The 267,748-nt window shown below is 49.6% G+C and overlaps 16 protein-coding genes, 1 long non-coding RNA gene, 5 other non-coding genes and 1 pseudogene across 51 annotated transcripts; 7 read left to right on the top strand and 16 right to left on the bottom strand.

The window, feature by feature from the left end:
* Positions 1-8,218: 8,218 nt before the first annotated feature.
* RCN3 (reticulocalbin 3) lies at positions 8,219-21,607 on the bottom strand. 2 transcript variants are annotated; one of them, XM_047711709.1, is made up of 7 exons: positions 21,501-21,607; positions 20,835-21,085; positions 18,823-19,025; positions 17,347-17,519; positions 11,908-11,968; positions 9,026-9,225; positions 8,219-8,798 (listed from the first exon to the last, which is right to left on the bottom strand). In XM_047711709.1, the coding sequence occupies exons 2-7, from the start codon at positions 21,077-21,079 to the stop codon at positions 8,691-8,693; spliced, it is 990 nt and encodes a 329-aa protein (XP_047567665.1). In that variant the 5' UTR covers positions 21,080-21,085; positions 21,501-21,607; the 3' UTR covers positions 8,219-8,690. The 2 variants fall into 2 exon arrangements, with proteins under 2 accessions (XP_047567665.1, XP_047567666.1); XM_047711710.1 differs by having other exon boundaries at positions 21,491-21,569.
* Positions 21,608-22,374: 767 nt separating this feature from the next.
* FCGRT (Fc gamma receptor and transporter) lies at positions 22,375-30,231 on the bottom strand. 2 transcript variants are annotated; one of them, XM_047711707.1, is made up of 7 exons: positions 30,098-30,231; positions 28,797-28,880; positions 27,999-28,250; positions 27,637-27,912; positions 23,555-23,824; positions 22,972-23,088; positions 22,375-22,698 (listed from the first exon to the last, which is right to left on the bottom strand). In XM_047711707.1, exons 2-7 carry the CDS (start codon positions 28,864-28,866, stop codon positions 22,616-22,618), a joined length of 1,068 nt encoding a protein of 355 aa, XP_047567663.1. In that variant the 5' UTR covers positions 28,867-28,880; positions 30,098-30,231; the 3' UTR covers positions 22,375-22,615. The 2 variants fall into 2 exon arrangements, with proteins under 2 accessions (XP_047567663.1, XP_047567664.1); XM_047711708.1 differs by lacking the exon at positions 30,098-30,231 and adding an exon at positions 28,969-29,033.
* A 6,875-nt stretch (positions 30,232-37,106) lies between these two features.
* Positions 37,107-39,415, bottom strand: RPS11 (ribosomal protein S11). Its single transcript, XM_047712365.1, has 5 exons — positions 39,259-39,415; positions 38,417-38,548; positions 38,151-38,226; positions 37,710-37,839; positions 37,107-37,292 (listed from the first exon to the last, which is right to left on the bottom strand). Exons 1-5 carry the CDS (start codon positions 39,271-39,273, stop codon positions 37,169-37,171), a joined length of 477 nt encoding a protein of 158 aa, XP_047568321.1. The 5' UTR covers positions 39,274-39,415; the 3' UTR covers positions 37,107-37,168.
* On the bottom strand, positions 37,948-38,029 carry LOC125090064 (small nucleolar RNA SNORD35). The gene has a single exon (XR_007124170.1). It is a non-coding gene; the product is annotated as a small nucleolar RNA SNORD35 (small nucleolar RNA).
* Positions 39,416-48,511: 9,096 nt separating the features above from the next.
* RPL13A (ribosomal protein L13a) lies at positions 48,512-52,301 on the bottom strand. Of its 2 annotated transcripts, XM_047710847.1 has the most exons (8): positions 52,178-52,301; positions 50,488-50,560; positions 50,039-50,104; positions 49,737-49,838; positions 49,447-49,532; positions 49,210-49,269; positions 48,809-48,931; positions 48,512-48,627 (listed from the first exon to the last, which is right to left on the bottom strand). In XM_047710847.1, the coding sequence occupies exons 1-8, from the start codon at positions 52,190-52,192 to the stop codon at positions 48,541-48,543; spliced, it is 612 nt and encodes a 203-aa protein (XP_047566803.1). In that variant the 5' UTR covers positions 52,193-52,301; the 3' UTR covers positions 48,512-48,540. The 2 variants fall into 2 exon arrangements, with proteins under 2 accessions (XP_047566803.1, XP_047566804.1); XM_047710848.1 differs by lacking the exon at positions 52,178-52,301 and having other exon boundaries at positions 49,737-49,919; positions 50,488-50,566.
* LOC125090062 (small nucleolar RNA SNORD35) lies at positions 49,065-49,151 on the bottom strand. The gene has a single exon (XR_007124169.1). It is a non-coding gene; the product is annotated as a small nucleolar RNA SNORD35 (small nucleolar RNA).
* Positions 49,339-49,409, bottom strand: LOC125090061 (small nucleolar RNA SNORD34). The gene has a single exon (XR_007124168.1). It is a non-coding gene; the product is annotated as a small nucleolar RNA SNORD34 (small nucleolar RNA).
* LOC125090059 (small nucleolar RNA Z195/SNORD33/SNORD32 family) lies at positions 49,612-49,697 on the bottom strand. The gene has a single exon (XR_007124166.1). It is a non-coding gene; the product is annotated as a small nucleolar RNA Z195/SNORD33/SNORD32 family (small nucleolar RNA).
* LOC125090060 (small nucleolar RNA Z195/SNORD33/SNORD32 family) lies at positions 50,358-50,441 on the bottom strand. Its single transcript, XR_007124167.1, has one exon. It is a non-coding gene; the product is annotated as a small nucleolar RNA Z195/SNORD33/SNORD32 family (small nucleolar RNA).
* Positions 52,302-53,334: 1,033 nt separating the features above from the next.
* On the bottom strand, positions 53,335-69,484 carry FLT3LG (fms related receptor tyrosine kinase 3 ligand). 4 transcript variants are annotated; one of them, XM_047710838.1, is made up of 9 exons: positions 69,287-69,484; positions 63,781-63,861; positions 63,124-63,190; positions 62,202-62,312; positions 61,655-61,708; positions 61,284-61,427; positions 60,724-60,862; positions 56,804-56,985; positions 53,434-53,657 (listed from the first exon to the last, which is right to left on the bottom strand). In XM_047710838.1, the coding sequence occupies exons 1-9, from the start codon at positions 69,361-69,363 to the stop codon at positions 53,451-53,453; spliced, it is 1,062 nt and encodes a 353-aa protein (XP_047566794.1). In that variant the 5' UTR covers positions 69,364-69,484; the 3' UTR covers positions 53,434-53,450. The 4 variants fall into 4 exon arrangements, with proteins under 4 accessions (XP_047566795.1, XP_047566794.1, XP_047566796.1 ...); XM_047710840.1 differs by lacking the exons at positions 63,781-63,861; positions 69,287-69,484 and adding an exon at positions 63,504-63,703; XM_047710839.1 differs by lacking the exons at positions 56,804-56,985; positions 69,287-69,484 and having other exon boundaries at positions 53,335-53,657; positions 60,724-60,808; positions 63,781-65,117.
* A 105-nt stretch (positions 69,485-69,589) lies between these two features.
* On the bottom strand, positions 69,590-83,077 carry ALDH16A1 (aldehyde dehydrogenase 16 family member A1). The gene is made up of 17 exons (XM_047710835.1): positions 82,945-83,077; positions 77,801-77,903; positions 77,281-77,407; positions 76,395-76,573; positions 76,231-76,308; positions 75,679-75,860; positions 75,440-75,592; positions 74,774-74,959; positions 74,374-74,469; positions 74,027-74,163; positions 73,739-73,844; positions 73,519-73,649; positions 73,078-73,245; positions 72,592-72,793; positions 70,853-71,038; positions 70,405-70,527; positions 69,590-69,872 (listed from the first exon to the last, which is right to left on the bottom strand). The coding sequence occupies exons 1-17, from the start codon at positions 83,032-83,034 to the stop codon at positions 69,711-69,713; spliced, it is 2,409 nt and encodes an 802-aa protein (XP_047566791.1). The 5' UTR covers positions 83,035-83,077; the 3' UTR covers positions 69,590-69,710.
* PIH1D1 (PIH1 domain containing 1) lies at positions 82,857-88,258 on the top strand. 6 transcript variants are annotated; one of them, XM_047710844.1, is made up of 10 exons: positions 82,857-82,973; positions 83,984-84,077; positions 84,441-84,507; positions 85,308-85,487; positions 86,513-86,574; positions 86,662-86,743; positions 87,182-87,311; positions 87,524-87,599; positions 87,886-88,029; positions 88,133-88,258. In XM_047710844.1, exons 2-10 carry the CDS (start codon positions 83,988-83,990, stop codon positions 88,172-88,174), a joined length of 873 nt encoding a protein of 290 aa, XP_047566800.1. In that variant the 5' UTR covers positions 82,857-82,973; positions 83,984-83,987; the 3' UTR covers positions 88,175-88,258. The 6 variants fall into 6 exon arrangements, with proteins under 6 accessions (XP_047566800.1, XP_047566799.1, XP_047566797.1 ...); XM_047710843.1 differs by having other exon boundaries at positions 82,961-83,095; XM_047710841.1 differs by lacking the exon at positions 82,857-82,973 and adding an exon at positions 83,127-83,145.
* A 2,965-nt stretch (positions 88,259-91,223) lies between these two features.
* SLC17A7 (solute carrier family 17 member 7) lies at positions 91,224-101,767 on the top strand. Its single transcript, XM_047712440.1, has 12 exons — positions 91,224-91,378; positions 95,529-95,781; positions 96,813-96,931; positions 97,206-97,320; positions 97,399-97,486; positions 97,642-97,728; positions 97,821-97,963; positions 98,605-98,754; positions 98,925-99,057; positions 99,677-99,787; positions 99,997-100,124; positions 100,334-101,767. Exons 1-12 carry the CDS (start codon positions 91,317-91,319, stop codon positions 100,625-100,627), a joined length of 1,683 nt encoding a protein of 560 aa, XP_047568396.1. The 5' UTR covers positions 91,224-91,316; the 3' UTR covers positions 100,628-101,767.
* A 134-nt stretch (positions 101,768-101,901) lies between these two features.
* GFY (golgi associated olfactory signaling regulator) lies at positions 101,902-105,795 on the bottom strand. The gene is made up of 5 exons (XM_047711768.1): positions 105,773-105,795; positions 105,266-105,432; positions 103,180-104,384; positions 102,753-102,926; positions 101,902-102,272 (listed from the first exon to the last, which is right to left on the bottom strand). The coding sequence occupies exons 3-5, from the start codon at positions 104,357-104,359 to the stop codon at positions 102,073-102,075; spliced, it is 1,554 nt and encodes a 517-aa protein (XP_047567724.1). The 5' UTR covers positions 104,360-104,384; positions 105,266-105,432; positions 105,773-105,795; the 3' UTR covers positions 101,902-102,072.
* A 1,090-nt stretch (positions 105,796-106,885) lies between these two features.
* On the top strand, positions 106,886-107,701 carry PTH2 (parathyroid hormone 2). Its single transcript, XM_047710310.1, has 2 exons — positions 106,886-107,010; positions 107,527-107,701. Exons 1-2 carry the CDS (start codon positions 106,886-106,888, stop codon positions 107,699-107,701), a joined length of 300 nt encoding a protein of 99 aa, XP_047566266.1.
* A 3,795-nt stretch (positions 107,702-111,496) lies between these two features.
* Positions 111,497-134,840, bottom strand: KASH5 (KASH domain containing 5). 8 transcript variants are annotated; one of them, XM_047712198.1, is made up of 20 exons: positions 134,587-134,840; positions 132,164-132,301; positions 128,594-128,698; positions 127,917-128,103; positions 127,393-127,457; positions 126,125-126,191; positions 125,704-125,865; positions 125,146-125,263; positions 124,758-124,808; positions 119,501-119,578; positions 119,187-119,243; positions 118,847-118,906; positions 118,150-118,214; positions 117,904-117,991; positions 117,463-117,606; positions 114,882-114,940; positions 113,011-113,056; positions 112,088-112,152; positions 111,885-112,004; positions 111,497-111,758 (listed from the first exon to the last, which is right to left on the bottom strand). In XM_047712198.1, the coding sequence occupies exons 1-20, from the start codon at positions 134,765-134,767 to the stop codon at positions 111,617-111,619; spliced, it is 1,998 nt and encodes a 665-aa protein (XP_047568154.1). In that variant the 5' UTR covers positions 134,768-134,840; the 3' UTR covers positions 111,497-111,616. The 8 variants fall into 8 exon arrangements, with proteins under 8 accessions (XP_047568154.1, XP_047568155.1, XP_047568156.1 ...); XM_047712199.1 differs by having other exon boundaries at positions 111,885-112,001; XM_047712200.1 differs by having other exon boundaries at positions 111,885-112,001; positions 117,463-117,585.
* Positions 112,868-115,462, top strand: LOC125089761 (uncharacterized). Of its 2 annotated transcripts, XR_007124053.1 has the most exons (5): positions 112,868-113,290; positions 113,379-113,770; positions 114,285-114,478; positions 114,914-114,958; positions 115,433-115,462. It is a non-coding gene; the product is annotated as an uncharacterized LOC125089761 (long non-coding RNA). The 2 variants fall into 2 exon arrangements; XR_007124052.1 differs by having other exon boundaries at positions 112,869-113,770.
* A 4,199-nt stretch (positions 134,841-139,039) lies between the features above and the next one.
* On the bottom strand, positions 139,040-143,327 carry DKKL1 (dickkopf like acrosomal protein 1). The gene is made up of 5 exons (XM_047711421.1): positions 143,147-143,327; positions 142,709-142,883; positions 142,042-142,182; positions 141,827-141,919; positions 139,040-139,435 (listed from the first exon to the last, which is right to left on the bottom strand). The coding sequence occupies exons 2-5, from the start codon at positions 142,862-142,864 to the stop codon at positions 139,124-139,126; spliced, it is 702 nt and encodes a 233-aa protein (XP_047567377.1). The 5' UTR covers positions 142,865-142,883; positions 143,147-143,327; the 3' UTR covers positions 139,040-139,123.
* Positions 143,328-144,491: 1,164 nt separating this feature from the next.
* Positions 144,492-159,555, top strand: TEAD2 (TEA domain transcription factor 2). 4 transcript variants are annotated; one of them, XM_047711413.1, is made up of 13 exons: positions 144,492-144,559; positions 146,259-146,496; positions 146,822-146,886; positions 147,379-147,441; positions 148,574-148,585; positions 148,809-148,916; positions 149,018-149,076; positions 152,453-152,517; positions 153,578-153,726; positions 156,545-156,718; positions 157,272-157,433; positions 158,099-158,251; positions 158,945-159,555. In XM_047711413.1, exons 2-13 carry the CDS (start codon positions 146,265-146,267, stop codon positions 159,056-159,058), a joined length of 1,356 nt encoding a protein of 451 aa, XP_047567369.1. In that variant the 5' UTR covers positions 144,492-144,559; positions 146,259-146,264; the 3' UTR covers positions 159,059-159,555. The 4 variants fall into 4 exon arrangements, with proteins under 4 accessions (XP_047567369.1, XP_047567370.1, XP_047567368.1 ...); XM_047711414.1 differs by having other exon boundaries at positions 144,530-144,599; XM_047711412.1 differs by lacking the exon at positions 144,492-144,559 and having other exon boundaries at positions 157,272-157,394.
* Positions 159,556-159,706: 151 nt separating this feature from the next.
* Positions 159,707-165,241, bottom strand: CD37 (CD37 molecule). 6 transcript variants are annotated; one of them, XM_047711419.1, is made up of 9 exons: positions 164,746-164,973; positions 164,398-164,472; positions 164,203-164,275; positions 163,197-163,321; positions 163,019-163,093; positions 162,389-162,493; positions 161,541-161,777; positions 161,084-161,167; positions 159,707-160,094 (listed from the first exon to the last, which is right to left on the bottom strand). In XM_047711419.1, exons 1-9 carry the CDS (start codon positions 164,812-164,814, stop codon positions 160,017-160,019), a joined length of 921 nt encoding a protein of 306 aa, XP_047567375.1. In that variant the 5' UTR covers positions 164,815-164,973; the 3' UTR covers positions 159,707-160,016. The 6 variants fall into 6 exon arrangements, with proteins under 6 accessions (XP_047567375.1, XP_047567372.1, XP_047567374.1 ...); XM_047711416.1 differs by lacking the exons at positions 159,707-160,094; positions 164,746-164,973 and adding an exon at positions 165,149-165,241 and having other exon boundaries at positions 160,485-161,167; positions 164,398-164,553; XM_047711418.1 differs by lacking the exons at positions 159,707-160,094; positions 164,746-164,973 and adding an exon at positions 165,149-165,239 and having other exon boundaries at positions 160,485-161,167; positions 164,398-164,474.
* A 14,999-nt stretch (positions 165,242-180,240) lies between these two features.
* On the bottom strand, positions 180,241-180,572 carry LOC125088765 (replication protein A 14 kDa subunit-like; annotated as a pseudogene).
* A 7,822-nt stretch (positions 180,573-188,394) lies between these two features.
* On the top strand, positions 188,395-210,586 carry SLC6A16 (solute carrier family 6 member 16). The gene is given in 18 exon segments (XM_047709765.1): positions 188,395-188,441; positions 189,938-190,059; positions 190,062-190,216; positions 190,218-190,438; positions 190,846-190,974; positions 190,976-190,994; positions 191,188-191,314; positions 191,522-191,697; positions 192,138-192,248; positions 192,414-192,655; positions 206,964-206,998; positions 207,001-207,033; positions 207,036-207,148; positions 207,470-207,671; positions 207,812-207,971; positions 210,006-210,100; positions 210,103-210,143; positions 210,365-210,586. Coding segments are annotated over 18 exon segments (2,208 nt in total). The 5' UTR covers positions 188,395-188,436.
* Positions 210,587-211,895: 1,309 nt separating this feature from the next.
* Positions 211,896-260,837, top strand: LOC125088358 (orphan sodium- and chloride-dependent neurotransmitter transporter NTT5-like). Of its 3 annotated transcripts, XM_047709360.1 has the most exons (13): positions 211,896-212,128; positions 249,200-249,616; positions 250,083-250,240; positions 250,437-250,563; positions 250,753-250,928; positions 251,127-251,237; positions 251,420-251,661; positions 253,247-253,433; positions 253,835-254,036; positions 254,156-254,315; positions 255,418-255,580; positions 255,792-255,997; positions 260,764-260,837. In XM_047709360.1, the coding sequence occupies exons 2-12, from the start codon at positions 249,256-249,258 to the stop codon at positions 255,975-255,977; spliced, it is 2,073 nt and encodes a 690-aa protein (XP_047565316.1). In that variant the 5' UTR covers positions 211,896-212,128; positions 249,200-249,255; the 3' UTR covers positions 255,978-255,997; positions 260,764-260,837. The 3 variants fall into 3 exon arrangements, with proteins under 3 accessions (XP_047565316.1, XP_047565315.1, XP_047565317.1); XM_047709359.1 differs by lacking the exon at positions 260,764-260,837 and having other exon boundaries at positions 255,792-256,051; XM_047709361.1 differs by lacking the exons at positions 255,418-255,580; positions 260,764-260,837 and having other exon boundaries at positions 255,792-256,051.
* The last annotated feature ends 6,911 nt before the right edge of the window (positions 260,838-267,748 follow it).

The following is a 267,748-nucleotide window of genomic DNA, read 5'->3' as shown; positions in this document are numbered from 1 at the left end:
AAAAGATCTCATCTAATGCCCAGACCCAATTCAGGGGGCCAGGAAGTATCCTTCACTGCCCTTTGCTGAAGCCCCTTTGGCTGTGGAGGAAGGCTGTAGCAGGAGGGTGGGCGGTGTCATCCTTGCACCCTGGGGAGCCCCCCACACCCAGAATTTGCTCTCTTAAATACTTCCAGAACCTTCCTTTTGTCCCTAAGGGGCCTCACACCCTACTCTTGGGACCCCAATCCCTGGAAACGTTGCAGCTGCCATTCAAGGAGCCCATTCAAGGGCCTGTCAATCTACAGTTCTCTTGAGTCCTGGCCATGGTACTGGAAGAGGGACATTTGTACCCATTTCACAGAAGAGCCCACAGAGTCAGCAGTCTGCCCAAAGTTGTAGCAGAAGCCAAGTTCACTTCGAAGTCAGCCACCTGCAGAGACCTCCCCACCCCAGCCCTTCCTCCCCTAGGTAATCCCACCCTGGTACCCCAGAAACCTCTGCCCCTTAACAAACTCCCACCTAACGGTTTCTACCCAGAGTATTTAAAGTCACCCCCTTGGTCCCTAAATGCCCCCAATCCTCAACCTCTTTCTCAAGAGCCACAACCACCCCTGGGTCCTTCCAATTCTCTCTCAGCCCCTTCAGGGACTCCAGTCTTGCTTATGTGTGTTCAGACCATACCCCAAATAAAAGCTTCAAGGAGTGATTGGGGCACCTGGGTGGCTCAGTGGGTTAAGCCTCTGCTTTCGGCTCAGGTCGTGATCCCAGGGTCCTGGGATCGAGCCCCGCATTGGGCTCTCTGCTCAGCAGGGAGCCTGCTTCCCCCTCTCTCTCTGCCTGCCTCTCTGCCTACTTGTGATCTCTCTCTCTCTTTCTCTGTCAAATAAATAAAATCTTAAAAAAAAAAATAAAAGCTTCAAGGATTCCCAGTCTTGCACCTTTGTTTCCACAAGGAACCCAAATCCCACTGATTCACAGGCCCTTTGAGACACCCTCTGTGGGGAGGCGGCAATGGGGTATGTACCCAAGTCCTCGCTCCAAGAAGGTAGTTTCCTTTGAGGTTTTGAAGGTGACAAGGAGAGGAAGCAAGAGTCTGACCACAGCTTCAATTACATCAGCAGGAGGGAGAGAAGTGGAAAAAAAGGATGCCTCTTAGCAGAGGTTCCAGAGACACTGGTCTAAAGCTGAGAGCAAGAAAGGGGAGGCAGGGCTTACCCCTAGCAGTGCCTTCCTACAGGGGCTCCAGCCTCAACTGGCTCATGGAGGGCACAGAAAACTGAAACTCTTCTTTTTTTTTTTTTTTTTTTTGAGAGAGAGAGAGAATCTTTTTTTTTTTTTTAAAGATTTTATTTATTTATTTGACAGAGAGATCACAAGCAGTCAGAGAGGCAGGCAGAGAGAGAGGAGGAAGCAGGCTCCCTGCTGAGCAGAGAGCCCGATGCGGGACTCGATCCCAGGACCCTGAGATCATGACCCGAGCCGAAGGCAGCGGCCTAACCCACTGAGCCACCCAGGCGCCCGAGAGAGAGAATCTTAAGTTCCAACTCAGGGCACCATTTGGGGCTCGATCTCACAATCCTGAGATCATGACCTGAGCCGAAATCAAGAATCAGACGCTTAAACTGAGGGAACCACCAAGGTGCCGCTACGATTTTTTTTTTTTTTTTTTAAATATCATTAGATCTGGGGCGCCTGGGAAGCTCTGTTGGTTAAGCATCAGCCTTCGCGTCAGGTCATGATCCTGGGTCTTGGGATTGAACCCCTGTCTCACTGCCTTACTCAGTGGGGAGCCTGCTTCTCCCTCTCCCTCTGCCGCATGCCGCTCTGCCGACTTGTGGTCTCTCTCTGTCAAATAAATACATAAAATCTTAAAAAAGGTGGGGGGCACCTGGGTGGCTCAGTGGGTTAAGCCTCTGCCTTGGGCTCAAGTCACGATCTCAGGGTCCTGGGATCAAGCCCTGCATCAGGCTCTCTGCTCAGCGAGGAGCCTGCTTCCCCTCCTCTCTGCCTGCTGCTCTGCCTACTTGTGATCTCTTTCTCTCTGTCAAATAAATAAAATCTTAAAAAAAAAAAGGAAGATCTGACATCATTAGAGGCTTCTCCCCGGCTGCTTTCAAAATCACGTGGATTCACACCACCCTCATCTAGACATGTGGGGGGCCACAGCAGAAAGAACTGAAAACAGAAACAGTTCAGAAGTTCCTTCTGGAGAAAACAGGTTTCTTTTTTTTTTTACCCCACTGGCCCGCATGGAAACTGGAGCAATAATTTGACCAAACCCAGTCAAAGCTTAACATACGTGGATCCCGTGGCCCCACAATCTCACTCCGCTGACATACACACTCAAGAGACGCACACACATGCCCAAGAAAACACGAACTAGAATGTTCACAGTAAGGGGCGCCCAGCTGGCTCAAGTCAGAAGAGTGTGTGACTCTTGATCTCTTGAGTTTGAGCCCCATGTTGGGTTTTAGAGATTACTTAAAGGTAAAATCTTTTTTTTTTTTTTTAAGATTTTATTTATTTGACACAGAGTGTGTGTACAAGCAGCAGGAGCAGCAGGCAGAGGAAGAGGGAGAAGCAGGCTGGGAGCCTGGTGCAGGGGCTTGATCCCAAGATCCTGGGATCATGACCTGAGCTGAAGGCAGAGGCTTTAACCCACTGAGCCACCCAGGCGCCCAATAAATAAAATCTTTAAAAAATAAAAAAATAATTTAAAAAATACCTGGGTTTGGTAGCTTCACTTTCTTAAGAAAAGAAAGAAAGAAAAGAAGGAAGGAAGGAAGAAGGAAAGAAAGAAAAGGAAAAGAAAGAAAGGTAGGTGGAAAGAAGGAAGGAAGGAAAAAAGAAAGTTCACAGCAGCTCTGTTTGCAATCCCTGTGTCTGGGAATAACTGGAAAGCTTATGAACAGACTAGATGAATTGTGGGCCACACATAGTGGAGTGAAAAGGAAGGAATCATCTTCCTAGTACGAGTCCAGGCAGCGTGATTCCACTTCTCTAAAGTAAGTAAGCAAAACTGTGCTGTTTGAAATCAAGATAGTGGTTATCTTTGTGGAAGCCATGTCTGGGCACTGCTAGGGACTGAGAGATGATATTCTGCTTCTTGACCTGAACACTAGCTACAAGCGTGTGTGCACGGTTTGTAAAAATTCATTTCACCAAACACTTGAGTTGCGGACATCATGTATGTTAAAAAACTTACTGAAATTCACAGCAATAACAAAGAAATGTGCTTGGCAATTTGGCAACGTCTACCAAATTCATAAATTCCACTTCTAGGAACTTATCTGCAATTAAACTCATGGAAAATTCCAGATATGCTAGAGCTTTCTGTGCAACATCGTTTAGAAAAGACTGGAAACAGGGCCCCTGGGTGGGTCAGTTAGATGTCTGCCTTTGGCTCAGGTCATGATCCTGGGGTTCTGGGATGGAGTCCTGCATCGGGCTCCCTGCTCAGGGGGGAGCCTGCCTCTCCCTCTCCCACTCCCCCTGCTTGTGTTCCCTCTCTCGCTCTGTCCCTCTCTGTCAAATAAATAAGTAAAATCTTTAAACAAAATTAAAAAGACTGGAAACAGCCTCAGTGGTGGTCATTGGAGAACTAGTTAGATTTTTATGGGTTGAATTGAAATAGTCTTCAAAATATATTCCCAAGGCACCCTCCCCCCCCACTGGTTCAGTTAGGGAAGCATGTGACTCTTGACCTCGTGGCAATGAGTTTGAGTCCCACGTTGGGTGTAGAGATTACTTAAATAAATACATTTAAATATATAGTCTTTATTATCTCAATAAAAAAATTATGAAAGTTAAAAATCAGAGGATTCTGATTTTTAAAAAATTATGTGAAACAAGAAAGGTTAAAAAAATATTGTTAGTCATCTGCTATCTTTTCTATTAAAAAGAAAAACAGTGGGGCGCGTGGGTGGCTCAGTGGGTTAAAGCCTCTGCCTTTGGCTCAGGTCATGATCCCAGGGTCCTAGGATCGAGCCTCGCATAGGGCTCTCTGCTCAGCAGGGAGCCTGCTTCCTCCTCTCTCTCTCTGCCTGCCTCTCTGCCTACTTGTGGTCTCTGTCAAATAAATAAACAAAATCTTAAAAAAAAAAAAAACAGTTTGTACATATTTGCCTAAATCTATGTAAATTTCTCCCTGGAAAGAAATACAGGCTGCCTGTGAGGAGGCGAACTTGGTGGAAGAAAGATTCATGTTTAGTATATAACATCTTGTACATTTAGAATTTTGTATCCTATAGGTATATTGCCAAAACTTAAAAATAAGCAAAATGTGTAAAAGACCAAAAAAAAAAAAAACAAAACAAAAAACTGGGGAGAGGCACTAAGGGTGACAGGGTGCTGTTCAGCTTTCTGTCATAAGCTGTTCCGCACAAGTCATTTGTTGATTATTTTGAATTTAGAAAAATGTTTTTAACTAGAATTTAAATGAAAGTTTGAAAAGAGAAAAAAAAATTAAAATCTGAAATGTTTTCAAACATGCGGCCCCCAAAGATCTACAAATTTATCCTAGGCTTTCATAAACCAGTTCTTCACCTCCAGCCACTAGGGGGCAGTACATTACCATAGTTAAAAGCTTGGATTCAGACACTGGGATTCACATTCCAACCCTATTGGAGATAGCAATTATAAACTCTGGATAAAACAGAAAACAATTACCTAAAGGCACTGGAAAGTTGAGGGGGGCGGGGGAAGCAACCAGAAACTGGAGAGAAACTGACACTCGATAAAAAAAATGCGTCGCTTGTGCGGCTCAGTCCGTTGAGCAGCTGACTCTTGATTTCAGCTCAGGCCAAGATCTCAGGGTCTTGAGATCTAGGGGGGCATCGGGCTCCCGACTGGGAGTGGAGCCTGCTTAAGAAGAAAGAGGGGCCAGGTTCTAGCCCCTGCTGAGAGGGGCAGCTAAAACTAAAACACCAGAGGAAGATCCAGTCTTCCTGGCATGAAATAGCAGAGCAACAGGAAAGATATAAATCTAGAAAAGAGATCCAACATGGAGGCACTCCAAGTATTTTTATATAAACTCTGCTCAAATATCCAGCTGACCTCCAGAGCCACACCCTCCAAACAGCCCAGCTAAACTTAAAAAATATCAGCTAAAATTTGAGGCACAAATTTTAAAGGAGGGAGTTTTATAGAGATTACAGTTGGAATTTACCAACTTAATGGGTTACTCAAGAAAAAAAATAATTGATGCTCTTCAGAGGAACATAACAGACTCCAGTTTGTTTGTTTGTTTTTAAAGATTATTTATTTATTTATTTGACAGACAGAGATCACAAGTAGGCAGAGAGGCAGGCAGAGAGAGGAGGAAGCAGGCTCCCTGCTGTGCAGAGAGCCAGATGCGGGGCTCGATCCCAGGAGCCTTGGATCATGACCTGAGCCGAAGGCAGAGGCTTTAACCCACTGAACCACCCAGGCGCCCCAGACTCCAGTTTTTTTACAGTGTATCCAGGATACACTCTAACATTACTCAAAAAAAAAAAAAAAAAAAAAAAAAAAAGGTAGAAAAATATGACCCATTCTCAAGATAAAAGGCAATCAGTTAACTGAGATCAACACCAAAATGACCCATATATTGGAACAAGAAAAAAAAAATAGATGTAAAAAATAGTTGTTATAACTATGCTCAAGAAACTAAAAGAAAGTATGTTTCTACTGAATAAGAAGAAATCTTGGTATAGAAATAAAACAATGAAAAAGAACAGAATAAGGGCACCTGGGTGGCTCAGTTGGTTAAGCATCTGCCTTCAGCTCAGGTCATGATCCCAGGGTCCTAGAATCGAGCCCCAAGCAGGGAACTTGCTTCTCCCTCTCCCTCTGCTGTTCCCCCTGCTTGTGCTCTCCCTCTCTGTCAAATAAATAAATAAATAAATAAAATCTTTTAAAAAATAGAATAGAAATTCTAGAATGAATAATGGCAAGTTATGAATTTTTGAATGAATGAATGATTTTGGCAAGTTCACAGGTTACAAAGTTTTTTTTTTTTAGATTTTATTTATTTATTAGACAGAGATCACAAGTAGGCAGAGAGGCAGGCAGAGAGAGAGAGTAGAGGAAGCAGGCTCCCTGCTGAGCAGAGAGCCCGATTCGGGGCTCGATCCCATGACCCTGACATCATGATCCGAGCTGAAGGCAGAGGCTCAACCCACTGAGCCACCCAGGCACCCCAGGTTACAAAGTTTTTATACAAAAATAATGGTATTGTATATTGTAGAGGCAAGAAATCATAACATGAAATTTAAAAGTAACTTCATTTGCCATACCCTAAAACCCAGAAAATACTTAGGAATAAATTTAATAAAAGATTTAACACCTTTACTCTGACAACTACAAAACACTGCTTAGAGAATGCCAACATTTGTATCTCCAGAAAAATATACTATGTTCATGGATTGGAAAATATAATACTGTTAAGATGCCAATTCTCCCCACATTGGTCTATACAGTTTACAGTCTCATCCTGGCTTGTTCCCATCTCTTTCCCCAAGAAGGAAAACAAAAAACATCAAATAAGGGAGATTTATTATTTGACTTATATTTTCTTTTATATTTTAGTTACTTATGATTTTTTTTTAACCAATAGGCTTTATTTTTTAAAATTTTAATTTATTTGTCAGAGAGAGAGAGAGCACAAGCAGAGGGAGTGGCAGGCAGGGGGAGAAGCAGACTCCTCACTGAGCAGGGAGCCGATATGGGAGTCAATCCCAGGACTCTGGGATCATGACCTGAGCCGAAGGCAGATCCTTATCCGACTGAGCCACTCAGGCATCCCAAATAGGCTTTTTAAAAAAAATATTTTATTTATTTATTTGACAGGGAGAGAGCACAAGCAGGGGGAGTAGCAGGAAGAGGGAGAAGCAGGCTTCCCACAGAGCAGGGAGCCCGATATGGGGACCATGACCTGAGCCGAAGGCAGACGCTTAACCAACTGAGCCACTCAGGGTTAGGGACCCAAATAGGCTTTATTTTTAAGAGCAGTTCGGGGTTTACAGAAAATGAGAGAAAAGAACAGAGAGTTCCCGGGTGTACGCCCTACACCCCATCCCAGTTTCTCCTCTTATTAGCATAGTGCTTTAGTGTGGTACTTTGTTATAACTAATAAGCCAACATTGATACTTTTTCCCCCCCAGAGAGAGGGAGAGAGGTGGGGCAGGGGAGAGAGGAAGAGAATCTCAAGTAGGCTCCATGCCCAGCACACAGCCGGACCTGGGGTTCCAGCTCATGACCCCCAAATCATGACCTGAGCCAAAATCAAGAATCATACTCTTAACCCACTGAGCCATCCAGATGCCCCTTATTTATTTGAGAAAAAGAGAGAGCAAGAGAGAACACGCAAGCACATGCAAGTGGGGGAGGGGGAGGGAGAGAATCTCAAGCTGACTCCCCACTGAGCATGGAGGCTGACTCCGGGCTCGATCTCACAACCCTGAGATCATGACCTGAGCAAAATCAAGAGTCAGACATGAAACCAACTGAGCCATCGGACACCCCTCTAGAGGAGAATTTGACAAGTGGGTCTCATGGGGCTGCAGGAGGAATAAAATCCATCCTTCTGTCCCCACCCCAACTCAGCAGCAAGGAGACTATGTTATAACCCAAGACGCCTCATGGCTCACATCTACTCCTCTCCCCAACACCCTCCAGGAACTCCCATGTCCCTGAGAGTAAACTCTGTCCATGTCTCTCTGGGTCTCTGCCTCTAGCGATCTTGTCCCACCACAAAGTGACCTGAGGACCTGTCCCCAAGACCTTGTATGACCCACTCCCAGTCACCTCCCCACTGGTCCCACTTGCTGACTCCATTCCAGCCACACTGGCCTGCTGGCTGATACACACACACACACACACACACACACACACACACACACACACACGACATACTCTGGCTTCAGGGCCCCTTCTGTTCCCTCTGCCCTGCCGGCTCTCCCTCCAGATGTCCCCAGGGCTTCCACCTCTGTTCACCAGCACAGCCCCTCCGGGGCACTCAACAGAGCATTGCCTTCCTGCGCCATCTAGAACCTTCTGTCTGGCTTGCTCATGGCTGGGTCCAGCCTGCTAGTTTTACTTTCCGTCTCCAGGAGTGCCCTCAAAGCCTGCTAACACCCTGAGTCCCCTTTCCAAATGCCCGATCTCTCCTTCAGCACCACAGTCCCCACAATGCCCAGCCACAGCCCCCGATTCCTCCCTGAGGCCCCTGTCCCCCTCTAAGAGACACACAGACAAGACCCCAGCACTGGAGTTTATTGCCTCCGTGGCAGAGAGGAGGCATTCTGGGGCCAGTGCCCTCGGGCGAGTCAAGGGCAGGGGTGCGGGGGTGGGGGGGATTTCTCTGCTGTGTGGTGTGAGGCTGGGATGGGGCACTGGGGTGGTGGGTGGAGGTTCCTGGAGGCTGAGCTTGGTTTGGGAGCCCCTCCCTGGTCTGGGCTGGGTGATTCTGCCAGTGAGAAATGGATTGTTCACTCGCCCTTAGGGTCTACGAGACCCCTGGGGGCAGGGTGGGAAGGGCTGGGAGGGGCTGCAGTGTCTTGGAGAAGTTGACCTGGTGGGTCCCTGAGAGCTCAGTAGCAGAGGGACGTGGGTGCGGGCGTCCACACCCCACAGGTCCAGATGGGGAGGGGTGGCCTGGTCAAGGGGGCCCCTCCTCAGGTCATCCCGTGGGGCTACAAGGCTGTAGAGCGCACACATGGGGGGCGGGCTCACAGCTCATCGTGGTGGCGTGTTAGGTCCTCGCCGTAGTTGGTGGCCTGGCTGCCCACGAACATGTTCCAGTTACTGAGGATCTCGGCCTTGCTCAAACGCCCATCCTGGAGGGAGGGTCAGAGGGCAGCAGGGGTGATGAGGGGCCCTGCCTGGGAGACTCCTCTCTGAGCTTAGTCTGCCCCCCATCCGCGGGGGTGGGGGTCTCTGTCCCTCCTTTTCCACCACCCCTTCCCCCCCACACCCCTTTCTTCATTCATCCCTGGCCCAGCAGGACCCCGGGGCAGCTCCCGGCCAGTCTGACTACGTCTGCACAACAGCCCCCTACGCGCACCTTGTCCGTGTCGCTCTCATGCAGCAGGTGGTTGGCCTCCACCAGCGGCTGGTCCTGGGCGGGGGGCAGCACCCAGTGGCCCACCTCGCTGCTGTCCAGCCGCCCGTCCTTGTTCAGATCGCGGAAGTCCCGGAACTGCTCCCGCTCCGTCTGCACCCAGGCCGGCTCCTCCTCCCCGGGCTCGGCCGAGTACAGATCCGCTGCGCCGGGCGACAGGGGCGATGTCAGGCCGGGTTCGGGGCCAGCGGGCACCCCGGGGCTCGGTCCCTGCCCTGCAGCCTCCCGACCGCGGGCACCCCCGGCAGCCCAGTGCCCCTGCTCTCCGGCCTCTGGCTCCTCTGCTGGAATGGGGCTAACAGCGACGCGGGACCAGCAGGGGTAGGGGGAAAGGGACTGGACGCGTTGATCATTTCCTTGACCGGCTGTCAATCTGTTTGCCTGGGACAGGGGCGTAGGCCTGGTGAAGAGATACTAAAAAGCCACCTTTCCAACGGCTCACCCCGCTTTAAGAAGCTCCCTTGGGACACCTGGGTGGCTCAGTCAGTTAAGCGGCTGCCTTCGGCTGGGGTCATGATCTCAGGGTCCTGGGATCGAGTTCTGCATTGGGCTCCCTGCTCTGCGGAGAACCTGCTTCTCCCTCTCCCTCTGCCTGCCGCTCTGCCTACCTGTGCTCTCTCTCCCTGTCAAATAAATAAATAAAATCTAAAAAAAAAAAAAAAAAAAAAAAAAAAAAAAGGCGGCTGCCTTCTGCTCAGGTCATGATCCCAGAGTCCTGGGATCAAGCCCCACATCCGGCTCCCTGTTCTACAGGAGCCTGCTTCTCTCTTTCTCCCTGTCCCTCTCCCTCTGCTCTTCCCCCTGCTTGTGCTCTCTCTCAAATAAATCTTTATTAAAAAAAAAAAAAGACTTATTTATTTGACAGAGAGAGAGCACATCCATCCAGAACATTTTCATCCTCCCAAAAGGAGACCCCTTTCCCATTAAGAAGTGACCCCCCTACACTGCCACCCCCACCCCAGCCCCAGGCCATGAATAATCTAATTCCTGTCTCCATACAATAACAGTGTGACCCTCTGTGTCTGGCTTCTTTCACTGGGCACAGTGTTTTTATTTTGTATTCAAGTGTAGCTGACACACAATGTTACATTAGTTTGGGGTGTCATAGGTTTGGGGTGTGAAACCTAGGTGACTAGACTCACCCACACTGTAGCGGATGAGTACTTCCTCCCCTTTTATGGCTGAATAACATCCCATTGTACCGCTCTCCCGCCTTCCACTTAGCATTCATCCCCCAGGGGCATCTGAGTTGACCAGATGTCATTGTAGGAGCTGGGTACTCTACTCCCACCGTTTTTAAAATTTTTATTTATTTATTTGTCAGAGAGAGAGAAAGAGCACAAGCAGGGGGAGCAGCAGACTCCCCACCAAGCAGGGAGCCTGATGTGGGGCTTGATCCCAGGACAGTGGGATCATGACCTGAGTCAAAGGCACACACTTAACCTACTGAGCCACCCGGGTGCCCCCTCTACTGCGGCCTCTACAGGTATGTACAGGTAAGTACAGGTTGAGGAACTCGTTTCCGGTCCCATGGCTGGGAGGTGGCAGGTGGGAGACACTGCATACTTGTTCTAGAACCTACACCCTTGAACACGGTGCACCCCCACCTCTCCCACCTTCCCAAACACGCCGCCCACCTGCCCTCCCAGCTGGGGTCAGAGCCCAGGACGCCCCCTCCATCCTCCTGGCTCATATCCTTCCCTCTATCACCCAACGGTTGCGAAATTACATTACTCTGGGGAGTCCTGGGGTGCGGCCCACATCTGTCTCTCCAGAACCCCACAGGGAAAGGAGAGGCCCAGGGGGCAGGGGTGGGACCTCGGGCTCGGCCTGCCGGGACTGCCATCCTGCTCCACCTCAGCCAAGTATCTACCCCTCGGGCCTCAGCTTCCTCATCTGTGAAAAGGGGCGATAACACCCCTCTTGTCGGTTGCCAAGGGGATGGAGCCAATTTTCAAGTGCTAGCCACTTAGGAAAGAGCCTTGCCTGTGGCAACAAGGTGTGTGACTCAGTGATGATCCCTGAATTTTTTCTGACCAAAAAAAAAAAAAGACTTCTATCTTTCTCACAGATGTAAGGAAGATAAATTATGCTTAAATAAAAATGTTCTGCCTGAGGGTTTGTTCCATAAAAACAGACCATAGAAAAGTGTTTTCCAGCTCGTACAAATATCCATGTTTAACAGCTTTCCCCTCAACCAAATTCTTTGCCCCCCAGAGGGCAGGGGTAGAGGCAGGACCCAGGGGAAGTCTGGGGGTGTCACGAGGGGCCCCCCAGTCCTGAGTAACAGGAGACACAGTCTTTGCTGTGCAAATGCAGACTCAAGACAATCTCCCCAACCCCAACCAATGTAGCCTCTGAGGCCTAATTCTGCAGATAATCCAGACTCTCCCAGGAAGGAAGCCGGTCTGTGACATTCTCTGCTGTGTCCTCAATCACAAACATGCAGTAGGAGCTCAATACATGTTTCCTGATTCTGGCACACAGTTGGCGCTTAATGGATGCTTTTTTAGTCTGGCCCACAGAAGGTCCTGGATAAATGTTTCCTGGGCCTGGCACAGAGTGGGTGCTTGGTAAAGATTTGCTGGGCCCGACAAATATAAGTATTCAATCAATGTTAGCTGGGCTCCACACACAGTGGGTGATTGATAAATACTTTTAGGGCCCAGCACACAGTAGGTGCTCAATTAATGTTTGGTGGCTACTGGAACTCAAGCAGCGTCCCTGCCCCGACTTCAGAGGGCCGCTGCTCTCCTATGGGTGGTATACTCTGGGCTGCCTGGGGGAGGACAGGCGTCCTTAGGGAGGGATTGGCTTCCACTCACCGATATACTCATCCACTTGGACGTAGCCATCCTTGTTCTTGTCCAGATCCTCCAGGGTTTCCTGGGGGAAAGAGAGGCATTGGGGCTGGCTCCTAGAAGGGCTGGGCCCCTGGGGCTGGGATGTGAAGTTTTCTTAGGGAATCTGGCTCGGACTCGGCTGTATGGGCAGGCGTCAGAGCAGTCTCATTGGGGTCTACCTGTCCTGGGTAGGGGTAGAGGTTGGGTGGCTTTCTGGGGTGTATAATGATGCGGGTTCTATCTGCCTTTAGTGGATGGGGGTCAGAGAACCCAGATATCCTTGCTTCCACTGAAGAAGACCTGTCCTGCCTCACGCTTTTCCCACACCCAACAGCAAACGCTCTCCAAGGGCAGGAGTCCCTTCTTGTTTAGCAGAGCCCAGACCCCAGCTCCACTTTACGTCAGAGCGAGGCACACTTGGTGGCCCACTGTGACCCAGGCTCAGTACCTCTGCTCTCGGTTTTCTCTCCACTTCTTGAGCAAACAGCTTCTGTTCCCCACTTTTTAAGATGTGTTTGTTTATTATTTGGGAGAGGGAGTAAAGGACAAAGGGAGAGGGGAGACAGACTCCCCACTGAGCAGGGAGCCTGAGGGAGGGCTTGATCTCACAACCCTGAGACCTTGACCTGAGCCACAATCAAGAGTCAGACGCTTAACTGACTGAGCCACCCAGGCACCCCTGTTTCCCACTTTTATATTCAAACTCACTGTAGGATGGGGTAGGGTCTGACACGCCACTATGCCTTCCTCACAAAGAAAGCTCAGCATTTTAGGGTTGCCAGAAAAAAATGCAGGATGCTCACTTATGTCCAACTTTCAGATGAACAACTAATAATTATTATTATTTTTTTTTAAGATTTTTATTTATTTGACAGATCACAGGTAGGCAGAGAGGCAGGCAGAGAGAGAGGAGGAGGAGGCAAGCTCCCTGCTGAGCAGAGAGCCCGATGTGAGGCTCAATCCCAGAACCCTGGGATCATGACCTGAGCCGAAGACAGAGGCTTTAGCCACTGAGCCACCCAGGCGCCCCTAATAATTATTTTTTAAAAAGATTTTATTTCGGGGCGCCTGGGTGGCTCAGTGGATTAAAGCCTCTGCCTTCGGCTCAGGTCATGATCCCAGGGTCCTGGGATCGAGCCCCGCGTCGGGCTCTCTCCTCAGCGGGAAGCCTGCTTCTCCCTCTCTCTCTCTCTGCCTGCCTCTCTGCCTACTTGTGATTTCTGTCTGTCAAATAAATAAATAAAATCTTTAAAAAAAAAAAAAAGATTTTATTTATTTATTTGACAGAGATCACAAGTAGGCAGAGAGGCAGGCAGGGAGCGGGGAAGCAGGATCCCCCCTGGAGCAAAGAGCCCGATGTGGGGCTTGATCCCAGGACCCCAGGATTATGACCTGAGCTGAAGGCAGAGGCTCAACCCACTGAGCCACCCAGGCACCCCAATAATTCTTTAGAATAAGGATGCCCCACACAATATCCAGAACATACTTATACTACTGGACACAGTTACATTTGAATTTCAGGTATTTTTTTAAAACATAAGTATATCCCAAATGTTGTGTGGGACATACTTATACTAAAAAATTGGTTTATATTACTTGTTACAAATTCAAGTATAATTGAATGCCCTTTGTTATTTGGTAAAGGTGGTAACTCTGTAGCACTTACATATTGAAATTCTTATTATTTCTTTTAAGTGACTTATTTATTTATTTATTTATTTTTAAAGTAGGCTCCACGCCCAGTGTGCCTCTCGAACTCATGCCTCTGAGATCAGGAGTCACATGGTCTGAATGAGCCAGCCAGAGGGCCAAGTGACACTCGATATAAACGAATGTAAAAGAGGACAGCAGAGTTTAGACAAGGGCTCAGCAAACTTTTCCCAAAAAGGGCCCAAAAATAGTTCTGGGTTTGTGTGCTATATGGTCTCCATCGAAATGACACAGCTCTCTGGTTGTGGCACATGGAAGCCTAGGATCGTGGCTATGTTCCAATAAAACTTTATTTGCAAAAACAAGTTGTGGGCTGGATTCTGCTGCGGGTTAGACAGTTTGTTGACCGTTGGTGTGGATCATGGATTCAACTGCCACGGTTCAAATCTGAGCTGGGGCACTTCTGGTCTGGGTGATCTCAGGCAAGTCTCCCCATCTCTCTGTGCCTAGGCGTCCTCATCTATAAAATGAAGATGGTAGGGCGCCTGGGCGGCTCAGTGGGTTAAGCGTCTGCCTTTGGCTCAGGTCATGACCCTGGGGTCCTGGGATCGAGCCCCACATCGGGCTCCCTGCTCAGCGGGGATTCTGCTTCTTCCTCTCCCTCTGCCCCTCCCCCACTCATGCACCCATGTTCGTGCTCTCTCTCTCTCTCTCTAATAAATGAGATCTTAAAAAAATAATAAATAAAATGAAGATGTTAGCCCACCCCTATATGGTTGCCATGAGGATTCACTCAGGCTAATACTTAGGTCAAGGTGTTACCACGGTGCTCCTGGTACACAGCACACACTGTCAGGGTCTGTTAAATAATCTCAACTCAGGGGGCCTCTGGCTGACTCAGTCAGTAGAGCACGTGGCTCTTGGTCTTGGGGTTGTAAGTTCAAGTTCCACGTTGGAGGTAGAGATTACTTAAAAAACAAAATCTTAAAAGAAAAAAACCTCGACTCAGGGTGTAAAAGGTATTTCAACATTATCTGCTATAAAAAAAGGACTTTGGGTCTTGGAGGGTGGGGAGTCTAGTGGGTTTGAGAAGGCTGGGTTAATGACCTCTCTCCTCTCCGGGTTGTAGTCACCTCTGGAATGGGCCGGAAGGCCCACCTCAACGGTGCACACATTGGGTCAGTAAAATGCCTGAGAAATATCGGAAGCAACTGCAAACACACATCCCAGTGGGAGCAGGGATTCTACTGCTAGAAGTTTTCTCCCGTAGCTATACTGACACATGTATGCAATGTGACGTAAGGAGCATTTATCACCAATTTTGTAGGTTTACATGTTTTAACTCATCTAGTCCCTACAACCAGCCCTGACGTAGGAATAGTTATCAGTACCACAATTTTATAGATGAAGAACAAGTCCAGAGAGGTTAAGTAACTTGCCCAAGGTCACACAGCCAGGAAGCTGCAGGGCTGGGACTTGAACCCAGGCCTCCTGGCCCCAGAGCCCTTGATCCTAACAGGCTTGCCACAGACCCTTACACCAGCTGTGGAAATGGAGCCACAAGAGAGGGGTTGGGGGATAGGGTCGAGGAGATGGGAAAGGTAGAGGGTTACCCAGTTTTCTGGGGTCCTTTGGGCATTTAAACACATTAGTATGTTAGCTATTTTAGACATTCAACTACATTATTTTTTGTTTTTTTAAAGATTTTATTTATTTATTTGAGAGAGAGAGAGAACAGAGGGAGAGGGAGAAGCAGACTCTCTGCTGAGCAGGGAGCCTGACAGGGGGCTCGATCCCAGGACCCCGGGGTCATGATCAGAGCCAAAGGCAGATGCTTAACCAGTTGAGCCACCCAGGTGCCCCAAAACTACATTTTAAAAATAATTTTTAAAATCGTAATTTGTGGGGACGCCTGGGTGGCTCAGTTGGTTATGTCTGTCTTCAGCTCAGGTCATGGATCGAGTCGTGCTTTGGGCTCCCTGCTCAGTGGGAAGCCTAGTTCTCCCTCTCCCTCTGCCCGCCGTTCCCCCTGCTTAAGCGCTCTCTTGCTCTCTGTCAAGTAAATAAATAAAATTTAAAATAATAATAACAGTCAGTGAAAATTTAGGCATGGTAGAAATGGGTGTAAATCCTTCCACGAAGAGTGAACCCTCATGTGAACTATGGACTTTGGGTGGTGACGTGTGGGTTTTGGTCTGTCCACTCTATCGAGTGTCCCACTTTGGTGCACGATGTTGATCGGGGGAGTGTGTGCATGTGGGGGCAGGGACAGTGTGGGAAATCTGTGGACCTCAATATGGCCCTGAACCTAAACCCGCTCTAAAAATTAAGGTCTGGGGCATGTGGCTGGCTCAGTTGGTGGAAAATGTGACTCTTGATCTTGGGGTTGTGGATTTGAGCTCCAGATCAGATCTGGAGATTATTTAAAAATAAAATCTGGGGTGCCTGGGTGGCTCAGTGGTTTAAAGCCTCTGCCTTCGGCTCAGGTCATGATCCCAGAGTCCTGGGATCAAGCCCCACATCGGGCTCTCTGCTCAGCAGGGAGCCTGCTTCCTCCTCTCTCTCTGCCTGCCTCTCTGCCTGCTTGTGATCTCTGTCAAATAAATAAATAAAATCTTAAAAAAAAAAAAAAAGAGAAAGAGAGAGAGGAGGAAGCAGGCTCCCTGCTGAACAGAGAGCCCGATGTGGGGCTTGATCCCAAGACCCTGAGATCATGACCTAAGCCGAAGGCAGAGGCTTAACCTTCTGAGCCACCCAGGCGCTCCTCCTCCTCTCTCTCTGCCTGCTTCTCTGCCTACTTGTAATCTCTGTCTGTCAAATAAAAAAAAAAAAAAAAAAAAAAAAAAAAAAGTACACCTGGCCAGCTCAGTTGGTGGAGCATGGGACCCCCTTTAAAAAAAAAAAAAAAAAAAAAAAGAGTCTGCCTTCAGCTCAGGTCATGATCCCAGCGTCCTGGGATCAAGTTCCGAGTCAGGCTCCCCGGGCTCAGCAGGGTGCCTGCTTCTGTCTCTCTCTGTGTACTCTCTCACTCTCTCTCTCTCAAGTAAGTAAATAAAATCTTTAAATAAATATAAAATAAAATAAAACCTTTTAAAATAAAAATAAAACTTAAGGTCTGTTGGGGGAAAAAATGAAGGAGAAAAAAATCCTTCCACTACTGGGGAAGCTGGGTGGCTCAGTTAGCTAAGTGTCCAGCTCTTGATTTTGGCTCAGGTTATGATCTCCGAGTCATGAGATAGAGCCCCAAGTCAGGGTCCACATTGGGCATGGAGCCTGCTTAAGATTCTCTCTCCCTCTCTCTCTGCCCCTCCCCGCTTTCTGTCTAAAAAAAACAAAAACAAAACCTGCCACCATAAAATGGAGAAGGAATTGGGGTTGGGACAAAAATTATAAAGGAATAAGAAGACAAAAGGGGTCAGCAGAAATGGCCTCAGAGTAGACACACCATGTGCGGGGTTGGGGTTTCTCAGGGGTTCGGCCAGGACTGGGGCTCCCTGAGACACTTCTGGGGAATGTGTTTTCAGGCCGGGGGCCTGGACTCCAAACGTGAGGACAGGAAGGGGAAGGCAGACCCAGGAGAGACCAGACACGAGGAGGTCAGGCGACGGGCAGAGGAGAGGTTGCCCTCCACGGATCTGTTTGCAGGCTAGGTTCCCTGGGGAAGGTGCTGGAAAACCAGGTAAACACTGGTGGGCTGGGCCTGACCTCAGAAGCTCGGGTCCCAGGAGGTGGGTGGGAAGTGGCGAGCAGCCTCCTCGGGCCCCAACTCACAGCAATCACGATGTCTCGCATGTGAGGGAACTCCTCGGGGTGCAAGAAGGCTGTCAGCTCCTCCCGAGTGGCCATCGAGTCCCCGTCCTGGTCCGCCACCCGGAAACGCCGCTCGTCCCGAGCCAGCATTTTCTTGTAGGTCTCGGCGTCCTCCACGTCATGAAATTCCTCACCTGGGGAAGGGGACAATCTCTTTCAGCTGTGTTTTACTGGAAGGAACGCCAGGCAGGTTGAGGGAAAAGACAAAGGACTCAGCTCAGTAGAATCAGAGCAGGAAGGCCCCCACAGAACTTGTAATAATTAATGTATATTCATTGTTTACTTATATTAGCAAGTTGTCATGAAAGCTTATTATATGCAAAGCTCTTTCCCTACAAAATTGCATTTAATTCTCACAAAAAGCAAGTCAAGAGAGTCTTTTCATCTATTCTCACTTTATGAAGGAGAAAATGGATTCCCACAGAGAGGAAATAACCAGCCCGAAGTCATGCAGCCAGGAAAGGAGCTTTGAGTTGACACTGGCCCTTGGGGCCCCAAGGTCACCCTCTGGTGCTTTAAGGTATACAGACTCGGGTTATAGGACAGAGAATAGGAGAAGGGCGTTTTCAAGGAAAGGGTATGAGCAGAATGTGGAGGTTTGAAGAGCTCCTGAGTTCAGGGAAACTACAGAAGGTCCACTTGGCTGGCCAGAAAATGCAGAAAAACACAGCCAGAGGGGTGGGCCAGACTGGGCTGAGGAGCTGAGTGTCTCTTCTGGAGACCCAGGGGGAGCCATGAAGGGCTGCGAGCAGGGGAGAATTAGGATCAACTCCATGGGAGGGAAGACCCCTCTGTGATATAGGGACAGACTGGAGGAGGAGTGTGGAGGGAGGGTCCATAAGGAAGAAAACAAGAGCAGTGGGGGTCGCCAGGCTGGGGCATGGGGACAGACAAGAGGGGACACAGGGCATGGGGTAAATGGATTTGAGGTTTTTGTTTTTTTTTTAAGATATTATTCATTTGATAGAGAGCAAGAAAGCATAAGCAGGAGGAGCAGCAGATGAAAAAGGAGAAACAGCCTCCCTGTTAAGCAATGAGCGTGATGCAGGACTCGATCCCAGGACCCCAGGATCATGACCTGAGCCGAAGGCAGATGCTTAACCTACTGAGCCACCCAGGAGCCCCAGGATTTGGGGTTCTGTCAGAGATCAACGGTCAGGATGACAGGGCATGGGAGGTAGATGTCCCTGGGCAAGGATCCCCCAGTCACGATAACAGAGGTCGTGGATGCCATCTCGAGTGAGAAGCTAGAGATCAGGGATTGGGAGTTTCTGGTGATGAAGTACTGGAAGTTGGTAGAACTTGATCAAGGGTTAGAAGCAAAGGTTAGGGATTCTGTTTCGTAGGCTAAAGGTTCTCAGAATGAGGCTGTCAAAAAGGTCAAGGTCACAGTATGTGTGTTTTCGGGGGAGCAAGAGTCGGGATCTCGCCGCGTACCCGGCGCATAGTGGCCGTAGGTGGCGTTGCGCAGCTCCTCCCAACCCACGCGCCCGTCGCGGTCCGTGTCGTACGTGTTCCAGGCCGCGGTCACCGAGTCCCGTATGTGCCGCTGCTGCGTGTGCGCGATCCAAGCACGGAGCTCGGCCAGCGACACCCAGCCGTCCCCGTCCCCTGCACGGTCCATGCGGTCCACGATGCGCCTGCGAGTCGGGGCGGGGCACAAGTCAGTCGCAGACTCCGCCCACCAGGAGACCCGCCTTCGCCCAGGCTCCGCCCCTCACACGGAGCCACGCCCCACCTGAAACACAACCCCCCCATATAGGGTTGATAAAACGGTACCAGAGCCGCCCGTGCACCGAGGGGAGACACCGGTCAATCCCGGGCCATGCCCAGGACAGAGCTCCGCCCCCTCAGTCCAGGCGCTGCGGGTCTACCGCTGGCGCGGCGGTCCTCCACACGCCCTGGTTGGGGGAAGGACCTAAAGCAATCCAGGGCCACACCCGTCACCCCGACTCCGCCCCTGGGCCCTCACTTGCTCCCCTTTCTCATATGTCCGAGTTGGAGTGGGGGCAAGGAGGAGGTGTCCCATCGCACCCCTCGCCCGCCGGTCCCCTAGGCCAAGACTCTCTCTGAACTCTAGATGGCCACGGCCACGCACACACCCGACCCCTCGCCCTTTCAGGCGCGGCGGGTCTTCAGGGCATCCCTTCCAACCCCCCCGCTGCCCCGCCCGCCTGGCTGCGCTGGCCTATTTCAGGCCCCTCTCCCTCCGGTCCGACCTGGTGCTGCGTCCCGCCCCTTCCCCCTACTTCTTCCAGACCGTCTCAGGCTTCGCCCGAGGACCATCACCCGCCACCATCAGTTCCTTCCTCCTGCTTCGGCCGGATCATGGGCACCGTGCGGTCTCTGAAGCCCCTGAAGGCCGTTCCTCGCGCACCTTCTCTCTGGCCGTTCGGATCTGCTCCCAGGCCTCCTCCCCCGTCCCCCGGCCACTCCCGCCACCGGTTTGGGTCTTTACCCAACCGCTCACAGAGCCCACAAGGAGCGCTCCTCTTGGTCACCGTTCTTAAACCCCGCAACCCAGTTCCCAGGGTCGAATCCGACACGGCTGTGCCCAGATGGCTGGCCCCTGCAACCCCCGCGCGACAGGCTGTGTCTGCTCTGATCAGTCTGGAGCTGGAGTCCAGGGATTCCCACGCTACCCTGAGGTTCAAGCTGTTGTTAAGACCGTGGGCTCCACGGCAAGATATTTTAGGTTCAAATCCTATCGCCTCCTCTTGCTGGCTGTGTGACCGTGGGCAAGCCACTGAAACCTCTCTGTGCCTCAGTTTACCCCCTCTGTAAAATGGCGGATAAATGATAGAACCTACCCTTAAGTCTGGTTGTGGGAATTAAAGAAGTTAACCCTTGTAAAGCACTTAGAACAGCGCCAGGCATTGCAGTAATGCTTCGCCAAATGTGAAGCCTATTACGCTGCCTTTCTTCTTCCCTCCTTCACCCAGTCCCATCCACGCAGTCTCCCAGCCAGCAGTCAGCACCACTCTCTCCATCCTGATCTAGTCATCATCCCCTCCTGTCTTCCAACTGCACCGCTGCAGACGCTTCCTCACCTAGTCTGTTCCCCAAAAGGCAACCAGAAGGATTCTGTTGAAACCTAAGACAGCTCACACCCTCCCTCTGCTTAGAGTCCTCCCATGGCTCTCATCTCGCTCAGAGAAACGCTGAAATCTTCACTGTGAACTGAAGGCCCTGACCTCTTTTTCCCTCCTCTGCCATCACCTTTCACATTCTCCTCTTGGATCACTGGGTTCCAGCCACATGGGCCTCACTGTTCTGCAAATATCAGGCCCGTTCCTGCCTCAGGGCCTTTGCACTTACAGTTACCTCTGCTTGGAGTGCTATTCCCCCATATATCCACACGGCTCAAATATTACCTTCTCACTGAAGCCTCCCTTCACTTCCCTGTTAAAAATTACAACCCTGAATCCTCTCCTCCGTCTCTCTCCTACCCCAGACGCGCTCGGCTTTCCTCTGGGCTGAGCTGGTCGAATTCCTTGGCCACTTCTCGTCCCAGGAAAGCCTCATGGTCGTACTGGAAATTCCCGTGGGAGTCATCATGAGGGGCCTCGCTCAGGGGGGCCGCCTGGTGTACCCTCCCCTGGCCATGAGGGCCTGCATCAGGGGATGGCTTGCCCTGGGCCCCGTGCCTCAGCAGCAGCAGCAGCAACAGCAGAAGTGATGGTCGCCACATCATCAGTCCCTAGGGAGCAGTGGAGGCTGAAAGTCAGGGGTCACAGGAAAAACAATAGAGACAGGACAGGAGAATGGGGGTGGGGACGGAGAGAAGACAAGACAGAGAGATGGTAGCTGGCCACAAAGTTTAGGGCTCAAGAAGGGCCGGGGGTGGGAAAAAGGGGGGCGGGGTTCTCAGAGGTAAAAGCAGAGGTAGTGACTGAATCTTCTGAGGGAGTCCCAGACGGGTCCCAGAGCCGCTGGTGGGGGGTTTCAAGCGCGAGACGTGGCGCACTTCCCACGCACACTGCGGGGCGGGGTCGTGTCCAGAGAGCAATCATGCAGGCCCCCAGGCGTTATTTGCAACCCAGACCCACTTTCCCGGCTCGAAAGAACCCGGACCGTCCTCCCTGGGCAAGCCACCCGCCCTCACCTCCCTTTACCAGTTTAGCCTGCTTCACTTCGCTCTACACAGTGGGCTCTGCTTTCTCTGAAAAGATGCCCAATTTAGCGGCTCTCCAGCCAGGCCCCGCCTCCAGCAGCGCAGAGACCCCGCCCTCCGACCAATGAGCGCTCAGAAGGACCCCAAAGGGGCAGGGCCGGTGAGCTCCGCGAAGACCGCGGGCTCCGACGCCACGTCCACAAAGAGCGCGGCCCCAGAGGTTCCGCCCCACTTCCCAGGGCAGGCGGGTGGGCGGCCCGGGAGGGACGCGGATGCCCAGAACTACAACTCCCGGCAGGCATCGCAGCGCCCTGCCAGACCACCGACCACGTCCCCCAAGCCTCATTGGGAGGTGGTTTGGGGTTTTTTGGAGTTTGGGGTTGTTTTGTTTTGTTTATTTATTTAAGTACTCTCTACACTGAGGGCGAAGCTGGAGCTCACCACCCCAAGATCAAGAGTCGCATCCTCTTCCGACCGAGGCCAGGTGCCCCGGGAGGTGTATTTTTATCTTTCCCTTTGTCAGCACGGTTTAAGAAAGAAGGGAACCAAGGGGCCAGAGGAGGCATCCCCTTCCCTCAAAGAGGGAACAATGCTTCTCTTCCGCTCCACCCAAGGTGACAGGTCCGACTCCAGCCAAGAATTCCTCAAAATGTGTGGCACAGTGTCGGCATTTGGTAAATATTGGTGAAACTTACGAGTGAAAAAGACGTGACTTGGCATATAAAATTGGCATATTCCACAACTGGCAACTGCCTCCGGAGAGATCTGAAGCCCAGGGCTTATGTTCTTTATCCCTACCCCTCCTACGACACACACACATGTTCTCCTAACGCCCCCCCCCCCCCCGGAAAGTCGAAATGATAAGAACACAATGATTCGGGCCCAAACTCATGTTTATATGTGGAGGTGGAAAAGAGCCATGATCATCAGGAGGGGAAACTGAGGCAGATCACACAAGAGGAGAAATCCAGAAGATCACTGGGCCCAGGACTCTTTCTGGAGGCTCAGAAATACCAGGATTCCAGGAGGTCTCACAGCATGAAGGGGGCCTGACTACATTAGCTGGTGGTAGCCAGGATGGAAGGTGATATCAGCAACTGAGAATGAATTTACGTGCTACGAGTCAGCATCCTTGGGCACGCCGGGAGCGGGCAGGAGGGCCCCGACATCCTCGTCCCCACGGAGAGACATCCAAGGGGCTGAGAGAAGAGGAAGTGGGTGGGGGAGGTCATGAAATCTTTGAAATCCCCTGGGGTTCCTGACTGCCCCTCCCCCACATGTGTGTCTGTCTGTCTTTCCCAGTCTCTGTCCTACTCCACAGGTTTCTGTCCCCCCCTCAGAGCCTCTGTTTCCTCCCTCCCATCCCACCACCTCCCGTGTCTATGTTTCTTTCTGTCTAGATCCATGCCCCCCACTCGCCCCCACTCCAGGTTTGTCCCTCTCTGAGTTCTTTCCCTCTTCCGGCTCCACACCTGGAAGCCCCTTTCTCATCCTCCTCCACAGCAGAGCTCCTCCTGCGGCCACTGCCGTGAGCAGTAAGAAGCCAACGACGATTCCGATCACGGGCACTGAGGATCTGGCTGGTGATTCTGCAGCCAGAGAATGATGTGAGATGCAGAGGGAACCCTCCGGCCCATCGGAGCCAGGGCCAGCACCTGGGGATTCTCAGTCCCTCCCAACCACACAGATCGCAGCATCAGGTTTTTGGGGAGTGGGTGTGGACAGAGGGAACGCCGGTCAGCTGATGTTCTAGGTCTGTGCAGAATGCCCCCGCTTCGCATAGAAGAGTCAAGATGGGTCCCAGTCCCACTGGCCAAGGGACCCATAGCAGCAGGGTGCATGGTAGTCTGACTCGGAGAGAGGAAGGGCAGTCACAGAGCAGTAGCCCGTCAGATTCACAGAGGACTGGCCGTGGCTGAGGGACAACAGGCAGCAGCAGACAATGAATGGTCAGACTAGCAGCCGCAGCAGGGAAGGCAGACCGGCAGCAGTGGGGCGGAAGGCGGCTGCAAGGCAGCCAGAGACAGAGAGTATCAGGCCTCCGCAGGACCTTACCCAGCTCCACTGTGAGGGGCTGCGGCAGCCCAGCGTGCTGCACCACACAGCGGTAGTGGTGCTCGTCGCCACTTTTGACCGTCAATGAAGACCAGGCATGGAAGGAGCCGTCGCCATTGGGGCCAAAGTCACCTTCTCCGGAGCCCGCAGCCAGCCCATTCCGGAGGAACCGCAGTTGTAGCTCCGGGGGATAGAAGGAGAAGGCACTGCAGGTGAGCACCGAAAAGCCAGGGCTCCCAGGTCGGGCCTTCAGGCGCATGGAGGGCGGCTCTGCGGACAAACGGGCAGATAGACCTAAGCCCCAAGCCCATGAACCCCTAGGGCCAGACCTGGTGAGGGCCGGGGAAGGACGTACAGAAGCCTCCATTCCTTCCACCGTAGCCAGCAGGCCCTGCCCTGTCTCCTACACTGTGCTGAGCCTGGAGGATAGAGTGGCAAAGGTAAAGGGACATTCCTGAGGGGATGGGGACCCCCACCTATCCACAGTGAGGATATCCACTGCTCATCCATTCCTTCCTACAACAGACACACACTGAACATCAACCATGTGCCAGACACTCTTCTAGGCACCCAGGACACAGCAGTAAAGACAGACAAAGGTCCCTGTCTTGGGGCGCCTGGGTGGCTCAGTCAGTTAAGCATCTGCCTTCAGCTCAGGTCATGATCCCAGGGTCCTGGGATTGAGTCCTGTGTCCAGCTCCCTGTTTGGCAGGCAATCTGCTTCTCCCTCTCTCTCTCCCCCATTAGTGCTCTCTCTCTTTCTCTCTCTGTGTCTGTCTCAAAAAAATAAATAAAATCTTTTTAAGCAAAAGTCCCTGTCTTCGTGGAGCTCATGTTCTAATGAGGGAAGAGAGATAAATATTTGCGTCCAAATAAATGAAAAGAAAACAGACCGTGAAAGTGTTGTGATGAGAGAAAATAAGACAGATCCTACGGTCGTTAAAGGGTAGTAAGCAGACATTATGAAAACCATCATACCAGTGCATTTGAAATTGAAATGAACTGGACAAATGCCTAGGAAATGCAACCTTCCAAAACTGACACGAGAAGAAATAAAAAAACTTGAGTAGTCCTATAATGATTGAATAATTTTAACCCATAACTTAAAAACTTTCCAACAATAAAAGTCTAGGCCCAGGTGACGTCATTGGTGAATTCTTAAAACAAACAAACAAATAAACAAACAAAAACAAGTAGCACATCTACACTTAATTTAGGAAAAAGGCTTCCCTGTAATTCCGTGGAGGAGACAGGAAGGTGGTCTTGCAACGAATGATGCTGGGTCAACTGGAGATCCTCGAGGGACAAATGAACCTTGAACCCTTACCTCACACCCTCACATGCAATTACCTCAAGACGGATCACAGTTACATGTAAAAGTTACTTATCAACCAAGCTTCTAGAAGACCTAGAACCTTCATAGCTTTGGGAGAGGAAAGATTTCCTAAAGAGAACACACACAAAAGCTACAGAGAAAAGATGAATGGGTTGCTCTTCATTAAAATTAAGAACTTTTGTTCATTAAAATGTTTCATCAAGGGCACCTGGCTGGCTCAGTGGGTTAAAGCCTCTGCCTTCAGCTCAGGTCATGATCCCAGGGCCCTGGGATCGAGCCCCACATTGGGCTCTTTGCTCGGCAAAGAGTCTGCTCCCTCCCAACTCTCTCTCTCTCTGCCTGCCTCTCTGCCTACTTGTGATCTCTGTCTGTCAAATCAATAAATAAAATCTTTTTAAAAAAATGTTTCATCAAGGGGCGCCTGGGTGGCTCAGTGGGTTAAGCCGCTGCCTTCGGCTCAGGTCATGATCTCAGGGTCCTGGGATCGAGCCCCGCATCGGGCTCTCTGCTCAGCAGGGAGCCTGCTTCCTCCTCTCTCTCTGCCTGCTTGTGATCTCTCTGTCAAATAAATAAATAAAATCTTTAAAAAAAAAATGTTTCATCAAGAAGGTGAAAAGATAAGCTGCACACCAGGAGAAGTTATTTCCAATAGAACCATCTGACCTAGCCAAAAGATTCATATCCAGAATATATCAGGAACTCTAGTAAGAAAAAGAGATAAAAATTCCAATTTAACAATGGGCAAAAACTCGCACACAGACACTCCAAAATAGTGGACACTCCACTGTCAATAACATGAAGAAGTTCCCCGTCACTAGTCATCAACTTGTTGACTTGAAATTTTTTAAAAGATTTATTTATTTGAAGAGGGAAGGGGGAGAGGGAGGGAGAGAATCCCAAGCAGACTCCCTGCTGAGCACAGAGCCCAGTGCAGGGCTCGATCCCACGACCCCGAGATCACAACCCGAGCTGAAACCGAGAGCCAGAGGCTTCACCAACTGAGCCACCCAGGCGCCCCCTCACTGTTCTGATTTTGTCCGATTTTTCCAAATCATGTACATGATGCTCATTTATCATCAGAGAAATGTAAAATGCTTCACAGTAAGACACCACCACATACAAACCGGAATGCTTCAAACTCAAGACAGACGATATCAAAGTCTGGCAAACCTGTGGAGCAACTGGAGTTCTCAAACACAGCTGGTGGGACTCTGAAATGGGCTCAACCCCTTTGAGCAAAGTGTTTAGCTCTACCTGCTATAGCTAATCTGGGGCCTACGCCACCATACGCAAACGGACTCACGCTTAAGGTCATCTGAAGTTCAAAATCAGTCAACACCATGGTGATAAAAATTGGGTCAGCTGTTGCCCTTGGGAGGTATGGAATGGGGGGGGGACACAAGGAAGTCTTGTAAGGTGCCGAAAATGTTCTAGATCTTGGTACACAGGCATCCATTAAACACAATCAATGTACTTTAGGTAGGTGAGTTATACCTCAATGAAAAAGAAAAAACAGAGACACTGTAGTGAATGAATGGACAAAACAGTGGCATGGGAGGGGGCGCCTGGTTGGCTCAGTGGGTTAAAGCCTCTGCCTTCGGCTCAGGTCATGATCCCAGGGTTCTGGTATCGAGCCCCACATCAGGCTCTCTGCTCAGCAGGGAACCTGCTTCCCCCTCTCTCTGTCTGCCTGACTCTCTGCCTACTTGTGATCTCTGTCTGTCAAATAAATAAATAAATCTTAAAAAAAAAACAAAAAAACAAAAAAACAGTGGCATGGGAGACAGTAATGGGGGTGGTATGGGGAAACACCTTAACCAGGGTGATCAGAGAGGACCCAGTCATGGGAGGACCCCAAGGAAGAGAACTGTAAGCAGACAGGACAGCAGGTGCAAAGGGCCTGAGGAGGGCAAGAACCTGACAGTTGGAGAAAGGGAAAAGAGAAAGCCAGCATGGCTGGGGTGTTGTGGAATTATAGTGATGGAAAGCAGCCAGGCCCAGCCCCTGGCGGGGACGGGTGGGCCACAGTGTAGAGGCAGCATTGTAGCGTGAGACTAGAGAAAAGCTAATAGACAGTTTTAAGTAGTGGTGGGCTAGGAGCTCATTTATGTTTCAAAACATTCCTCTGGCTGCTAGGCAGAGCATGGTCTGTCCTGAGGGCCAGGATGGAAGTTGGGATTGCAAGATGGGGACACTGAAGACAAAAGAGCCCCTGAGAATCCCCCAGCCATGTGCGGAAGTACAGCTGGGCTGTTTCTGTGTTTAAGGGGGGGTCAGGCAAGGCATCATGGGGGTCCAAAAGAGGCAAGCGGAAAGCCTCACGGGCCACAGGAAAACCTCCCCGGCTGTGACACCAGAGGAGCGGATAGAGAAGGGCAGAGGTGGAGAAAGGGGAGGGCTGATGTAGGCTCGAGAAACTCCGGGTGAGCGTGTCCGCCTGAGCCAAGCAGGTGCAGGCTGAGGGGAGGGACAGAGGCCACTGGCCCTTGGGGCCTCCAGGCCAGGCTGAGGAACTCGGCTCTGTCCAGAAGTCTCTGAGCTCCAGGGGAGGGCTGTGTGTGGGAGAGCAGCGGGGACAGCTCTGGGTGTGGAAAGACCCTCTGGGACATGTCGGGGAGGGCTGCAGTGGGGAGAGTGGAGGCCAGGAGGCCAGGGAAGAGGCTGGGGGAAGAGGAGGAGGCCGAGGATGGGGGTGCGGGGGCGGAGAGCTCCATGGGGACCAGGGATCCCTCTGGAGGTTGCTCACCCTTCCACTCCAGGTTCCCACGGCCCCTCTCCAGATGGCCCAGCAGCCGTTGGGGGCAGGAGTTGAGCAGGAAGGTCTTCTCCTTGCTGACCGCCCCTGCGTGCTGCATCCACGTCTTCTGGATGGTCTCTGTCTCGGGCCAGTCCCCATCCCAGGTGCCCAGCTTAGGGTCGAAAGTCATGAAATCCTCACCGTTCAGAGCAAACTTGGCCACGGGCACCGAGGCGTTGTCGGGGCCCAACTCACAGCCCAGCAGGCCCTGCAGGGTGTAGGGTCCTGGGGTGCCCACATACAGGTAAGCAGGACCCAAGAGCAGGGGGCCCGGCCCCTCCACGCTCAGACCCCGGGGGTCCGGTTCTTACCTCCTTTCCCCAAGGCTTTGAGACCTTCAAGAAACAGCTCCTGCTTGCTCCGCAGGTCGGTCGTCTCTTTCTCCCAATACCAGGAGACCTGGTTTTCCCAGACCCAAGCCCCACATGGCTCGGCCTCGGCCCGCAGGTTATTGTAGCTCAGGTACTGCTGGGGACCCAGCCAGCCGGACACCCAGAAGGCAGGGGCCCCAGGGGCAGGAGAGGACACGGCAGTGAGGTGGTACAGGAGCGAGAGATGGCTCTCTGCGGGAGGGAGACAGAGGCCAAGAAAGCAGATGTGGGGAGGACCTAGACTGGGAACTGGACGGATACCCTGAAAGAGAAAAGACTCAACCCCAAAGAGGAAGGACAGACCAGACAGTGGGAGACAACCTGGGGGCGATGGGGACATGGGACAGACACAGAGAGGAAAGGGACAGACTGGGAAGGGACAGACCCAGAGAGAGGGGCTGGGGCCACATTCAGAGAGAGGGGACAGGCTTGGTGGGGGACAGACTCCCAGAGAAGAAGGACAGATCCACGAAGTGGAGGACAGACTTGGGGCGGAGGGGACAGAGTGGAAGCGGACGACGCAAAAAGGACGGGAACAGACCCAGAGAGAGGGGGTGACAGACTCAGAGAGAAGCGACCAGGTGGCCCGCAGACGCAGCCACGGAGGAAGAACAGCGATAAAGTGACTCTCGGTGAAGGTCGGGCCAGTGCGAGTGAAACCTCGGATTTCGCTTCGCTTCCCTAGTCCCTTCCCGGCCGCCGGCGCCTCCCTCCTACCCCGCAGCCGCCGCCCCTCACCTGCGCGCACCGTCGGCAGCAGGAACAGCAGGAAACCGAGCCCCCAGGGCCGAGGCCGGGGGACCCCCATCCTGAGCGGGAGACCTGGGGCGGGAGGGGGCGCGTGACTGCTCCGACCCCCGCCCCGCCCCCTCCTCCCCCAGCTCCCGAGGGGCTCGGCCAGCACGCGCACCCGCGCCTGGGGGCCCCGGGGCTCCGCGACCGCGGCTGGCCACCCTGCCCTCCACCCCGGCGAACTTTCACCCCTTCATTTGATCTTTTTGGGTTAATTAATTACAGAGCTTGGATAGGCTGAGAGTTCTGTCTCGGCGCTCGGCCCCGCCTCTTCCTCCTCCCTCAGACCCTGGAATCCGAGCCCCAGCTCCTCCTCCTCAGACGGAGAGCGCGGGCCCGCGGCCCCTCCTCCCTCCGACCTGAGAGTTCAGGCCCCCCAGCTCCTTCCTGAGACCCAGGGGTCCGGGCCCCCGGCCCCTCCTCCCTCAGACCCAGGGGTCCAGGGCCTCCAGCCGCCTCCTCCCTCAGAGCCAGGAGTCCTCACCCCCAGATCCCTCCTTTCTGAGACCCACGGGTCCGGGCCTCCAGCCTCTCCTTCCCCAGACCCAGGAGTCCGAGTCCCCAGCCCCCTCCTCCCTCAGACCCAGGGGTCCAGGGTGCCTCCACTCCTGCGCCACTCTTCCCTCAGACCCGAGAGCCCCTGTCCCAGGGCCCCTCCTACCCCAGACCCAGGAATCCAAACCCCCAGCCCTCTCCTCCATCAGGCCAAGGAGTCCAGGGCCTCCAGCCCCTCTTCCCTCAGACCCAGGAGTTCAGACTCCCAGCCACCTCCTTCCCCAAACGCAGGAGTCCCCACCCCCTGCACCCTCTTTTCTGAGACCCAGGGGCCTGGGCCCCCCAACCACTCGTTCCCCAGACCCAGGAGTCCATAGCCCTCAGCCCCCTCCTCCTTCAGGCCAAGGAGTCCAGGCCCCCCAGCCTCTCTTCCCTCGGATCCCGGGGTCCAGACCCCCAGCCGCCTCCTTCCCCAGACCCAGGAGTCCTCACCCCCAGCCTCTCCTTCCCCAGATCCAGGAGTCCAGGGCCCCCCAGCCACTGCTTCCCCAGACCCGGAAGCCCAAGTCCCCAGTCCTCTCCTCTCTCAGACTGAGGTGTCCAGGCCCCCTCCCACCGCCCACTCCAGCCCCTGGCCCCCTCCTCCCTCAGACCCGGAGTGCAGGACCCCAAACCACTCCTCCCTCAGATCCATGAGTCCCCACCGCCAACGCCGCCCGTCCTCCCTCAGCCTGGGCCCCAGCTCGGCTCACAGCAGCGAAGTTTCCTTCCAGCCTGCAGCCCGAGCAGGCTCCCGTGACTGGAGACCCCAGTTCCTCTCTCACATCCTGTCCGGAGACTGCTCCCTGACTTCAGGAATATCCAACCCCGCCCCCCAGCTGCAGGGCACACCCCAAGCCCTGTGCCCTGCCTCTGAGTATTGTCTCTGCCTCGCTCTTGAAAACTTTTTTTCTTTGTTTCTTTTCCTTTTGGTCTTTCTCTGTTGCTCCCTGTTTGTTATTTTGTGGTGGGAACCACCCAGCGAATTCATGACAAAGTGGAGAGCCCCACGCTGTCAGAGTCCAGACTTGGGAGTTTCAGGGGGTCCTCTTCTTACCTCCTTGTCCAGCCACCCCCACCTCCCACCCCTTCACCAGCTCTTGCTACTGTGAATGTTCCCCAGACCCCTTCTAAATTTCCTCCTTGGAACTCGTCCCCTAAGTGTCCCCTTAAAATGCTTTTACACGGTGTGCCTGGGTGGCTCAGTGGGTTAAGCCACTGCCTTCGGCTCAGGTCATGATCTCAGGGTCCTGGGATCGAGCCCCGCATCGGGCTCTCTGCTCAGCCGGGAGCCTGCTTTCCCCTCTCTCTCTGCCTGCCTCTCTGCCTACTTGTGATCTCTCTCTCTGTCACATAAAAAAATAAAATTAAAAAATTAAAAAAAATGCTTTTACACTTCTTTAGTATCTTCTGGATTCGGCGTCAGTAACATAGTCCCAAGATATACTGCTGTCTGTCGAGGCCCCCCCGCCCACACCGCGGCCGCCCTGCCTCCATTACACTGGAATGTTGTGCATACATAGAAAGAGACTTATTTTAAGGGATTGGCTCATGTGACAGTGCTGGCTTAGCAAGTCTAAAATATGATAGGGGGTGGCTGGCAGCCTGGGGACTCGGGAAGGAGTTGCGGGTCAGGTCCCACAGCAGCAGGCTGAAGAGGCAGGGAGAGTGGATCTTGCTTGGGAAAGTCTGAAGGCAGTCTGCCCGCCTGGGGGAGGTCCCTTTTGTCCTTCTGTTCAGGCCTCCAGCCGATGGGCTGCAGCCCACCCACGTTCTGGAAGGGCAGTCTGCTTTCCTCCAAGTGCCGGGGCTTTAGTGGAAGTCTCATACCAAAACATCCTCATAGAAACCTCCAGAGTTATGTTTGACCCAACAGCTGGGGCCCGGACCCCGCCAAGTTGACACATGAAATTAACTATGACACGTGGTCCATCTGTATTCAACTTAGCACTGGATTTCTTTTCGTTCCTCTCCTTGGTCCTGTTAGAATGTCCACTAAGATCCACCCTCGGGGCCTCTAATGGTGCTGAAGGATCCTGCGTTCATCCCCCCACAAATCCTATTACAGCACCCTCTGTTTTCTCAAAGCCTCCGAGGAAACTGCCAGGCCCAGCTGTCCCACTGTGTCCCTAGGGATCTGGCTATGTCTCTAGGGGACCATTCCAGCAGCCCTGGGGCTCTCATTTTAGAGACCTCAAGACCAAAAACAAGCAAAGTGAACAATAAAATAAAGGCTTCAGGTTCTTCTTGTGATGTTCCTTGGACCCTGGTATAAAAGGGCCAATGTCTTGTGACAGTGCGCCCCGGGACCCTGCTTTACTTTCCCTTGAAGCCTGAAAACCATCGCCCACGTGTCCTGGCCAGAGGCCTCTCCTTGGCCCCGGGTCTCTGATATCTCGGGTCCCCACCCCCATAACCTTTGGGTCCCCTGATAGAACCCTGAGGCCCAGACATAATGTCTGCAACAGCTTCTGCTAATCTCATTCTTGGAATCGGCCACCCCACCCCTGGGATCCTGCTAAGCCAGTCCTGAACGTTCTCCCTGGTGTGACCCCAGAGGGGCCTCAGCCCCAGGCCCTTGTCTCCTGCTACAACGTTCCTACCAGCAGCCACCCTCCCACATTTCTCAGGGACTTGCCATCAGGCCTTTCCCATACCTCCTCGTCAGTTAGACTGTTGCTCTCTCACCCAAGAGGGAACCACCCTCAAGGGCCTGGGGACCCCACTGAAAAGGGACCCTGAGGTCTTGCTATGTGTGTTCTCTTTAGGTCCCTGAGTCCTACTCTACTGGTTAAGAACCCCCCCCCCACCCCCCACAAGGGATCTTCTCTATAGTCTATATCCCTAAATAATGCCATAAGGGACATGCCCTGGGCTCCTGCCACAGTGCTCCCGGGATGCTAGGACATTGTCCCTGGGGCTTCCATGACACTCACGTTTTGCCTGCCTGTCCTTCAGCGGTATCTGTCTCCTCTGGGTGTCTTCGGTCCTGGTACAATGTCCCATCAACTGTCACTGCCACACCTGTCAGAACACTGATCTAATATTCACTGGGTCCTGCCGAAAAGTCCTTGATGGTGGCGGGGGGGGGGGGGGGTGGTGGGCGGGGGGTTGCTGGGTGGCTCATTTGGTTAAGCGTCTGCCTTTAGCTCAGGTCATGATCTCAGGGTCTTGAGATCAAGACCCACACTGGGCTCCCAGCTCAGCGGGGAATCTGCTTCTCCCTCTCCCTCTCCCCCTGCCTGTGCTCTTTCTGTCTCTCTCTCTCTCTCTCTAATGAATAAATAAAATCTTAAAAAAGAAAAAATAAGAGTGTCTCCTAGCTCTACCATGAAGTCCTGCTTCAACACTCCAAGGGCCAGCTAGTCTGTGTCCTCCGGCTCTGGGAAAATTCCCGCAGGGTTTTCCCCACGTGTCCCAGGGTCCTGTTTCGGCGGCCGCTCCCCACAGCCCCGGATCACTCATTTATTTCCCACTGCTGCTGTAATTCAACCACGAACTCAGCAGCTCGAAACTACACAGATTTTTGATCTTACACTTCTGGAAGTCAGACATCTAAAATGGTCCACAGCTCTGGTTCTTTCTTAAGACTCGAGGGGAGAATCCATTCCCCTGCCTTTTCTGGCTTCTGGAAGCTGCCTGCATTGTCATGGACCCTTCCTCCAGCTTCAAAGCCAGCAACACAGCTGCTTCTCTCCCTTCTGACCTCTGTGTGCGTGCGGCCATCCAGCCTCAAATCTCTCTCTGACTCTGATCTTCCCACCTCCCTCTTATTTTTTTAAGTTAATTTTTATTAAACGTGTAAGAACGAATGTTTTTCTCAGCCTGTGGGGGGGAGCAAGCCCACAACGGCGGTGTTGTTAGTGTCATATTCTACCCAGCTGAACTAACCAGCCAGCCACTCGGCCCCCACCTTCCTCTTACAGGTACTCTAGGGATTACATTGGTCCCCTGGATAATCCCAGATCATCTCCCCATCTCAAAACCCTGAATTTAATTGCATCTGCAAAGTCCGGCTTATCATATGAAGTAACAGATTCCCAGGTTTCAGGGGATTACGGCATTCATATTTGGGGGAATGTCAGCCTACCACAGTCAGGAAGGATGCCCTTCTTTGTCCCTGTTAGAATACCCGCCTCTGACCTCCTCTGCCAGGGCTGGGCAGTGAGGGCTCTCAGTCAGCCAGAACATTCCCCATAACATCCCTCCTTTCTGCTACAACAGAGAAAGCCTTCAGGGTCGCTTAGGACCCACTGGGAGTCCCTTCTAGGTGTTCTGGGGTCCCGTTTATTTATAGCAACTCGTGGGTGTCCCTTCTCATATTCCCAGAGTCCGTCTCTAACGATCCTAACTGTGCCCTCCAGAGCCCCTGGGCTCCTGCTGTTCCCCAGGGGCCCACTATAAAGAAGAGGAAGCCCATGGCAGGACCAGTTACGTAATTTGCAGGGCTTGGGGCAAACGAAAATGTGGGGCCCCTCGTTCCAACTTCAAGACGGTTCGAGCAGAGCACTGAACCATTGAACCCAGGGTGGGTCCCTTCTGACGATGTCTGAAGCTGCCTTGGCCCTGGGGACTGTGCACTATGATCGCGCCCTCTGCACCTGCACCAGTAGTGCCCCCTACTGACCCCGGGAGGTAATCTCGCCTGAGTTCAAAACCAAATCCTCCTTCTTCCACGTTGGCTTTTCCGAGCCCTGTTTTTTATCTATAAAGTGGGGATAACGATTCTGCCAACCTCAGGAGAGAGGCTTCAGGGAGTCAAGGACTGGGCATGGGGCAAATGTAGGGCATAACAGTAACATTTGTTTCCTTTAATGTGCACCCCTGCCTACCCCCGACTCCCAGCTGCTGTTAGGGTCCCAGGGATCTGAGACGCCATGCCCCGGATGTCTTGCTCCCTCTTGGCATCGGCAGGGGCCAGCACAGTAAATATTGGTAGAATGAATGATGGCAACCACGAAGGACCTTGGGCTGGTTTGATAAGCCCCTAAAACTCTTCTAGAACGGCTTTGATGTCCTGCTAGAACATTCTAGCAGAATCTCTGCTGTAGCCCTCTGTGATAACATAGAACAGAGCTGGGACCTACCAGAACGTTAGACTCCCAGGGATTTGCCATGATAGGCTCCGGGATGTTGGGCAAAATGCCCCAAAATGGGGCAGCAGGGATGGCTCAGACACATACAGAAGCTACTTCAAGTTCCCCAGACTCCACTCACAGACCTCGGGACCAGACCAGACCAGTCAAATGATTTCAGGTGCCTGATCCCAGAAGTCCTGCTGAGGTAGAGAACCACGGAGGCTGCAACAATGATTGCCGGGGAGGGGCCGTCGTCGCCTGCTAATGAGCAGCAGAGCTGGAAATCAGAACAGAGCCTGTGGTCACCATGCTGTCACTTGGAGGTATCTCTTCATGGTCCCTGCTTCCGCTGAGCTCCAAGGACAGGCCTGCCTTGTGGGATGCGGGATTTAACTGTTTACTCCCCTGAACACGTATGGGTGCTTCCAACTTGGACAAGTGCTGGGGATGCGGAGCTCACCTTCCAGCGCTTAACAGGTAAACAAACACGCTCCATCACAGGGGTTTGTGCAATAAACATACAAATACACAAGAAATGGGCTTCATCGGTCTCTGCAGGGCAATCAAGCCGGGAAGGGTGGTTGGGCAGCTTGGCGGTTTGGCCGGATGGCAAGAGGCTGGGGAGCACTACAGCCGAGTCAACGTAGGAGGGAGCCAGGTGGACACCTGAGCGGAGAGCTGCCAGGGAGTGGGCACAGCCAGTGCGAAAGCTCAGAGGAGTGAGCGAGTCTGCTGGGCGCTGCCCAGCTAAGCAGTGCGGAGGGCAGAGGGCAAGCTCTGAGGCTGTGACAGTCCGGCCCCAGAGTGGTCTCTGGCTGTCACCTGACTCTAAAAAAGGGTAGACACGGTGGTCACCTCCCTCCAGGCACAAGTGGCATGGCCCCAGGGCGTCTCTCCTTGGTCTTTGCCACATGACCCACCAGACCCAGCATAGGTGTCCCCCAGCACACACCAGGCAGGCACCCCACCCGCGACTATGTACCCTAACACAGTGGGGTGCCAAGGAGACACCCCAAGACCACTGGGAGGGAACAAGGTAGCTGGGCTGCTGTCAACAGCGCAGCCCCACCCCAAACGGAAACACCTGTGGTGGGGGGGGCTCCTGGGGCCACCTCAGAGCCCTTCTGGGTCCCAGGCCCCTCCCGCGGGGTCTCTGCCCTCCGGCACGGGTGGGGTGGGGCAGGCTTACAGGCTGAAACTCCAGGGCGGTGCCCCCTTCTGACCTGTCCCTGCCCCTTCCTGCCCCCTTTGATGCGGCCCCACTTCCTCTGGCAGGAACCCCCGCCCTCGCTGGGTCTGGGTAAAAAGGAGCCGCGGAGCCGGTCCAGAGGCGGTGTCCCTGGAGGTAGCAGCTCCTCTCTCCTCTCGGCCCTGTCTCCCAACCCTTGTACCAGTGCTGTGCCTCAGTCCCTGGTACAGGCATGGGGGGCAGGGACCTGGGGATCCCAGCAGCACCAAGCCCCGAGGGCCGAAGCCATCAGGTGCCTCCTTCTCCCCTGGCTGCCAGCTTCAACTCCGGTGAGGGGCTCTCTACAGCTTCTAATAGCCACCCCCCCCTCCTCAATCCCGCCACCTTGCTGCCCCCCAGGTCTATCATCTTGAACTTGATTTCCTGCTCAAGGTCCGTCTGGTCTTATTCTGAAATCTGAGTCTGTCACTACCTGTGGTCTCCGACCTTGCTCAGAACCCAGCTGAGTCCCTTTCGGGTCTCTAACTGGTCCTCAAGGTCCCTCTTTCCCTAATAGACTGCCTTCCGCTGTTAGGGTCAACCTCTCTCCCTTCCCCACATTTTCCGGACACTCCGCATCACCATCTGGCCATGTCAGAAGGCTCTTTCCCTGACCCTGTCCCCATTTCTCTCCTCCCCCAAGGCCACCCCGACCTGGTCAGTCTCCCTTCCAGGGCCTTTCCTAACCCACGTCTAGCAGCCTGCAAGCAGGTGCTGCTGAGGTGGGTCCCAGGCTGGCTCCAGCTTGCCTCACTAGGAGAGGGGCCTTCAAAGCCAGTTTCCTTGGACTTTCAGGCAAAGGAAGTTTCTAGAACCTGAGTGAGACCTGGAGCTGAGCTGCTCACCCAGGGGAGAACCTGTTGCGACAGATGAGTTTGCTCATCTGCAAAGGGGCATGGTGCTCACTCAGGAAGGGGCAGCGTGGCCTGGGGCTGGAGGGGGGAGCTGCCTGGTCTCCATGCTTCACTCCTCCATTGTCGGGGGGAGACAGAAAAGCCCAGGCTAAAGTCAAGACCCCTGCGGCTCAGAACCAGGCAGCACAGGACTCCGCAAGCCCATCCACCAGCCCCCTGCCCCCCCCCACTTCCCCAACCTTAGCCAGGTCCAGAGGGCCCTCCGCCCTCACTCACTTCCTCCCCAGAGACTGGGGGGTGGGGGGCACACCCCAACGACAGGTAGAAGGGCTTACTTATTCCGACAACAAGAGGTGGCATGGACCAAAAGGAGACCCAAAAAGGGAGCAGTGTCTTAATACAGGTTCCTATCTTCACCCAGAGATGTGAGGACAGGAAGGATGTGGCTCCCGGTCCCTCCTTTATACCGGGGTCCAGAGAATGAGAGAGAACCCCATTTTTTGCCATCAACCCCATTCCACTCCCAGGAACAACCCCTCTGGCAAAGGAGCAGATACCCTGGGCCAGGTCCCCGACTGGGAAAATAACTTTATTTTCTTCAGGGGTGTGGACAGGTGTCTAGTCTCAGAACTTCTGGAACTGCTTCTTGGTGCCAGCGGCCTTTGTGACTTTGAGCACGTTGAAACGCACTGTCTTGCTCAGGGGCCGGCACTCGCCCACTGTGACGATGTCGCCGATCTGGACATCTCTGTGGAGAGGGGCAGGGGCTGTGTCACGGGCTGGCCTGTCCCATGCAGGCCACTGGAGGCTGAGGCCTCTCTGCTTTGGCCCCCGCCCCGGAACCCTACCCAAGCTCCAGTTTCCAGTTCCACCTGTCCCCGGTCATTATTTATTGAACACAAACTGTGTCCAAGGTACCAAACCCAAAGCTGGACAGAGGACACTCCAAACCTTTCAGAGGCCTCTCGGGACAGAAGACCTCCATCGATCCCCTCCACTATACCCAGACTGGAGGCTCCTGAGGACATGTGCTTGGCTGCACAGTCTCCTCACACCATCTCCAACAGTTTAGTACCCACACAGCAGCCAGGTCGCGTGTCACTCAGCCTCGGGGGCACACCACGCCCGCCACTCTGCCTGGGAACTGCGGGCCCACTGTGTTCACCTGAAGCAGGGCGACAGGTGGACGGACATGTTCTTGTGGCGCTTCTCAAAGCGGTTGTACTTCCGGATGTAGTGGAGGTAGTCTCGGCGGATGACAATGGTCCTCTGCATCTTCATCTTGGTCACCACACCTGGGGGGAAGGGACGGACTGTAGGTCAGCCCCACGGGAAAGGGGGGCTTTGGGCAGCCCAGAGCATGCTGGGAACTGGGAGCTACCTAGGTAGGATCCCAAGCCCTGTTGCTGACATCGGCTGTGCCAAATGGCCTTCTCAACATGCCCATGGTGGGCGTCTAAAGACCATCTTGAAAAGACATCTGCCAGTGCCCCCTGGAACCAGGAGTCTGCCCACCGCCCCCTCACCCAGGAATCTGAGCATCCCCGGGCCCATCATCCCTCAGATCCAGAAATCTGAACCCAAGCACCCAGGTGCCTTCACTCACCAGACAGAATCCGCCCTCGGATGGAGACATTACCAGTAAAGGGGCACTTCTTGTCAATGTAGGTGCCCTCAATGGCCTGAATAAGGGAAAGAAGCCAGCGTTGAAGAAGCACTTCCTGAAATAACCCGGGGGTGTGGCCCCGGGTCCGGAACTACATTTCCCACCAGCCCCGGGACCAGCCACCCAGCTGTGGCCAAGGTTACTGGTTTGCGCACACACGTGCAGGAACCCAGGGGTCTCCTTCCTTCTGAGGGTAGCCCCCATACCTCCTTGGGCGTCTTGAAGCCCAGACCGATATTTTTGTAGTATCGCGGGAGCTTCTCCTTGCCAGTTTCTCCAAGCAGGACCCTCTTCTTATTTTGAAAGATGGTTGGCTGCTTTTGGTAGGCACGCTCGGTCTAGATGAACGAGGAGGAAGCTGGTGAGACTGCAACTCGGCCTGGAAGCCTTCCCAGAAACCCCAGAACCTTATCCTTCCTAGCATTTACTCCCCAAACGACAGCCTCCCAAGCCTCGATCACTACCACTGAAAACACTCACCCCGAGTCTCTTGAGTTGAGACTCAACTCTGAACCAGCGTTTACTTCAGCATTTATGCTCTAAAACACCTCCCGTCACCTGCAGCACTCATTCCTTAAAACCCAGGCGCACAAAATCATTCCTCTAACAACGTGAACATCTTTCAGCAACGACTACTCTTCAAGCCACAAGGACACCCACCCAGGATTCTCTCCTTATATAATACATGCGATTTCAGAAATAAATACCAAAACCACGGGCTTCCTGGATTAGCCCTTAGGGCTCAGTTCTCACAGGATTAACCCGACGGCCCAAGGCCTCCGGAAAAAACACCCCGTAAACCCTGAGTTTTAAGAAGATAACTCCAAAAAGGCTTGAGCCGCCACTAAACCCCACGCGGGGAGCCCCCGGGACTTAGGAGGCGCTAATCTAGATTAATTCGAAGACACGCGTCCCCGAGGTAAAGCCTGGGAAATCGAAGTCGCCTGGCATCAGCCCTCAAACTGGGGCGCGTAGTCCTTCTCTCCGGGACGCGCCCCTGAGGCCGAGGGTGGGCCCCGCAGCATCCGCGCCAGCCCCGAGACCGCACCTGAATGTCCGCCATCTTCCCGGCCGCCTCAAAAAAGGAAAGGCGGAAAGGCGTCCGGGTTTCCTTATCGACTGCACAGGGGCAAAGGAGGAAGTGACGAAAGGGGGCGGAACACGGTTTGGGGCGGGGCCTCGGGCGCGACCGTGATTGACGGGCGGCCCAAAGCCCCACGGACGCCCCACAGGATGAAGGGCTGGGGGTCGGGAAGCGGCGGAAGCGGTCTCGCCAAATTCACGCCAGGAATGCGCTGGTCCTGCTAGTTCACGTTGGGAAGGCGAGGCCAGCTTCTAGCCCCCTAACGTTATCGCGAGAGTTATAGGGAGGCGGGCATGTTTCGGCAGGGATAAGATCACGTGGAGTATGGAGACCGCTTGGCTGTGCGCCTGCAGAATTCAAACGGGATGCGGTGGCGGCCATCTTTTTGCGGGGCGGTGGGCGGTCTTAAGAGCATGAGCCGACGGCGCTGCCATCTTTGTGAGGGGCGGGCGTGGACCATGAGTTTTTTCCCCCTGAGTAATGAAGTTGTGCTTTATACCCTGTTTCATCCCCCAGACAGTGGTGGTTTAGTGAAAAACAAAACAAACACCCCTGTGCTGATTTTCTGTCTGTAACAGCACTATCCATTAGAACATTCCGCAGTGATGGAAATGTGCTATTATCCGGACTATCCAACACGGTGTGGCTGCTTTCACATCAAATGTGTATGAGACTGAGGACCTGAATTTTTAACTTAGTTTCATAGTATTTAATTTAAATTTACACAGCTACATGGAGCTAACTAACATCTATAGCATTGGGCGGTGCAGGTCTATAACTGGATACAAATTTGTTATTTTGTCACTTGTTAGAAAGCAAAGTCTTAACGAAGGACAGGTTTTAATATTTTTAATTTTTTTTTCGATTCGGCTGACAAAAAATTGCTCTCCCAGGGTCCGAAGTCTCGTCTCAATTTGTGTACTTATCCTGTAGCATTTAGTGATGAGGTGCTTCCATTTTTTTTCTTAACTGCAGAATGCTCCTCTCCTCCTTCCTTGCTGCTTCTAAAACTTGTAGATCCTTCTGGGCCTTGGGACTTTTCAACTTGCTGTTCCTTCAACTGAATTCTCTTTTTTTTTTTTTTTTTAAGATTTTATTTATTTATTTGACAGACAGAGATCACAAGTAGGCAGAGAGGCGGGCAGAGAGAGGAAGAGAAGCAGGCCTCCTGCTGAGCAGAGAGCCCGATGGGGGGCTGGATCCCAGGACCCTGGGACCATGACCCGAGCCTAAAGCAGAGGCTTTAACCCACTGAGCCACCCAAGCTCCCCTTCAACTGAATTCTTTGTTCAGCGCCTCACCTCTCAGGCAGGCTTCCCGAGGAAACTAACCCCCCCGCCACCACCAAGATTCCACACTGGGTACCCACTATGAAGAGGGTGAGATTTCTGGGGCGATTGGTGGCTCAGTCGGTTGAGCGTCTGCCTTCCACTCGGTTCACCGCCCCCCCGCCCCCCGCCCCCCGCCGCGTGCTCTCTCTCAAATAAATACATGAAATCTTTTATTTATTTTTTATTTTTTTATTTTTAAAGATTTTTTATTTATTTATTTGACAGAGAGAAATCACAAGTAGGCAGAGAGGCAGGCAGAGAGAGAGGAGGAAGCAGGCTCCCTGCTGAGCAGAAAGCCCGATGTGGGGCTCGAACCCAGGACCTGGGATCATGACCTGAGCCGAAGGCAGCGGCCTAACCCACTGAGCCACCCAGGCGCCCCAATACATGAAATCTTTTAAAAAGAGCGCGAGGTGTCCATAGCTCTGCTAGCAGGCTGGATTTTACATTTATCCCATTTCCATTTCTCCACTAAAAGGAAGGCAGGAATTTTTACGTGCTTTGCTCTCCAGGGCTTTCTGGCCGCTGTCACGTGGTTCAGTGCTCGATTCATTCTTGTTGACTAAATCATCAAATGAATGATGTTTGGATTGGGATATGCCAAAACGCCCACCCTTACAGGCAGCTCTATAAATCAAGGCATGTCTCCACCATGGGATACTCTGCAGGCAGTTAATAAAGGGGAGGGAGCTCGATCGATCGGGAAATGAAAAGATTGCCAAGCCGTATTTCATTGTTTTAAATGTGCAGTTGGTTCTGAATAGGTATTTCATGCCCACGGTGCAAAATTCAAAAAATACAAAAATGAATGAATCTTTCTCCCACTCTTCTCCCCAGACACCGATGCCTAGTTTCCCTCTCCAGACCCAACCACTGTCATCCTGTTAGCTTCCAATGGGTCTTCAGGCTGTTTTACCTTGGGTTGAATTTGTACATGGACAAACTAAATTGCAGAACAGAAGGCATACTATGACCCATCTATTTATTAGTTATTGATAGTCTATGGGATGGCTGCTTTTCTTTTAAATCTCCTTATGTGATATAACTGCGGACTTTGTAGGTTTCAAACACTGCGTTGTTCAGTAACTTAGCCAATAGTTATATGTGATTTTTTAAAAATATTTTATTTATTTGACAGAGACAGAGATCACAAGTAGGCAGAGAGAGAGAGCGGGAAGCAGGCTCCCTGCGGAGGAGAGAGCCCAATGCGGGGCTGGATCCCAGGACCCTGAGATCATGACCTGAGCTTAAGGCAGAGGCTTCACTCACTGAGCCACCCATGCGAACCTATATGTGGTTATTTAAATTTAAATTGAGTGACAGGGTGTAGCTCAGTGAGAGAGCCCATGCTTTGTGCTATGAAACCCTGGCTTTGAGCCCCGGCACCTCCAACCACTGGCTGTTCATTCTTTAAGAGATACAGATTAAAGTTAAATTGAATACAATTTAAAACTCAGTTCTTCAGTCACCTTATTCAAAGATCAAGTGCCCAGAAGCCAGGTGTGGCTTCCATATTAGAAAACATTCAGAGCGGGGTGCCTGGGTGGCTCAGTGGGTTAAGCTGCTGCCTTCGGCTCAGGTCATGATCCCAGGTCCTGGGTTCGAGCCCCACATCGGGCTTTCGGCTCAGCGGGGAGCCTGCTCCCTCCTCTCTCTCTGCCTGCCTCTCTGCCTACTTGTGATTTCTCTCTGTCAAATAAATAAATAAAATCTTAAAAAAAAAAAACATTCAGAGCATTTTTTTTTTTTTAAAGATTTTATTTATTTGAGAGAGAGAGAGAGAGAGAGAGAGAGAGAAAACACGAGCAGGGGGAGGAGCACAGGGAGAGGGAGAAGCTGGCTCACTGTTGAGTAGGGAGCCCAACACAGGGCTCCATCCCAGAACCCCAGGATCATGACCTGAGCTGAAGGCAGACATTTAACTGATTGAGCCACCCAGGCGCCCTGATTCAGAACATTTTTATCAACACAGAAAGTTCTGTTGGACAATGTAGCTATAGAGTAGACTGTTCATATGTATATTGTGGCTTTTTTTTTTTAAGATTTTATTTATTTATTTGACAGAGAGAGATCACAAGTAGATGGAGAGGCAGGCAGAGAGAGAGAGAGAGGGAAGCAGGCTCCCTGCTGAGCAGAGAGCCCGACGCGGGCCTCGATCCCAAGACCCTGAGATCATGACCTGAGCCGAAGGCAGCGGCTTAACCCACTGAGCCACCCAGGCGCCCTATATTGTGGCTTTTAAGTTGTACTAATTTCGAAGATGTAAATGCTACTAACTTACAAAAATAATTTGAAAGTTGAATTGCTTAAATTTCTTTCACACTTAATAGTTTTGTGAAAAAAAATTTTTTTTTTTTTAGCTTGTGAATTCTGAAACATTGTATTGCTGTGTCAGTATTCTCTACACCTACTGTGGGGCTCGAACCCACAACCCCAAGATCAAGAGTCTCTCTTGCTCTGGTGACTGAGCCTGCCAGCCTCCCCTGAATGAAACATTTTTTTTTTAAAGATTTTATTTATTTATTTGTTAGAGAGAGAGAGAGAGAGAGCATGAGCACAGGCAGACAGAGTGGCAGGCAGAGGCAGAGGGAGAAGCAGGCTCCCCGCTGAGCAAGGAGCCCGATGTGGGACTCGATCCCAGGACGCTGGGATCATGACCTGAGCTGAAGGCAGCCGCTCAACCAACTGAGCCACCCAGGCGTCCCATTTTTTTAAAATATTTTATTTATTGGGGCGCCTGGGTGGCTCAGTGGGTTAAAGCCTCTGCTTTTGGCTCAGGTCATGATCCTGGGGTCCTGGGATCGAGCCCCGAATCGGGCTTTCTGCTCAGCGGGGGGCCTGCTTCCTCCTCTCTCTCTGCCTGCCTCTCCGCCTACTTGTGATTTCTGTCTGTCAAATAAATAAATAAAATCTTTAAAAAAAAAGATTTTATTTATTTGTATTTATTTGACAGAGAGATCACAAGTAGGCAGAGAGGCAGGCAGAAAGAGGGGGAGAAGCAGGCTCCCTGCTAAGCAGAGAGCCTGACTCGAGGCTCGATCCCAGGACCCTGAGATCATGACTTAAGCCAAAGGCAGAAGCTTAACCCTCTGAGCCACCCAGGTGCCCTTGAATGAAACATTTTTAACTGTAACTGCTTCAGTCCCTTTGGGGTTCCATTCAGAGGGAAGGACTTTTATTTTTTATTTTTTTTATTTTTTTGACAGAGATCACAAGCAGGCAGAGAGGCAGGCAGAGAGAGGAGGAAGCACGCTCCCTGTGGAGCAGAGAGCCCGATGTGGGGCTCCATCCCAGGACCCTGGGATCATGACCTGAGCCGAAGGCAGAGGCTTTACCCACTGAGCCACCCAGGTGCTTTTCATTTTTCTGTTTTAAAACCTTCTATGTCTTCATTTTTTCTGTTTTAAAACTTTTCATTTTTCTGTTTTAAAACCTTCTATGTCTTCCCCACCCCCGACCTTGTAGTAGCTTTATTTTTTGAAGACATAAGTAATTTCTGGAGTTTTTGAATGACTTGATAAGGATTTATTATATTTAGTTTAAAAAAAAAAAAAAAAGGCAGGCCCGATAGTTGTTATTTGCAGCGTGTGCTAAGCTAACAAAAGTGACTTAGAAAAAAGCCTGGAAGGAAATGCATGACTTTGCCCCGGTGGTTTGCATCTCCAGGTGGTGAGATTAGGTGTGATTTCCTCTCTGGTTTTTAAAATGCTCGGTATTTTGCAAATGGCTCAGAATAGGTGGTGAGATTTTGATGATAAGGGAAAAGCAAAAACATATATGTTGCTTCACAGTGAAGGGGGAGATGGGGGCAGTTTGGAGATATTTTGGCCCACAGCTTTTAATGACCACAACCCACAGTAGGAAATACGGTCGCATCGTGACCAAAACCTGTTTCTCTCTCTTCTTTTTATTTTTATTTATTTTTTTTTAAAAGATTTTATTTATTTGACAGAGAGATCACAAGCAGGCAGAGAGGCAGGCAGAGAGAGAGGAGGAAGCAGGCTCCCTGCTGAGCAGAGAGCCCGATGTGGGGCTCGATCCCAGGACTCCGAGATCATGACCTGAGCCGAAGGCAGCGGCTTAACCCACTGAGCCACCCAGGCGCCTCCTCTCTTCTTTTTATTAAGTTTACTTATTTAAGTAATCTCTACACCCAACATGGGGCTTGAACTCATGACCCTGAGATCAGGAGCCGTATGCTCTCCCAGCTGAACCAGCCAGTTGCCTCCTTCCTCTTGCTTTCTAACTCAACTTTCTCCTTTCCTTCCTGCAATATACTGATTTTTCTCCTTTCTGTTTCTATTCAGTTTTGTTATCATTTTGAGGCTGGTTACAACCTACCACATCGACTTTCTGCCCCGCAGGGTCAGACGGCCTTGACGCCCAATAATGAACTCCAGCCAGCTCCAGGGATGACCACTTGACAGAGTGTTTCTGGCCTCTGCGGGATTTCAGACGTACTTAACCAGGGTTTCACGACCGAAGTGCAAATCCTGGTTGACCTGGGGAAGCTCACGTTGCCATGTGCGCCCAATGCTTAGCAAGGTTAAGACCCTCCCTTGGGCCCTGCTATGGACCAGGATGGGAAGGTGTGCTAGAGCTCCTAGCGGATGAGGCGGAGATGGGCCAGGCCCGCCCATGTGCTGTGGGCGGGGTGCGAGACAGAGCTTCGAAAATGTTCCTGCGGCTGACCCGGAGGTTCTGAGCCTCAGTGTCTGCCCCCGAAGGATTAAGGGGTTGGCCCAGATCCCATTTGACCGGCTGATGAACAGTGTTGGGCACCTTCTAACATGCTTATCTGCCATTTGTGTATCTTTGGTGAAATATTTCTTCAAATTCTTCCCCAATTTGTAGTTGTTTTTCCTTATTATGGAGTTTGGAGGTTTTTGTTTTGTTTTGTTTTTTAATTTGAAAGAGAGGGAGAACACAAATGGGGGCAGGAGCAAAGGGAGAAGCAGACTCCCCACTGAGCATGGAGCCTGATGAGGGGCTCCATCCTGGGATTCCAGGATCATGACCTGAGCCAAAGGCAGATATGTTTAACTACTGAACCACCCAGGTGCCCGTTTTTCTGTGTGTGTGTGTGTGTGTTTAAGATTTTATTTATTCGACAGAGAGATCACAAGTAGGCAGAGAGGCAGGCAGAGAGAGGTGGAAGCAGGCTCCCTGCCACGCAGAGCCCCATGTGGGGCTTGATCCCAGGACACTAAGATCATGACCTGAAGGCAGAGGCTTAACCCACTGAGCCACCTAGGCGCCGGCTTTTTTTTTTTTTAAGATTTTATTTATTTGATAGACAGAGATCATAAGTAGGCAGAGAGGCAGGCAGAGAGAGAGGAAGGGAAGCAGGCCCCAGCTGAGCAGAGAGCCCAGGCCTTGATCCCAGGACCCCAGGATCATGACCAGAGCCAAAGGCAGAGGCCTTAACACACTGAGCCACCCAGGCGCCCCTCTGTTTTTGTTTGTTTTGTTTTGTTTTGGTGTGTTTTTTTTTAATTTGACAGACAGAGATCACAAGCAGGCAGAGAGGCAGGTAGAGAGAAAGGAGGAAGCAGGCTCCCCATGAGCAGAGAGCACTATGGGGGGCTCGATCCCAGGACACTGAGATCATGACCTGAGCCGAAGGCAGAGGCTTTAACCCACTGAGCCACCCAGGCGCCCCTGTTTTGTTTTTTAATATATCCAGGAAACAAGTTCTTCAAAAGGGGTGGGGTTGGCAAATATTTCCTCCCAGTCCGTGGCTTGTTTTTGAAGTGGGAAGTTTTTACGTTTGTACAGCCAAATTTATCTAAGGGATCATGTTTTCGGGGGACTGTATTAGTGCTGCTTTAACAAGCAGTTTTGCTAAACTTAATACTTGATTTTGGCCACTTCTGGAGGCAGCTCCTGTGGTGAGGGGGAGCCCCAGGATGGGCAAACACAGCACCCATTTGTTAAATGATTCTGAGAAAACGTTAAGTCGCTGTGGCATATTGGGCATTTTGGGAAGACTAATCATGACAGATATGTGAGTCGTCATCTGCCCCCTAAATTAAAAGTAAAATGCCCTGAGGAGCCTGGGTGGCTCAGTGGGTTAAAGCCTCTGCCTTCGGCTCGGGTCATGATCTCATGGTCCTGGGATCAAGCCCCACATGGGGCTCTGCGTGGCAGGGAGCCTGCTTCCACCTCTCTCTGCCTGCCTCTGCCTACTTGTGATCTCTGTCAAATAAATAAATAAAATCTTGAAAAAAAAATGCCCTGTGAATTATAGTAAAATGAGTATCACATTCATCTAGTTTCTCTGCATTGTTAGGCATTTGAATATTGAACTAAATTACAAACTTCCAAGTGAGAGGCGCCTGGGGAGGGCGGGAGGGGGTGGTCAAGTGTCTGCCTTCGGCTTAGGCTCAGGTCACAATCCCAGTGTCCTGGAATTGAGTCCCGCCTCTGGTTCCCTGCTCAGTGGGGAGCCTGTTTCTTCCCCTCCAGCTCACCCTTGCTTCTGTTTCCTCTGTTGCTGTCAAATAGAGTCTAAAAAGATTTATTGGGGCGCCTGGGTGGCTCAGTGGGTCAAGCCACTGCCTTCGGCTCAGGTCATGATCCCAGGTCCTAGGTTCGAGCCCCACATCGGGCTCTCTGCTCAGCAGGGAGCCTGCTTCCTCCTCTCTCTGCCTGCCTCTCTGCCTACTTGTGATTTCTCTATCAAATAAAATCTTAAAAAATAAATAAAAATAAAAAAAAATAGATTTATTATTGCCTACTAACCTACAAGGGCAGTATGAAACAGGTGACAGCAGAGAGCTTGGTACCTACTCAATGCTCCATTTACTCTTCCAGATCGTAGTTTCACAGTCACCTCAGGCAGGGAAGCTTTGGACTCCGTTTCGGCTTAGGTCATCCCAGGGTGGTGAGACTGAGCCCTGCCTTGGGTTCCGTGCTGGGCATGGAGCCTGCTTGAATCTGTCTCCCCTCCACCATCTGTCCCTGAAGCCTAGCTTTCCTCTTCTGAAGCATTAGATTTCACATTCCCATCCCCACTGCCTAATGCTACTTGCCTCCCTGGTTCTTCACACAACGCACAGACCACCGGATGTGGCACAAGGCCAGAAGAGCCCACCTACCCTTCAAGGATGGGGCTGGTTTTAAGATCACAATTCCATACTTTGCAGCTGAATTAGTGAGGGTTTAGGTCCACTGGGCAACCTCAGGCCATGATGGTTTTGAGAAACAAACCTATACAGGATTCTGAAGGAAACTCCTTAAGTGGTAGATAAAAACTCCTCCACAGACAAGTTACAATCCAACCACTGTGGAAAGGGACCCGAGCAGGGCCCCCTTTGCTTGTTGCCAAAGGCCTGCCTCCACAGCAGACACACACTGCAAAGACGCCAAATTTCTTCAAAAATAATTTATTAGTTTTGGATCACAAAATACAGGGAAAGCACAAGGGCAGTGCCTGTGAGCCCTTGGCTGTACTTCCCAGGCTACTCGTCTGGAACCACCGCTGTACAACCCTAGGCTTGGCCCCCAGCGCCCTCACACCCTAACAGCTGCAGAGTATTAGCACCCGAGCCTGCGGCAAGTTCAAACACACCCACATTCACAATGCAGGGCTCCCCTACGATCATTTCCCGATCCCTCTAAGCAAACACTGAAATAGTTGTTCCAACTATCAGTTTCATTGAACTGTCAGGATTGAGTAGGTCACAGGCAATTATGCCTCAAAGCTCTTAAAGAGTTTTTTTTCTTCACCTTTTAAGAAAGCTTTTCTTAACAGCAATGACTAAAACCCTTTCTGTGTTCCCAGGATTCTAAGCCCCAGGCTGCCTGTGGCTTGAGGACAGCAGCCCCTGGGAGGTCCCCATATCCTAGGGCGGCGATGGAGGAAGGGCAGGCCAGGCCAAGCGTGAGGAACAAACAGTCAATTTTATTGGGCTCAGACCAGGAGTCCATGGGTCTTGAGGACCTCTGTGTATTTGTCAATTTTCTTCTCCACATTCTTTTCGGCCTGTTTCCGTAGCCTCTGTGGGGTGAAGAGGACAGATGGTGGTCAATTGCTGCTGCCCGGGAACCCACTTGTACTCTCTGCCCCAAGCTGGGCCTCAAGCAGAGGCCCCTCGGACCAAAGACCACTGTGTCCAGAGAGTTCACCCACAAGGCCCTGCCCAGGAGTTTGGTACCCTCGGGTTCTGGCCCATCCTTACCATGAGCTGCTTCTTCTTCCGATAATGGATCTTGGCCTTCTCCTTTCTCTTCTCCTCCAGGGTGGCTGTTACTGCCTGGTACTTCCAGCCAACCTCGTGAGCCAAGCGCCCCAGGTAAGCAAACTATGGGGGAGGGAGAAGAAATTAGTCCTGAGCAAGGGGGGCCAGGGCGGCTATGGGAGAGGGAGCGGACAAGCTGTCCTACTGGACCTAACTTTCCCCAGCAGAGACACACCCACCCGAGGAGACAGTGTCCCTGCTGGCATCAGCTGAGCCATAGGCATTATCGGCACCGCCCACAGTGGCATCCGCAGACCATCGTGAGAAAGAGCCATCATCTGCCAGTCTCGGGCCTCAAGGCTGCCCCCTAGCGAGACAACGTGGTGAAACCTGGAACTCACCTTCCGCGTAGGCTTCAGGCGCACCACCTTGAGGGCAGCAGGAACCACCATCCGCTTTTTCTGTTGGAGAAGGAGAGGGGCTTAAGAGCCCTGGAGTAAGGGACAGGCAAGGCAGAAGGCTGGCTGGAGCAGCGTCTCAGCCAGTGTTGTTCTCATGAGGGTCAAACAATGTAGGTACAACTGCAACATCACGGACGCCAGACACACGAATGCTGCGCAGCCGGCCGTCGAGCTCACCTTGTCGTAGGGCGGCGGGATCCCATCGAACACCTTGAGGCGGTCCAGGGCAGCCTGGCCTCGCTTGGTCTTGTGTGGCAGCATGCCTGTTGGTGGGAGGCACAGCAGGCTCACTCTGCGGGGCTCACAAGGACCCCACCTCACCCCCCCCGAACAGGCAGAGGAGTGGCCTCAGATGGTAGTGCATGTGGAGTCATCTCATGGTCTGGGGAACTCGAACACAGGTGGGAGAAGTCCTCATCACTGGCCACCCATCCCACCACCCCCTGCAGTCCTCGGGCCCAGCTCACCTCGCACGGTCCGCCAGAAGATGCGGCTGGGGGCTCGGAAGTGGTAGGGGCCGCGGGACGGGTTGGTGTTCATGCGTTTGCGGAGGAAGGCCAGGTACTTCACTGGGGAGAGAGAGCGTGCGAGGCCTCAGCCCCCAGCCACATGCTAACTTCTTCAACACACACATCCATACTCCCAAGGGCCTGTTAGGGAACGCAAATGAGCACTTCCCACCACTAGTGGGCTCACTTTTGGAGCCAGTGAAGGCCAAGAAATCTCCCAGGTCCACCCTCTCCAGCCCTTCTCCCAGGCCCTAACTTACACTTGTTTCTGTAGAAATTGCCAGAAATGTTGATGCCCTCACAGCGCACAACTACAACCTTCCGGCCTAGAGGAAAAGGAAAGTGAGGCAGATAAGGACAAAGACTAGAAGCCACCCAAGGGCTCTACCTACAAACCGGCCACCATCCATGTGCCGAGCTACTGCTGCGAACTGGAAACAGGGTTCTGCCCGTGTGGAGCTGACCACATGCACAAGAAACCCAAGACCCCAGCAGAGCTGGATTTGTGCTTAAATGAACAGCCTGATGGAAAATAGTTTTCCATCTCAGAGCCCCAATCCCAGGAGAGGGGGTAGGTGCCTGGTCTCAGAGCGGTGCATGGGGTTGATCTCACAGTCGTGAGACTCAAACGAAAGATGGTGATTGTTGCTCATCACTGACCGCTGGCTGGGACTGATGACCAGGGGAGCTGTGGACAGAGCAGACTTACCCAGAAGCACCTGTTTAGCCACGATGGCCGCCAGGCGGCCCAGGAGATGGCCTCGGCCATCGAGCACCAGGACCTGGTGGAAATAAAGTGAAAATGCTTAGATGCAACCTCAGGTTTGACTCCCCCCAACCCACACCAAGCATGGCTTTTTACTTGTTTCTTTCATCATATCCCCGAGTGCCTCTTACCCATGAACAGCCCTGGAAACTAGGACTCAAGGTCCACTGTACAGATGTGGGCAAGAAAGCAAATGGCTGACTCACAATTTCAGTGAACGGAATAAAACGAGGGCCTTTCCCCACATCTCAGCTGCCTGAAGGGCCGGAATTCTTAAGCCCCAATTATATTCAAGGGTGAGAGGATGCGCTGGGATTTGAACAAAGGTTGGCAACACTCTGTCCTTTGATCCAGCTAGAATGTGTAATCCCTGAACCAAGTTGTGGAATCCCAACAGGCTAATTCTCTCAGGGGTATTAGTTTCCAGCACAGAACGATCAGTAAAGGAACGGGTTCAGCGTAGGTGAGGCCCTGCAGAATAGCCCGGAGCCTCTGCTCTACCTTACGCTGTATTCAGCTCTGGATCCCTGACGAACCGCTCAAAACCAAATCCTTAGCTTCTTCACCACGAGTCACGTCCCCACTCTTACCGGGCGCTTGTTAAACACTTGTGATTGGTGGAAGGCAGAAGGGTACAGAATCTAAAGCCAGACTTCCTGACAATGTGACTTTGGCTAAAAATCTCCAGCTTCCTCACCTGGAAGATGAGGATAACAGTATCTGCCTCAGGAACATTCTGCTAAGTCAACCGAATGACACCAAACACAACGCCAACTGTACCAGGCACTCAGTGAGGGCACAGAACACGTGTTCCGAGAACTCTACCACCTTCCTGACTCCACCGTCGCACCTCTTCCTCCCCCTACCGCTCGGACTCATTACACCCAATTCACACGGACACCCTTTCCCCAGCCATCCCCTCCCCTGCATGGAAGAAATCAGACGAGGAGTCCAGGAACTCGGAGCCAAGCTTCTGCTGCGCCCCTCGAGGGCCCCCAGGTAATTAAGGGCAGTGCAGCCTTTTATCAGCTCCCTCGCCTTTAAAGCATCCGTCAGCCCCAACGAACAAGGGAAGACTAGCAACGCGTTCCCGGTCGTCCTGTAGGCAGGAACTCGGGAACCACCGGGTAAGATCTCCCACCACAGCGTCCAGAGCTGCAGGGCACGGACCAGCACTCCCACGAAGGTGAAGTGACGCGGGCCTGGGGCAGGGCGGGAGCGGCCTCCATTTTGGCCGATCCTCGGTCTACTCTATCACCTCAAGGCCGCCCAGGCGCTTCCCGCGCGCTTCCTCGCCGCTGGGGACACACGGGCCCGATTCAGCCAAGGCCTGGCTGAGAAAAAGGCAAACAAGGCCTAATTTTAAAGTAACTCTCCCCGTGTTGGGAATCCCCACAGTCTCCCGAGGAAGGGATGATGCCACGTTTTAGTCAGCCCCGGGTCAAAGAAACCGTCACGGTATTTTCCTATTATTCCCCTGCTACAGACTTCTTTTAGGCCCAAAGCCTCGCTTTTCGCTCAATTACCGAGTTTAGGTTTCACAACGCACCTACGAGGGAAAAGAGGGCCCAACCTTGCTCTGGCCTGGAACCCACCCCGCCCCACGCCTCCCCGGCCCGCGCGGAGCCCGCACCTGCCCCTCCGCCATCTTCGGCAGCCGCCTGGGAAAGGAGGAAGGTTCGGCGCAGGGTTTCTTATCCCTTGAAACAGGGGCGGAGGAAGTGACGCCGCAGGGGCTGTACGGGCAGCTTTCCGTCTTCTCATTGGCCCAAGTGTCTCGCGCGTGCGCAGAGGGGGCCCCGCTAGAAGGCGGGTCGTCTTCTAACTGTCCAATCCGGGTTCAATCCTTCTCGTCGGCTCTTAGGTGGCCATTGGTGTGCCGGGGGAGAGATCACGTGGGGGTAGGAAGCGGCTCTGCTGAGACGAGGCTGGCCCGCCTTGGCCGCCATATTTTTGAGGGGCTGCTAATCTCTCGGGGGTTGCCGGGGTGTCTGCGGTGGAGGGATGCGCCGTCACTCGCTAAAGCGACAGCAGGCTGCAGGGCTCGTGGTGGCCCGCAGGGGGCAAGTGGGCTCTCCCTTCAGCGCTCAGTCTGGACTTAAACGTCTGGATTCTGGTGCCTGCTCTGCCTCCTCCTGACCTGGGCGAACCCCGGCCCTGTGTGGGGCTCAGTATCCCCATCTGTAAAACAGGTGGAAGTAGGAGCGCCTGGGTGGCTCAGTGGGTTAGTCCTCTGCCTTCGGCTCAGGTCATGATCTCAGGGCCTGGGATCGAGCCCCGCATCGGGCTCTCTGCTCAGCGGCGAGCCTGCTTCCCTCTCTCTCTGCCTGCCTCTCTGCCTACTTGTGATCTCTCTCTCTCTCTCTCTCAAATGAATTAAAAAAACAAAAACAAAAACAAAAAAACCCCACAGGTGGAAGTAGGTTTCCCTATGAGATCTAAGAGTATACAAGGGAGTGACTTCCAGATGACTGCTGGGTCTTCTCTTCGACTGTACCGCTTGCCTCGGATGGCCCCCCTCCAGCCCTACCTTCTCAGATCTGACCTCTCACAGTCCCAGGACTTTTTGGCTCAAGAGTCCTTTCCTCCAAAGCGCGTCCTGGGATCTCGGGCTGGGTCAGGTCACCCGCCGCGGGCTCCCGGAGTGCCTGGACTGCTGACATTAGAACGTGTGTCCTGCTCAACCGAAGCTCCCTGGGTCTCGAGTCTTCTCCCGCATAGATCAGGAGCCCCGACAGGCCACCTTCTGACGTGGTCAGGGTCCAGGGCTGCCACTCACTGGCTCAGGCCCCTGTCGGGGGTCTCTCGGTACCAGATGAAACTTTGCATTAACAGAAAAACCAGGACTCACACCCCCTGTCCCATCTACAGACAGTACCTGGCCAGAGCTGGTAGAAAAGGATGATTTATATACAATTTCCTGGGGACAAGGACTTTGTACAGATGGCGATAGTTGGGGCTGGGGCTGGGGGCTGGCGTTGCCTCCATCCTGGGGAGAGAGTGAGCGGGGCAGCGCTGTGGAGGAAGGGACCAGTCTCTAGCTGACTTCCTCGGAGTTCCAGCTCTGTGTCCTCTGGCAGGTGACTCGTCTCGCTGGGCCTCAGTGTCCTCCTCTGTAAAATGGGATGATAGATGTGTCCATTTCACTGGGCCATCTGGGGATCCGTGCACAGAGGAGAGCACCAAGCTCAGCGCTCTGCACAGACTCAGTACTGCAAACAATTCCATTTCCAGTGAGTGCCCACTATGTGTCACGGCATCACTGTCCAAGAGAACTTTGCAGAGTTCTGCAAAGATGGAACCGGTGAGATCCGTGCTCTCCCACACAGCCACTGAGCAGCCACGTGGGAATACTGAGCACTCCAAATGTGCCCAGGGTAACTGAGGAGCTGAGTTTTACATTTTACCTAATTTAAACTTAAACTGGTAGTGTGCTTATTAGAAGAGCAGGGAAGCAGAGTGGATAGGAGCAAGGATATGAGGAAAACTTCCCAACTGGCTACCCTTTCCCAAAAATATTGTAATAAAAATTACTGTACAGAAACAAGTGCTGAAATGAAAAATCACTTAAATTTAGAAACTGATCCTGGGGGTGCCTGGGTAGCTCAGTCAGTTAAGCATCCGACTCTTGATTTTTTGGCTCAGGTCATGATCTCAGTGTTGGGGGACTGAGTCCCACAGGCGTGGAGCCTGCTTAAGATTATCTCTCTCTCCCTCTATCCCCCCAATCCCCCCAAAGAAAAAAAGAAACTGATCTTGGGTACTTGGAAAACTTGTTTCTTTCTCCTTTTTTTTCAAAACTTGAGCAGGTCAGTCTACTTTCGCAAATGTAAATTTCAAGAACTTTACTTATTTATTTATTTATTTTTAAAGATTTTATTTATGTATTTGACAGAGATCACAAGTAGGCAGAGAGGCAGGCAGAGAGGGAGAGAGGAGGAAGCATGCTCCCCACTGAGCAGAGAGCCCGATGTGGGGCTCGATCCCAGGACCCTGAGATCATGACCTGAGCTAAAGGCAGAGGCTTTAACCCACTGAGCCACCCAGGCGCCCCTCAAGAACTTTAAGTAGAGGGGAAGTTATTTGTTTTCTTTGTTTGTTTAAGTAGGCTCCACATCCACTGTAGAGCCCAAGGCAGGCCAAACCCATGACCCTGAAATCAAGACCCAAGCTGAGACCAAGAGTCAGATGCCAACTGATGGAGCCACCCAGGTGCCCCTGGGGGAAAAAAAATTTTTTTACGTAATCTCTATGCCTAATGTGGGGCTTGAACTCACAACCCTGAGATCAAGAGTCACATGCTTTACTGACTGAGAGAGCTAGGTGCCCCAATTATTCGAAAGTTTTCAACAACATGTATGGCTTGTGATGATTTCCGTTGTGTTCTCTTTAAGGGCTTTGCATGCACTTAAACTCCAGATGACTCTATGACAGAAAGACTATTATTAGAGTCTTTTGTACAGATAAGGAAACTGAGGCAGAAGAATGAAAAGCTTAGATTTCCAGAATGCCCAGAGTCAAATCCTGGTTGTGTCACTCATGTGCTCAGTGACTTTTGGCAAATTGTTTACCTCTCTGTGCCTTGGTTTCAGCCTCTGTGAAACGGGATAATCATGGCACCAGCTTCTCATTTAAATTAATTTGTAGAAATCCCCAGCATATGGGCTGTATCACTGAGGCATTGTATGTGCCAGCAATTATTGCAAAATGTTTCTTGTTAGAACCTTCTGGGCCCATCAAGAGCCCACTAGGGCCTCCCCAGCTTCCTCCTTCCTGGCCCACCTGCCGCCTGCCTCCACACCTGTCTTCCATCACTCACCTCCCCTGCCTCCCTGCTGCCCTGGGCAGGAAGTCCCAGCTCCCCTGCTTGATCTTTGAGGCCTAGACTTTTCCCACCCACACTCACACCCACCCCGGGCTCGCTGAAGTTACTGGAACACCCAGAGCTTTTTCACACCTGGAGGGCTTTGCAGAGGTGGTTCTCTCCGCCTGCTTCAGGAGGCCACTCTCTTTGGGCCTGCAGACTCCTGTAGCCAAATAGCTCCCCTGGGGACCCTCACAGCCTCCCCCATCCCCACTGAGCTCACCCTCTTTCCCTAATCTCTCTGCTCACCCACCTTTCCCACTGGGCCAGACCCAGGGTCATCTGTGCCACCTGCCCAAGCCTGTCAGTCTCCAGCCCTGTCCTTTATTTTAAGATTTTATTTTATTTATTTATTTTTAAAGACTTTATTTCTTGGGACGCCTGGGTGGCTCAGTTGGTTGGACGACTGCCTTCGGCTTGGGTCATGATCCCGGAGTCCCGGGATCGAGTCCCGCATCAGGCTCCCAGCTCCATGAGGAGTCTGCTTCTCCCTCTGACCTTCTCCTTGCTCATGTTCTCTCTCACTGTCTCTCTCTCTCAAATAAATAAATAAAATCTTTAAAAAAAAAAAGACTTTATTTCTTTATTTGACAGACAGAGATCACCAGTAGGCAGAGAGGCAGGCGAGGGGTGGGGAGGAAGCAGGCTCCCTACCGAGCAGAGAGCCTGATTCGGGGGCTCGATCCCAGGACCTTGGGACCATGACCTGAGCCGAAGGCAGAGGCTTAACCCACTGAGCCACTCAGGTGCCCTAAGATTTTATTTTATTTTTCATTTTTATTATTTTTTTCAGATTTTATTTATTTATTTGACAGAGATCACAAGTAGGCAGAGAGGCAGGTGGGGGGGAGGGGGGGAAGTAGGCTCCCCGCCGAGCGGAGAGCCCAATGCGGGGCTCCATCAAGCCTGGGATCAAGCCCCGTGTTGGGCTCTCTGCTCAGCAGGGAGCCTGCTCCCTGCCCCCTCGCCTGCCTCTCTGCCTACTTGTGATCTCTCTCTGTCAAATAAGTAAATAAAATAAAATCTTAAAAAAAAAATAGTTATATACCCCACTGACTGAGCCAGCTGTGGACCTTCCAGCCCTGTCCTTCTTGATCCCTGACCCCTGACTCTGCCTGACCCTCCTCTCCATCCCCATGATGCTGGTCCTAGCCCTGACTCAGGCCTTGTCCTCTCACCCTGGACCCTCAGCCAGCCTCCAGTCTGTCCTCCCTCCTGGCCCCAACCCCCCCCCCCCACGAAGTCCAGGGTTCTCAGCCTGCTGAAGGGTTCACCAAGATGAGTCCACACTCCACGAGCCACAGGGGCAGGACATTCTGGAGACTGGAGGCACAGGTCACCTGAGGCTGCCACCCCCCAGACCTCCCCATGCCCTCTGTCCACCTGCAGACTCACCTGCTCCCCAGGGTAGGCTGTCCTCCGCCTCCTTCTCTGCCAGTGCAGGCACCAGGCAGCAGCCATCAGCAGGAGAGCCACGGGCAGCAGCAGCAAGAGGAGCAGCAGGGGGGCCTGGGGGGCTGGCAGAGCTGTGGCCTCCAAGGCTCTGGGACTCCTTGGGGGCAGCAGCGTGGAAGAGTCTGAGGCGAGAGAAGAGGCTGGGTGACTGAGGAGAAGGGCTGGGCCAGACAAGGGAAGGAAACCAAAGCAGGCCCGGTGCTGGCTGTGTGACTTGAGGTGGGCCACCTGCCTTTCTGTGCCTCAGTCTCCTCACCTGTAAAATGGGGGTGTTCATTATACCCACTGGGTAAGGTGGTCACGAAAATTAAATGAGTGGCCACACGGGAAGTTCTTAGAACAGTGTGGTACCGGCCAGTTTGCATTCTCTTTTACAATTTGACATATGTATTTCTAGTGCTTATGTATTGATTTGTTTATTCCTCTTTTTCCTCCAGTGGGCTGTGATCTCCCTGTGGGCTCTGGGGTCTTTGTGCCCTCTATACCCCCACCCCGCTGCTCTCTCTTCCCCTCACCTGCCGGACTCCAGGCACATGTGCCTCTTCACTGTTCCTTAAACATGAAGGCAGGTTTCTGCCTCAGGGCCTTTGCACTGGCTGTTCTCATTTTCCCAACCCTCAGCGACGTTCCAGCCAACCACCTCACGCCATGATTCGATCACCCTGTTGTAATTTGCCTGCATGGGGCTCAGTACACTCAGATCTTTTCCTGTTAATTACTTGGTTGCATGTTTGTTGCCTGTTGCCTCAATTAGCATGTCAACCCCACACGTGCAAGCACCTGGGTCTCATTCTGAGTTGTGTCGCCAATGCTGGGTACCCAGGAGGTGCCTAATAAAATGTGGTCAAATGAACAAACAGTAATAAATGTAAATACAAATGAGCAATGAAGCTTAATATAGAGGGGAAGATGATTGGAAGTATGGGGAGAAAGTAAGAAAATTAGAGGGGAAGGTTTTTAAATATCTCTCTCAGGGGAGCCTGGCTGGCTCAGTCGGCAGAGCGAGGGACTCTTCACCTCAGGGTTGCGAGTTTGAGCCCCACCTTGGGTGTAGAGATTACTAAAAAGAAAAATAAAGACGAGAACTCGACAGATGCAGTACCAAACACAAGGACAGAAAGCTTCCGAATAATACCAGGGTAAGGTGGGGAGAATACATTCACACAGACTCAACCCTGATCCTGCCAAGAAAATTAATCTCATTTTTTCTGTTCCTCCTAAGATAGGGTCAGTTATAGAACTGGTTATGGACTTGGCCACAAAGTAAACTTTTTTTTTTTTTTTAAAGATTTTCTGTACTTATTGTAGAGAGAGAGAGAGAGAGCAAACACACAAATGGGGGTCCAGGAGAGGGAGAAGCAGGCTCCCTGCTGAGCAGGGAACTCAACGCAGGACTCGATCCTAGGACCCCGGGATCATGACCTGAGCCAAAGGCAGAAGCTTAACCAACTGAACCACCCGGGTGCCCCAAAGTAAACCTTAATATGCTGGGCCAAGTCAAGTATCCACAGCGCATAGTCTCTCACATACTCTGATGACATTATTTCTCATTGATCCCTTAAAGCCGTGGGGCCGTTGACACATGGTCTCTGGCGACTCTGAATTCCCACGCGCCATCCTTGTTAAATACACACTTGTTCCTAGAGACTTAGTAGGGGACAGAAGGATGTAAAATATCTCACTAATTTTTAAAAAAATACTTTAAATCTTTAAAACAAAACAAAACAAAATAGAATCGAAAATACAGTATCAGGTATGTGTTCAAATAGTACTACTTTGGAGACATTTGGTTAAATATGATTTGTGATTTCAATGATGAATTTTTTTTTAAAGATTTTATTTATTTATTTAACAGAGAGAGAGATCACAAGTAGGCAGGGAGGCAGACAGAGAGAGGGGAAAGCAGGCTCCCTGATGAGCAGAGAGCCCGATTCGGGGCTTGATCCCAGGACCCTGGGATCATGACCTGAGCCGAAGGCAGAGGCTTTAACCCACTGAGTCACCCAGGCACCCCTCAATGATGAATTATTAAGAATAATTTTATTTATTTATTTATTTAAAAAAAAAGATTTTATTTATTTATTTGAGAGAGAGACAGTGAGAGAGAGCATGAGCTAGGAGAAGGTCAGAGAGAGAAGCAGACTCCCCGCGGAGCTGGGAGCCCGATGCGGGACTCGATCCCGAGACTCCAGGATCATGACCTGAGCCAAAGGCAGTCGTCCAACCAACTGAGCCACCCAGGTGTCCCTATTAAGAATAATTTTAAACGGGCGTCTGGGTGGCTCAGTCGGTTAAAGCCTCTGCCTTCGGCTCAGGTCATGATCCCAGGGTCCTGGGATCAAGTCCTGCATTGGGCTCCCTGCTCTGCGGGAAGCCTGCTTCTCTCTCTCCCACTCCTCCCTGCTTGTGTTCCCTCTCTTGCTGTGTGTCTCTCTGTCAAATAAATAAATACATCTTTTTAAAAGAATAATAATTTTAAAATTATGAAGTCCAATAGCATCGTTCTAAAGGACTGATTTGCTGCTGTCCAGGGCCAAGGATGGGAATTATTCAAAGGGGGTCAAGTTAAGTCGTGTGATTGCGGTGGGGATCACAAGAAGCCACACGTATGATAAACTGCAAAGACATCTATGCTTTTAGGGAGTGAGTTGTGTCCCCCCAAATTCATACATTGGAATCCTAACCCCCAGTACCTTGGAAGGCGACCTCATTTGGAGACAGGGTCTTTACACCAAGAATCAAGTTATAATGAGGTCATCAGGGCGGGCCCCTCAGCCCATATGACAGGTGTCCTTATAAAAAGGGGAAATCTGGACACGGAGGCGTGCACAGAGGGAGAAAGCCAGGTGAACGTGAAAATGGCCATCCGCAAAGCCCAAGGAGAGAAGCCTGGAGCAGAACCTTCCCTCTGAGCCTTGGGAAGGAGCCAATCCTACCGACGCTTTGATTTCAGACTTCTGACCTCCAGAATCGTGACATAATCTACGTCTGTTGTTACGATCACCCAGTTCGCGCTACTTAGTCCCGCCAGCCCTAAGGTACCAACACGCGCGCGTGCTCGTGAACGCACGCGAGGGCACACAAGTGCGCATGCGTGACTCGTAAACTGGGCATCAACTCTGGACTCTAGAGCAGGACTGGACCCTGCCGTATTTCTGGTGTGGCTATCGTGCTATCAGGAATGGGAAGCATGGGTAAAAGGCGTCCAGGACCAGCCCCCCACCCCACCCCCTGTACAATTTCTTTGTACCCTTCTTTGAATCTAGAATGATTCCAAAAGAAAACGTTTTAAAAACAAGACCACCATTCATTTCCTACAAAAATAACGACCGTGAACATTCAATTGGCGGGGGTGGGGGAGTGAATTCACTTAAAACAAAAACAAAAACCTTTAAAAACCTTGGTTGTTAGAGGGGCCCATGGATGGCTCGTGGGTTAAGCCTCTGCCTTCAGCTCAGGTAATGGTCTCAGGGTCCTGGGATCGAGCTCCGCATAGGGCTTTCTGCTCCGCGGGGAGCCTGCTTCCCCCCACCCCCACCCCTGCCTGCCTCTCTGCCTACTTGTGATCTCTCTCTCTGTCAAATAAATAAATAAAAAATCTTTATAAAAAACAAAAAATCTTGGCTGCTAGAGAATCTGCACTTACACAAGAGGTTGCCATGTTTCTACAGGATAGGGCTGCCTTGTTACGGTGAGGAAACTGAGGCCCAGCTAAAGGACCGAACTTGGGGGAACATGCCCAAAGTCACACAGCCAGTGGGAGCAGGGTGGGGTCTGGGCTGGCCAGGACAGGGGGGTGAGGGGCTGTGGGATGGGGGAGGGGAGGGGGGCTGGGGGATGCTGGGGGGGGGGGCTTTTACCGGGCTGACACTGCAGCTCCAGGCACCCAGAGAAATTCCTGCGGGTGATCCAGGGTTTCAAGGCCGCCAGCTGCTGGGAGGTGTCCTGCAGGAGGTGGGAGATGTTGGTCTGGACGAAGCGAAGACAGCTGGGGAGGGGCTGGGGGCAGGGGAGGGAGACGTCACCAGGGCTTCGCCCCCACAGTCTGCTCAGGCCAAGGGCCTTCCCTGCCTGGCAATGCCTACCGGGGGCCCCCCCTTGGAGGCCTGGGTCACAGAGGGAGTTCGGACCACTGCCCCCAGGGGTTGCTAGGGGGAGAGAACCCCTCCGCAGTGCCCAGCAATAGGACCTGAGAAATAAACTCGGAATCGGTGCACTGGGCCCAGGACCCCCACCCTCCTTTAGTCCCTGGAGAAGTGCTCTTTCCAGCAAGGGGGTTCCCAGGGGGCTGGGGGTTCTAGCCCCACCTCCCCTGGGTTGCTAGTCAAAGGAAATCTCCAGCAAGGTCTAGCATAGCTTGGCTTCCAATCCCCAGGAAGGCAACTCGCTCCCCTAGCTTGTCCCCAAGTTCAGGGCTTACCTGGAAAGCACATAAAGTGACAAAGTGTATCTCCGTGTTGACGTCCTCCAGTAGGATTTGCATGCGGGACCCGGCCACAGCCTTGAGCCGTCCTATCCAGTGCTGGGCTAGGACCAGGCGCCAGAAGGCCCCGCAGAGCTCGTCCTGGGAGAGACAGCCCAAGCTCGGGTCCGCCCAGAAGAGGTGGCTGGGGGCTTGGACTGGTGGGGCAGGAAGGGTGAGGGGCTGGGGCTGGGAGTCCCCGGGATGGGGGGGGGAGGAGGAGGAGGAGGAGGGGATGGCAGGGGTCAGCCAACTGGTCCCCCGAGGGGCGGTGCTTCTCAAGTCTCTCCTTCCCACCTCAGCCCTAGCCCCACCCATCGGTGACTCACGTCCTGCAGGTTGGAGGCGACGGTGACTGGGTAGTCCTGAAGCAGGTAATCAGACTGCAGGAGAAAACAGGGTCAGGCCAGGCTGAGGACGGGAGAAAACAGAACTATGGAGACGCAGAGGCAGAGAAAGAGGGGGACAGTAAGCCGAAGGGGACAGAGACCCACACACAGAGGGGACAAATGAAGAGAGCAGGGTATAGGGACCCAGAGAGAGGGGGACAGCGAGCCAGAGAAAGAGTGGGATAGTGAGCTGAGGGGGACAGAGACCCACAGAGAGGGAACCAATGAAGAGAGTATGGGACAGTGACTCAGAGAAAGCAGGACAGCGAGCCAGAGGGACACAGACACAGGACACAAGGACAAGGACACAGAGAGTGACAGGGACCCACAGAGAGAGGGGGGAGACAGGGACCCCGAGAGGGGGACAATGAACCAGAGAAAGGGGACAGGGAACCCTAAAGAAGGACACCTAGACGGGGAGCTCAGTCCCAGTGACAGAGCCGGGGCCTCAGGCAGGCGCCCAGGGAGGCCGGGACAAGCCCCTCACCAGTTTGCGGATGGTGCCCGAGAAGGTGGAGGAGATGGGGCTGTGGCTGAAGGAGCAGTCGGGGGTCCCGCGGAGGCCAGGGCTGAGCAGCAGCAGCAGCAGCAGGGAGGTCTGGGGGCGCGACACGGGGCGGGGGCGCCCTCTGTTGGCTCCACACGCACCCCTCGCCTGCGCCCCTGCAGCCCCCATCTCTCTCTCTGCCGTCTTTCTCCCTTTCCAGGTCTCATTCCCTCCCGTCCAGGGCTCGGCCCTCCTCCTTCTGGCTTCCGTGTCCCTCTGGGAGCAGCCTTCCCCAGTCTCCTCTCTGCCTCTACGCTGGCCCTTCTGGCTCCTCTCCCCATCTGCCAGCTGCGCCCGAGGCTCCCATCTCTGCTCGCCTCAGCCCCAGGCTTTCCCTCTCTGCTCCTCTCTCCCATTTCTCCCTCCGCCTGGGTCCTGCCTTCCCGGTTTGTACCCACCTCCCTCCATTTCTTTCCCCCACCCCTGCCCATGTCCCCCACCCTTGTCCATGTCCTGCTCCTCTGTCCATGCCCCTCTCCTCTGTCCATGTCCCCCACCCCTGTGCACATACCCTGCCCTGTCCATGTCCCACCCCGTCCATGTTCCCACCCCTGCCCATGTCCCCCCTCCTCTGTCCATGTCCCTCTGTCCTGCCCATGTTCCCCACCCCTGTGCATGTACCCCGCCCCATCCATGTCACACCCCTGCCCATATCCCCCACCCTTGCCCATGTCCTCACCCCCTGCATGTTCCCCTGCCCTGTGCACGTGCCCCACCCCTTCCTTCTCTCCCTTAGCCCTGTCCATGTCCCCCTCCTCTGTGCATCTGCTCTCTCCCCCTCCTCTGTGCATCTGCTCTCTCAGCTCCACCCACCTTGGTACTGCTCTGCCTTTCCCCTGCCTTGTCCCCCAGGTATACGCACTGTTGGGCTCCCGGCTGGCGCCAGCACTATCATCTCGGCCGGAGGCCCCTCATGCCTATGGCCGGATCTTGGAGGGGACAGAAGAGGGAGTCTCAGACCCTCACACCCCAGCCCCTTCCTCACCCGCCCCTTCACCTCCCCACCCCTCCCTTGGCTCCTTGATGTGGCTAAGTTTCCGCCTCCTACTCCCTCGGGCTTCCTGCGTGAGCCCCAGTTATGGTGAAAACTCATCTCCCCTTCTAAGAACCCCGACGTCCGGTCCCCGGAACCCTTCCCAGGCCAGGGACCCTGCGACCTGACCCCCATCCCTCCTCCCTCATCCAGGAGGGGGACCCCAGCCCCGCCCCTCGGGGACCCGGAGTCCATTTCTCCTCACGCACCAGGCTTGCCCCGGCTGGGCGTGGAAGGGGCCAGACAGGGTGACAGCCAGAGATCGAAAGCGAAAGGAAATTTTGGGGGGCGACAGTGAGCTGGGGTGGATCTGGCTGAAGCGAGGGGCGCCACCTGGTGGTGACAGGTGGCGGCGGACTCGCGCCCCCAGAGTCCTGAGCTGGGTCGAAGCTCTGGCTGGGACACACGACGAAGGGGGAGCTGCCCCCAGCCGGAAGCAATGACCGCAGGGCAAGGAGGCGGCCAGCCTGGGGCCTTCATCCTTGCCTTGTATAGGGAAGACTGGCCGGAGATGGACAGAGGCGCCAGGAGGAGGAGGGCCGGGCACTGGACGGAGTGGAATGGAACCTGGAAAGGGAGAGACAGAAGGGGGTCGAGGCGGGGTGGGGGGTTGGCAGGTGAAGGGTGCGTGTGGGGCCAATAGAGGGCATCCCCACCGCGAGCGGTGCCCACAGACCTCCCTGCTGTTGCTGTCCTGCCCTGGCCTCCAGGACTGCCCCTTGTGACATAGTCTCACCACCATCTTGGATGTGTGGGCTAAGGGTAGTTCCTGGGGGGCTCCAGGGATCCTTGGCTTGTATCTGCATACCTCCATCCCCAACTCAGTCTTCACCTGGCCTTCTTCTCTAGAAGTGTCTCTCCTCTGGGTGTCCCTTGTAAGGACACTCGTCATGAGATGTAGGGCCCACTTGGATAACCCAGGATGATCTTTGCTCAAGATCCCCAACTTTATTATATCTGCAAGGACTGTTTTCCAAATAAAGTCACATTCATAGGTTCCAGGGGGTAAGGATGTGGACATATCTTTTGGGTGGGGGGTTGACCATTCAAACCACTAAGTTCTCACCAGGCTGTTTCTCACCGGGCCTTTGCACATGCTCTCCTCTGCCTGGACTGCTCTCTAGCCAGATCAGATCCTCATGGTCTTTCTGGATACAGTGCACGCACTCATCATCAGGGAGAACCAAATCACACCCACAATGAGATCACCATACACCAGTTAGGACGGTCACCATCAAAAAGTATTAGGGGGCCTGGGTGGCTCAGTCGATTAAGGTCTGGTGGCAATGTAAATGGGTGCAGCCACTATGGAAAGTGGTATGATGCTTTCTCAAAAAAAAATACTGTGAAAATAATAGATCTACCCCATGAGGCAAAAATCCCACATCTGGGTATTTGTCCCAAGGAAATGAAATCAGTCTCTCAAGAGGTATCTCTTTGTTCACTGCAGCCTCATTCACAATAGCAAGATAAGACCTAAGGGTCCGCTGATGGATGGGTGAATGGAAAAAGAAAATGTGGTGTACACACACAATGCAATCTCTTTCGGCCATAATAAGAAGGAAATCCTGCTGTTTGCAATGACGTGGATACATCTGGAGGATGTGATGCTAAGTGAAATAAGCCAGAGAAAGATGAGTCTTGTAGGGTATCACTTATATGTGGAATCTAAAAAAGGCAGTTCAGAGCGCCAGCGATTAGCCCCAGCCCGGGGCTGGGGTGTGTGTGTGCAGGGGAGATGGGGAGATGTTGGTCAAAACTCACAAAGTTCTGAGGATCCAATGTACAGCATGGTGACGATAAATAACAATACTGTATTGGGGCGCCTGGCTGGCTCGGTCGCTTAAGCATCCAGCTCTTAATTTCGGCTCAGGTTACGATCTCAGGGTCGTGGGATTGAGCCCTACATCGGGCTCTGCACTGGGCGTGGAGGCTGCTTGGGATTCTCTCTCTCCCTCTGCCCCTGCTCCCTCTCTCTCTCTCAAAAAATAATAATAAACTCTCTAAACAAAACCAAAAAATCAATACTGTATTGTCCATCTGAAGTTTCCTAGAGGTTGGTTTTTGCTTTGCTTTTGGGTATATCTGAATTTTGTTTCCAGTTTGATTAAGACAGTGGATCTTAAGTGTTCTCATCAGGCACAAAAAGGTAACTTTGTGAAGCAATGGGCGTGTCCATTAACTTGATCACCGTAACCATTTTACAATGTATGGGTATATTAAGTTACCATGTTCCATACACTTAAAAACCATGTTGTATATCTAAAACATATATAATCTTTCCTTGTCAATCATACCTTAATAAAGCTGGAAAAAAACTTCAACACTCATGGCAACTTCCTTGGGAAGGTAGCCACCACCCATCTTTCCCTCCCTCATACACACACACACACTCACATAGTTTGGGTAGGGTGCCTTCTCCAGGCACCCCAAGTACCCTGAGTTTCCTCTCTTATTACAGTACATGTCACCTTACCTTCTGTCTTCCAACCAGAGCTGAGCCTACCTCTCCTCTGCTCACACACCTTCTGTGGCTCTCTATTGCCCTTAGGACAAATTTCCAGCCGTTCTGCCACAGGGCCCACTTTCCTTTTATCTCTTCCCCTTCACCCCCCTCCCCAAACCCTTGAAAAGATCCTCAGTCCTCAGCTCCAAATCCAGCCTGGCGCGAGGGCTCCTCTGGGTCCCCGGTGTCCCGCATCCCCTCCACAGATGTACGGATTATGGGTTCCGAGCACAGGCTGGGGGCTTGTTGGATTGCTGGGTCTGACTTTTCTTTGGGTTTCCAGCTTTGCCCTGCCAGGGCCAGACACACAAGAGGACCCAGGAGATACGTCTCATCGCGTCAGGCCTGGCAAGAGTCACTTCCAACCCTGGCTGGGTCACTGTGGGAGCTTGGCCAGCCCCTTATCCTCACTAAGCCTCAATTTCTTCAACTCCAAATCGAGGGCTGAGGTGGCAAATAAGAAAATATGAAGTCTCCTCCACATCTGTGCGTCTGGGAATCTCTTGCTTGGCTGTCCTTCCTTGTCCTTCCTTGCACCCTGCTTGGGGGGGGGGGGGACCTCAGGCACGGTCACATGACTCATTTTGTTCAATGAGAGTGAGAGTGAGGAGGACAGTGACAAGCATCACTTCTGCATGAGATTAACGGGGCAGGGAGTGGATCTTTAATGGCAGAAACCATGTTGAGTTGGGCCTCCGTCAGCCTAATTCACGTGAATCACATCAGCAGAGCCTGCGTGGCTCTGATGAACAGAGGGCCCCTGCCATTGCTAATGGACAGCTAGTGTGAGCAACCAATGAACTTGTGGTTGACGACCACAGAGGTCTGGGGGTTGTTAATGCAGCAAAGCCTCGCCTGTCCTGTTACACCTGCCATCTCTGCTCCCTGCCCTCTTCACTTCACGTTCAGCCTGGCTTAGATACCTTGTCGCACTGAACAGATGCTTCTGGATTATTCACGTGCTTTCAGTCTCTCTCCTCTTGTGGTGGGCGGGATACCTAGCCCTGGAGATGTCCACTGGAACCTCTGATTGTTCCCTTGCATGGCCAAAGGGCCTCTGCATATATGACTTTGTTAATTATCTTGAGATGGGGAGATTATCATGGGTTGAGTAGGTCCAGTGTCACCACAGACGGATTTGGAAGGGAAGGAGGGAGGCGAGAAGATCACAGTCATCGTGATGCCATGAGAGAAAGACTCGAGTGGCCACTGCTTTCAATGAGAAGTGATGCAGGGGGTGCTTGGGTGGCTCAGTTAAGCGTCTGCCTTCGCCTCAGGTCGTGATCCTAGGGTGCTGGGATCAAGCCCCACAATGGGCTCCTTGCTCAGTGGGGAGCCCCTGCTTCTCCCTCTGTCCCTGTCACCCCCCGCCCCGCTTGTGCTCTCAAATAAATAAATAAATTCTTTTTTTTTTAAGATTTTATTTATTTATTTGACAGAGAGAGATCACAAGTAGACGGAGAGGCAGGCAGAGAGAGAGAGAGGGAAGCAGGCTCCCTGCTGAGCAGAGAGCCCGATGTGGGGCTCAATCCCAGGACCCTGAGATCATGACCTGAGCCGAAGGCAGCGGCTTAACCCACTGAGCCACCCAGGCGCCCCAATAAATAAATTCTTAAAAAAAAAAAAAAAGTGTTAGGCGGTCATGCACCAGGGAAAGTGATTCTCCCTCCCCTTGGGCTCTAGCTAGCAATGCAGTCCTGCTGACACCTTGATTTTCTCTCAGTGAGACCCACTTCAGACGTCTGATGTCCAGGACCCTACGATAATACATTTGTGTTGTTTTACTTAAGGCCCGAACTTTGTTACAGCAGCGACAGGAGCCTAATACACCTGTCGCCTGCTAGCACACGGGCTCCTGAGGCCAGCGGTCTCACCAGCACCTAGAACAGCGCCTCACTCACGGCCAGCGCTCACTGGGTATTTGCTGCCTGATTGGAGGCTGCTCAGACCAGGTCCTCCTGCCCACCTCCCAGGACAGAGATGATTGGCTCAGAGGTAGAGGCCTGACCCAAGCTGGCCAATCAGATTTTCTCTCCCTGGAAGCAGCGTGGACACTTGCCTGGGCTCTGGACTTGGGGGGGTTGTGGACCTGGCTGGCGGTCACCTTCCGCTGGTTAAAGCAACAAGATTACTAGGAAGGACATTAAGGCAGCCCATGGGATCCTGGGGGGAACTGTCAAACCACAGATGGGAACAAGAGCCTTCCAGGGACTTCCCTCCAGCTCTCTCATTCCTTTCTTTTCCAAACATCCAGATCCTGGGAGAGGTAATTATTCCACCCAACCTTAGTCAGATCCTGACAGGAGGCTGGCTGCCTATTCCCATTTGCCTCATGACAGAATTAACCTCTACCGAGCAGCAAGCATTCACAAAGCATGTCCCGTGTACCCACCAAGTCAATCAGTCTGGTTGGAACTATTAGTCCCATTTTGCAGATGAGGAAACAGGTGCAGAGCAGTGAAGAAGCTTTCCAAAAGTCACATCGCTGTAAGAGGTGACAGAAGCAGACAGGTAGGGACAGAAAACTCCAGAGATGGGGCGTCTGGCTGGCTCAGTCAGTGGAGCATTGGACTCTGAATGTTGGGGTCATGAGTTCAAGCCCCATGTTGTGTATAGAGATTATGAAAGAAAATGAAGTTAGGGGCACCAGGGTGGCTCAGTGGGTTAACCTCTACCTTCAGCTCAGGTCATGATCTCAGGGTCTTGGGACCAAGCCCCTCATCCGACTCTCTGCTCGGCAGGGAGCCTGCTTCCTCCTCTCTCTCTGCCTGCCTCTCTGCCTGCTTGTGATCTCTCTCTGTGTCAAATAAATAAATAAAATCTTTAAAAAAAAAGAAAAGAAAGTTAAAGAAAAGAAAAGCCCCAGACGGGGTATCTGGGTGGCACATGGTTAACCGGCTGCCTTTGGTTCAGGTCATGATCCTGGAGTTCCAGGATTGAGTCCCACATTGGGCTCCCTGCTCAGCGGGGAGTCTGTTTCTCCCTCTCACCATCCCCCTCTCACGCTCGCTCTCTCTCTCCCAAATAAATGAATACAACCTTAAAAAAAAAAAAAAACTATTAAAAAGAAAAAGAAAGAAAAGCCCCAGAGATCAAAGAGAAAGAAGGAAAAAGAAAAGGAGGAAGGAAAAAAAGACCCCAGAAATCATGTGCCTCCACGAAAGGACCAGTCCTGGTTCCTGCATACCTTTGGTTTCTCCAGGACCTGGGGCCCCTCAGATGCATGTCTTGCCCTATTTTCTGAGGGAGGTCTCTGCAGCCTTCCAGAAAATTCCCTCTTATCCTAAGCTAGCATGAAGGGGGTCCCGGCATCCAAAGAATTCTGAAACGGGCATTGTGCCGGAGCCACTCAGATGGGTTCATGGGAAAGGACGGTTAAAAATCAGGAATTTTGTCAGCCTGTTTGTTGTTCAGTCATCTGGGCTGGAAATCTGACATGGTGGGAGCATGTCCCAGTTCCAATGGGAACCTGCGAGTGTTACTTACCAGGCCTTTATCCTACTCCTGAGAGCCACTGTGCTTTTACTCTGTACCAGCACACCACGGATCCTGAAACGACGCATTGGCAGAGCAAATCAAAGAGCGAGAGCCTCAGGATGGAGAAGACCCCGGGGGGAAACAAGAGGCCCTGGGGTCCTGTCCGGGGCTTCTCAGAGTTCCCTTTATCTGTTTGACAAACACTGTGTTGTACCAGAGCCAGCCCACCCGGCTGCTGAGTCTCTGAACTCGGATGGCCTCGAACAGACCAGAAGTTGCTACTCCCCCACTTCCTCCCCTCAGAAGCACAGCCAAGGTTGGTTAGAGTTTATTGGAGGACATGGAAGTCCTAATAAAAGAAAGTTCCAGGCTTCTGGTGTCTGTCAGAGTCCATCTCTCCTCTGTCCAAGGTGGAGCGGGAGGCACTCGGGCATCAGTCTCCCATGGGCAGCCACAGGGCCTTGGTCCGTGCTGCCCGCAGCCCCAGCTCTTGGCCTGCCCCCTGGGCTTCCTGATCCCAGGCGCGAGGACAGCCCCGGTTCACCCACACCGGCTTCAGGTTTCCAGCTGAGGCCCACTCCACAAACTGGGAGCCCTGGCATGAGAAGAGGGGGATCAGGACTTCTGCCAGCTGGGATGCCAAGCAGCTGTGTCTTATTACTGAGGGGCCTGATGGCTTGACCTAGGCTCTGTTTCTACAATGCTCGGTCTGTAGTCCACAGACCTTCCAGATGCTGAGGGAAACAAGGCTGACCTTTGCGGCTAGGGGATTTCCTCCCCATTAACGGCCCACATTGAAAGGAATGGGGCTTGGGTTCTTGGTGACAAGGAGTTCCCCTGTTATCATCAGGAGGGTGGACAGTGGGCCTCTGGTTCTGCTACTAGGGTGTGGTCCTTAGCAACGGGTTGTCCAATGAGATGAGGTTTTGGGGCCCTTGTTGCTATGCTAAGGAGACCCCCTTACTTAGCAAACTGGCTCTAAAAGGGCAGGACCTCCTAACCCGGTTGCCGAGGAGTCTGTCCTCCCTAGTAACTGGAACTCTAAGGTGGCAATGCCCTGATTCCAGAAAAGGAAGAGGCTGTCGGTGAGGTTCGTGACGGCGAAAAGACAGCAAAGCAAAGGGTACCTCAGCAGATCCGAAGTACCACAGGGCCTGGACATCCTGGTGCAAGGCCAGGCAGCGGGTCAGGTGGTCTCGGTCGCCAGTCACCACATTTACCAGGCCTGCTGGCAATAAGGCAGCCATATCCTAGGGGACAGTAGAGAGGATTGGGCGGGAAGGGAGTCAGAGATCCGGAGGCAATAGGCTGGGTGAGGAGTGAGCATCCAGGGAGAGCCCTTGGGGCTCCTGGAAGGAACGGGACGCAGGTCATGAGTGGCGAACGCTTGAGGCCTGGACAGAACGGTCTCCGGTCGGTCTCGGGTCGATGAGCAATGCAGGCTTGGATGGGGGTGGGGTGGGGGGTTACCATGGTTACCAAGGGGGTGGGGTGAATACAAGCCTGGGGCACTTCCCATCCACCTGCTGCCCCAGGGGCTGCTGGGAGCTGCAGCAGGAAGGCGGGAAACTGTACCTGGCAGACCTCCAGGGCGGGGATGGGACAGGCCCCGCTGGGCACCAGGACCACAGTGTTGCCATGGGCCAGGGCGGCAGCCAGCAGGGACACGAAGGCAAGCAGGGGCCACTCGTCAGGGCACACAATGGCCAGCACGCCCAGCGGCTCCCGCAGCCGGAGCACCGGGCCTTTCAGCTCTGCCACCTGCGGGGACAGGCAGGAGGTCAAGGGCTGGGCACAGGAGCCTCATCGTCTGCCCCATTCCTCCTCTCCCCACCTTTCCTCTTCTGTAACAACGCCTGTGATGATTCACTGGTCAAAGCGCAGAGCCGCAGAGCCGACTGGAGCCAGGCTGTGGGCTCTGCCCCTCACCAGCTGTGTGATCTCAGGGGAATTACTTAACCTCTCTGGGCCTCAGTTCCCCATCTTTCAAATGAGCCGAACGGTGCTTCCCTCAGAGGTTTGTTGTTGAAATGAAATAAATTGTGTGTAGAGAGCTCAGAACCTGGCCCGTGGGTTTGTTTCTGTGTGCGTGTGTATAATTTTTTTTTTAACTTTATTGAATATAATTGACATTCACTAAACTGCGTGCATTTTAAGGGTCATAATATGTTATTTCTTTCTTTCTTTCTTTCTTTTTAAGTAACTTTATGCCCAACATGGGGCTTGAGCTCATGACCCCGAGATCAAGTTTTATACTCTACCAACTGAGCCTGCCAAATGCCCTCAAATCGCTTGAAACCATCACTCAATCAAGACAATGGACTTCACTCCCCCAAACCTCCCGGTGCCCCTTAGTGATCCTTTCCACCTGACTCCACCTGAACCCTCTCCCTCCTCAACCACTGCTCTGCTTCCGCTCACTACAGTTTGTCTTTTCTAGAATTTTCTAGATACAGAATTATATAGGCTCCACTGTTTCTAATTTGGCTTCTTTCACACCTCAGAGCCCCTTTGAGATTCACCCACGGGACGCTGAGCAGGGCCCCGCTGTTACGGGTGAGGCACGCTTTGTTCATTAACCTCCCAAGGGACGTTTGGATTACTCCCACTTTTTGTTTTATTTATCATATTTATTTATTTGTTTTAAAAATAAACTCCAGGCACCTGGGTGGCTCAGTGGGTTGAGGCCTCTGCCTTCATCTCCGGTCATGATCCCAGGGTCCTGGGATCGAGCTCCGCGTCGGGCTCTCTGCTCAGCGGGGAGCCTGCTTCCCTTCCTCTCTCTCTGCCTGCCTCTCTGCCTACTTGTCATCTCTGTCAAATAAATAAATAAAATCTTAAAAAAATAAAAAATAAATAAATAAAAATAAACCCCATGCCCAAAGAGCGGCTCAAACTCACTCCCCCTGAGATCAAGAGTCACGTGCGGCACGGATGGGGCCGGGCGCGAGACTGCTTCCAGTCCTCAGCTACTAGGAATAATGTCGCTATAAAATTGGGGCGTAAATCCCGTATGGATACATGTTTTCACTGTTCTCAGATTAAAACCTAGGAGTTAGGGGCACCTGGGTGGCTCTGTCAGTTGGGCTTTCGAACCTTGGTTTCGGCTCAGATGATGATCTCAGGGTCGTGAGATCGAGCCCCGTGTCGGGCTCCTCGCTCAGTGCAGAGCCTGCTTGAGAGTCTCCCTCCCTCTGCCCTCCCGCTCGTGCTCTCTCGCTGTCTTCCCGCAAGTCCAGCTCACTCCCAGGTCCTTGCTCTGACTCCCACCCCAAGCTGCCCTCGCTGTCTGCCGGCTCACACGACCCGCTCACCTGCAACACATGGCCCTGGGCCTGGGCACGGGCACCCCAGGCCCGGAGCTGCCTGGCGCTCAGCTTCACCTCCGCCTGGGCGTCCTTGAGCTTCACGCCATGCCTCTCCAGCCTCGAGGTGAGGGCAGACTCCCGGCGCTCCAGGGCAGATGCGAGAGCCCACAGCAGCGTTGCCCGGGTCCCTGGCGACTGGCCCACCCAGCTGGGGGGAAGGGGACACAGTGCAAATTAGGGTCAGCTTTCTGGTCCTGGATCCTTCCAGATATCCCTCCTCTGTCCGCAGCCCCGACGATGGGGCTCCAGGCCCCATGGCCCCATCTGCTTGGGGAGGGGAGTGAGGGCCACGACCCGTGTCCTGTCAGCCTTGGGAGCTCGGACCTCACAGCCCACCAGTCCCAGACCCCATATGCCCTCAGCCCTTGGGGGTCTCAGACCACTCTCTCTAATGCCCCATTACCTCTGGGTTCTCCCATGTGACTTCCTTACCCAGGGGCAGCCTGGTGAGCGGCCTCCACGGCCCCTCGGACATCCTTGGCTCCTCCCTCAGCCACGTAGCTGTGGAGATTGCCTTGCAAATCCTGGATGGGTCTGGAGCTCCGGGACCCCGGAGCTTGGAAACGGCCGCCGATGAAGAGCCCATAGGGGGCTGCTGGGCTGGAGGAGGGTGAGGCGTGGGTGTGGGTCCTGGGGTCACGTCTCCTCAGACCCTGTGCTCCACCCCGCCATGCCTCTGGGAGAGCTCAGTCCTTCATTCAGCAGAATGGGGACTCTCCTTAGGAGAGAGGGTCGGTGTGGAGCCACACACGGGGACCTCTCAAGACCACGATGAACCCCCCCTCCAGCCCACGAGGAGCCAGCCCCAACCTCCCTTCTCCCACTCCCCACCCCGGGGGGATTCTGGGAGTCGCAGCCCCTGACACAGCTCACCTGGGTCCTGTTTCAGGCCCTGCTGGTAGGGTGGAGGGGACAGCGAGACCAAAGGTGTCATAGTTCAGATTCTCAGAAAAGTAAGACAGCCGGGCGGGGGTCCCTGAGGGCCGCACATACTCATACAGACCCTGGGGGAGGGGCAGTGTCAGAAGGATGCAGGGGACAGCTAGAGGTGGCTGAAGGGCGTGATGACGGGGCGGAGGAGGGGCGCACTCACATCGGGGCCCCCGTGCCAGGAAGACCCACTCTCCTTGCAGCCGCCTGCGGGCACCTGAGTGTTTCGCAGGCCGTGGGCATTGATCCAGACGGTGCCCATCTGGAGCCTGTGGGGAGAGAGGGGGACGGGAGCAAGAGTGGAAAGTGGTGGGGGGCCTGGAGTCAGGGAGGAGGGGCGGGCAGAACTCCAGAGAGAGGGGATAGAGACCTCAAGACTAAGAAAAAAGAGCAGAAGCTGGGCGCCCCCCAACAGGCTGCCCCCCTGTGGCCCCTGCAGGTGCCGACTGACCCCCAGCCCAGCTCCAGGGCCTGCCCTAGTCTCTCGCTCCACACACTGGCACTGGCTCCTCGGGGCGTCCCATTGGCCACGGCCAGGGCCTCCTTAGCTGTGCGGAATGGGGAGGCCACGACCACGGGCCAGGGCACCTGGAAGGGGTGAGGACAGAGCTCAGGGGGCCCGGCCAGCTTCTCTCCCCAACATCCGTTAGGGGAGCGGCTTCCAACCGTGAGCAGCCCCCGGACCCAGACCCAGGGGTCACCCCACGGGTGCCTGCCTCGGCAGGCGGAGTCTTGCTGCTCAGGTCTGGCCGTAGGTGGGTGGATGGAATAGGATCTCTGGGGCCTTGGAGGGCTCACCTCTGCCTGCGTACACGGGGAAGCCGGGGGCAGGTCAGAGACCAAAGTCGGGGGGAAGAACGGGCTGTCTGAAGGCACATCTCCAGCCTGGAACACCTGAAGAGAAGCAGATCGACAAGTTCACTTCTGGAGCCTCCTCCCTCAGATCTGGGAGTCCAGACCCCCAGCCCCTCCTCCCTCAGACCCAGGAGTCCTTGCCCCCAGCCACTCTCCCCTTAGACCTGGGAGTCCTTGCCCCAGCCCCTCCTCCCTCAGACCCGGGAGTCCAGACCCCCATCCACAGCCTCTCCTCCCTCAGACCCAGGAGTCCTCACCCCCAGCCCCTCCTCCCTCAGACCCAGGGGTCAGGTCTCCAGGTCCCTCCTCCGCTGGCATCCTGGAGTCTGTGCCTGTTGCTCACCTGTGCGCCCTGACTTTGGGCCTCATGCACATAGCGCTGGGCCAGGTCATGTGTGGCCGCCCCTCGAGCCCCCATGTCCACGGCCCCATCCAGTCCTCGACCACCCCGAAGCCGGGCCATCCTCTCCTGGAGCCGCCTCATCGTCTCGTCCCACACAGACTCCTGGATGAGGAGCCTGAGTCCCCCCTGCGAGGGAGAGGGATGTCAGGGAGGGCAAAGCAGGGCCCGCCTTGAGGGGACAGTCCCCCCCAGAGGGCCAAGCCTTGGGGACACACACAGATCAGAGGAGAGTCAGGGAGGAGTGACCGGGGAGCCCAGACACTCACCAAGGCCCAACAGCCAGGCAAGGGGGCAAGTTACAGAAGGGGGTGACTCAGAGTGAAGACAGAGATTGGAAAACTAGGGACATGCCCGCTCAGAAAAGTGCAGAGAACCTCTAAGAACAAGAGACATGAGGCCCTGCAGAAACAGGAGGGCTGGGATGGGGAGATCCAGGAATCTGAGGTGAAGATGAGCCCCATGCTCCTCTTGTGCTGGCGCGGTAAGAGAACGTGTGACCCAAAACACTGACAATTATAACTGGTGGAGAGACACGAGGCCCTGAGGTCTGGAGACGGACATGCATGACCCCCAGGACTCAGGGGACCCCGAGCACATGGGTCTTACTGCGTTGCGGTCGGACCAGGCCGCATCTACGACACCCTCCACAGCCGAGTCCACATCCGCCGCCTCCGTCAGCACCAGCAGCGACTCGGCCCCCAGGGCCAGGCCCAGTTCGGCACCCCTGCCCGCCAGGCTCCGCCGAAGGGCACGTCCTTCCTGCAGGATCCCCACCGAATTCAGCTGAGGGAGGGGCCTTCCGGCCTCCCAGCCACGTCCTGTCCCCCTCCCAGCCCCAAAGATACCTCGACGGTTCCACAGAAGGTCACTTTCTGGACTCTAGGCTGGGAGGCCAGGACCGGGCCCAGGGAGGCAGGGCCATTGACCACATTGAGGATTCCTGGGAACGAGTCTAGCTCCCCTGCCAGCTGGGCCAGGAGGAGAGGTGTCGGGGAGGCTGGTGGCACGAGGACCACTACAGTACAACCTGGAAAAGGTGGGCAGCTCAAAAACCCTGGAGTCTGGGCCCCCAGTGCCTCCTCCCTCAGACCCTAGAGTCTGGGGCCCCAGCCCTCTTCCCTCAGACCCTGGAGTCTGGGCCCCCAGCTCAGACCCAGGAGTCCGGGCCACCAGCCACTCCTCCCTCAGACCTAGAGGTCCAGTTTCCCCCACCAGCCCCTCCTCCCTCAGACCCAGGAGTCCAGACCCGCAGCCCCTCCTCCCTCAGACCTAGCAGTCCAGGCCCTCAGTCCTCTGCTCCCTCAGACCCAGGGGTCCAGGCCCCCAACCCCCCCTCCCTCAGACCCAGGAGTCCAGACCCGCAGCCCCTCCTCCCTCAGATCCAGCCCATCAATTACCCACAGCCAGGGCTGGGCAAATCCTCCACATCATCTCAAGGAAGGAGAATGTAGGTGGCAAGATGAGACCGATCACTCCTGTAAGAATAAATAAGGGGACTGGGGCAGGTACTGCTAGGTCATGGGGGAGGAAGGGGCTGGGGGCCAGGACTCCTGCTTCTCACCCATGGGCTCCCAGCCTGCCAGCACCTCCTCCTGGGTGGACGCCTGGATGGCATGGTACTGGAGCAGCTGCTGGGCCAGTGGGACATCCCCGTCTCGAACCTCTCGAATGGCTCGCCCAGAAACCAGGGACTCCAGGGTCCATAGCAGCCTCTGGTGTTTCTGGATCATCTTGGCCAGCCTGCAGAGAAAGCCGGGGGGAGTCATTTCCCTCTGCCCCTCAGTCACACAGTCCTGGAACACCCCCTGTGTACTTGGACTATAATCCCTATGATCTCCTGGGGGCATCCCTATCATTTGCCAGGGGTGGAGAGCCCCCCAGAGATTTATGGGAAATGTAGTCCAAGCAACTGTTCTCTTAGAAAGTGGAAACTTGGGGCGCCTGGGTGGCTCAGTGGGTTAAGCCGCTGCCTTCGGCTCAGGTCATGATCTCAGGGTCCTGGGATCGAGCCCCGCATCGGGCTTTCTGCTCAGCAGGGAGCCTGCTTCCTCCTCTCTCTCTGCCTGCCTCTCTGCCTGCTTGTGATCTCTCTGTCAAATAAATAAATAAAATCTTAAAAAAAAAAAAAAAAAAGAAAGTGGAAACTTTGTCTCTAGTTGCCCCAAATGGGAGAAAATGGAAAATGGGCACTGGGGTGGGAAAATGGGAGGCTCAGTGAGCCCTGGGGCTATTCTGGGGAACAGAGCTTTCTCATATTAGCCCTGGTGTATGGGATGTTTTAGCTGCTAGAGGCTTGAGGGTGTGGAGCCCACAGGAGCCTTAGATTGCAAGTAATTCGGCGAGCTAGAGCTCTTGGGAAAGAGAGTCTCTGTTCCCACAGTCTCAAGTAGATGCTGGGGGATGGAGTCCTTTCCCACGTCCCGAGACCCACGCCTCAGCTGCGTCACCTGACTAGGTGCTGGGCCCGAGAGGCTCCAGGGAGTCCGCTCCAGGTCTCGAACGCAGTCCCTGCTGCCTCCACGGCTGCCGCCACATCTTCAGCCTGTGCCTGGAGGCAAGTGGCCAAGCTCTCTCCTGGGGAGATGAATGGAGGGATCCCAGATGGGAAGAGTGGGGGAGCCCGTGTCAGAGCTGGAGGTGGCTGAGATTTCCAGAGCCCGGGCGCACCCCAAGGCAGGAAAGCTAGTCCCCAGCCCCATTCTGTGATGACCCTATTGGTTATTGCTCTGGCTGTCTCCCATAATCAAGGAAGGGATCTTAGTAGAGAGTGACTTCAAAAAGCATCCACACGGGCTTGGAGTGGTAATTAGGATGACCATTACCAGAAAGAGCCAGAAATCTTGGCCATCCCCCATTGGCTATACCCTGACCTCAGAGCCCTGAGCAAAGGGAATGGGGCCTTGTTGTCGGTCCAGCTGGGGGTGTAGATGCCTCTCCCTCCCATAGCAGCTGGGGGACACCTCATACCTGTGATGGGATCCTGGCAAGGCACTGAGTTCCTGTGTTCTGGCTTCAACCACTTCCCGTTTACATAGTGACCCAAGTGTCGGTCCTGGGTGTCCAGCCAGGCCTGTGGGAGGTGAAGACAGTTCGGAATGGGGTCTGGGAGGCAGCTGGGGGAGCTCAATCACTGCCTAGAATCCTCTGGGAGAGGACACCTGCACCCCTCTGCCTCCCTGCTCATTCTTTTCCTGTGTAGAATGAAAATAACCCCTAAACATAACATATATTAAAACCAAAAACTCATCGTGTTAAGCATTGTAAAGGATACAGTTCAGCAGCATTTAGAACGTGCCACAATCACCAGGATCTCCTTCTAGAATATTTCCATCCCCTTGCAAGGAAACTTTGTACACACTGGGCAGTCACTCTTCCCTCCCCCTGCCCCTAGCTTCTGGCTACCACTGATCTGCTTCCTGTTTCTGTGGATTTGCTGACTCTGGATATCTCATAGAAATGGAACCTTACAATCTGTGATTCGTTTTGCCTGGCTTTTTTCGTCCAACACCCTGTTTTTACAACATCCAGTTGTAATATGTATCGATACTCCATTCCTGGGGCGTCTGGCTGGCTTGGTCCATTAAGCATCCGACTCTTGATTTCGGCTCAGGTCATGATCTCAGCGTCATGAGATCGAGCCCCGTACTGGGCTCCATGCTGGACATGGAGCCTGCTTGAGATTCTCTCCCTCAGTCTCTCCCCCTCTTCTCTTCCTTTTTTTTTTTTTTTAATATTTTATTTATTTATTTGACAGACAGAGATCACAAGTAGGCAGAGAGGCAGGCAGAGAGAGAGGAGGAAGCAGGCTCCCTGCTGAGCAGAGAGCCCGATGCGGGGCTCGATCCCAGAACCCTGGGATCATGACCTGAGCCGAAGGCAGAGGCTTTAACCCACTGAGCCACCCAGGCGCCCCTCTTCTCTTCCTTTTAAACAACAACAACAACAAACTTTTTTTTTTTTTTTTTTAACACGCCTATACAATATTCCATTGTCTGGATAGGCCACATTTTGTTTATCCATTTATCACCAGTAGATGCGGGTTTGGTCCGTCTTTACCTTCCAGTTATTGTGAATAGCACTGCTTGGAACATGCACACACGAGTTTTTGTTCCAACACCTGACTTTACTTCTAGGCATGTGGACCCAGGAGGGTCACAGGTCAACTCCACAAGTAACTTATGAAGGAGCCCACCAAGCTGTTTCACGTTCTCTCCAGAGATATAGGAGGACTGGCCTACTGACTTTGCTTTTTTCTTTTTCTTTTTTTTTTTTTTTTTAAGATTTTATTCATTGATTTGACACAGAGAGAGAACACAAGTAAGCAGAGAGAGAGGGGGAAGCAGGCTCCCCACCGAGCAGAGAGCCCGATGCGGGGCTCGATCCCAGGACCCTGGGATCATGACCTGAGCCAAAGGCAGATACTTAAGCCACTGAGCCACCCAGCTGCCCCTGTCCTACTGACTTTGAAATATGGCTTAATAAAATCCTTTCTCCTCCATGGAGAAACGACCTGGGCGAGCTTCCTGTTTCTCAGGATTCCTGAGATAATTCCGCAGCATCACCAGGCAACAATGACTCCTGAAGGGTCCACCGCACCTGCCTGGGAAAACTGGGAACACGCCATAGAGATCCAACGGGAGGCCCGAGCACTGGGGCTTTCTGGAGCGCCCTAAGTTCCTGAGATTGGGCGTGTACCTTGTCACAACCCTGGAGGCAATGCCAGTGACACTGTTATCAGGCAGTAACGGGTTCTATTTGGAAGGCGGGGCAGCTAAGCCAGGTGGCTCCTGCACCCGGCGGCCATCACTTCAAGGGGCAGCTCAGACCCCCGCTGTAGACACAGGCTTACCAGGTGCAGCTTATTTGGCTGTGACGTGTCTACCTGAGCCCAGGGCAGAGCGGAGAGGCACTGCAAACGGGACAGTGTGGCGTGGAGTCTCTGGGGCTAGGAGACTGAATCTTGGCTCTAGTATTTATTGTTCAATGTCAGCTGGGGTGTAACAGTACTTTGGCCATCTGGAAAATGGGGATAAGCACAGCCCCTCGCTACTTCACGGGGCTGTGGCAAAGATTAATTAAATGCATCAATGCACATCGTACACTCAGAGCAGCGCTAGGTAGGATTCCCTCTTAATCTCACTGCACCTGGCCTTCCATATCTGCCCCATGTTTCTCTCCCTGGTCCTGGCTTCCCTAGATCCTGGCAAAATCCCAGACCTGCTTTCCACTCTTTCCTTCTACAACTGCTCTCTTCTTCTTAGCATCCCAAAGCCACATTCTCCCGATTTTCCTCTTACCCTGCCAACTGGCCCTTTTGCTTTTTCTCTGAAGTCGAAGGGTGAGTCAGAAGTTTCCCATTCAAATACCCTCAGGGAAAGACACATTTTGGAAATAGTTGGAGGTGCACGACCATGAGCGGGGCATTGGATGATACTAAGCAATGAGCGCTGGGATGCCTGGGAGGCTCAGGTCATGATCTCAGGGTTCCGGGGTCAAGTCCTGCCTTGGGCTCCTTTCTCGATGTTGAGCCTGCTGCTCCCCCTGCTTGTGCTCTCTCTTTTCTGACAAATAAATAAAATCTTAAAAAAAAAAAAAGTGACCACTAATGTGAAGTGTGAAAAATGGCTAGGTGGGGTTGCCTGGGTGGCTCAGTCGCTTAAGTGTCTGACTCTTGATTTTGGCCCAGGGTTGTGAGATTGAGCCCCTTCTTGGGCTCTGTGCTGGGTGTGGAGACTGCTTAAGATTCTCCTGCCCTGGGGCGCCTGGGTGGCTCAGTGGGTTAAAGCCTCTGCCTTTGGCTCAGGTCATGATCCCAGAGTCCTGGGATCAAGCCCCACATCAGGCTCTCTGCTCAGCAGGGAGCCTGCTTCCCTCTCTCTCTCTGCCTGCCTCTCTGCCTACCTGTGATCTCTGTCTGTCAAATAAATAAATAAATAAAATCTTAAAAAAAAAAAAAAAAAAGATTCTCCTGCCCCTCCCCCTGCTTGCACGCTGGCTGGGGCGCTCTTGCTCTCTCTTAAAAAAAAATTAATTAAATTAAAATGGCTAGGTGATTATGTTACAAAATTAGTCTTTATCTGTTAGAAATGAGAATTCAAATATTTCTTGGAAGCTAACAGGACATCGGGGATTTAAATCGTTCCAGAAAAAAGAGAAAACAAAAGAAGGCAACACTGGACCACATGTCTGGCAATTCCTGAAGCTGAGGGATAGGTAAGTAGCAGTATTAAGTATTCTGTGGAAGTTTGCAATCTCCACCCCACCCCACCAACCTCTCCAACCCCGCCCAAGAAAAACAAAACCATAAAAGTATGTCCACAGGGCCCTGGGAAGTCATGTTAGTGTAAGAGGGGCTGGTGGAGATTGGGAACTCTGTAACTTGTCTAAAGAGACAGTCACTATTGAATCCAGATGACTTTTGTCAGGGAATGTGAGCCAAACATTGCCAAATTTGGGGTTTTTATTTTCAAAAGAAGCTGGACTCCTCCTGGATGTTTACGGGGAATTAGTTGACCACTAATTCACATTTTCAAAAATAAAGTGCGGGCCAAAGAAAACAGTTTGTTGGTTGAGTTTGGCTCACACATTGGAAGGTTGAGACCTTTGCTTGGGAGGCGGTGGGGTAACCATGGGCTGTGGAATCCTAGGGCTTAGGTTCAAATCTCAGCTTTGCCTCTTTTTAAACTGTGTTGACAGAGGGCAAATTACATACCCTTTATGCCTCCCTGTGCTATGGCTAAAATAATAACAATAATCCCCTCTCACAGCTGTTCTGGGGATTAAATTAATCACACTGAGCACAGAGGCTGGCACAGAGAACTCCCAGTGAATATAAGCTATGATTACTATTATTGCTATTATTGCTATGATTACTATTAGCTATTATTGCTATTTCAGTATATTCCATCTCTAGCCAAGCTCCAAGTGTGGGAATGGTCTGTCCTCTGATCCAGATCCTCACTCCCTCAGTTCAACTATCTTTCCACATTGATGACTCCCAGGTCCCTGTCTCCAGACCTGAAGGCTTGGGCCCAAGTAACATTTGATGCCTTCACAAGGCCAAGGCTGTCCAGGGTCCCTCACACTTTCACCATGTGATAACCAAGCTCAGGTCTATCCCCGGAGCCCCAGTCCTCCTGGGTTCACCACTAGTGGTGGTGGTGGTGGTGGTGAGGGGTGGGGGAGACACGACGACAGAGACAGCCAAACCCCAGACACTGCCTTGCCCTCTCAACTCCTGACACTGGTCCTCCTGTATCTCTGCCTCATCCCCTCCTATCTATCTATCCACTTCCACAACCCGCTCCAGGCTCTGGCCTCATCTTCCACTTGGACCACTGTCCCAGCCTAAGCTTTTCATTCCTGGGTGCTAGAGACCCTGTGGGATGAGGAGAGCCCCATGGGAGGAGTTCTTAGGAGCCTGGGTAATTATAGAATATGCGAGGCACCCTACTTATCCACAGGAACCACAAGAGGTTCTGGGGGACCCCGAGGGATCCCAGGAGGACTTGAAGGGACGCTTTAGAATCATGGGAGCCCCACGAGGGTATTCTGAGGGGCTGTAAGAGATTACAGTTAAGTTCTGAGCTATCCTGGGGTTCCCAGGATCCTAGGAGCTCCGCAATGATTGATGGGGGCCCTGAGAAATTACGGGGGACCCACAGGAGTTCGACGGGGTGGGGCTCAGAGAGCCACGCAAGCCACAGGATGTTCTGAGGAATCACGGGAAGTCCATGGAGATTCTGGGGGTCCTTGGAAGATCAGGGGTGCCCTACAGGAATTCCGAGTCCCTGGGATTCACGGGAGGTCCGGGAAGGGGAGGCTGAAGAATCACAGGAGGCCCTTTGGGGGCTCTGAGGCATCGGGGAAACATCGCCGCAGAGCGGAGGTACGAGAAAGGCTCCGAAACAAGAGAAAAGACTCAAGGGTTAAGAGGCAGCAGCCGCAAAGGCTCAAGGGAATGCCCTTCAAGGGTGGGTCCTAAGGAGTAGCCAGAGTCACGGGAACCCAGAAGGGCGGACCTGCCGCGGTGGATCACGGGAGTCCGCGCGCCAAACTAGACCCGGAGGCCTGGGGAGGGAGATGGGCAACGGCGAACGGCAGGCCCTCACCAGTGCGCATGCGTGGCTCTCAGGCACCGGTCCGTACTCCAGCGTGGTGAAGATCTCTCGGGCGCTGGGCCTTGCACGCGTAGCAGCCATCACCCTCCGGGGCCGCTTTCCACCAAGGAGTGCGGGGCGCTCTGCCCAGAGGAACCTTGAGGTCGAAGGGCGGCACCGCCTCCTCCAGCCCAGGGGGCGGGACTATGGGAGATAGAGCGTAACCCCGCCTTAGACCCAGTGGCCCCGCCCACACGCTCCAGCCGGCAAGGTGGTTTGGAGCATGCGCAATCCTCAGAGCGAGGCGCGGTGGGGGACGGGGACAGGACAAAAATGTGAGTGTCTTGCAAATAGAAAGGCTCCAGATTTAGAAGCGTGGCCGCATTTGTGTATCTCCTTTCCACCCTGTTCATACTGAGGGCAAGGAGTTCAGCTTTTAGTCCGAAGTACATTTACTAGAGAATCGACTCGAGCTCTGGGACGAAGCGATATTCGGAGGTCAGAAGGGAGTCTTTTAGGATAGACGTTTAAATTAAGGTATTGAGTGTGCCAGCCTGGACTGCCCACCCAGTAGCTTGGCCAGATGTAGTCTGGAAAGAGGAGAGGTATCGCTTTAATCGACCCAGGAAGTGTGGCATTCAGAAATTAGGTTCCGGGTTTAAAGTTTTCATTGGTTGAGGTGAGAGGCGTGGCTCCAGCCTTAGACTATGATTGGCCGGAACGTAGTGGGGTTCCCGGATTGGTGTCTGAGCGTTTGAGGTGGACGGAAGCGTGGTCTGCTGAAGACCTTGGTTACAGAGGCTGGGAGTGTGGCTGTCGTATACACGTTCGGCACACAGGACTTACCATCTAGAACTGTTGTCTCCAACAGATTGGACAACCGTGTCTGGCATGAGTGGAATTGTAGTCTCAAGCCCAGATTCTTAGATTTCATACAGAATAGTGGGTGTCCGGCAGCAGGCCACGGAGTTCTGATACTGGCCAGGGTCCCTCCCCGCCCCCCGCCCCGCGCACGTCGGTGTTGCTGAGGACGCCTAGGTCTCTTCTTCAGGTCTATGGCGGACTCGAAGATGCTGGTGCCGGAGCTAAGCGAGGCCGAGAAGATGGGCGCTGAGACCGCGCGTTTCGAGGAGCTGCTGCTGCAGGTGAGGACTGACCGACTCCAGGGTCCCTGGGTATTCGGGGGATTTGTGTGTGTGTGTGTGTGTACACACCCGCTCACGCACACGTGTATATGCACACCCGAGGGTGCTCAGGGATGGGACTACATTCCCAGAACGCACTATATGGAACTGTAGTTGCTTAACTCCCAAGTTTTCTAGGCTCTGGAAGAAATGCAAGTGGGGTTGGGGTTGTTCTTTGCGGTCCTCAAAGGAGGAGCGGGACATAGTATGTCCTATTCTGTGTACATCTCCTATGCATAAAATTTCTCAACAAACCTTTGAAGAACAAAGGAGGGTCTGATGGCCCAGACGCCAGCATGAAGGTGGTTGTTTTCCTTCACACAGGCCTCCAAGGAGCTCCAGCAGGCCCAGACAAGCAGACCAGAATCTACACAGATCCAACCACAACCTGGTGAGAAAGGCAGAAACCCAGAGAGAGGGGGATAGAGTTGCAAAGAGAGTGGACAGAGGCTAGGGGCAGGGGACACAGAGATAGGAGGCAGGAGAGAGGCACAATAATGGGAGTACACAGGCCATGGAGGGGGTTGTGACAGAGATCCAGAGAGAGCAGGGAAGGGACTAAGATCTAAAGAGAGGAGGAGGACAGGCGTGACTAGGGGGAGAGAGACTCAAAGATAGAGAGTTACAGAGGGGGCGCCTGGGTGGCTCAGTTGTTGGGCATCTGGCTTCGGCTAGGGTCATGGTTCCGGGGTCCTGTGATCGGGCCCCACATCGGGCTCCCTGCTCAGTGGGAAGCCTGCTTCTCCCTCTCCCACTCCCCCTGCTTGTGTTCCCTCAAATAATAAATAAAGATAGAGAGTTACAGATCCCAGGGGTGGGGCAGGGAGCAGATTCAGAAAGCAGAGGACTGATCAAGAGAAGGGGACAGGGGCGCCTGGGTGGCTCAGTGGGTTAAAGCCTCTGCCTTCGGCTCAGGTCATGATCTCAGGGTCCTGGGATCGAGTCCCGCATCGGGCTCTCTGCTCCGCGGGGAGCCTGCTTCCTCCTCTCTCTCTGCCTGCCTCTCTGCCTCCTTGTGATTTCTGTCTGTCAAATAAATAAATAGATCTTAAAAAAAAATTTAAAAAAAAAAAAAAAGAGAGAAGGGGACAAAGAGGGGACAGATCAAGAGAACAGATACTGAGGAGGGAATGAATGGAAACCCAGATGTATGCAGAGGCACACATCTCAGGACAAACCTATTTCCACCAGGTTTCTGCATAAAGACCAACTCCTCCGAAGGGAAGGTGTTCATCAACATCTGTCACTCCCCTTCCATCCCTCCTCCGGCCGACATGACGGAGGACGAGCTGCTTCAAATGCTGGAGGAAGACCAAGCTGGGTTTCGCATCCCCATGAGTCTGGGAGAGCCTCATGCCGAGCTCGATGCAAGTCAGTGCTCTTGGAGGACCCAGGGATCTAGCTCCCTAAGTCCTTTCTTCCCAAGGATCCAAGGGACCCTCCTCCCTTAGGACCCAGAAATATGGCTCTCCTGACCTTATCCTTTTCTCTGTGATATATGCCTAGCCTCCTGGGCCTCCACTACCTGCTACATGGGGTGGTCCTGGTCCTGCCCGCCTGGCTAGGCTGGCCCTTCTCCCTGCCCTACCCCATGGTGAGGGGGAGCTGGGCAGGTGTCCTCATTAGCTGGCCGGACCAGCTCTCACTCTTGTTCCTGTTTCCTTCCTCACCCTTCTCCCTCTGTCTCTATCTCTCAGCTTTGTCTCACCTGTCTCTGTTGAGTTTCTTTCTCTATATGCTTGTCTTTCAAATCACATATGATCCCCTGAAGCCTCCTGGACCACGCTTTGGGCAGTGCCCTGGGGAGGAGGGACCGATCAAACCCAGAACTTGCCCTTGAGACACTCCTAGTCTTAGGCGAGGGTGGTGGGGACAGATGCCATTGCAATATGGTATGATTTGTGCTGCTCTGGCAGGGGTGGGGGGAAGCCTTCCTGGAGGAGGAGGTGTCAGATCTAAGATGTGAAGGAACTGGAGGAGTTCATCGGGCCAAGACAGAGAAGAGGGTTCTAGGCAGAAGGGAAAGAGGAGTCCAGAAGTTGGAGAGTGATTGAATTGGATTGATTGGATCGGTCAGTCATCGGGAGAGACTGGAAGAAATTTAAACGGACCAGGTCCCCAACAGAGAAGTGAGCTTCTCTCCAGGTGGGAGGAGCAGACCATACAGGGTCTCCAGTGCCACGCGGAAGGACACGTACCTTCATCTTGGGGGCTGGGGAGCTTTGCAAGGGCTGTGTGCAGGGAACGGGCAAGGTCAGCGCTGGGATGTGGTGGGAAAAGACGCGAGGGGAAGAGATGAGGCTGGTCAAGTCTTGAGCCATTACTTTCTAATTGTCTTCGGGTCTCTCTGGTTCTTGCGGCTGCTGGCCTTTATTGGTTTTGCCTTGTCCCCACAGAAGGCCAGGGTTGTACCGCCTACGATGTAGCCGTCAACAGCGACTTCTACCGGAGGATGCAGGTTGGGGGCGGGGCTGCGGGTGAGGCCTGGGCAGGGGCCTCTCCCTCCACCCGGAGCCCTTCCGCAGTCCCCCTCTCTTACTCCTAGAACAGCGATTTCTTGCGAGAGCTCGTGGTCACCATCGCCAGGGAGGGCCTTGAGGACAAATACAGTCTGCAGCTGAATCCAGGTGAGGGGCGGGGCCTGGGCCAGCGGGGACTAGAGGGGCGGCAGCATCTTGGGGACAGCCCTTGGGAATGGTGGAGCTAGTGTGGTGGGCAGGGATTTCCTTGGTCCCTAGGCTGTTGACTACAAGGAGAAGGCGGGGCTTCCCAAGGTTGGGGGCGGGGTTGGGGCGGGTAGTATCAAGAAACCAGATGAGGGGCGGAGTCTGGATAGTCAGGGGGCGGAGCCAGTTGCATCTCTATGGGACAGATTGCAAAACAGGGTGGGTAGGGTCGGGCTAAAGTGGGCCTATTTCCTAAAGCCAAGCTTGGAGGTGTGGCTGGATCCCCGGCATCCTCCGAGGGGCGGAGCCTTTCCCCTGAGGCTCTTGCTGTCATGACTCCTATGGAAGCAACGGGAACCCCGACCCTACCACCTTTGACCCCGAGCTTCCTACCCGCAGAGTGGCGCATGCTGAAGAATCGGCCTTTCCTGGGCTCCATCTCCCAGCAAAATATCCGCTCCCAGCAGCGTCCTCGGATCCAGGAGCTGGGAAACCTGTACACCCCTAACTCCCTGAGACCTGAGGAAGGGTGGGCCTTCAATGGGTTCTCTCTGTCACGTCTCTTCCTCCCCATAGGAAGCAGTGTCCTGGGGGCTCTGGGAACCCAGAGAGGGGAGAAGCAGCACTCCCACCCAAAAGGCTCCCCGAGGCAGTAGGGCTCAGAGGTGGGAGCAAGGGAAGGATGAGCCCTGGCGAGGACCTGGTGGGTGCTCCTCAGTTTGGGGTTTTGCTCCTCCCCAGCCCCGAGAAGCCACACCTGAACCTTTGGCTGGAAGCCCCTGACCTCCTCTTGGCTGAAATTGACCTCCCCCGACTGGTGAGTGCACGCTTGACCAGAGCCAGAGAAAGGTCTGGAAGGGTTAGGATCTCTCGGGGAGGGAGCGGGGCTCGTTGCCAGACCTGTGGGAGCCGTCCTGAGGGTGCTCTGGTCATTGTAAGTGCTCAGTCACAAGGACTTGTAATTACGGTCTCTCATCTTTTTCCTGGAAGACAAGACCCTTTACATATGGTATCCCAACACAGGAGCCTTTTCTCCCTGGTCCCCGTGATTATCGCCCTGTTTCTGGGAAGGGAAGGGTGAGCTTATTTCTCTCTATTCCCAGGACGGAGCTCTGGGGCTGTCACTGGAGATCGGGGAGAACCGCCTGGTGATGGGGGGCCCCCAGCAGTTGTACCATCTGGATGCCTATATCCCCCTGCGGATCAACTCTGAGGAGAGCAAGGCAGCCTTCCATCAGAAGAGAAAGGTACCTGGGGAGATGGGGGAAGTGTGCAGGGAGTTGGGGCACTCTGGGGGGCCGGGACTCCTTGTCCCTAATCCTTATCCTGTTTTTTCCTGTCTCTCCTCAGCAACTGATGGTGGCGATGCCCCTTCTGTCAGTGTCTTCTTGATTGGATTTCTTTCTGTGCTTCCAAGTGGAGGAAGAGGCTGGTGGGGGGCTTCTCTGAAATTGAAATAAAAGATTTTTGCCTTTGTTCTGTGGCTGGCTAGGAGTACATGAGGAATGGGAGGGAAGAGGGACATTGGACTGGGTCCTAGAGTCACAGAGAAGTCACTGCCCCAGCTGTGGCCTCAGCCTCTCCCTCTCCAGATCCTCTCCCCGGGCTTCTGGTCTCTAGTCTCTCCCCTCCTATCCCACAAGGTCCCAGAGGTGACCCTCCCTTCTCTTCTTCAGGTCCCCTCCTTGGCTCCCTAGTGCCCCAGGAGAAGGTCCCAGACCCTCAGCCTAGCACCCCAGGCATCTTTGGTGTGGCCCCCTTGATGCTTCTTTTTTCTTTTTTTATTAGAGCACAAGCAGAGAGAGGACTAGAGGGACTCCCTGCTGAGCAGGGAACCCAATGTAGGGCTCTGTCCCAAGACCCTACGATCATTACCTGAGCCAAAGTCAGATGCCCCTATGCCTCATTTTATTCCCGTCCTTCCTCTCACTCAGTCTGTTTTCTCCAGTAAAACCCAGGAAGTGTCTAATTGTCTTGCCCTCCCAGGGGACCTTTCCTGAGTCCACTGGTCATCTGATGCATCCCATCATCTCTAGCCTCTCCTACCTCTCATCCTGACAAGCTTCCTGTTTCTGGAATGGTGCTTCAATTCACAATCCCACCAAACTGTGTCCCATTTCCTGACTCTGCAAGTACTGTTTCCTCTCCTGTGGGCCCTCCCTCCGCCCCCTCCCAAGTCATCCCTTCATTGAGCTTTCTCTGGGAAGCTTTTCAAACTTCAAGCTTTCTCTGATCTACCCTGGCTGAGTTAGAATCTGGCCGTGTCTGGCATCCAGTGTTACCTCGTTGAATGTATGCCCCTGTGGTGTGATAATGCTTTAGAATTAGAAGGAACTCAATGAATGTTGAGTTAATGCATGATTGACACCTCTCCTTCCATGAGTCCTAGGAGGATAGGTAAGCGGAGGAACCTCAGTGGTAATGTGGAAGAACAGCGAGATTAGTGTGGTTAGAAAGGACTGAACTGGGTAGGGAAACAGGAACAGATAGATGGTGAAGAGGTGGAAAGGTAGGGGGATAACCTCCGATGCGGGGTCTTTGGACCTATGAAGGACCGAACGTGGCGCTTAGTCCACCAGAGGGCGTCTCGCAGCCTCGGCCTGGTGTCTCAGAAAACTACAACTCCCAGCGGCCCTCGGAGAGCGCGGCTCTTCCGAAGCAAACGGTGAGCTCCAGTGGCCACTGGGACTTGTAGTTCGCAGGGGGACCCTCCGTGGGAGGCCGAGGAACTCATTCCCAGGTCCCAGAAAAGTGTGGAGCTGGGTCCTTTCAGCCTTCTTTGGTCTCCATGGTGATGATTCCGGCGAAGGCCCGAGATTTGGCAGCGGCCGGCGCCCCCCTCCTACTCCCTCCTCTTCACCATCTGCTCCACCTTCACACCTGGCCCGGAGCCGCGGCCGCCGCCTCCGCACCCGCGTCGGGAATTCTGCTGCCACAGGGTGGTGCTAGTGGACGGCTCCGCGGGCTACTCTTCCTCAGACCCAGGAGCCCGGGTCTCCAGCCGCTCCTCCCTCAGACCCTGTAGTCCCAGCCCCCAACCTCCCACTCCCCGGGAGTCCGGGGGTTTCTCAAACATAGGCAAAACTGAGACCCAGAGACCCAGCGGGACAAGGCGAGAAACGGGAGGCCGTGGCGGGCAGTGGCTGCTGGGCCACCGGGTCCGTGCGCCCGCCCGCTGCGCGGGCTGCTCCCTCCCTACCCCCTTGAGAGCTTGTGCCACATCATGAAAATTTAATCCCAAATGCATTTGCAGCCCGACTCAGGGAGGCTGTGAGGAAAGGAGCACCCTCCCTGGGCTTGGATCTGGAGGTGGACTCAGCGTCGGGGAGAAGGGCTGGTGGAAAGGAGCAGGGGCAGGACCTGGGCGGGAGAAACAGTCCGGGTTCAACCCCAAAGGGGCAGGGCTGGCAGAGCTGGAGTAAGAAGGTGGGGACAGACCCCAGCAGGAGGGGACACAACTCAGGGGGCGGGGAAAGGAGTCAATGGGTGGGGACAGAACTCCGACGGAGCGATTCCGGGGGGGAGGGGGCAAAAATTAGGGCAGGGACAGATCTCAGGGGAGGGGACCGAACTCAAGGGGATGGGAAGAGAACTCGGGGGGAGTAGGCACGGAATGCAAAGGGTGGGACAGATTCCAGGCTGGTTGGGAATTATGGGGGTCGCTAATGGGGACGGGCGTGTAACTGAGAGATGGGATTCAGAGGGGAAGGAAATAGAGGATGAAAGAATTAGGAGGGGCCTGCGCCCCGAGAGGAAATAGAATTGGAAGGGGATAGAATTTAAAAAAGGAAAGATGGAAACAGCGGATGGAAACCAAGAGGGAAGAAATCGGTTGGGGGAAGAACTGGAGGGGACAATGGGTGGATCGAAATAGGAGTCGGAATTCAGGGGGGGGGGGGAAGAATTCCTTGAATGGGAAAAGCACCCTCTGAATGAGGAAGTTAGAACTGAGGATGACAAGGGATGGGGATGGAAATCGGGGGGCTGGATGTAGAACTGGAGGGCACAGAAACTCGCAGGGATGGGCTGGGAGGATGAAAACGCAGAAGATGGAACCGTAGGGGACGAAAAGCAAGGACGAAATTAGGGCGAACTAAAAAGGAGAGGGAAACCTCAGGTGAGCAAAGAGAACTCGGGAAGAGAGAAAAGGAGCTGGGGGGATGGAACGGGGAAGTAACTCTGGGAAGCGGTAGAACTGGGGCGATGCAACTCAAAGGAACCCAGAGCCCAGAGGCGTGGTCTTGGAATGAGAGGGCAGGGGCAGAACGGAGCTGGAGGGCTACGGAAGGGGGCGGGACTAGAACTCAAGAGGCGTGGTCTATCGGGGGGATGGGCGGGGCATCGCCACCGCCCGCCCCGCCCCCGACGCTGAGTCCAGCTACAGCCCCTAGGCAGCCAGCACACGCAGCCTCCTTCCCCCCGAGCGGAGCTGCGGGGCCGGCCGGGCCGGGGCGGACCCCGGGAACCCGGACGCGGCCGCCCGGGCCCGCGGGCGGGGGGATCGGCGGGGGGACCGGCGGCAGGGGCAGCCACCATGGAGTTCCGTCAGGAGGAGTTTCGGAAGCTAGCGGGTCGTGCCCTCGGGAGGCTGCACCGGTGAGCGTGGTGAGGGTCCTGGGCGGGAAAGAGCCCGAGGGCCCGCGGAGGACGCACATTCCCACCCGGGCCTGGACGGACAGATGGACGGACGATGCCCGTGGGTGGGGGTTCCACCCATCTGTACGGTTTTCTTCCTCCTTTTTCCGTGGTCCCCTCCCCTTGGTCCAGTCTCATCCATCACCTCGTTCATTTTTCCGTGCCCCACCCCACCCCACCCCAGACTTTATCCTTTTTTCCTCTCTTGGGTCTCTGACCCTCTTCCCCACTTTTGGTCTCCGTTCACTTATCTTCACTCTGCCTCCTTTCTTCGGATCTCTGCCCCCTTTTGGGTCTCTGTCCCCCACCCCCCAAGTCTCTGCTGCCCTCTCTCTAGGTCTCCAACTCTTTCCTTTTGGGTGTCTGTTCCCCTCACTCTGGGTTTTTAATCCCCCATCCCGGGTGTCTCCATCTCCCTGTGTCTTCTCAGTTTCCATCTCTCAGAGAGTTTAATCTGAAGCTAAAGCGGATTGGGGCCCATTGGTCCTTGTCCTTGAGGAGAGCTAAGCTGGGAGGAGAAGCCAGGATTTCCTGGGTCTCTGGGGGAGAAGGAAGTCCCAGGCCAAAAATGAGGCTCCTGGGTCGTAGATCGTAGACTTCCCAAAGGATATAGCCTAGAGCTAGGAAGGACTTCCTTTCATCCAGGGAGATGACCCCAGTGACCTGAGTGTCTCCAGGGCAGTCTGGACACCTCCCCCAGCCTCTCACCCCCAACCCCAGCCCTGGCTTCAAGTCAGAGAAATTACTCAGCTTCGGAGAAGCCTAAAAATATCTGGCCATAGTGTGGGGAGGAGACGGCCCCATCAGCACCGTGCCCCTGCTGCCGTTCCCTCCAACCCTGTCCCCTTAGCCCTGACCCTATCTTTAGTTGACCCTCAGTCCATCTCCTTAGGCTGTGCAAGTCCTTCTCTAAGAGGAACACTAGTCCTGCTCACCGCAGGTCACCTCCTAGCCCCAAATGTCCCCCACCCTCTAGGAACTGGAGAGTTGGGAATAAGGCTGGACAGAAGGGAGGGAGCAGGAAGATGGTGCAGTGGGGGGAGGGGGAGTTGAGATAACCTCACCCCTTCTTTTCCCAATCTTCCAGCCCCTCCCCACCCTTTTTCTCGCCTCCTTTCACGAGTTTCTCAAAATACATCAGTGCGAAGTCAGGAGAGGGAGAGAGACGTGCCGATGGAGGGGGCTGGAAGGGGGTGGTGGTGGCAGGAGGGATGTGCTCTGCAGGCCCCCTCCCTCAGTCCCTGCTTCTCAGCTTATCATCTGTGTCTGGGTTTCTCTCAGTCTGTCTGTGCCTAACTTTCACCTCTCTGAGCTGCCTCCTGCCCCCCCCCCCCCCCCCCCCGGCCGCAGACCCCAGAGCTCAGAGCTCCCACCAGGACACACAACCCTGGGGTTGCCCCATATTGGGCATAACCCCCTGATTCCATTCAATCCTTTAGACAAAACTGGGAAAACTGAGGCTCAGTTCGAGAAGGGGGAGAAATCCACAGATAAGTACAAGTGTCATCATTTGAACCCAGGGCAGCCCCTCCCAAGCTGGGGATGGAGGCTACAGTTTCCTCGAGATGAGATGAGTGATCCTAGAGTGGGTGGGGAACTCCCTCAGCCCAGGAAACAGGCGGTAACCCAGAGTGACTTGGGGCAAGGACGCAGGAGGAAGGGGAATGCAGGAGAGACAGGCACCAAGGTGCCTCCTTCCTGAGAGCCAGGCCTTGGTTGGGGCGATCCCCGGGGGCCAGGAGATGATCAGGACCCATCACTACTCTGGTGTGTGACCTTGGACATGCTATTTCTGCTTTCTGAACCTCCGTTTTTCCTTAGCTGTGCAATGGGAAGACAGTACCAAGGGATATAAGGGGATAGAGGCTTGGGGCAGCAGGGGAGCAGACAGAGAACCCCAGAGAAGCAAAGACAGAGACACAGAGAGGGAGACTGCGACACCGTCTTCATTTTGGTGAACTGCTTCCTAAGGGCAGCTTCTTCCTCCTCCTCAAGTCCTCAGACCTGAGTTCCAGGCTCCCAGAAAAGGGAGAAGGATCTCCCTCCAGGCTCTCCCCTCTCTCTGGTGGGGAGGGGAAGCACTTGGGTCACGTCAACTCTGTACCCCTGGTTCTCCTATCCTGAGATGATCAGGATCACCTGGAGGTTCCCTCTCCGTAACCTCACATTCTACCCCTGCTCCCATTTTCTAGATGCAGGAGCCCCCACCACACCCCATTTAGAAAGCCTTGGTCATGGGGCGCGTGGGTGGCTCAGTCAGTTGAGCGTGTGTCTTCGGCTCCGTTGTGATCTCAGTGTCCTGGGATTGAGTCCTGCATTGGACTCCTTGCTCGGCGGGGAGCCTGCTTCTCTGCCAGACGCTATCCCTGCTTGGGTTCCCTCTCTCTCTCTGACAAATAAATAGATAAAATTAAAAAAAAATAGAAAGCCTCAGTCAGAGATCCAGACACATTGGAGTATTAGACTGAGTATCAAATTTCAGGGGCTACGAGCACCTCCTGAGTGTCAGGGTCAAATAGCAACCACAGGGTTCTGGGTCAAAGTCTAATCGCACTGGCAGGCACGTTCTGAGTTCTGACTCGGAGTGGTGGGCGGTCCCCACCACCCTGCACTGTCATTCTGGGGCATTTATTCCCCCTCTCTCTGGCTCTCATTCCTCTACCCTCCAGGGTTCTGTCCACTCCCCCAGGCTCTTTCTCCCACCCCCGTTTCTTCGCGCCCCCCCCACCTCCTTAAGTTCTAGGATGGGGAGGGTGGCTGTGTTCTCTCATCTCTTCCACCCGCCTCCCCCCAGACCGTCTGGCTGTTCTTTCCTCCCCCGTCCCAGTCTCCCTCGCCTCCATCTGTTCTAGCCCCTTCCTGGGATCCAGCCCGATCCCCTCTGGCTGCGTACCCGCCTCAGAGAGGGGCCGTATCTCACAAATCACGTCTCTCCTCGTTCTCCTGGTCTCTCCATCTTTCTCTCAACGTTCTGGTCTCTGCATCTGTAGCCTCTCTTTTGGGTTTCTGTCCCCACCTATGTTTGGGTCTCTCTGTTCCCCTTCCATCTCTGAATTTCTGTCCCCTTCCCTCCTAGGGTCCCCGTTCTGTTCCCTCTTTTCTCTCTGGGTCTCTGTCCCACCGTCTGTATCTCTGATCCTTTTGTTTCTGCCTCTGTCCCCCTCCCATCTCTGTCGCCCTCCTTTTGGGTCTTTGCACACCTGTCTCAGGGCACCTCTCTTTCCCGGCAACCTCTCTCTGGGTGTGAGGTGGCTCTTCAAATACGCTATCCATCATCACAGACTCAATCCCCATTCCAGAACGGGCGGGGGCGAGAGCCACACTGGGGACTGAGCCAATCCCCCTACCAGGGCCATCTGTCCCTTGCCAGGACACCACCCGCCACCCCCCCTCCCTATCCCCTAGCTGACAGCCTGAACTCAAGTTTCCCCAGGGATGACTGGCTGGGCTGCTGGATTCCAGGGACCCTGACTTCTCCCCCGCCCCAGGGAATGGGCTTCTGGTGTCTGCAGGACATCAGCTGGAAGTCAGCCCCACACCTGGGGCCCGGAAGCAGGGAAGGGCACGCCACTGGGGGCAGGGGAGGAGGGCGGGCGGTATATATAGCAGACGTGGCTGAGAAGCATCTGTTCTTTTGACACCTTTGCTGAAGCATCTCCTTAGCGCCTTTTGCTTCCTCAAATAGACTCATATCTGGGAGAGGGGGCTGGAAAGAGTCTCTGGGCCTCGGGGTGGGGGCTGGGGGCACAGGCTCTTGGATCACCAAGTGTAGTTTGGGGTCTAAAACTCCCGAGTCGAGAGATAATGGGGCTGGGGGAAAGGGGGACTGAGGACCTCCACACCTGAGTCTGCAGGAGAAGGGGGCTGGCAGCGTGAATTTCTGGTCTGAAAGGGACGGAGAGAGGGGGTCCAGCTTCCTGGATCCCAGGGGTGGGCGGGGGGAAGGAAGCTAGAGAAGTTCCTGGACTCCTGGGGAAGGAGGGAGTGCGGGCTTAGTAGGATCCTTAGGGTCTTGAAGAGCAGCAGATTTTGCCCTGGACTCCTGTGTCGTGGGGAGGAGGTGGCCGGCGGCCTGGACTTACGAGAGTGCTGGACTCTTGCTGCCCCGCAGGCTTCTGGAGAAACGACAGGAAGGTGCAGAGACGCTAGAGCTGAGTGCCGACGGGCGCCCAGTGACGACGCAGACCCGGGAGCCGCCGGTAGTGGACTGCACCTGTTTCGGTCTCCCTCGTCGCTACATCATCGCCATCATGAGCGGTCTGGGCTTCTGCATCAGCTTCGGTATCCGCTGCAACCTGGGCGTGGCCATCGTCTCCATGGTCAACAACAGCACGACCCACCGCGGGGGCCACGTGGTGGTGCAGGTAGTTAAGGGGCGTGGCCTGGCACGCGGGCCCACGTAGCCCTGCCCACTCCCTCTGATGACGTCACGCTCCCCCGGGCGAAGCCCTGGCCAAGCCCCTTCTAACCCCAGCCTGAGCAGCCCCGCCCATCCGCGCGTCCGCCTACGTCTGGCTCCCTTCTGCCTCAGGGCTCTCCCCTTCCTAAGCCTTGCCCCCGCCCCTATTTAGTTCCGGCCCCTGATTTACAAATACAGACTCAGCGCCGGTATTGGGGTTCCTACATGTTGCCCCTGCTCCCTTGTAAGGCTCCTAGCAACTTTGCTCCACCTGCCACCCACGCCTGTCCCAGTGTCACAACCTAATCCCAGTTCCATCGCGGGCTCCACGCTGAAGTTTGATCCTGGCTTTTCTGAAGTTGGGTCTCCGCTACATCCCGCTTCATCCGCTCTGGCCTTTACCTGAAGGCCGCCTCATCTCAGACTTTCTCCCTATTTTTTTTTAAAATATTTTTAATGTAACCTTTACACTCAACCGGGGGCTCGAACATAGAACCCCAAGATCAAGAGTTGCATGCTCTACCGACCGAGCCAGCCAGGCGCCCCACTTTCTCCCTATTTTAACTCCAGTGTAGGCCGTGCCCCTACCTCAGGAAAAATTACCTCGCACCTTCGCACCTTCGCTGCTTCTCATCCCTGACTACACCCCCGCCCCCCAGTCACTCCGCAAACAGTTCGTAGGTTGGTTAAGAGAAGTAAGTGGAGACACAGTCCCCACCCCACTGACGGGCCCCTAGACATTCAGAGAAGGGGCCCTGGTGCCGGGAAGCAGGCAGAGCGAGGGTTCCAGGCAGGGACAGGCCCGGCTGCTAACGGTAGTGCGGCCCAGCCGCCTGGGCAAGCTGAACCTGGAGGACTGCGTGAACTCTGATTGGCAGGTGTTTTGTCGTGAGAGGGGTCCTTGTTGCTGACTGGCTGAAGGAGTAAATCTATCTGTGCTGATTGGTGGAGGGTCAGAGCCTGGGCCACTGGTTTGACATGCCTTTTGGCCCGCAGAAAGCTCAATTTAACTGGGATCCAGAGACTGTTGGCCTCATACACGGCTCCTTTTTCTGGGGCTACATTGTCACCCAGATTCCCGGAGGATTTATCTGCCAAAAATTCGCAGCCAACAGGTACATGGATGGGGTCTCAAGGTGGGCGGGAACTACTTAGAAGGTGTGGCCTGGCATTTCCGGGCTGGAGGGGGGATAGGAGGGGCCTGGGTTGGCAGCGGGGTCTTAGAGAAAGGCGGGGTTTGTGGTTGTGGGAGGTGAGAGTTGCAGAGAAGGTGGGGGCGGAGGTTCTGGGGGACCACAAGGCCTGGCCCTCCGTGGTTAGAAAGAACAGAATCCTAGCTTTGGTGGGATCGCTGGATCCCATTCTTGTACTATGGACTCTTCCCACCAGGGTTTTCGGCTTTGCCATTGTGGCTACATCCACTCTAAACATGCTGATCCCCTCAGCTGCCCGAGTCCATTACGGCTGTGTCATCTTCGTGAGGATCCTGCAGGGGTTGGTAGAGGTAAAGCCCCGCTCCATACGACCCTGTGCCTGTTCTCACTCTGCCTCTTCTCGTTGACTTTGGTTTTCTCCTTCCTAGGGGGTCACGTACCCTGCCTGCCACGGCATCTGGAGCAAATGGGCCCCGCCCTTAGAGCGGAGTCGCTTGGCAACAACAGCCTTTTGCGGTGAGAAGAAGGGGCTGGGATCCAGACATGCGGGTCTGAGGGAGGAGGGACTGTGGCCTGTACTTCTGTGTCCCCGGAAGACAGGGCCTGGGAGGCCCCATTCCCGGATCTGAGGATAGATGAGCCTGGTCTACACATTGAGTCCTCCCCCTTAGGTTCCTATGCTGGGGCGGTGGTCGCGATGCCTCTCGCTGGGGTTCTGGTGCAGTACTCAGGATGGAGCTCTGTGTTCTACGTCTACGGTGAGGGGCCCCAACGCCTTGGTCTGGGTGGCGCAGGGGCGGAGCGAGGCTGGTCGTCACCTCGCTTCCATCCCTCTCCTGACCCTCCCCAGGCAGCTTCGGGATCTTTTGGTACCTGTTCTGGCTGCTCGTCTCCTATGAGTCCCCGGCTCTGCACCCCAGCATTTCGGAAGAGGAGCGCAAGTACATCGAGGACGCCATCGGCGAGAGCGCCAAACTCATGAACCCGGTCACGGTCAGGGCCCAAGCCTGCGGGGGCGGAGGCGCCATGGGGCAAGGAGAGATATTCAGGCAGGGAGGCAGGAGAAGAGGGGGCTTCGAACCTCCACGGTGTGTAGATCGCGGTGGGTTCCCCTAGACTCTCAGAGGAGACCAAACTGGGAGTTGCGGTGGGCGGGGCTAGAACCTAGGAGGCGGAGCTAAAGCGCGGGGAAGAAAGGGTTAGCAGGTGCTGTGGACAGAACCCATATGGGGCGTAGTTAAGCCAGCAGAGCGGGATTTGAATGTGGAGGATTCACTCAGACCTTGGGATGAGTGAGGCTAGAATTAGGGGGCATAATGGAATGGAAATAGATTCGGGGGCTCACATTTACGGGTCCCTGAGGGTCATCGTGGGGTCCGGACACCTATGCACCTGTGGGGCACTGCAGAGGCGGGAAACCTGCATCCCTGAAGTGTCACTGTGAAGCTAGGATGCCGAGGTCCCCACAGGGACATGGCCAAGTTGGCGCCTCTGCGCCCCTGGAGGTTTTGGTGAGGTCGGGAAACCTGAGTCTCTGTGGGACTATAATTGAGTGCCTGAAGAGACACGGAGATAGCCCAGCCCAGGTCTCTATCTTAGCGACCTCTCCTCTCCACCTCCCCGACCCCGCACAGAAATTTAACACACCCTGGCGGCGCTTCTTCACGTCCATGCCAGTCTATGCCATCATCGTGGCCAACTTCTGCCGCAGCTGGACGTTCTACCTGCTCCTTATCTCCCAGCCCGCCTACTTCGAAGAGGTGTTCGGCTTCGAGATCAGCAAGGTTGGGCCCAGGAAGGAAAGGCAGGGGGCGCAGCGGGGGGAGATGGAGCAGCGGGCCTGGATCCCGAGAGGTTGGAACAAGGGGCAGGGAGGAGCCAAAGGTACTGGAAGCGGGTGGAGATGCCGGGCCAGCCGCCCCTGAGCCCTCGCTCTGTACGCTTTCTGGCGCAGGTGGGTCTGGTGTCAGCGTTGCCCCACTTGGTCATGACCATCATCGTGCCCATCGGCGGCCAGATCGCGGACTTCCTGAGGAGCCGCCGAATCATGTCCACCACTAACGTGCGCAAGTTGATGAACTGTGGAGGTGAGTGGGGCGGGGCCCTGCGCGCGGTCTGGGACGGCGGGGGCGGGGCGGGACCTCCGGAGGTCGGAGGTGGGGTCAGGGGCGTGTCCAAAAAGGCGTAGACCGCGTAAGGCCCGGCTTGGATGGAACAGAATCTCCAGCGGCCCTCTCGAGGCCCACCGGGTGGAAGGACAAGGCGGGTGTGACCATCGGGTGGAGCCCCGGGGTGACCAAGTTCGGTCTGGCAGGGCGGGACCTACACGGGACTGGGCGGAGCAGGACGGGAACTGGGCGATCTAGAGGGGCTATGAATGGGGGACCTGGAGAGGTCTGCGGGGCGTGCTGCCCAATCAGTGAGAACCGAAGAAAGGTGGGGAGGTGCACGGGTGGGGCTCGGACCCTGCGTCTTCAGCGCGCGGCCTAGGGAGGCAGCGGGGCCATGGAGGGCCCAGCCGGGGCTGTGGTGGCTCTGGGGCACGTGGTCGCGGACGTTAGGGAGGTGAGGTTTTGGTTAGGACGGGCGCAGGCGGAATGCGAGACAAAGAAGGCTGAACGGGACAGGCATGGAGGTGGCCGGGCTGGGGCTGGAGGGGCGGTGTGGGGCCGCCGACGCTCAGAGGACACGGCCCTCCGGCCCTAGGCTTCGGCATGGAAGCCACGCTGCTGCTGGTGGTCGGCTACTCGCACTCCAAGGGCGTGGCCATCTCCTTCCTCGTCCTCGCGGTGGGCTTCAGCGGCTTCGCCATCTCTGGTGAGAACCGCGAGTCCGCAGCTTGGCGGACTCGGGACAGCTCTGTAGGGAACTTCCTGGCTCAGGAAGGGGACCTCCCAGCCTGGCAAAAGGCAGCCTGGAAAGAGCAGGAGGGACGGGGGAGGTTGCGATGGGAGGAGGAGCGGCTTGGCGGCGGGAGTCGCGCGCGTGAGGTTCAATGGAGTGACGCCTTCTGGCTGCCTCGCCAGGGTTCAACGTGAACCACCTGGACATCGCCCCGCGCTACGCCAGCATCCTCATGGGCATCTCCAACGGCGTGGGCACGTTGTCAGGCATGGTGTGCCCCATCATCGTGGGTGCCATGACTAAGCACAAGGTCCGTGTGCCAGCCCTGACCCACTCGCCCTCCCCGTTTGTGTATGGGACCTCCCTGACCGGCTTCACCGTCGCTGGGCTCCATCCCTGCCCTCTCCTGGTCTCTCGGCTTCCCTCTGGATCTCTGCCTCCCTCTCTGTGCACTCGGGTTCTCGCTCCACCTTCTGTTTCTCTGTCCTCTGACCTCACCTCCCCCTTGTCCCCCCACAGACTCGCGAGGAGTGGCAGTATGTATTTCTAATTGCCTCCCTGGTGCACTACGGGGGTGTCATCTTCTACGGGGTCTTCGCTTCCGGGGAGAAGCAGCCGTGGGCGGAGCCTGAGGAGATGAGCGAAGAGAAGTGTGGTTTCGTTGGCCATGACCAGCTGGCTGGCAGCGACGAAAGCGAAATGGAGGATGACGCTGAGCCCCCTGGGGCTCCTCCCGCCCCCCCTCCTTCCTATGGGGCCACACACAGCACATTTCAGCCCCCAAGACCCCCACCCCCTGTCCGGGACTACTGACCGTGTGCCTCCCACTGAATGGCAGTTTCCAGGACCTCCATTCCACACATCACTGGCCTGAGTGACTGTCAAGGAACCCCAGTTCTCTCTGTCCTGCTGCAGGCCTAAGAAGCACTCACCCTCTTCCCCAGTGCTGTCAAGTCCTCTTCCCCTCCCAATCGCACCTCTCAGGGGTAGTGAAGCTGCAGACTGGCAGTTTCAAGGATACCCAAATTCCCCCCAAAGGTTTTCCTTCTCCACTTGTTCTGCCTCAGTGGTTTCAAATCTCTCCTTTCAGGGCTCTATTTGAATGGACAGTTCAATCTTTTACTCTCTCTTGTGGTTTTGAGGCACCCTACCCCGGCCCTCTCCTTTAAACCCCCCCCCCCCCACTCTCGGGCTAACCTCCACCCCCACTCCCAGACTACTCAGCCTTCCTTGCCTTTCAGAAACATTCAAGGTCTTCCTCTAGAAGTTACAAACCTCTCCCGATTCCATTTTGCATTTTCCAGGTTGGATTAACCAATCGCCCATCCCCGCCATTCTAGGGATCGATTCTCACCAGCGTTTCTGAGGGAGAATGGCGGTTTCAAGCCCCCTCCCCCCTCCCGGCAACCCCCTCCCTTCACCAGCAGGTTCTGCTGAAGCACCAAATTCCCCAAGACCTTCTCCCTAGCTTAGCACAATGTCTAGGGAAGCAAGATGACAGTTTTAACACTATGCCTCTCTCCACCCCCATGCACTTTTTCTGACATGTTTTCAGGTCTGAATAGTGGCTGCTCAAGACCATCGACTCAATGGTGTGAAGCCACCATCATTGAACTTCCCTGTGGTGGTTTCCAGATGCCCCTCTTCCCCTTAATTCCTTGCACTTTATTCTCCTGGGTGGTTTCGAACTACTCTTGTTTTCTCAGTGGCCATTTGTTGTGTCCCTCAGGGGCTAAACGACTCAAAATCTGGGATCCTTCCCTTCTCAGACTCCCCTCTTTCGGCTTAGAATTTGGGGACCATATGCAGAAGGAGTCATGGAATCCCGGAAAGGGAATGGGGCTGGGAGAGAGGGGTGTTTTCCCCTGGAGCAGGGTTGTGTCTTTGTGTCTCCGTCTCTGTGACTGTAAACCCTGCCTCACTCCCAATAAAATGCTTTGGTGTACACACTCAGCCCTCATCGGCCTTGGTGGCCAGAGAAGCCTGGGCCCCCAGCTCCCTCCTCCAGTCAGACCCAGAGTCCCAGGGCCCCAGCCCTGCCCTCTCCCAGGAAGCAGGCCAGAGTAGGGGTCTAGTCAGGGGAACACTTGATTTATTCGGCCTCAGACGGTGTTCTCCGGTCACAGCGAAAGCATCTCGGTGTGTTGAACGTCCTATCCGAGAGGACTACTATGCAGCAAAGCGTGCCAGGAGGAAAGGACCTCTGGGTCCTTCCTCCGTGCGGGGATGGCGCGGGTCTGGCAGGACGCGAGTGGGGCTCACACGAAATTGTTGGGGAGTGTGGCGGGGGAGAGTGGCTCCAGGCTCTGGGGGCGGTTCCCGCGGGGTGGCGGGGGCAGCTTGGGCGGCAGCGGGGGGGTGGGCGGCGGCTGTTTAGTGGCGATGTGTGAAGGGACCCAAGCATCCGGGGCATAAAAGTAAAGGTCGTAGGGGTCCTTCGGGGCTTCCAAATGCATAACTGTGGGAGCAAAGGGGAGAGGGCATCACTAGGCAGACAGGGGTCCTGTCCCCTCTGCTGCGCCGCTGGCCAAGGAGGAGGCGGGAAAGAGGATTCAGATTGTTTTCTGGGCTTGGGTTTTCAAATTAAAGGGTGATGCCCCCCAGAATCGAAGAGGGGGCGTCGCGCCGGAGCAGCAGGGCGGGGCCTGCAGTGGAGAGGGCGGGGTATACAGGGCTCCCCTGGGAGGGGGAAGGGGCGGGGCTTGTGGGGATCCGCGGCTCCCAGCCTGTTGCAATTCCCAGCTGGACTGGGAGAGGCGCTGGACGTGTCGCCGGGAATTTCGGAGCATTGGGGGGCAGAATCATGGAAGGGTCGGGGCTTCTATTGACCTTGGTTGGGGGACCTGAGTTTTGGCAGGGCGCCCTAAAGTGCCAGGCGAAACCGCGTTAAAGAAACATGCAGTCATTTAAGGAGAGGGGCGCTGTGAGGGTCGCTCACCAGGTTCATCCCCGTCGTTTGGAAGCCGGTGGTGTGCGAAGGGCCGGTGTCGAGCCGCCCGGCGGTAGAGACACCAGAGCAGCAGGAAAATGCTGATCAGCAGTCCGGTCCCCGCGAGGAAGAGGCAGAGGGCCCCACCCGTCGCACCCCGGGGGCGTCCCACCAGGGTCACGCCTGAAGGACCAGGATTCAAGGATTGAGCAATCTAAACTCCCAGCCCCTACTTCCAGAGACCCAGGAGCCCCGGCCTCCCTCCACCCTCACATCCCCAGACGATCCCTCAGCCTCCTCCTGCCTCGCACTCAGGAGCGGGGGCGGTGGGCGATGGAGGGGGGTGTTCCCTAGGCCGCCCTCCCTCAGACCCAGGAGTCCCGACCCCCAGCCCCCTACTCCCTCCAACCCAGAAGTCCGGGTCCTGGCCCCTCACCGGTCTTCTCCACTCGTTCCACCACGATGATAGTGCTGACTCTCTCACCTCGGCTGCGCCGCTGGGGGGCCCGCGGAGTGGCAGGGGCCGGCTGACTGGGGGAACCCAGAGGAGCAGGGGGGCCCGCAATCCGGGCTGAGGGAAGAAGGGCATCAGGTCCTTTCAGGCTAGAGTTCTGGGAGGCCTTCAGCTCAACTGTCCCAGGAGAAACTGAGGCGGGCAATTTAAGGGACTCAGGCTGGGTCACTGCAGGGGTTTCTGGTTTGGGACTCAGGGGCAGCTCATTTAGGTCAGTAGCTTTGACCTTGAAAGGTGTAGTCGATTCTGGGTGAGGACTGGTGGAGACCTCAGGGTCAGAGGTCATGGGGTTCTCTGTGGCATCTTGGTACTGGGGTGTGGGGGATTCTGTTTGGGGCATTTCAGTGAGGCTGGGGTTGTGAGTTCCATGGGATTCTTGGTGGGGGGTCTCAGTAGAGTTGGAATGGAGGGTCTGGAGGAATTCAGAGTTTGGGGTTTCAGTGGTGTCAGGGTTATGGGTTTCTGGAGATTTGGGGTGAAGAATCTTGGGAGGGCCAGGATGTGGGGTCTCAGAGACTTCTGCGAGTGAGACTTCGGTGGAGTTAAGTTTGGGAATCTCTGCGGATTCTTGGTGTGGAGTTTGGGTAGGGTCAGGGCTTGGGGTCTCAGGAAATTCTGGATATGGGGTTTTGGAGGGATTAGGTTTGAGCGTCTCAGGGGATTCTGGGTGTGGACTGTCAGTCGGGTCAGATTTGGGGGTCTCAGAAGGTTCTGGAACTGTCATTTCGGAGTGGTTAATTTTGGGAGTCTCCAGGGAGTCTGCTATTGAGGTATCGGGTGAGTTAAATTTAGGGTTCTCAGAAGACTCTGGGTGTGGGGTTTCTTGGAGGTCATTGTTGGTAGTCTCAGTGAAGTCAAGGCGGGAGGGCTCAGGGGAAACTGCATGGGGTGATTTGGAGGGCTCGGGGTAAGCAGTCGCAGGGGAGTCTGGGTTAGGCAGGTCTCTAGTGGCATTCTCAGAAGCAGGAGGGGAGGTCTGAGAGGGGTGGCCCATCTCAGGGAAGTCGGAGCCTGTAAGTGGCGAGGCCGAAGGGTCGGCCTTGGAACCCAGCCGGGAGAGGAGGAAGACGAGGAAGAAGAGGATCGGGCTGAGGGATTTCATAGTTCTGGGAGACGCCTATAGCTGCGGAGGAGCGAGAAGAAAGGGGCTAAGGTTGGAAGCCTGCCGGGAACCCCGGCCCACTCCCAGAGGCCACGCCCACCCGGAGACGACGCCCCGTCCCTCAGGTGGGCCGAGATCCCTCCCAGCTCGGCGCCCAGGAAAGGAGAGGAACCCAGCTGCAACTCCCTGAAGGCTCTGGGCCGTAGCTGCCGTAGCTAAGGGAGACGGAGGCGCGGGGCTTCTTGGGAGTCGTAGTTAATTTCTTTATCTGTTTCCCTGAGGGGGTCCCAGGAAAATTGGGAAGGACCTCAGACCTCACCAAGGCCTCAGACTTCCTCTACTTCTATTTCAGAGGGTGTAGACCTCCAAGGGGACCTCCCTTCCTCTCCAATGGCTCCTCGGACACCTTCACCGCACAGTTGTTTACACTAGAGGAGGCTCAGAAGGAATGGCTGCAGGCTGGGGGCCCGATAGGCCCGGATCTGAGGGAAGAGGGAGACACCTGGGACCTGGGAGAGAAAGCTGCTAGGGGTTCACCCCAATTTCCAGAGGGTAGATGGGCATTGTGGGTCTAAATTCCTAGTTCCTTAGAGAGGAGAGCCCTGAAGTTGCAGATGCCTAGAATTTTGAGGGAGCAAGATTAGGGGTTCTGGATTACAGGGTAGAAAGGAGATAGGTGTCTTGAACTCCAGGGGACTGGAAACTCCGATTCTTTGGCCCTCAGCAGACAGGGGTGTAGGGTTCTGGATGGGGCAGGACTCTGGTCACTGTTTGTTGAGGATGGCGCTGAGATCCCAGACTCTCAGGACTGGTCTGGGGCAGACACCTAGGTCTGTGCTCAGGTGGAGGTGGGGGTGCCAGATACCTGAGTAGGACACGGTTACTTGGGGCCTGGGGTCTCTTACCTTAGTGAGGTCCAAGATAACAGCAGATGAGCAGAGCTGGACGCAGAGATCGGTGAATGCTGCAGAATGGCTTCGGGAGCGGCAGCAGGAGGTAGGGTCCCAGGGGCGCAGGTGATGCACCTGACCCTGTCTCTGGGGATCCTAGGAGCCTGGCTACAGCCTTGTGCTCTTAAAGGGACAGAGATAAAGAATATCATCTCTGGAACGGGGAAGGGAGTTGGGATTGGATCATCTATCTGGTGGAGGGATATGGCCCAACCAAGCTATCTTCTTTTTGAAACCTGATGTCTAGGGGTGCCTGGGTGGCTTAGTCGGTTAAGCATCTGCCTTTGGCTCAGGTCATGATCCCAGGGCCCTGGGATGGAGCTCTGAGTCTTGCTTGTGCTGTCAAATAAACAAAACCTTAAAAATAAAATCAAAAAGAAAAAAAAAAAAATAAAGAAACCAGGGATCCAGGACATCTGCCATCTCCTACATGCAAACCCAAGTCTAGAACACTGGGTCTTACTTGAAGACCCAGGAGTCTGGGCCTCCAGCTGTCTCCCCGCAGATCCAGGAATCCAGGCTCCCAGGCCTCTCCTCTCTGGGGAAATAAGGGTCCAGGGTCCCATGTCTTGCCATCACGGACCGAGATTGCTACTGCCCTTTAGGACTTCTGAATCTTGGCTCACCTCCCCGCAGTGTGCAGAGAGCCTTAAGAGCCAGTGTGAGGGGACTGGGCCTTCACAATGCCCCCAAACTCCTCCCCAGGAAGGCTTAGCCTCATGCACAGGGTAGCCTGGGGGCCCTGGCCTGTCTTTCCCCTCTTTGCAGATTTGCCTGTCACTTCACCGGCCTTCACCCCACCCCCAGCCCCCATTACCTTTCGCCTTCTGCTGCCTTTCTCCCCCTCCATCTCAGACTCTATTTTTTTGGTTCTCTGCTGCCTGGATTTCTCTCTGGGCATCCCTGTGCTAGCTGGCTGTCTTTCTATCTCATGGCTTTCTCGGAGCCCCTTCCCTCCATCTCCAGCTGGCCCTTTGTCCCCCCCCCCCCCCCCCCCGTTCTTCTTTCCTTCCTCCTCTGTTGCTCCCTTTCTTCCCCTCTGTCACTCTGTCTTTGTCCTTCCCTCTTATGGTTACTTCATCTATGTGTCTCTGCTTCTCCCCATCAGTCCCTCTGTTGCTTTCCCTGTCTCTCTCTGTGTCTCTGGATTCTGCTCTGATGGTCCCTCTGCCGGTCTCTATTTTTATCCCTCTGACACACCTCCTGTGTCCACTTCTCTGTCTGTCTGTCTCTCCCCCTCCTGCTTCCCCTCAGGTCCCAGCTCCTGGTCCCAATTAGTTGGTGGCTGCCAAGGCAGAGGCAGGGCCCCCACTCCTGGCTCCTCATTACCGCTGGCGGCTCCTAATGAGCCGGGGGGGGGGGGGAGCTGACCCGGCGCCCCCAGCCCCCTGGTCTGCGTCACTGCCCGCTGCGGGGGCTGTGGAGGCGATATAAGGGGGCTGCTGCCTGGTTGTTCAAGCCCACTGCGCTGTAGCGGGCCCTGAAAACGGGCGCAGGAGGTGGGTGGGTGGTGGGATCCGGGGTTCTGGGCCAGGACGTGGGCCTCACTGAGCTCTTCCCTGTCTCTCCACAGGTGATGGAGACCCGCCAGGTGTCCAGGAGCCCCCGGGTGCGGCTGCTGCTGTTGCTGCTCCTGCTGCTTGTGCCCTGGGGCGACCGCACAGCCTCAGGAGTCGCCCTGCCCCCAGCCGGGGTCCTCAGGTACAAGCGGCGCCCGGGACACCCAGGGAGGGGCGGGGATTCAGACAGGTGGGACCAGACCCAAGGAGAAAGGGGCACAGAGCAGAGGAGAATGGAGAGGAGGAGGACCGAGAGGCGGACGGAGACCAGGGGTGGAGAGAGGTGGTGTGGACAGGGAATCAGCGCGAGGAAGAGGTACAAGAAGATTCTGAGAAAAGCGTTGAGAGATTTGAGAGGAGCCGAAGCCGCAGTGATTCGTTCCTTGAGCGAAGTTTACTGGGTTCTTAGTGTGCATCAGGCCGGGCTCTGAGCGCTGGGGGTGGACACAGGCATCGACTCCGTCTCTACTCAGGGAGCTTCGAGCCCGGTGAATAGACAGAGACCCGTACAGAGGGAGGCAGGGGGACAGAGGACAGACGCCGAGCCACTCCACAGACAGTGCAGGGACAGGGCTTCGAATTAGACCGCGGGAGGTACAGGTGGCGGCGGGCGGGGGTCCGGGACCCGCGGTAACCGGCTCTTTTGGTCTCCTCGCAGCCTCCGTTCCCCCGGCCGGGCCTGGGCGGGAACCGCCACCCAGCTGTGGCGGCGGAGCCTGGCCCTGGCGGACGACGCGGCCTTCCGGGAGCGCGCGCGGCTGCTGGCCGCCCTCGAGCGCCGCCACTGGCTGAACTCGTACATGCACAAGCTGCTGGTGCTGGATGCGCCCTGAGCGCCGCGCCCGCCCCAATCGAATAAAGATCCCGCAGTGCGCTCTGGTCTGCGTCTCCTTCCTGCGCCCGGGGTGTGCGTGCGGGATACGCGGGCGGGGCTTGCGTCGCTACTCCGGTGTATCTCATCTCCTCAGTCCCCTCTCTCTTTTCTTCCCACCTCCTCCCCCACCAATCATCTTTCCCTCCCTCCACTCCTATTCTCTGTCTGCCCCCTGCTCTGGCTTCCCTCCATGCCCCAGCTCTGTCCCCTCCTCTCGCTCTGGGCTTCTGTCCCTCCCCACCCGCGTTTCTGCTCCCACCCCACTTGCGGGTCTCCGTCCTCCCCTCTGGGTTTCTTTCCCCTTCTCTTGTTCCCTGCAACCTACCAGGTCTCTGGTTTCCCTGAGTCCCAGTCCCCTTCTCTAGGTCTCTGTCCCTCTCTGGGTGTCTGTTCGCCATCTCTCTGAGTCTCTGCACTTTTGTCTCTTTTCACCCTCCCGGCTTCCTAATCCTCTGCCTCCTCTCTCTACTCTTCTTTCTGCCTCTTAAACTCTTCCTTCCATTCCTAATCGCTTTCTTTTTTCTCTGCCTGATTCCCTCAGATCTTTTCTTTCTTCCGTCGTTTCCCTCTCTCCCTCTTCCAGCTCTTTCTCCGAAAGTCGCCTTTTCCGCTCTCTCCTCACTTCCCAACTTCGCCCTGGGCGCAGTGGAAAGATGGGGCGGGGGTTGCCTCTGGGGCGAGATGAACCTACAATTCAAGACCAGGTTCCCCCAGACCTCGATGAGGGATGTTTTTCCCTCATCTGAGGATTAACTGAGATACACCATGAGACAACTTCAACCCAGTGCCCGCGAAGCAAAACGCGTTTATTAGAAAAGGGTTTCTGCCCCTCTAGCAGCAGCCTCCAGAAGTTTGTTCAGGGTTTTGACTGCGCCCGTCCCAGGAGACCGCTGGGGCGGGAGGAGAGGACAGAGGGGACCAGGCGTCAGACTCCCGGAGGCACAGGGCTGAGGCGCTAGCCCAATGGTGACCATGGCAACCCGCTCCCGAGGGGTACGCAGAGGGCTCCAAAGAGCGCGCCCTGGGCGCGGCTCGTGCGGATCGCGCGCTGATTCGTCTAGAGAAGAGGGCGGGGCTGGGCGCGTGGGCTCGCGGAAGGGGGCGGGGCTGGCGCTGGGTGAGTGGCAAGCCGTCGTGTGGGTTGTCTGTCTGGGAGGCGGACCGCGCCCTAATTGGCCCTTAGGGTGTAGGGGTGGGCCTGCTTCTCTCAGAAATACTGAATCATGAAGGAATAACTGTATTCCTCAACACCATCTGGAGTTGACCAAATTTCATAAGTAAGACTCTGAAAGTCAAGAGTAATTTCCCCAAGTTGCCGGCGCCAGTAAAAGACAAAAGGGTAACTGGAACGCAGATCTGTGTGACTTCTAGTCTAGACCTTGCCATTACTCTCCTGGAGGAATGGGAGTAAAGTTAGGAGCAGTTACCGTATGCCAGGCCCCCGTCTAAATCTTGCACTCCTCTTGGCTCTCTGAGCCAGGATCACAACAACCTCGTGAGGAGCTTCATTGGCTTTTGGCTGGAGGGCCTGCTAGCTGGGTCTTTGCCTGAACTCCTCCCATATTTCCTCCCTAGATGTCTTCTGTATTTTCGAGGCTTTTCATAAAATGATGCCTGGAAGCCCTTCCTCCTCCACTCTACTCACCTCTCCCCAGGAAATTTCAGCAATTCCCAACAGGCAGAACCCCATCTCCAGACTGTGGGCTCAAGCCTCAGAGCTCTGGCCACTTATTGGAACACTGACATTCACCCCATCTCATATGAGCTTGGTGTTCCCCGAAACCTACTCCTTCTCATGGGTTCCCATTTTGGAGCCAGTCACTGGGTCAGATCGACGTGCTGTCCTTGCCCCTTCCTTCAGCACCCTCCTTCACAGCCATCAGTTTCTGGCTCTGTCCTTCCTGCCCTGCCTCTTTCTGCCCTTCCTCTTCTTCCCAGCCACATGTCCAGCTCAGCTCAAGCCTCATCCTCTCCCACCTGGACCAAGCCCCAGCCTTCTCCCCACCTCCTGCCTCCTTTCATATTCATCCCCCATGCAGGCTCAGAAGCTCTCTTCCCAATCCTCCTTGCCCCCATCCTCCTCTTTTTTTTTAATCCCAGCAGCATGGTGGTTTCTATGGCTCTCTGCCCACAGAGGTGCTTTCCCACCACCTGGTCTTCACACACACACACACACACACACACACACACACACACACACACTATTCTCTCTGCCCATGACACCCTCCTTTGGTCCCTGCTCAATGTAACAAACTTTACTCATATTTCAAGAGTGCACACAGATGTTACCTAATATAGACAAAATCCCTATCCTTCCAGGACAGGTTAAGTGCATTTTCTGGGTTCCTATGGAACCTACAGCTACCTCTATCACTATCTGCCTTTATTTTTTTTAAAGATTTTATTTATTTGACAGAGAGAAAGAGATCACATGTAGGCAGAGAGGCAGGCAGAGAGAGAGGGGGAAGCAGGCTCCCTGCTGAGCAGAGAGCCCCATGCAGGGCTCGATCTCAGGACCCTGAGATCACGAGATCATGAGATCATGACCTGAGCCAAAGGCAGAGACTCAACCCACTGAGCTACCCAGGCTCCCCCACCATCTGCCTTTAAATAGGGGTGACTCTGACCCTCCCTTGCTCAAAACTCTCCCAAGGAACCCTCTGTGGTGCTGAAATTGTTCATATCTTGACCCGGGTTTTGGTTTTGTGGTTGTTTGCATATGTGAAAACTCATGCACCTGATACTTAAGATTTGTCCATTTATCTGTATGGTTCCATTTTTAGTGTATGCACTGAAGCGAGCATATCCATATATCTGTATGCAAGTTGTGTCTCAATTAAAGCATAAATAACAACAACAACAAAAGCAATAAAATCTCTGAAATCTCCCATCATCCTCAGGAGAAAACCAGGGCTCTTCAGCCTGGCATTGGAGGGCCTGTTTTTCTACAGCTTTATCTTCCTTTCTTTAACAAATAACTTAATGAATTTTTGAAAGATTTTATTTGAGAGAGAGAGAGCATACAAGCATGAGTGGGTGAGGGGCAGAGGGACAAGGAGACTCCCTTCTGAGTGGGGAGACCTTGCAGTGCTCCATCCCAGGACCCCGAGATCATGACCTGAGCCCAAGTCAGATGCTTAATGGACTGAGCCACCCAGATGCCCCCACGGCTTTATCGTCTAAGGTCTAATCGCAGCACATGAATGAACAGTAAGTGATGAGTAAGCTAATGGCACACTGGTCCATTTCCTGCCGATTGTTTGCCCTGCAGGGGACATCTGTGATGTGTGCCAGGCCCATGTGTCTCTTTCCCTCTTTCTGCCAGGAGAGGGGAGAGGAGCTCAGTCTCCCAGCCTCTCTTGCAGCTAGGAGGGGTCGTAACAAACACTTCTGGCCAATGAGACATGAACACAGGTCTGCTGCTGGCTCTGGGAAGGCCACGTCTTTTCTTTATAAAGAAAGGAAGGGACAAGTCCCCTTCTTCCGACAGATGTGATGTATGAAGCCACACCTGCCGGCTCCCGAGCAAGAGGGAAGGGCTGAGAGGATCACAGAGAATCATCGTTCCCTCATCCCCCAGGCTGTGGAGACTGAGCTGTGGGCTCATAGCTGCCCTCCTCCAGACTTGTTTTAGGAGGAAGATAAACCCCTAGTATTTAACCCATTGTTGGGTGTGTTTTGCTATTGCTCAGAAATGTAGTCACCAGTGTTACAAAACCAAAAAACTTCACATAAAAACTCAACACAGGGGTGCGGATCCTGGAGCACTGTATCTAGGGTCCCTGAACCGGAGCCCTCCCAGCTAACGGCACAACAATGGTAATAACAGTAGGATTCCCCAGGAATTCTCTGACTAGACCTTGCTCTGAGCGGCTCACACTGGGGGGGGCTGGAGGTAGCAGAGCTGGAGGTGGGGCCAGGTGGGTGGCGGGGACTGGCCTAGCAGCAGGATGGACAGCACCAGCAGCAGCAGCAGGCCCAGGACAGGGGCCGGGATCAGCGGCGGCCGAGTGATCCTGGTGGGAGGCAGCCCAGTGCTCAGGGAAGGCCCCAGGGTGGGAGGCTGCTGGGGCTGTCTCAACAGGGGGCAGTACCCCAGCGTGTGCCGGCCACCCTCATTCTGGAGATGCCTCGGGGCGCACCTGAGTGGCTCAGGCTGCAGGGAGGGCAGGCAGAGCTGGCCCCAGCCTGGTCTCCTGACTGGGACCAGCTCTCTGGGCACAGGCACCAATGCTTGCTGTGGCTCGGGCTCGGTGGGGCTGCTGGACAGAAAGGAGGGCGAGGCAATCACGCTGACCTTTTCCTCTGCCTCCAGGCCCCTTCCAGTCCCGGTGGGTCCTGTTACCTCTCAGGAGGGCTTTCCAGAACATCTCCAGGATGCGGGTCCCCCAGAGGGCTGGGGAGATTGGCCTGGAGGGACAAAGGAAACAAACTTGAGACTGGGTCCTGGATTGGGAGAGGCCCTTGGTTCAAGCCACTGGACAGAAGTGACCACATGGAAGGGGGTGGAGTGCAGTGTGGCACCCCACAGGGTTGGGTTCCCAGCTCTGATGCCAACAGCTCAGGAGAGATCATCCATCAAGTCAGCTGCGAGGAAACTGAGGTGGGGTCCCATCTCCGTGGAGGGAAGGGGGAGGTAGGCTTTGGGGTCAGGCTGCTCAGAGACCCCCTTTTGGAGGGTTTGGACCCCAAAGGGGCCCAGATGCCTGGCACACGTTCGGGCTCTCATATTCCTACCCTGAGGACCCCGGGCTCCCTGCCTCTCCTCCCCAAGCTTCCCTCCCTATCCCTGCCTGAGAATGGGGACGGGCACCTGCACCATGCCTTGTGGCTTCGAGGAGCACAGCAGCTGGTGTGAGTGGTGCCAGGCGGGGGAGCTGTGACAGTCGCTGTGCCCCAGGGAGTTCTGGGGCTGGCTGGGGCGGCAGCCTTCCTGTGCGTGGGCGCATGTGCGTGTGCATTTTCGCATTCCGGGGGTGTAGCCACGTCTGTGAGGCCTGAGGCTTAGCCTCCGCAGCCCTTTGTGTGTGCTTGGGGAGTCCCCCGGGAACATTCTGGCCGCCCACTGGCCCGCAGGCCTCCCCCCACGGCGCTGTCCGCTCTCATTAGCTATAGCAAGGGCCTTGTTATCTCTTGGCCGAATGATTTTTCTGTCTGCTGGGGAGAAGAGGGGGTGTGGGTGAGGGCTGGGAAGAGCTGCCACTGTGTCACCCTCCTCAAGGCCCCGGAGTGGGTGGGGACTGGGAGGGGGTGCTGGGGACTGCCTACCATGATCTGGGGCACTGCTTCCTCCTCTTCCTCTCTTCTGGGCAACCTGGGGGGACAACAGAGTCACTGCAAGCATCTTGCTTCGACCTGGCTCCCGTTCTCCCACTGTGGGGCTGGATGAGCCTTTAAAGCAGGGGTCTTAGTGGGGAGTGGGCATCACGGATGGGCCTGGGGGTGTCCTGGAGCCCCATGAGCAAGCTGCTGGGTGTAGGTCTGTTGTGCATATTTGGCAGGGGAATTGTCAACAAACTCTCAAAAGAGTGTGTGACCCCCAAAAAGGGTAAGAGGCTCTTTTGATTTTTTCTTCCACTATCTGATGCTACAGCTGGGAGCTGAGGCTTCTGCTCTCTTACTCTCCCAAACACCAGAGACTCGGAGCGGAGACTCAGGGCAGCCACTTCGTGCCTGTGGGGTTGTGCCGCTTTCAGTGAGTGTCAGTCTTACTGGGTCTTCCTTTAGGACAGAGATTCCAGAAGCCAACTGTGTGAGCAAGTTCCCGCACAAATCATTTCTCTTCGGTGGGCAGGCCCTCAGCTTCTGCCCCTCTGAGGGTTGCAGCTGCCCGAGCCCATGAAACACCCCCTCTGGGACTCAGACCTCAAGCTGTGCAACGCAGACGCCTCTTGGAGACCTGGATGGCCATACCACAGGCTACCACCTTCACTGGGGACCAGGGGTCCAGCCCTCCAGCTGCCGCCACCTTGACACCCTCAGGACACAGCTGTGTCTTCAACTAGGACACAAACAGGCATCTCGGCTGGTAAGCCCCCAGCCTCTGCCCTGTCAGACACACAGCTGTCTCATCTCCTGGGATGGCCACTTGGGCCCCCGGGGGCTCCTCCAGCAGCACCTCTCAAGGTCCAAGCCCTCACCCTGGTCAGCTTTAGGGGCCATGGGTTTTACCTCCTCCTTTGCTTCCAGCTTCCAGCTTCCCAGTCTGTGGGTCATACTGCCCTGTTCCTGGGAAATTCAAATGTCCAGCCCCCACCCCCGCTGCTGCTCAGCCCCTTCTCCCTTCCCTTCCCTGGTGACGCAGGGTGGGGGGGGGTCATACCTCCAGAGCCCCCCTCCTGCCCAATCTCAGCTTTCTCAGACAGGTCCAATTAGAGGCCAGTGGCAGGCGGCTCATTAGTTGTCGCAGCCCAGAGCCTGAAGCGGGGTGCAGCAGGAGGCATCACAGGAAACCACAGGTTTCCATAGGAGATAAACCACAGGCCCCAAGGCCAGGCCTGAGGAGGATAGGCCCAGACATCTCGTGCTTTCTCTCTCCCCAGAGGCCTGCCGCTGAGCTTCCTAACAATCACACGTCTGGGGCTCTGGACAGTAATGCTTACAGCACCCCATCACGGGATTTGAACCCAGGCTGTCTGATTCCGGAGTCACCGACTGTCTCTTAACTACCTGGGTGTTCTCCCTGGGCCAGTCTGGGTTTCCTTCATCCCAGGATTCCTTGGAGGCCTTGGGAGAGGTATGTTCAGTGACAGTGACCAAGTGACTGAGCTGTCCCATCAGCCAGACAACTGTCTTCTTGTCTAAGAGTCTCCTATATGAGTACTGCTCCTATGGGACCCCATTCAAGCATCATGTCCCCAGGAAGCCTTCCCCCAGTTGGCTTGAAGTGCCAGATGTCCTCTCAGAACAGGATGGGTCAGAGTCTGTCTCCCTCTAGACCAGGAGATGCTGAAGGCAGGGCTGGGGGTGGCGCATCCTGGTTCACAGGCCAAGGGTCACTTCGGGGGGAGGGAATGAATGAATGAAGGAGGGAATGAGGTACAACTCCCCCCAGGGCTTTTCCAGTCCTTGCACAATGTCCAAGAATGTGGTGTCACCCCAAGCCAGGGGGATGGCTCTGGAAGGAACAAGCTTCTTACCACATTGATCGTTCCTTCCTTCCTCCCTGAAGGTGTGCTAGCTCTCCCTGCAAGTGTCTCTGTGGGAAAAGGCAAGGGTAAGTCTCCTGGGCTGTGACCCCTGCAAGAATTACCCACCTGCTGCTAAAACCTGCCCTCCTCTTGGGCTCCTTCCCTGGGTGCGGGGGGCCGAGCTCTACATCCCCCTCAGCACCCAGGACTCCAGGTCCCCCAAACCTCTCACACTCCCACGAGCTTCTCTTACTCACGTGGACCGAAAGGAAGCCCGGCATTTCCTTCCTGCATCCCCTTCTCCTCCCAGGTTCCTGGTCTGGGGGCAACCCCCGCCCGCCCGCCCGCCCAGCTGTTCTCTCTCAGGACCCAGGTCCTAGTTTCTCCTTCCCTGCGGCCTCAGTCGCCAACCTGACACTGTTTCCTAAATACATCCCTGAGCTCCAGGCTTGTGCACCCACTGACCCCAGGTAGCTCCCTGGCCGTCCCTCAGGATCCCATCTCACTAGGCTGCAAGGTAAGTTTTTTTTTTTTTTAAAGATTTTATTTACTTGTCAGAGAGAGAGAATGAGCACGAGCAGGAGGAGGGGAAGAGGGAGAAGCAGACTCCCTGCTGAGCAGGGAGCCTGATGTGGGACTCGATCCCAGGACACTGGGATCGTGACCTGAGCTGAAGGCAGACGCCCAACCCACTAAGCCGCCCAGGTGTCCCTGCAAGGTAAGTCTGATGTCTCTCTGACTTCTCCCTTCCTAGCACCCCAGACACCCCAGCCCCGTCTCTCCTACCCCACTTCTCTCTGCCCATCCCTCCTCCTCTATCCCAAGGCCCTGGCCTGCCTCAGGCTTTTATCTTCTGGACTCTTGCCCTAGCCTCCTTCCTGGCCTCCCTGCCTCTAGTCAGTCCCCGCGCTCTCCATATAGGCTCCCCACTCCCCCGCCCCCACCAGGGATCTTTCTAGAGGGATCTTTCTATATTGAGAGCTGACCACACCCACTCCCTGCCCTCAGTCATCCTGGGACTCGATGGAGAAAAGTACAATCTCTCTGCTTGATTTACAGGTAATTCCTGTTGTGATCGGGCCCCATGGCTCCCCAGCCTCCCGCCACTCCCTCTGCTGCCCAACCGTGTTCTATGCTTTCATGCCCCACATCCTCGTGTGTGTGCTTTCCCCTGCCAGGAAGGCTTCTCTCTCCTGACACCGCCCAACTTCTCTCTCTTCTCCGAAATAAACTCAAGTGTCGGTTTCCCAGTGACACCTCTCCAGTCTCCTACCTGACACAGGTCTTCCCTTTGCTGGGCTCCCTCAGGGCCTGGCCCCCACCTCTGCACACCCATCACCCTGCATGGGGATGGCCCATTCGCACGATCTTCCCACCAGGCCCCGAGCAGCTTTGCACCTTAATTCTAGGACCCAGAGCTGGTAGCACCCTGAGGCCTGGATCAGTGCTCCTTTAGATGGGGTGTCAAGAGCCCCCAGAGGAATTCACTCTGACTCACACCTCCTCAGAAGGACGTGACTCTGCCACCCATAGGCTACGTGACTGGGAATGTGTGACCTCTCTGAGCCTCAGTTTCCCATGGGTAACAGGATGAGGAGTGAGGATGCCTACCTTGCAGAGATACTGGGGGAGGTAAATGAAAAATCGGGGTGCATGGGTGGCTCAGTTGGTTAAGCTGTTAAGCATCTGACTCTTGGTTTCTCCTCAGGTCATGATCTCAGGGTGGTGAGATGAAGTCCCATGTTGGCTCCGTGCTCAGTGTGGAGCCTGCTTGAGACTGTTTCTCCCTCTCCCTCTCCTTCTCCCCCAACTTGCGCTCACACGAGCTCTCTCGCTCTCTCAAATAAATAAACAAATCTTTAAAAAAGAAACCAAACAGCACAGGCATTGAAGGGAAATGCAAAAGCTTCTCTCAACCCAGGGAGAAAGTGAGCAAAGAAATGAGTTTCTCCTTTCAGAATGGTGAACAGTATAATTCTGAAGCAGTCTTATTTTCAAGACAACGCAGTTACAGACCTGTTAGCAATATTTCCTTAAAAAAAAAAAAAAGCAGACAGACAGAGAGACTTCTGGCACTAATAGATTAAAATCTCTATTTTAATAGAGATGAGTTGTCTCGGTTGTTTCGAAGGATGTGGAAATACTGCTCAGGTAATTACAGAAGTCATAAAACAACCGCCATGGCTGAGTTCAAGATTTCCACATGGGCTTGCTAAGCTGTTCTTACGGTGCCTTCTATCCCCAAAGTAAAAGCTTAATGTATCTTTACGGTATCCGGAGGAACGATTCACTTCGTGACTTCCCCCCGCAGGACCATTGTAAACGCAGGGCTTCCAGACAGTGCTTTCCCAATGACAAAACTACCACTGTGCTGTTTGCATTCGCTTTGTTTGCTCTTGTCTACTCCCCTGGAGGGCCAGTCCCCAGAGGGCAGGGATGGTGTTCTGCCTGGCTCCGGCCTGTGTCCAGAAGGCCCTTGGTCAATGTCTGCCCATGGAATGGGCAGCAAGCTCGTGGCACATGGGAGTCCCAGGCCCCTCTTCCAGCTCCTGGACTCTAGTGGTTTCAGAGCCCCCCCACCCATGCTCACCAGTGTCCCAGCCGGGGCTTCAGGCAGAAGCTCCACTTCCTCATCCGTCTCAATGATGACCTCCTCCCACTGCCACACTCCACACAGAGGGCTGGAGAGAGCAGCGGCTGCCACTTCTTGTTTCTGGGAGAGGAGAAGCTGTTTCTGAGGTCAGGAGGGCCAGGTGAAGGCAGAAGATGGGTCAGAGATGGGGATGGACACATGCTGAGGCATGGGGTAGGAGGAGCTGGGTGGGGGGCTGTGTGGCGAGGGTGAGGCTGGGCTGGGGAGCAGGTGGAGGCAAGACCTGGGAAGGGTTTGGCAGCAGGACCAAGGATTGGGGTAGGAATGAGGTAAAGGACTGAGATGGTCCTGGGGGGGAGATGGGGTGGGTGTGAATCAGGGCTGCGTCAGAGCTGTGGCCGGCGGGGGGTTGGGATGTTCCCGAGGAGCCAGGCCTACCTGCCGAATGGCCTCGATCTCCACGCCCAGTGACGGGGGCAGCAGCCTGGTCCAGCCCACTCTTCTCGCCTGGGCCCCTTCCAGTAGCCTGGCCACATGGTCAAGGGGCGGCTCTCTCTGCGCCTGCCCCTACGGGTCAGTCCACCCACTCTGAGGAGGCTGCTCTGCCCACCCTGTGGCTGGAGGTTGGGGGCCCCTGCCTGTGGGCTCCCCTCCTGCCTCCTTTACCCCTGATGTTCCACTCACCCATCCGGCCCCTCATGGGTCTGACTCAGCTGCTCCTCCAGATGTGAGATTTCCAGCCTCAGTTCCTGCAAAGGAGGGAGTGGGGGACCCCTGTCTTTCTGTTCTTCTCTATCTCCCGGCCTTGGGCTCCTTTTACAGTCAATTCCACTCCCCTGACTTCTTTGGGCTCCTCCAGACATATATTGCCAAGGGACAAGAGGAAGAAAGCAGTGACAGAAACTTAGGAAGCCAAAGAGAGACAGAGAGCAGCAGGAACGGAGAAGGTAAGCCAGCAGCCCGGGAAACTAAGAACAAGAGACATGGACGGACACAGACTCACAGAGAGGCAAAGACATGCGAGGGGCAGGAGAAGCCTAATGATCAGGGACCAACGGAGGGTAGAGTCACCCCTGGAGACAGACAGACTAAATCAAAGAAAGGCAGACACACAGAGAGATGGGCAGGGGAAATGCACTGACAAGACTCCCACAGAGAATGAAAATGGACCGGAGGTGGAGATACACAGGGTGCGAGAGAGAGAGAGAGAGAGAGAGAGAGAGAGAGAGAGAGAGAGAGAGAAAGGAACAGAAGACAAGTGAAAAGGCCAGAGACACACACACTCCACAAGGCAGACAGGCGCAGAGGGAGGCAGTGAACGCAGAGACGGCAGAAGAGCAGGGCCAGGCAGCGGGCCGAGGGCGGGAAGGCTGCAGGCTACCTGGGTGGTCGTTCTGTACTCCTCCAACGTCTTGGCCAGACTCTCCGCATGGCGAGTGCGCTGGGGAAGCCCAACAAAGCCCAGTAAGACGGGGCCCAGCTCCGCCAAGATGCAGAGGCAGGGGTAGGGGAGATGGGCAGGGTGAGCTTGGGGGAGGAGCTATGGCCTGAGGGAGAGCATCAGGTTTCTAGGTCCTGCAGGGACAGGCTTGCCAGGCCAGGGGAACCCTCTGACCTCTCTGTGCTGCTTATCCAGGGCTAAGACCCAGGCAGGACTCCCAGACCTTGGGGCAGGAGCACATGGAAGGCAAATGTCCCCTCGCCACCCCCAGGCCCCTCACCTCTGAGAGGACAGCATCTCGTTGGCAAATGAGGCGTTCGCACTCATAGAGCTGCCGCTGCCGAGGAAGGAGTCCATCCATCTGTCCGGCCTCCCAGGACAGGCCTCAGCGGGCGCTGCCCTCCCCAGCCCACCCAGCTCTCCGGAGCCCCACTCCTCAACCTCCCGTGATGTCTCTGGACATCAGCCACCCAGAGAGGGATTTCAGCCGAGCTGCCAGGAGCCCTGGGAGCCTGACGGCTCGATGAAGTCCCCGCTCTCACTCGGCTGGAAGGGCTGAAGTTGGTAGAAGTGACACTTAGGAAGGGGTGGCACCTTCAAAGCCTCCTTCTCCGTGGCCAGCTCCTCACTCCTCCTTTTGACTCCATCCTGCTCCGCCAGCAGCTTCCCGTTCTGGAAGAAGGAAGGACCACTTCGGCCAACAGTAATGTTAGCGCCCGCAGCTGACATTTCCTGATCACCTGACGGACAACTCGTGCTGAGCGCGTTATGTATTTGGGCCCATTGAATCCCTCCACCCCGCCTACGAGATCTCAGCCGTGTTTTCTCTGTCTGTCACGGGTGCTCATCTGAGGAGACAGGATCCACTCCACGGGGCTCATAACAGTATCTGCGAGCACGTCTGAGCACCTTGCCCGCGTTACCTCAGGTCTCCTCTCCCATCGTGCAGATAACGGCAAGTGGGGCACAGAAAAGTTGAGCCCCGCGCCCCCAGGCTGTACAGGAGGTAATTCATTGCAAACACACACTACTCTATGTTAATAAGCACAGAGCATTTAGAACAGTGCCTGGCACATACCAAATGTTCAGGAAATACAAAATATATATTTTAAAAATACTTTCAAAACTTCACATTCTAAATATTTTCACACACATGTGAGTAAAAATACCAGTATAATGGACTCCCACTGCCCACTAGCTAGCTTCAATAATTATTTATATTTTCCTAGTTTCTTCCCTATTCTCCAAGTTTTGTTGTTGTTGTTGTTGTTGAACAGATGACTCTAAACCAAATGCCAGGTAGCCTGTGATTTCTGCCTAGAACGACTCTGGCATTTTAATTTCCTACTTAAGGAATTGTTTACTTTACCAAACTCACACCACCATGATCACGCTTAACAAAAGTAATAATTCCTTACTACAATCTTGTATCAAATTTGTGGATTTTTCTTTTCTTTTCTTTTCTTTCCATTTTGGTTGTCTCACAAAGGTCTTTTCACATTTAGTTTGTTTGTAGGAGGATCCAAAGAAGGTTGACTGTGGCTTTTGGTTGAAATGTCTCATTTCTTTTCCTCTGACAATGGTCGCCCACCTGTCCTAACCCAGGTACTTTTTGAGGCACGTCTTTTGGGGAATAAATCAAGTTATTTGTCCTGTAGAATTTGTGCATTCAGATTTGGCTTCCTGAGTTCTCATTCCCTCCACAGGACGTTCATCATATTTGTCCAACCTCTTCATTTCCTTGAAACTGGTGGGTAGATCCAGCACCCTGTCCAAGCTCCTGTTCAATTTTGGGGGGAGGAAGATTTCCTGGGTGCTGCTATGCATGTCACGTTGTGCCATTTGGGAAGAACGTCATGTCTGGTTGTTAATGTTTTCATTGGTTTCACCTTCTGATTTTACAGAGGAAATTGATAAGTGGAGAGGCTAAGAAACTTGGCCAAGGTCACTTGGTGAGTGAGTAGACTCACCAAATCGGACTCTCTCTGGGGTGAGACGCAGCCCCGGGTGAGAATGGGGAACAGCTTCATCTCTGGCCTCAGGGAGCTCATCGCTAGAGGTGGGGACCGGTGCCGAAGCAGATGATAACTCAGGAGGCAGACTCTGATGAGGCCTAGGGCCTGGGCCCTGTGCAGCCTGGATGAGGGGCCTTCGGAAGTGGCAGGGCTAGGCCACCCTGAATCCTCCAGGGGGAGAATTATCTGAGAAAACAAGGGGGCCAGGAAAGGGGCAGCCCATGCCAGCTGTGAAACGGGATCTGACAATAAAGTGGCCCCAAATCCAGTCGAGAGTTTCCAGGCACCAAAAACTTAGCAACTTGTGCTGACTTCGATGTGTAGCAGCCATGGGCAAAAGCATTTCAGGGCCGGGAGGCAGTTGGAGTTCCCTTGCCACGCCCCTCCTCCCCATGCCCCTGGGGACACCAGGGCCAGTTCCGCCCTCTCTCCAGCTGGATGGGCTCCAAGTCCTCCATCAGCCGTCCCTCCTTCTTGGTCTCCGCGGGCCTGGGCTGCCAGGTGAAGGGCAGAGGAAGGACAGGCCAGGAATGCTGTGTCAACATCTGTCCACCTGGTGGGGATTTGGAGGCTGGATTCTGGGCTGCCCAGCAGGGAACCTGGTTACTCAGCCTCTCCTGCCTTCTTCTGCAGTAACCCGAGCCCTGCTCTGAAGATTCTTTGTAGGAAAGCCGAGTATCCTGAGTGTCCCTTACACCAGCATTATTCTCCTGTAACTTGAGAACTCCATCTATAGATGCTCTGTAGGCTGCTGTGGGCAGGGGGAAGGTAGGGAGGGAGGCAACCAAGAATAGCTCCGGTTTATCGAGCGCCTAGGATGTCCCAGGCGCTGCTCAAGGCACTTGACCTGGCAGCAGGCCTTCTGCGCTGGGAGGAGGCAGAGATTGCTGGCTGCAATTCACCCTTCGGAGTCCTTCCGCTTTCGTTGGGGGTCCACTCTCCAGGGGAGAAAGTGGCTCCTAGCCCCACTCCGGAGGGGTGAGTAAGAGGAAGATTCGGGAGATCTCGGCAGATTCAGGAGAATTGACTGGTTAGCTAACCCAGCAGCCATTCTCGCTCCCTCTCACTGCTCATCTCCCACTCGAGGCAGAGGAAGGTCAAATATTCTCCCAGCATCCCTTGCAGCTGGGGATGTCATGTGATCCAATTCCTGCCAGCGTGATGGGAGAGGTATGCTGGGATAGTGGGTATAGTGGGGGTGCTTTTCCTTCTGACGAAAGGAGAGCCATAGGAGGAGCATTAGCTGGGCCCGCTTGCCCCTCTTTGAATAAGGCCACGAGGGTGGAGCAGTCGCAGCCATCTGAGATCACGAGGCCATCGGCCAATGAACAAGCCCAAATCACCAAACCAACACGGAGAACTTCAAAGTCTCTTGTTAATGAAGTGAGTGTCCTTTGGATTGAAGCCACCATTTCCTCAGTGTTCTCTTCCTTGGAGCTGAAAGTGTTTTGGGCCATCCAGGATTGGAGTGCCCATACCAGGGAGTGGTTTGGCTATAATCATATAATGTCACTTTATATAAGAGGGAGGGTTCTGCCATGGGGCTTTAGGGAAAATCTCTTCTTGCTCTTTCTTTTTTTTTTTTTTTTTAAGATTTATTTATTTATTTGTCAGAGAGAGAGCACAAGCAGGGAGAGTGACAGGCAGAGGCAGAGAGAGAGGCAGGCTCCCTGCTGAGCAAGGAACCCAAAGTGAGACTTGATCCCAGGACCCTGGGTGGGATCATGACCTGCGCCAAAGGCAACAGCTTAACTGACTGAGCCACCTAGGTGTCCCATCTCCTTGTTCTTAAAGAGAGATGTTCTGGAAGAAAACAGTCACATCCTGCCTGAACCCCATGCCTCACACTGTGGCAACCATCCCATGGTGAGATTCCCGTCGTCCCAGTGGACGGAATTTTCATGGAAGAGCCAGAGAACAATAGTGGGAAAATTTTGGATTTAAATGTAAAACCCAGGGGTGCCTGGGTGCCTCAGTTTGTTGGGCATCTGCCTTTGGCTTGGGTCATGGTCCTGGGGTTCTGGGATCGAGTCCCACATTGGGCTCCTTGCTCTGCGGAGAGCCTGCTTCTCCCTCTCCCTCTGCCTCTGCCTGCTGATCCCCCTGCTTGTGCTCTCTTTCACTATCAAATAAATAAAATCTTTTTTTAAAAAAATAGTAAAAGCCATAACACAGATGTAGGACAAAGAGACTTGGGGGGATCGGGCAGAATCAGTATCATTGTCTGGACTGGGCAGAAATCCTTAGGGCAGGGGAGGGGTGGAGGAGGGTCAAAGAAGAGAGTAGAGGGAAAACAGGCCCTGCGCCAGCCCCAAACCCCGGGTTAGCTGCGAAGGGTGGAGAGGAAGGTTGCAGTTGGACCACACTCCCGCTGGGATGTCTGGGAATCTGAGAGGGAGCATTTCTCAGCTCAGTCTCAGAACCAGCAAGGCCTGTGAGTAACAGAATGGAGATGGCTGTGTGTGGACTGGAGGCAGAGAGGCCCAACAAGGCCCCTTGTGGCCACAAAGTCTCAGGAAATCAGCTAAGCCTCCTTTATGGCCCTGGAAGGGTGTGGGAGGGGCTGAGGAAGTACCCCAGAGGCTCTCGTGTCTTGGGGGCTCCAGAGGGCCACGGGCAACAGATGCAGTGAGAACTGGATGTCCAGAGACCAGGGCAATGCCAGCCTCCAAGGGGACGCCAGCGTGTGGTGGTGACTAAGGCTGAGGACCAGATGGGATGATGAGCATCAATCTCGTGACCAGCAGAGAGAACAGACGTTGAGAGAGGACGGCAGCCTCCTGGAACACTGAGATGCCGTGTGGGTCTTCAGCCACTTAGATGCCACCTTGCAGAGGGGTGGTGACGAGTTTCATCGATTGATGAGTTTCAGTTTCCACCTAAAAAGGACTAGGTGGGCCCAGATGTACTAAGATCATGTCCTCTGTGTCAGACAGAACGGGGCTCAAATCGGACATGTGGTTGAACTGGGCCATTGTGGACACTGCGCTAGGCCCCCAGCTGAGCACTGTCATTTGTTTCTAAGACGATCCTGCCGAACAGATAGTCTCCTCCCATTCTCAGAGAATAAAACAAAGGCTTGGGAAGGGGGAGTCACATGCCTGAAGGTGGCAGAGATGGGATGTGAACTCAGGACTGACTTCAAAGCCTGTGTTCTTTCCACCATAAAAAATGCTAACATATGAGCAACAGGGGTAAACTTTCAGCGAGCACTGCCCATGGGTCCTGCCTCGTGCCTAAGACTACAAGCATCTCCGGGACGCCTGGGTGGCTCAGTTGGTTAAGCAGCTGCCTTCGGCTCAGGTCATGATCCCAGCGTCCTGGGATCGAGTCCCGCATCGGGCTCCTTGCTCGTCAGGGAACCTGCCTCTCCCTCTGCCTCTGCCTGCCATTCTGTCTGCCTGTGCTCACTCTCTCTCCCTCGCTCTCTCTGACAAATAAATAAATAAAATCTTTAAAAAAAAAAAAAAAAAAAAAAAAAAGACTACAAGCATCTCCGTGTTTAAATCCCACACCACCCAACGAGGGAGGTTGTTATTTTGGCCACTGCTACAAGTGAAGTACAGAGAGGAGATGGGACTGACCCATGCTTACGTAGGCAACCCCAGCACAGGCCCAGGCAGTCCGCCCCATGCCCAACAGTTTTACCAACCAGGGCACACAGCGCTGTGACTTTCAGAGACACTCGTACATTGCTGGGATTCTGGAATCTCCCTCTACAGACTGTCAGGGTGTTTGGGTGCAGGCTGCTAGAGGTGTTTGGGGGCAGCAGGGGTAGGGCGGGAGATCCCTGGGACTGGGGGAGGGGTAGGGGTGGGTACTGGGCCTCAGCTCACCTCCTCCTGCAGAGTCTCCATCTCGGCCACCAAATGCTGCTGTTCCTTTTCCTGAAAGACCCCAGAGAGAGGACAAAGGCTTCTTTTTGGGCCTCCTTGCCTTCTCCCTTCTCCCACACCTGGGAACCCATCCTGCCTGGGTCTGGGTCATGGAGGAGCAAGGCTGGGAGAACAGGTCTGGGAGCCCTGATGGCTCCTGTTGTCCCCTCTGTCATGAGAGGGGTGGCAAATAGATCTGCACCCTGAGTCAGATCAAGCAGGACCTGGGGTCAGGGAGGAAGCAGGGGTAACCTCTGCCCCTTCCCATTCCACTGTCAGGCTCTGTTGCTCCGACTCCAAGAAAGGGGGAAGGAAGAAGGCACCTTTGTACCCCTTGCCCAGAACCTACCGTCTGCCGGGCCTGGGCCAGGAGGCTGCGATTCTGCTCCTCCAGGCCCTTGGCCAGAGTCTTCAGGTCCTCCAGCTCCTCGTCCACGGCCTTGGCCCACTGCAGGGCCTGCTGGGTGCTGAGGGGGGCCGCACGCGAGGGAAATAGAGACCAGAGAGACAGAGCCACTCAGAGAGTCAGAAGCAACAGAGAAATCCTGACAGGGACCTGGGGGGTTGGGGTGGGGTGGGACACGGAAACCCAGAGGGAAAAGCGGGGAAAGAACCTCGCGCAGGACACAGAGCCCCAGTTTCTACATAAAAAACTAAGGGGTGGGACAGAAACCTGGAAAGAGCAGGAGATTAAAATAAAGGGAATGTGACAGATACGAGAAAGACCACAGGGCAGGCATAGGGGGCAGATATAGAGACACAGAGAAGAGTAGAGAGGGGAGTCTGAACCCAAGAGGCTGAGTGACAAGAGCCAGGGAAACACAAAAGAGAAAGAGGAAGAGCAGACGGGACAGCGCAGGGTGGAAGACAGGGAAGGAGGTGCAGGGAGAGCACGTGGAGAGCCCACCTGCGAAGCTGCTTGCGCAGGGCCGCGATCTCCTCCCCGAGGCGTGTGGACCCCTCCTCGGCGGTCTCCAGGCTGCGCTGGAGCTTGGCGTTCTCCCCGGCCAGCCTGCGGTTGCTGAGCTCCAGGTCCTCCAGGCTGCTCAGCAGGTCGGCGGTGGCGGGCCTGGGGTCAGGGAGGGGCTGGTCACCGGCCACAGCTCCCACCCACTTCCCTTCCCAGGTGGGGGCGGCAGTGGTGGGGAAATGAGGCTTTTCTAGAGAATGAGGAACAGGAGAGAGACTGCCCTGCTCTCCCAGGCCTAGCAGCACAGCCGCCCCGACAACCCATCCCTCACCCCCCCCCCAAGGACCCCGCCGAGGCCTATGGCAGGGAGGCTGGAGGGCATGGGCCGTGGGGAAGGTGTTGGGGGGTGCATAGGTACAGCTCAGCTCTGGGGTCTTCGCCTCCAAAGCTCTCCAGGTTGGCTGGCTCCTCAGCTTCTGGGCATCCTGGAGGGAGACAGACAGAGGGTGGTGGGCTCCTCGGTGACCTTAGGTGTCGGGGAGCCCCAGGACTTGGGCTTGGCCTCTATTAGCCTCACCCTCGCATTTGCCCTGGGTCATCTCATCTGCTCCTGGGGCTACGATTATATCCACCGTCTGAAAGGCCTCTTGCTCACTGATACCCTGAGCTCAGGCTGGAACTCTCTCGAAGCCCTGAATTCATCACAGCACTGGGCAGCAGCACCTTAGCTACCCCCAAACCTGTTCCTCTTCCCGATTTCCTTCCCACCCACTCACCTGGTCACTGGGCTGTCCTGGCTCCCTTGTTCCTCCTCATCTCCACAGTCCCCCTGATTCCAGACCCTCATCTTCCTCCCTGAATCTGCTCCACGCTCCTCACTGTCTCGGCCAGTCCTAGCTCAGGCTTCTCTCTCTCCTCCTGGACCCTCACCACAACCTCATCCCCAACCTCCTGGCCTCCAGCCTCCTCGTCCTGTCCCTTCCCCCACCCAGAGGGGTGTTTCCCTTCCCTTGACCTTGCTGAAAGAGGTCCAAGGGAACATCAACAAAGCTGTGATTATTATTATTTTGCTTTTGTTTTGTTTTTGTAAGGTACAACAGGAACACTTTTTTATGGAGCACCTCGTATGTGTGAGGTCCTGGGGATAAAATGGGGGAAAGGATCAACTAACCAAACAGCAGGACAGGGAACTGAATCAGATGGTCAGATTTCTCCAGGAGAGGAATGCGGGTCTGTGAGCGAGCCCGGAGAGCCAGGGACCACAGTCCGGGGCATCCTCCGGCTTCCCCAGGTGTGGAGGTTTAGGGTTCGGAAGAGCGTGGTGGGCAGGCACCTAGCACATTCCAGGCTGAGCCAGGAGGCCCGAGGGAACAGAGACTAGAGAGTAGGCAGGAGCCCAGTGACGCTGACAAGGAGAAGTAGGCAGGGCCTCGCAGGCCTCTATGATAGGGCTGCAGTTAGGAAGAGGACTTGGAACCAGTCCCTGAAGAAAAAAAAACCCCAAAGCTCAGGGAAGGTGGGGAGGCAGCCATGGAGGTGCCTAGAAAGCCAAACTCATAGCTCCAGGAGAGAGCAAATGTTCCAGGGGTCCCACCCAATGTCCCTGGCTCCCATCCCCAGGTGGGAAGTCCCTCCCACTGTCTGACCCTGGGCCTGCCTGCTTCGTTCTATATATAGTAGTCTCACCAGATGGCGGTTGCTGGGAGGTCAGGGCCCCCTTGAAGGCTGTCTCCTCTTCCAGCTCTAATCCCCTGTATCAAAGGGATGAGGCTTAGAGCCCCCTGCAGCCACCCCCAATCCCGACCAGCCACGCAGGGGGATTGCTGGTGGCAGGAGGAGGGGCCAGGTCAGGTGAGAGCAGGAGCACTGACAGCACCACGGTGGGGAGGAAGGTAAGGCCAGATGGCAAGAGCCCTGAGCCAGATGGAAAAGCAGGAGGGGCAAGGACTGTGTTTGGAGAAGGGATGGGGAAGGGCCTCTGTCAGCCCCCCAATTCCCCCACATCTTCCCTTTCCCTTTTACTTCTGCCTCCTCATCCTAGGAACTTTGTCTTCAGACCCTCCACCACATCCCCCCAACCCCATCTCTTCACTTTTCTCTCATCCTCCTTCAAACCACAGTGGGTCCCGGTGCCCAAAGGATGCTGGCTGCAGTGAGGTTAGATCTTAGGAAGGACTTTCCGGGGGAGGGTTAGAGGTGCAGAGACCCACCCATCCAACTGACAGGCAGCGATCCAGTCCCTCATGACGGCCAGGAAGGTGTCCAAGTCCACAGTGGCCTGAGGGCCCTCCCCATTGGGGTCCAGGTTGCAGGCCAGTGTTTGGAGGCGTGCATCCTGTGGGTCCTGTCCTGTCACAGCCTCCAGGTATGCTAATACGTGGGTCACAGCCACAAGGCCTGGGGACAGAGCATGTCGTGAGGGAGTCTGGGGCAGGTGGGGCAGGGGCATGTGATGGCTTGAAAGTAGGATACCAGTGGCTGGGCTGGTGGCACCCCTGTACCACAGCTTAACCCAGACAGTTTGGGCAAGTCCTTCCCCTCCTCTGAGTCAACCTTTTCACCTGGAAATGGAGCCTGGCCATCGTCACTCACAGGGTGGAGCACGAGGACCTGTTGTACCCCATCAGGCCCACAGTGGCTGCTCTCCCTCCCTCTCCCCAGGCCCTACACTCTTCCATTAATGTCCTCACCCTGAAAGGCCTCCATCCCCTTATCCACTTCCTTCCCGAAGCTTCCCACAATCACCCCCACCTCAACCTGCAGGCCCCCCAAGAAGAGCCCCTTCTCTACAGCTCCCCAGTTCCCAGCAGCCCCCTCTGTTCCTTATTATTCCTCACGTCTCCCAGGCCCACTGCTGCCTGGCCCCCATCCTGCCCCCCACCCCAACCTGTCCTCTGGGTGTCACAAGCTTCGAACGTAGAGTTGAGTATTTGCTCCTCCAAGCTCAGCAGCGTCCCGAGGCTCCCCTCCTCCAACTGGTCCCAGAGGTACACTGGGGAGAGAAAAGGGTCAGCCCCACCCGTGAGAAGAGAGCCAAGAAAGAGTGACCCTAGGTCCTGTGCTCCTGCAGAGGGGAGGGAATTTATTCTGAGCTACTTGGGAGTTGGAGCTGTTGGGGAACAGCAGGAAGCTTTGGGTGGGCGGGGACAGCAACTTAAGGGTCTCTGAGTGGCTTCCTCGCTCTGCACCTTGAGGATGTGGACCCCATCTTTCATGCCAGGAAGTCTCCCTGCTGTCTAATCCTTTGTGTCCAAGCCACTCAGGAGCCCAGAGGTCAAAGGCTCTGAGATCATCCTTTCCTCTTCTCTTCCTCTGCTGTCCAGGCTCTGCTCAGCGGGGGCTAGGAGCAGAGGAGGGCAAAGAAGAGAGGATTCTGGGAGGAGTTGAGGGTGAAGAGGGGCTCAGGAGCCAGGAACAATCCAATAAGGCGCGGACAGCCTGGATCGATTCTGCCGGCCACATCTCCAGTCTCCCAGCCTGCATGGGGCGGGGGAGGGGAGGCGGGTCTCTCCTACCTGAATCCCCAGGCCAGGCTGGCATCATTGGCGCCCACAGCCAGGGGCCTGAGATGAGAGGGGGTGGGTGATCTAGGGAGGGCGGGCGGTGGGGGAGCAGTTAGGAGCTCAGAGCCTAGCCACACGACTGTGGGCATGTCAATTCTCCTTTCGGAGCTTCAGTTTCCCCACCGGTAAAATGGGCAGGTAGTGATCCTTTCCTACCTTACCAGGGCTGGGAGGGCTAGGTTTGTATATGGGAACAGCCCTCCTGACATGAACACACAATGTGCATGTCCCCACAGCTGTTGGTTTACTGCTGTATCCACAGTGTCTGCATATAGTAAGCACTCAATAAATGCTCCAAGATACAGGAGATCCCAGGAGTCGCTGGGACTGGAAGTGACCTTCCAGACTCCCTGCCCTGCCCTTGAACAACTGGGTATAACAGCAGGCCCGGCACAGGCTGCAGGGTCTGACATACCCAAGGGGAGGCCTGAGCAAGGAGCATAGACTCTCTGAGCCACAGTTTCTTCCTCTGGAAAATGGGGGTGTTGCCTCCCTCCTAGGGGAGAACTGAGATAAAATCTAGAAAGGCCCTGGGCCGAAGGCCTGGCAGGTGGTGGAGGCTCAGTCACAGAGCTGAATATTTATCTAGCATTTAGTAGATATCCTTCCTCTTCTGGGGCTTTTCTATGGACCATGGTAGCTGCTATTATTAGCCGCACACTACAGATGAGGAGACTCAAGGCACAGAGAAGTTAGGAACTTGCCCCAGGTCATCTGTTCAACATATGAATGCTCTTTCTTTCTTTCTTTCTTTTTTTTTTTTTTTTTAAATATGGGCTCCATGCCCAATGTAGGACTTGAACTCACGACCCTGAGATCAAGAGTCACACAGTCTACCGACTGAACCATGCAGGAGCCCATGGGCCCTCTATCTAATTCCTTCTACTCTCTGGGGTTCTTTGTAGAGAGCTAGAATTCAGCCCCCTCAGGTTTGAACATTTGAACCCATGCTCTTAGGGAAAGGTGGAGGGGACCCACAAGTTAGGGGACACCAGGGCCCCTCCTGGGGCTTTATCTCTTTTTGCTATGCTCCCCATGTTACCCAGGAGGACCGAGAGCCCAGTGAGCTCACTCCCCAGGGCTGCTCAGCCAGGGAGAGCGGAGCCAGAGTCAGCCCCGGACTGTCTGGTGCAGGGCCATTACATGGGTCTACGGTCCCTTCCTGGGGCCCCTCAGGAACATGTCACTGCTTCTCCTATTCTCTTTCCTTCATTTCCTTTCTCAGTGTCTGTCCCTCTCTCTGTATGTCTCTGCCCTTCTCTAGTTTTCTCTCTGACTCCTCTTCTCCATCTTCCTCCCCATACCTCTCTTTCCGGATCCCTGCCTCTCTATTTTCTTCCTCCTCATTTCTCCCTCTCTGGGTTCTTTTCCCATATCTTGGTGACTCTCCCTTCCCCAAGCCTCTGTCTCCTTCCTCCACTCCCTCCGCTTCTCTTCCTCCCACCCCCAGCCCTCCTCTGTCTCCATCTCTCTACGGTGTGTCCTTCCTTTTCCTTCAGGAGCCTCCCAGAGCTGGCTCAGCCCTCACCCACGGGAGCGGTGGCCGCACGCCCTCTGCTGGTGCCCACGAAGTTGCCATGTTAGTCACTCTCTCCACCTGCCCTTGGGTCCTGACAACCAGGTGTCTGCCCTCCTGCCTTCCCCTCTGGAAAGCCTCCTGAGGCGAGTCCAGGCCTGTGGCCTTGAGAAAAGATGCAGGCTCTGCTGCTGGACACTGGGAGCCTCGAAAAAGCGGTCCTGCCTCTGCCCTAGGGTGGGAGCCTCCTCCCCCATCACAATGAGCTCTCCCACCTAGCAGGTGAATTTCAGAGAAGGCCACCCAGTGTCTTGTCTCCCTGCCTCTTCCTCCCAAAGCTGGTTTTCACGCGGCTTTAGTTTGCATCCATCCAAACAATCAGGGACTATAACTGAGCACCTACAAGCTGGACATTGTTTTAGGGCGGCCACTTGCCACATGCAGTTCTTGAGTATTTGAATTGTGCTGCCTGTGAATTGAGATGCTCTGTTACTGTAAACTACACACCAGGTCTTAAAGCCCTGGTATGAAAATCAAAAGACTATCCCCAATACATTCTTATATTAATTACATGCTGAAAGGATACCATTTTGGATACAGTAAGTTAAATAAAAATCTATTGTTCCCATTTTGCCTGTTTCTTTTTTCTTCTAAATGTGGCTAAATGGGGCCCCTGGGTGGCTCAGAGGGTTGGGCGGCCAGGTCTTGATTTCAGCTCCCGTCATGATCTCAGGGTCCTGGGATCAAGCCCCGTGTGGTGCTCTGCGCTCAGTGGGGAGTCTGTTTGCGGGTCTCTCTCCCTCTGCCCCAACCCCTCCACTCTCTTTCTCTCTCAAATAAATATGTAATTTTTTTTAAATTAAAAAAAAAACCTAAATGTGGTTACTAACAAAATTTAAAATTACAGTTACTGCTGGCATGTTGGACAGCGCTGCTCTAGGGACCAGGAATACCAGGGTGAATAAAACAGACCCCACCTCATGGAACTCAAGTTCTAGTGGGAGAGACAGAGATGAAACAGACAAACAGATGTCCGTGCTATAAAGAGAGGCAGGAGAGGGGAGAGAATGTGAAAGTAAGCTTTTCGAAGGAAGCAGAGATCTGAATGAAGTGAGGGCCGAGCTGGCAGGTTGTTAGGGAAGGGTGCTCCTCCGAGCAGAGGTTTCTGCTCTACTGCCCCAGAGCCAGTGAGATACACAGTGTCCAAACAGCAGGTCCTTCAACGACAGCTCGCTCCCCCACTCCCACCCTGTGCCAAGGTGGAGGCTCAGACACCCAAGCCACCTCTCCCAGGTCCCCGAGGCACAAGCGGGCACCTGCTCCCCCACTGCTCCCTCCTCATCCTCCTACGGGGCAAACAGAGGGCCAAGCCACCTACTTTTGGCAGCGGGGCCATCCGCGCGACTCTCTGGCACATCCATGGGCCACCGTGGTCGTTCCGCAGCTGCTGGAGAGGCTAACAGCCTGCCTCCATCACCGGGAGGGGCTGACAAAGGCTCTCCGACTCTGAGAGCTCCTGGAAGGACAAATGGGAATGGCCTCCTCAGACCAGCCACCCTGCCCCACCTGTGCCCCAGGCCGCTCTGGGTTCTCAGAACCTGTTTGCCCACCCCTGCTGCGACCAGAGCAGCTCCCGCTCAGACCTGTTTTATGGACTGGAGGTGTGGGCTGGGAAAATGGGGGGCCGAGGACGGGGCAGCAGAGATCAAAGAGGGGGGCTAGTGGATGGGGGTCATTGCCTCCTTGCTTCCCCTCTTCCCCCCTTTCTGCCAACAGCCCGTCAAGTCCCCAACCTTGTCCTTCCTGCCCTATGACTCTACCCGTCCCCTCCTCTCCTTCCCTACAGTTCTGGGCCAGGCACCATCCTCTCCCCCTGGACCCTCATCCCATCCTCCTCCCTCGCCTCCCAGTCTTGAGGATCTCCCCTCCAGTCCATCCGTGCTGGGTCCTAGAGCTGACCTGCCCCTCCCCTGCTTAGTGTTCTCCCATGGCTCCCCAGCACCCCAGGGACTGAGCCTAGACCCTGGATCCGGCATCGAAGGCCCTGGATGGCCTGGCCCTGCCTGCCTCCGTGCCCCAAATCACTCTTGCAGTTCCAGGAGCCCTGAGCTACATGCTCTCTCCCAAACTGGCCTGGCTGTGCCCACCTCTAGGTCTCTGCCTGGGATCCTCCTTTTAGCCCTTCCAGTCTTGGCTCACACATCCTCTCCTCTGGGAAAATGTTTCTGAATGAGCTGCTGTCCCTGGGCTCCCACACCACCCTAGGTGACAAGACATTCTGCCCTTATCAGCCTGTATTTGGAACTGTTGGCCTCTTGTGTGAATTTGACCCCATCTTTCTCCTACTCCAACCCCTGCCATGGATCCCTGGTGCCCTCGGGACCAAGTCCCAGCCCCTCTGGCTCGTGTGGGACAAAGTGCTCCCTGCAATTCCTTGACTCATTTTGTCACTATGCTCCCCATTGGCTGACCTCCAGGTCCCTGACACTCATCACAGCCACGGGAACTCTGTATCTTTCCACGGTCTTCCCAGGCCCAAATCACATCACACACACCACCCTCACCTGTGGCCGCTTCCCTGGCTCACAGCCTCTCCAGGGAGCCTTCCCTGAGCCCATGGACCAGTTAGGGACTCCCTCCTCTGTGCCCTGACAATGACCTGTCCTGCTTCCCTTATAACCAGGTTGACTGGTTGTCCAGTATGACTCATTGTCCCAAGTCCAGAGCACTTTTAAGGGTGAGAATGGTGTTAATAATTACACTGGACAACAGTGCCCACTGGAGCTGAACTGGGCACCCTGCGGCACATGGTCAACACAGGGTCACCTGGGGCCTGTCTGTCCTCACCCCACCTGCTCATCACCCCTTTCTTCACCAAGTCCTCCCCTGACCCTGATCTCCCTGGCACCTGCTGGGTCCACACTTCTTGGCAGCTTTTAGAATGTCCTAGAAAAAGCGGCCTTTAAAGGGAGACCGGTCCAGGGTTTGGACAACGGGTGATGGCTGTGGGGCACCAGTGAGGGAGGGTCTGGCACTGGGAGCCCTCAAGAGGGACTGGAGGGTAAACTCCTGGTGAGGGAGTGAGGGAGGGTCTTTGACAGGCAGGTTCGAGCAGGAGGGGGCTAGAGGCAGGTGTTAAGGGGGTCTGGATCTTAAAGCGGTCTCTGACCAGGTTTCTGGGGGTGTTTCTGGATTTCTGGGGTGTCTGGCTGGATTTCAGAGGTCTCTTGAGAGGATCCAGGAGGGGAATATGACAGGAGTTTTGGTGGGTTTGACGAGACTTCTGGGGCTCTCTGAGAGGACTTCGGGGAAGGGAAGGGAGCGTAACAGGATTTGGCGGGGTAGTCTGGTAGGCTCTGAGGGAGAAGTCTGACACAATTTCGAGAAGGTTCTGACAAGATTTCAGGGGTCATCTACGGACTTCTTGCTGAGTCCTTTTCAGTATTTCTGAGGGTATCTGGTCAGGATTTCAGGAAAATTTTAACAAGATTTGGAAGACCTTGATATTGGGGACGCTCCCCCACGATGGGCGGCTCTGACAGGGTTTCTCTGGGGAACCTCGCCACAGCCAGGGCGTACCTGGGCCCGCGTCCCAGTCCCGGGACACCGCGGGGGACCACGACTGACCAACGGCAGTTGCAGGAAAAGAGGACGTGCGTGCGCCGTCCCCGCCGGGAAAACGCGAGAGAGCGCGGGGCGGGACCGAGAACGCGCGCGGTCTCTAAACCCCGCCCCACCTGGGCTCCTCCCCGCGACGCAGGCGCGCCCGGGGGGAAAGCTCGCTCTAGTCTCGTCGGTTACCTGCCACCACGAGGCCGCGCATGCGTAGGGCAACCAGGTCGCGCACATCGCCTAGTGGAGCGGGCGCATGCGTATTGGCCGAGCGCGCCAAGGTTGGAGGAACGTGGGATGGTGGGGGAAGCGAGGGGCGTCCGCGTCCCGTGTGCTGGGGTCTATTCTCCCGCCTCAAGCTTGGGTGCATGGGCCCCAGCAAGGGAGATTTGGATTGAGGGACCCCTTGTCCATCCCCCCACTTCTAATTAGCTACTAAGTCATGCCCTTTCTGCCGTTTGTTCTGTGCCGGGTCACCGTCACAATGATGTCCTACCCTCTCTTGCTCTATTACTCCTACGCCCTCTGTGGCTCTGGTCCCGGAAGGATTCTTTCTCAAACCGTTTCAATCATTCCTTATGAGAGAGAGTGGGGGTAAAATATTCCCAGTTTTCCAGGCTAGAGAAGGGAATTAATCCAAAATCGACTCCCAAGAATAGGGATTTGGGGGGCGCCTGGGTGGCTCAGTGGGTTAAAGCCTCTGCCTTCTGCTCAGGTCATGATATCAGGGTCCTGGTATCGGAGCCCCTCATCGGGCTCCCTGCTCAGCAGGGAGAATACTTACCCCTCTCTCTCTCTCTGCCTGCCTCTCTGCTTACTTGTGATCTCTGTCAAATAAATAAATAAAATCTAAAAAAAAAAAAAAAAAAAGAATAAGGATTTGGGGCACAAGATGTCCCATCTACTCCACTTTTCTGCTAGCAGAGACTCAGAAAAGGAGTCCTGCATCCTCCGGTTCACGCCACCACCATTCATTCAGTTTTCACTTCCTCAGAGAGACCTTCCCCTGCCACACTGCATTAGGCCCCCATCTCACTAACCACTTACTGTTTCTTAGTGGTCCTGATGGGGTGTCTCACAACGTGACATATTGTATATCTCTGTACTAACACCCCCACTGGAATGTGAGCTATATGCAGTAAGAAGCTGCTTTGGGGCTAGAACATGTCTGGCTCAGTGTGAGTGCTCAAAAAAAAAAAAAAAAAAAAAAAAAAAAGTTGAATGAATGAGTGAACCAATGGATGGAATCCAAACTGCTTAGCTCCTGGGCAGTACAGACTTTATGACAAGGCTATGGGCCTGGCCTGGAGGCAGACGTTCTTGGGTTTGAATTTTGGCTCCATCTCTTCCTTGGCACAATGGCTTACCTTCTCTGAGCCTCAGGTTTCTTCCCAGAAATGGAGCTAGTAATTGCTTCTTAGGTTACCTTGAGGACTTAAAGCGGTAATTGTTGCTAATTGTTATTATTATGGCTATTAGATGGTGACTTGTCATAAGGCCTGGGAAAGAACCTGTTTGACAGGTGATGTGATCAGTGGTTAAAAGTGTGAGATATAGAATCAGACAAAACCAGTGCCATTGCTGTGTGACTTTGGCAAGTGACCTCACCTCTCTGAACCTCAGCTTCTCTAAAATGGGAACAAATAGTACCCACCTAAAGGGGTCTTGAGAGTTCAATAAGAATGTTTGTCAAGGGCGCCTGGGTGGCTCAGTGGGTTAAGCCGCTGCCTTCGGCTCAGGTCATGATCTCAGGGTCCTGGGATCGAGGCCCGCATCGGGCTCTCTGCTCAGCAGGGAGCCTGCTTCCCTCTCTCTCTCTCTCTGCCTGCCTCTCCATCTACTTGTGATCTCTCTCTGTCAAATAAATAAATAAAATTAAAAAAAAAAAAAAAGAATGTTTGTCAAGTGTTTTCTAAGCACAGGCTGTCTAGTGGTGGGCTCCTTGACTTTATTAGTATAGATTCATTCTGTTTATTTCTTCAGTATTTCTTATCCCTTCCTCCTTCCCTCCCTTTTTGAGGTGTGGATAACTTTGTAAGACCTAATAATTTTTAAAAAAATTATAGTTGTAACATACATAAAGTGCTAAATCTTAAGTTATAGCTTAATTAAATCTGTATAGAGTAGGGCACTTGGGTGGCTCAGTCGGTTAAGCATCTGACTTCAGCTCAGGTCATGATCTCAGGGTCCTGGGATGAGCCCTGCGATAGGCTCCATGCTCAGCAGGGAGTCTGCTTCTCCTTCTCCCTCTGCCCTTCCCACTGCATGTGTGCTTTCTCCCTCTCTTAAATAAATATTTAAAAAAAATTTGTATAGTGTAATACATTAATGGAACTACCCACATAAAACAAGAGAGCACTGTCCACAACCCAGAAGCCTTAGTCACATTTCCCCCTAAGCATTACCTTCCAAAGGTAACCACTTTGGATTATGGTTTCTTTTGCTGAACATTATGTTTATGAGATTCATCGAATAGCAGCGAGTTATTCTTTTCACTGCTGTATAATTTTCCAGTGATGAATATGCCACAATTTTACCATTTCGCTTGATGGGCATTGGTTTGTTCCTGCCTCCTGGTGATTATGAGTATTGTTGCTCTGAATTATTTATTTAGATCTTCTTTAATCAGTTTCATTAATGTTTCATAGTTTTCTGTTGAGAGACCTGGCAAATCTTTGTTAGGTTTATTTCTAGGTATTTTTTTTTTTTTATGCCAACATGAATCATATTTTTAAAAATTTCATTTGGACTTTTTTGTTCTAAATGTTTAGGGGTATAATTGATTTTTTTTTTTTTGAAGATTTTATTTAACAGAGAGAGAGAGAGACAGCGAGAGAGGGAACACAAGCAGGGGGGATGGGAGAGGGAGAAGCAGGCTTCCCGTTGAGCAGGGAGCCTGACGCAGGCCTCAGTCCCAGGACCCTGGAATCATGACCTGAGCTGAAGGCAGATCTGTAACCAACTGAGCCACCCAGGCACCCATCCTAATTCTTTAAAAAAAAAAAAAAAGATTTTATCAGAGAGAGAGAGAGAGCATGAGCGGGGCGAGGGGTAGAGAGAGAGGAAGAAGCAGACTTCCCGCTGAGCAGGGAGCTTGACACAGGGCTCGATCCCAGAACCCTGGGATCATGACCTGAGCCATATGTAGATGCTTAACCAACTGAGCCACCCAGGCGTCCCCAAACCTAAATTTTCAAAAGAAAGTTCACTTTTATTTATGCCCATGCATTTCTAAGTTCTCGAGTGCGTTGGGTGTGTCTGTGGGGTGATCTGACCCTGAGCCTGGGCTTCAAGGGAGAAAACTCATGTCTATATCCTTCAGACTCAGCATCAAGAGGATCCTGATGTGTCCTTTTTTTTTTTTTTTAAGATTTTGTCAGAGTGACAGAGTACAGGCAGGCAGAGTGGCAGGCAGAGGGAGAAGCAGGCTCCCCAAGGAGCAAGGAACTCGAAGTGGGACTCGATCCCAGGATGCTGGGATCATGACCAAAGGCAGCTGCTTGACCGACTGAGCCACCCAGGCATCCCCTGATGTGTCTACTTCATGAGAGGTCTTGTCTCAGAGGGAACAGGAGACATGATGGGCATGGGGGCAAAGTGGACAGGGCACCCAAGACAGGGTCTGTGAACTTCCAGGTTTGGCTGAGGCATCAGGCCTGGCTGACAAAGTTGGTGTCAGGAGTTGGGCATGGAGGGACAGACAGAGGGACAAAGGGAGAGACAAACAGCAAGTCGAAGATGGAGTCAGCATGTAAGTCAAGAGTCAGGGAATGTTGGGGCGCCTGGGTGGCTCAGTGGGTTGAACTTCTGCCTTTGGCTCAGGCCAGGGTCCTAGGATTGAGGCCCGAGTTGGGCTCTCTGCTCGGGGGGAGCCTACTTACCCACCCCGCCTCTGCCTGCCTCTCTGCCTACTTGTGATCTCTGTCTGTCAAATAAATCAATAAAATCTTTCAAGAAAAAAAAGTCAGGGAATGAAAACATAAAAATAAGAGTGTGCAGAGATGCCCTGGGGGCTCAGTTGGTTAAGCGCCCACCTTTGATTCAGGGCATGATCCCAGGGTGCTGGGACCAAGTCCCACATCAGGATCCTTACTCAGCGGGGAGCCTGCTTCTCCCCCTGCTTATGCTTTTTCACTGACAAAAAACAAAACAAAACAAAACAAAACAAAACAAAACAAAACAGATTCTCCCTGCATCTTCCAGATAAGAACCCAGCAGGCCAACCCCTTGATTTTGACCTTGTGAGACTCTGTGCGGAGAACCAGCTGAGGCATTCTGGATTTCTGACCTGTAGATCTGCCAGGAATACATATGCATTCTCTGCTGGTTTGTGATCACTCTTTGGGGCAGGGATAGGAAACAAATACAGACATTGGGAACAGGAGAAATACAGACATTGGGAACAGGAGGACAGATAGGACTGGAGGTGATGAGGTCGGCAACTGAGGGGATGGATGGGGCTGGAGGTAACAAAAGGTGATCGATGAGCAGGCAGACATCTGAGTGAGAAAACTGAACCTGGAGACCTTGGCAAGAGCCAGTGGCACAATCAGATGTTATTCTTAAGGCTGGGATCGGGGGGACTTGCCATGACCCAGTTGGCTGAGGCCTGGGGACAGATCCTGAAAGGAGAAAGTGCTGCTAGATGTAAGAACTTTATTTCTATATGGTGCCTGGGGTGGGGTCTGGTGCGGGGGTACATGCAGGTGTTCCCCAGTTCCCACCCCTATAGCTGCTGGGAGGGCCTGAGGATGTACAGGAAGTGGGTCTTCCGGGCAGGCAGCCTTGAGTGGGAGGAGCCCTGGGTCCCCTCTTCGAGGCTGTCCTCGTGGGTCCCCTCTCGGAGCCCATCCCGGATGGCCTGCAAGCGGTGTCGCTTCTCGCTGAGCCAGTGGGCACCCTCCTGAACATCCTGGTGGGACCTCCGCCTTGGCAGCTTCATGATCCAGAAGGCCACTCGAGGATGGGGTTCTGGGTGGAAGCTGTCGATGGCTTTTGGGAGTGGCACCAAGGCCTCCTTCTCCTCTATCTTGGGTACCTGGGGAGGAGGGACAGAGAGGTCTCAAACTCCAAATGACAATCCCAGGATGCTACCTCCTCACTGGCATACTCTGCCCAATTTGCCGCCTACAGGGCAGTTTTGGAGTTTAAAGCTCATTTTGTGGTTTACAAAGCACGGGGTTTACAAATGCGTTAGAATAAAAAATACCGAGATTTATACTCTGGGATTGAAAGCACATTTCCGAGGTCTCAAAGCGTTTTAGGATTAAACATACTCTAAGGTTTAGAAAGCAATTGGAAATGTACAAATCACTTTGGGATTAAAAGCTCCTGGCTTTTCTAATGCATGACTACAATTGCAACGTGGGATCCTCGATCGAATCCCGGATCAAAAACCAAATCAGCTCTTAGGGACAGCTTTTGGTCCTTCTTTTGGGACATTTGAGTACGTACTGAATATCTGTTCGGTCCTTGCTACTCAAAGTGTTGGCTGTGGGCCAGCAGCATCAGCAACATTTGAGAGCTTGTTAGAATACACAAATTAGCAAATTAGACATCCAGACCTACTGAATCAGAGGCAGCATTTTTCTGAGAAGTCCTGTAGAAGATTGTTACGGGCTGAATTGTGTCTCCACGCCCCCACCCTCATTCGTATGGTGAACTCCTAATTCCCAGTACCTCAGAACGTGATCTTACTTGGAAACAGGGTCACTGCAGACTTCATTAGGACAAGGTCATTAGGATGAGCCAAATCTAATGCAATCAGTATCCTTATGTCAAGGGCAAAATTTGGACACAGAGGTGCACACTGAGACAAGGCCATGAAAGATGAAGGCAGGGATGGGGGTGTGGGGAATGCTTCTGCATTTCAAGGAATGTCAAACATTTTCTGCAGACCACCAGAGGCTAGTGGAGAGGCATGGAATGGATTCTTCATCACAGCCTCAGAAAGAACGAACCCTCGTGACACCTTGACCTTGAATACCTTGAATGCCTCCAGAACTGGGAAGCAGCATTTCTGTTGTTTCAGCCGCCCAATCTGTTCTACTTTGTTAAGGCAGCCCTAGCAAACTAATAGAGGTAATGGTGTGATTTTCAATGTTAAATTTCTTGGGTATAAAAACGGTACCATGGGGGACACCTGGATGGCTCAGTGGGTTAAAGCCTCCGCCTTCAGCTCAGGTCATGATCCCAGGGTCCTGAGATCGCTGCATCGGACTCTCTGCTCAGCAGGGAGCCTGCTTCCCTTCCTCTCTCTGCCTGCTTCTCTGCCTACTTGTGATCTCTGTCTGTCACAGCAGCTAATGCTGCTGGCCCACAGCCAATCTTAAAAAAAAATGTTACCGTGGTCGTGCGGGAGAATGCATTATTCTTTGGAGATACCCACTGAAGGATTTAAGGGTGGAGTGTCCTGATGTCCGTAATTTGCTGTCACAGAGTTCAAAAGTGAAAAAGTAAAGATAAAGTAAATGTGGTAAAATGTTCACAAGTGGTGTATCTAGGCCGGTGTATCTAGATGGTTTTGGTTGTCACAACTGGTGGGGGAGGGGGCGCGACTTCCATCTGGTGGGTAGAGGTAGTGTTGCTTATAAACATCCTGCTGGGCATAGGACAGCTCCTACAACCAAAGATTATCCAGCCCCAAATGCCAATGGTGCCAAGGTTAAGAAACCTTGCTCTGTGGAAAAGGGAATACAGGTTTACTGCATTATGTCTTTTTTCAACTCTTCTGTTGATTCAAAAATTTAAAAATAAAAACCTGGAGGGGGGTGTAGAAGACCTTTATGGGTTTGCCAAGTGCTTGGGGGTTCTTAAAACATTTTAGGATAAGAAAATAAGCACTTTGTGGCTAGAATCTCCCTTAAGAAATTTATAAAGGTGAGCAACGCAAAGCATTTGGGGTTGATCAAACACTCTGGAATGAAAGATCACATTTTGAAGTTTACGAGAGAGAGATCTGCCTAGCCCTTTGGGACAGATTAAAAAATACTTGGAGGTTTGCAGAGTACTTTGAGATAAAAACACACTGGGGTTTACGAAGTGAGTGGGAAATATACTGAGGTTGTAAACCTCATTTCTGAGAGCTCGTTGGTCCCTTTTTTTTTTTTTTAAATATTTATTTATTTGACAGACAGAGATCACAAGTAGGCAGAGAGGCAGGCAGAGAGAGAGGAGGAAGCAGGCTCCCTGCTGAGCAGAGAGCCCGATGCGGGGCTCGATCCCAGAACCCTGGGATCATGACCTGAGCCGAAGGCAGAGGCTTTAACCCACTGAGCCACCCAGGCGCCCCTCGTTGGTCCCTTTGACAGATGATAAAACTGAGGCTCAGGGAGAGAAGGTGCTGAGCAGTTGGAATGGGAGTGTCATCTTCTCCTAAACTGCAGAAAATGTTTGGGCTTGGACATTTTTGTCAGGGGCATGTCCTAACCTTCCAATCACCCTCCAAACTCCCCTCTCCTGGCTCAATGGATGCCACCACCTGCTCGGAGATCAGCACCTCTCCTGTCTTGTTGTCTGTCACCTGTGAGGACAGGAGGAGAGAGTGAGAACAAAACCGCTTCCTTCCTCTGCCCTCCTCCCCACTGATACTGCAGCGTGAGGGATTGTGGGGAGACTCCAGGAGGGACTTCCTGGCACAGGCACCTTGTCAATCTGGAGGTGGCTAGAGAGCGTGTTGTTCCCCAGCCGGTGCTCCTGGTTCTCTTCTTGGTGGTAGTTCCTGGGGAGGCCCCGGAAGTCCATGGGGGCAGAGAAGAAGCTGTCCATGCCCCGCAACAAGTCATCCTTGGGCCAGAGGAGGGACCATTGATCTGCTGGGCCTCAAGACTCCCCAGTAAAGCTGCAGCCCTACCAGGATGTCCTTGAGACCTTGCCCCACATACCACCCAGCTCCTTCTCTCTCAGTCCTCTGACCCTTAGGTCCTAACTAGGTCACCTTCTGCCCCATCCCCTACCTGACCTGGCTCTGTCTCATTACCTTCCTATTTTTGCTCCCTCCTCCCCTCATCCCACTGTCTCTGTGGCCCCATCCCCTTCTCCTTCCAAATCTCTCTCTCCATCAGTCTTTGTCTCTGTCCCATCTCCCTCTCTGCTTAATTTCCTCCCTCTTTTCCTATCCCTCGGTCTGCCTGTCACTCTCTGTTGATCTCCCTTGGTCCTTTTGACTCCTTCTCTTGCCGCCTGTCCTTCTGCCTGGACTCAACCCGTCTTCCATTCTGTCTCTCCGGACCACTTCCATCCCTCAGTCCCCATCTGCGCCTGTACCTCTCCTCTTTACCTCTTCTTACCCCCAACCCTTGCCATTGCTCACTTTCAGGAACAGCCGGGTGAAGCCTTGGATTAGGCTCTGGAGGCCTAGAAAACCTGAGGAGCTCTCCTGGGCATCAGCATCGCGGATCGGGGCTGCAGTGGAGGGGGGCACCAGGGCAGAGGGGACCAGCAGCAGCAGGATCAGAGGTTGCCACATTGCGGGGCGGGCCGGGAGGCTGTGGCACCGGTAGGGGGTCAGAGTCCCCGCCCCTAAATGGTCACGCCCCCACCCAAGACAAGCATCGCTTTCCCATCATCCTTGGCCCCAGCAATTCCTCACACCCCGCCCACAGCCCCTTTTCCGTCCTTCTGCCCCCCACCTCCTCCATCGCGTCAGGCCCCGCCCCTCCACCCAGGCTCTGCTCCTCAGGGCGCTGCCTCACAAACAGATCTCATTCCTCTTCTTCGCCCGCATTCATACCCAAATCTCATTCCTCACCTTCTCCCACGCCCCGCCCCTTCTCCTGGGTCCCGCCTTATGTTAGACCACAGTCCGGTCACCGGACTCAGACTCCGGCCGTCGGTCCACGGACTGTTAAACTCCAAACAGCTCTGGTCTCGAGCCCAGGCGGGATACCGGAGCGTTGGGTGAGCTCCGCGAGCCTTAGCCTCGCCCCTATTATCTGACCACGCCCCATCTGCTGACCTCACCCAAGAGCCGGGCCCTCTATTGGGTGGTCACGCCCTATGGCCACGCCCCCAACAGTTAACCACACCCATCGTCAGACCACGCCCCTGCCGGTTGACCTCGGCCCTGAAGACTTAGTGTGGCCTGTATTCTAGGATCTTGGCCCTCGAGCCCTACTCCAGTTCAGATGGCCATGCCCTTTGACTTAGAACCGTGCCCCCACACGTGGGCCAGTCCTCTGTGCCCCAGGTCTCGCAGTCAGACCCCTCTGTTCCATTCTTAGGCTCCCAGTACTCGAGTCCGAACCCTGTGGTTCATCTACCCTCGATTTGTATTTTCCTCTGAGTTTCTCGTCTTTGGGATTTGAAACGATTTCTGCATTCAACAGAGTGCCATGTCGGGACGCTAAATGGGAGCCCTCTTCCGTTCCACTAAAAAGCCCACCCTCGGAAACTTAAATCTAGCCCTGTGTTCCACCTTCCAAGGAGCCCGGAATCTAGGCTCCCTTCGCCTTAGGGTCCCAGAGTCCGGACCCCAGGCCCCTCTATTTCCCTGAGTTTGAACATCCAACACCCCCTCTTTAAGGGACCCAGGAGTCGGGGCCCTAGCTCTTCTCTGCTGGGGCTTCGACAGTCTCTCCTGGTCTTGGGACAGCTGCCACCCCAGTCCACTGGCGCGTCTGTTTGTTTGCAAGAGTCTGCTCTCCCGTGGCTCTCCAATAAACCCCTGGTCCTCTCGCCCGCCTCTCAACTCTGGCAAAGTCACGGAAACCCACCCTCACATACCTTAATCCTCAAAACTATATTTGAGGCTGAACAGAAATATCTTTTGTGTTATTATCACTCTCACATCCCCAACATACAAACACACTAGAGAGCAGTCAAAAGTCCAGGCTCCCATACCCCTGCTCCTTCAGACCCACGTTTCTTGGCCCCCATCAACCTCCTCCCTGGAATCCGGGAGTCCGGATCCCCCATCCCTCTCCGCTCCAGGGACGCAAGCATTCGAATTCCGAAGTTCTTACCATGCCCAAGCTAGACTCCACCTTTGCCAAAGCAAAAATCCTCCTCCAAACTGTCACCCTCGGATCCCCCTTCCCTGTGTCCGGCGCCCGGGCCCGCCCCCCCCTCCGGTCCCTCCCACTTTTCCCAAACAAAGCTCCCGGGCAACTTTCTCCCTCGCAGAGCCCCGCCCGCCCGCGGCTCCCCAGCCCCAGGCCGGGAGGTAGGAAGGCGCCGGCGGGAGTCGGGGATCCAGCTTTGGGGTGTGTGAGTTGGGGTGGGAAGCTACGAGTTATGAGATGAGGTGTTTGCGGGAGGGTCTGTAAATTGCTTGGCCCCCTCTTTTTGCCCGCGGGTCCGAGTTTGCGCTTGGGACTGAGTCTTAGTGAGGTGTTGGAACTTTCGCCGGAGTTGGGGTGTCTGTTGCTGGGTCTGAGTTTGGGATTGTGCGCTCGGGAGTGGGTGAGGGCTGTGGACTTTGGCGGCTGTGTCCGGTGGGTGCGAGTGTATGCGGCGGTGTGGGTATGAAGTGAGAAAGGACCCGGTGCGTGTTTCTGACCGAGTTGGGTTTCTGTGTATCATTTGTGGACGTCTGATCCTCCTAATGGAGAAAGGAGGCCTCCGGGGTGGCATAGGGCCGAGCTACAGTGCTTTCTGGACCTTCAGTCTTGCCTCTTCGGAAGTTTGGGGCCTCGGGCGGGAAATTAGTGGGGATCTTTCTTACCCGGCTCCTCCGTCCCTTTGTCTGGCCACATGGGGGAGAGCTGGGCTGGGATTTAGGCCTACGGGGGTCCTGAACGCCTCAGCGCCACCGGACTCGGCCTGGGGTCTTTGTCTGTCTCGGCCTGGGCTCCGGGGTCCGAGAGAGGAGGGGGATGGGAGCCTGGACTCTGGGGTCCTGGGAAAGCTGTGGAAGACGTGGAGCCGCCTGGGAGGCGGGATCTGACTGTATTGGAAAAAGTTTTCCCCTGTTCCTGGCCTCCGGAAAGTCACTGGGAACTTGAGTTGGATCCGAGCCCACGGCGCAGGGGGAGGGGAGGGAAGGGGCGGGGCCGAGGGCCAGAGGGGAGGCGCCCTTGCCGGCCAGCCCCTCCCCAGATGGGGGTTGTGGGAAACTGGGGGAGGGGACGCCTGGGCCCTTTGTTCTGGCTCTCCTGATGGCAGGGCGCCCTTGCCCCCCAGTTTGTGGTTCTGTGGGTCTTTCCTGGTCTGGGCTTGAGTTTCTGCCCTGAGTCTCTGTCCCTCCTCTCTCTGGCTCTCTGTCCCCTTCTCTCTGGCCCTCTGGCCCCTTCTTTCTCTGGGTCTCTCTGCCTTCCCTCTCTGGGTGTCTGTCCCCCGACACTGGATCTCTGTCTCCCCATCTCTGGAAGTCTGTCTCGTGATCTCTGGGTCTCTGTCCCTCTCTCTCTGGACGCCCCCTCCCCCTCAGTCTTAACTACGGCTGGGGCCCCTCCTCCTTCTTTTCTCGCAGCTGCTGTTCACATCCTAGCACCTGTTCTTGGGGTGGGCCTGAGAAGATCTCATCCACAACTCCCTTCCCTGCAACTAGGCCCCGACTCCTGTCTTCTTTCAAACCAGTAATCCATACCCGAAGCTTTGGCCCTCATGTGCCATGCGCCCCAGGCATTACTTGGGGGTCTTCAGGACTTCACCACACCCCAGGCTCCCCTGGAAACACAGAGGACACTCTCACCCTCAGCTGTCCCAGAAATCGAGCCCCCTTCTGCAGGACTTAGGAGTCCCGACCCTCAGCCTCCTGCTTCCCTCAGACCCAGAAATCCAGACCCCCTCACCCTCTCCTCCCTCAGACCCAGCAATCTGAACTCCCAGCCCTCACTGCCCTGCAGTCTCTCTGTGGGTGGGGGTGGGGGGCGAGGGCGGGGTGGGGGGGAGGCACCTTGCTGAGCTCTGTGTTCCTCCAGGCCCAGATGGGGGAACCCCGGGCTGGGGCCCCCCTGGACGATGGCAGTGGCTGGACAGGAAGTGAGGAAGGAAGTGAGGAGGGCACCGGCGGCAGCGAGGGGGCTGGGGGTGATGGGGGCCCGGACGCGGAAGGAGTATGGAGTCCCGACATCGAGCAGAGCTTCCAAGAGGCCCTGGCCATCTACCCACCATGTGGCCGGCGGAAAATCATCCTGTCTGATGAAGGCAAGATGTATGGTGAGTCCGCCCCTCTCTTTTGCCCTGGCCCGGGCTGATTAAGACTCAGGTAGCAGCTGGTATCGCTGTTGGCACAGATGAGGAAACTGAGGCACAGAAGGGTAAAGTGGTTTGCCTGAGGTCACAGAAGTAGTGGAGCTGGGATTTGAACCTGGCAGCCCGGCTCCAAAGACTGCAGCAGGAACTCTCCCACAGAGCTGGGATGATCTGCAGGCCGGCTTGCTTGCAGACCTCTGGCAACTGCTGCTTCTCGCTCCTTCCCTGGTGTTGTGTGTGTTGAGAAGTCCCGTGAAAGTCTAACTCTGTCCCGTCTTTGACTCTTCAGGTCGGAATGAGCTGATTGCCCGTTACATCAAGCTGAGAACAGGGAAGACCCGAACTCGCAAACAGGTGTCGGGATTGACTTGTGGGCCTCTCTCTGGGGTGGGCTTGTCTTCTCGGGGGGGTGGGGGTGGGTGGGCATCCTATGATGGGCAGGTTCAGGTTCAAGGAGGATCTGGTTCATGTGTTTTTGTCTGTCTTGTTGGCGCCTCTGTGAGTTTGCTCTGCTGTGCCCGTTTTGGTCTGGATCTCTTAGCAGCTGTGTTAGCAACAGGGACTAAGGTAGAGAGACTGAAAAATCCAAAGAGAGAAGATGAAGAAGGGAAAGGAGGCCTGGATTTGCTGGGTCTGGGGGAGATCAGTTGTGTAAGTGGCTAGAAGAGACTAGCCACTGTGGACACGCCTGTGTTAGCATGTGCCTGAGATAGCTGGCTTGTTCTGTGCATTCGTCATCGTTCATGTTCTGGGAGCTCTGGGGGTCATCTGGAGGGTGGGAAGGCAGAGGGGATTCAAGGGGCCAATGGCTGTGTCCTGAGTCTGCTTCTCTGTCACTCTCCCCAGGTCTCTAGTCACATCCAAGTTCTGGCTCGAAGGAAATCAAGGGAAATCCAGTCCAAGCTCAAGGTACGGAATGAGGCAGACACCCAGAGAGAGAGGGCAGAGACCCTGAGAGTGGGGGACAGAGAGAGGGATACAGAGGCCTAGAGAGAAGGGGACAGAGATCCAGAGGAGAGGTCAGTAGAAATACAGAGAAAGGGGGACAGAGAGGCCCAGAGTGGGTAGCAGAGAACCAGAGATGGGTACAGAGTCACATGGAGATGTAGACAGAATGAAGAAATAGAGATTCCAGGTCGGGGGGCGGGGGTTAGTGGCCCAGCAAGCTGGGTGGATAGAGGTCCTGGGAGAGGAAGAGATTTGTAGAGAGAAGGGGATAGAGATTTAGCTCAGGACAGGCAAGAAGGATAGGGTGTCGGGCCTCTCCTCTGGCTACTGCTGTCCTCCTTCTCCCTCTCCTTTCCTCTCCTCCTCCTGGTGTCCTCCCTTTCCCCTCTTGTACTATGAGGACCTCCTCTTCATCTCTTTCTGGTTCATCTTCCTGTTTTTTAGTCCCCACATGGCCTGCCTGTCATTTCTGCGTCCAGAAATCTTCATTTTTTGGGGCAATTTTCACATCCTTTTTCTTCATCTGCTGGATTTCCGGTTTCCTCTTGGCCCGAGACCCTCATTTTCTTCCCCACTGGGGTGTAGGGTCTTCTCTGCCTCTTCCTTCTCTTCTTTTGGATTTGGGGACCATGACTTCCTGCCCCCCCCCTTTTTTTTAATACTCAGAAGCCTTCCTCTGCTTTCTCTCCAAATCCAAAAAACCTTCACTTCTGGTCTTTTCTGGACCTCATGGTCCCATCTCTTTCCTGTCTGGGCTAGGAAGTGTCAACTGCATATCCCTCTGGGTCTAAAGTTCTCATTTCCTGTTGCCTGCATATCCGGAAACCTTCACTTCCAGCTCTTTTTTGGACCTAGAAACCCTTATACTGTATACTGTCCTTTATTCTGAGTATAGGAATTCCTTTTCCCCTCTAGGCCTGGGCCCCTCTACTTCCTGTTCCATATTCATCCTTGCTCCTCCTTCCTCCCATTTTTCAGCCCAGGGTGGTAGAACTGTAGGGTTTGGGAGGGCAGGAAGGTGAGAGTCCAGGCCTCACTTCCTAAGTCATGTTTTCTTTCCTCCTTTGGCACCCTCCCCCACCCCCACGGGCAGGCCTTGAATGTGGTAAGTCCCCCTGCCCATCCTCCCACCCGCTACTTTACCCCAGACTTGCCTGAGGGGGCCAGGAGGGGCAGGGGGCTATAGAAGAAGGATTTGTGCCCTCCCCCAATCCTTTGCCTTGATTCCCCATCTCTGCATCTCCCCATGCTTGCCCTCCCTGGCATTGACCCACCCTGCTGTGTCGACTGGGATTCCCCATTAACATGGACCTCAACTTCTCCTTCAGGACCAGGTTTCCAAGGACAAGGCTTTCCAGACCATGGCCACCATGTCCTCAGCTCAGCTCATCTCAGCACCTTCCCTGCAGGCCAAACTGGGCCCTGCTGGTCCTCAGGTGGCTGAGAGATTGTGGGGCTCAGAACTGGAGGGGGGCGGGCTGTGGTTTCAATGAGGCACTGACTGACCCCCACGCCCCCTTCTTTGTCTCTTTTCCAGGCTTCAGAGCTTTTCCAATTTTGGTCAGGGGGCTCTGGCCCCCCCTGGAATGTTCCAGAGTGAGTACTCTCTGTTTTGGCTCATCACCCCCATTTCCCCCATTCCCTCTAGAGAGACGTTCTTATCCTGCTTCTGTAGCCAGCTATCTGGATTTGAATCCTGGAGAGGAGGCTGGGGTGAGGGTCTGGAGAGGAGGACAAGGCTTGACTTGGGATACTGGGGAGGGGGCAGGGCATAGAGAGTCCAGAGAAGGGGTTTCACGGGCTGAGAAGGAGTGGAGAGGCAAGGATAGTGCCCAGGGTCTGGTGGTGACTGGGATTGATGACAGTCTGTCGATGGGTGACCTGGGGGAGGAGCAGGTTTGGAGAAGAAAGGAGCTTAGAGTGGGACTGGATGAATGTGCGGGGACGGGAGGATGTCTGTGGGGAAAATGGCATCCCAGTGAGATTTGGTGGTCCCAGAGGCTCACGGGAAGGCGTGTTTTCATCCTGTAGGGATGTTCTTAGGCCTGAGGGGATAGCAGGTGTCTTCTCTCAGAGTCAAAAGGAAGGAAATGGGTCCCCGAGGTACATGGGAATGTCCATTTCAGTCCTGAGAGAGCCCTGAGGGTGACAGAATGTGTTTGTTGCCTGGAGGAAGAGAAACAGGCCCCAGAGACTCATGGGAAGGGCAGTTTTCAGCCCAGAAAGGAGCCAGTGGATCCAGGCTGGGTGGGTGGGGGGGCATGTGGCCGCAAGACCTTGAGGAGTGGTGTTGGGGGTGACAGGTGAAGTGACATGCTGTGGGATCCAGGCTCCAGGGAGGGAAGAAATTTCCCCTGTGAGGTGCTGGGACTCAGGAAAGGGTCAGAACAAGTCCCCTGGGTAGAAGGAATTGGAGGCTTGCAGGGAGGGGGCTAAACTGGAAGGAGGGAGTGCTGCTGCAGTGAGCACTGCTCTGGGCACTGGGGTCCCACCTGTAGGGAAGCTGATAGTCAAGTGGGGGAGATGAAGGTTAATTAAATCATCACCCGCCTAAACACAAAATGAAAGAAAATGTGATGTGCTCTGAAGAACTGCAACAGGTTCTGGGCTAAGGGAGAGAGTCCTGGGGGTTTCTGTGTGGAAGTAGTGTTGAAGGCAGAGTAGGACTTGGACAGGTGAAGAATGGGGGTTGGTAATATTTTAGGCAGTGAACACAGCATGTGCCAAGGCCCTGAGGAGGGAAAATTTGGTGAGTTCCAGGAAATGAGAAAAAGTATTCAGCCACTGGCCAGTCAGTTGAATGTTTATTGAGAACCTATTAAGTGCCTGGTCCTCTGCTTACACTGGAACACAGGATTAAACAAGTTAGACAGGATCCCTGCCTTCATGGATCTTCCATATTTGGAGCGGGGTCTGGGGGGGGTGCGGAGACCAACAATAAACATGTAAACAAATAAACATTCATAAGAAAAGATTCAATGTGGGAAATAAAACAAAGCGTATGTGCCCTCTTTAGTCAGGGGTCAAGAAGGGCCTCTCTGAGGAGGTGGTGTTTGGTCAGCAGCCTTGATGATATGAGATTAAGTCAGTGGGTAGGGTCCTGGAATTTAGATTTCAGAATGGGGATGCTGAGTACGAGGGCAAGGCCCCTGGGAGTGGGGGGTCTGAAGGTCCCTGGAATTTGTCTTTCTGATTCAGGTCTTTTGACTCATTTTTTTTTTTAAATATTTTTAGTTGTTTTTTTTTTTTTTTTAAGATTTCATTTTGTTTTATCTTATTTTTATTTATTTGAGAGAGACTCTCAGGCAGACGCCCTGCTGAGCAGGGAGCCCGACGTGGGGCTCCATCCTATGACCCATGAAATGATGACTGGAGCCAAAATCAAGAGTCAGGGGCGCCTGGGTGGCTCAGTGGGTTAAGCCGCTGCCTTCGGCTCAGGTCATGATCTCAGGGTCCTGGGATCGAGTCCCGCATCGGGCTCTCTGCTCAGCAGGGAGCCTGCTTCCCTCTCTCTCTCTCTCTCTCTCTCTCTCTGCCTGCCTCTCTGTCTACTTGTGATCTCTCTCTGTCAAATAAATAAATAAAATCTTTAAAAAAAAAAAACAAAATCAAGAGTCAGACGCTTAACTGATGGAGCCACCCTGGTGTCCCTTAAGATTTTATTTTTTAAGATTTTATTTATTTATTTGACAGAGAGAGAGAGAGAGAGAGCACAAGCAGGGAGAGCAGTAGGCAGAGGGAGGACGAGAAGCAGGCTCCCTGCTGAGCAAGGAGCCTGATGTGGGGCTCGATCCCAGAACCCTGGGATCATGACCCGAGCTGAAGGCAGGCACTTAACCCACTGAGCCACCCAGATGCCCCAAGATTTTATTTTATTTTTTTTTAATTTTTATTTTTTTTAAAGATTTTATTTATTTATTTAACAGACAGAGATCACAAGTAGGCAGAGAGGCAGGCAGAGAGAGAGGAGGAAGCAGGCTCCCCGCTGAGCAGAGAGCCCGATGTGGGGCTCGATCCCAGGACCCTGGGATCATGACCTGAGCCGAAGGCAGAGGCTTTAACCCACTGAGCCACCCAGGCGCCCCCCAAGATTTTATTTTTAAGTAATCTCTATACCGTATGTCGGGTTCAAACCCACAACACTGAGGTCCAGAGTCTCAGGTGCCCCTGGCCTTTTGATTCTTGACCTCTTCCTGACCTCTGACCCCAAGTGTTGTCTCCATGGCCTCCGACCTTTCAGTCTCAATCATCTCCTCAGCTACCCATGGCTAATTGGCCTCTAGAGCTGGGCTGTCAGATACCACGGTCCCTAGCCTCATGCAGTTACTGAATTTTAAGTCGATTAAAATTGACTTAAAAATTCAGTCCCTCGGGCACTCTAGCCACATTCGTGCTCGGTAGTCACATGTCATGTGTTCGGTGGCAACAGGTGGCTAATGGCTACTGTGCTGGACAGTGCAGATACGGAACATGTCCCTCACTGCAGGAAGTTGGATTGGACAGAGTCTAGATTGGACATGTAGACTCTGTTACGCTGCTTCCTCACCCTGGACATCGGACCGATGTCCCATCTCGTGACCCTTGGTCATTTTCTCCTTACCCTCCTCTTTCTCCACATTGGCTCTCCCTTGCGTTCGTTCCCCACCTGCTGAGATCCTGTTTCTCTTCTCTTTCTGCCATTTTGTGAGAGGCACTGAAATGTTGTCAACAAGACCACAGGCTCTGTAATAGGGACTGACTTGGATTTGAGCCCAGGCTCCTCTGTGCCCCAGCTCTGTGACGGTCTGTGCCTCAGTTTCCTCCTATGCAAAATGGGAAGAGGAGTAATTGTACCTAACCTCCTAGGGTGTGAGGATTCTGTGAACTTTTGCACATTACGTGCTAGCAAAGGGTCTAGCGTGGTCCCTGGTAAACCTTAGCTGGTACAGTTATCTTTCTACCCTGCTGACCCCCAGCTTCCTTTCTCCCTCAGCGTGAAGCCATTCTCACAGACACCGTTCTCCTTGTCACTGACCCCCCCATCTACTGACCTCCCAGGTAAGAGTCTGCTCTGTACCTGCCTTGTCTCCCCTCTCTCCTCAACCCCACCTCCTTTTTCTTCACCTTCCACTGATCAGGGCACTCATTTCTACAGAGGTCCAGATCTGAGGCAAATCTTGCAGGGGGTATGGAAAGATGAGTGATAGAATTTGTAGTGGTTAAGATCATGGCCTCTGAATTCAGACACACTGGATTTGTGTTCTGCCACGTGCTAGCCTGGAAGACACGGGGAAGGTGGATTTGTCAACATTCTTTCAGATGCAAGTGGCAGAAACTCAAATCAATCTCAATGACCAAAAAAAAAGAAAAGGAATTTATTGGTTTAGGTAACTGCTATTTCAGGAGTGGCTGGACGGACGGCTTCAGGCATGGCTGGATCCAGGGGCTCAAATGGTAGTGACAAATTTGCTTGGTCTGCTTTCACCTGTGGTGTTTGGTGGCTTCATTCTCTGGCAGGCTCTGCCCATCCTGGCAGCAAAGATGGCTTCCAGCAGTTCATGCTGATGTGGTCCTAAGAACTCACACTGGTGAAAGAGAACTTGCGGGTTCCACAGATTTCATCAATTCGCAGTGCTTTTGGCTGCAAGTAACAGAATGCCCAAAGTAATAGTGCCTTAATTAAAAAGGCCTTAATGATTTCATATAACAAAGAGTCTGGACACGGGGTGCTCTTACGCTGTCTCAGCAGCTCAGCGATATTGGGACTGGCATTTCTATAGGTCCCTTGGTCTCTTTCTTAACGTCCCAAGATGGCTGTTGTGATTCCAGGAATCATGTCTCAAGCAGGACTTGACCAGGGCCAAAAGCTTTCTCCTCCCAAAGTTCTGTCTTTTTCATTCAGGAAGAAACTCCTTCTCAGAAGCCCCTCAGCAGATTTCCCCTAACGTCTCATTGGCCAGGACTGTGTCACATGGCCATCTCTAGTTGCAAGGGAGGCTGGGAAAGTGAGTATTTAGCTTTTTTAGCTTCTAAGCGGAGGCAGGCAAGAGAGAAGAGTGCTCTATGTATTCAATACACATTAAGGATTTTTGTTGTCCTTTTTTTTCTCTCTTTCTAGGGTACGAGCCCCCCCAAGCCCTGTCACCCCCTGCCCTGCCCCCACCTGCCCCATCACCCCCAGCGTGGCAGGCTCGGGCCCTGGGCACTGCCCGGTTGCAGCTGGTGGAGTTCTCAGCCTTTGTGGAACCCCCTGATGCAGTTGATTCTGTGAGTGCAATTTTAGAATCATCACTGGCTGGGAATGGCGGGGGCTGGGGGTTGGAATACAGAGGGTGATAGGAAGGGAAAGGGTAAAGCAGTGGTTCTCAAACTTTAGCATGTCTCAGAATAACATGGAGGGCTTGTTGAAACATAGATTGCTGGGCCCAACCTTCAAATTCTGATTCAGTACGTCAGCGTGGGGCTTGAGAATTTGCATTTCTAACGTGCTCCCAGGTGATGTTGATGCTGCTGGCCTGGGGACCACACTTTGAGAACTGCTAGCATGGAGGAACTGGATGGTTGTGGGGTCACGGTTGGGAAGGTCAGAGAAACTTGCCAGGTCATTGTTTGTTCATTTAGCAAACGTTTTTGAGAGCCTGCTGTGTGCCAGGCATTGTGGTGGAGACTGGAAACCTGGAAGAGCAGATCTAGTTTCTAGACTTGAGCGTTTCCTGGGCTAGGATGGAGCTAGATACCATATTAGTCATGGTGGGTTGACTGTTCGCAGAAATAACCTTAACCTTCAGGGAATGAACGTAACATCAGTTTCTCACTCATGTAACATTTCCGTGTAGGTGTTCAAGTAGGAGCCTTCCACGCAGTGATTCAGAGAATCAGGCTCCTTCCATTTTGTGGTTCTGACGTTTTCTAGGGCTTCAGAATCTGCTGCTGGATTCTCTGCATCTGGCCAGCAGATGGTGGAAGGGAGAGACCCAAAAATCCTGCAGAGTTTTTATGGGTCTGGGTTGTAAGTGGCAACTATCAGGTTCTGCTTACATCCCATTGGCCAGAATTTAGTCATGTGGCCACACCTCACTGCAAAGGAGTCTGGGAAGTGTAGTTTAACTTTGTGAAAAGGAATGGGGAGTTTGTGAACACCTGGCAGTCTCTGCCACAGCCACATAAACACCAATTGCTGTGTATGATGGTCCTAAAAAACCCAAGTTGAAACCCTCTCATTTCACTTGGAGCAAAGGTAAAGTCCTTTTAGTTGCCCACAAGGCTCTGCATGATCTGATCCCCATTCCTGCTCTGTCCTCACCTCCTGCCCTTATACCCTTGCCCACTCTGCTCTGGTCACACTGGCCTCCGTGCTCTTTCTCAAACACACCAGGCCCACTCCTGCTTCAGGGCCTTTGCATCTGCTGTTTTTGCCACCATGAATATGTTTTCCCAGATACCGCCACTGTCTCTCTCCATTCATTCAGGCCTTTGCTTATCTTCTCAGATTGGCTTTCCCAGATCGTTTTATGGAAAATACCCACTGCCATCATGCTCTACTGCTTTACTATTCTTTTTTTTTTTTAAAGATTTTATTTATTTATTTGACAGAGAGAGATCACAAGTAGGCAGAGAGAGAGAGAGAGGAGGAAGCAGGCTCCCTGCTGAGCAGAGAGTCCGATGCGGGGCTCGATGCCAGGACCCTGGGATCATGACCTGAGCCAAAGGCAGAGGTTTTAACCCACTGAGCCACCCAGGCGCCCCTGCTTTACTATTCTTTATTGGGAATTTTTTTTTCATAGCATTCATCACTCTGAAATTTATATTATCCGTGGGTTGATTTTTATTAAAATTATCTATCTTTGCTAGTAGACTCCAGGAGAACTCCATGATGTCAGGGACTTTGTCTTCTAGCCCTATGGCCCAAAATAGTGTTTGCACACAGTAGGTCTCCCAATAGATGTCCATTGAACAATGAGTATGTGCTGGGATAGGGGAAGCTCAAGTTTTTGTGCGTGTAGAGAGGAGACATTTTTTTGTTTTTAAATTTCTGTTTATTTATTTGTCAGAGCACAAGCAGGAGTGTGGGCAGAGGGAGAAGCAGCAAGGAGTCTGTTGTGGGACTCATCCCAGGACCTTGGGATCATGACCTGAGCCCAAGGCAGACGCTTAACCTTAAACTGAGCCACCCAGGCATTCCCCAGAGGAGTCATTCTGCCTGGGAAGTTAGTGAAGGCTTCCTTGAAATGACAGTATTTGAGTTGGGCTTTGAGGGTTATGCAGGAGTTTGCCATGTGCTGAACTTTATGTTGCAGGTACAGAGATGAAAGCAGCATGAAGTTTTCAGGGAAACAAATAGTCCAATAAGGTGTGGGAGCTGGTGCAGCTGCAGATAGGTGGGCAGGTGCCAGTTCTGGAGGAACTGGCATTGCCAAGCTGAGTGATCTAGGCTTTGTCCTGAGGGTGATGGGGAACTATAGAAATGAGAAGTGTCATCTGATTGTGATCAAGTGAGGCTTCCAGGAAGAGGCAGATTTGCATAGACTTGGGCCTTAGATGATGGAGGGAAGATTTGTAATGCAAAAGAAGATGGGGAAGGTGTGAGGATTTCAGAATCTAGACAAAAAGTGATAAGAATGGGGACAGGTTGGGGGGGTCTTGATGTGGGCTAAGTAGATTCCATCCATCCATCTACCCATCCATTAATTGAACATTTGGGACCACATATTCTGTGTAGGGCCAGGTTGAAGGAGTGTGGGGTTTGTCCTGGGTGCTCTGGGGAGCCACAGGGAGATTGTGAGCAGGGGAGGTCCACGGTCAGCTGTGGGGATCTGTGAGGGATGACCGGAAGAGTGGAGAGTGGAGCCTGGGAGGCCAGGGTGGAGGCTGGGGAGAGAGTGGAGAGGATGGGGCTGTGGGGATGGAACAGGGGACAGGACTTGGGGACTAAGGTGCCTTGGGACAGAAGGGAACAGCTACAGTGCTTGGGAGTCAGGCCCAGTGTCTGGGTGGACGGTGTGAATCTGCTAGTGGGAGCTGGGGGCAATGAGCACCCAGGGTGCAGCCCATCTCCCACTCCTCACCCACGGCCCACCCTTCTCAGTACCAGAGGCATCTGTTCGTGCACATCAGCCAGCACTGCCCCAGCCCTGGAGCACCCCCCCTCGAGAGTGTGGACGTCCGGCAGATCTATGACAAATTCCCTGAGAAAAAGGGTGGCCTGCGGGAGTTGTATGATCGTGGGCCTCCTCACGCCTTCTTCCTGGTCAAGTTCTGGGTGAGTTCTGCTGCCGAAACAAAGTGCCTGCAAGTCACTTGGCCTCCCATGGACGGGGATGCTCAGAGCGTAAGCCCCCTTTGGAACAGGGAACAACGAGCAGTTTTACCCCCAGGATGGGATGGATAGGACTTGGGTCTCCAGGCCCCTTTGCTAGGGAGTAGCCACTTGCCTTAGCAACCAGGGTCATGAAGGGGTGGGGAGGGGAGGGTTGCTAGGGAGTAACCTGCCTCCTTAATAACCAGGGCCTTGGAAGGGGCTGAACTCCCGAGTTGGGGGCTTCAGGAGAAGAAAGTTGAATTCTAGGTCTCCTTTGTTGGGACTATTACTGGAGAGAGAGGGTCAGGACCGTTTCAGGGAGCCAGGCTTCTCCAGTACCAATTGAAGGGTGGGTGTTTTCCAGAAACAGGCCCATGGAGACAGGGGGCTTTGAATGCAGAGGAGGGTAGGCAACTGCAGGGCTATGGGAGAAACCAGGCCGTGGAGCAGAGTTCCCACTTGAGAAGAGTCCCCGCCATTTATAAGGAATCTGCCTGTGCCTCCTCACCCCCAGGCGGACCTGAACTGGGGCCCAAGTGGTGAGGAGGTAGGGACCGGCGGCAGCGGCGGAGGCTTCTATGGAGTGAGCAGCCAGTACGAGAGCCTGGAGCACATGACTCTCACCTGTTCCTCCAAGGTCTGCTCCTTTGGCAAGCAGGTGGTGGAGAAGGTGGAGGTGAGGCTGGAGGGGTGGAGCTCTGGGCAGGTGAGCGCCCAGACACCTGCCACTTTTGGGGTACAGACTGAAGGGATCAGAGCCACAACATTTCCTGCACTTGGGTGTCTGTGTGGTGGGGTTTTCATTCATGCATGGGCTTAGAGCTGATATTGTGTCCCCAAGTCACATGTAGGTGTTATTTTCAGGGTTCAGAGATAATGTGTGATACAGAGATTTATAGTCACTAAGATTCAAAAGGTTCTTATGGGTATAGAGGAATCTGTAGGGCAAGGAGGTTCGGGGGTCGCACTGAGGGATCACTGAGGGCCTGAGGGGTCTTGATCTCAGAGGTCAAGTAAAGTTTGGAGACCTAGTGGAGGGGAGGGTCTTTGGAGGGTGTGAGGGTATCTTAGGGCCTGGGGGTCAGAGCAGTCCAGAGGTCTCAGAAGGGTCAGAGCACAGTTTTGAGAGGCTGGAGGGGTCCCTCGTTTGCAGGCTCAGGGATCCCAAGTCGAGGACCCATGGGTCCAGGTCCCATCTCTGCTGCACCACAGATGGGGCGATGGCGGGGATGACGGTAGTGGGGAGTGGGCCTGGCATTGGAGAGGCACAGAGTGCCTGGGGCAAGCCCTGTGTCTCTGGGTCACTGCCCTGCCCACTCTGCACCCCCCACCCTGGTTCAGACGGAGCGTGCCCAGCTGGAGGACGGGAGGTTTGTGTACCGCCTGCTGCGTTCACCCATGTGTGAGTACCTGGTGAATTTCTTGCACAAGCTGCGACAGCTGCCTGAGCGCTATATGATGAACAGCGTCCTGGAGAACTTCACCATCCTCCAGGTGAGGCACTGGGGCTGGGCTGAGCAGGGCAACCAATGGGGTGGGGAGTGCCTACAACGGCCCCTTGGCCCGGGGACCCTTGCACGGGGGCGGGGGCGTGACACAGGGGGAGCCTACAGTTGAGCCTTTGCTTAGGGGACCCCTTTACCCAGGAAACTGATGTGGTGGGGAGTCCAGAGCACTCTCATTTAGGGGGATCCCCCCTCACTGGGGAAACGGACTTAGAGGGCATCCCACGGTGGATCCTTGGTTTAAGGGACAAGCCCCCCTTTCATAGGGAACCTAACCTTAGCCCAGGGGACATGATATTATGGGATCCCCCTGAACTCTGGTTAACTTTGAAGATTTTGAGAGAGTTGAAGGGAGAAGGGAGAGAGAATCTGAAGTAGTGCCCAATGTGGGGCTCGATCTCACAACCATGAGATCATTACCAGAGCCGAAACCAGGAGTTGGACGCTTAGCTGAGTCGCCCAGGCACCCCTACTTTGGTTAACTTTGCTGTGCCATCCGATGGGAGGCCCCTCACTGCTGACGCTCAAATGGGGAACTGGACATGTCAGGCATCCCCTCCACCTAGGGAATGTGATATGGTGGGGACCTCTTTCCTAGGTATCCCGTGGTACCTCGGGGAGGGCACAGTGATCTCTGCTCTCCCTTTTGTGCACAAACCCTTTCTCTTGGCCTCCTTGGCAGGTGGTGACAAACAGAGACACCCAGGAGCTGCTGCTCTGCACCGCCTATGTCTTTGAGGTCTCCACCAGTGAGCGGGGGGCCCAGCACCACATTTACCGCCTGGTCAGAGACTGAAAGGGGACCCCAAAAGTGACTCACCCCCCAGATTACCCTCCTCCCAGGAAAGACCTCCAGCTTAACTTCATGCTCGATTGGGGAGGGGGCTGCTCTGTGTTAGAGAGGACCTTACAAGCTGGGGGGTGAGTTGAAAAGATGGATCCTGATATTGGGACCTCATGGTGGTGTCTGAAAAGGACAGATCGCTCCAGAGCATCAGGGACTGGGGACAGAAGTGAGACAGCCCCGAAGTATAGCACTGGTTTCTCAGTCTCTAACAGGCGCCCTCCTGCAGCTTGGTTCTGGATGTTTTTGGATGGTCTTAGAAAGTATGTTGGTTTGTCCTTCTGTTTTTTCAGCACCCTCCTCCCCTTTCCCAATCTGCCTCTCTTTACCAAACCCAACCCTGTGACCTTGAGATCAAATATTGAAGGTTAACCCTTTGTGCAGGAGCAGAGCCAGGTGGGCCCTGAAAATATTTTTTTTTAATATAACAAGAGATATTTATAAGTGGGTATTAGGGTCGTGACTTTTTCTCAGCTGGACAAGCTGTGGGGTGAGGCTTTTAAATTTCAACCTCTCTTCTCAAGATGTAGGCTATATACTGTGTTGCCTCCCCTCGCCCGCAAAGTGTGTTGGTTTGTGTTTTGACAGAGGATAAAACTATTTTACCAAAACGCAGGGGATTTATTTGGGGTTTGGGTGAAAATAATCCTGTGGGAGGTGGTAAGCCGAAAGATGAGGCAAGGAAATGAGGTATCTTTGGGGACAGGAAGCTGGTGGCCGGAAGCCCCAGGTCCCGCGGGAGAGGTGACAGCAGCTGGGCAGGCAGACATCGGAGTCCCCCAGGGAAATGAGGAGGTGGAGGACTCAGTGGTTGGGGCGAACTGGGGATTGAACAAATATTTACAGACCACAGGGAAGCCCCTAGGGCGCTTGAAGGGGACGGGGCGGGGCTTTGGGAAGAGACTGGGGCCTAGCGGTACCGAGCGAGCCGGTCGTAGACTTGGTCCAGGTTTCTGCACAGGAATATCGAGAGCGTCATGAAGCTGAGCTATAGAGAAAGGAGACCTGTTCAGAGAGGTCCGCAGGGTCCGGTGAGGGGGACTGGGGTAGGGATGGTGGGTGTTCCGAGGGAGAAAAAGGGGTAGTGCCAGGGGAAGAAAATTAAGTGTGGAGATTTGGGAGGGGCGGAGAAAGGTGAGGTTAGAGGGGGAGCTCAGCCAGGTTGAGAAAGGTGGGTCAGGGATGGGAATTTGGGGGCTTGGGGTAGACTACCAAAGATGCGGAGGGTGGGGAGGATGGAAAGAAACGGAACAGGGTGGGGTAGGGAGTATTCAGCTGCGTCTAGCGCAGGTTCAAAGTCTGGGAAGGAGTGAGATCCGGAGCTAGCCCAGGGTACTTTATTCTGGAGGCTCATCTGTCTCTCTCTCTGCCTCGGCCGCTAATTCCACCTCGACCTCCACCTCATCGCCCGCGCTCCCGGTCTCAGGTTGTTCCTCATCTTGATCCCAAAGCGGCCAGAGCCCCAGGGCCACGGGCAGCTTGCCCTGTGGGGACTTGTCCCCCCAGTTGGGACAGGCATCCGCCATGCCCCAGCCACCCCACAGACCGCCGCTACGCCCGCTGCTGCTCAGTACACCACAGCGCCCGCCGCCGCCATCAGCACAGGGACCAGGCCCGGGGCTCGAACCACAGGCGCCCAGCACCTGCCGCTGGCGTTCCCGGCGGAGCGCCCTGCGCAAGATTAGCAGGCTCAGCCCCGCCACACTCACCTGCAGGGAAAGGGGAGGGATATTGCGGCTACGAGCAGGGAACGCCAAGGAGGGCCAATGAGAGCTTCGCAAGGGCGGGAGGGAACGCCTACTTCCTGCGTGCAGCCAATTGGGGCTTGCAAGGGGTAGGTCTCCCGCGTACATGCGGAGAGGCAGGAGAACCTGGATGGGCTGACGCTCTAGCAGGCTTGCACCTTTCCCAGGGGTTTGGGGTAGGGCCATCTAGGGATTGTAGGGCCAATTGCGAGTGGGGGCTGGACCAAATTACCTCAAGGAGACCGACACCTAGACAAATGCCCACTATGGAGATGAGGTTGTTGTGCAACCACTTTTGGAGGCTCCGCGCGCAGCCCTGGGAATGTGGGATAAGGTTAAAAGTAGGGTCTTTCTGGGATTCGCCCTCAAGCCCGTGCCCACTGTTCTTAGCCTAGCCTTCACCCCTCTTTAAGGCCCGCACCTCATCCCTAGTTAGTAGGGTTCTCTAGTCTCTCCAACTTGCCCGGTCCCACCCTCCTCTCAGTCACGCCTTTTCTTTTAGTCCCCGCCCCTCAACCCGGGTCCCTCCTACGCCCCCCACCCCACCTGATGTGCCCCTTTCTCATAGCCCCACCCTTCAGGCCCTTCCCTAGTCCAGCGGTTCCGCCTCCTGGGGAAGCAAGCCGAGACCGCCGCCCTACCCCCTCACAGGGCCCTCCCCTTTCTAGTGGGCTCCAAGCCCTCCCCACCTCGCTGTAGACTTTGCTGTCTGCAGGAACCACGCAAAGGTCAGTACTGTGCCGGGGCCGCGCCAGGGGTCCGGGCCGGCTGAACTGGGGGAAGGAGAGCTTATCGAAGACTGCAGAGTCATTGGTCGCCGAGGAATTATAGCAGGAGCAGGGCACGCGATGCACCTCCGACTCGTTGCTGATGAGGCTGGGGATACTGAACCAGTCCCGAGGAGAGTTCCAGCCGCAGCAGCGCAGCTGCGAAGAGGGACGGGAGTCAAAGGGACGGGGACTGGAGGGATTCAAGATGATTTGGGGGTTCAGGGGACTGGATGATGTGTATGAGGTCATGTTGGGGAGCAGAGGGCTAGATAGTGGGCACGGGGGGGGGATGGCGGGCTAGGCTTGGGGGCATTAGAGGAACAGGGGTTAGGAGAGACGAATCACGGGCCACCTGGGGCTGTGGGAGGAGCTGCAGAAGACTGGGTGGGCAGTGCAATTCAGCCTAGGTAGGGGACAGGTGGATGGGAGGGCAGGGCCACGTGAATAACCAGGGAATGGAGTCTCACGTGGGCCGGGTCCCCTGGGGCCAGAGTCACTAAAGATCAGGGAGTTGGGTCAAGCTAGGGCCTTGGGACTGAGGGCGAAGTCTTGTCGGGGCAGAAAACGGAGCCTCTCCAGGGTCTGGGAGCTGGAGTGAAATGGCCACACGAGTCTGTTCGGCTATCTTCTGGGGGCGGGGTGATATTGGGGGTGGAGTAGGGTTACCTTCAGGTAACCCCCCACCCCGCTTCGTTGGGGCAGGGGGCAGAGCTACGTCAGAATCCCAGAGCTAGAGGGAGGGGTACGCATCTGGGGACCTCACGCACCTGGAACTGCACGTAGTCCCAACTCTCCTCCGCCGCCGACTCCTCCGGACGCGAGCGGTAGTTCTGGATGGTCTCCAGCACGATTTCCTTCACCCTCCGCTCCAGCTAAGAGGCGGAGAGTGAGGCTGGATTGCGAGGCTGGATTTCCACCCGGGTTTGCCCCTACCCAGTCCAGCTACTCCCGGGCTTTCTCAGTCCCAAGGGGTCCCCGAGCGGTTTGAAGGCGCTCTCGATTTCTCACTGAATGGCGAGCTAGGTCTCTGTTCCTCAAAATCTGCCTGTTGCTACCGTCTTTCTGTTCCCCCGCTATCTCCCACGGTCTCTCATTAGGTCTCTGTCTCTCTGGAGTCACCTGTTTCTCCCCCAATTTTTTTCTTTTCTGTTTGTTCCCCTTTGGATCTCTGTCTGTCTTGCTATGTCTGTTTTCCTCCATCCGCGTCGTGATCTTGCTTTGAGTCTCCTTGTCTCTATCTTCCTGTGTGTCTTCTCTGTGTCCCTGTCTCTCTGCCTTCCTCTGCCCGTCACTGTTATTTCCCTTCGTCCTTGTCAGCCCGTGTCTGCTTTTGTTTCTGTCTTTTTCCACCACCCCCGTACATTTGGGGGGAGTGTGGGAGGGGAAGCCAAGCTCACCCGCATCCTCTGAGTGGAGATGAGGATTCCCAGGGTGATCTGCGTGGCAAACAGGAGCAGAAGTATCCCAAAATACTGGTGGGCAGAGTGGAGAGGTCAGACTGAGCGCCCCCCCCTCCCCCAGGATACAGAGGCTGCAAGGGCTCTGTTTGAGGGGGGATGTGGATAGGGGACTCACCAGGCCCAGGAGGCAGCGGAGCTCCTTCAGGGACCCCACACAGCCCAGGAGGGCAAGGCCCATGGTGAGAATTCCTGAGATGGCCAGGGCCTTGGACCAGATCTGCAGGGGCACGAAGGACAAGCCTGGGGGAGGTGAGAGGCGGTGACATTGGGCTCAGGCACACAGCTCCAGGAAGCCCCATTCCCCACCCACACAGCCACTCAACTGGGGAGCAGTATTCTGGGGAACTCTCTGGGTGTCTGTCCCTGCCACATGTTGAGTCTCTATTCCTCTCCTCCTGGGATTCTTTGTCTCCTTCTCTCTGGGACTCTGTCCCTTCTGAGTCTCTGTCTCCCCCTCCCCCACCGCCTCAGGTCTTTGTTTCTGCTCTGGATCTCTGTCCCCCTTTCTCTCTGGAGGCCGTTTCTTCCTCTTGCTCTCAGTCTCTTTTTCCTCCTCCTGCTCCTCCTCACCCCCAACAGTTTCAGTCCCATCACTTGATCTGTGACATTGGATCAGTCACTAAAACCTCCCTGAGGGCCGGGGGAAGATATCTATTCCCTAGGGTTATTTTAAGGGACACATGGGAGGCACGCGTTCAACGCTGTCCTCAATACAGGGCAAACACTTATTAAATCTGAACCATTAGGATCGCGACTATTACTCTATTACAACTCTCCTATTATTATTAGTGTTCTCTCTGCTCTTCTACTTCTTTGCTGTGTAACATCCAGTAAGTGACATCCCCTCTCTGAACTTCAAGAGAGGGGAAGGTCTGTGGGAGGGTCTGATAAGCATCTGCATGAGCTCTACCGCCTAGGAAGTGCCTGAGAAATGGCTATTACCATTTTTATTATCATTCATATGGACAACTCATTTGCCAGAGGAAGACTGAAGGGGCTAAGAGCAGTGGCAGGCTGTGAAGCAGAACCTGGGACAAGGGAGACCCCCGGGATGTCACCTGGGGGCAGGCCAGGTCATGCTTGCTCCAGGAGGCCCTCCCCCACGGCCCTGGCCCCCTCACCTACAAAGGACACGAAGCTGGTCTTGTCAATGAGTATCCAGATGCCGAAGCAGAAAATAAGGCTGCCTAGGACCTGACAAGGGGAGATGGGAATATGGCGGTGGGCAAAGGTGAGGGGGACTGGGGGAGGTATATCAGGTCAGGGGGCAGGGGCTGGGGCTGGAGCCTGGGTTGGGTAGCCATGTGGCAACTCACGAAGAAGAAGAGGTTGAAAACGAAGAGGAGGTACTTGATGAGGCTGAGGCAGCTGTCCTGGGCCGACATCTTCACCTAAGAGGGGTCAGCAGCCCGTGGGAGGGACAGAAGAGAAGAGGTGTTGGGCCCGGAGGAGACGAGCAGAAGACAGAGGCTGTGAGAGACAGAGAGGGAGAAAGGAAGAACACAGAGAAAGAGGAAGTCTCCCCACGGCGCACCCCCCCCCCCCCCCCCCCCCCGCCACCGCCAGCGGTGGAGCCCCACCCCCTCCCTCTACAGGCGAGGTGGCTTTCTGGCCTGTTTCTGTGCCCCCCATGCCTCCCTCACCTGCCCCACTGGGACACACACCCGTACTGGAGGGGCCTTGGAGTTTGTGGGCATCAAGGACACGCTGGGTATTCCCTCCCAGGTCTCCATGGTTCAGGCTGGGGGACCGCTGAGCTCCTTGGATCCACCTACTCTGGGCACCAGGACCCCAGGCCAGCCCTGGACAGCAGCCGACCTCACAGACACTCTGACCTCACTGCCTGCTAAGCTCTGCCATCTCTGCATCTCTCTCTGCCCCCGCCCCCTCCGCAGCCCTCGGCCTCTCATCCTCCCTTTTCTGGGTCCCTGTTCCCTTCTGTCTGGGTCTCTGTCCCTCCCTGCCCGCCTCTTCCCCCAACCCCCCCGCATTTATCTCCTCCCTCTCTGGGTTTCTGGCCCTTTCTCTCTGCAGGCCAGTCCTTTCTCTGCTTATGCGTCCCCTCATTGTCATGGGCCCCCTCTCAGAGTCTGCATCCTGTTCTCAGCAACAAGTGTAGAGCGCGGAGCCCCCGCATGCTAGGGCAGGGCTTGGGCACCTGGGGGAAGTGAAAGTGCTGCAGTGCCCCCGGTGGGACGGTCCCTGGGAGTGAGGGGGGGTGGTGGCTGGGCAGTGCCTAAACACCCAGAGAGGAAGCTGAGCCTCTAGCAGTACTTCCTGCATCTGCACTGGGGCCCCAAGAGGGGGATGCTGGGGAGGAGTCAGGATTGAACCCTGGACCTTGACAGTTAGATCTAGGTCCACACCTCTTGCTTGTCTTGGGACCTGAGCCGCACACCCCGCAGCCTCTAAAAGTGCCCCCTGTTGCCCCATGGCCCCTACTCTTGTCAAGCCAGATTTCCACGTTTGGGGATGTTCCTATCATCCTGACATCCACCCAGGCCTTGGAAAACCAGCGCCTCTTAGAGACTCAGCACCCTCTCTTGCTGAGAGATCTCATCTACTTTTTTTTTTTTTTAAGATTTTATTTAAAAAAATATTTATTTATTTATTTATTTGACAGAGATCACAAGTAGGCAGAGAGGCAGGCAGAGAGAGGGGGGGGGAAGCAAGCTCCCTACTCCATCCCAGGACCCTGAGATCATGACCTGAGCCGAAGGCAGAGGCTTAACCCACTGAGCCACCCAGGCACTCCTCCACTTTTTTTTTTAAGGCTTCAAATGCAGGGGTGCCTGGGTGACTCAGTTGTTAAATGTCTGCCTTTGGCTTGCTTGGGTCATGATCCGGGGGTTCCGGGATCAAGTCCCGTTTGGGCTCCCTGCTCAGTGGGAAGCCTGCTTTTCCCTCTCCCACTCCTCTTGCCTGGGTTCCCTCTCTGGCTGTCTCTCTCTCTGTCAAATAAATAAAATCTTAAAAGCTCCAGGGGTGACTGGGTTGCTCAGTGGTTAAGCCTCTGCCTTCAGCTCAGGTCATGATCTCAGGGTCCTGGGATCGAGCCCCGAATCGTGCTCTCTGCTCAGCAGGGAGCCCGTTTCCCTTCCCCTCTCTCTGCCTCTCTCTTTGCCTGCCTCTCTGCCTGCCTGTGATCTCTGTCTGTCAAGTAAATAAATAAAATCTAAAAAAAAAATGCTCCAAATGCAATTTATTTTCTTATTAATGTCATAAAAAATCAATTCATATTAATAGTTTTCTGATGTTTGGTGCTGGACGTTCTCTTTTTCCATTACTGAGGAATAACTGATGACTATAATTGTACATATTTCAAGTGTACAACATGATGATTTTTTTCTTTTAAGATTTTATTTACTTATTTGACAGAGAGAGATCACAAGTAGGCAGAGAAGCAGGCAGAGGGAGAGGGGGAAGCAGGCTCCCTGCCGAGCAGTGAGCCCAATGCGGGGCTCAATCCCAGGACCCTGAGATCATGACCTGAGCCGAAGGCAGAGGTCCAACCCACTGAGCCACCCAGGCGCCCCCAACATGATGATTTTTAAAAAATATTTTATTTTTTTTATCAGAGAGAGAGAGAGAGAGAGAGAGAGAGAGAGCGCACAAGCAGGGGGAGTGGCAGGCAGAGGGAGAAGGAGACTCCCTACTGAGCAAGGGGCCCTTATGTGGGGCTCGATCCCAGGACCCTGGGATCATAACTTGAACTGAAGGCAGACACTTAACCGATTGAGCCACCCAGGTGCCCAACAGGGAGATCTGATAACATATACACTGTGGAATGATTACCAAGCTCAAGATAACACATTCATCATTGCACAGTTAACTTTTTCTTCTTTTGGTGGTGAGAACCCTTAATAGATATCCTCAGCAACTTTCTAGTATGCAATACTGAATTATTAACTATAGTCACCATGCTGCACATTAGATCCTAAGAATGTATTCCTCTTTTAACTGAAAGTCTGTGCCCTTTGACCCACATCTCCCCATTTCCACCATGCCCTAGCCCTGGATAGGCACCATTCTACTGTGTCTATGAACTTGGCTTTTTAAATTTTTGTTTTTGAGAGTCCACATTTAAATGATCCTGTGTAGTATTTGTCTTTCTGTGTCTGGCTAATTTCACTTAGCACAATGCCCTCCAGTCTCAACCATGTTGCAAATGGGAGGATTTCCTTCTTTTTCATGGCTAAATAATATTTCATTATCTATCTATCTCTGTGTGTGTGTGTATGTATTTTTTTGTATCATTCTTACTTCTTTTTTTCTCCTCTGACTGGGAAATATCAAGAGATCTGTCTTCAAGTTCACAGATTCTTCCTTCCTTGGTGGGCCAACCCCTGGGTGGCTGCCCTCATTCTCTCTCTCCCTCTTTCCCATACAGCCCATCATTCCCTAATCTAATCCTTTCTGCCTCTTGCTTCTCTACTTTCTCCACTTTTCTCTGTACAATTGGGTTGGGCTGGCTCAGGATTTGTGCTCTCCCTCCTGGACCCAAACCTCACGCTCCTCTCTGGTCTTAGTCTTGCCCCTCTAGTCCATTCCCCACATGGCCTGAAAGGGTCTTTTGAAACCTAGACTCAGTTTCTATAACTCTAAGTCCAAATCTCACTCAGGACACTGGTCCCTCATCCCTTACCCCTCAGCTCCCCTTCTAAGCCAACTTTGAGTCCTCTATGCTCTACTACTAACATACATTTCAGATCCACCCACTAGTCTCCTAGCCACCATCCTAATCCAGGCTCTCATCATTTTCCACACAAATAACTACCTTTACTTCTGTACTGATTGTAGTGGGTTGAATGGTGATACCCTGCCCCTCCCCTCTCAAAAGTTATGTCCATGCCAAAGCAGTCTTTAAAAAGAAGTATCAAAATCTCAGATTTCAAGATACATTACAAAGCTGTAGTAATCAAAATGGTATGGTACTGGCACAAAAATAGACACATGGACCAATGGAACAGAAGAGAGAGCCCATGGGGTGCCTGGGTGGCTCAGTCGGTTAAGCATCCAACTCTAGGTGTTGGCTCAGGACATGATCTCAAGGTTGTGAGACTGAGCCCTGCACTGGGCTATGTACTCAGCAGAGTCTGCTTGGGATTCTTTCCCTCCCCCTCGGCCCCTCCCCTTCCTCATGCTCACTCTCTCTCAAATAAATAAATAAATGGTCCCTGGCTGGCTCAGTTGTTAAGCATTGGCCTTTGGCTCGGGTCATGATACCAGAGTCCTGGGATTGAGCCCTGTATCGAGCTCCCTGCTCAGAGGGAAGCCTGCTTTCCCATCTCCCACTCCCCATGCTTGTGTTCCCTTTCTTATTGTCTCTCTCTCTGTCCAAAAGAAAAAAAAAAAACTTAAAATAAATAAATAAATCTTAAAAAAAAAAGAATAGAGAGCTCAGAAATAAACCCATGATTATATTGTCAATTAATCTTTGACAAAGGAGGCAAGAATATTCAATGGGGAAAAAGACAAATGGTGTTGGAAAAACTGGACTGCTTTCTCATACCATATGCAAAAATAAACTCAAAATGAATTAAAGACCTAAATGTGATTTCTGAAACCATAAAAATCATAGAAGAGCACATAGGCAGTAATTTCTCTGACATTGGCCCTGCAACACTTTTCTAGATACAACTCTTGAGGCAAGGGAAACAAAAACAAAAATAAACTATTGGTACTACATCAAAATGAAAAGCTTCTGCACAGCAAGGGAAACAATTGACAAAACCAAAAGACAACCTACTGAATGGGAAGAGATATTTGCAAATGACATATCCAATAAAGGCTTAGTATCCAAAATATATAAAGAACTTATACAACTCAACACCCTCCTCCCCAAAAATAACCCAATTGAAAATGGGCAGAAGACATGAAAAGATATTTCTCCAAAAAAGACATACAGATGGTGGCCACAGACATATGAAAAGATGCTCAACATCACTAATCATCAGGAAAATGCAAATCAAGACCACAATGTCATATCACTTCACACCTGTAAGAATGGCTAAAATTGAAAACACAAGAAACAATAAGTGTTGATGAGGATGTGGAGAAAAAGGAACTCTCAGGTACTGTTGGTGGGAATGCAGACTGTTGCAGCCACTGTGGAAAACAGTGTGGATGTTCCTCAAACAAACAAAAAATTACCATATGATTTAGTAATTCCACTACTAGGTATTTAAACTAGGAATTTAGTAATTCCATTACTAGGTATTTATTTATTGCATAGAGATATGCACCACTATGTTTATGCAGCATTATTTATAATAGCCAAATTATGGAAAGAGCCCAAGTGTCCATCAATAGATGAATGGATAAAGATGTGATATATATAATGGAATATTATGCAGCCAATAAAAATAATGAAATGTTATCATTTACAACAACATGGAAGGATCTAGAGCATACAATGCATAGGGAAATAAGTCTCATATGTGGGATTTAAGGAACAAAGCAAACAAAGAGGAAAAGAGACAACCCTAAAAACAGACTCTTAACTATAGAGAACAAACTGATGGTTACCAGAGGGTAGGTGGGTGGGGGGATGAGTGAAATAGGTGAGGGGTTTTCATAGACTCAGGAAAGGAGGGAGATGGAGAGAGTTTTAGGAAAAGGGAAGTTCAGTGGGAGAATTAGAACCAGGGAACAGTGGATATAGAGGAGGTGGGGACTGTGCAGAGGAAAAAGGCACCAGAGGCTGCCAAGTGTCTTGAGATAAAAAGAGGTTTGTGGGGGGGGGGGAGAGGCCTGAGAAGACATTCTTCTTTCAATTGTTCACTTGTCTCATTTAATTTAGAAATCATATTTTGCCAAGAGGCATATTTAGAATCCTGAAAATATTTGTAAGCCTCCAAGTAGCAATTACAATAGGCATCCTATTCAGGTTTTTGTTTGTTTTTGGGTTTTTGTTTGTGTTTTTGATCTGTAGCTTTCTGATTTAATTTTGACTAAAACAACTTTGGAGAGATTGGAAGTTCCCCATCATTGCTATTGGAGTTCTAAAACACTTTTGGTCAAGTCACTCCATTTAGTTAGAAATGTGCCAAAATATGGACCAGGGTCCCAGAAGGGGCAGAGTGGCCTCAAAGCGTTTGGATGACTGGGAATCCCATTTCTTAGAGGTTTCTCTTTAGAGCAAAGAGAAAATTTCCTAGACAACACAGTTGCAACAAGCAGCAACCTAGTTCCAAACCAGAGTTGGAACAATGTCCTAATAAGTAGTCTTAGAGAGAACAAAGTCTTTTTTTTAATTTTTTTTAAAGATTTTATTTATTTATTTGACAGACAGAGATCACAGTAGGCAGAGAGGGAGGTAGAGAGAGAGAGGAGGAAGCAGGCTCCCTGCTGAGCAGAGAGCCCGATGTGGGACTCGATCCCAGGACCCTGAGATCATGACCTGAGCCGAAGGCAGAGGCTTAACCCACTGAGCCACCCAGGCGCCCAGAGAGAACAAAGTCTTAAAACAGACCCTAAGTAATGCCAAGAGAGCTGAAAACACAGAGAGTGGAGCTTGAAATCCAGGAGAAAAACTTACCCTCAAACTCCAGGGTCCTCAAGAAAGCAGTGAACTCAACTGGCTCTGTGGGTACTGGCATGTGTTTGCTCACCAGCTTTGGAGTTGTTGGGGGTGGAGTGGGTTGTCTTCTCTGGATCCCACTTCTGATCATCAAGTATTGTTAACCTTAAAGACAAAACTATCAGTGATTTTACCAGAAAAAAAAAAAAGAGTTTTTTTCAGGACAGTGAATTGCAATTCAGGACAAGCAAGCTATGGCAAAACCACAGACAAGTCTAAGAAAAAAGGGGAAAACTACTTTTTTATTTTTTTTAAACAGATTTTATTTATTTATTTGACAGAAAGATCACAAGTAGGCAGAGAGGCAGGCAGAGAGAGAGAGAGAGGAAGCAGACTCCCCACAGAGCAGAGAGCCTGACGAGGGACTCGATCCCAGGACCCTGAGATCATGACCTGAGTGGAAGGCAGAGGCTTAACCCACTGAGCCACCCAGGCACCCCAAACTAAATTTTTAGAGAGGAGGGGTAGGAGTTGGGGGTCTTTTGTAAACACAGATCTCCATTGGAGCCATCTGGGAGTTTGAAGTGTAGTGACTTTTCATTGGCTGAGTTGTGACAGTCTCTCATTGGCTGGGGTGTTGCTGGGTAGGAGAAAATCTTTCTTTCTTTCTTTCTCCTGGAGGGGTAGTCAAGTAGTATCTACCTGAAAGTTGTTTCTTCCTGTTGGGTCTACAATTGACTGGGGTGGTAGGGTTTGAGAGCTCCCCTTTCTGGCCTCCAGACTCAATTTTAGTGGGGTTACCCTTTATTAATATTACACATCTGCAATCCCAGTGGGGTTCTGAACTCTCTGAAGGCAAAGTCCATGTCTGTCTTCTTGGACACATATTTGGGGTCTGGGTAGTAACAGGGGAAGCTTAAATACGTACCAAAAGTTTGATAACAAGAAAAATGGCTGGGAAGAACAAGCTTCCCACCTCACCCCTCATCTCCACCTCACCCAGGGCAGTGGAAGCAGAGTGCATGCTCCAGACCAGGGATGAAGCTAAAAGCCTGACCTCAGAAGCGCGCTTAGGTGGAAGGGTGTTGGGCTCAAGGTCTAAACAGGTAACTGACAGAGGTGGGCAGGCCAGGCCGCTCACACCGGAAACTGAGTGGGGAAAGCGCGCATGCGCAGTGTTGAAGATAGTGTTGGAGCAGAGGGGCAGAATCCCTTGCTTGATCAGTAGGGGGCGCGTCCAGGGCTGTAGCGCATGCGCAGAGGAACGGCGGGAAAGGTTACCCGTGAGGCAGAGCGCCGAGCGAGTTGTGAGCTGACCTGACGAAGCCTGAAGGGTTCGGTAAGTTTCTCCGTTGAGGATTCTTCACGTTCATTTTTTATCCTAACTGAACACACATAAGAGCACGGGGCCTCCAGGCTGGGAAGAGGAGGATAGCCCAGGGAGGCCTGGAAATTCATAGATACGGGGTGTGCGAAGCTGGGCGTCGCTCCTGAGCTGGGCTTCCTGGACGTCCCGGGATCTGCCGAGCCGAGGGCTGCAAGAGGGCCGAGAGGCCTCCCTCGCCCCCCCCCCGCCCCCCGCTTTTTTTCTCCCCCAGGACCCAGCATACAGGTTTCGGCCCCTGCACTGTCTGAATCTTCCTTGGGGTCTTGGCCGTGGGTTTCCGCCCTTGAGGAGGCCCAGCTGGTCAAGCGTCCCGGCAGCGGAAACCCGGGCGGGCGCCGTCTTCCCTCGGCCTATTAGGCACAGTTCTCCCCAGCTCCTTGAACCTGACCCCGGCTCCCCCGTTTCCTCCCTGGAGGTTGTAGTTCCAGGGAAGGAGGTACACCGAGGGCCCCCCTTCCAGAAGGCATGGGCCTGCGGGAGTGGTTGCTGGGAACGGTGATGCAGGTGGTCACGCGTGGGGCCCACCAGCACCGCTCAGCCCCGACGGAGGGTCTGCCGAGGGTCCAATGGGGCTGAGTAGGAGACACAGCAGGGCGTGGGGGGGGGGGGGGCGCAGTTCGCGGTGTCTCTGTTTGCCAAAACTCACTGCTTTCACGGAAGGGTCCGGTTTTTTACTCATTTGCCAGAAAACTTGTTTGAGGGAAGACCCTTCCGGAGTGTGTTCTAGAAAGGTGGCTGTAGTTTTTCATGGATGAGATTTTCCTTCCTCCCCCGCAGCTGGACGAAGAGTCAGATTGGGTGTCAACATGGGTTGAGGAGAGCCAAGTGCTCCTTGTTATTTCTGAGGTTTGTTACGTTTCAGCTGCGGCTGAGTATCGTAGCAGTGGGCGTTTGGGCTTAGGTGGGCTGCCAACTCTTACAGAAACGTCTCCAGCCTCCTCCACTTGGTTGACTTTTTTTTTTTTTTTAAGATTTTATTTATTTATTTATTTGAGGACAGAGATCACAAGTAGGCAGAGAGGCAGGGAGAGAGGGGGAAGCAGGCTCTCTGTTGAGCAGAGAACCTGATGCGGGGCTTGATCCTAGGACCCTGAGATCATGACCTGAGGCGAAGGCAGAGGATTAACCCACTGAGCCACCCAGGCGCCCCTACTTCATGTATTTTGAGGTTTGTTATGTTTGTATACATTTGTAAATATTGGCTTCATGATGAATGGACCTTTTTTTATCATTAGTGAATATCCTTCTCTGAATCTGGTAATACTCTTTATTTCAAAGCCCATTTTATATTACATTAATAAGGCCACTACAGCCTTCTTATGCTTAATTTGCAAGATAAATCTCTTCCTATTAAGTTAATTTCATTTGTCTGTGTAAAATTAAGGTGCATCTCTCCAGAGGCTTATAATTGGGTCTCTCTTATTCATCCTGACAATCTTTGCCTTTTAACTGGAATGCTTAAATTGAAAACATTTCATGTAATTATTGTTATGATTGGATTTGGGTCTCCAGTTTTTTTGTTTTGTTTTCTGTTCATTTTTTTTGGTTCCAGTTCTCTCATCTTTTTTTTGGATAGCTTGAATCATTGTTAGTATCCATTTTAATTTATTGTCTTGGTAGCTATAACTCTTTTCAACATTTAGCACTTTTTCTAAGGATTACAATTCATATTATTAACTTTTTATAGTTTATTTAGTATTAATATTTCGTCAATTCACATACAAATGTAGACATTTTACAACCATGTAAGTCCAGTATTTATACCACCTGCTGCTTTTAATATGTCTTACCTTTAAAGTTTAGTATAAAACCTACAACTTATAATTTTTGTTTTAATATTCATATGTTTTAGAGAAATTAAGACAATAGTTTTTTTTGACAATATAGTTTTTTTTATTTACCCACATATATACCATTTCCTACTCTTTGTTCCTCAAGATCCAAGTTTCCCTCTGATGTCATTTCCCTCAGTCTCAAGAACTTCTTTTTTCATTTTTTTTTTGCAAGGTGGGTCTGTTGGTGATGAATTCTCTTTGTTTTTCTTTATTGGCTTAAGTTTTTATTTCATCCTGTTTCCTTGAAGGATATTTTTGTTGATTATAGAGTTTCTGCTTTCTTTGCTTTAAAGAAGTTATTTATCTCTCTTTTGGACTTTGTAATTTCTTTTCTTTTTTTTTTTTTTAAAGATTTTATTTATTTTTTGACAGAGAGAGAGATCACAAGTAGGCAGAGAGGCAGGCAGAGAGGAGGGGGAAGCAGGCTCCCACTCCCAGGACCCTGGGGTCATGACCTGAGCCAAACGCAGAGGCTTTAACCCACTGAGCCACCCAGGTGCCCTTGTAATTTCTTTTCTTTTAATTAATTGTTTTTATTAACATATAATATAGTATTTGCCCAGGGGCACAGGTCTGTGAATCATCAGGCTTACACACTTCACAGCATTCACCATATCACATACCCTCCCCAAAGTTCATTGGCCTTTGTAATTTCTGTTGACAAGTATGCAGTATTTGCTCTTGTTCCCCAGTATGTAATCTGTTCTTTTTCTATTCTGCTTTCAAGATTTTTCTCTTTATCTCTGCCAGTTCTTTCATTGATACCTTTTTTCTGTTCTAGGAGCCGATCAACGATCTTACATCATATTTAGTTGTTAGATCTCCTTAGTCTCCCCTGCTCTGTGAGTTTTTTAGAGTTTCCTTGTTTTTCTTGACTTTCAAAGTTTTGATGGGCGCTGATCAGATAATTGGCAGAGTCCCTCAATTTGGGTTTGTCTGATGTTTTGTCATAATTAGACTGGAGTTAAGGGTATTGGAAAAATACCGCCAAAGTGAAGTAAGTGCCCTTCTTATCACATCACATTAGACTGTGATTCTCTCTCTTCCTCTGCCCCTTCCCCTATCCTCTTTCTCCCAAATAAATAAATATTTATTATTTTTATATTTATTTGTTTGGGGGAGAGAGAGCACGAACAAGTCAAGGGGGCAGAGGGAGAGGGACAAGCAGACTCTGCACCGAGTGCAGAGCCCATTGTGGGGCTCAATCCCCTTACCTGAGCCGAAATCAAGAGTTGGATGCTTAACCAACCAAGCTACCCAGGCACCCCACTAAATAGATCTTCAAAAAATTTTTTTTAAATTTTATTTATTTTTATTTCATTTTATTTTATTTTTAATTTTGTTTATTTATTTGACAGACAGAAATCACAAGTAGTCAGAGAGGCAGGCAGAGAGAGGAGGAAGCAGACTCTCCGCGGAGCAGAGAGCCCGATGCGGGGCTCGATCCCAGGACCCTGAGATCATGACCTGAGCCGAAGGCAGAGGCCCTAACCCGCTGAGCCACCCAGGCGCCCCCAAAAAAATTTTTTTAAAGATTCTATTTATTCATTTGAGAGAGAGAGCCAGCGAGCGCAGGAGTGGGGGCAGGAGGAGGGGCTGAGGGAGAGGGAGATGCAGGCTCCACACTGAGTAGAGAGCCCTGACTCGGGGCTCTATCCTAGGACCCTGAGATCACTACCCAAGCTGAAGGTAGACACTTTACTGAGCCACCCAGGGGCCCTGTCAATAAAGAAATAAACCATTAAAAAAAGACTCATGATATCCACACGACATCACTGGTGATCTTAACACTGATCAGTTAGGGAGTGTTTTCCTTGTTTCCCTACTGTATGCTTTGTAGGAAGTTTTCCCCTTTTTATATATATCACAGGTTTTCCAGCTTTACAGTATAATGATTACAACTGATTTTTAATGCAACTGTTTGGACTGAGTCAAGGGAAGAGACTGGAAACAGGGAGGTCCAGTTACTTACTATGGCTTTTGTAGTAGTTCAGGTGAGAGATGATAGTCATCTGAACTTACAGTGGCAATGGCAGTGATGCATGGAACTGGCAATGGAAGGATGCATTCAAGCATTTCTGGGCAAATGGGTTGCTTATGGTAGCCTTAAAAGAGACAGGGCACGTGAAAGCCATAGTGAAATACTACTTTACACCCATGATGATGACTCTAATAAAAAATTCAGATAGTGATGGCCAACAGACACATGAAAAAGTGCTCCATATCACTCGGCATTAGGGAAATACAAATCAAAACCACAATGAGATATCACCTCACACCAGTCAGAATGGCTAAAATTAACAAGTCAGGAAATGACAGATGCTGGCGAGGATGCGGAGAAAGGGGAACCCTCCTACACTGTTGGTGGGAATGCAAGCTGGTGCAACCACTCTGGAAAACAGCATGGAGGTTCCTCAAAATGTCGAAAATAGAACTACCCTATGACCCAGCAATTGCTCTGCTGGGTATTTACCCTAAAGATACAAACGAAGTGATCCGAAGGGGCACGTGCACCCGAATGTTTATAGCAGCAATGTCTACAATAGCCAAACTATGGAAAGAACCTAGATGTCCATCTACAGACGAATGGATAAAGAAGATGTGGTATATATACACAATGGAATACTATGCAGCCATCAAAAGAAATGAAATCTTGCCATTTGCGACGACGTGGATGGAACTAGAGGGTATCATGCTTAGCGAAATAAGTCAATCGGAGAAAGACAACTATCATATGATCTCCCTGATATGAGGGAGAGGAGATGCAATATGGGGGGTTAAGGGGGTAGGAGAAGAATAAATGTAACAAGATGGGATTGGGAGGGAGACAAACCATAAGTGACTCTTAATCTCACAAACCAAACTGAGGGTTGATGGGGGGAGGGGGTTGGGAGAGGGGGGGTGGGGTTATGGATATTGGGGAGGGTATGTGCTATGGTGAGTGCTGTGAAGTGTGTAAACCTGGCGATTCACAGACCTGTACCCCTGGGGATAAAAATATATGTTTATAAAAAATAAAATTAAAAAAAAATTCAGATAGTAAGTGTTACTGAGGATATGGAGAAATTAGAATACTCATATACTACTGGTGAGGTTAGAAAATGGTGCAGCCACTTTGAAAAACAGTTTAGCAGTTCCTCAAAAAATTAAACTAAAAAAATTTTTTTAAAGATTTTATTTGACAGAAATCACGAGTAGGCAGAGAGGCAGGCAGAGAGAGGGGGGGAGGCAGGTTCCCTGCTGAGCAGAGAGCCAGATACAGGGCTCGATCCCAGGACCCTGAGATCATGACCTGATCATAACCCACTGAGCCACCCAGGCGCCCTTTAAAAATTTTTTTTAAAGATTTTATTTATTTATTTGACAGAGATCACATGTAGGCAGAGAGAGGGAGGGAAGCAGGCTCCCCGCTGAGCAGAGAGCCTGTTGCAGGGCTTGATTCCAGGACCCTGAGATCATGACCCAAGCCAAAGGCAGAGGCTTAACACACTGAGCCACCCAGGCACCCCAAATTAAACATTTTTATCATTTGACACTGCAATTCCATTTCTAGGTACATACCCAATAGAAATGAAAACATACATACAGAAAAACATACATGAATGTTCATAATAACATTATTCATTATAGTCAAACAGTGGAGAACACCTAACAGTCCACCGACTGATGAATGCATGAACAACATTTGGTTTAGTGGAATATTATTTGGCCACAAAAAGGGATGAACTATTGATACACACTATAGTATCAATAAACTTTGAAAATATGCTAAGTGAAAAAAGCTAATCACAAAAGACCACATATTACATGATTCCATTTGTATGAAATGTACAGAAAAGGTATATCTGTAGAGGCAGAAAGTAGATTAGTAGTAGTGGTTGCTTAGGGCTTGGGGGTAAGCAGTGGTTCTGGAGGGATTAAGCCATGATGAGCAGATGGTGCAGAATTTCTTTTTTGGGGTGATAAAGATGTTCTGAAATTGTGATGGTGGTTGACCAACTCTGTGAATATACTAAAGGCCCTTGAATTGTACAGTTGAAATAGGTAGATTGGGTATATGATCTGTATCTCAGTAAGATTATTACCAAAAAATCAGGGAACATATGGCAGGGGAGCTACACTAGTTCAAACCGCACTTGTTCAAATTGAAGTGCTGGTAGGACATCCAGGTACAGATGTTGTGCAGCTGAGAAGTGAGTTGGGACTAGACATATGGCACTATAAATCATTAGCAGAAAGTATTCATTCAACAGAAAGCAAGATAATCTATTCATTTGGTCCAATTTACTAAACGTGGTAGCTCAGTGGAAGGTTTCAAGCAGGCACTTTTAATATTTAATTGCACTGAGTTTGCAGTGTAACTGAGGACTGATCCCTTCTCTGGCATTTAAGACAATAGTAATGGTATGTTATTGGTGCTAGCTGATGTCCCTCCTAAATTTCAGTTGAATTTCAGTTTAACTGACTTCAATAGGAATTGTTGTCACCTCCTAAAATAAAGCGGCTATGCCAATATCCCTTGAGTAGTTTGCAGAGTATTTGGGGATGATGAAAGTTGAAATTTAAGGTTATATTAATTTAAAATAAATTATTTTGGTATAATTTACAATATAAGTGTATTTAGAATTAGTTTATCTCCTCACTGAAGGTAATGAGTCAAGCCATAAAACCTAACTGGCTATACAGTTCATCACTGTTCATCACTATACAGTTATTTTGTAACACCCTCTGTCTACACTTGCCACATCCCTCCCTGTCAATCCCCAGATTACTTTGGGGCAAACAGAAATTCCAGAGTAAGGAAAATGACTGTCGAAAGGGAGAAAAGAATTAATGATTCCAGTAATTTTTAATGATCATGAATCCCTTGTTTAGCATTAATAAATGCTTAGTTTTAAAATCCCCTGAATGAGGGGCGCCTGGGTGGCTCAGTGGGTTAAAGCCTCTGCCTTCGGCTCAGGTCATGATCCCAGGGTCCTGGGATCGAGCCCCGCATGGGGCTCTGCTCAGCAGGGAGCCTGCTTCCCTTCCTCTCTCTCTGCCTGCCTCTCTGCCTACTGTGATCTCTGTCTGTCAAATAAATAAATAAAATCTTTAAAAAAAAAAAAAAAGGAATTCGACCTTACATTGCCTTGAAGAAATAGTAACTCTGGCAAGGGTCAGTAAACTTGGGATGCCTGGGTGGCTCAGTTGGTTAAGCAGCTGCCTTCGGCTCAGGTCATGATCCCAGCGTGTGGCTCAGTTGGTTAAGCAGCTGCCTTCGGCTCAGGTCATGATCCCAGCGTCCTGGGATCGAGTCCCACATCAGGCTCCTTGCTTGGCGGGGAGCCTGCTTCCCCCTCTGCCTCTGCCTGCCATTCTGTCCGCCTGTGCTCGCTCTCTCTCCCTCTCTCTCTGACAAATAAATAAAATCTTTAAAAAAAAAAAATCCCCTGAATGAGATACTTCTTAAATTACAGAAGATGTTGGGCTCTGTTTGCTCTTTTAATTCATCAGAATATATGTATTTTTAAAGTAGGCTCCACACCCAGCATAGAGCCCAAAACAGGGCTCGAACTCATGACTGTGAGATCAAGATGTGAACTGAGATCAAGAGTAGGACACTCAACCGACTTAGCCACCAAGGCGGCCTTTATCAAAATCGTTTCTTGTAGGGAGTGTCAAAAAAGTAATTAATATGGCATACTGTGAGATAGCTAGTAAATCTTTAATACAATTGACCCAAGGTTTCATTTGGTAGGTCTAAGACCTGACCTTATGGCTCTGAAATTCCAAGTTCGAACTTGATTATATGCCTAAACGAATAGGCATTGACTAATGGCGATGACCAGTAGGCAATGACTATGACCAAGAGTATGTACCATTTAATTCTTATTAATAAAACAAAACCAAACTCAGAGTTTGGTTTGTTCTTATATCTAGTCTGACCATATACGGGGGAAAGGATTCTTTTTATTTTTTATGTTTTTTTATTTGACAAACAGAGATCACAAGTAGGCAGAGAGGCAGAGAGAGAGGGGAAAGGATTCTTTATAAGAGAACTTACATGAGAACTATCAATACATCAGTTCCATCAAAAGCTGCTGACTGGAATATCTAAAATTAGGTAAATGAAATTGTAAAAAAGCAAATTAGGGGCGCCTGTGTGGCTCAGTTGTTAAGAGTCTGTCTTCGGCTCAGGTCATGATCCCAGGGTCCTGGGATGGAGCTCTGTGTCGGGCTCCCTGCTTGGCGGGTGGCCTGCTTCTCCCTCTCCTACTCCCCCTGCTTGTGTTCCCTCTCTCGCTGTCTCTCTCCCTGTCAAATAACATCTTAAAAAAAGATCAAATTAAATATTAGAAACTATAGAACTCTCTCCCTCAAAAATCAGGGTCCTTTTTAAATAGTTTTCAACATAGCTCATTCAAAATCACGATCAGTCATATTGTACCACCCCCAGAGGAAGAAGCTTCAGGAACTCATGGGTAATTTTTACAGTTTCACTGTAAAGTTCAAGATCAAAAGGATGGCTGGTTATCTTCTTTTTAAACTGGATATAAGACACACACATGATAGTTGCATTGGCTGTTAGTCTTCCAACTAATTCTGTGATTCAAGAGATTTCTTCATCCTGGGGCTCTATCAATTCAGTGTTTCTACGTTTTCCCAGTGGATGAATCTTTCCCAAACTCCAGTGGGCCAGTTGATGAACTGAGCTGGAGTGCTGGCGTCGATGCAGGGCCTGAGCAACTCCATCACATCCGCCATGGTTGTGGTGGAAGCTGTAGCTGGTTTGAGTAGGGTTTTAAAAATACTATATTTGTTGCTAGAAAGTTTAGTAGACATTCCCTAAATGATTTCTATTGGTATTTTTCTGTGCTTATCACCAGGCCATTTATGTCCTAATTATTATTTTGCTTGATATCTTAGTTGACCTTGTGATTTTTTTTTTTTTTTTTTGGAAGAGTGCATGTACATTAAGATCCAAATGTTTCTTTCTTTTTGTCTTTGGATAAGACAGATTAGTTCTACATTGCTTCTGGTCTAAAATTGGTGTGGCATTACATTTCTTTTTGTATTGCTGTTGATCATCTGATTCTTGGTGTAGAATTAGCTCGTTTCACAGATCTCAAGCTTGAAGACTTGCTCACTAGATTTATATTACTGTTGAGTAATTTAGGTGCCTGATGGAGAGGAGGGGTGAGTGGGACCATGACTAGACTTAACTCTTCATCTCTGTAATGTTGCCCAATTTTTTTTTCCTTTTAACTAAAAATATTGTGCCAGAGATTGGTTTCTTTACCTAATTTTTTCTTCATCTCTGAACACTGTGATTCAAATTAATGCTCTCTCCTAATGCTGTAGCAGCACAGTTTGTCTCAGGGAGAGACTTACTATCTCTTTCACTTTTTCTTTGCAGTGGCTCATATATCTTTGCACCCTCTGGGAAAGAGCTTCTGGAAGCTGTTGGCTACCTGGAGCAGAAAAGCCCTGTTTTATTTCTCCCACAAGCTGCCTGGAAAATTATAACTTACTTCTTAAAACACTGAAAAACTTCAGGAAGGATAGATGTGAATTAATTCCTTAGTGACTACAGTTTGGTTCTATCTATTGCATATGACGCAGAATTTTCTCCGTTTTTGACATGAAGATGGAAACTATTTTTAGAAATGATGCAGATATCCCCATTTTTAAAAAAGATTTTATTTGTTTGAGAGAAAGAGAGCATGAGCAGGGGGAGGGACAGAGGCAGAAGCAGATCCCTGCCTGACTCCGGGCTCCATCCCAGGACCCTAGGATTATGACCTGAGGTGAAGGCAGATGCCTAACTGACTCAGCCACCCAGGCACCCCCAATATTTTGAAATCATTTACTTGTTTTTCAGGGGGGCGTGGGGAGATGGTGGGTAAGTGGGGACATTGGTGTTCATGTAACCAGGTCTCCTAGAAGGCACTTCGTTTTGATGGTAAGTGGTAGGATTGGCAGGGAGCTTGCCAGTATTTTTTTTTTCCATATGTAAGACTTTATTTTTTAAGGGCAGTATTAGTTTCACAGCAAAACTGAGAGGCAGGCACAAAGAGTTCTGATACACTCCCTGTACCTACACATGGATAACCTCCCCCATTAGGAACCTCCCCCCATCAGAGTGGTACTTTTGTTATAGTTGATGGAGCTACATTGGCACATTGTAATCACTCAAAGTCCATCATTTACATTAGAGTTCATGCTTGGTGTTGTTCATTCTGTGTGTTCAGACAAATGCACAATGACATGTATCTACCGCAATAGTATCATACAGAGCTTTTCACTGCCCTAAAAATCATCTGGGCTCCACCTGTTCATCCCTCCCTCAGAAACCCCTGGAAATTACTGAACTTTTTACTGTCTCTGTATTTTTTTCCTTTTCTGGAATGTCATATAGTTGGAACCACACAGTATTTAGCGTTTAAGGGTCGGGCTTATTTCACTTAGTAATATGCATTTAAGGTTCCTCTATTTATCTTCAGGCTTGATAGCTCACTTCTCTGTAGTGCGGAATATTATTCCATTTGGTTGTACCACAGTGTGTTTATCCAACATGATGAAGGACATCTTGGTTGCTTCCAGGTTTTGGCAATTATGTATAAAGCTGCTATATATTCATGTGCAGGCTTTTGAGTGGGCATTAGTTTCTGCTTTCTAGGATAAATACCAAGGAGCACAATTTCTGGACCATATGGTAAGAATATGTTTAGTTTTGTAAGAGACTGCCAGACTGTCTTCCAGAGTAGCTATACCATTTTGCATTTCCACCAGCAATGAATGAGAGTTCCTTTTGCTTCACATCTTTGTCAGTGTTTGGTGTTATTAGTGTTTTGGGTTTGGTAATTCTAATAGGTGTATAGTGCTCTCTCGTTTGAGTTTGCATATTTCCCTGATGACATAGGATGTGTGGAGCATCTTTTCATACTGCTCTCTGAATATCTTCTTTGGTGAGGTTTCTATTAAGATCTTTGGTCCATTTTTAATCAGGTTTTCTTACTGCTGAGTTTTAAGAGTTCTTTACACATTTTGGATAACACTCCTTTATCAGATGTATCTTTTCCTAATATTTTCTTAGTATGGGACTTATCTTCTCATTCTTTTGATAGAATTTTTCACAGAGCAGGATTTTAGTTTCAAGAAAGTCTGGCTTCCATATCAAGACATATCAGTTCTTTAGATTTCTCTACACAGATGATCATAACATCTGTGAATAAAGACAGTTTCACTTTTCCCTTCCAAATATATATGCCTTTTATTTCATTTTCTTGTTTTACTGCATTAGCTAGGACTTGCAGAATCATGTTGAAAAGGACTGGTGAGAGCAGATATCCTTGGCTTCTTCCTGCTCTTAGTGGGAAAGTTCCTAGTTTCTCACCATTAAGAATGACATTAGAGGGGTGTGTGGGTGGCTCCGTGGCTTAAGCCTCTGCCTTCAGCTCAGGTCATGATCTCAGGGTCCTGGGATTGAGCCCCCTCATCGGGCTCTCTGCTCACTGCTCAGCAGGGAGTCTGCTTTTCTCCCTCTTCTCTCCCTCTGCCCCGCCTCTCCCGCCCCTGCACTTGCACAGGTTTGCTCTTGCCTCCTCTTTCAAAATGAATAAATAAAATCTTAAAAGAATGACGGGGGCGCCTGGGTGACTCAGTGGGTTAAAGCCTCTGCTTTTGGCTCAGGTCATGATCCCAGGGTCATGGATCGAGCCCCGCATCGGGCTCGCTGCTCAGCGGGGGGCCTGCTTATCCCTCTCTCTCTGCCTGCCTCTCTGCCTACTTGTGATCTCTGTCAAATAAATAAAATCTTTTTTTTTTTTAAAGATTTTATTTATTTGTTTGTTTGTCTCATAGAATAAAGTAGGAAGTGTTCCCTCTGCTTCTATCCTCTGCAAGAGATTATAGAGAATTGGTGTAATTTTTTCCTTAAATATTTGATAGAATTCACCAGTGAATGCATCTGAGCCTGGTGCTTTCTGTTTTGGGAGGTCATTAATTATTATTTTTTAGAAGGTTATTAATTATTTTTTTCAATTTCTTTAATAGAGACAGGCCTATTCATAATTCTTCTTGTGTGAGTTTCAGAAGATTTTATCTTTCAAGGAATTTCTCCATTTCTTCTAAATTATCAAATTTATGGACATAGAGTTGTTCATAGTATTCCTTTATTATCTTTTCTTATCTGTTTATAAAAAATTTTATTTATTTAATTGACAGAACAAGAACAAGCAGGGAGAGTGGCAGGCAGAGGGAGAGAGAGAAGCAGGCTTCCCTCGATTCCAGGACCCTGGAAGCATGACCTGAGCCAAAGGCAGACGCTTAACCCACTGAGTCACCGGCACCCCTTTATTATCCTTTCAGTGTCCATTATGGAGACTTTGTGAGGATCTATAGTGATGTCCCCTCTTTCATTCTGATATTGATAATTTATGTCCTGTTTCTTTTTTCTCCGCCTGAGTGTAGGCTTACCAATTCTATTGATCTTTTCAAAGAACCAGCTTTTGATTTTAATGATTTTTCTTTATTGACTCTCTGTCTTCTCTTTTGCTCTAATTCTTGTTATTTCTTTTCTTCTGGGTTTAGTTTTCCATTTTCAAGTTTCCTAAAATAGTAACTTAAGATTATTGAATTTAGAGCTTTTTAAAAAAATAATATATATATATATATTCAGTGCCATAAATTTCCTTCTAGGCCCTGCTGTTGTTGCATCCCACAAATTTTGGTAAATCTTGTTTCATTTTCACTTAGTTAAAAATATTTACAGATTTCTCTTGAGATTTCTTCTTTGACCCATGTATTATTTAGAAGTGAGTTTTTGGGTTTTGTTTTGTTTTTTTTTTTTTTAAAGATTTTAAAATTTATTTGACAGGGAGACAGTGAGAGGGAACAGAAACAGGGGGGGAGCAGCAGAGGGAGAAGTAGGCTCCCCACTGAGCAGGGAGCCCAATGCAGGCTCAATCTGAGGACCCTGGGATCATGACCTGAGCTGAAGGCAGACGTTAACGACGGAGCCACCCGAGCACCCCTAGAAGAGTTGTTCAATCTCCATATATTTTGGGATTTTCCAGTTATCTTTCTGTTAGATTTCTAGTTTAATTCAATTGTGGACTGGCTCAGACTTTGTATGACTTTTTGTTTTTTGAGTTTGTTAAGGTGTTTTATGGCCCAGGATGTAGTCTTGGGAAAGATGTGTATTCTGCTGTTACTGGATGAAATAGTCTGCAGATGTCAGTTACATTCAGTTGATTGATGGTGCCGTTGAATTCCTCTCCATCCTTAGTGATTTTCTGCCTGGTGATGTTCAGTCTTTGTTGTCTTTGCTTTTTAATTTTGAAGGTTTCTGTTGAGATACCTCAAACTCAGTGATATTTTCCTCAGTGATTCTTTCCATGTCCAGTCTACTAGTAAGCCCATCAAAGGTATTCTTCGTTTTTGTTACAGTTTTTTTTTAAAGATTTTATTTATTTATTTGACAGACAGAGATCACAAGCAGGCAGAGAGGCAGGCAGAGAGAGAGAAAGGGAAGCAGGCTCCCCGCTGAGCCGAGAGCCCGATGTGGGGCTCCATCCCAGGTCTCTGGGATCATGACCTGAGCCAAAGGCAGAGGCTTTAACCCACTGAGCCACCCAGGCGCCCCTACAGTTTTTTGTTTTTTTTTTTTAATATCTTTCAGGGCTTTTTGTTTTTTTCTCAGGATTTCCATCTCTGTTGGCATTGCCCATCTGTTCTTGCAAGCTGTCTCCTTTATCTGTTAGAGCCCTTAGCACATTAATCCTAGTTCTTTCAAATTTCCAGTCTGATATTTCCAGCATTCATGCCGTGTCTGGTTCTTATGCTCTGTCCCTTCAGATTACGTTTTTTTTCCCTTTTGGTTTGTCTTGTAAGTTTTTCTTGAGAGCTGGACATGATATATTGGGTAAGGGAACTGCTGTAAATAGGCCTTTAGTAATGTGGTGGTATTAAGGAGGGCAAGTGTTCCATAGTACGTCTCAGTCTTGTTAGGAACAGAGTGCCCTGGAGTGTTTCACTATGGTTCCTGGAAGCATGAGGGGATTTTTATGTGATCATTCTGTGAAAAACTGGTCAGTCTCCTGGAGGTAACAAAAATGTGTTCCATCCTCATGACTGGGTCTCCCTGAAGATTTAAACTCTCAGATTGTCCACACTGAGCCTCAGCAATTTGTTAGTTACAACTGAGCTTTTCCTTCTCTGGCACTGGTTCCGTGGTGGTTTTTCCTCCTGAGTATGTCCGTTCTGGTAATCCGAGAGTCTTTGGATTTGCCGTCTGTCCATCTTGAGGACAGTGGTTTGCCCCTACCTCCTTTAGGGATCCAAGAAGAGTTGTTGATTTTTCAGTCTGTTCAGCTTTTTACTTATTAGGATGGAGTGGTGACTTCCAAGCTCCTAGCATGTGAACTGGAAACTGGAAGTCCAGCCCAGCTGTTTTTCAAGTTCCAGTATTAACTTCTTATTTTCACATAGGTGCAGACTTACAATTGTAATTTTAATCTTGGCAGTTCTTCCATCTCTCCTTTTCTTCACGACTTTGTCATTCTTAATGAATACAAGTTTAATGAATACAAGTTATTTTATAGAACGTCCCTCAATTTGTGTTGTCTTATGATAAGATTCTGGTTTGTACATTTTTCTCAGGAATGTTCCTGAAATGATGTTGTTCTTGTCTGTGCATGGTATCAGGAGATAAATGGTATCAGTAGACTTTCATTACTTGGCTTAGGTAGTGTCTAACACGATAAAAGTTCTATTTTTCTGTTTTTTTTTGGGGGGGGGGAGGAGAATACGTTAATTAATACTGGGCAATTATTTATCCCCACCAAACTTCCTTGTGTTAGCAACCATTGATGATTCTTGCTTGAATTAGTTACTACTCTCAATGGTTTCCAAATGATGACTTTCTAATTCCATCATCGTCCTCATATATTTATTAGCTTGTATTTTGCTGTGAAGCAGAAATTTTACTTTTGCTTATTTATATCACTATGGATTCATGGATTCCTATTTTATTCTGTAGATTCTCATCTGTTACTGTTTTTATGTATGTATGTATGTTATTTATGTAGAGAGAGTGGGCACATGAGTGAGTGGAGGGAGGGACAGAAGGAGAGGGACAGAAAATCTCAAGCAGACTCCACACTGAGTGTGGCAGAGCCCAATACCAGGCTCAATCCCCCCCTCTCCACCCCCCCCCGACCCTGAGATCATGACCTGAGAGGAAATCAAGAGCTAGTTGTTTAACTGAATGATCCAACCAGGTGCCCCATATTGTTATTTATTTTGATGCTTTAATTGTCCCATATATGGATGAAAGGAGCTCCTTCAATCCAACTTCTATGTCTAGTATTATTTTTTTTGTTTTTAATTTTTACTTATCAATACATATTTTTCTTGATTTTTTGAAGTAATACTTCTTTCAGACAATTGAATAAAATAAAGTCAGAGAGAAAGATATAAAAATACCTGTCTCCTGTTGTCTATGTATTGACATATTGTCTTTCAGCCTTTGCTTTCATTACACTTTTCTTTAAACAAATATCTATATTTTTAAGTTTTTATTTAAATTCTAGTTAGTTAACATAGAGTGTAATATTAGTTTCAGTAGTAGAATTTAGTGATTCGTCACTTACATACAACAGCCAGTGCTCATCATAGCAGGTGCCTCCTTAGTACCCATCACCCATTTAGCCCATCCCCCCAGCCACCTACCTCCAGCATCACTCCGTTTGTTCTCTATAGATAAGAGGCTCTTTTATGGTTTGCCTCTATTTTTCCCCCTATGTTCATCTGTTTTGTTTCATCAAGTCCACATATGAGTGAAATTGTTTTTTCATATGAGTGAAATTATGTGGTATTCGTCTTTTCTGGCTGACTTCGCTTAGCATAATAAACCTTGGCTCCATCCACGTCATTGCAAGTGGCAAGATTTCATTCTTTTTGATGGCTGAGCAATGTATGTACACACAACAGAATATTACTCATTGCATTTTTATTTTTTTTAATATTTTATTTATTTATTTGACACAGAGAGAGAGAGATCACAAGTAGGCAGAGAGGCAGGCAGAGAGAGAGGGGGAAGCGGGCTCCCTGCGGAGCAGAGAGCCCGATGCGGGGCTCGATCCCAGGACCCCGAGACCATGACCCGAGCTGAAGGCAGTGGCTTAATCCACTGAGCCACCCAGGCGCCCCTCATTGCATTTTTAAATGTAGTAGAGATAGAACTAAAGACAGAGATTTGCATCTCAGTTTTGGTTGTTTTTTTTTTTTAAACTTGTCATTTAATTAGAAGCATTTCTTGAGCTACTAAGAACTCTTTCAAAACAGTATGTCTCATAACTGATTATCTCTGTGACCCAGATGCACCAGTGCTGCCCTGATGCCTGCCTGTTGCCTCTGCTTTTGGATGGCATGCTCCTTCACCGTCTGGAAGAAAACTCCAGTTCCCTCTCTCTTCCCCTCTTCCACATCCTGTTTTGTTTTTGTTTTGTTTTGTTTTTTCTTTTTCAGCACACTCCTTGTCCATTCTCTTGTAGAGCATTTGGGGAGCCAGCAAAAGGTCAAAGTGGCAGAAGCACAGAGAGCAGAGAGGGGAGTGACCCCAGATATGAGGTAGAGCACTGTCCTCTTGCTAGGGTTAGAGCAGTTGGTGGTGGGGTGGAGGGCAGAGATAGACAATGACTAGATGAGAAATCAGTAGATAATCACACCAGGAGGTGGAAAATCAAAGGGAGTAGAATGGAGAGAATATTGGGGGTGGGTAACCACTATTTTATTTTTTAATTTTGTTTTTATTTTTATTTTATTTTAAAGATTTATTTATTTGAGAGAGAGAGAGCACAAGTAGGGGAAGGGGCAGAGGGAGAAGGAGAGAGAGAAGCAGACTCGCCGTTGAGCACAGAGCCCAGTGCGGGGCTGGATTCCAGGGCCTGAAGATCATGACCTGGGCCGAAGTCAGAAGCTTAACCAACTTAGCCACCCAGATGCCCTGGTAGCTGCTATTATAGATAGGCAGGCAGGGAAGACATCTCTGGGGAGGTGATATTTGAGCAAAGACCTGGTGTTTTATAGATGAGAAAATTCAGAGAGGTGAAGCAAACTTCCTAAGGTTATAAGGAAGATGTAGTATTAAATTTCTTTCTTTCTTTTTTTTTAAAGATTTTATTTTTTTAAGTAACCTCTACACCCAGTGCTCAAACTTAACGATCCCAAGATCAAGAGTCACATGCTCTTTTGACTGAGCCAGCTGGGGGACCCTCTTTCTTATTTCTTTCCTTTCCTATCCTTTCCTTTCCTTTCCTTTTCTTATTTGACAGAGAGAGACACAGCAAGAGAGGGAACACAAGCAGGGGGACTGGGAGAGGGAGAATCAGCTTCCTGCTGAGCAGGGAGCCCAGTGCAGGCTCAGTCAGAGGACCCTGGGATCCTGACCTGAGCAGAAGGCAGACGCTTAATGACAGACCCACCCAGGCACCCCTCTTTCTTTATTTTTTTAAGTTTTTTTACTCATGTAATCTTTACATCCAGCATAGGGCTTGAACTCACAACCCCGAGATTAAGAGTCACACGCTCTTCTGACTGAGCAAGCTAGAGGCCCTTAACTTTGTTTCTTGATTCAAAAGCCCACTATAAAGGGTACTTCCCTCTGTAGGGAGTATACCTCAGTGTTTCCAGAAGTGCTTTGAGTGCAATTCCCAGTTGTTAGCTTGGCTATCTCAATCCTTATCCCTTGCACCAAAACATTTCTAAGAGGTGAAACTTATAAAGTTTTATTTATTTATTTGTCAGAGAGAGAGAAAGAGAGAGAGAGCACAGGCAGGCAGAGTGGCAGGCAGAGGCAGAGAGAGAAGCAGGCTCCCTGCCAAACAAGGAGCCCAATGCTGGACTCGATCTCAGGACATTGGGATCATGACCCGAGCCGAATGCAGCTGCTTAACCGACGGAGCCATGCAGGTGTCCCAAAGAGGTGAAACTTATGTAAGAGATTGTGTGCTTTGAATTTCAGTGGTGGTAGGAACAGAAAGGTTTGCTTTAAGGATGTGCTGAGGATTGTTTTGGAAGTTATTTCTTAACTCTGGAATCTAAATCTAGGTTTTGGTGTCCTTAAGGTCTACTCAAGAAGGTGAGTACTCCTTTGAAAAAGCTGGAGCTGCTCCAGAGAGTCTGCCTGAAATGAAGACAGAGGCCCAGGCTTCAAAATCTTTGCTGACAAACGCCTTATTTGCTGAGACAGAGCTTCTGAGGCTTTCCTCGGAAGCCAGACTTGGGAAGACAGGAGCACAGCTAACTGGCCTCCGATGGTCTGGGTTTCAAAATCCCAGGATTTGGAGGCCCAGATCGCAAAGGCTCTGGCCTGGGAGATCCAGGCTGGTGAGAGCCAGCCAATGCAAGCCAATCAGTGGACTGGAGGTGGAAGCTACCCAGGCCCTGAACCAGAAACCCTTACCTGAGAAGGTGCAAGTTGCAGAGGAGGCAAAGCGTGAGGTCCTTTTTACCCGTCCATGCTGGTCCAGTAAGGTTGAGTACATCCTGACTCAGGTGGGCTACTCCATGAAGATAAACAGTCACTGGCGTTTTTTCCTCCTGTGGCTTCACAATGGAGGTTGTAAGTCTGGGGACCAGGAATCATGGATCCACAGGGGGCTTTAAACTCCAAGGACTCTGGGATTTGTAGAGGCTGGAAGCTGGGCACTATGAGAATAGGAGTCAGGTGCCTGGCCACCTAGGATCATGAGAGCGGGGGAGGCGCAGGTTATCAGAATATGAGGATGGTGGGGTTGGAGGCCTGGGTCAGGGAGACTGGGGGTGGAAACTAGGCATCTGGGTCTTCCAGGAACTGGAAGGTGACCCAAGGGACACCTGGGACTATGAGGGATGTGGAAACAGTTGAGCCCTGATGCTGGTGGCTCTGAGGGAGGTCACTGGTGGGGAACGTGTTTTCCCAGACCCCAAGGAAGTCCAGGCACTGACGAGCCGGGTGGTCCTCAGAGCCCCTCCTGACCCCCTGAACGGGCAGTTTTCTCATCATCTACATCCTCATGCTGTTCTTGGTCGGGGTTCCTCTTCTATTCCTGGAGATGGCAGCTGGTCAGAGGATGTGTCGGGGCAGCATTGGTGTATGTAAGGTCATCAGCCCCTGGATGGGTGGGGTACAGCAGCTTCATGGTAAGGAGTCCTGGGCTGCCCAGGCCTACCCTTAATGCCCCGCTCCCACCCCAACAGTTCCTTGTCCTGGGAGGGGTCCCATGACTTCACTTCCATGGGTTGAGTCCCTTCAAGTCCCCAGTCCTTTGTCAGATCCCTTCCTTTTTTCTCTCCTAATCTTCCCCCTGTCAGCCACCTCCTCCTTGGCCCCCAGGTGTGCTTCATCACCGGCTTGTACTTGAATGTGGTCAATGCCTGGACTCTCCTCTACTTGGGCCAGTCCTTCCACTCTCCAGTTCCATGGGAAAAATGTCCCTTATTGGAGAACTCCAGTGACTTTGGTGAGGAGGAAGCGAAAGAGGAGGAGAAGGGGAAACAGCTGGAGGGGAATTTGGAAGAGGAGAAAGGAGTGAGGAGGGTTAGAGAAGAGGAAAATAGTAGAAAAAGAAGAAATGGGAGGGGTAAGGAGTAGCGGGAAGTGGGAGAAGGGCTAAAGAGGGGAGGGGTCGCCCTGTCTAGCAGGCATGTCTAAAGCCAGGTGCCCTCAGATCCCAAATGTGTTCGGGCGTCACCCTCCCTGTACTTATGGTACTGGCTGATCTTGAAGGCCTCAGACAGAATTGAGGATGGTGGGTCACCAGTCTTAAGTCTGAACCTGCCCTTATTGGTGTCCTGGTGTCTTGTTGGTGCTTTCATGATTAATGGGCTCAAGTCCACAGGGAAGGTAAGCCGTCATTGACATTCTTGGATGCCTTCGACCTCCTCCAACGTTGTTCTCACTGATCTCCTAATGTCGCATTCCTTCTGGTCTTCGGCTCCCACTAGCCCTTGACCGTTGCTGAAAATTTTCTTCTAACTCTTCATTTCTGACTCACCCTAAAAAAAAGGATTTTTTTTATTTTAGAGAGAAAGAGAGAGAACACATGAGTGAGGGGAGGGGCAGGGGGTAAGAGAGAGAATCCTTAGACTCCCCACTGAGGGTCGAACCAGATATGGGCCTTGATCCCAGGTCCCTGAGATCATGGCCTGAGCTGAAACCAAGAGTCACAAGCTTAACCACTTAACTGACTGAGCCAGCCAGGCGCCCCCGATTCAGCACTTTTGACTTACAGTTGGTGGACCCCATTGGTACATGGTTGCTGATATGCCCCATTCTCAATTCAGGTAATGTGTGTCCTAGTGCCAGCCCGCTATTTCATCATCCTCCGTTTCCTCTTCCGGAGTCTACTCCTGGAAGCGGCAGCTTTTGGCTTTCAGCATTTGTTGCTTGCCAAGGTAACGTACGTCTCCCTCATTCCCCTACCAGGCCTTAGGAGACACCTACTGTCTATTGTTAGGACATCTTTTCCCCATTACTTACCTGTGTCCTTCCCCCCATTTCTGTTAAGATTCTCCTCTCCTTCTTTGACATTTCTCCTTATATTGTCTTCCCCTTTTTAGATCTCAGCTATGTACTACATGAGTTTGTGGTATCAAGCAGCAAATCAAGTCTTGTTTGCCTCGGGTCTAGGCTTTGGTCCTGTTGTCTCCTTATCCTCGCATGTGCATCCATCCACCAGCTGTCTCAGTGATGCATTTCTTGTGGCTCTGGTCAACCGGTTCTCCATGCTGCTGGTCACTTCTTCTGCCTTCTGTATCCTGGGCTACTGGGCTACAGTCATCTCGCACCACTGCAATGAGAAGTAAGGCCAGCCCCTTAGGGAGGGTCCCAGCCCCAGGGAACTCTAAAACCCACAGACTCTAACTTTCAAGGTGTTGCAAGACTCCCATTCACACTTGACAACCCCAGATGCACTTGCAAGCCTCTACTCTCCCCTGGAGCAAAGAACAGAAACAGTAGAATCCCTCTCACATATTTTCTTGCTCTGAGCCCTTTCTGGCCCTAGAAATCTTTAAACCCGGAGATTGCTACTATCCACTTCAGATTGCCAACCACAGAGATAGGTTAAAAGTGGCAAACATTTGGGGCGCCTGGGTGGCTCAGTGGGTTAAGCCTCTGCGTTCGGCTCAGGTCAAGATCTCAGGGTCCTGGGATGGAGCCCCGCATTGGGCTCTCTGCTCATTGGGGAGCCTGCTTCCCCCTCTCTCTCCGCCTGCTTCTCTGCCTACTTGTGACCTTGCTTTCTGTCAAATAAATAAATAAAATCTTTAAAAAAATAAAGTGGCCATCATTCAAGATCTGGAGAACTTTCCATTTCCTGAATGCCCTCACTTGTAACTTTCATCTCCTAAATTTAGAGATTTCTGTCAATCTATCGTACTTAAATCCCAAAGAGACTCTCAGAACTAGAATCTTTATGGTCTGCTTACCCCTGTTTTTCATTCTTTAGGCATTAATTTCAAAAACACCTATCGGACATTTAGAAAGTATTCTTTGTGTACCACAAAGATGTGGACAGGCGAATCAGACCATAGTTCTTGTCTTCATTGAGTTTTCAGTTTTTGAGGGAGGGGGCAGGGGAATTACATAATTGGACAGTTGTAAACTCATGGTAACTAATAGCAGGGATGTTGAGGAAGACTGAAGACAGAGCCATTAATTCTAATGGGGCCATTCAGAGAGAGACTCCCAGAGGCGGCATACCTAAGCCGAAATTTTCCTGGTAATCCTAACCTGTGTAGATAACCACCATTTTTTTCTAGAATAAACCTGGGCATATACATGTGCATATGTGTGAGAGTTCTCTTAGGGTGTATACTCAGGAATGGGATTGCAGGGTAGAGGGTACACACCTTCAGTTTTACCGTATATTGTCTCATTACCGAAGTGGTTTATGATGTGTGAGAATTCCATGTATTCTACTTTCTGCACATTTGATTAGACTTGGTCAGACTTTTTGCCAGTCTGGTGGAAGTATAATGGCACTTTTTAATGTTCAAAAACATTTTATTATGACATATTACATGCATACAGAAACACACATAAAACCAAAAGTGCAGCATAAATAACTATAAAATAAATACCCTCCATGTTACGGACTAGAATGACCCTAGAAGCTCGCTATGTATCTCCGATTACAACCTCTTTCCTCCCAACTACTATCTTGGCTTTTATGATAATTAGTTCTTTGTTTTTCTATATATTTTACTACCTATGTATGCATATCTAAGAAATATAGTTTTAACTTAAAAAAGAAAGATTTTATTTATTTATTTGAGAGCGAGACAGAGATAGCTATAGAGAGCACGAGCCAGGGAAGAGAGGGAGAAGCAGGCTCCCCACTGCAAGGAGCCCGATGTGGAACTCCATTCCAGGACCCTGAATTCATGACCTGAGCTGAAGCCATTAGCTTAACTGACTGAGCCACCCAGCTGCCCCTCTGAGCAATAGAGTTTAATTTGTACTTCCGTGGGGCTTGAACTCATGACCCTGCGATTGAGCGTGGCAGGCACTACTGACTGGGCCAGCCAGGTGCCCCTACAATATAGCTTTTTTTAAAGTTTTTTTTTTTTTTAAAGATTTTATTTATTTGACAGATAGAGATCACAGGTAGGCAGCGAGGCAGGCAGAGAGAGAGAGGAGGAAGCAGGTTCCCTGCTGAGCAGAGAGCCCGATGTGGGGCTCGATCCCAGGATGCTGGGATCATGACCTGAGCCGAAGGCAGAGGCTTTAACCCACTGAGCCACCCAGGCGCCCCAACTTTTTTTAAAAGTAACTTTTTTCTTTTTCTTTTTTTTAAGTTTTATTTATTTAAATAATCTCTACACCCAATGTGGGGCTCAAACTTAAGGCCCTGAGATCAAGAGTTACATGTTCTTCTGAGTCAGCCAGGTGCCCCTATAAAATAATATAGTGTGTCCATTTATGTAGTTTCATTTTTTCATTTATATGTACATTCTCTTGGTATTCTTTTGTGTTTTTCTTCTTTCATTCAACATATGTTTGTAAAATTCATGTTGTGTGTAGCTCTGGTCTGCCTTTAATGCTGTAGAATGTTTAGTATATTAACATGTCACTATTTATCCGTTCTACTGTGGAACATTTGGAGTCTTTCTAGTTTTTGGCTATTAGAACAGTTCTGCTCTAAACATTTGTTTTTATTTGACAGAAATCACAAGTAGGCAGAGAGGCAGGCAGAGAGAGAGGAGGAAGCAGGCTCCCTGCTGAGCAGAAAGCCCCATGTGGGGCTCGAACCCAGGACCTGGGATCATGACCTGAGCCGAAGGCAGCGGCTTAACCCACTGAGCCACCCAGGCGCCCCTAAACATTTGTTTTTAAAGATTTTATTTATTTATTTATTTGACAGACAGAGATCACAAGTAGGCAGAGAGACATGCGGTGGGGGGGCGCGGTGGGGGGGAAGCAGGCTCCCCGCTGAGCAGAGAGCCCGACTCGGGGCTCAGTCCCAGAGCCCTGGGATCATGACCTGAGCTGAAGGCAGAGGCTTAACCCACTGAGCCACCCAGGCGCCCCTGCTCTAAACATTCTTACACATGTTGCTCATGTCCTACTTGTGTGCACGTTTGTCTAGGGTATACGTCAGTGGGTGAGACTGTTGATGCAGTTAGTTATTACTGTGTAACAGAGCATTCCAGACGGAATTGGCTGAACCCAAGAACGATTTCTAATTTCTTATGATTTTGTCAGTTGGCTGGAGAATTCTTCTGTTGGGCTTGCACAGGTTACCTCACAGTTCTGCATTTAGCCGGGCCCGGCTGGGACTGCACTGCTTTGTTACGTGTGGGTGTTGGCCGGCGCACTCCAGTGCTCCAGTCAGCTGGCGGATCTGCAAGGGCTGCTCTCTTCCGGGAGACCTCTCCATGCCCTTAGCTTGGGCTTCCTCACGTGAAGATTCACGAACACAGATGGAATCCGTAAAGCGTCGAAACCTCAGCATGGGAATGCTCCTGGTGTCGCTGCTGCCACAGTGCTTTATCAGAGGAAGTCCCAAAGCCACCTCAGGTTCGCAGGGTGGAAAAATAGACTTTACCTCTTGTTGGGAGGAGCTGTAAGATACAGTAGCCGTGTTTCTACCACATGTATCTGTAGCTTCACTAGATCCTGCCAAATTATTTTCCATAGTATTTTTAGGGTTGTAGTGATCTCTTTTTCCTCTCTTTCTGTCGCTGTTTCTGTCTGTCTGTCTGTCTGTCTGTCTCTCTCTCTCTCTCTCTCTCACACACACACACACACACACGCATAATCTCCATGGTAGAATGCACAGCAAATAGTTAAAGATTTCTTAGCTCATACCATTGCAAAAACAAACATACTAATCCCAGGGTTTAGTATTTGTTGACAACTTTTGTCTTTGTCCTGAATTTTATAATCAAAATACTGTACTCAAAAATCACTTGGGTTAGTTCTTTTTCCTACATTCAGTATGATTGTTACTCACGTGAAATACGGTTATGTTCATTTATTTCTGTTTGTATGGAATTTTAATATCCCTCCACACTTTTATTTTAGTGTTAAACATTAACATGGTTTCAAAAGACAAAATTATACAAAAGGATGCTCAGAGAAGTATCAGTCCTCCACCATCACTTCAACCCAGTTCCTATCCATCCCCTGTAGGTAATCAATCTCATTCTTTTTTGGTTTATCCTTCTTGTGTTTGTAGAGATAAGGAGAAAGATGTATATTTTCTTATTTAGCCTTCTTTCTTACACAGTAGGTAGCCTTTTCCTTTTTCATTTAATAATATATTCTGGGAATCACTCTTTCATATTCATTCCTTTCTTAGATGTTCTGCCTTAGGCCTGGTGGTAGTGCCTGCCATTCTCTGTATCTGTGGTTCCTCCATGTTTTACAGTTCTCATCCCCCTTAGTAGGTGAGCCCTTGTTATAGTTAATAATAGGGTGCCGCAGGGCGCCTGGGTGGATCAGTCGGCTAAGAGTCCAGTTCTTGATCTCGGTTCAGGTCGTGATCTCAGGGTTGTGAGTTCAAGCCCTGCACTGGGCTCCCAGCGGGACATGGAGCCTACTTAAAGAAAAAAAATTGGATGGAGCGCCTGGCTGGCTCAGTGGGTTAAAGCCTCTGCCTTCAGCTCAGGTCATGATCTCAGGGTCCTGGGATCGAGCCCCGAAAGGGGCTTTCTGCTCAGCAGGGAGCCAGTCCCTAGCCCATCCCCCATCTGCCTCCCTGCCTACTTATGATCTCTATCTGTCAAATACATAAATTAAAAAAAAAAATTGGATGCCTTAAAAATTCAAACCATTTTTTCTTTGAAAAGATACACTTATTAAAATAATGAAAATGCATGTCCCAAAACTGGAGAAATGTATATATCTGTACACTTATATTCAGAATACGTAAAGAGGTCCTAAAACTCACTAAGAAAACAACCCAACAGAAGTGCACACTTAACTTTCTACAGTTTACTTAGAATTATTATTTTACACTCTAAGTGGAATATAAAACCTTACCCCCCTACATGGCCCTTTGTCCTCCAACCCTTTGTGATATAGTTGCCATATGTACTACGTTAACTTATATTGAAGACCCCATCAAACAACGTTAAAACTTTTGCTTCTGATTAACGTATGTTTTCTTTCAACTGACACGTATTCTAAAACTTAAGGGGAGGAAAATATTCTATTATTTTTAATCTAGAAACCTAGCATTTTTGTTGGTCTTTCTTCATTTCTGAAGTTTGAATTTACCCTCCTGTATAATTTTTATTCCATCTGAAACCTTCAACTTTTTTTTTTTTTTTTTTTGGCAGGTTATGTTGGCAGTGAACGTTTGGAGTTCCCTTCATCTGAAAATGCCTTAATTTATGTTCATTCTTTTTTTTTTTAATTTAAATTCAGTTAGCCAACATAGTACATCATTAGTTTCAGATACTGAGTTCAGTAATTCATCAGTTGCATGTAACACCCAGTGCTCATCGTATGACCTGCCCTGTCTAATTTACCTGCATTCTTGAAGGATATTTTCTTTGGATGAAGACTTTTAGGTTGACAGTCCATTTCCTTCAGCACTTAAAAAATGTACTGTTTCCTGCTGGACTCCTTTTTTTTTTTAAATGATTTTATTTATTTCTTTGTCAGAGAGAGCATGAGCTATAAGCAGAGGGAGAGGGAGAAGCAGGTCTGAATCTTTGCATGTGCCAAGAGTTTTTTTTTTTTTTTTTTTTTTTTTAATTGTATCTGGCACATTGTAGATGTGGTGTGGAGACTCTGGATTTTGTTATGTTTCTCAAATGTGTATTAGTTTTGTTGTAGTTGTTTTACTAAGCAGGCAGTTAACTTGACTAAACTCTAAGCGGAAACTTTCTTTCCTGTCGTATGTACTAACTGAAATTTTATTTCAGCATTTTTATCTTCCATTGGACAGCTTGGAGTTATTTAGAGTCAGCTGGAGATTAGGACAAAGCTTATACAGAGAATTTGGGGCTCCCTTTCTGGCTCTCTTCTTCCCATGATCTGCCAACTTTCATTGTGACTGTTAGGCATTCACTTGTCGATGTGGAGGTAATCTGTCTTTTCCTCAAGCACGTTTTAAGATTGCTGCTCTTTATTTAGTTTTCTGCAAATTCATTATATCTCAAGGGGAATTCTTCAGTTTTGCTTGGGATTCTTTTAGCTCCTTGTATCTGTGAATTACTGTTTTTCACTACTTCTGAAAATTCTCCACTTTTACTTGTTCACATATTACCTCTGCCTCATTGTCCATCTTATCCCATCTGTCAGATTTTCTCATCATACCATCCAGCTCTCCTGAACTTTCATATTTTCCATCTATGTTTTCTGTACCCTGGCCCCAGTCAATTACTGATCTGTTTTGTATCACTATGGATTATATTTTTCTTTTCTAGAGTAAGTGGATTCATAGTGCATTCTTATATCTGACTTATTTTACTTAGCATAAGGTATTTGTCTTTTTTCGTCTATATTGTTGGAGGAGGGTGCCTGGGTGGCTCAGAGGGTTAAAGCCTCTGCCTTCGGCTCAGGTCATGATCCCAGGGTCCTGGCATTGAGCCTCGCATCGGGCTGTCTGCTCAGTGGGGAGCTGCTTCTCCCTCTCTCTCTGCCTGCCTCTCTGCCTACTTGTGATTTCTGTCTGTCAAATAAATAATAAATAAAATCTTTAAGAAATACATATATATAAATATATATATATGTATATATATATATATATATATATATATAAAATTGGAGGTGTTTTGGTTTGTCTCTTTTTATTGCTGAGTAACTATTCTGTTTTATGAATATACCACAATTATGTTTAATCATTTTCCTGTTTATGGGCATTTGAGTTCTGATTTGGGGCTGTGATGAGTTGAAATGTTGGGGGCATTCATGTATAAGACTTTGTGTGAATACATTTTCATTTCTTTTGGGTGAATACTTAGGAGAGGGCGATATGGTTACTGTATGTTTAACTTCATAAAAAAACTGCTAAATTGTTTTAAAAGTTGTTTTTACCAATTTTACATGTTTAGTAGCAAGGTATGGGAGTTCCAGTGGCTCCACAACCTTGCCAATACTTGATAACATCAGTTTTGTAAATTGTATCCATTCTAGTAGATATGTACAGTGCTGTGTCATTGTGATTTTAACGGCATTTCCCTAATGACTAATTATGTTGGCTGTCTTTTTTTTTTAAAGATTTTATTTATTTATTTATTTGACAGAGAGAGAGAGAGAGAGAGATCACAAGTAGGCAGACCAGCAGGCAGAGGGGGGAAGCAGGCTCCCCGCTGAGCCAAGAGCCTGATGCAGGGCTCTATCCCAGGACCCTGAGATCATGACCTGAGCCGAAGGCAGAGGCTTAACCCACTGAGTCACCCAGGTGCCCCAATCTTGGCTGTCTTTTAAAGTGCTGTTGGCATTTTACATTTCTTCTGGCTTCTCTTTTCAAATCTACTGCCTATTTTCATAACCTTCAAAAGAAACCCCATTAGCTGTCATGTCCATTATTCTCCTCTGAGCCCCTGGAAACCAGTAAGCTACTTTCTGTCTCTATGGATTTGCCTATTCTGGACATTTATTATAAATCTAATCAAACAATATGATGGGAGCTTTTGTTTTTGGCTTCTTTCACTATACAGCCTTTTTCATTGTGTTTGGTGTTTTTTTGTTTTGTGTAGTGACTATGGCAGCATTTCTTTTTTTTTTTTGTCATCATGGTAAGTGTACTCCTTAATCTCCATCACCTATTTCACCCATCCCCCACCCTCTTCCCCTCTTGTAGCCCTTAGTTTGTTCTCTATAGTTAAGAATCTGTTTCTTGGGGGTGCCGGTGGCTCAGTGGGTTAAGCCTCTGCCTTTGGCTCAGGTCATGGTCTCAGGGATGGGATCGAGCCCTGCATCGGGCTCTCTGCTCAGCGGGGAGCCTGCTTCCCTTTCTCTTCGCCTGCCTCTCTGCCTACTTGTGATCTCTCTCTCTCTGTGTCAAATAAATAAATAAAACCTTAAAAAAAAAGAATCTGTTTCTTGGTTTGTCTTTCTCTCTTTTTTCTCCTGCTTGTTGTTTGTTTTGTTTCTTAAATTCCACTTATGAGTGAAATCACATGGTATTTGTGTGTCTCTAACGACTTAATCTCATTTAGTATTAGACTTTAGATTAGTATTAGTTCCATCCATGTTGTTGCAAATGGCAGGATTTCACTCTTTTTTACGGCTGAATAATATTCCTGTGTGTGTGTGTGTGTGTGTGAACATGTACATGTGTGTACGTACCACATCTCTGTCCATTCATCTCTTGAGAGACACTTGAGCTGCTTCCATTAATTTGGCTTTTGTAAATAATGCTGCAGTAAACATAGGGGCATGTATTCCGTTTGAATTTGTATTTTTGTATTTTTTGGGTAAATACTGGTAGTGCAATTACTGGATCATGGGGTAGCTCTATTTTTAACTTACTGAGGAGCCTCCATACTGGTTTCCACAGTGGCTGCACCAGTTTGCATTCCCACCAAAAATGCATGAAGTTTCCTTTTTCTCTGCATCCTCGAGGACATCTGTTGTTTCCTGTGTTGTTAATTTTAGCCATTCTGACAGAGGTGAGGTGCTATCTCTCTGTAGTTTTGATTTGCATTTTCCTGATGATGAGCGATGGTGAGCATCTTCTCATACGTCTGTTGGCCATCTGGATGTCTTCTTTGAAGAAAGGTCTGTTCACGTCTTCTGCCCATTTTTAGTAGCATTTTTTGATTAGAAAAAACATAACATGAGAGTTACTAAACCATCTTTAAGTATGCAGTTCAGTACTGTGAAATAGATTTACATTGTTGTGAAATCGATCTCCAGAATGTTTTCATTTCGCAAAACTGAAACTACACCATTTAAACAACATACTCCCTTTCCCCTCTCTCCTCAGCCTCTGATAAACATCTTTCCACTTTCTGTTTCTATTAGTTTGACTATTTTAGATTCCTTATATAATAAGTAGAAGCATGTGGTATTTGTCTTTTTTCATATTCTCCTAGGAGCTTTACAGTTTTAGCTTTTTTTGTTGTTCACATATCCTCTATTTCAAGTAAATTTTTGTGCAAGGTGTGGAGTAAAGTCAGGGTTAATTATTTTTCCCTTTTAGATACCCATTTGTTCCAGCATCATTTGTTGAAAAAGACAATCTTTTCCTCATCAAATTGCCTTGTTATCTTCATTGAAAGTCGATTGACCATAGATGTTTAAGTCTGTTTCCAGACTACCCTAGTCAATTTGCCAATAGCGTCCTGTTGTGATTACTAATATATTATAGTAAATCTTATTTATTAAAAGATTTTATTTATTTATTTGACAGATCACAAGTAGGCAGAGAGGCAGGCTTTGGGGGGCGGGGGAAGCAGGCTCCCTGTTGAGCAGAGAGCCCGATGTGGGCTCGATCCCAGGACCCTGGAATCGTGACCTGAGCCAAAGGCAGAGGCTTTACCCACTGAGCCACCCAGGCATCCCTATTATACTAAATCTTAAAATCAAATTGTGTAAATTCTCCAATTGTGTTATTATTTTCCAAAATTGTTTTGGCTATTGTGTATCTTCACTCTGCATACATTTTAGAATTAGTTTGTCATTTTTTTTTTTTTTACAAAGATAAAATCCTACTATGTTGTTAATTGGGATTGAATTATTGATTGGATCAACAGATCATTTTGAGAAGAATGAATAATTAGCAATACAGTGTCTTCTGATTCAGGAACATGGTGTATCTCTGTTATTTGGATATTCCTTAATTTCACACAGTAATACTTTGTAAGTTTCAGTATATAAAATGTCTTGCACATATTTTGTAAAGTTTATCTCTAATGATTTCATGTTTTATATTCTATTGTAAATAATATCCTTAAACTTTAATTCTCATTCTTCATTGTTTAGTTATTGAGGTACAACTGATTTGTGTATATTAATCTTTTTTTTTTTTTAAAGATTTTATTTATTTATTTGACAGAGAGAGATCACAAGTAGACAGAGAGGCAGGCAGAGAGAGAGAGAGGGAAGCAGGCTCCCTGCTGAGCAGAGAGCCCGATGCGGGACTCGATCCCAGGACCCCGAGACCATGACCTGAGCCGAAGGCAGCGGCTTAACCCACTGAGCCACCCAGGCGCCCCTGTGTATATTAATCTTGATAAACTCCTCTTTTTGTAGCTTTAAGTTTTTCTACATATATAATCATGTAGATTTGAATGAAGACTTTTATTCCTCCTGCTTATCTTTTAGAGGTTATTTTACTTGCTTTATGGCATTGACTGGAATCTCCAGTATGTTTTTGTTTTTGTTTTTTCAAGATTTTTTTTTTTTTTTTTGACAGAGATCACAAGCGGGCAGAGAGGCAGGCAGAGAGAGAGGAAGGGAAGCAGGCTCCCTGCTGAGCAGAGAGCCTGATGCGGGGCTCCATCCCAGGACCCTGGGATCATGACCTGAGCTGAAGGCAGAGGCTTTAACCTACTGAGCCACCCAGGCGCCCCTTTAACATGGTTTTAATAGCTCTTTTGATATCCCTGATTGCTAATTCCATCATCTCTGCCATTTATTGCACTATTTTATTTATTGTGTTATTTACTGATTTTACTCCTGAATATAGATCATATTCCTCCCGAAATTTGTTTACTAATTTTTGACTGGATGCTGGACTTTGTAAATTGTATGTGTTGGGGTGTCTGGCTTCTGTTGTCTTCCTGCAGTGAGTAGTGAGCTTTTTCCTAGCAGGCAGTGTTACTTGTGGTTTACTTTGATCCTTTTGAGGCTTGATTTTAAGCTTCATTAGAATGGATCTAGAGTAGTTTCTTTTCCAGAAATAGTTCATTCCCGTTGCTAAGGGATGTCCTTCCTGGGATCCTCACAGAATACCTCATCCAGAACTTAGATATTTTCCAGTTACTTTTTACATGGTCTTGTGGATTTTCACCCTACACACGTGCATCTTAAAATGCAGCAAAGACTCAAGGGGACTCCTATGTAAACTTTTCTTTTTCTTTCCAGCTTCCTCTCCTCCAGAATTCTTCCTTGAAACTCCCAGCTGCTTCAGCCTCTTTGAACTCCTTTGCTTCTTCAACTCAGTGAGACTGCCATGCTTTGCTTGCAGTCTTCTTCCCCCCTCTGCAGACCAGAATGTATTTTCAGGCAGAAAACCAGGGCCGTTGTGCGGCACACCTCATTTGTTTCCCTTCTCTCGGGGTTCAAAGTCTTGTGCTGCCTATTATTTAATGTCTGAAGACAGTTGTTTTACAAATTTTGTCCCATTGTCTGGTTGTTTACAATGGGAGGGTAAGTTGTACCCCTTTTGCTTCATTGTGGCTGACAGTAGAATTATTCACACTCGATTTTAAGTTTGTTATTTTTTTTTCAAGATGTTCCATTTGGTTTTTTAAAATCCTCATGGCCAGTTTATAGTTTCTTTTTCCTTTCAAATATTTCTAAGCTTATCTTTTATTATGTTAGCAAATATGTTGTATTATAATCTTCAAAAATTCTAATATTTGGAAGTAACTTTAGGTTGATTTTTACTGTGTTGTTTCTGATGGTTATTGCTCATGGTGTCTCTTTTTGTTTACTTCATTCTCTCTGTGTCCTATTTATTTGATCATTATTTGTGGGAATTCTCTTTTTTTTTTTTTTTAAGATTTTATTTATTTATTTGACAGCCGGAGATCACAAGTAGGCAGAGAAGCAGGCAGAGAGAGAGGAGGAAGCAGGCTCCCTGCTGAGCAGAGAGCCTGATTCGGGGCTTGATTCCAGGACCCGGGGATCGTGACCTGAGCCGAAGGCAGAGGCTTTAACCCACTGAGCCACCCAGGCGCCCCTCTTTTTTTTTTTTTTTTTTTAAAGATCTATTTAGGGGCACCTGGGTGGCTTAGTCAGTTATATTAACGTGTCTGCTTTCAGCTCAGGTCATGATCCCAGGGTCCTGGGACTGAGCCCTGCATCAGGCTCCTTGCTCAGCGGGGAGCCTACTTCTCCCTCTCCCTCTGCTACTCCCCCTGCTTGTGCTCTCTTCCTTTTTTAAAAAAAAGGTCTATTTATTTGAGAGAGAGACAGAATGTGAATGGAAGGGGTGGGGTAGAGGCAGAGGAAGAGAGAATCCCTAGCAGACCCCCATGCTCCGTGCAGACCCTGACAAGAGGTTTGATCCCCTGGCCCTGAGATCATGGCCTAAGCCAAAATCAAGAGCCGACATCTAATCAACTGAGCCACACAGGTACCCATATTTGTGGGAGTTCTTAAGGCCTAGGATGCAGGTGCATTCATCCAAATAGGACTTTTGTTTCTACCTGATGCAGGGGGACATTAGAAAGAGACTGCTTGAATCTCAGTTCTCAGCCTGAGTTCTTGAGATGACCAGAGTCAAAATATTTGGGCTGCAAATCCAAGGTAGGGCTGGCTTGTGCTTATGACATGCCAGGAACTTTAAATATTTCCCTTTGTTTTGCTCATTTCTTTTTTTTTTTTTAAGATTTTATTTATTTATTTGACAGATACAGTGAGAGAGGGAATACAAGCAGGGGGAGTGGGAGAGGGAAGCAGCCCCCTCCCGCCAAACAGGGGGGCCAATGTGGGACTTGGTCCCAGGACCCTGGGATCATGACCCAAGCTGAAGGCAGACGCCCAACAACTGAGCCACTGAGGTGCCCCTCTAGTTCATTTTTATACTGAAGGTGTAGCCCTTTGAAGTGTGAAGTTTAAGGGAAAACCTTTTAGCATGATTCTTACTTGTGCAGACTCTGGTGCTTTATATCTGACCTCCATGGTCTTTTTATTTCTTAAAGATCACAAAATTGGAAACTATAGGTATAGTTTGCTGTATTTGACTTTTACTTCAGGGAAAAGTTGTTTTGGATGTCCCCTTCCCCCATTGTTTTTGTCTGTACTTCAATTTTTGTCTAATAATTCCTCACTTTTTCAATATTTTAATTCTTTTAAGAAGATTTAAAATATCTTTCAGACTTTTAAATTACCTACAGTGAGACAGTTGATCCAAATATTTAAATTGCCTATTACCAAGAGGACATATTTTATTTTCTAAGATGTGATTGAACAATAATTATTTCCCTGCACCTTGCATTTTGCTCTTATCACTAAGCAGTTGGTATAGAGCAACAAGCCAAGTTGTTTTATTTATTTTTTATTTTTTATTTTTTTAAAGATTTTATTTATTTATTTGACAGAGAGAGATCACAAGTAGACGGAGAGGAAGGCAGAGAGAGAGAGAGGGAAGCAGGCTTCTTGCTGAGCAGAGAGCCCTATGCGGGACTCGATCCCAGGACCCTGAGATCATGACCTGAGCCGAAGGCAGCGGCTTAACCCACTGAGCCACCCAGGCGCCCCTATTTTTGTTTTTTATTAAACAAGCTGTGGCTATTTTTTTTTCAAGATCTTATTTATTTATTTGACAGAGAGAGATCACAAGTAGGCAGAGACGCAGGTGGAGAGAGAGGAGGAAGCAGGCTCCCTGCCAGGGCTTGATCCCATGACCCTGAGATCGTGACCTGAGCCGAAGGCAGAGGGTTTAACCCACTGAGACACCCAGGCGCCCCTGTGGCCAGTTTTATTAAAGAAAAATGCTACATGATTTACTCTTCACCAGTCTGTGTGGTATGCTTCTAATGTTATCAGAATCACCTGGACCAGTGATAGTGTGCATACTCTAGTAGTTCGCACATGCTGTGCCCAGTTCAGTATTATTGCCACTCTAGTGATGGACACCAGTTTTGGCCGACATGGCGTAGTATTCTATTTCAGATTTCTTCAAGGCTGGGCAATTGTTGGTGAGGATGACCAGTTTTGCTTTGCCATGTCTGGCCATTTTCAGAGTCTGCTTGTACCCCAGCACGTACTTTCCACTTTTCATAACAAGCTGGAGCCTAGAGTTGGTCGACTCCCACGACTTTTTCATCTTCTTTGGGGCCACCATCTTCCCACCTTAGGTGCGGATGGCTCCAACCAAGAGCAACTGCCAAAATGGCTGGGAGAGAGAAAGGCTGACCTGAATTTTTAAGGATTTTTAGGAATTAGTCAAGTGCAGAGTGGTAGCAGGGGTAGGGTTGGTCTTGGGCATGAGAGAGCATGGCCAACACTGAAACTGTAAGTGGTTGAATCTGATTAAAGCATGAAATGTGCAGAGGGTCATGGGAAGAAGGTAAAGTTAAAGAGGTCAGCAGGGCTCGGATCTAAAGGTTTAAGAAGCAGTTTCTCTCACATGGCACAACTCCATGGGAGCATTATGTAGGTGGTAATCTAAGTAAATGGTGCTCACTGACATTCGTAATGCAAATCCTAGAAGATTGCCTTTTACCCACTAGTCTAAGAAGAGAGAAAGGGAAGAGGTAGGTGGTGAATAAGAGACCCCACCACTGCAGCAGGTACCCCAGAGTCCCCGCAGAGACAATAGAAAACACTTCTTCCGGGGTCATAAATTCTCCAGGCTCACGCAAATTCATGATCATGAAGGTGGGTACCTTCTAGGTTTTATCCCAGGCTCTACCTTACCTAGATCAGTAGTGCTAGGTTAGTGGTATACTTTCTTTTCTAGAAGATAAGGAAAAAGGAGACAATTTCTTAAGGAGCCAAATGTTCTATGTGATTCAACTCCTCATCCCCAGGGGTGCCGAAGCCCTTGTGAAGCTGGTAGCCCTGGGGGACTGCCTGTTGCGGCCCATCCCCCTCCCGACCTGGTTATGACCGGACCTCCATCTTCAGCTCCTGGCTCAGCAGCCTTCCCCAGCCCATCAAGAGCATGGTCCTCAGCTACGTGACTGAATGCAACTTAGAGAAGCAGTTTTCGAAGGTCCGTAAAAATAGGTGAGGAGAGCCTGGAGTTACTCAAAGCCTTCAGCGAAACAGAAATTTCAGCTTTTGTTAGCACTAGAAAAAAAAATCGCAGAAGCAGCAGGATAACCTACAGCCTTGGTAATGCAAAGAACTATAGCCTGCAGAATGCCTTCTGTGGCTCGGTTTTCCTCATCAGAGGGTCAGCCTGGAGATCTGATCTTCTCAGTGACCCTCAGCTTTTAGAGAGTTTCCCCGGGAAGATAGATAGTATCCTTGTCTGTATGTTTGTGTTAAGTTCAAGGACACTTCAACTCCTGCCCTCTCTCTCCTCAAACAGGTTAAGGCGGGGCCAGTCATTGCATTTGTGGCCTTCATTGAAGTCATGTCATTCATTCCTTGGTCTGTCTTCGGGTCCATCCTCTTCCTCCTGCTTTTGCTGACACTGGGGCTGAGCAGCATGAAAGGGATCATGCAGGCCGTCCTCACCCCACTCCAGGACGCCTTTTCTTCTTTCAGGAAATATACAAAGCTGCTTACAGGTACTCTGACCAGTGCCCAGCTCCCACCAATGGCCCTGAGTTCTCTGAGACTTTTACCCAGTCCAGGTGTATAACCTCTGCTTAGCCCTTGTCTCCCAACCAGACCTCTGACCTTGATCCAGATCCAATGTTTCCTCCAGTGGTTGTCTTTGTGCTCATGTTCCTGTGTGGCCTCTTCTTCACTCGACCTTCAGGCATCTACTACATGAGTCTGATGAGTGAATACTGGACGGTCTTCTCCATAACCATCATCATCATACTTGAAAACATAGCTGTGAGCTGGGCCTATGGGGCCAGGAGGTGATAGCTTGGGTCTATAGGGAAGGTTGACCCCTTTCTTGTTGCCTCTCTTATCACCCAGCTAGAGTGACATAGGTACTCTTAACTTCAGGGCCTTCTGAAAAACCTGTTTGTTCATTCATTCAATACTTAACATACTTATTGAGTGCTTATTATGTGCCAGGCACTGTTTTACTTACCAAGGTTATTGAATAAAACAAGCATCCCTGTCCTCAAGGAATTTATATTCTGTGGTAGTAATAAACAATAATCAGATGAACATATAAAAATATCAGGTGCTGATAATTGACAGAAAATCTAAGGGTAAAGTAAGATGATCAAGAATGGGAATATGAAAAAAAAAAAAAAGAATGGGAAGATGCATGGGTGTTAATTTAGATAGGACTGCAAGGAAGGCCTTTCTGATAAGGTGACATTTGAGCAGACTCCTGAGTGAAATGAAGGAAGGAGCCATGACAGATTTTGAGGAAGTGTTCCAAGTAGAGAAAACACTTAAGTACCGAGGCAAGAGGAAGCATTATGCCTGGAATTTCTGAGGAAGAAGGAGATCAGGTTGGAGTAGGTTGTTGGTAGATGAAGCCAGAGAGAGAACAGGAGATCATGTAGGACCTTCTAAGCCATTGCAGGAGTTAGCTTTTATACATTACTTGAGGGGTGGAGGCACTGGAAGGTTTTGAGTAGGGGAGCGGCATCATCAGATTTACTTATTTACTTTTAAATACATAAGACTGCTGTGCGGAAAATAGACTTGAGTCAAGAGCGAAGCAAGGAGAGCAGTTAAGTGTTATTGTAATATTCCAAGTGAGAGCTAACAACGGCTTGGACTAGGGTGGTAGAGGTGTAGGTTAAGAGATGTCTTCTAGGGGTGCCTGGGTGGCTCAGTGGGTTAAACCTCTGCCTTCGGCTCAGGTCATGATCCCAAGGTCCTGGGATCGAGCCCCACATCGAGTTCTCTGCTCAGCTGGGAGCCTGCTTCCTCCTCTCTCTCTGCCTGCTTCTCTGCCTACTTGTGATCTCTGTCTGTCAAATAAATAAATAAAATCTTAAAAAAAAAAAAAAAAGAGATGTCTTCTAATGCTGCAAGGAAAAGCCACCAGAAAAGAGGGAACAAGATAATCAGGGACTGATAGACATAAATGTGCAAGGAAGAGTGGGAAAATCCAAATAAAACACAAAGGACTCCTGAGCCTGGCTTTTAACAGGCTGGTGTGTGGGCATCCAAGTGGCATAATTCAGAAGTAAAAGGCTTAGGTGGCAGCATTTTCAAATGAGAGTAGTTCACACATTCAAAAAATTTTCTTGAGGCTTTGTGTTGGGAAGGCCTTGTCATTACTGGGATACAAATAAATTAGAGTGAGTTCCTTCTTTCGAAAAACATAGACACCGAAGAGGGAGACATATATAAGCAGATAATCCCAGTCCAGGTGGTAAGTCTATAGTCAAGGTGGCCAGGGACTACTCTAGGGGGACCTGGAGAGACTGGGAAGGCATCCTAAAGGAAAAAGTGGTTGAGCATCGTCCAGAAAGATGAATAGGTAGACAAAGAGAATGGCATTCTAGGCCAGAGAACCCACTTGGATATTTATTATGATTGAGAACCTGCAGTAGAGGAGGCTGTATCCGTGGGCTGGAAGAAACTAAGGAAAGTTCCCAGAGGGTCAAGTGTTGCCTTCCTTTTTAGTTTGCATTGTTCAGCATGGATACCCAGCATGTAGAAGAGTCCCTCGCACATCATAAACGCTTTCATACTCATGGAATGAATGAAAGGACTAGACCTTTATCCTGAGGGCATTGGGTACCCATGAAAGGTTTTGAGCAGTAAAGGGAGGTTTGAAAATATTTTCTTCGGTTGGGATGCAGGACTGACTAGGGAGAAGATAAGAGAGGATGAGGCTTGAGCTGAATCAGAGGTTTGGAGGTGAAGTAGAATATTTGAAAGATGCTAAGGTCGGGCTGGCCTCAACCTGCAAGTCTGGGTGAGGCCTGACTAGGCCTCCCACAGTCTTGTGGCCCTTTCTCCCAGGTTCCTTGAAGACTTGGCAATCATGCTTCTCTCATCATTCGTTGGCTGTGGTGCTTTCTGTCTCCAGTTGTGCTGCTAGCCCTGTTTGTGATTACTGTGATTCATCTGCCTCGAAGACTATCACCTATGTGGCCTGGGACTCCAACAGTGTGGGCCTCCCTCCCCTGACACCAGACCTTCCTAGGGAGTGGGGGCTAGATCTTTCAATCTACTCATGGCCTAAAGACCCTATCATCTCATTCCCTGATTCCCTAAAGACTCCTTAGTCCTCTGCCCTCCTTGCCCTCCTTCGCCTCCCACCCTTCCCTTCTACAGTCCTTCCTTTTCTGGGAACTTTGACATTCTGAGCCCCTTTCCCATCTTTCCACAGTCAAAAGAGGTTCTTCGACAATACCCATCATGGGGGCTGCTTGGGATTATTGCCCTTTTTCTCATGGTCATCCTCCCCATCCCCACATACTTTATATACTGCCTCACCCAAAGGATTTCCTTCAGCTCCACAAGCCAGGGCAAGCCTGTGATATCCTCCAAGTGCTTACCCTTAATCCAGCCAGCACTTATTACAGAGGTCCAAAAGGAAGAAGTCCTGTAAGCTGATAATCAAGTTGCTGGTCAACCTGTTGGTGATTGCCTAATTTCATTCATTTGACATCACACATTCCTTGAAACAACATAATGGGCAACTCTTAATATCAATGTGCAACTGTTGATATCCCCAGATGCAGAACTGCTTTTACTCCCAAGAGAAAGGCATTATTTGGTTGACTCATGGGGCCTGGATTTGCAGCCCCCTCCCAGACCCCATCCTCCCTGGTTACCACTGTTTCTGTGTTTTCCCCATCCCCTTCCTCAGAGAGAGAGAGTGAGTGTGTGTGTGTGAGAGTGTGTGAGTGTGTAAGTGAATACACACACACACACACACACACAGTAATGCCTAACAAATCTGCTTCTTATCTGTTCAGCTCCTGGAAGGGAGCTGGAGGAGTAATGCTGTTGGTCAATAAATCAGTCCATTGGGACTCCAAGTACTGGGTGTCAGCAGACTTTTTTTCTATAAATGTCTTTTCCCCAGGAGTTCTTTCTTTTGAGAGCCAGATGTCCATCCAGCCCAGAGTTTCTGCCTTCTCCTTGCCATGGCAAGTTCAGAATCTCTATTACTAACCTTGCTTTATCCAGGGATTGGCCTTTACCCTAGACAAACCTGGGAAATGGTGGCTTCAGCAAGGATGGAAAGAATATAAATGCATTTGCTAATGGGACATGGTAATCCTATAATGAGTCTAAAAATTGAAAAGAGGTTCCAAGACTGTGAATTGACACACACCAGTTTAGGGAACTACCAGTCTATATTGCTGAGCCCGCCAGGGCCCCATGTCTGTGTGGTAGAAGACATGGCAGGTTTTTTGTTTGTTTGTTTGTTTTAAGATTTTATTTATTTATTTGACAGAGATCACAAGCAGAGAGGCAGGCAGGGGTGGGGCGGGGTGGGGTGGGGTGGGTGGTGGAAGCAGGCTCCCTGCTGAGCAGAGAGCCCAATGACCTGAGCGGAAGGCAGAGGCTTTAAGCCACTGAGCCACCCAGGCACCCCTACATGGCAGGTTTTACTGCAGGGCTAAATCGAATGAATTTGCCTAGTGGGTGATGACTGAGTAGGGATCTCAGGACTTGTGGGAGGGGCCACTTCACAACTGAGCTGAAGTATTTCCCAAAGGGAGATGGTGTCCGTCAGTTAGCGACTGGGGCTGGGAGCCGTGGCTGAAGGTGGTTTGGATTCCAGAAGATCCAAGGAATGTGTTTACAAATGCTCAGAGTCCTCCGTATCTTGGATTGCTTAGCTACCATTGGGTGGCTGCTTCTGCGTAACTTTCTGTGACAAAAAGCAGACATCCCAACCATTGGGGGGTGTGACCCTGAGGATGGGCTGGGTAAGTGGGGAGAGGTGAGGTCGCAAGTCTCTGGACCGCTGAAGTTTCTCGTTGGGCAAGCTCTGGGGATTGGAGGGCTAGACTGGACGTGAACCTCCAGCTCATCGCCTATTGGTTCCTGTGCCTCGTAGCCCCGCCTCTCACTCTCATTTGCCCCACCCCCCCATCCAAAAGATCTGTCCGCCGGAAGCCTGGTGCTATTGAGTCCGGTAAGGTGAAAACCCGAGAGGAGGCAGTCACCTTCTCATTACCAGATGGTCTGAGTTTTGAACCCCCTTCCTTCAGGGAACACGGGTGTTCATCTTCCTTTCTGCCTCCCCGTCCAGTTTCAGCTTTGGGAATGGAACGTGTGGGAGAGGGATTGAGAAGGAGGGGCTTACTGGATAAACCGATGAGAGTGGAATGAAGCTCTTGGTTTGTCTCCCACTCTAAATTTTTATCTTATAGGGACACTTGTTGACTGTCCTTTGGCGCCTAACTGAAAGGCTATTTGAATTGCGACTGTCTCAACGTTGCTGTGGGGGCTACTGATTGTAGATAGAAAAACTGATTCCTATTGTAGGTTCTTCTCTCCATAGCTGTGGGGGTCCTTACTGTCCAAAGTCCGGTTTGGTAGCCCCTTTGTGTGTGATGAGCAGATTTTCTTTTGCATTGCTCTTGGGAATCTCTGGCCTTAGACAAAATGGAGCCCCGTCCCTTGGTAGGGTACCTTACACATAACTTCATTTTCCTCACAAGAATGGTATGAGATATGGCTCTTGTCATCCTTAATTTTCATCGGGAGACTGGGAAGAAAGAAAGGTTCCCACAGTGAGTCGGGGGTAGCTTGATAAAGATTCTCGTCTTGTGGTTTCTAGCCCTTTTATTTCGGAAATGTTCAAACACATACGAAAGAATAACAATGAATACCTTTGTATTCATCACCCGTCTTGTAACCAACTCATGACCAGTCTGGTTTCATTTTCCCTCCTCCCACTGCAGACCTCCCCATTATTTTGAAGCAAACCCCAAATTTATCCTTTCATCTGTAGATATGTCCGTACTTACCTCTAAAAAATAAGAACCCTTAAAAAAAAAAGACAAAACTATTATCACTATTTTTAAAATAAGTAACAGTAGTTCTTTAACACCATCAAATAAATACCCAGTCAGTAGTCAGATTTTCCTGGTTGTCTCATTTTTTTTTTTTCTGGTAGCTTTATCTTAACAGCTTTGTGGCTTTCTTTAAACTTTGATTTTTTTTTTTTTAAGTAATCTCTACACCCAGGGTGGGACTCAACCCGTGACCCCAAGATCAAGAGTCACATGCTCTACTGGCTGAGCCAGCCAGGAGCCCCTTAATAGCTTTGTTGAGAAACAAGTCACATACTATCCAATTCACCCATTTAAAGTGTGCAGTTCAGTGGCTCGTAATATCACAGTGTTGTGCGTCCATCCCCACAGTCAACTTCGGTACATTTCCATTACCCTCAAAAGAAACCCCTCTCCCTTTTGCTGTCACCCCAACTACTCCAGCCTCCAACCTCAGCAGTTAGACAACCACTAATCTACTTTTGGTCTAAGAGATTTGCTTATTCTGGACATTTCATATAAACGTGATCATGCAACACGTGTAGTCCTCTGCGATTGGCTTCTTTCAAAACATGGCATATTTTCAGGCTTCATCCATGTGTAGCATAGATCAGTATTTTATTTCTTTTTATTGCTGACTATTCCATTGTAGACTACTACGTTTTATTTATCCAGTTACCAGTTGATGGACATTTGGGGTGGTTTCTGCTTTGGGGCTATTATCAATAATGCCGTTGTGAACATTCATGTAAAAGTTTTTTGGGTGAACATGTGTTTTTATTTTTCTTGGCATATACTTAGGAGTGGAATTGCTTGATCATATGCCAACTCGGTCATATATCAACTATTTGAGACACTGTCTCGTAATTCTTTTATATTGCTTAAATCATCATCCAAATAAAATTCATATGTTGCAGCTTTTTGCTCTTTCCATTGGGGGACCTTTTAATCTATAGATCTCCCTCTCCTTCCCCTTGCAGTGCATTTACTGATGAAACGGAGTTATTTGTCCTGAAGTTTGTAACCATTTGGAATTTGCTGATAGCCTCCCGGTGGTGTCCTTTTAAGATGCTCCCTGTTTCATGGATTTTCTTTTTTTTTTTTTTTAATTTTCTTTTTAATTTTTTTTATTAACCTATAATGTATTATTTTTTTAAAGATTTTATTTATTTATTTGACAGACAGAGATCACAAGTAGGTAGAGAGGCAGGCAGAGAGAGAGAGAGAGGAAAGCAGGCTCCCCGCTGAGCAGAGAGCCCGATGTGGGACTCGATCCCAGGACCCTGAGATCATGACCTGAGCCGAAGGCAGCGGCTTAACCCACTGAGCCACCCAGGCGCCCCCTATAATGTATTATTAGCCCCGGGGTACAGGTCTGTGAATTGCCAGGTTTACACTCTTCATAGCACATACCTTCCCCAATGTGTTTCATGGATTTCTTATAAATTGGTAGTTAGGTCAAGAAGTTGATTAGTTTTAGGGTCAATATTCTGGCAAGAACACTTCACGAATGGTATTAGGTACTTCTAGCAGGAGCCAAAAGATATTCTCTCTTTTTGTGATTTGAGCAGCCATGGATGGTTGTTCACTAAATATACATACTCATTAGAGATTATAAAGTGATGGTATTCTAACTTTAGCATTCCTTTTTTTTTTATTAGCTTAATACTTATAGAAAGAGAAACTTTCTATGACAATGTCTATGACAATGACCAAACATTTGTTACCTGAGTGAACAGTTTGTATGAGAAAAGCAAAGTAAACTTTGATTCTTTCCGCTTATTTATCAGAATTAATTTGTACATTTCATACCCCAGATCTGAAATCAGCTATTTTTCCAAGGATATCTAGTTCCTTTTGATGGGAAATGATATTTAGAGATCACAGTTTTGTGCTAGGGGTGTTCATTGCTACTGTCATTGTTCCTAGGCCTTTTTAATTGATAGCTGGAAAGTAGTTCCCTAAGATGAAATATATTATAAATTCATGTTCATTTTTTCAATTCAAATTCAGGATTATGGGGTTTTTTTACTTAGCTTCTCAGATCTTACATTTACGTATTTTTCTGTCATGTGGTCTGATGCTCTTGATGTTCTTTTCTCAGCTAGAAGTTGGTGCCCATAAGCCCTCAGCCTCCTTGTTTCCCAGAATGAGCTCAACATTGTCTCCCAATGTTTTCCCATCCCCAAGCCTACAAATCATCTGTGTTTCCACCTAGGGCATAGGACAGGTGAACCTGGAGTCTACACAGGCAAACTGAAGCAAAACCTTGGTCTTTGGACTTTGTGTGGTAGAGTTTGTAGACATCTGATATGGAAATGCCCACATGTCTTCTCATTGATTTAGGTGTCCGTGGCAGCAAGACTAATCCCAGACCCACTCAGAGGTGGAAGTATCATTACAGCCTCTGTCTTAAGGGACTTCTTGGCCTGGTGGGAGGAACATAGCATCGGAGACAAAGAATCTGTTTCTATTATATCAAACCCTTAGGTAGTTCTGTGACCCTCAGCAAGTCACTTTCTCTCTTTAGCCTTAGCTTTTGTATCTGTCAAGTAGAGATGGGGATATAATCCCACAAATTTCTTGGGCAATTAAATCGTTAAGCATAAGGGAATGACTCTAAGATTAGAGAGCTAGTATAGATGATGGGGTGCAAAGATTCTATAATTTTTCCCTAAATCTATGCATTTACCCAAATTTCACACACAGATGTAAATAACTCAAATATTCCCCACTATATAAGATATTTTAGGGACGCCTGGGTGGCTCAGTTGGTTAAGCAGCTGCCTTCGGCTCAGGTCATGATCCCAGCGTCCTGGGATCGAGTCCCACATTGGGCTCCTTGCTCGGCGGGGAGCCTACTTCTCCCTCTGCCTCTGCCTGCCATTCTGTCTGCCTGTGCTCGCTCGCTCGCTCTCTCTCTGACAAATAAATAAAATCTAAAAAAAAAAAAAATAAGATATATATATTTTTTAAGATTTTTTATTTATTTATTTGACAGAGAGAGAGCACAAGCAGGCAGAGAGGCAGGCAGAGAGAGAGGAGGAAGCAGGCTCCCCGCTGAGCAGAGAGCCCGATGCGGGGCTCGATCCCAGGACCCCGAGATCATGACCTGAGCCGAAGGCAGCGGCTCAACCCACTGAGCCACCCAGGCGCCCCCCCCCCCTTTTTTTTTTTTTAAGATTTTTTATTTAAAAAATAAGATATTTTAAGTTACTGAATATAAGCTTTACTAAAATATAGGTTCTAAGAAGGCAGGAATTTTGTTTGTTTGCTGTTGTGTCCATATACCCAGAACAATGTCATATGTGCTTCCAGGCCCAAGTGGACAATCAAATATTTGTTCAATGGATAGATTAATCCAAGAAGTTGATATTTTATTTATTTATTTTTTAAGAAGTTGATTTTTTAAATAGGTAAAACAATTTTATTTTAGGTCTGGTCTGGGTGTGAGAATTCTCCGCTTCATATGTTATTTCTCCCTTAATTAGAAAAAAATGCCGAAGGCACCTGGGTGGTGCAGTGGGTTAAGCTTCCTGCTCTTAGTTTGGGCTCAGGTGATGATCTCAGGGTCGTGAAATCGAGGCCCACATGGAGCTCTGCCTTCAGTGCAGAGCTGGCTTGAGATTCTCTTTCCTTCTCCCTCTGCCCCTCCCACTCATGCTCTCTCTCTCTCTCTTAAATAAATAAAAATTAAATACATGTTAACACACACACACAACCTTCGAATAGTCTGACGTGGTAGAGCACAAATACGAACAGCTTTGTTTTTCCCCAAGTTCTGTGCCTGTCTTCGTATTACTGACTTTCTCTTGCCGAGTTCTAGATGCCTTAACTTCCGATCATTTCCATTCATTAAAAATCCAGTCTAACATCTACTTTAAAATTCCAATCTCATCTGATTCAAAGCCGCTTCACTCCCATTCCTGGAGCTTCTGTCTCAAGGGACCTGAACTGGAAAAGAGGTGGTCTCTTCTTTTATTCTTCCTTCCCCTTTGACTCATCTCCTCCCACTTTTCTTTCTTTCTTTCTTTCTTTTTTTTTTTAAAGATTTTACTTATTTATTTGACAGACAGAGATCACAAGTAGGCAGAGAGGCAGGCAGAGAGAGAGGAGGAAGCAGGCTCCCCGCTGAGCAGAGAGCCCGATGCAGGGCTGATCCCAGGACCCTGAGATCATGACCTGAGCTGAAGGCAGAGGCTTAACCCACTGAGCCACCCAGGAGCCCCTCCTCCCCCTTTTCTAAACCTGTTTCTCACCACAAGTGCTCCAATGTTTTCAAACTTAAGACCTCTCCTTTCTTCAAGCCTAAGTCTTCATGGAAGAAAATAAGGGACAGTCATCTCCAACTTCACTGGAGATATAACTACAATTGTCCCTTGGTGGTGGTCTCTGCTTCTCTGGGGGCACACAACCTCGCCTTGTATTCCCCAGTGTGTAGGAGGAATCTGAACGGTGACTTTCTTGTGGAGGCTTATGTGTGACTTCTCCCTGGACAGCATGATTCGCTGACACAGGAGATTTGACTCTAATATAACCTCTTCTACCTCTCATATCCTCCTCTAGAAGTCAGCCTCCTTAAGTAGTGTACCTGCTGGGGTGCCTGGGTGGCTCAGTGGGTTAAAGCCTCTGCCTTCGGCTCAGGTCATGATCCCAGGGTCCTGGGATCAGCCCCGCATCGGGCTCTCTGCTCACCGGGGAGCCTGCTTCCTCCTCTCTCTCTGCCTGCCTCTCTGCCTGCTTGTGATCTCTGTCTGTCAAATGAATAAATAAAATCTTTAAAAAAAAAAAAATAGTGTACCTGCTAAGGAGTTTAAGCTGAATTATTTTCGATGGTGCCTACTTGACTCATAGGGAATGCAGACATGCTGTCACCATGACCCTGGTCAAGAATCTATATCCCCTAAGGTCCCATGTGCCCGTACCCCAACACTGCTGTTTCTCTCCTCTCTAGAGGAAATCAATGTTCTGACTTTTAGGGTAATTATTTCCTTGCTGCTTTATTGTTTCAGAACCTATGTATGTATCCCTATATTGTTTTGCTTTACCTGTTTTGGAGATTGTCTCTCTCTCTCCTGTCTGAATAAAGTTACAGTAACTAAGACAGTGAGGTAAATGTGCAAGGATACACAAAATGACCAGTGAAACAGAATAAAGAACCCAGAAACAGACCCACAGATATATGGAGCTTTAATAAATGGCAGAGTTGACACTACAAATAAGTAGGGAAAGAAAATTCTGTTTAATAAATGGTGCTGATGGGATGCCTGGGTGGCTCAGTTGGTTAAGCCCCTGCCTTCAGCTCAGGTCATGATTCCAGGGTCCTGGGATCGAGTCCCACATCCAGCTCCTTGCTAGGCAGGGAGCCTGTCTCTCTCTCCGCCTCTGCCTGCTTGTGCGTGCTCTCTCTCTCTGATAAATAAATAAAATCTAAAAAATAAAATAAAATAGATGGTGCTGATACAATTGGATATCCATATTAAAAAATAAATTTAGGGGCGCCTGGGTGGCTCAGTGGGTTAAAGCCTCTGCCTTCTGCTCGGGCCATGATCCCAGGGTCCTGGGATCAAGCCCCGCATTGGGCTCTCTGCTCAGTGGGGAGACTGCTTCCTCCTCTTCTCTCTCTCTGCCTGCCTCTCTGCCTACTTGTGATCTCTGTCTGTCAAATAAATAAATAAATATCTTTAAAAAAATCCTTAAAAAAATAAATTTAGAGTCACCCTTCATACCTTATTAAAAAAATCCTTGTAAGATGGATTAAGGTCTTAAGTATTACAAAGCAAAAATCTAGGTAGCTCAGTCGGTTAAATGTTTGCCTTTGTTTTGGGTTATCATCCCGGGGTCCTGGGATCGAGTTCCACATTGGGCTCCTTGCTCAGTGGGGAGCCTGCTTCTCCCTCTGCCTGCCACTCCCCCTGCTCATGCTCTCTCTCTCTCTCTCTCTCACTCACTGGTGCTCTCTCTCTCTGACAAATAAGGAATCTTTAAAACAATGAAAATTTCAGATAATATATAGAATATCTTATCAGACAATATATAGAATATAAATAAGGGAATTATCCCAATATTAAAGAGCTGATATGTATAAATATTTAGATCTCTGACATCGATCTATGCAGAGATTTATATCTGTTTTAGTTACTATAGCTTTGTTATAAATCCTGATATTTACAAAGATTATAAATCTTTAAAAATACCTTCATTTCAAAATCTTTTTTATTTATTTATTTTTGAAGATTTTATTAATTTGTCAGAGAGCGAGAACAAGCAGGGGAAGAGGTGAAGGCAGACCCTTAACTGACTGAGCCACCCAGGCGTCCCTTAAAATCTTTTTAAAATTGAAGTATAATTGAAACACAAGGTTTTCATTATTTTTTAAAAGATTTTTATTTATTTGACAGAGATCACAAGTAGGCAGAGAGGCAGGCAGAGAGAGAGGAAGGGAAGCAGGCTCCCCGCTGAGCAGAGAGCCTGATGCGGGGCTCGATGCCAGGACCCCGGGAGCATGACCTGAAATGAAGGCAAAGACTTTAACCCACTGAGCCACCCAGGCGTCCCTTAACCGTTTTTTAATTTAAATTTGTATATAGTAAAATGTATAGTGTATAGTTCTATGACTTTTGACATATACATATAGAGTCATGTAACTACCACCATAGTTGAGATACAAAACAGCTAGCTCCATCACTCCCAGATTTCCTTGTGCTGCCCCTCTATAATCAAACCCTATCTCCACCTTTAGCCTGCCGCAACCAGTGATGGGTTCTCCATCACTATACTTCTGCCTTTTCCACTGTGTCATTTAAATGGAATCATACTTTATGTAGCCTTCCGAGTCTGGCTTCTTTCATTTTGTGTAATAGATAAGAAATTCATGGATGTTGACTACATCAATATTTCGTTCCTTTTTACTACTTATTGCATTCTATGAATGTACCACAGTTTATTATTCAGTAGTTGAAGGATATGTGGGTTTTTCCAGTTTGGGCAATCATGAGTACAGTAGCTGTAAACATTGGCATACAGGTTTTTGTAAATAAAACTGCTTGGGAAAATACCTACTAGTGGTATTGCTGCGTTATGCGGAAATGTAGTTCAGTTGGTTAAGCCTCTGCCTTCAGCTCACTCAGGTCATGATCCCAAGGTCCTGGAATCGAGCCCTGCATCGGGCTCCTAAGAACCCTGATTATCCCTCTGCCTACCTCTGTCTCTCTCTCTCTCTATGACAAATAAATAAAATCCTTTAAAAAAAAAGTGTATTTTGGGCGCCTGGGTGGCTCAGTGGATTAAGCCGCTGCTTTCGGCTCTGGTCGTGATCTCAGGGTCCTGGGATCGAGTCCCGCATCGGGCTCTCTGCTCCCCAGGGTGCCTGCTTCCCTCTCTCTCTCTCTCTCTCTGCCTGCCTCTCCGTCTGCTTGTGATCTCTCTCTGTCAAATAAATAAAATCTTTAAAAAAAAAAGTGTATTTTTAACTTTTAGAAGAAACTATGACTCTCTGTAGCTATACCATTTTGCATTCCCTTTTTTTTTTCAAATTTTTCTATTTTGGTAAAATACACATAATGTAAAACTTAAACCATCTTAACTAGTTATAAGTGTACAACTTAGTGGTATTAAATATATTTATAGTGTTGCACACCATCACCACCATCTGCCTCCACAACTCTGATCTTGTAAAACCGGAACTTTATATACATTAAACAATAAATCGCTATCACCCACCCCCCACAGGCCCTAGCAATTACCATTTTAATACTCTTTGTCTCCATTTTGATTATTCTGAGTACCTTATAAGGTAGAATCATATAGTCTTTGTCTTTTTGTGACTGGCATTGTTTCACTTAGTATAATATCCTTAAGGTTCATCCGTGTTGTAGCACATGTCAGAATTTCCTAAATTTGTAGGGCCAAATAATACCTCATTATATGGCTTTACCATGTTTTGCTTATTCATTTATCCCTCAGTAGGCACTTGGATTGCTTACACGTTCTAGCCGTTGTGAATAATGCTGCTAGGAACATGGGTGTACAAGAATATCTTTGAGACCCTGCTTTCAATTACCTTGAGTATATAACCAGAATTATATGATCATTATATTTTTAATTTTCTGAGAACTGCCTTACTGTTTTCTACACAGCAGCTACACCATTTTTTACATTGTCACCAACAGTGCACAGGGGTTCCAATTTCTCCACATCTCCACCAACACTTGTTCTTTTCTTTCCTTTTTTTCTTTGTAGTAGCCATACGGAAATGTGTGAGATAGTATCTCATGGTAGTCCTTTGCCCATTTTTGAATCTGATGTGGAGTTCTTTATGTATTCTGGATATGAATCCCTCGTCAGATAACATGATTTCACAAATAGTTTCTTTCATTCTGTGGGTTGCATTTTTACTCTGCTGACATTATCTTTTGATATACAAATTTGAAAAATTTTTTCCTTTTTCTTTTTTTTTTTAAGATTTTATTTATTTGTTTGACAGAGAAAGCAAGAGAAGGAACACAAACTGGGAGAGCTGGGGAGGGGTAAGAGCTGGGGAGGGATAACCCCAGCAATGCAGGGCTCGATCTTAGGACCAGGACGGTAGGATCACAACCTGAGTGGAAGGCAGATGCTCAACAACTGAGCCACCCAGGTACCCTGAAAATTTTTCATGATACCTAATTAGTCTACATATTTTTTGTTGCCTGTGCCTTTGGTGTCATATCCAAGAAATCATTGCCAAATTTAGTATCACAAAGATTTTGCTCTGTGTTTTCTAATAGTTTTATAGTTTTAGGTCTTTGATCCATTTTGAGTTAATTTTTATATATGGTGTCAGGTAAGGAAGGGTCCAACTTCATTCTTTTGCATGTGGATTTTCCCAGCACCATTCGTTGAAAAGATTATTCTTTCCCTATCAAATGGTTTTGGCAACATTGTAAAAAATCATTTGACAATGTATGCAAAGGTTTCTTTCTGAGTGCTGCATTCTGTTGTATGTCTGTCTTTTTTTTAAGATTTTATTTATTTATTTGACAGATCACAAGTAGGCAGAGAGGCAGGCAGAGATGGGGGCGGGGGGAAGCAGGCTCCCCGCTGAGTGGAGAGCCCAATGTGGGGCTTGATCCCAGGACCCTGAGATCAGGACCTGAGCAGAAGACAGAGGCTTTAACCCACTGAGCCACCCAGGCGCCCCCTGTTGTATGTCTGTCTTAATGCCAGTCCCACATTGTTTGCATTAGAGTACTAAGTTTTGAAGTCAGCTCAGGTATGAATCCTCCATCTTTGTTCTCCCTTTTTAAGATTGTTTTTGGCTATTCAAGACCCCTTAAGATTCCACACAAATGTTCTATTTATATTTTTTAAAAGTCATTGGGATTTTGATTGGGATTGAATTAAATCTGTAGATTGCTTTGGGTTGTATTAACATTTTAACAACTTTGTCTTTCCATTCATGAATATGAGGTATGTTTCCCTTTATTTATGTCTTCTTTGTTTCAGCAATATTTTATAGTTTTCAATGCACAAATCTTTTACTTCCTTTTGTTTATTCCTAAGTATTTTATTCTTTTTGATGCTACTGTAAATGGAATTTTTTTCATAATTTCTTCTTTGTTCCATTCATTACGAGTATGTTGTTTAATTTCCACAATTTTTTGTATTTTCCAGTTTTACTTTTGTTATTGATTTCTATTTTTTGTCAATTTTTGAAAGACTTTATTTGAGAGAGCAAGCAAGAGAGAACAAGTCAGGGGCGGGGAACAGACTACCTACCCACTGAGCAGGGAGCCCCATGTGGGTCTTGATCCCAGGACCCTGGGAGTAAGACCTGAACCAAACATAGCAACTTAACCAACTGAGCCATCCAGGAACCCCTTGTTACTGATTTCTAACTTCATCCCTTGTGGTCAGGGAAGACATTTTAAATGATATCTACCTCTTAAAATCTGTTGAAACTTAATTTGTGACTTAACATTTGATCTACACTGGAAAATCTTCTAAGTGCACTTCAGAAGACTATATGTGCTTGTTGTCATTAAACTGTATTCTGTTTGTTTATTAGATCTAGTTGGTTTATTGTCTTGTTTAGGATCTCTGCTTCCAGATGGTAGGTAGTCCTATCCGTTACTGAGAGTGGGATATATAAGTCCCCATCTGTTACTGTAGTAATCTTTCTTCTTTTAGTTCTATTTATTTTTGCTTTATGTATTTTAATCTGTTATTAGGTATGCAAATACTTAGAATTGTTATATATTCTTGCTGCTTTGAACCTTTTATTAATACATAATGTCTTTCTTTGTCTCTTGTAAACTATTTCAGTTTAAAGTCTGTTTTTTCGATACTAGTATAGCCACCCTTGCTCTCTATTTTTATGGTATATCTTTTTCTATCTTTTCAATCTATTTGTGTCTTCGGATCTAAAGTGAGTCTCTTATAGACAGAATATAATTGGATCGTATGTTTTTATCCATTCTGAAAATAACCTGTCTTTTGATTAGATAAGTTTATCTATTTACATTTAAAGTAATTAATGATAAGGAGAGATTTACTGGTGTCATTTTGTTAATTTGCTTTCTGTATGCCTTACAGTTCCTCCATGCTTATTCCCTTATTACTGTCTTCTTTGGTGTTTGGTTTTTGGGTTTTTTTTTTTTTTTTTTTGGTAGTGAAATGTTAAAATTCCTTTCTCATTTCATTTTCTGTATATTTGATAGCTATTTTCTTTGTGGTTACCATGGTGATTACATAAAACATCCTAACATTAGAGCACTGTAATTTGAATCCCTACCAACTTTTCAATAACATGCAAAAATTCTACTCCTTTATAGCTCTCTCACCACTCTTTCTGGTTGGTGATGTCACAAAATTACATGTGTGTCCCCAAACACAAACTAATAATTCATTTCAATGCACTAGTATCTTAACTTATATAGAAAACCAAATGTGGAGTTACAAACATAGGTTACAATAAAACCAATTTTTAAACTAATAATTTTTTTAAATGTATTGGTTTCTTGAAAGCATCTCTTTTGGGGCACCTGGGTGGCTCAGTCAGTTGAACGTCTGACTCTGGATTTCAGCTCAGGTTATGATCTCAGGGTTGTGAAATTGAACCCCGTGTCAGGCTTGAGATTCTTTCTCTCCCTTTCCCTCTGCCCCTTCCCCTGCTCACTCTCGCTCAAATAAATAAGTAGATCTTTTAAAAAAAGAAATCCTCTCTTTCATGTAGAAAATAAAATATGGAGTTACAAACTATTGTTACATAATACAGTTTTTATAACCACCCATAATTTACCTTTTTGAGATCTTTATTTCTTCATATGGCTCAAATTCACTTCTAGTGTTCTTCCATTTCACCCTGCAGAATATTCTTCAGCATTTCTTGTAGGCAGGTCTAGTGGTAATAAACTCCCTTAGATTTTGTTTATCTGAGAACATTGGAATTTCTCCTTTTGTTTTGCTTTTCCAATGTAAGCATTTGGTGATAATAAATTTCCTTTTAAACATTGCTTTAATTGCAATACAGAAAATTTGACATGTTGTATTTTCATTTTTGTCTAGTGCAAATATTTTCCAGTTTCCCTTAACAATTCTTCTTTGACCCATAGATTATTTTTAAGTGTGTTGTTTTACTTTCAAACACGTAGGGGTTTTAAGGTATCTTTGTTTTGTTTTGTTTTGTTTTGTTTTTGGTTTTTGTTCTTATGAATTTATTTATTTGAGAGAGAGGGATATAGTAAGAAAGAGCACGAGGTGGTGGGAGAGAGAGAAGTGGGCTCCCAGCAGGGAACCTGACCCAGGGCTTGATCCCAGAACCTCAGGAACACGACCTGAGCCAAAGGCAGATGCCTAACCTACTGAGCCACCCAGGTGCCTCAGGTATCTTTGTTTTTTTACTTCTAGTTTAATTCTATTATGGTCAGATAACATACTGCATATGATTTTATTTTTTATAATAGTTAGGACTTGTTTTATGAGCCAGGATATGATCTTTCTTGGTGGATGCTGCATGCATTTGAAAATAAAGTATATTCTGCTGTTGTTGAAGTATTCTAGAGATATAAATTAGATTATGTTGTTGATAATGTTATTTAGGTCTTCTATGTTCTCATTGATTTTCTCTCTGCTTGGTCTGTGAATTACGCAGGAGGAGTGTTGAAGTTTCAAAGTGTAATTGTGGGTTCTCTGTTTCTCCTATCATTTCTATCACTTTTTGCTTCATGTATTTGGATCTCTGTTTCAAAGTATATATATATTCAGGGGTGTTTTGTCTTCTTTGTGGACCAACTCTTTTAACATTATGTAATATCTTTCCTTAAACCTAGGAATTTTTTTTACTTTCTTTTTTTTTTTTAAAGATTTTATTTATTTATTTGGCAGACAGAGATCAGAAGTAGGCAGAGAGGCAGGCAGAGAGAGTGGAGGAAGCAGGCTCCCTGCTGAGCAGAGAGCCCGATGCCGCTCAATCCCAGGACCCTGGGATCACGACCTGAGCTGAAGGCAGAGGCTTAACACACTGAGCCACCCAGGCACTGCTTTTTTTTACTTTCTAAAATCTGCTTTGTGTGTTATCAACCCAGCCACTCTAGATTTGTTTTGATATTTGCATAGGATATATTTTCCATCCTTCATTTTTTGAAAAAGATTTTATTTATTTATTTTTGACAGACAGATCACAAGTAGGCAGAGAGAGAGAGAGAGAGAGGGAAGCAGGCTTCCTGCTGAGCCGAGAGCTGGATGTGGGGCTCGATCCCAGGACCCTGATATCATGACCTGAGCCAAAGGCAGTGGCTTAACCCACTGAGCCACCCAGGCACCCCCATCCTTCATTTTTTAAACAGCTTTACTGAAAGAAGCCACCCAGGCGCCCCAGTATTCCATTTTTTAAAAAGATTTTATTTATTTATTTCACAGAGAGAGACACAGTGAAAGAGGAAACACAAGCAGGGGGTAGTGGGAGAGGGGTCGTCCTGGGGGTTGATCCCAGGACTCTGGGATCCTGACCTGAGCTGAAGGCAGACGCTTAATGACTGAGACACCCAGGCACCCCAATTCCATTTTTAATGTATTATAACTTTTTAGTTATATATCTTTGAATTAAATTTTTTAGTGGTTGTTCTAGAACTGATTTTTTAAAAATTTATTCATGAGAGAGAGAGACAGAGAGAGGTAGAGACAGAGGGAGGATGTGAGACTCAATCCCATGACCCCAGGATCATGACATGACCGAAGGCAGACACTTAACTGACTGAGCCACCCAGGCACCCTAGAACTGATGACATTAAGCATATCTAATTTCACACAGACTACTTGAGCTAATATTTTATCACTTCAAGTAAATATAGAAGCCTTATAACCTTATGAAACCCTTCCCCTTTAAATTATAGTTGTCGTATATATGTTTATATACATTGAAAGCCTCCCCAATCATAAGGTTTTTTTTTGTTTTCAACTGCAAACATTTTATTTTTTAAAATAGTTTATTTATTTATTTATTTATTTACTTATGTAATTTTTTTTTTTTTTTTTTTTTTTTTTTTTTTTTTTTTTTTTTTTTGGAGAGAGGGAGATAATGAGCATGCAAATGGGAGGTGGTAAGGGACAGAAGGAGAAAGAGAATGGAGCCCAACATGGTGTTCTAGCTCATGACCCTGAAATCATGACTGGAGCCAAAATCAAGAGTCTAATGCTTAACTGACTGAGCCGCCTAAAGATTTTATTTTTAAGTAATTTGTGTGCCCAGCATCGTGAGATCAAGAGTCACACACTCTACCAGCTGAGCCAGCCAGGCACCCCACAATTGCAAACATTTTAAAGAAAGTCTATAAAAGGAGGGGAAAAGTCCATTTTACTTATTCCGGAATTTATCCTCTCTTATTTCTGATGTTCCTACCTTTCCTCTGATGCCATTTCACTAAAACCCAGAGAACTTTCCTTAGCCTTTCTCTTAGAGCAGGTCTGCTAGTGGGGGATTTTCTTAGTTTTCCTTTATCTGAGAATGTTTTTATTTCATTTCATTCCTGAAGGATATATATTTTTTATGGATATAGAATTATGTGATGATACCTTTATTTCCTGTTCTCACTTGAAAGCTACTGTTCCCCTTATTTCTGGCTGCCATCTTTTCTAATGAGAAATCCACAACTATTCTGATCCAGTCTTTTATGTAATCTGTTGTCTTTCTTTGTTTACCTTACAGATTCCTCCCTTTGTCCTTTTAGCAGCACAGTTATGATATGCCTGAACATGGCTTTCTTTGAGTTTTTTTCCTATTTAGGATTTGATGAACTTCTTGAATTTATATATTCATATATAAATATATATATATGTATATATATATCACATATATTCTGTGAATTTATATATTTTACCAAATTTGGGGAATTTTGCATCATTATTTCTTCAAATATTTTTTTCTTTACCCATCTCTTTCTCCCTCATTCTTGGACTTTTGATATTGTCCTATAGGTCCCTCAGACTCTGCTCATTTTGTTTGTGGTTTTTTTCTCTCAGTTCTTCAGATTGGACCATTTCAGGTGCACCTGGCTGGCTGAGTCAGAAGAGCATGGGACTGTTGATCTTGGGGTTGTGAGTTTGAGCCCCATATTGGGTATAGAGAATACTTAAAATCTTTTTTTAAAAAAAGATTTGATCATTTTAATGATCTGTCTTCATGTTCCATCTAATGAATTTTTAAATTTCCATTATTTTACTTCTTGGCTGTAAAATTTCCATTTGGTTATTTTTTTTCCTTTATGTTTCTCTGCTGAAAACTTCTATGTTCCATTAATTTCAAGAGTTTTCACCTTTATCTCACAGAGAGTGAGGTAATTTAATATCTTAAATATAAAGATTTAATATCTTTGTCTAGGGTTTTTTTTTCCCTAATAAGCAAAATGGTGGAATAGGAGGTCCCCTGCTCACTTTCCCCTACACATAAAACAATCTGGGAGCCATCCACAGACAAAAGTGCCTTTGTGGGAGCTTTGAGATTCTGGTAGGAGGTTGTGAAATCCCAGGAAATTCCAGGACTAAGGAAAACTGCTTTGAGAAGGCACTGGCCCTGGTGGCAGGCCAACCAAATATATTCCTGGGTGCAGAATGAAAATCACTCCGTCTCCTTATGGACTTGGCTGCATCCCCACTTGGCTACAGTCCTGCATCCAGTTCCATCCATCAAGGCTCCAGGAGGAGCCACGATCATCCATGTCCCAGTGTCAGGCCTGCTAGCCATGGCCTGACAGATTGGCCAATTGCAGATCCTTGAAGCATCTCTGTGATCCAGCTACAGCCCCACTCTAACTGCCAGTCTAGGGTCAGACCTGCCTCCACAGGGGCCCTGTGGGGGGACATGATCCTGGTAACAGTCCAGCCAATGTTGATTCTGACTTTGGATCCTGAAGCAGCTCTGTGACCTGGCTTCAGCCCTGATCTCAGTCCTGCCTATGCAGGGATCCAGCATTGCCCGTCTGTGTTCCTCATAGCAGGCCTGCCAACCTCAGTCCTGATGTAGACCCTAAAGTCAGTCCCAGCTATGTACCTCGAAATGGCCCTGGGATTGAGTGCCAACCCCTCTCTGCCATGGTTGGGAGCAGTTCTGACCACCCAGAGAAACTGGTGAGAGACATGCCCCTCTGAGCTGCAGAGGCCGGCCCACTGACCTAATTCTTGATGGCAGAACTTGAAGCAGTCCTGTGACCCAGCTCCAGCCCACTCTGCCACAGTCTGTCTTCCCACTCGGGGACTCGTCCAGAGACATGGTGCAAGTGCAACCAGGGATTGGCGGGAGCTACAGTCATCTAGGCCTCTTAACAGACCTGCTGTCTGTGGACCTGACTGGGGACTCATTTTATAAGGCCAGCATTACCTGATACCAAAGCCAGCCAAGGAGACTATAAGAAAGGATGACTATAGGCCAATATTTCTGATGAACGTAGATGCAAATATCCTCAACAAAATCCCAGCAAATTGAATTCAACAGCCCATTAAAGGGATCATACACCATGATCAAGTAATATTTATCCCAGAGATGCAAACATGATTCAACTTATTCATATCAATAAACATTATATACCACGTTAACAGAATAAAGGATAAAAGCCATATGATCATCTTGATAGATGCAGAAAAAGTATTTAACAGAATTCAACATTATTTTATGATTAAATCTCTCAACAAATTAGGTATGAAGGATGTACCTCAGCAAAGGCCATATGGGACATGCCCACAGCTAATATCATACTGAAGGGTGAAAAATTTAAATGTTTTCCTCTAAGGATGCTACCTCTCACTACTGTTATTCAATATAGTACTGGAAGTCTGAGCCAGAACAATTAAGCAAGAGAAAGAAGGTATCCAATTTGGAAAAGGAGAAGTAAAATTGTCTCTGTCTGCAGATGACTCCTCAAAAAAACTGTTCGAACTAATAAACATATTCAGTAAAGCTGCAGGATACAAAATCAACATACAAAAATCAGCTGCATTTCCATACACTAACAACCATCTGAAAAAGAAATTAAGAAGACAATTCCATTTATATCAAATAGAATAAAATACTTAGGAATAAATTCAACCAAAGAGGTAAAAGATCGGTACACTGAAATGTATGAAATGTTGGCGAAAGAAATTGAAGAAGACACAAATAATTAATGCTGTGTTCATGGACTGGAGGATTAATAACAAATAGTATGTGTCAACATATCAGTATAACCCTACACAGTCTACAGATTCAATGCAGTGCCTATTTTTATAGGGATTATATTTCCAATGACAATTTTTCAGAGAAATAAAAAAATCCTAAAATTCATATGGAGTCACAAAAGATCCCAAGTAACTACAGCAATACTGAACAAGAAGAACAAAGTCAGAGGCATCTTACTTCCTGATTTCAAATCATACTACAAAGCTACAGTAATCAAAACAGTATGGTACTGACATAAAAACAGACACAGGGATCAATGGAACAGAATAGAGAGCCCAGAAATTAATGCACACATGTTCAGTCAACTATGGTGCCAAGAATACACAATGGGGAAAAGGATATTCTCTTCAATAAATATGTTGGGAAAACTGGATATTCACAGGCGAAAAAGAAATTGGAACTTTGTCTCATGCCATACACAAAAATCAACTCAAAATTGGTTAAAGTCTTAAATGTAAGACCTGAAATTCTAAAACTCCTAGAAAAACACACGGGAAAAGTTTCTTGACATTAGTCTCAACAATGGTTTTTTGGGTTATGACACCAAAAGCATAGGCAACAAAGGAAAAATTAAACAGGTGGGGCTGCATCAAATTAAAAAACTTCTGCACAGGGGCGCCTGGGTGGCTCAGTCATTAAACATCTGCCTTCCGCCTGGGTCATGATCCCAGGGTCCTGAGATGGAGTCCCCCCTCAACCCCTGTCAGGCTCCCTGCTTGGCGGGGAGTCTGCTTCTCTCTCTCCCACCCCCCTGCTTGTGTTCCCTCTCTTGCTGTCTCTCTCTCTGTCAAATAAATGAATCTTAAAAAAAAAAAAAAAAAGTTTCTGCACAGGAAGTGAGTTAACAAAATGAAAAGGCATCCTATAGAATGAGAAAGTATTTACAAGCTGTAAGGTATTAACAGCCAAAATACATAAAGAACTCATACTACTCTATGGCAAAAGAAAAAAAAAATGAGCAAAGCACCTAAATAGACCTTTTTTGTTTTTTGTTTTTTGTTTTTTTAAAGATTTTATTTATTTGACAGAGAGAGATCACAAGCAGGCAGAGAGGCAGGCAGAGAGAGAGGAGGAAGCAGGCTCCCTGCTGAGCAGAGAGCCCGATGCGGGGCTCGATCCCAGGACCCTGAGATCATGACCTGAGCCGAAGGCAGGGGCTTAACCCACTGAGCCACCCAGGCGCCCCTAAATAGACCTTTTTTGAAAGAAAACATACAAATGGCCAATAGGTGTTTGAAAAAGTGCTGAACATCACTAACCATCAGGGAAATGCAAAATCAAAACCACATGAGTCTCATACTCTTAAGATGGCTGTTATCAAAGAGTCAAAAGATAACAAGCGTTGGCAAGGATATGCAGAACAGGGGACACTTACACACTGTAATGTAAATGGAATATAAATCAGTACAACCATTATGGAAAACAGGATGGTGGTTCCTCAAATAATTAAAAATAGAACTACCGTATAATCCAGAAATCTCATTTCTGAGTCCATGGCCTAAGGAAATGACATCAGTATCTTGAGGAGGTGCCTGCACTCCCATGTTCATTGTAGCATTATTCACCGTAGCCAAGATTTGAAAACAACCTAAGTGTCCCATCAATAGATGATTGGATAAAGAAAATGTGATGTATATATACATACAATGGAATATTATTTAGCCTTAGAAAAGAAGGAAATCCTGCTATTTCCTACAACGTGGGTGAACCTCAAGGACATTATACTAAGTAAAATAAGCCAGGTACAGAAAGACAAATAAATACTGCTGATCTCAATTATATGTGAAATTTTAAAAAAGTCAAACTCCTAGAAACAGGGTAGGAGAATGGTTACCAAGGGATGGGGGGAGGGAGGAAATGCAGAGATGTTTGTTGGTCAGAGGGTACTAACTTTCCATTATAAGCTGAATGAGTTCTGGAGACCTGATGTGTAACATGATGACTGTAGTTAATAATAATGTATTGTCTAATTGAAAATTGCTAGGAGAGTAGATCTTAAATGTTCTTAACACACACACCCACAAATAATAACTGTGAGGTAAGGGATAAATTAATTAACTTATGGGGTGATCATATCACAGTGTATACATATATCAAAACATTACATATTATGCCTTAAATATATGCATTCTTTACTTGTCTATAATACCTCAATAAAGCTGGAAAATATATGCAGTTTTAAAAATAATAAAGTCTTTAAAAATAATAAGTTACACCATCTGGGTCCTCTTAGGGTTAACATCTGTTAATTGTCTTTTCCCTTGAGAAATGGTCAGATTGTTCTGTGTGTGTAAGTGATGAGTAATTCTGGATTTTATCCTGGGAATTTTTAATATTATGTTGTGAACTCAGGATCATGTTAATATCCTGTGGAGAAAAAAAATTTTTTTTTAAATCCTGTGGAGATGGGGCGTCTGGGTGGCTCAGTGGGTTAAAACCTCTACCTTTGGCTCAGGTCATGATCCTGGGGTCCTGGGATGGAGCCCTGAGTCGGGCTCTCTGCTCAGCGGGGAGCCTGCTTCCCTTCCTCTCTCTCTGCCTGCCTCTCTGCCTGCTTGTGATCTCTGTCTGTCAAATAAATAAATAAAATCTAAAAAAAAAAAAATCCTGTGGAGATGTTGAGTTTTGTTTGCTTTATTTGTTTTAGGAGGCCATCAGCCTGGGTAGGTCCAGAGAGCAGGTTTTGTCATATCTTCTGTGGGTGTTGGTAACAATGTTAGTTCAATCTTCAAAGCCTTTGCTGTGCTATTTGGATTAGCACGTGCCACCCTGGAGTCAGTCTATGACTTGGGCAGTTGTTTGTATTGTTCAGTTGTCACAACCTTGTTGTACTTCTTCACATCTGTTCTGCTTGTGTAGTTCAGGGTGAGCCTCTGAGGTGAGAAGGGAAAATTGGTGTTCCCCCCGCCCCCCACTCTCTAGTGCATAGAAGCTCACTTTTCTTGGTCCTTTGGAAATAGGAGACTTCTCCTGGAGTTTCTGTTGTTGGTACTTGTTGCATAGTTATGTGGTTTGGCTTATTCTTGGATCAGGAAAAAAGAGGGGAAAGAAATATGAAACTCACACCCACCTTGTAAGTCATTATTAAGGTTGTAACTTAATTCCCCAATCTGCCTTTTTTTTTTTCCCCAGTTTGCTTTTCAAAGCTCTCAGGTTGTTGTTTCTTATATTCTGTTTTAGCTGTTATCGGTGGGAGAGACTAGTTGTGTATCACTATGTTATTGCATCTTGGCCAGCGACAAAGAACTTAGTGGCAGTCTCTTCATTATTTTCAGCACATTATTCTTCTATATAAATTGTAAAATCTTGTTAGCTTTCATGAAAAATTATGTTGAGATTTTGATTGGAATTGCATTAATATATAATCAGTTCATCATATCAATAAATTCATCAAATGAATCTATAAATCAATTCTGGGGAGAAATTCCATCCTTTTACAGTATTGAGTATATTCATGAACGTGGAATCTTTCTGCGTATTTGAGGTCTCGGTTTAATGTTTCGGTTTATTTCTTGATACCATAGAGTTTTTGTTGCTGTGTGAGTGCTATCTTTCTTTTTTAAAATCTACTTTCTGTTTATTATTACTATAGAGAAATCCAGGGGTTTGTGTTGGTTTGTTTTCCAGTGTTCTTTTTTTTTTTTTTTAAGATTTTATTTATTTGACAGTGTGAGCCCACAAGCAGGGGGAGCTGCAGAAGGGGACGGAGAAGCAGGCTTCCTGCTGAGCAGGGAGCCAACGCGGGGCTCTATCCCAGGACCCTGGGATCATGACCTGAGCCAAAGGCAGACGCTTAACTGACTGAGCCACCCAGGCGCCCCCAATGTTCATTTTTAAGATAAACTTTCTTTTAACTAAGCTTACAACCCAGAGATCAAGAGTTGGATGTTCTACCAGCTGAGCCAGCCAGGTGCCCCTAAGATAAGCTGTCATTAAATTATCACATTTGAAGTATGTTCAAATCATAATTATAAGTAGATAAATTATCACAGTGTAAGTACACTATCCTGGCTTCTGACACCATGAGTTTGTCTTGCCTGTTCTTGAACTTCATATAGCTTCTTTCATTCAAAGTAATATTTCTGAGATTAATCCAGGTTGTTGTGCATATCAGCAGTTCACTCTTTCCATTGTTGTATACCCATTATATGAACATCCTGTCTCCGATCCGTTCTGCTGTTGAAGGAGATCTGTGTCGTCTCCAGATTTGGACCGTTATGAATAGCACAACTGTCACCATTCTTGGATTTGGGTTTTGGTGTACTTAGATATACACTTCTCTTAGATGATCACTTTGGAGTGGATTATAAAACAAGAAAATATTTAAAGTATATAGATATGTTCAACTAGTTTTCTGAAGTAATACCAATCTATGCTTCTACCAACTATGTGTGTGTGAGTTCCAGAAGTTTCCAAATGTGCCATCATTTGGTTTAATCAGACTTTTAAATATTAACACATCTAGGGGTATATAGTGGTCTCATTGTGGTTTCCTCCCAACATTTTATTATGAAAAATTAGGCATACAGGAAAGTTGGAAGATTTATAAAGTGACCATCCATATACCCATCAATCTAGGTTCTACAATTAACATTTTACTATACGCAGTTCATCGCATATATAGCTATCTATGCTCATTGTGGTTTTCTTTACATTTTCTTGGTGACCAGTGAAGTTGAGTAATGACCACCATTTCCAATGGTTATCAATTTGTATATCTACTTTAGTATATGAATAAGCCTGTCTAAGCTTTCTCTTCCCTCCCCTCCACTTTAAAAAAATTTTTTAAATTTAATTTTATTTTTAAAATTCATTTATTTGACAGACAGAGATCACAAGTAGGCAGAGAGGCAGGCAGAGAGGGGCAGGGAAGCAGGCCCTTTCCTTTATGATGGTGCTTTTTATGTCCTTTTAAAATTATTTTTGGTTTTCATTTGTTAGCACAGTAGTTTTCTTTTCTTTCTTTTTTTTTTAAGATTTTATTTATTTATTTGACAGAGAGTGATCACAAGTAGGCAGGCAGAGAGAGAGGAGGAAGCAGGCTCCCTGCTGAGCAGAGAGCCCGATGCGGGGCTTGATCCCAGGACCCTGAGATCATGACCTGAGCCGAAGGCAGGGGCTTAACCCACTGAGCCACCCAGGTGCCCCTTATGTCCTTTTTGATATTCTTCCAAGTTTTTTATCTGGAAGTATTACTGTTTTACCTTTCACATTTAGAACTTCGATCTCTGAATATATTTTTGTTTAATATGTGAAGTTGGGGAGGGCAGGATTCATTTATCTCTGTGTAGATTTCCAAGTGCTCTAACGACCAGTGTTCATTGAAAAGAACCCTTTCTCTACAGCTTTGCAATGCCATCTTTATTGTAAATCAGGCGTCCATATTTGTGTGTTTCTGAACTCTCTCCCAGAGGTATCCACAGAACTTTCTGTGGTAATGGAAATGCCTGATATCTGTCCTTCCAATGTGGTAGCCATACAGCTACTGAGCACTTGATATATGGCTAGTATGACTGAGGAACTAACTTGTTAAAGTTACTTAATTTTAAGTAATTTAAATAACCATATGTGCCTAGTAGCTACTGTATTAAACAGTATAGGATATTGATTTATGGACCTATTTGTGCCATAGAGTCCTGTGCCAATACCATACTCTCTTAATTATTATAGCTTTATAATTAGTCTTTACATTGGGTTCTTTTTTGTCAAGATTGTATTAACTGTTCTAGGGTTTTTGCTTTTCATGTACATTTTAGAATCAGCTTGTCAATTTCCCCCAAACCCTGATGTGATTTCAATAAGAAGTGCATTGAATTTATAGATCAAATTGGGGATAACTGACATTGTTATATTTCCATTTCGCAAACATGTTCTATCTCTTCATTTTTTTTCTCTCAGTAATATTTTAGTGTGTGCACTTGTGTGTGTGTGTGTGTGTGTGTAAAGACCTTGCTCATCTTTTGTTAAAATTATTTAGAAATTATTTAGAAATAATTAATAATATATAATAAATAATAATAATAATAAATAAAATTATTTAGAAATAATTACTAGACTTTTTAAAAAAGATTTTATTTATTTATTTGACACAGAGAGAGAGATCACAAGTAAGCAGAGCAGCAGGCAGAGAGAGGGGGAAGCAGGCTCCCTGCTGAGCAGAGAGCCCAACGCGGGGCTTGATCCCAGGACCCTGAGATCCTGACCTGAGTCGAAGGCAGAGGCTTTAACCCACTGAGCCACCCAGGCGCCCCACTAGACTTTTTTTTTTAATTTAAATTTTATTATTATTTTTTTAAACATATATTTTTATCCCCAGGGGTACAGGTCTGTGAATCGCCAGGTTTACACATTTCACAGCACTCACCATAGCACATACCCTCCTCAATGTCCATAACCCCACCCCCCTCTCCCAACCCTCCTCCCCCCATTAACCCTCAGTTTGTTTTGTGAGATTAAGAGTCACTTATGGTTTGTCTCCCTCCCAATCCCATCTTGTTTCATTTACTCTTCTCCTACCCCTTAACCCCCCATGTTGCATCTTCTCTCCCTCATATCAGGGAGATCATATGATAGTTGTCTTTCTCCGATTGACTTATTTCGCTAAGCATGATACCCTCTAGTTCCATCCACGTCGTCGCAAATGGCAAGATTTCATTTCTTTTGATGGCTGCATAGTATTCCATTGTGTATATATACCACATCTTCTTTATCCATTCATCTGTTGATGGACATCTAGGTTCTTTCCATAGTTTGGCTATTGTAGACATTGCTGCTATAAACATTTGGGTGCACGTGCCCCTTCGAATCACTACGTTTGTATCTTTAGGGTAAATACCCAGCAGTGCAATTGCTGGGTCATAGGGTAGTTCTATTTTCAACATTTTGAGGAACCTCCATGCTGTTTTCCAGAGTGGTTGCACCAGCTTGCATTCCCACCAACAGTGTAGGAGGGTTCCCCTTTCTCCGCATCCTCGCCAGCATCTGTCATTTCCTGACTTGTTAATTTTAGCCATTCTGACTGGTGTGAGGTGATATCTCATTGTGGTTTTGATTTGTATTTCCCTGATGCCGAGTGATATGGAGCACTTTTTCATGTGTCTGTTGGCCATCTGGATGTCTTCTTTGCAGAAATGTCTGTTCATGTCCTCTGCCCATTTCTTGATTGGATTATTTGTTCTTTGGGTGTTGAGTTTGCTAAGTTCTTTATAGATTTTGGACACTAGCCCTTTATCTGATATGTCATTTGCAAATATCTTCTCCCATTCTGTCAGTTGTCTTTTGGTTTTGTTAACTGTTTCCTTTGCTGTGCAAAAGCTTTTGATCTTGATAAAATCCCAATAGTTCATTTTTGCCCTTGCTTCCCTTGCCTTTGGCGATGTTCCTAGGAAGATGTTGCTGCGGCTGAGGTCGAAGAGGTTGCTGCCTGTGTTCTCCTCGAGGATTTTGATGGATTCCTTTCTCACATTGAGATCCTTCATCCACTTTGAGTCTATTTTCGTGTGTGGTGTAAGGAAATGATCCAATTTCATTTTTCTGCATGTGGCTGTCCAATTTTCCCAACACCATTTATTGAGGAGGCTGTCTTTGTTCCATTGGACATTCTTTCCTGCTTTGTCGAAGATGAGTTGACCATAGAGTTGAGGGTCCATTTCTGGGCTCTCTATTCTGTTCCATTGATCTATGTGTCTGTTTTTGTGCCAGTACCATGCTGTCTTGATGATGACAGCTTTGTAATAGAGCTTGAAGTCTGGAATTGTGATGCCACCAACTTTGGCTTTCTTTTTCAATATTCCTTTGGCTATTCGAGGTCTTTTCTGGTTCCATATAAATTTTAGGATTATTTGTTCCATTTCTTTGAAAAAAATGGATGGTACTTTGATAGGAATTGCATTAAATGTGTAGATTGCTTTAGGTAGCATAGACATTTTCACTATATTTATTCTTCCAATCCAGGAGCATGGAACATTTTTCCATTTCTTTGTGTCTTCCTCAATTTCTTTCATGAGTACTTTATAGTTTTCTGAGTATAGATTCTTAGTCTCTTTGGTTAGGCTTATTCCTAGGTATCTTATGGTTTTGGGTGCAATTGTAAATGGGATGGACTCCTTAATTTCTCTTTCTTCTGTCTTGTTGTTGGTGTAGAGAAATGCAACTGATTTCTGTGCATTGATTTTATATCCTGACACTTTACTGAATTCCTGTACAAGTTCTAGCAGTTTTGGAGTGGAGTCTTTTGGGTTTTCCACATAGAGTATCATATCATCTGCGAAGAGTGATAGTTTGACTTCTTCTTTGCCGATTTGGATGCCTTTAATTTCCTTTTGTTGTCTGATTGCTGAGGCTAGGACTTCTAGTACTATGTTGAATAGCAGTGGTGATAACGGACATCCCTGCCGTGTTCCTGACCTTAGCGGAAAAGCTTTCAGTTTTCTCCATTGAGAATGATATTTGTGGTGGGTTTTTCACAGATGGCTTTGATAATATTGAGGTATGTGCCCTCTATCCCTACACTTTGAAGAGTTTTGATCAGGAAGGGATGCTGTACTTTGTCAAATGCTTTTTCAGCATCTATGGAGAGTATCATATGGTTCTTGTTCTTTCTTTTATTAATGTGTTGTATCACATTGATTGATTTGCGGATGTTGAACCAACCTTGCAGCCCTGGAATAAATCCCACTTGGTCGTGGTGAATAATCCTTTTAATGTACTGTTGAATCCTATTGGCTAGTATTTTGGTGAGAATTTTTGCATCTGTGTTCATCAAGAATATTGGTCTGTAGTTCTCTTTTTTGATGGGATCCTTGTCTGGTTTTGGGATCAAGGTGATGCTGGCCTCATAAAATGAGTTTGGAAGTTTTCCTTCCATTTCTATTTTTTGGAACACTTTCAGGAGAATAGGAATTAGTTCTTCTTTAAATGTTTGGTAGAATTCCCCCGGGAAGCCGTCTGGCCCTCGGCTTTTGTTTGTTTGGAGATTTTTGATGACTGTTTCAATCTCCTTACTGGTTATGGGTCTGTTCAGGCTTTCTATTTCTTCCTGGTTCAGTTGTGGTACTTTATATGTCTCTAGGAATGCATCCATTTCTTCCAGATTGTCAAATTTGTTGGCGTAGAGTTGCTCATAGTATGTTCTTATAATTGTCTGTACTTCTTTGGTGTTAGTTGTGATCTCTCCTCTTTCATTCATGATTTTATTTATTTGGGTCCTTTCTCTTTTCTTTTTGATAAGTCTGGCCAGGGGTTTATCAATCTTATTAATTCTTTCAAAGAACCAGCTCCTAGTTTCGTTGATTTGTTCTATTGTTTTTTTTTTGTTTCTATTTCATTGATTTCTGCTCTGATTTTTATGATTTCTCTTCAACTTCTCCTGCTGGGTTTAGGGTTTCTTTCTTGTTCTTTCTCCAGCTCCTTTAGGTGTAGGGTTAGGTTGTGTACCTGAGACCTTTCTTGTTTCTTGAGAAAGGCTTGTACTGCTATATATTTTCCTCTGAGGACTGCCTTTGTTGTGTGCCACAGATTTTGAACCCTTGTGTTTTCATTATCATTTGTTTCCATGAATTTTTTCAATTCTTCTTTAATTTCCTGGTTCACCCATTCATTCTTTAGAAGGATGCTGTTTAGTCTCCATGTATTTGGGTTCTTTTCAAATTTCCTCTTGTGATTGAGTTCTAGCTTTAGAGCGTTGTGGTCTGAAAATATGCAGGGAATGATCCCAATTTTTTGATGCCGGTTGAGACCTGATTTAGGACCGAGGATGTGATCTAGTCTGGAGAATGTTCCATGTGCACTAGAGAAGAATGTGTATTCTGTTGCTTTGGGATGAAATGTTCTGAATATATCTGTGATGTCCATCTGGTCCAGTGTGTCATTTAAGGCCTTGATTTCCTTGTTGATCTTTTGCTTGGATGATCTGTCCATTTCAGTGAAGGGAGTGTTAAAGTCCCCTACTATTATTGTATTACTGTTGATGTGTTTCTTTGATTTTGTTATTAATTGGTTTATATAGTTGGCTGCTCCCACGTTAGGGGCATAGATATTTAAAATTGTTAGATCTTCTTGTTGGACAGTTCCTTTGAGTATGATATAGTGTCCTTCCTCATCTCTTGTTATAGTCTTTGGCTTAAAATCTAATTGATCTGATATAAGGATTGCCACTCCTGCTTTCTTCTGATGTCCATTAGCATGGTAAATTCTTTTCCACCCCCTCACTTTAAACCTGGAGGTGTCTTCGGGTTTAAGATGAGTTTCTTGTAGGCAACATATAGATGGGTTTTGTTTTTTTATCCATTCTGATACCCTGTGTCTTTTGATTGGGGCATTTAGCCCATTAACATTCAGGGTAACTATTGAGAGATATGAATTTAGTGCCATTGTATTGCCTGTAAGGTGACTGTTATTGTATATTGTCTCTGTTCCTTTCTGATCTACTACTTTTAGGGTCTCTCTTTGCTTAGAGGACCCCTTTCAATATTTCCTGTAGAGCTGGTTTGGTGTTTGCAAATTCTTTCAGTTTTTGTTTGTCCTGGAAGCTTTTAATCTCTCCTTCTATTTTCAATGATAGCCTAGCTGGATATAGTATTCTTGGCTGCATGTTTTTCTCGTTTAGTGCTCTGAATATATCATGCCACCTCTTTCTGGCCTGCCAGGTCTCTGTGGATAAGTCTGCTGCCAATCTAATATTTTTACCATTGTATGTTACAGACTTCTTTTCCCGGGCTGCTTTCAGGATTTTCTCTTTGTCACTAAGACTTGTCAATTTTACTATTAGGTGACGGGGTGTGGACCTATTCTTATTGATTTTGAGGGGGGTTCTCTGAACTTCCTGGATTTTGATGCTTGTTCCCTTTGCCATATTGGGGAAATCCTCTCCAATAATTCTCTCCAATATACCTTCTGCTCCCCTCTCTGTTTCCTCTTCTTCTGGAATCCCAATTATTCTAATGTTGTTTCGTCTTATGGTGTCACTTATCTCTCGAATTCTCCCCTCATGGTCCAGTAGCTGTTTGTCCCTCTTTTGCTCAGCTTCTTTATTCTCTGTCATTTGGTCTTCTGTATCACTAATTCTTTCTTCTGCCTCATTTATCCTAGCAGTGAGAGCCTCCATTTTTGATTGCACCTCATTAATAGCTTTTTTGATTTCCACTTGGTTAGATTTTAGTTCTTTTATTTCTCCAGAAAGGGCTTTTATATCTCCCGAGAGGGTTTCTCTAATATCTTCCATGCCTTTTTCGAGCCCGGCTAGAACCTTGAGAATCGTCATTCTGAACTCTTGATCTGACATATTACCAATGTCTGTATTGATTAGGTCCCTAGCCTTTGGTACTGCCTCTTGTTCTTTTTTTTTTTTTTGTGGTGAATTTTTCCGCCTTGTCATTTTGTCCAGATAAGAGTATATGAAGGAGCGAGTAAAATACTAGAAGGATGGCAACAACCCCAGGAAAATATGCTTTAACCAAATCAGAAGAGATCCCAAATCATGAGGGGGGAGAAAGGGGATTAAAAAGAGGTTCAGAGGGGGAGGAGTCAAGATGGCAGAGAAGTAGCAGGCTGAGACTACTTTGGGTAGCGGGAGATCAGCTAAATAGCTTATCTAAAGATTGCAAACACCTACAAATCCAACGGGAGATCGAAGAGAAGAAGAACAGCAATTCCAGAAACAGAAAATCAACCACTTTCTGCAAGGTAGGACTGGCGGAGAAGTGAATCCAAAGCGACGGGAAGATAGACCGCGGGGGGAGGGGCCGGCTCCCGGCGAGCGGCGGAGCAACGGAGCAAAATCAGGACTTTTAAAAGTCTGTTCCGCTGAGGGACATCGCTCCAGAGGCTTAACTGGAAGCCCAGGCGGGGTCAGCGCGGCCTCAGGTCCCGCAGGGTCGCAGAAGGATCGGGGGTGTCTGAGTGTCGCAGAGCTTACCGGTATTAGAACGGGGAAGCCGGCTGCAGAGACAGAGCCGAGGAGTGACTCTCAGCTCGGGGTTGCCTTGAACCGGTCGCAGGCTCGGTCAGCTCGGAGCATGGCCGGAGGCCAGGGTGGCGGGAGTCATTGGGCGCTGTTCTCTGAGGGCGCACTGAGGAGTGGGGCCCCGGGCTCTCGGCTCCTCCGGGCCGGAGACCGGGAGGCCGCCATCTTCATTCCCGTCCTCTGGACTCTACGGAAAGCGCTCAGGGAACAAAAGCTCCCGAAAGCGAACCCGAGCGGATGACTCAGCGCGGCCCCGGGTAAGGGCGGTGCAACTCCGCCTGGGGCAAAGACGCTGGAGAATCACTACAACAGGCCCCTCCCCCAGAAGATCAACGGGAAACCCAGCCAGGACCAAGTTCACCTACCAAGGAGAGCGGAGGAATTCCAGAGGAGAAGAAAGCAAAGCACAGAACTCATGGCTTTCTCCCCATGATTTTTTAGCTTTGCAGTTAATTTAATTTTTTTTTCTTTTTCAACTTTTTTTTCTTTTTCTCTTCTTCTGCTGAATTTTTTTTAACTTTTACCGTTTTCTTTTTTTAACGTTTTTTAAATAGTTTATCTAATATATATATTTTTTTCCTCTTTTTATATTTTTTCTTTATCGGTTTTTTTTTTTAATAGTTTCTTTTTTTTTTTCTTTCTTTCTGAACCCCTTTTTATCCCCTTTCTCCCCCCTCACAATTCGGGATCTCTTCTGATTTGGCTAAAGCATATTTTCCTGGGGTTGTTGCCACCCTTTTAGTATTTTACTTGCTCCTTCATAAACTCTTATCTGGACAAAATGACAAGGCGGAAAAATTCACAACAAAAAAAAGAACAAGAGGCAGTACCAAAGGCTAGGGACCTGATCAATACAGACATTGGTAATATGTCAGATATAGAGTTCAGAATGATGATTCTCAAGGTTCTAGCCGGGCTTGAAAAAGGCATGGAAGATACTAAAGCAACCCTCTCAGGAGATATAAAAGCCCTAACTGGAGAAATAAAAGAACTAAAATCTAACCAAGTTGAAATAAAAGGAGCTATTAATGAGGTGCAATCAAAAATGGAGGCTCTCACTGCTAGGATGGATGAGGCAGAGGAGAGAATTGGCGATATAGAAGACCAAATGACAGAGAATAAAGAAGCTGAGCAGAAGAGGGACAAACAGCTGCTGGACCACGAGGGGAGAATTCGAGAGATAAGTGACACCATAAGACGAAACAACATTAGAATGGTTGGGATTCCAGAAGAAGAGGAAACAGAGAGGGGAGCAGAAGGTATATTGGAGAGAATTATTGGAGAGAGTTTCCCCAATATGGCAAGGGGAACAGGCATCAAAGTCCAGGAGGTTCAGAGAACCCCCCCTCAAAATCAATAAGAATAGGTCCACACCCCGTCACCTAATAGTAAAATTGACAAGTCTTAGTGACAAAGAAAAGATTCTGAAAGCAGCCCGGGAAAAGAAGTCTGTAACGTACAATGGTAAAAATATTGGATTGGCAGCAGACTTATCTACAGAGACCTGGCAGGCCAGAGAGAGCTGGCATGATATATTCAGAGTACTAAATGAGAAAAACATGCAGCCAAGAATACTATATCCAGCTAGGCTATCATTGAAAATAGAAGGAGAGATTAAAAGCTTCCAGGACAAACAAAAACTGAAAGAATTTGCAAACACCAAACCAGCTCTACAGGAAATATTGAAAGGGGTCCTCTAAGCAAAGAGAGACCCTAAAAGTAGTAGATCAGAAAGGAACAGAGACAATATACAATAACAGTCACCTTACAGGCAATACAATGGCACTAAATTCATATCTCTCAATAGTTACCCTGAATGTTAATGGGCTAAATGCCCCAATCAAAAGACACAGGGTATCAGAATGGATAAAAAAACAAAACCCATCTATATGTTGCCTACAAGAAACTCATCTTAAACCCGAAGACACCTCCAGGTTTAAAGTGAGGGGATGGAAAAGAATTTACCATGCTAATGGACATCAGAAGAAAGCAGGAGTGGCAATCCTTATATCAGATCAATTAGATTTTAAGCCAAAGACTATAACAAGAGATGAGGAAGGACACTATATCATACTCAAAGGAACTGTCCAACAAGAAGATCTAACAATTTTAAATATCTATGCCCCTAACGTGGGAGCAGCCAACTATATAAACCAATTAATAACAAAATCAAAGAAACACATCGACAAGAATACAATAATAGTAGGGGATTTTAACACTCCCCTCACTGAAATGGACAGATCATCCAAGCAAAAGATCAACAAGGAAATCAAGGCCTTAAATGACACACTGGACCAGATGGACATCACAGATATATTCAGAACATTTCATCCCAAAGCAACAGAATACACATTCTTCTCTAGTGCACATGGAACATTCTCCAGAATAGATCACATTCTTGGTCCTAAATCAAGTCTCAACCGGTATCAAAAGATTGGGATCATTCCCTGCATATTTTCAGACCACAACGCTCTAAAGCTAGAACTCAATCACAAGAGGAAATTTGAAAAGAACCCAAATACATGGAGACTAAACAGCATCCTTCTAAAGAATGAATGGGTGAACCAGGAAATTAAAGAAGAATTGAAAAAATTCATGGAAACAAATGATAATGAAAACACAACGGTTCAGAATCTGTGGGACACAACAAAGGCAGTCCTGAGAGGAAAATATATAGCGGTACAAGCCTTTCTCAAGAAACAAGAAAGGTCTCAGGTACACAACCTAACCCTACACCTAAAGGAGCTGGAGAAAGAACAAGAAAGAAACCCTAAACCCAGCAGGAGAAGAGAAATCATAAAGATCAGAGCAGAAATCAATGAAATAGAAACCAAGAAAACAATAGAACAAATCAACGAAACTAGGAGCTGGTTCTTTGAAAGAATTAATAAGATCGATAAACCCCTGGCCAGACTTATCAAAAAGAAAAGAGAAAGGACCCAAATAAATAAAATCATGAATGAAAGAGGAGAGATCACAACGAACACCAAAGAAATACAGACAATTATAAGAACATACTATGAGCAACTCTACGCCAACAAATTTGACAATCTGGAAGAAATGGATGCATTCCTAGAGACATATAAACTACCACAACTGAACCAGGAAGAAATAGAAAGCCTCAACAGACCCATAACCAGTAAGGAGATTGAAACAGTCATCAAAAATCTCCAAACAAACAAAAGCCCAGGGCCAGACGGCTTCCCGGGGGAATTCTACCAAAAATTTAAAGAAGAACTAATTCCTATTCTCCTGAAACTGTTCCAAAAAATAGCAATAGAAGGAAAACTTCCAAACTCATTCTATGAGGCCAGCATCACCTTGATCCCAAAACCAGACAAGGATCCCAACAAAAAAGAGAACTACAGACCAATATCCTTGATGAACACAGATGCAAAAATTCTCGCCAAAATACTAGCCAATAGGATTCAACAGTACATTAAAAGGATTATTCACCACGACCAAGTGGGATTTATTCCAGGGCTGCAAGGCTGGTTCAACATCCGCAAATCAATCAATGTGATACAACACATTAATAAAAGAAAGAACAAGAACCATATGATACTCTCCATAGATGCTGAAAAAGCATTTGACAAAGTACAGCATCCCTTCCTGATCAAAACTCTTCAAAGTGTAGGGATAGAGGGCACATACCTCAATATTATCAAAGCCATCTATGAAAAACCCACCGCAAATATCATTCTCAATGGAGAAAAACTGAAAGCTTTTCCGCTAAGGTCAGGAACACGGCAGGGATGTCCGTTATCACCACTGCTATTCAACATAGTACTAGAAGTCCTAGCCTCAGCAATCAGACAACAAAAGGAAATTAAAGGCATCCAAATCGGCAAAGAAGAAGTCAAACTATCACTCTTCGCAGATGATATGATACTCTATGTGGAAAACCCAAAAGACTCCACTCCAAAACTGCTAGAACTTGTACAGGAATTCAGTAAAGTGTCAGGATATAAAATCAATGCACAGAAATCAGTTGCATTTCTCTACACCAACAACAAGACAGAAGAAAGAGAAATTAAGGAGTCCATCCCATTTACAATTGCACCCAAAACTATAAGATACCTAGGAATAAACCTAACCAAAGAGACTAAGAATCTATACTCAGAAAACTATAAAGTACTCATGAAAGAAATTGAGGAAGACACAAAGAAATGGAAAAATGTTCCATGCTCCTGGATTGGAAGAATAAATATAGTGAAAATGTCTATGCTACCTAAAGCAATCTACACATTTAATGCAATTCCTATCAAAGTACCATCCATTTTTTTCAAAGAAATGGAACAAATAATCCTAAAATTTATATGGAACCAGAAAAGACCTCGAATAGCCAAAGGAATATTGAAAAAGAAAGCCAAAGTTGGTGGCATCACAATTCCAGACTTCAAGCTCTATTACAAAGCTGTCATCATCAAGACAGCATGGTACTGGCACAAAAACAGACACATAGATCAATGGAACAGAATAGAGAGCCCAGAAATGGACCCTCAACTCTATGGTCAACTCATCTTCGACAAAGCAGGAAAGAATGTCCAATGGAACAAAGACAGCCTCCTCAATAAATGGTGTTGGGAAAATTGGACAGCCACATGCAGAAAAATGAAATTGGATCATTTCCTTACACCACACACGAAAATAGACTCAAAGTGGATGAAGGATCTCAATGTGAGAAAGGAATCCATCAAAATCCTCGAGGAGAACACAGGCAGCAACCTCTTCGACCTCAGCCGCAGCAACATCTTCCTAGGAACATCGCCAAAGGCAAGGGAAGCAAGGGCAAAAATGAACTATTGGGATTTTATCAAGATCAAAAGCTTTTGCACAGCAAAGGAAACAGTTAACAAAACCAAAAGACAACTGACAGAATGGGAGAAGATATTTGCAAATGACATATCAGATAAAGGGCTAGTGTCCAAAATCTATAAAGAACTTAGCAAACTCAACACCCAAAGAACAAATAATCCAATCAAGAAATGGGCAGAGGACATGAACAGACATTTCTGCAAAGAAGACATCCAGATGGCCAACAGACACATGAAAAAGTGCTCCATATCACTCGGCATCAGGGAAATACAAATCAAAACCACAATGAGATATCACCTCACACCAGTCAGAATGGCTAAAATTAACAAGTCAGGAAATGACAGATGCTGGCGAGGATGCGGAGAAAGGGGAACCCTCCTACACTGTTGGTGGGAATGCAAGCTGGTGCAACCACTCTGGAAAACAGCATGGAGGTTCCTCAAAATGTTGAAAATAGAACTACCCTATGACCCAGCAATTGCACTGCTGGGTATTTACCCTAAAGATACAAACGTAGTGATCCGAAGGGGCACGTGCACCCGAATGTTTATAGCAGCAATGTCTACAATAGCCAAACTATGGAAAGAACCTAGACGTCCATCAACAGACGAATGGATAAAGAAGAGGTGGTATATATACACAATGGAATACTATGCAGCCATCAAAAGAAATGAAATCTTGCCATTTGCGACGACGTGGATGGAACTAGAGGGTATCATGCTTAGCAAAATAAGTCAATCGGAGAAAGACAACTATCATATCATCTCCCTGATATGAGGGAGAGGAGATGCAACATGGGGGGTTAAGGGGGTAGGAGAAGAATAAATGTAACAAGATGGGATTGGGAGGGAGACAAACCATAAGTGACTCTTAATCTCACAAAACAAACTGAGGGTTGATGGGGAGAGGGGGTTGGGAGAGGGGGGGTGGGGTTATGGATATTGGGGAGGGTATGTGCTATGGTGAGTGTTGTGAAGTGTGTAAACCTGGCGATTCGCAGACCTGTACCCCTGGGGATAAAAATATATGTTTATAAAGCTGTAAAAAAAAAAAAAAAAAAAAAAGGATGAATACCCAAGTTTTGTAGCAACATGGACGGGACTGGAAGAGATGATGCTGAGTGAAATAAGTCAAGCAGAGAGAGTCAATTATCATATGGTTTCACTTATTTGTGGAGCATAACAAATAGCATGGAGGACAAGGGGCGATGGAGAGGAGAAGGGAGTTGAGGGAAATTGGAAGGGGAGGTGAACCATGAGAGACTATGGACTCTGAAAAACGATCTGAGAATTTTGAAGGGGTGGGGGGTGGGAGGTTGGGGGCACCAGGTGGTGGGTATTGTAGAGGGCACAGATTGCATGGAGCACTGGGTGTGGTGCAAAAATAATGAATACTGTTATGCTGAAAAAAAAAAAAAGGTTCAGAAAGACAAAAAAAATGAAACAATTAAAAGAAGAAAATGAATAAAGAAAAAATATAAAAAGGAAAAAATATATTAGATAAACTAGTTAAAAAACGTTAAAAAAGAAAAGGGTAAAAGTTTAAAAAAATTAGCAGAAGAAGAGGAAAAAAATTGAAAAAGGAAAAAAAAATTAACTGCAAGGCTAAAGAATCATGGGGAGAAAGCCATGAATGAGCTCCGGCTTTGCTTTCTCCTCCTCTGGAATTCTGCTGCTCTCCTTGGTATTGAAACTGCACTCCTTGGTAGGTGAACTTGGTCCTGGCTGGGTTTCTCGTTGATCTTCTGGGGGAGGGTCCTGTTGTAGTGATTCTCAAGCGTCTTTGCCCCAGGCGGAGTTGCACCGCCCTTACCTGGGGGCGGGCTGAGTAATCCACTCGGGTTCGCTTTCGGGAGCTTTTGTTCCCTGAGCGCTTTCCGTAGAGTTCCGGAAGACGGGAATGAAGATGGCGGCCTCCTGGTGTCTGGCCCGGAGGAGCCTAGAGCCCGGGGCCCCACTCCTCAGTGCGCCCCCAGAGAACAGCGCCCAATGACTCCCGCCACCCTGGCCTCCGGCCGCGCTCCGAGCTGACCGAGCCTGCGACCGGTTCAAGGCAACCCCGAGCTGAGAGTCACTCCTCAGCTCTGTCTCTGTAGCCAGCTTCCCCGTTCTAATACCTGTGAGCTCTGCGACACTCAGACACCCCCGATCCTTCTGTGACCCTGCGGGACCTGAGGCCGCGCGGGCTTCACCCTGGTTAAGCCTCTGGAGCGATGTCCCTCAGCGGAACAGACTTTTAAAAGTCCCGATTTTGTGCTCCGTTGCTCCGCCACTCGCCGGGAGCCGGCCCCTCCCCCCGCGGTCTACCCGTCGCATTGGATTCACTTCTCCACCAGTCCTACCTTGCAGAAAGTGGTTGATTTTCTGTTTCTAGAATTGCTGTTCTTCTTCTCTTCGATCTCCCGTTGGATTTGTAGGTGTTTGCAATCTTTAGATAAGCTAGCTAGCTGATCTCCCGCTACCTGAAGTTGTCTCAGCTGCTACTTCTCCGCCATCTTGACTCACTCGCTAAGAGCTATTCCTAGACATTTTATATCTTTTGGTATTATTGTAGATAGTATTGTTTTAAAATTATTACTTTCTAGAGTTGTGGATGTCCTTGGTATGTTTTCAGAGGTAGAGACTTCATGTTCTTTTCATGTAAGGATGAAAGGGTTTGGGAGGCCTCAGGGGTTCTTATGGGATGAGTCTTGTCTTTCCTTAGCTCATGTATCTGAAGTCTGTAGTTCTTGATGTCCTTAAGGTCAACAAAGAAGGAAGCCCCATCCCTGCAGAAGCAGGAACTAGAGTCCACCCAGGATGACATCTGTTAGTGAAAACACGGAGGCCCAAGAGGAGAAATCCCAGATTTCTAGACCTTCGGATTCCAAATCCCTGATTGCTACTACCTCAGCTTCCCAACTCTTAAAGTCTGATTTGACTACTGAGGAACTGATGGCAGAGGGACAGAAGTGTGACACGGTGTCATCATACATTTGGTCTGATGAAGATAATGATGAAATACTGGAGACCATAAACAAGGATGAGCCAAAGGAGGAATCCCCCACTGATCGACCATCCTGGGCCAATAAAATTGAGTACCTTCTGGCCCACGTGGGCTTTTCTGTGGGATTGAGCACCATCTGGCGCTTTCCTTATCTGTGTTTTCACAATGGAGGTGGTAAGCCTGGGGACCAGGAATCATGGACCCAGAAGGGGGTGGGGAGCCAGAGGACTATCCTAGCTACTCTGGGGTCTCTGAAGTATGTAGGGGTAGGGGGATTTGGGAACCTGACTAGGGCAGAAACCAGGTACCTGGATGGCAGCTGTGCTCACTACTGTACCACCAATGCTGGAGCCAGGTACCTGAACACCTAGCGTGTTAGGTGGGTGTGAGCAGGATATCGGAACACTTAGGCTCATGAGGATGGTGGGGCTGAAGGCCAAGATTGAGGGAGGGAGTGGAAACTGGGCATCTGGTCTTCCAGGAACTGGGGACTCAAGGGACACTTGAGACTATGAGGGATGTGGATGCTGGTGGCTCTGAGGGAGGTCACTGGTGGGGAACGTGTTTTCCCAGACCCCAAGGAAGTCCAGGCACTGAAGACCTGGGTGGTTCTCAGAGCCCCTCCTGACCCCCTGCACAGGCAGTTTTCTCATCATCTACATCCTCATGCTGTTCTTGGTTGGGGTTCCTCTTCTATTCCTGGAGATGGCAGCTGGTCAGAGGATGCGTCAGGGCAGCATTGGTGTATGGAAGGTCATCAGCCCCTGGATGGGTGGTGTGGGGTACAGCAGCTTCATGGTAAGGAGTCCTGGGCTGCCCAGGCCTACCCTTAATGCCCCTCTCCCTCCCCAACAGTTCCTTGTCCTGGGAGGGGTCCCATGACTTCACTTCTGTGGGTCAAGTGTCTTCAGTCCCACAGTCTTCTGGTCAAATCCCCTCCCTTCTGCTGGCCTACCTTTCTTCTCCCGTCTCCAGAATTCTTCATGGTCCCTAGGTGTGTTGCATCGTGGGCTCATACTACAGTGTGCTCATGGCTTGGAATCTCTTCTATTTGGTTCAGTCTTTCCAGTCTCCACTGCCTTGGTCAATGTGCCCCTTACTGAAGAACTCCAGTCATTTTGGTGAGAAGAGAGGGAAGAGAAGGGCAAGTGGGAGGGCTGTAAAAAGGTTAAGGCAGTGAAGAAGGAAGAGGATCGCTGAGAGACTAAGCATGAGCAGGAAGATAATGGAGATTGAACGAGGGGGTGGAGGAGGATTGGAAGAGGGAGGCTTGTGGTCTTGCAGTTTCCTCCATGGCGAGTTCACCTCAGATCCTGAATGTGAGCGGACCACGTCTACCATATACTTTTGGTACCGGAATGTATTGAAGGCCACAGATGAAATTGAAGTGGGTGGACTACCCGTTATGCACCTCAGTGTCTCTCTCTTCGTGACCTGGTTTATTATCTGCGTCTCCATGATCAAAGGACCAAAGTCCACTGGAAAGGTGAGCCATCCTCTAACTTAAAATCCGATAGACTCCTTTCTTTCTGAGACCCCCTAATATTCTCCTAACTTGATGCCTGTAGGTCTCCCAGCTTCTAACTCCTTCTAGTATGACCTTTGACTCTCAGTAGTTGTGGATCCCACCGTCCCAGCTTCTGCCTTTGCTGACCTCTATTTCTGAATCATACTTCCTACTCAGATGCTGTATGTCTCAGTACTCCTTCCCTACTTCCTCCTTTTCTGTCTCCTAATCCGGAGTCTCATGCTGGAAGGTGCACATTTTGGTCTCAAGAATTTGTTGGCTGCCAAGGTGAGGTGTTCCCTGCCCTTTAATCCTCTTATCCACATGGGGGTGTCAGGGACAGAATTGTTATTCTGATAGAGGCCCTCGGGGCTCCCTCCTTCACTGCCTTCTCATCCTCCATCGCATCATAGTTTACCCCATGGTTTACTTCCCTTTATGTCCCAGTTTACACAGTACTTCCCCCCCAGGTGCCAGCCCTGTACTCTGTGGAAGTGTGGCGCCGGACAGGGAACCAGCTCTTTTTATCCATGGGCCCCGGCTTTGGCAGCTTCATTGCAATCAGCTCATACATCCCTCGGGCCAACAACTGTGTCATGGATGCCTTTGTTGTGGCTCTTCTCAACTTGACTGCCTCGCTGACTGCCACCGTGTTTGTATTTGCCGTAATGGGCCACTTGGCCACAGAGAACACTGAAAGATGTTATGTGAGGTGAGACCAATCTTTCATGTGGAGATCATCAAAAAGACCAAAGTCTGAGAAATAGCTCACGAAATTCCAGTCTAGGCCCGCATCCCTCGGGGCTGTTGGCTCAGTCAATATGGGACCCTCAGACAGGAGCCTCCTGGAGCTTTGAAACACCTAAATCACTCCAACTGTATCTCTTTCAGAGCCACCTTTCTAAACTAGGGAAGCCCCAAACTTGGAGGTTTACAAAGTTGTGTTCACCCCATTCTTAACTGGGGTCTGCCATGGAAAATTGGGAGAATGGCTTCAGTGGAATCATTAGATAAGAAAAAAATAATAATAAAGGACCTACTGCCCCATCAGAGTCCCCTTAACCCATTCCTGATTTTCTTCTCCTGTGAGATTCATTCTAAAAATACTCATCAGACATTTATAAAACATCTGTCTGGCAACCCTGTGTTTGTATTGGGTTCTGGAAACACAACCAGTGGTGAAGCAGACCATTACCCCTGCCCTCAGGAAAATCACAGTCTTTTGAAGAAGGAGATACCAAATAAATAATGACAAGGAGACAAGAACTGGTAGTAGAGGTGACGAGAAACACAGAAGAGCAAGCTGTTAATGTCCTGGGGCAGTCAGAGAAGACTTCCTCCTGGAGGCACTCCCGAGTTCAGTGTGTCTCCTGACAGATAACCACAGCTAGTGTTCTTTCAAGTGTTTCCCATTCCTAGACCTACATAGAGAAACACGCCATTGAAAAAACTTGATGAAACCATACTACTTTCCTACAGCTTCTTGACTTGCCCTTATGGAAATAGATCTTTTTTTTTTAAGATTTTATTTATTTATTTGACAGACAGAGATCACAAGTAGGCAGAGAGGCAGGCAGAGAGAGAGAGGAGGAAGCAGGCTCCCTGCTGAGCAGAGAGCCCGATATGGGGCTCAATCCCAGGACCCTGGGATCATGACCTGAACTGAAGGCAGAGGCTTTAACCCACTGAGCCACCCAGGCGCCCTATGGAAATAGATCTTGAATAGCTTTCCATGGCAGTAAGTAAAGTTCAGGGAGTTGAGTGAGTGTTTGTAGGAATTTGCATATGGAGAACAGTATAGTGGTAGAATTGGGGGAGACTGAGCAGGAGCAGAGTGTGGGTGGTTCTAGGCGGAGATAATGTCGTGTACCAAAGATCTGGGCATGCTGGAGAGCATGGCCGGTTGCAGCAGCTTGAATAGTGGAGTGTGGCCGAAGTAGAGAAAGTGAAGAGTTATGCTTTAGGAGACTGGAGGGGCCAGCTGGTCAGGAAAGTGGAGAAGATTTAACATTGTCCTGAGATTGTCTAGTAGGAAGTATAGGTCCTAAAGCCCTCCATGACAATGTATGAAAGACCAGCTCCAGGGCCCCACGTGAGTCAGAAACTCTCTGGCCTTGGCAGACGCCTTATGAAAGTAGGTGTCCGACAGGGAGCAAGCACTAGGACCCTGGAGACCTAGGCTGCAGTGCAGTTCAGACACTCTAGACAAGCGGTTTTCCTTCTCGTGTAGAAGAGAAGAGAAGAGAAGTTATCTTAAAGGGCCATAATGGTTTTATGTGATTCTCCCCCTGCCCCAGGAATGCTGAGACAGTGCTGGGTCTGATAGCTTCCGGGGTGCTGCCTGTCGAGGCCAGCCCTCCAGAGAGTATATATCTTCATCCAAGCTCCGTCTACTCCAGGTGGCTCGAGAGCCTCCCTCAACTACTCAAAGACATGGTCCTACCCTATATGTCCACTTGCAGCATAGCTCAAGAATTGAAGGAGGTCGGTAAGGGCTGGGGATGGGGTCCTCATGTTCCCTTCAGAACCCCCCGTGTACCAGAAACTTCAGCTCTGCATAGGTGTCTCTGGAATCCAGAAAGACCATTCTTGGTGGCATCCCAGACAGCCAGGACAGAGGTTTACCGTACGCTATTGCAGTAAGGCAGTTGTAGCCTCTGTAGCACCAAGCCCTGGAGTTCACATAAGCCAGAGTTCATACCACCCCGAAGAGTCGCCAGACCAGCAGTTGTTGTCGGATGAAGTCCTCATGCCTCCAGGCTAGATGAGTTCAATAATGTCTATTAACAGAGCTACAGATGGTCTCCCAGGGGAGGGGGCAGGAATGCAGTTAGGATTCTACAGAATGAGTTCAGAGCCCTCGCTCTTCCTCCCTTCACTCACAGGTTATGGAGGGTCCCGGTGTGGCCATTGTGGCATTTACTGATATCGTCTCTGTGTTTTCCGGATCCACCTTCTGGGCCATCATCACCTTCGTGTTGCTGGTGAGCCTGGGGCTGAGCACCATGACAGGAATCATGCAGGGCATCGTTACCCCTCTCCAGGACACTTTCTCTTCCCTCAGGAAATATACAAAACTGCTCACAGGTACTCTAATCTGTGACCCCACTCCCACCTAACACCATTGTTGAGCTTAACCCTACTGGGACTCTTACAGGACCTAGTTTGAATTCTGACCTTGATCCAAATCTGATGTTTTCCCTCAGTGGGCGTCTGCGTGCCTATGTTCCTGGGCAGCCTCATTTTCGTGAGGCCTTCGGGCAGCTACTTTGTGAACCTGCTGGATGATTACTGGGTATCTCTGCCCCTCTTCTTCATTATCATCTTGGAGAACATAGCCATGGCCTGGATCTATGGGGCCAGGAGGTGATGCCCCAAGCCCCGGATCTGCAGTCATGCATCCACACAGCGACAGCCCCTAGGGAGTACTGGCCCTCCTGCTGTCAGGCCTCTGACCCAGGCTTTTGGAGAGCCCCCAGGGGTGGGAAGGAGAAGGCATGGGCTAATTCCTGGAGAAAACAGGTGTAGAATGGAAAAGTGGTGGACAGTCCATATCAAGTCCTAGTGGCTCCTGAACCTTAATTTTAACCAGGGTAGTGTGGGCAGGTAATCCCTTGCTTCTCTAGGTGTGCTCTGGAACAGTAGCATTGGCATCACCTGGGAGTATAAAAGCAGACCCTCAGGCTATACCCCAAACCTTTAAATCTGTATCTGCATTTTAATAAGACCCCCAAGTAGATGGCACGCACACTGACGTTTGAGATACCGCATGTAATCCAAATGTGGCGGCGTTTCCAGGTGGTCGTGGCTCTTGGCGCCAGTTTGCTGATTCACACACTCGCTCTTACATATTACCCAGGTGTGCCCAAGGGCCAGGCAGGCCTTGTGAGCACTGAGGATACTGGGATAAATTATATTGAGTTTTCCGCTCTCAGAGTCGAAAGAAGAAGACATGAGGCAGATTTGGGGGCAGGATAGTAAGCCTATGATAGAGGCAGCCAAGAGTGCTCTGGGAACACAAATGGTTATCTAAAGGCAAGGAGGGGGTGCTTGAACAGAATCTAGACAGGAAGGGGAGTTTGTCAAGGGAAAGAAAGAAGGACATTCTAGGCAAAAGAAACCCAATGTGCATCCATGTTGGGGCTAAGAAGGTGTACCAAAGAAAGCTAGATATGTGAACTTGAAGAAACTACATTTAGAAACCAGATGTATTGACTTTGATTCTAAAGGTGATGGAAGAGAGAAATGTTTTGGGGTTTTGTTTTTTTTTTTTTAAATCTTGGGACTGGGACAGAAATCAGACTGAAAGGTGATGAATTAAGAGGCAAGAAAACTGGTTGTGGAGCTGGACAGAAAGGTTTAAGAAATGCGAAACTTTGTCTCCCAGGCTGGGTTTGGATTGACCCCTCCCCAAGGCAGGATAAGGCCTGAAAAGGCCCCTCCAAAGTCTTGTGGCCCTTCCTCTCAGGTTCCTTGCAGACTTGATTACCATGTTGGGCCACCCCATATCCCCCATCTATCGTTGGCTGTGGTGTTTTCTGTCTCCATTTGTGCTGCTAGTCCTGTTTGTAAGCACCCTGATTCATCTGCTTCTGAAGAACATCACCTACTTGGCCTGGGACTCGAGCATTGTGAGCCTCCCTCTAAGACCCCAGAACCCCCTAGGGAGTGGGTGAGGACGTTTCAGTCTCCTCTGGCCTCTAGGACTCTCTCACCTTATTCCCTGGTTCCCTTAGAGATTCAGTTATCTAGTCTCTGGCCTTGGTTCATGTCCTACCCCCAACCTCTACAGCCTTCCATTTCAGAGAACCTGGGTATTCTAAACCTTCCCTTTCTCCACAGTCCAATGAGGTGGTCCGAGTTTATCCATCATGGGCTAAAGTCTTGCTCATCGTCCTCATCACCATTACCATCTTGCCTGTCCCTGCCTACTTCTTGTACACACTCATTGGTGTGGATTTCACAGTCTCCATGATTCACAGTAGGGCACAGTTATCTTCAAACCGGAAGCTAAAGGGAACTCACTGAAGTCCCATCCATGGCTTCAGGTGAGGAAAAACCAAAAGAAGGTTAATATGTTGAATAAATAACAGAAAAACCTCTCTGCTGTGTGAGTAATTCATCTAGGAAATAAGGACTTGGTTTATTTGGCGAAACACTTCTTTTTCAAGGTGGAACTCCCTGGCTGGCAACTTGACATTAGAAAAGGGGAAAGTGCACTTGCTAATGTAAGTGGACCCAAGACATTTTGTTTTCCTGGATTAGGAAAGTTTTTTCTGGCCAGGTGGAGGTTAACACAGCAGTCATTCTCTCCTTCTCCTATACTTGCCGTCACCAGACACGTAATGATGGTGTTCTTTACCTTCCAGTATTTGGTTGATGGTGACTGCTGACCCTACTTCTCCTAGGCGGCCTTCCTCTTGGAACTGGTCTGTGGCAGGTCTTATCCCTATGAAACTAAGGTAAAAATGGTGCTGGTAACTACCTCAGTGGAACTTTGCTTTTGTCATGAAAAAATGTGCAACTCCCATTCTTGGTTTCCATTAATTGTTCAATTCAAATGCTGGAATTCCAGACCCTCTCTGCCTGGTCCTTCCTAACCAGATAGAGACAGTTTTCTCAGAATGCAGTAGATTCACTAATTACGGCAAAGCAGCTAGTAACTGGTGACTTCCTCATGTATCTCTTAAATTCTTGGAATAGTTGATTACTTGTACCAAGTCTACCAAGGGACTTAAAACTTTATACATTATATATTTTTACTCTGTTGGTCTAGGAGCCTGATGGAAGGATATTTGGCAGGGAATGAGAGAGAATAGAGGTTAGCTGCAGGGTTTGAAGACCCATGGAATACTTCATTTAGGGCAAGGTGACAACAAAATGAGACAAACAAGACACACGGTAGTAAAAGATACCTAAAACAGGGGCGCCTGGGTGGCTCAGTGGGTTAAGCCGCTGCCTTCGGCTCAGGTCATGATCTCAGCGTCCTGGGATTGAGTCCCACATCGGGCTCTCTGCTCAGCAAGAAGCCTGCTTCCCTCTCTCTCTCTCTCTGCCTGCCTCTCCGTCTACTTGTGATCTCTCTCTGTCAAATAAATAAATAAAATCTTTTAAAAAAAAAGATACCTAAAACATACCATAAAATATATTTCAACAATCCTCTGTAAATGCATAGATGAACTTTGAAGAAATTAAGGGAAATCTTTAAGAGGCCAAAAATTAAACTTAATTAAGCTTGAATTCAGCTAGTGTTAAAGCTAGTAATTGCTTTGGGATAATTGCCCTGAAGGGTTATACTCTCCGTGAAAGGGTTAGATAGCAATAAAATGTATGTCTTGGTTCTTTCTCTAATAGCAAGCAACTAATGTCTTTTTTTTTTTTTTTTTTGAGAATTTGTACCCAAACCTACTCTCTTGTGGGATTTTGGTTCAGATTCACACAACATGCATAGTCTGAAAAACCCAAGTTGAGATTAATATAAAAGGTGCTTCGTGGATAGCACTTTGCTCCCCAGCACCTGTCATTAGTAAATATAAAAAATCTCTGGGGGAAACAGAACCTCCCTGCCAAACCTCATAAAACTCCATGAACATGAGCTCAGAAAAAGAAATTATAAAATGCATAAGGCAAAAGGTACCCTAAGGGAGGATTCGCAGAAACAACAAATAGCAAGAATCACAGCTGCAAGGACCTAATGTACTGGAATTATCAGGTGCATAATATAAACTAAAATATGTTTAATATATATTAAAGACAGGGGTGCTGGGGGGCTCAGTTGTTAAGTATCTGCCTTTGGTTTGGGTCATGATCCTGGGGTCCTGGGATGGACTCCCGTGTCGGACTCCCTGCTTAGCTGGAAGCCTGCTTCTTCCTCTCCTACTCCCACTGTGTTCCCTCTCAGAAATCAGGGTATTCATAAAGGAACCAAAAAGAACTCTTAGAAATGAAAAAAAAACAAAGATTAAAAACATCAATGGATGGGTTAAACAACCAATTATAAAACTAGGAAGAGAAAAATCCAAAAAATTACCCAGAATATAATACAGACAAACTACAGTATTAAAAATATGAGATTAACCATATGTGAAATTTAAGAAACAAATGAACAAACAAAAGACAAAAAAAATAGACTTAAATACGGATAGAAAACTGGTGGTTGCCAAAGGGAGACCAGTGCGGTGATGGGTGAAATGAAGGGGATCAAGAGTGTACTTATCTTTTTTTTTTTTAAGATTTTACTTATTTATTTGGGAGAGAAGGAACATGAGCTGGAGGAGAGGCAGAGATAGAGAATCTCAAGCAGACTCTGCACTGAACATGGAGCCCAACTAGGGGCCTGAGCTCACAACCCTGAGATCACGATCTGAGCTGAAACCAAGAGTCGGATGCCTGACCGACTGTACCACCAAGGAGCCCCAGTATTACACTTAGCTTGATGAGCATTGTGTAGAATTTTTGAATCATTATATTGTACACCTGAAACTAATATATCACCGTATGTTAATTATCGTTGAATTAAAAATGTTTAAATGTTTAATACATGAGATTATGAGACATGGAGAGTAGTAGGAAAAAGTCCAACATATGTGTAATAGGAGCTCCAGAAAGAGATCATTGGAAGAATAAGGGAGAGGCAATTTGCAAAGAGAAAAAAGCTGAACACTTTCCAGAAACAATCTATAATTGACGTATTAGTTATGGCAAATAATTATAGCTTCTCTAACAGTTTCAGCACAAAATTCTCAGTGACTTCATGCAATCAGGCATCAGAATATTCTACAGTGTAGGCTGGAACAAGGGTGGGAGTGCCCTGCGTTCAGTCATTAAAGAACCAGACTTCTTTCACCTTGGTGCTCTTCCCTTCTCTAGATTTTGGAGTTTCTGCCAGCGATCTGGTGGACAGGGAAAGAGAATGAGTTATAAGCCAGATCTGAAAGTGGAGTACGTGACTTCTGTCCACATTCCACTGGCCGGAGCAAAAAGGCTGGAAGAACAGAGAACAGTTATTAGAAAGCACTAGTGGTTTCTGCTACATTCACAGATCAGCAGAGGGGAAAAAAAAAATCAAAGAAAAATCAGGAGAATGTGAAACAAAATATAAAATATTAGTGTAAAAAAAGTTGGATAAGAAGATAAAATATAAATCCACATGTACTAATAATAGGTATTACAATTATTTACAAATGGACTAAATATACTAGTTAAAAGGCAAATATTGAAGACTGAACCGTTTTAAATCCAGCTCTCTGCCATTGATGTGAGACACATCTGTAACATTAGGACACAGGAAGATTGAGAGTAAAAGGAAGGAGGAATCCATACCTGCCAAATACTAACCAAAAGACAAAATCATTATGGCAATAAAGTATTTTTTTGAGATAAAGAGGTTACAAGGTTCCATTTATGAGAAGGATACAAAGATTATAAATTGCATGGACCTAATAATACAGGTTCAAATGTATAAAACTGATGGAACCATAAGGAGAAATTGACAAATTCAACATTTTTGTTGAAAACTGACACAATTTTAGCAGAAAAACAGTAAGTATGTACGTTTTTAAAAATTTATTTATTTTTTTGACATGGAGAGAGGCAGCGAGAGAGGGAACACAGGCAGGGGGCATGTGAGAGGGAGAAGCAGGCTTCCTGCTGAGCAGGGAGCCCGATGCAAGGGCTCTGTCCCCAGACCTTGGGATCATGACCTGAGCCGAATGCAGAGGCTTAATGACTGAGCCACCCAAGTGCCCCAATTATGTACATTTGAACACAGTTAACAAGTTTGACATGATGGACATATATGTTGAACACTATATTCAATAATTAGAGAATACGTATCTTCTGAAGCACACAGAATATAAAATTGATCACATAGTAATCCATAGTACAAGCCTTGACAAATTGCAAATCATTATACAGACCATGTACTATGACCACAATGTAACCAAGTCAGATATGAACAATAAAAATACAACAGAAGGAAGTCCTATAATTAGACATTTTAAAAACCACATTAAAAAAATTCATGGGTGGGGCGCCTGGGTGGCTCAGTGGGTTAAGCCGCTGCCTTCGGCTCAGGTCATGATCTCAGGGTCCTGGGATCGAGTCCCGCGTCGGGCTCTTTGCTCAGCAGGGAGCCTGCTTCCCTCTCTCTCTCTGCCTGCCTCTCCATCTACTTGTGATCTCTCTCTGTCAAATAAATAAAATCTTAAAAAAAAAAAAATTCATGGGTCAGGGCGCCTGGGTGGCTCAGTCAGTTAAACATCTGCCCCTAGCTGGGGTCATGATGTCAGGGCTCCCTGCTCAGTGGGGAGTCTGCTTCTACCTCTCCTTCTACCCCTCCCCCCATACTCTCTCTCTCTTTCTCAAATGAATAAATAAAATCTTAAAAACAAAAGAGCAAAGTCTCCTTATTTTATTTAAAGGTTTTATTTTTTTGAGAGAGAAACAGTGAGAGAGAGCATGAGAGGGGAGAAGGTCAGAGGGAGAAGCAGACTCCCCAAGGAGCTGGGAGCCCGATGCAGGACTCGATCCCGGGACCCTGGGATCATGACCTGAGCCTAAGGCAGTTGCTCAACCAACTGAGCCACGCAGGCACCCAGCAAGGTCTCTTTAAAAACAAATTCATGGGTAAGGGACTACATCACAATAGAAATTAGAAACTACATAAAAGGAAGCGATAAGAACTGCATATCAAAATGATGGGAGGGAGCTAATTTGGTAAGCGTGTGTGTGTGTGTGTGTGTGTGTGTGTGTGTGTGTGTGTGTGTGTGTGTGTGTTTGGCCTGTCCTACACCCAAACCTATTTTCCATTTAGGAGAAATCTGCATTGTGTGAGTCTTGGTGGGAGAAGTGGATGCAGTAAATTGGTAAATTAATTTCAAATTATTAGAAAAGAAGGCTGAAAATTGATTAGCTAAAACATCCAATTTAAGAAGGTGGAAAAAGACCAATAAATCTAAAGTAAAAGAAAGAAAATAAGCAGCAGAAATTACTGATACAGAAAATAGAATCTTTATTCCCAGGTTTCAGCACCGACACCCCCCCGCCCCCAAAGAAAACAGGATGGACAAACTCCAAAGCTGAGTCTCAAAAAAAAAAAAAAAAAAATCTGGTTTTTACAAATGCAGCAGAGATTCCAAAAAGTCAGTAAGAGAATTGAATGAACACCTTTCAGCCTCGAAATTTTTGAATAAACATAAAGAAGTGGTAGCTCTTGCCTGGAGATCTGGGGTTTCTGATTGCCTAATAGTTCCGAGTGGGTTTCCCTTGAGACGGTTGTGGGATGGTGGGTGAAACTGGAAGTTTGGGGTGGCTCATCAGAAAAGAACTGTGGGGACGCCTGGGTGGCTCAGTTGGTTGGGCAGCTGCCTTCGGCTCAGGTCATGATCCCGGCGTCCTGGGATCGAGTCCCACATCGGGCTCCTTGCTCATCAGGGAGCCTGCTTCTCCCTCTGCCTCTGCCTGCCATTCTGTCTGCCTGTGCTTGCTCTCTCTCCCTCTCTCTCTCTGACAAATAAATGAATAAAATCTTAAAAAAAAAAAAAAAGAACTGTGGTACAAGGGGCCATTTTATCTGGATTTCCTCACTCGCTCTTGCTGGTAAGAGGAGGTCAGTTACGGAGGAGTTCAAAACTTCTGCTCACTTGGAGGGTGTGCTTCTACTTGCTGATACCCACTGGGTTTCCCTCCTTTCTCGCCCTGCCCACTGCTCCTCCTCCCGGCTTCCCCTCTCAGCAATACAGTGAATCAGGAGGTGGACGCTCCCATCTCCCTTGTCTGCCCTCTCTCCACAGAGTACCCAAAACCCAGTCATTAATTCCCTCGGCTTTCTACCTTTGCCTGCCAAGCTTCCTTTTGTTCAGAGACCTAAAATTTTCTTTTACAATAGCTTTATCGGGATACAGTCCATACGCCATACAGTTCACCTATTTTCTTTTTGCACAAGGCCACCTCTTTGCAGCTTACAGTTCGGTATTTTTTAGTGTATTCATAGAGCTGCTAAATTTTGCTAAGTGCATTTCATCTTGTTGATGGTTTTTTTTTTTTTTTTTAAACCGGTGCTGTGGAACCAGTCCTTCTTAGTCATGATGTATCCTCCTTTCCATGACTTGCGGGGTTCCATTTGCTAGTGTTTGTTTAGTTTGTTCACCTTGTTGTTGCAGATGGTTTTTCCCCTACTGTCTTCCTCTAACTTTTGGTATTAAAGTGATGCTTTAGGGGTGCCTGGATGGCTCAGTGGGTTAAGCCTCTGCCTTGGGCTCAAGTCATGATCTCAGAGTGCTGGGATCAAGTCCCACATCGGGCTCTCTCTGTTCAACAGGGAAGGGAGCCTGCTTCTCTCTCTCTCTCTCTCTCTCTCTCTCTCTCTCTCTCTGCCTACTTGTGATCTCTCTGTTAAATAAATAAATAAAGTCTTTTTTAAAATGTGATGCTTTACTTCATAAAGTAAAATAAGGATCTCTCCATCTTCTTCTGTGATTTAAGCCAAATCATCAGGTTCTCAAACTTTAGTATGCCTAAGAATCATCAAGAAAGCCTGTTAAAAAACAGATCCCCCCCACCCTGAGAGTTCATGATATCTTGGCTGGGTAAAGGTTCCTTGGGTTGCAGTTTCTTTTATTATCTCTGTAGATGCTGTCACATACTCTTGGCCCTTCTGCTGATAAAGCTCAGAAGGCCAATGCCAATCTGATCCTTTTTCCTTTGTAATTTGTTTTTTCTGTCTAGAAGCCTATAAGATTTTTCTCTTGATTTCTGGAGTTTACAGATTTCACCAGGATATGCCCACATATATTTTTTTCTCATCAAAACTGCCTGGAACCTAGTGAAGCCTTTAAATTTGTAAACATGGATTTTTCTTTAGGAGGACGTTAATTTCTAGTATTAGTTTGCTTTTTGCCTCTTGTCTATCTATTCTCTTTACTTTGGGGCCCACTGTTGTTCATATGCCAGTACTTTATTTCTTCAGCTTTACTGAGGTATAATTGGCATATAACATGTCAGTTTAAGGTGTGTAATGTGATGATTAGATATATAGATCTATTGCAAAATGATTACCATAATATAGTTAGTTTACACTTTTCATCCCCTCACATAATTACCTTTTTTTATGTGGTGAGGACATGTAAGATCTATTCTAGCTGCTTTCAAGTATGTAATATGGGGTGTTGAGGTGGCCGTGTTATATATTGGAAGTTTGTACCCTTTTACCAACATCTCACGATTTCCTCTACTCCCTAGCACCTGGTAACCACCATTCTACTGTATTTCTATGAGATAAATTTGTTTAGATTCCACATGTGAGATCATACAGTATTTATCTTTCTCTGAATTATTTCACTTAGATAGTGCCCTCAGGGTCCATCCGTGTTATCACAAATGGCAGGATTTCCTTCTTTCTTTTGGCTGAGTAACAGTCCATTAGTCTACATATAACATTTTCTTTATTCATTCATCCATAGGTGCACCCTTAGGTTGTCTCCCTATCTTGGATATTGCAAATAATGCAGCAGTGTCCATAGGGGTACGGGTCTCTTTGAGAGAATGATTTCATTCCCTTTGATATATGCCCAGAGGTGGGTTTCTGGATCATAAGATAGTCTGTATTTTATTTTTGAACTGTCTCTTCATTTTGTATGCCCATTTGTCTATTGGGTTGTTGATCCTTTCGTGGAATTTTAAAAATTCTTGGCATATTAGGGAAATTAATCTCTTTGTTATAAATGACTTTTTATGAGTTTGATGCCTTTTAACCTATTTTATTTTCTTATAATTTTGCCCTACAGAGATTTTGTTTTTATATAGTTGAACTTAATCAAACTTTTCCTTTATGGATTCTTGTTTTTATGCTATTCTTTGAAAGCCCTTCCCTGTGCCAAGATTATAGAAATGTTCACCCATCTTTATTCCTGCTGAATTATGTTTTCATTTTTAACATCATGATCCTTGACCCATCTGAAATGTATTATGATGTAAGGAGCATAATCTGTCCCAGGTGCCAACTGTTTCAACCCAGTCACTGAATAATTCCTGTTTCGTCCATCAATTTGAAATCCCACTTTGTCACATCCCGATTTCCATCAGTAGCCAGGTCCTCTAGACTTTGTATTCTTTGCCATTAATTTACTTGCAAGTCTGCTCCAGAACCACCGTTTTAGATACTGGAGCTTTACACTGTGTTGAATCTCTATGTTGAATAGCACAGTGACTAAGAGCATGAACTCTGAAACAGGCCCCCAGGGTTCCTATCCAGCTAGGTTCTCCCCTTCCTTCAGTCCACAAAATGTGTTAACCATGAAGTCTACCAGCCAGACTAAATCTGCTTGGCAACCAGTGACCTCCCTCGGCCCACCGAATCCGGCAGGTAGCCCGGCATCTTCCCGGAAGAGATCTTCCCGGAAGAATAAACGTGGAGAGAAGACGCTCCAAGGAGTAACGGATCGGGGTGGGGTGGGGAAAACTGAATGGTGCTTGCTTCACACTTAAGCACGCAGATGGCCGGATTTCTGACCTTGGGAACCTCGGAGCAGACGGCATCCTGCAGAAGATGGGGCCAAGACTCCGGCAGTAGTCTATGGGCTGTGGATCTGGAGCCCAGACGAATGGATCAACGTGCGCACGCCTACGGGCTGGGCCCGGGTGTGAGCATCTCCAGGGTGAATTGCCTAAATCACCTTCCGGCTGCAGCGAAATATTAAAATCGCCTCTGGCTCTAATAGCGGTGCTTCCCACAGACCCTCGGACCCTCGCGTGCCCAGGCCACTTTCCCCCCACCCCCACCACGCCCGCAGAAGCGACCGGTCTTCTCCAGACTCGCGCGTCAGTGGCGGGTAACGTGGGGGGTGCAGTGGTCCCTGCCCCCAGTTCCTGATCTCTCGGGGAGCCAAGCATCTGTTACCCCCAGCCACCCACCCCCACCTTTGGACTTAGACCACTGAGCCTCTCCTCCCATCTCCCTTTCTCTCCAGGAATTTAGGAATCCAGGATGCCCTGACTCTGGAAGGGGCCAGTTGGACTCCTGACGCCGAGGGGCAGGGTAATAAACACCAGCTGGTATAACCAAAGTCTGGTGGCACACCTTGCCCCTTCCTCACTACCCATCCCAGCTCCCCTCTCCTCCCCCTTTCTCTCTCTTTACTTAGGTGGCTGATGGGCCCACCCTGGAGACAACAACTTTCCCCAGCAGGTCACCTGGGCTGGTTTGTGGGGTTGGGATGCTGTAGGTGCTTCCTTCACTGACTGGCTCTGGACGTGGACTCCTGGGACTCTCCCATCTGGATCAAAGAGTTTCTGGGCTGGTCTTCAAACAGGTTGTTGCTCCTTTGATGCTCTGCGAGCCCAGTGGAAAGTAGAGTGTACAGGGGGCCCAGAAGGCGAGAAAGACTGGGTGTGCATATGCAGGCGTGGCTGGACTGGTGACAATCCCAGGCAAGTGCTGTACCCGGGCTGACACTTCTAGGGGGTGGAGGCAGAAGGAGCATTGGCAGTAGAGTGAGTTGCAGGTACAAAGCCTTGATAGGGTGATAGGGGATGACCACAGCTGCAGGTAGAGTGGGATTGGGAAGAGCGGGAAGGAGCCACCCTTGAGGAAGGGTCTTGGGTGTGAAGCTAGACAGGGCTGAGTCCCCTCCAGAAGATCTGAGCCAATGATCGACTTGGTCGGGTTTATACAGTGATGCTGGAATATTATGTACCCATTAAAGATAATATTTTTAAAGGATATCACATAGGAAAACACTCTTGACATATTGGAGATTAGATATAATCTAATTTGCAATTACCTGCAATTTGTAAGTAATACCTAAACATATGTTCATTGAGTATCTATTAATATATATATAGCTAACATTATCCAGTACATAATATATATTAGTAATATCCAGTTTGTAAGAAATACGTGTGTGTAAAATACTCATATATACGTATAGTATGATAATACCCAATTTATAGAATGGGCTGTGCCTCCTTCCAAAACCTAAAGGGAATCCCAGCAAAAAGAAAGACTAAAGACAGCAAACACTTTAAATCATGGTGTCTTTTAAGATTGTGTAAATTTTGCACCTGAGTTTGCAACTAAAACCTCAAAACTTAAGGAGAGGCCAAATGGCCCACCTTACAAATAGCGTCAACCCTGAGCCGTCTTCTCAAGTCACCAGGCTGAACTGAGCTGGAGCGTGTGCTGCTTTGGTACAGAAGCTGATGCTGGTGCCGGGACTGCCCACACAGGAGCTAGAAGGCATTTGCAGGGGAGGGTAACTGACTGCCCCTCTGGCTGGAGTCTGGGCAGTGGGCTGTGAGAGGGGCCACACATTTCCCAACCCATAATTGGAAACTGGGTACCTGACAAAGAAAGGCTATTCTAGTGAGAGAAAAAGCCTGGGGTTTGTGGAATCATTTTAATCAGGACATCCCCAGAAGGGGCTACTGGAGGGATTGGACTAGACATGCAAAAGGGTGTTTTTATGTATAAGGTGTATTAAAACCTCGAGACACCTCTGGGGAGTTCCAACTACATAGTGGGCAACGGAGCAGGAAAGTGGCAAAGGTGATCAAGGTTGTCTTCCTGGAGGAAGTGAGATCTGAGAGGAGACACCAATGATGAGTAAAAGTTATCTGGGTGAGGGAGGATGGGAAGGGGCAGTAGGGGGGGTGTTGTGTGAGAAAGAAAACCTAGAATTCTCTATGCATTTACGTTCATATGTATGAATACTTAGAATGTGTCATTTTTTTAAAAGATTTTATTTATTTATTTGACAGAGATCACAAGTAGGCAGAGGCAGGCAGAGAGAGAGGAAGGGAAGCAGGCTCCCTGCTGAGCAGAGAGCCCGATGTGGGGCTCCATCCCAGGACCCTGGGATCATGACCTGGGCCAAAGTCAGAGGCTTTAACCCACTGAGCCACCCAGGTGCCCTGAATGTGTCATTTTTTTATATGGATTTTTTTACATGATACAAATGGTATCATACGTTTGACATTCTGTGACTTTTCACCTACAAGTAGGTTTTAGAGACTTTATTATATTCTTGCACACCTATATACCTTTCTTTTTTATTATAAAATATTATACATATTCACAAAAGTATATAAAACTGAAATGCTCTGCTCAATGACTTATAAAGCAAACATCCCAACTATCCTAATCAGAAAAAGAACATCAGCTCTTCCAAACACCAACCTCTCCTGCCCCTCAGGTGGGAATCCCCACTCTTTTTTTTTTTTTAATATTTTATTTATTTATTTGACAGACACAGATCACAAGTAGGCAGAGAGAGAGGAGGAAGCAGGCTCCCTGCTGAGCAGAGAGCCCGATGCGGGGCTCGATCCCAGAACCCTGGGATCATGACCTGAGCCGAAGGCAGAGGCTTTAACCCACTGAGCCACCCAGGCGCCCCGGGAATCCCCACTCTTGACACTTAAGGTTGTCCCTTCTTTGTTTTTATTTGTGGTTTTACCACCTCCATGTGTGACCCTAAACGCTTTAATTTTGCCTTTTTTTTTTTTTTTGGATTTTGATATAAACAGAATCCTATGACACATATTATTTAGGATATATCTTCTTTGGCTGAATATTAAGTTTTGGGGATTCATCCATGTTGTTAAGTGTAGCTGTAGCTCGCTTTTTTTCCCCCTTTGCTGTGTAGTATTCTTTTTTATTTTTATTTATTTGACAGAGAGAGATCACAAGTAGGCAGAGAGGCAGGCAGGGAGAGAGGGGGAAGCGGGCTCCCCGCTGAGCAGAGAGCCTGATGTGGGGCTCCATTCCAGGACTCTGAGATCATGACCTGAGCCGAAGGCAGAGG

The sequence above is a fragment of the Lutra lutra genome, chromosome 17 (assembly GCF_902655055.1).
Source record: "Lutra lutra chromosome 17, mLutLut1.2, whole genome shotgun sequence".
In the NCBI taxonomy this organism is placed as follows: Eukaryota; Metazoa; Chordata; class Mammalia; order Carnivora; family Mustelidae; genus Lutra; species Lutra lutra.
This window is presented reverse-complemented; position numbering and strand designations above follow the sequence as displayed.

Coding starts and splice junctions, on each gene's coding strand:
- RCN3 (XM_047711709.1), bottom strand. CDS start 21,079: ATGATGTGGCGACCATCACTTCTGCTGTTGCTGCTGCTGCTGCTGAGG. Junction 19,026..20,834: donor GAAAGCCGAGCGCGTCTGGG/GTAGGAGAGAGA, acceptor CCCGACTCGCAG/GCGCATCGTGGACCGCATGG. Junction 9,226..11,907: donor CCAAGTGGATGAGTATATCG/GTGAGTGGAAGC, acceptor CGCCCGGCGCAG/CGGATCTGTACTCGGCCGAG.
- FCGRT (XM_047711707.1), bottom strand. CDS start 28,866: ATGGGGGTCCCCCGGCCTCGGCCCTGGGGGCTCGGTTTCCTGCTGTTC. Junction 27,913..27,998: donor CAAAGCCTTGGGGAAAGGAG/GTAAGAACCGGA, acceptor TGGGCACCCCAG/GACCCTACACCCTGCAGGGC. Junction 23,825..27,636: donor TGGGAACCTGGAGTGGAAGG/GTGAGCAACCTC, acceptor GTTTGTCCGCAG/AGCCGCCCTCCATGCGCCTG.
- RPS11 (XM_047712365.1), bottom strand. Junction 38,227..38,416: donor GCTTCAAGACGCCCAAGGAG/GTATGGGGGCTA, acceptor TCCCTTATTCAG/GCCATTGAGGGCACCTACAT. Junction 37,840..38,150: donor CCGAGGGCGGATTCTGTCTG/GTGAGTGAAGGC, acceptor CCTTCCCCCCAG/GTGTGGTGACCAAGATGAAG.
- RPL13A (XM_047710847.1), bottom strand. Junction 50,105..50,487: donor GGCTAAACAGGTGCTTCTGG/GTAAGTCTGCTC, acceptor CTTTTCCTCTAG/GCCGGAAGGTTGTAGTTGTG. Junction 49,270..49,446: donor TCCCGCCGCCCTACGACAAG/GTGAGCTCGACG, acceptor CTTCTCCAACAG/AAAAAGCGGATGGTGGTTCC.
- FLT3LG (XM_047710836.1), bottom strand. CDS start 63,489: ATGGACTCCGGGTCCCCGAGGGGCGGGGCTGGGGTCCCCCTCCTGGAT. Junction 61,709..62,201: donor CGGGCACCATCCGCAAACTG/GTGAGGGGCTTG, acceptor TTTCTCCTGCAG/TCTGATTACCTGCTTCAGGA. Junction 56,986..60,723: donor GGAGCTGCAGTGTCAGCCCG/GTAAAAGCCCCC, acceptor CTCTCGCCTCAG/ACTCTTCCACGCTGCTGCCC.
- ALDH16A1 (XM_047710835.1), bottom strand. CDS start 83,034: ATGGCTGCTACGCGTGCAAGGCCCAGCGCCCGAGAGATCTTCACCACG. Junction 77,408..77,800: donor TTGCCAGGATCCCATCACAG/GTATGAGGTGTC, acceptor TCATCTCCCCAG/GAGAGAGCTTGGCCACTTGC. Junction 74,470..74,773: donor CCCAAAGTCAGGGCGCACAG/GTGAGCAACAGG, acceptor GCTTCTCTTCAG/GTGTTCCAGGCTGGAGATGT.
- PIH1D1 (XM_047710842.1), top strand. Junction 85,488..86,512: donor TCATGCCGAGCTCGATGCAA/GTCAGTGCTCTT, acceptor TTGTCCCCACAG/AAGGCCAGGGTTGTACCGCC. Junction 88,030..88,132: donor CCTTCCATCAGAAGAGAAAG/GTACCTGGGGAG, acceptor GTCTCTCCTCAG/CAACTGATGGTGGCGATGCC.
- SLC17A7 (XM_047712440.1), top strand. CDS start 91,317: ATGGAGTTCCGTCAGGAGGAGTTTCGGAAGCTAGCGGGTCGTGCCCTC. Junction 97,487..97,641: donor GGCAACAACAGCCTTTTGCG/GTGAGAAGAAGG, acceptor CCTCCCCCTTAG/GTTCCTATGCTGGGGCGGTG. Junction 97,729..97,820: donor CTCTGTGTTCTACGTCTACG/GTGAGGGGCCCC, acceptor GACCCTCCCCAG/GCAGCTTCGGGATCTTTTGG.
- GFY (XM_047711768.1), bottom strand. CDS start 104,359: ATGAAATCCCTCAGCCCGATCCTCTTCTTCCTCGTCTTCCTCCTCTCC. Junction 102,927..103,179: donor GGAACGAGTGGAGAAGACCG/GTGAGGGGCCAG, acceptor CTGGTCCTTCAG/GCGTGACCCTGGTGGGACGC. Junction 102,273..102,752: donor AAACGACGGGGATGAACCTG/GTGAGCGACCCT, acceptor TTGCTCCCACAG/TTATGCATTTGGAAGCCCCG.
- PTH2 (XM_047710310.1), top strand. CDS start 106,886: ATGGAGACCCGCCAGGTGTCCAGGAGCCCCCGGGTGCGGCTGCTGCTG. Junction 107,011..107,526: donor CCCCCAGCCGGGGTCCTCAG/GTACAAGCGGCG, acceptor GTCTCCTCGCAG/CCTCCGTTCCCCCGGCCGGG.
- KASH5 (XM_047712194.1), bottom strand. CDS start 134,767: ATGCACCCAAGCTTGAGGCGGGAGAATAGACCCCAGCACACGGGACGC. Junction 119,244..119,500: donor CGGAGAAGGAGGCTTTGAAG/GTGCCACCCCTT, acceptor CTTCCTCGGCAG/CGGCAGCTCTATGAGTGCGA. Junction 117,607..117,903: donor AGATCGAGGCCATTCGGCAG/GTAGGCCTGGCT, acceptor TCCTGACCTCAG/AAACAGCTTCTCCTCTCCCA.
- DKKL1 (XM_047711421.1), bottom strand. CDS start 142,864: ATGTGGCAACCTCTGATCCTGCTGCTGCTGGTCCCCTCTGCCCTGGTG. Junction 142,183..142,708: donor TCACCCGGCTGTTCCTGAAA/GTGAGCAATGGC, acceptor CTCTGGCCCAAG/GATGACTTGTTGCGGGGCAT. Junction 141,920..142,041: donor GCCACCTCCAGATTGACAAG/GTGCCTGTGCCA, acceptor CTGTCCTCACAG/GTGACAGACAACAAGACAGG.
- TEAD2 (XM_047711413.1), top strand. CDS start 146,265: ATGGGGGAACCCCGGGCTGGGGCCCCCCTGGACGATGGCAGTGGCTGG. Junction 148,917..149,017: donor TGGGCCCTGCTGGTCCTCAG/GTGGCTGAGAGA, acceptor TCTCTTTTCCAG/GCTTCAGAGCTTTTCCAATT. Junction 153,727..156,544: donor CCCCTGATGCAGTTGATTCT/GTGAGTGCAATT, acceptor CACCCTTCTCAG/TACCAGAGGCATCTGTTCGT.
- CD37 (XM_047711415.1), bottom strand. CDS start 164,814: ATGGAGACCTGGGAGGGAATACCCAGCGTGTCCTTGATGCCCACAAAC. Junction 162,494..163,018: donor TCTCCACTCAGAGGATGCGG/GTGAGCTTGGCT, acceptor TCCGCCTCTTAG/CTGGAGCGGAGGGTGAAGGA. Junction 161,168..161,540: donor ACAGCAAAGTCTACAGCGAG/GTGGGGAGGGCT, acceptor CCACATTCCCAG/GGCTGCGCGCGGAGCCTCCA.
- LOC125088358 (XM_047709360.1), top strand. CDS start 249,256: ATGACATCTGTTAGTGAAAACACGGAGGCCCAAGAGGAGAAATCCCAG. Junction 249,617..250,082: donor GTGTTTTCACAATGGAGGTG/GTAAGCCTGGGG, acceptor CCCCCTGCACAG/GCAGTTTTCTCATCATCTAC. Junction 253,434..253,834: donor TAGCTCAAGAATTGAAGGAG/GTCGGTAAGGGC, acceptor CTTCACTCACAG/GTTATGGAGGGTCCCGGTGT.